This window comes from Oncorhynchus clarkii, chromosome 22 (genome assembly GCF_045791955.1).
Source record: "Oncorhynchus clarkii lewisi isolate Uvic-CL-2024 chromosome 22, UVic_Ocla_1.0, whole genome shotgun sequence".
In the NCBI taxonomy this organism is placed as follows: domain Eukaryota; kingdom Metazoa; phylum Chordata; class Actinopteri; order Salmoniformes; family Salmonidae; genus Oncorhynchus; species Oncorhynchus clarkii.
In genome coordinates, this window is record NC_092168.1 from 10,075,781 (window position 1) to 10,364,138 (window position 288,358).

Sequence of the window (288,358 nt, forward strand, 5' to 3'; positions counted from 1 at the left end):
GACCTATGTCTGGCTCTGCTCAGGGAGACGGTCATCTCGTCGCTATAGGCAACAGGGAAACATCTGACCGGAGCACCTATTACTGCTGTACACTCTCCTGTCAGTGTTACCCTGGTCTTTTACATGATAGCTGACCTGGAGATGCCCATTTGATATGTCAAAATACTGAGACTGAAACAAGTCCTGCTGAGGCTGAGGTTGTCCTAATATGGACACGGTACAAAATATCAAATAAACATACTTTTTCAGATAGAGATAGATAAGAGATGCAACCAATTGTAACATTGTGCAAATGCAATGCCGCATGCATACAGGACACAGTGCTCTGGACACGTGAAAAACCATATGCATCCACCTCAAAGGTTATATATTAGCCAATGTCAGACCCGTTCCTCGAATCAACTGGACCTCACACACTCCAGTGCCATCCCAGCCTTGGTTTGCCTGCTAAACAGCTGATCGCTTTTGACTTCAAATTCCCTAGAAAGTTGTAATCATTTCTATCTATCAAAGTCATAAGTTGGACATGTAATTCACCTTGTTGCGGTCGTTGTGCCACGTCTGTTAAATAGTCAACGTTACATGTATTATCACCATTAGCGTGTCATCGGAGCATCTGCTCAGACCCAGCAATGGCCAACGCATAGTGTCATTAGTGGTCAGTCTGATTGTCTTTTTTGCATAACTTAAATTCACATTGCCAAGTAGAGGGAATAACCAATGCATCCTGCTGCCAATATCAGTCACCAGTATTCATCCCTGTGGGTTTCAATTCCGAAATAATGTGTTTGAGGAACAATTTCTTTCAACTCGGAAGGTAAAATGACAACGTGTACTGATGAAACAGAGGTCTAACTTGTCTTTGAGGGAAACTTTGTGACAGAGAGAGGGGAGAGAGAGAGAGAGGATATGGGGGACATTAGTCACGGGAGGATGTGAGCAGACTGTCATGACCAGTTCGCCATCAACTTTGTCAGCTGACAGCCAATAGGGAGCAGCGTAGCAGCGAGCTGGGCCCTGTGAGAGAGCCCCAAGGGCGGAGGAAAACAGCACCACTCTGTAGCACTCCCTACTTCCTGCCTGCCACCATCGTCACGCAACCCCACAACGAAAATCTGAACAGCCCAATACTGGCAGCCACGGCAGGGGGCTCCTCTCACATGGCAGCCAGGGACATTATGTTGTCTGGGCATTTGAGAGATTATCGGAGAACTAAATTGCTTTCCAAAAGTTTCCCAAAATAGCTCGCTCAATAGTATTCTATCCATGTAGCCTGGGGTTTCGGAGCTTTAATGCGCTTTCAGATTGTCATTAGCCAACCTATTAGATTAGTTGTTATAAAACAGAATAGCAATAACCCTTTACATTGCGCAAGGTAGCTGGTCTTAAAGAACAGAGACGCCACATCAATCAATACAGCTCTCCGAGGGTTTGAGAAACCCTCCCTTGTTCCCAGGCTAGAATCTTACACATTCCTGTAGGACTAATATCCTCTGACAGCTAAGTGACAGCTGTGACTCTTATAGCCCTGAGCATCGTGTGCATTAAGGGTAGTGATGTGGGCGACACTTCTTCCCCACACAATGAAGGTGGTACAGGGATAGGGGAGGCTTTGACAGGACTCCTGGTGGACTGGTACTGTGACAAGCTGTCCCTGTTGCACAATGCCTTCACAGGAGGTTGGTTGCACCTTAATTGGGGAGGACGGGCTCGTGGTAATGGCTGCATCAAATACATCAAACACATGGTTTCCATGGTTTCCAGGTGTTTGATGCCATTCCATTCACTCCATTTCAGCCATTATTATGAGCCATCCTCCCCTCAGCAGCCTTCACTGCCCTCCGTGTACCATAAAATAAGGCACGTTTGCTGGTAGGTTGCTGCTGGCCACTGATTGGACCTCGGCACATGCCGGGTTATGTCAGAGAGCATTTCTCAGGCTTTTAGGAGCAAGAGCGAGCACACAATTACAGGTGACATTTAGAAAATTGCTAGAAGGGGAACATTTAACATGAAATGGCAACAATCTTTTTGTTATTTTTCTAGGTGTGAAAATACCTTACCCACTATCCAAACGCAAGCCTGATTTGTTTTTGTAGCAGTGAGGTTTGAAAAGTTCTCTCCCCTCATCTACAAAAAAAGGCACAGAAAGCAAAAGAACATAAACTCACAAATAATAATGTCACCAAGGCGGCAGTAGCCCCATCTTATTCCGTATTTCAAATTGTGGCGTTAAATCGAAGAGTTGCAGTTCATTTTCCACAGAAAAGTTTGGCAAGTTTTATGATGAATGCTTTGTACTTGTTCCTTTGTTCCTCATGTACATATTAATATTGGTTGGGGAAGATGGAACTCTGAAAACAAGTCTGAAAAGTATGCATCCTCACTGTGACTGGCAGAGGCATAGAGAACCTATAACTCCATAAGCTACAGCTATTACCCCAGCAGATGCATTCACCTCAGTCGATCTAAAAACACGTAACACCTATTAGCTATGCACTTAGCCGCTACACATTAACTCAGCACCGGGATTAAAAACGATACATACAGAGTGTTCTGTTGTGCAGAAAAAGTATTTTATGAACAAAAGGTAAACAAATACGCTTTCTTTCCAGAGTTCTTTTTTGTTGTTGTACAGTTTTACAGCTAATTTCCTTCAATTCTACACATTTTGCCTTGACTTATGCCATGTTAATATGATATCTGAGAGTGACTCACAAAAACCAAATGGGGGCCCCATGGAGGTCAGGGCCCCTGGGCACATGCCGGTCAGTAATTGAGCAATGATTACTACAAGTTTAGATAGCTGGCCAAAAAATTGCAACTGACATGGAACAATAGAGGGACTGTCATTGACTGACATATCAATAGTAAAACAGTTGATGTATAACCAAGTTTTGAAATGGCACCTTACGTATTCTACTATTCTAACTCTCAACAATAAATTGAAACCACGACTAAGTACCCCCCCCCCAATTTTAATTTTGTATTATTGTTAAAAAGTATTGTTGTATTCATACGCAGACCAAAGCAGCTGTGAAACCATAGCATAAAATAAACATTCCCTTCTGTGCCTTTGTGTGATTCCATCTGAAATCCAGCTTCCCTGAAAAGCAGAATCTCTCTCTCTCTCTCTCTGGTCTTCAATGTCCCTCTGCTTGCTTTCAGCCTGCATTTGGTAACAGTTTGCTGTCACAGTGCATCAGCTGCATCTAGACTACAACAGGGTTCCTCTGCCCTCTCTCGGGTCTTTAAATACCAATTTCACACAGACCAGGGCCACAGTCGTCGGGTACGTCCCAAATGGCATCCTAATCCCTACAAAGTACACTACTTTTGAACATAGCCCTAGGGGCTGGGTCAAACGTGGTGCACTAAATAGGGAATAGGGTGCAATTTAGGGCACACTTTTCCTCACCCTTTTACTATATCACAGCAGCCAGATTCAGTTCCACTTACTGTTACCAATGGCCTTATGACTCCCTCCTGATCAGAACATAAATTTAACTCTAATAATACCCATAAATGTGATAATGTATTTACTCAAGAATGATAGTGTACAGTCCTGGCAGAGACAGAGACTGGCCATTCACTTAGCAATGTACAGTACACAGCAACAAACGCAAAATAGAACAAAATTAATGGTGTGTTTTATTCTGATTCTGATTAAAAGTGATCGTTAGCCACTAGTCAGTTTATCCCTATCTATATGTACAAATTACCTTGACTAACCTGTACCTACGCACATTGACCCTACCACCTGTATATAGCCTCGTTATTGTTATTTTATTGTGTTACTTTAGTTTAGTTGATGAATATTTTCTTAACTCTTTATTGAACTGCATTGTTGGTTAAGCGCTTGTAAGTAAGCATTTCACTGTAAGGTTGTATTCAGCACATGTGACAAATAAAGTTTGATTTGATTTAGGAAAAGCTGACTTTTATCAATATATGTGCCTGTATTTACCTCCCAAAAGGAAACACTAATTAGCTGCTAATGTAAAGAACTACAAATGCCATGATGATCTGGACAAGACTGCTGAATCGAGGCAAAGGTAAGAATGTCTGGATGAACTATCGAATGCTAGCTAAATGTAGTAAAGAATAAATTGGCAAAATGTGGTGCACGAGTGGTGCATGACTTCATAGTTCAGCATGAGAGAAATATCAGGGTCCAGAGATCATACCCAAGTTTCCTAGTAGTAATTACGAGTTGGAGGGGCATTTAAGTACCTTTTTCCCCAGTAGGAAGGCCGTATTTACAAGTTCCCGACATGACGTGAACACAGCATTACCCTCGGGGGTAAGCCAGTCCCACCACAGGGCTGTCACAGCTTCAACGTTTCTCACTTGATTTCCAGGTGTCCTCCATGGTCCCCCGAGAAGACCATCCCATAATGAGTCCTTGGTGGGGCCTGGGGTGCTGATAGGGCTAGGGGGGATTTGCAGGAAAAACAGGCGCCTGTCCAAATATAGACACCATACGCATGAGAGAGAAGCAGCTAAGGGACATGTGTCTGTGCAAAATATGTTAATGAGCCCAAATACAGAGAATAACGAATCAGAACTTTTTAAAAAAGCATTGCGGCGGTGACTGTAGGAAAATGACCTACATTAGCCTCCCACTCTGAGCGAAAGAGCAGCTGTGTTGTGGAAGTTGAATCCGATTGAAACTAATGACTAAACCCACAGTAATAGGCAGTCCCCAGATTGTTTTAGCAAGGCGTTAGAGGTGCAGTGGCGAACCGTAATTTAGCTCTTTTGAGCACCACCTGTTTTTGTTGTTGCCTGTTTTGCATGTTATTTTGGAATTAATACGTTTCACATATCAGTTTGCAAACAATGTAAAAACAAAACAAAAAAGTTCTGAAGACGCATGCAAACATCTCTTTTCTGCTTTCTTGAGAAAGGCAGCTCCAAAATGCCGCCTAGTTTAGAGCTTTCTGTGGTGGTGGTGGTGGTGGTGGTGGTGGTGGTGGTGGTGGGGCAGCCAGCGGAAAATAAAGAGTGTAGGGGTTGGTAATCTTCTCTAGCTGTGCCATGATTGGCTCCGTGTTCTGTCACTCATGGGGACACTGCTTCACCGCAAAATCTACAGGGAGAGCTAGAAAGTTCAAGTCCCCTTGGGTGCTGCCATAGATTTACATTAGAAGTGCCTTTCCAAGAAAGCTCAAGGTCATTGGCCACATAAAATGATGTCAAATTAAGTTATCTACCGTAGCTGTGACTGGACTGATCCTGTCAACATCATACTTTCAAAATCTTAGCTAGCAAGCTAGACAAGCAGTCATCGTCCTGAATCAAGCCGACAATCTACTGGCAAATCCTTTTCAATCCTTGTCATATGAAGATACAATTATAGATGAAACTTATAAGGTGCACATCAGCCATTGGACATAAACATTACACAACAAGTTGGAGATTACAAATTCTAAAATTAGTGGTTTGGAAGGAATCCATTGCTAACTGCAAGCATTGCAGAGCAATCCCGATTTTTGCTTCCCCTGCTATTCGGTGGAGAGGGTTTGTGTGGTCCAAGTCCGGGTTTAACCTCTATGGGATCAGTGTTCCTAAACCTGGATGGATGTTGCTCAATATGCAATAATGTGACTACAATGCATTGTATACAACAGCCAACTTTCCGGGTCATAGACATGTCTTATATTGGCAGAAAGCTTAAATTCTTATTAATCTAACTACAGTGTCCAATTTGCAGTAGCTAGTTACAGAAGAAAATTCCATGCAATTGTTTGAGGATAATGCACGACAACAAAACACAACTGGTTCGATACATTCACCTCTGAAGGTAAATAATGTACTTACATTCAGTAATCTTGCTCTGATTTGTCATCCTGAGGGTCCCAGAGATAAAAATGTAGCATAGTTTTGTTTCATAAAATCTATTTTTATATTTAAATGTAGGAACTGGGTTCTACAGTTTGATCCCACTGCTGGCTCCAACACACCCCCCCCGAAGCTAATGATCCATTATGTATGACATTCCTGGGAGCGTGTAAACTTAAATGTTGTATTACCATAGTTGTATGTTCTCTATAGTTATGTACTTGAAAATGTATAAATTGGGGAAAACTCCTGGCAGACTTCAAAATAGGCAAAATATTGTGTAGTGAGGTAATTCTTCACTGGATCAGTCTGAAGCTTTGTACACATGCTGCCATCTTGTGGACAAAATCTAATTTATAACTAGGATCATATCTTGATGTATGGCCTTTCTCTTGCATGTCAAAGAGATGATGGAACAAACAAAAAATATATATGTTTTTTCATTTGTATTATCTTTTACCAGATCTAATGTGTTATATTCTCCTTCATTAATTTCACATTTACACAAACTTTAAAGTGTTTCCTTCAAATGGTAACAAGAATATGCATATCCTTGCTTCAGGTCCTGAACTACAGGCAGTTAGATTAGGGTGTCATTTTAGGCGAAAATTTAAAAAAAAGGGTCTGATCCTTAAGAGGTTTGCAAGTCAGCCATATCAGCTATGTTTTTTTTAATAACGGCAGTAAATGAGGCTGAATGAACTGTTGATAGGCAGGTGTAGCAGTGGTAAGGATTCACTCCATGGTGTTGAAAAGAAAGCTCTGCTGTTGGGACAGCTTTATGTAGGCCCTAACAGTTTGTGGGCACCATTTCTCACCGTTATAGTGCAATTAATGTATTGTTTAGTGTTGTGTTGTGGCTTTGCTGATATACATTAAAAAAATAATAATGTTGAGTTTGCCCCACCAAGATTTCCATGTTAAAATCGCCACTGTATTAGATATAATCAACAAAGTATGCCACCACGTAGTTATTTTTTATTTTTAAAGAATGCTGGAAATAGCTTTGAGTAGGGCTGTATTTGGCTAGATGAATATGGACAGGACGAGCCACAGCATGGGTGAGACGACTGTCACATGACGTTACACTCCAGTAGCTGGTTCGGATTACTGGCAGGTTGGGCAGATTTGACAGAAGGCGACTGACACTAAAATCCCTTTTGGAGTAGGACACCGCAATGGAATCTGAGGGGAATTGATGAAATATTAATTTGCCCTGACTCTCATCTTGTTTGTGATGTGGTTTAACCCACACATGCAGAGACAACATATGTCTTATTCATCTATTGAAATATGAAGGAAAAAAATGGTCTGTTTTCACACAATTACCATTTTTGCATCTAAAATATGAAATGAAGCCGTATCAAATTTGAGGCAAAGTGTCTTGGATATTTAGGCAGCTCTAGCTCCTGTTATCTGTTTAGGTCTAGATGAGATAGACATGCACTTCATATACTGTACAGGATCTAAATAGCAGAGTACGGTATATGTCAGCATATGACTTGAGATGCCAAACAGCGTTATAATGTATATTTATTCAATTATAACATGAAGCAACTATAACTGGAGTCTGACGTGGGTTGTCAGAAGATGTAATAAGACCTTCTAATAAGGAACTGCTGCCACTCATGACTGAAGCAATAAATGAGTGTCACACTGCATGACTGACTGTGTCCCAAATGGCACCATATTCCTTATATATATTTAAAGGTGCCATCTAAAACCTAAAAGGCTTATTCTGCTGTCCCCATAGGAGAACCCTTTGAAGAAGCCTTTTTGGTTCCAGGTAGAATTGTTTTGGGTTCCATGTAGAACCCTTTTCACAGAGAGGTTCCATGTAGAACCCTTTCCACCTGGAACCAAAAAAAAGGGTTCTTCTATGGGGACAGCCAAATAACCCTTTTGGAACCATTTTCCCCCAAGAGTGTAAGTACTGTACACTACTTTTGATCAGAGCCCTAAAGGGTGCCATTTTGGACGTAACCCAGCTCTATCAGATCATATGAAATACACCATGATAAAATATTAAGACTAATAAATGGCAATCAATACACGGTAAAAACAAATAACTACAGTATATCACCAAAACTGGAAATTACTTTATTTGATTAGATTTCAGATTCTCATCCATAATATTTGCCTTCACAACCAGGAAGCAAGCTTAGTGATTCATAACAAAACCAGGTATGTAATCGTGTCATTCACCACAGTGGACTTTATGACATGTATTTCTGACTGTATGTTTGTTTCCTACCTACCACCTGTCTCTGTACTTGTTTGGGCTCTAATGGATTTGAGTCGATGGCATAGCACAGCTAGTATTAAATCATTATGTCTGACAGTCCGAGGAACCACTGCTGTGCTGATGAAGTGCTGAAATAGACCCAGATTTGATATGGAAATGGTTCGAAAAGGGGAACACTGCAGCTGCATCCGAGATATGATGCAGCATAGGGTCAATAGAGAAACTGCTACATCAATCTTTTTACATTAGCCTTTTTTTTGATGGATGTTCATTGGAAATGGTCAATTTAATTTTGAAGGAGGTGAAGTGAAAATTATTTACACAAACTTATTTTATATCCCAAATGGCACCCTATATTCCTTATGGGCTCTGGTCAAACATAGTGCACTATATAGAGATGTGGATGCCATTTGGTACTCAGACTTAGAGCATGCAGTAAGTCGCATTTTGTACAGTGTTTTGTTCTCCACGATCCAGAAGCCAAAGCATTGAAAGGCACATGAATATAAATGGTATTGTCTGTCGGCTGTAAACATGTGCAATTGTGTTTATTTCTTGCTGCTGTTTGAACGCAAATTAATACTGACAGACTGTCATCAGCAATTAAAGTACAGATCTTTGAGAAACTGCAGGAGGACCCTGCACGCCCGGAGAAAAAGAGGGAGATATCAAACCAGTGATGAATCCAAGTTGACAAGAAAAAAATTGTCCCAGTACAAAAATTGATAGGCCTTCAAAAACGTGTTTCTGACATCTGAGACGAGGTTTAGTGTTTTGTTTGTTTGCTCAGTACACACATTTATTCTAGGGGAAGAGAGTACATCACCTGTTGAGTGAGAGTTATTTTGTTTTATCTAAATAGGATTGTACTGAAGCAGAGGCATCACTCCATTCATTGCTAACTTGTCTTTCAAGATAAGACGTACCGATTTTTCTTGTGTTGTTGAAAATAATGCATGTTAGGCTGGTTTGAGGCAGGCTGCAAATAATGAATGTAATCTCCTCCTATTCAATCAGATCACTGTCTGCCTGGCACCCAGCCACCGCAGAACTGCAGAAAAAAAGCTCTAAATCAATCATCCAAATGAGCAAAGTATATGAAATCCATGTGCGGTATGATTACTGTCAACATAGAGGAGTATGGAATATGAATATGTACGAGTCACTGTACTGCATAAAAGGACCACCCTATTTTACCTCCAATTACTTTGTTTATCTGTATTCATGTTCACCTGACATTTATTATTAAACATTTGATTTAAAAAAATATATATGTCGCCTCAAATACCCCTTACCCAATCAAAGGGGTTGTGCCGCAGCTTAAATCTCAAGACAGTGGAAAACAACCCAGCGACAGCCTGCTAATTATAGTCTTATTTCAAGTCTGACTAGGCAGACCTGCAATATTGGAGCCTTCGGAGAAATAGCACAAAAGGATGTCTCCATGTGTGAAGTCAATGGGACTGTTCCAGCCTAAATGAGAGCCGGCGGCGAGCTGGCGTCCGACCAACTGTTTCCTGGAGATAAGAGAGAACGGAGCAGTTGATATGGGACTAATTTAATAAGTCCAGGAGATAGCATGTTAACTGTCACTATCTAATTAACAATCGGGGATCACAAGACTCAGGCATTTTCTAAAGTTTCCGGGTGGATGAGAGAGTGAATTTCGAAATCCCAATGTCAATAGTAATTTTTTTTGCAGGCTGACAAAGATTTCCAATGGCGGTTTGCTCTGCAGCTTTACTGATGAAGCTTGAATTCGTTGTGTAGTCACAGTCGTGCTTTAATCCCTCTACTATTTCTATGAGAGAGAAATTACTGTATAGTTTGCTCTACGCATTAAAGGGGCAATCTGGGATTGCCTGTATATAAATGGCTATATATCATTAATATAAAAGTAGGTACCAATCCCAGGTGGCCCATGTAACCTAGGAGAAAGTAATGGGGGAATAAACAGAAAAACAGTCGACACAGTACTGTAGATATGGTCTTTATAAGAGGCGTCAATCCCTGCTGTCACTCACAGCCAGCCTTTTCAGTATATCTCCAATATAACATAATGCCCTGTGCAATTTATTGTCTGTGGTATTTCATCCAGGTATTGAAGCCTGCATAATCAGATTTCCAACTATGAAAAATGCCTCTTTACTCAAGTTTGTCATCCGGGGATATGGTGTTATCACGAAATAATGACCTTTTTATTCAATCTTGAGGAATTACCTGGCAGGTTAGGAGTACATTCTAAAAAAAGAAGCCTAACAGAGTCTGCAGGCGAGCAACTGAAGCTGGGCTTTAATGAACTTTCAAAGGCGTATGCTTGTTAAAGTGGATGGGGAATTTAAATGGAGGCTCTTCACCTGGTCTTCACCAAGAGGTTATTATTTTTTACTTGTAGAGGAAGCGATCCCATCAGGTTTTCATCCTTTTGGGCCATGAGAGTCAAACTCCCCACACTCATTAAAGTTTGCAAGTGAAGTTATGAGTGAATATCAGAATGCGATATCAGTCAGCAGCTAGGTAGCCTACCCTGAAGCACACCAGGTCTACATTACAGAATGGGTCTCTCATCTCTCATAAGGATATAAATCAGAGCACAGGAGGCTGGTGAGGGGAGGACAGCCCATAATAATGGCTGAAACGGAGCGAATGAAATGTCATCAAACACATCGAAACCATGTGTTTGATGTATTTGACACAATTCCACTCAATCAGCTCCAGCCATTACCACGAGCCCGTCCTCCCCAATTAAGATGCCACCAACTTCCTGTGAATCAGAGGATAAATTCCCCTCAAATAACCTCTAAATTCAAAGTAAAAAATTTAAAGAAAATAAAACACAAGATTAACTTCCTTATCACATTCACAAGTCAACGCTTATCAACCCTGTGCATCTAGCCCCAAATGAACATCCGTACGGTAGTAACAATGAAAATACTTCATAATTGCAATCTCATGGTGCAAATCACTCATGAGCACTTCACTTTCTGAACAGCCAATGAACTAAGAGAATAAATATTGTTTCCTGTTTTGAAACCTGTGGTTATGGCTCCTTGCCTGTGAGCTGGATCATTTCAGATGTTACTATGACAGATTTAGCTAATGGTTTTGCTTGTGTAACAGATGGTCAAAGGCCACGCTCATTGCGCACTGTGGTGAGTGTTCTCTCAGCTGCATTTAGGACCCAGTAATTGGCAATGAACCTGCTGATCCAGCCCCAATTTACAGTGGGTCTGTGTCCAAAATGGCACCCTATTCCCTTTATAGTGCACAACCTTTGACGAGAGCCCTAAAGAGAAAAGGGTGCCATTTGGGATGCATCCTGGGTTCTTCTTCAAGGCACACTCCATCTGGGAGAAGAGTCCCATTCAGCACCTGATCTCAATCTCTCCCAAAATAAGGATATTTGCCAGGAATGGTTTACACATCTAAACGTGCATCTTAGAATCGTTTTTATTCTCATTATTTGAAAAATATTTGTTAACACTTTCTATAAAGCATTATACATAATGTATGTACTTCCTAGAAAGGGATATAAAGGCTTCATTCATGTCAGTGTAGTGGCTGGCAGGGTCCATTTGTCTAAATAACGGTGTTGTTGTGAGCCATCTGCTCCATATACCAGCGTATACAGATTGATATTGTTTGATTGACAATCAAGTCATTGCACAGGAACAAATGGACAATTTGATACTTAATTGACTGTTCATTCATGTGCTGAACACAATGTTCTGGGAGCAGTAGGGACTGCATGGGACACATTTGGCAGGGGAAGTCAATATGGTTATTGATTTAGTCTGGGCTTTCCTATGGATGGAGAAGATTGTCCATATTATAAAGTTATTGCCGACTGTTTCATCAAAGCAGTACATATTTCAAACGGACTTCTAACACTGAATTCAAAACATTGACACTTTTTAATTCAAAACTGATGAGTAGATATCACCACATAATCCATTCCCACAACATTCTGTCAAGATGCACTGATTATACTCACTGTAGAGAAATAACCCACTTGCTGCATATTAATATTGGTAGACAGACTGCACTCTCTCTTGGTAGATCATCATAATGTGCGCTAAGGGGCCGATTCAGACTTAGGACATGTATACCTTTTTTAAGCACTTATCAGTGGTTGGTATTCAGACTTACCTTGTGCTTGTGTGTAACGGGCTTTCAAGGTGTGGCTCTCTTGGCAGTGAATACATTTAATTCAACCGCTGAAACGGTATGACATGTTTTTAATTCTGGTGCCGCTCTGCACACGCAAGCTTGTTAGCTAGCTAGCTAGCTCAAAGGACATTCAAAGTTCCTTCATAGACTCCGACCCTCCTAGGTATAATTCTGTGGGCCTAATTCAGATAGAACATTTCAGTTGCATCTTGAGCCATAGGCTACACTCGTCTGTCTGTCGCGTATGTAAACAACTAGCTTGCCTGCTCTTTAGCACTGATTGAAGTAATTTAATGAGCTAAATGTTTCTTTTTTAAACCTGTTGAATTCACAGGTTAAAAAAGGAACAATATAAACCAGTACTTCTTCTGGGTTTGAACCGGTTCAGAACTTTCTTTTGCTGGTCAGAACAGTGGAATGGGGGAAAAAAAATAGTGGTTCTGTTCAGAACGAAGCGGTTGGAAATCATTTTGGTTACAACACTTGGTTATCAGTACATTTACCTAAAGCCATCCCTTTAAATACAGGGTACATTTCATTTGAAATTTCTCAACAGACTCACTAAAATATAGAGAGAACCTGTTCTGAAAGCCATCTAAATACACACATATTAATTTCCTTCTCTGCGCCAATTGGTCAATTTAAAAATACTCTGATCTTGTAGGTTAGGAAAATATTTATGAATCATGAAAAAACTGGTTCGCAGAGCCATGCACAAAATATATTTGTGAATCAAAAATACAGTGGTTTGATTCATCCTGAAAGTTTATTTACCTTTAATTAATAGCTTGTTTAATTGTCCTACGAATCTACCCTAATACTCACCAATCATGGAAGTGTGATGACAACGTTTTCTTGACTCGTGCGCCAGGCTCCAGGTTTAAATTGCCACGTTTTGTGTGCGTTCCATAACGCTTCCAATAGGCTACATCCCAAATTGTCGTACGACTTGTAATACTTTAGCCTAATATGATCCACTATTGCTAGCGACCGCTAGCGACCACTATAGACGTAACAGAGGAATGAAACTAATGATGTAATGGAATGAAATATAAGCTACAAATGGAAGGAAACTAACACTAAAGTGAAAGTTATAAATGTGTGTGAGTATTACTCAGGGTGGCTACTGATAGTGGCCAATATTAAACATGATACTTTTTTATATATATATTTAAAAAAATAACAGAGAAAACTCGGGGCATAATAAAAACATTCTAGAGCGCACAAGTCAACTGGGTAGGTTCCGCACTACTGTCATTGTTTAAGGCTTTCCATATAGGCTACAGTAGCACATTTAGCTTGTCTCCAAATTCCATCTCTGCAAATTATGAGGCCACACAATTACAATTCTGAATAACCGCACAGCTATTTTAGCCGACTTCACTGTGGAAATGAGGCTGAAATACCTGTCATGTTAATATTATTTTCAGATTGTTTCCATATGACTGGTTTCACATTCATCTCCAGCAAGCATAAGGAAAAATTATCCTAAAGCAATCGCTATGCTTTCTCAGTATTTGTATTTATCATCCACTTCTCCAAAACTGATTAGACCTAATCATTTACCTTTAATAGCTCGTATTAAATTATAAATGAAAGTGCATGGATAATGGCGAAATTTTTAAATGCGAAAAATCACAAGAGGTGTTTTCTACTTGCTACAGACATGCCCAGCGCTTTGTGGTTTCCTCGCGTGTAAAGGTGACGTTATTATTAGGGAATTAAGCCAAGGCCAATACAATTAAGCCAATACACTATCTGTAGACACACCTCTGCCACGCCTCCGTTTCTGAGATCTCCACACAAACGTATAGCTTGGCTGGCCCATGCGTTTCCCCATGCTTACGCTCAAAGTCAGAATATGCATAGAGAGAAAAGTGCAAGGGATACGTTCTCGGGTCTGAATCCCCCCCCCCCCCCCCCATGTATAAAGTTCAAAAGGTCGTAGACTAAAACATGGTTGTGTGTGGACAGAATGAGTAAGAGTAATGCACATGCCTGGTAATCCCCAGAGAACATTATGAGGAGACAGGATACATTTTGAGGTGTGGCATGTGTGAAATTATCTAGGCAAAACATTTTCATGCCATTTGTTTTGCAATACAAGAGAGCTTTACCCCATTATAAGCAATTATGGTGGAATCCATAATGAGCCATTAAATAGCCCGGGTTTGCTAAAGCACAACATTGACATCAGAGTTTGAAATGTTTTGATTGCTCAAAAGCTATTATGATTGTTGATCAAAGCCAAAAACGTGACAATCAATTCTCCAAAGTCGTTTGTCCCACCCATAGGTGAAACATACCAATATTTTTGTTTCGTAAAGCTATTTCAGGTATTAGGACTGTGTTTTGAAATTAAAATAAAAAACGGGGAGGTTCAATGACTCCTCTTATCTGAAACAGCCCAGGCACATGACACGCAAGACTATTTTAGAGCTATAATTGTATTCATACCTTCAGAAACCTCTTCTGAGCAGTCTACAGGTAAACGGTGGTCACAATAGAATGAAAGCATACCTGAACACCTTCAGCCCAGCTTGAACAAACGGGACAGTCAAAAAGACAAGTATAAATCCCTCAGGATCATTTGCAAATACAGTCATTTCCCTGGCTTTCATTCGACGCAAAATCTTACACTTGTGTATATGGCCAAAGAGCTCTATTTTCATGCAGTCTGACCATAGCATAAATTCCAATCCAAGTGCCAATGCCGTTTAACAAACTCCAGGCGTTTACATTTGCTGGATGACATGGAAATAGAGCTCTTTAGCCACTGGTCCTGGGGCCCTTGTTAAGGTCAACGGCATCATGAATTTTACCCCGTACCAGGACATTTTAACCAAAAACCTGGTTGCTGCAACTTGGCCACAAGTGGATCTTCCTGCAAGACACATCAATATCCACAATTAAAGGGTTAATTGACTACAAAATCAACATTTTGCATGGGTCATCTCAGTCTCTGGACTTTAACCCCATTGAAAACCTGTGGTTTTAATTGAAGAGGGCAGTCCATTAGCGCAGACGAAGGATATCCTAGGTTTTTGTTTCTACATCTGCATTGCTGGCTGTTTGGGATTTTAGGCTGGGTTTCTGTATAAGCACTTTGTGACATCGGCTGAAGTCAAAAGGGCTTTATATAAATAAATTGGATTGATTGATCAAGGATCTAGAAAAGATTCTGTAAGGAAGAATGGTCTAAGGTCACTCCCAGTGTGTTCTCCAATCTCAGAAAACATTTATGAAAAAGGCTCAATGCTATTTTCCTTGCAAGGTGTGGCATTATAAAAGGTATTGGAAAAGGGGTCAAAATTATTGCTGTCTAAATAATTTTTAGAAAAAAATATTACTTGTTAAACTAAGTCTCTTTCTCTGAGCAATTGTATTAGTATAAAAAATTATATAATTTCCCAATTTTTGGGAACAGTCTTTTTTTTGTCTCTATATAAAGGTTGGCAATCATTTTGGACCTGATTGTCTCTCTTCACCCCATTGTGTACATTCATCAACAAAGAAATACAATTACTAGAGAATCACAATTCATGTGAGTAATATGATCGCTATGACCATAGTTTAGAAGCAGTGGGTCGTGTTTTCCAGGTTATCCTTTCTTGCTACCCATTCATGGTGCTGTACCCGGGGTTGTGTCGGCATGTCCCTTTGAGCATCCCCATCTAATCTACACCAGTGCCCTCCTGTCCACTGTCTGATCCTAGCCTGTCTCTTTTCCATGTAATCTGCCCTGTACAACAACCACTGCCATGGTCCTTTATTACACACAAGCTGGTGAATCTTGAACAGAATTCACCGGGTGGCCCAAAAACACAACAAAGCCAGCTTGAAATATCAAGATAAATAAAATAGTTCCTTGCGGATGGCATACATGCTTATTTAAATTGCATAATTAAATAAATACATATGACAAGTTCTTCATTGATTGAACGTCTAATCTAGTGGTATTCAAAGTCCCGGGCACGATGGGGGAACTGCAGTGGGGTCGCCAACATAAAATAAAATACATATAAAATAAGTACATATTACTGTATGGGATCAAAAACAATTTTTTGGAGAAAGATAATTTGAAGAAAAAAAAACATTGAGTAAATTGATTTATTGGTTTCTTTTCATTTTGATAAGAAAGGAAAATGTAATGAATTGAAGGTTGTGTCATTAGATTTTGGGTGGGGTGGGGTCGAACGGGGTCCCCAGAAAGTCTGGCGGGAAAAAAAGGGGTCCCCTCTGAAAGACCCCACTGGTCTAAATCAACTTCATCTCTCTCACCATTGAAGAGCACACAACAGCCCTATGGTGTCTGACAGACCTGTAGAAAGCAACCATTTTGTAGTTATCCCTGGAGGCATGAATCTGAGTTGTTGCCCTGGTTTCAGAGAGTCCCTCAGACTTGACAGCATGTGACACATCTCAATTTAATTGACTGATAAACTGCCCAAAGAAGCTGTCAGTCACGTTGACTGTGACAGTGGCTACGACACATCCATTCTCCTCACACGTACTGCTCCTCTTTTGGAAGAGCACAAGGAATATGTACCAACAGGGATAATCCTGTCGGTCACGTACACGAAATGAGATGGCAATCGTGCCCTGATGACAATACTGTACGATAAGGTTTAACTGAATACAGCTGCAGAGGAGGGAGGGGTGTTTACGCTCAAGTGTAAGACATCACTATAATATTCAGATGACATGAACAATGTGACAGTAATTCCTTTTGACAGAGACTGTCAGCAATGTGTACGTATCTGCCAACAGAAGAAAATCCAGTATGGGTCTTATTTCAGAAGCAAAAGAAAGATGTGGTTTGCAACACAGATTTGTTTCGCTTTCGTGATTGATATTCATGAAATCAGCCATACTTTCAGAAGAGACTCAAAAGTGGTGGTTACCCTTCAGTAAATCTGATTCTTTGCGTGAGCTCGGAATTGCAAGCCGTAAAAAAATAATGAAACTAAATAACTTCCCTGGATATGTGTCAAAGGTTTCCCATGCACATACAATGCTCTTTGAAAGACTTAACACCATTGTAGGTAAAAACCCAACATGTCATTTCGCAGAGTAAATCTCAAGTCTTTTCTCTCAGATGAATGGTATAGTGGTTTCTACACTATGTAGAAAATGTATAGCATGCATTCAAGCAAGTAGGCACACGTTCACGTTATCAACATAGAGGCCATGCTTTTGGTGGGTCGATGGAGCCGTATCTTGCACAGGTCAAATACGCTTTTAGACAGACACGGCCATTTTAAAGCAGCATCTCCATGGCAGCAGAGGGACTATTATTAGGTTATTCCTCCCACTGTAGAGTGAACCAGAAATGTATAAGCCCTGCCCTTAAGTAGTACTTTTTCAAACTGGGAGCAAGTGTTGGAATGGTTTAAGGATTTCCCATGTTATGAGGTCCTACTTAGTCCTGTGGGGAGAATCAACAGTAAAAAAAAAGCATTCGGTGTCATTGACAAGACCTATGAACAAAGTCACACCAACTGGGACATCACCATCAAAGATAAACCAGCTTGTATATTAGAATGCTGTGGAAGTTCTTGAATGGCAAATGTGACATTGGAATCCATTAAGTTAAGCTAGTTGTTAGATATATATATATATATATATATATATGAATGAATGAAATAAAGAATATAAATGAATGAAAGAAAGAAAAAGAGAATATTTGAATGAAAAAAAAAGAGAAGAGAGACAGAGAGAGAGAGAGGTGCCTGCGAGGCAGGTCAGAGAGGGCATGGGAAACTCAAAGCTGATTGATTCAAAAAGGCCGAGGGCAGCCATTGACCAGCTGACTGTATTGTGAATCAATCCCATATTCAGCAGTGAGGTGCACATGAACTGTGCTGGAATTCATTCATGAATAAGGGAGTCTTTTATGAATACATTGTGCAAAGCTTTGCACGTGATTGGACATGGCAATGTAGCTTTGTTTCATATAGAAAACAAATCTATTACCAGTTTATTACTGAAGAAGAAATACGTTCCAAAAAGTGATGTTAAACGATGACAAACTGTACCCTGGGTATGACAAGAAATGGAATGAAATACAAAACCACTCCAAAAGCTTGCATCAGATTGATGTGCTCCAATGAGGCTTCCTGTGGCAACAATGCACTCACACTCTAAAAGTCCCTATGGGCTTGTGACAACTAAAGGTAACTGAATGCTGGAAACCAAGCAATGGTACACGGTTTTCTTCCCAAATGTGCCCTTTATTTCAGAATGAATAAGTACAAAGTCTCCCATATCCTGTATACTGTCTACCAGTGTTGTCATGCCTGTTTAATCATTAATTTAAATTCAGAAATATATATATTTTTTAAACTGGACAAATCTGAGGGGGAACGTGCCTTTGTGATGTCACTGCACACAGCGTTTGATTTGATTTTAGCTGCCAGTATGTTTTTCAATTAATTTGATCAGCCTATGTAGCCTATTGATTCCTTCTTGATGAATAAATAAAACATATTTGTGTTGTTTCTCTGTAATACTAGCCCCCTAGTAATTGTATGAAGTTGGCTTTCGCTAGCAAGCCAGATAGGTTCCCAATCTCATAACTAGCTACCAAGCCATTTCAGGCTATCAATCAAGATAGTGTAGCTTGTCTATCTTAGCTGGCATGCCTGCTGGCAAGGTTGCTAGACTTTAGAAAAGCAAGCAATTACTAAATGTACTGAATAAGACTCACATTTCTTTCAATATTTTACCTAGATTTTAGCAGAGATGCAGAGAAGCATATTTACTTTCTTTAAAAACAGAACCACAAGTAAGGAGGATACAGACAGCTCAAGAGGTGTGGTTAGATATTCAGAAAAATACTTACATTCAATCTGGCACCTTATGATAATATCAAGATATTTGTGCTTTAATTATGCATTGATTAGGATGCTCTAGATTGCATTTCAGGTGTTAGAAAAATGCTAAATTCTCCAATCAGCTCCATTATCACATACTTCGTGCCTCCTCTAAAAAAGAATGGTTGCATGGTGACCCTGGACCACTACTCTGCTCTGAGCTTGATAAGCTAATGGATATCAAGTGTTGCAGAGTCACTTGTCATTGAACGGATCAGTCTATTGTCATCTACTTCACTTGTGGGCACACATTGGTTTCAGAACAATCCTGTTGCATGCTTTAGTTACACACCATTAGCATCCAAGAACATAAACACCATTTTCATTAAGTCCTAGTCACAGACATCTGTCACGCACAGCCTTATTATTGACATCCTTTTGGAATGTTTGTGCAGGGTATGTCGGGGATGTTTCTTTACTTGAAAAGCCATGGATTTCCTTTCAAGACACTTGGTACCCACCAAATGAAAATATATTTCTTTGTTCTCAGAAATCCATGCTTTTATCGGGTCATTTAACTAATTTTCTGTCTGAACAACAAATTGCGCATGGGTGAGCTGCTTGACCTTGTTTTGTGTGAAAAACTCTCCCGTGTATTGCCGACATTTCAGGATACAGGATAAACACAGTTGCATCTGAAAAATATGGTCAGTTTGTTATATACATGTACCATATATTGATAAACGTGAGCTGCTAAATGACCATATTATGCTATTTTAAATAGTTAGTGGCGACAATCCATTACAAAGGAGGTTTGATTACGTTAATCTGCATGTGCATAATGCCATTGCTCAAGAGACATTTTATAATGTAATTCCTATGTCAATATGACATAGATGGTTCACTGTGCTTTCCACACTATTCCATACAGAAAAAATGCAAGCGAGTTGGGACCAACAACATATAAAGGGATAGATAGCCTTGTATTAGACAATTTCCCACTCCCTTTGAAACCAACTCTGCCCTGACACTAGGATTATAGGTGTAGGATGGAAGCCAATAATAGGAATATTGCTCCATGTTCTTCAAATCATCACATCTTGCTGCAGGTAATTCTGATGTGTCTGAACCACTGAGGTATATTTGAACTGGAGAAAGCATCCAAGATGGCCGGCCATTGTTTTCAACATAATACACTCACATTCGCATACGCCGCTTCATGGTAGCTGCCATCTGCTTTACAAAGCCGATAACGCCTACGCGCTAGCACTCAGTGCGCACTGGAGCAAGCGCGAGCAGCGACAACGTCATCACGTGATGATTATGTCCTCGCAGAAAGTTTATTTTTTTGCACAAAGGTGATAACTAGGCCTTCCAAGGGGCGCAGCGGTTTACGGCACTGCATCACAGTTCTAGAGGCGTCACTACAGACCTGGGTTTGATCCCGGGCTGTATCACAACCGGCCATGATTGGGAGTCCCATAGGGCGGCGCAAAATTGGCTCAGCGTCGTCCGGGTAAGGGGAGGGTTTGGCCGGGGGGCTTTACTTGGCTCATTGCACTCTAGCGACCCCTTGTGGTGGGCTGGGCACCTGCAGGCTGACCTCGGTCGTCAGGTGAACAGTGTTTCCTCCGACACTTTGGTGCGGCTGGCTTCCGGGTTAAGCGAGGGGGTGTTAAGAAGCGCTGTTTGGCGGGTCATGTTTTGGAGGTCGCATGACTCGACCTTCGCCTCCTGAGCCCGTTGGGGAGTTGTAGCGATGAGACAAGATCGAAATTGGGGAGAAAAATAGGGTAAAATACAAAAAATGTAATGTTTTAAATAAAGTAAAGTTTGTTTAGTAATTTTACAATTTCACTTCTCTATGGTGCCGTCGATGAGAATTGTCCCTTTGGGCTCGACTTCAGCTAAACTGCAGTACCGAAAGTGATCACAGTGGAAAGTGTGCTTCCAGACCGGAACCCTGGCCTGAACGTCAACCACAATGTCATGCTTTATTTCCAGACATGGGTAGCGGTTATGATATCTAAAACATAATTAAAAAAAAACTTTGCTGAATAACTCTCACACTGAAAACATATCGGTGGCTATGTGCCAAATAACATAATGTGGTTGTGTATGTAAGCAGGTTACATTGGGCAGAGTCATTGAAGTCTTAATTGGTGGAAAGCACACATTCATGACACTCACTCACTTTCTGTGCCTGTCCTCGTGTGCACTGTTGTTTTAGTTACTCACAGTGTGTTTTAGTTGTGGGGTTTTCCTATGTTTTCTCTCAGTGTCCGTCTGGGGCCTTGGGGCTTGGGCATCCACCTGCCATCTTCAATTCAAGCAAATAGAAGTATCTCAAATAGTTTCAGAGAGTGTTACATAGGGATTATTGTTAATATTATTATCAAAAGAGTCTGAAAGACTTAAAGTGGCTGGCTGTCAACACAGCTACCAGTCACATGCTATTCAGGACACTTACAATTAACAGACAGGATAGAAGATTAGACAACAGTGAATGTTTCACAGGCTAGGTCTGTTGTAGCTATACATTAAAACGGCGATATGTGAATTCTTACATAGAATCGAGAATGAAGAAAATAGCGTCAAGTGCAGGTTAGTTGAAAAATTGCTTCCGACCCTTTCTAGTAGTGACTGTGGAAGAATTCACGTATTGGCGTTTTATAGCTAGGTCTGATGTGGGACAGTGATAGGAACACTGGCGCTACCTCGCTCTTCAAACAAGGTGCATAAAGTGAGGAACAAACTGAAGTGAAGAAGCAACTCTTGAGGGCAGTGGTAGTTGATAAAACGCTATTTAATTGACAAAACTAATGTGTTTAGTGGGAAAGGAGCCAGAATTTTTAAGGAAACAGTGGTGTATGCATTACGTCTTGCAACGGAAACCGTTTAGCAAACTGAGCAAATGAAAAAAAAACGGGGAAGGACCTAGCAGAGTTTTCATTGCAAAACATTTTCCGTTTGGAGTAAACGATTGTTACAAAACCTGTCGCAACAGAATCGGCGTAATGTACACACCCCAGGTGGAAGTGCATTCGAACCTGCAACCAATCAGAGCAAACAGATGATTAATTAAAACAATCACGGCTACCATAATTCACTGTATAGAGGCACCTCCACTATATGCGCCACGTTGCTTTGCCATTAGCGTCGCGTCAGTGTGACGTTCTACCTGCAACACAGAACTTGTCTGTCTAAACATTGGATGTTATTAAATGATTGCATCGAGAGTGTGTGGTTTTCCTTTATTCTTTAATGTCCCCTATTGTACAGTACCATATTTATCGGTTATGTGTAAGTACAATAGCTGTGGTCCAGTATTTCAGAAGTACTCATTAGTTGCTTGTGAACTAGCTAGCTAAAGTTTCTGCTAGATAGTAGCTTCATTACCATATAACCAGTGGTGTATAGTTGAGGCCATATGCAACCGAAATCAACTTTATTTCTCATTATTTTAATTCACAAGATAGAATGAACGCGTGTGTCAGCCATCGAGCATTGCACCATGGCGTTTCTTGGACATTTCCAATGGACGTGACGCAACACGAGCGCAACATGGGCAGTATAGCAGCTTTCACCACATTTTTGTACCCTACAAAAAGAAATTGAACTGTATTTTAAGACGGTTAAATGCTCTACTAACAAAAAAGCTGTTAGAATTGTAAGTATATGCATGTCCCTTAAGGTCCTTGTGTAATTGTAATGTGATATTGTACCCCCTAGCTCGATTGTCTATTGTTTTGTAATCTATGTATGCTTGTGTTCCCTCATGTGCTTTATGTATTGATATGTTGTTAATAAAAAAATAATTTAAAAAAAGCAGCTTTCATTGATTGCAAAGGAAGCATTTCCTCAATGGCTGTTGGCAACGCCGGATGCCCAATGGCTATAGTGTAGCAGGGCCATCACATGTACAGCAGGGCTCTCCAACCATGTTCCTGGAGAGCTACCCTCCTGTAAGTTTTCAATCCAACCCCAGTTGTAACTAATCTGATTCCGCTAATCAACCAGCTAATTATTAGAAATCAGGTGCGCTCGATTAGGGTTGGAGCGAAAACCTACAGGACCGTAGCTCTCCAGGAACAGTATCACAATGTTGCGTCTCTGGGTTGCGAAACTCTGTGCATATAAAGTATATTGTCTATGGAGAAAATGTAAGTCAAAGGATGTTGAATAACATTGCGCATTGTTTTGGGGAAATGTGTCGTTCAGAACAAACTGTCACGCAATGTAGCAAATGTTGAACAAAGATAGCACCAATGGAGAAGGCCGACATCTTACGATTTCCAACCCAACTTTGCTATTTAGTGACTTTTTTGTGTTTATTTTTTACCTTTGTTGTGCAGAAAGTTTATACTATTATTACATATGACCAACTACTGGACATCAGATCAATAGTTACTAACCTCGATTTCGACTTCAACTCTGACTCAGCTGTTCCCTATTTCACACCGGGCGCTTTAACTTTGTTTCATGGGCTACCAAAACACTGCAGGCGTAGATGCGGTAGACAGGCTGGCATCCTTGTGAGACTCAGACATCGATAAAATTGACCAGTACTCCCCTCCGTTTTATTAGCAAATGTCCAGTCACTTGAGAATAAGATGGATGATCTTCATTCAAGAGTCTCCAATCAGAGAGACTTAAAAAAAACTGCAATATTATATGCCTTGCAGTAACCTGGCTAGCTCAATCTATGAACATAGAAATCAATGGTTTCTCCATGTAGCGGCACAATTGGGCAACGGCAGCCTTGGGCAAGTCCAAAGGGGAGGGGTAAGCATTTTCATAAACAACAACTGGTGTACTGCTTCCAGTGTGAAGGAAATCTTAAAACCGTTCTACCTCACTTCTACCAACACATCTCCTGCACCACTAGGTGTGCTAAAACTCTAGACCACTTTTATTCTATCCACAGAAACTATCCACAGAAACTTTTATTCTATCCACAAGACCCTCCCTCGCGCTCCCTTCGGCAAATCAGACCATGACTCTATCTTCCTGCTTCCTGTTTACAAACAAAATCTCAAACGCTCAATACAGAAGTGTTCGGATGAAGCAGACACGAGGCTACAAGACTGTTTTGCTAGTACAGACTGGGATTCCGATAGCATTGAGGAGTTTACCACATCAGTCACGGGCTTCATCAATAAGTGCATAAACATCATCCCTACAATGACTATAGGAACGTATCCAAACCAAAAACCATGGAATACAGGCAATATCCATGCTGGGCTAAAGGCTAGAGCTACCGCCTACAAAGAAAGGGACACGGACATGGACGCATACAACAAAGCCCGCTATGACCTCCAACGAGACACCAAACATGCAAAAGGACAATATAGGTGGAAGGTGGAATCCTATTACACCGGCTCTGACACTCGCCGTATATGACAGGGTTTGCAGACGATAACGGATTACAAAGGGAAACCCAGCGATGAGACACCCAGTGACGCAGAACTCACAAATGAGCTATATGCCTTTTATGTTCACTTTGAGGAAAACAACCCTGAGTCCTGCATGAAAGCCCATGTTGTTCTGGATGACTGTGCTCTCGCTCTGTGTGGCCGATGTGAGCAAAACTTTTAAACAGTGTAGCAGAGTGGCCTAACCTTATGATAATGTCTAATTCATTGGGTAATTAATTATGTAACATAAAATATGGATGTATCTATATTCTACAGTGGTACCACATATCATTTAAGTTGGTTGGGAACTTTTTTAGCAAGTAAGGATAAACGGTACGTGTCACAATTATAATGTGAAGGTTCTGTAGAGTTCTTTCAATGACAAGTCGGATTCAAAATCTCAGAGACGGTGATATTATTTTAACACAAAGATTTATTATAAAAACAAGTTAATACAACAGTACAGGATAAATGAATCAGTGACAGATTATGGGAAAATTATGAGCAATGATGAAGTATTTAGGAGAGGATGGTTTCTTTTAACTCACAAGAATAGGACAAGCAATTATAGGACAAGCAGCAATGATTTTAACAAGAAAGCGAGGAATTTAAGAGAGAGATAGCCTAAGCAGTATTGAGGTACACACAGTTGTACACAATCACACCAATAGGGATTAAAGGATTGAGAAAAGGCTGCATTGAATGTGTTTACGTGGAATTCCATAGTAGCTCAATCTCTGGTTGGATTCCCAAATGTTCTTTCCAGTGTGAAAAATGGAGAAGGTTCCTGTTCAAACAGTTCCAGGGTGGTGTCTTCGTCCAACTGAGATCAAAGCGAGAAGCAGAAGACAATCGTTCAAAATTCCAATATTGGCGTTTGGCCTCCACTCATTGAGATCGGGGTGGATCAATAAGTAAGGGTGCTTTCCAGTTACCAAGTACGCTGATGTCTGAGCAGCAGAAGGATTTCGGTCAGCCGTGGCTATTATTTTCACGCCACACTTTTATACACTGCATAAAAATATAAACGCAACATGCAACAATTTCAAAGAGTTACAGTTCATATAAGGAAATCTGTCAATTTAAATAAATAAATTTGGCCCTAATCTATGGATTTCACATGACTGGGAATGCAGATATGCATCTATTGGTCACAGATACCTTAAAAAAAAGGTAGGGCCGTCAGTATATGGTGTGACTACTATTTACCTCATGCAGCACGACATCTCCTTTGCATAGAGTTGATCCGGCTGTTAATTGTGGCCTGTGGAATGTTGTCCCACTCCTCTTCAATGGCTTGGCAAAGTTGGTGGATATTGGTGGGAATTGGAACACACTGTCATACACGTCGATCCCGAGCATCCCAAACATGCTCAATGGGTGACATGTTTGGTGAGTATGCAGGCCATGGAAGAACTGGGACATTTTCAGATTCCAGGTATTGTATACAGATCCTTGCGACATAGGGTTGTGCATTATCATGCTGAAACATGAGGTGATGGTGGCGTATGAATGGCATGAGAATGGGCCTCAGGATCTCGTCATGGCATCACTGTGCATTCAAATTGCCATCAATAAAATGCAATTGTGATCGTTGTTCATAGCTTATGGCTGCCCATACCATAACCCCACCACCACCATGGGGCTCTCTGTTCACAACGTTGACATCAGCAAACCTCCCACACGACGACATACACGCTGTCTGCTATCTGCCCGGTTCATTTGAACCTGGGATTCATCCACGAAGCGCACACTTCTCCAGTGTGCCAGTGACAATCAAAGGTGAGCATTTGTCGATTGAAGTCGGTTACGGCACCAAACTACACTCAGGTCAAGACCCTGGTGAGGACGACGAACCCACAGATAAGCTTTCCTGAGACGTTTCTGACAGTTTGTGCAAAAATATCTGGTTGTGGAAACCCACAGTTTCATCAGCTGTCCGTGTGGCTGGTCTCAGCTGATCCCCCAGGTGAAGAAGCCGGATGTGGAGGTCCTGGGATGGCATGGTTACATATGGTCTACGGTTGTGAGGCTGTTGGGACATTCTGCCAAATTCTCTAAAATGACGTTGGAGGAGGCTTATGCGACTATCATTGATTGCCTTGCTCCTCTTGCTGTGCTCCTTCGACTCCGCTATCAGATGTGGGAGCTCCAGGCAACACCAGCCAGTCAGATAACAAAAAACAACAAGGCGGAGATGCATCCAACAAGCGCGAACAGTCCAGCCACTGGCGAAGAAAATGTTAACATTCCACTCTGAGTTTTCCACAGTTTCTTATGTAGGCTGGTGACCTGCATGATCAAGGAAGCAACCTCAAGCCTATAATCCTCGGCAAGCAAACAATTGGTGCATTGGAACTTTGAGTGATCCGGTTTGTCCCAAAAGAAAGCGTAGTTGATACAGCTCCTACAGCGCTGGAACCATTCATTTATTTCTCCAGACAAAGAGGGCTCCATTGCAAAACTCACCTGTTACCAACTTCGTTAGCTTGATGGCTAGCAGCTTTGTGTGAAAGTTCATTACTTTTTTGACTCATTACCTATGCTGCTGCTACTGTTTATTATCTGTCACTTAATTCCTAGTTATATGTACTGTACATGTCTCCCTCAATTACCTCGTACCCCGTGTATATAGTCAAGTTATCGTTACTCATTGTGTCTGTATTATTACGTGTTTTACTTTTTAAATTATTTCTCTATTTTCTTTCTCTCTGCATTGTTGGGAAAGGGCCCATAAGTAAGCATTTCCTTGTTAGTCGAAACCTCTTGTTTACGAAGCATGTGACAAATACATTTTATTTTATTTATAGATTATCATCGAATATTAATTTTTGTTCAAATATGTTCATTTTAATTAGGTTTTAGAGTCATAAAGCAACTGAGGAAAAACACAATTGCTACGTAGTATACCACTTGAATAAATAAGAAAAACGTGTCTAATGTCAACTCCGTGCTGAAAGATCTGATAGACGTTCTATCTTTTTGGGGGTATTGTCAAATTAATAATTTTCCATAGTTTACAAATGTTTGTATTGACTTTTATTTTTTGAGATAAGAATGTCTGTTTTGAGTATTTGCTTGTCAACTCTGTCACTGCTAATTTCGATTAAGACATTAATGAGTGAGCAAGGATGGACTTAGTCAAAATAACTATTTGTTCAGCACTTTAGAAATGTACAGCGACAGAATTCAGAACATGGGCCGTTCTTACAGTATTCTCCCTGTACACCAAGTCAGAACCATAGGATAAAAAAGGGGGATTATAAGCAGTCATTGAAAGCTCTTACAATATTCGATGATGACGTTTCTCTAAAACAGGCTATATGCTACATGTGCACCACCAAGTCTGAACAGTAGGCTAAATTATGAGGGGGAAATTGACCAAATTATTAGGGCGAGGAACATGGGCTACTAACAGCTTTCTACACAACATACACTTAGTATTACTTTCTTAGCTACAACATACGTATCTCCCTGGCATACTCACCTTGTTATGCTGTACTCACTTGAACAGGGAGGTAGCGCGGCGGTCCTTTGTGGGCAAATGTTGCCATCAAAGTCTGGCATTCTCTGGATTCAATGTGCTTTCAAGAAAATTGGGAACTCTGAAATAAACTAGTTTGAATCATGAAGACATCAGTGATCTTCAAGTCGGAGCTCTAGAAAGAGGCCAGAGTTGCCGACTTGAAATTCCGAGTTCAAACCGTATTATCCAAGTCGGTGTTCCCAGTTGTTTTGAACACGACATAAATCATGCTGGATTGACAGCATTGCCAATGTTGAATGTTTATCCTGTTAAGCTTGGAAAAGAGACCATTAAACCCATACTTGGACCACATACCCACTCCACTGAATAGCAGGCTAGTGATTACTTTGCAATGCTTGCAGTTAGCCACTGATTACTTCCAAACCACTCATTGTTGAATTTGCGATTTCCAACTTGTTGTGTAACGTTTATGTCCAATGGCCACTGAGCACCGATACGTTTTATCTTTAATTTCTCTTCATTATTTCTCTTTATATGACCAGGATTGAAAAGGATTTGCCAGTAGATTGTCGACTTGAGTCATGATGACGGCTAGCTAAGATTTTGAAATTATTCCACTTTGTTACATGACAGCCTTATTCTAAAATGGATTAAATAGTTTCCCCCCCTCATCAATCTACACACAATACCCCATAATGACAAAGCAAAAACAGATGTATAAAATGTATACATTTTTCAAAAAACGAAATACCTAAAACCGGTAAAGTCTTGATGCTTACATGATGTGATAGCTGATACTTTAGTTTATAAAAAATATATATTTCAGATGTGATTATTATGAAGAAAACATTCAGTCGAAAAAATATGGGATATTTCAGTCTAAAGAATCCATGAGTTCCCGAAAAATCAGTTGTCTACCCGACAAAATTACAAGTTATAATCTGTGCGTAGATTGTATTGAGAAAATTTGGTTCACCTTTGCCCTTTCATTCAGAGGCAAACTAACCAATCAGATTGCACGTTATTGTGGAGTGGCCAGGTCTGGACGCTCACCGTGAAGTCAACATGGTGAGTACTGTTTATTGATAATATGTCCATATTTTGAATTACTAGCTAATTTAAGTATCATACTGTATGAGGTGTTTGGCATAAACGATCAATATATGAAAGGGGATAACCAACAGCTATATTTAATTTGCTTAGTGTGTGTCGTCAACTGTCGCTAGCTAGTAATTAGCGCGTAGCTAGCTAATTCAACAGTTAACGTTACTCAGCTAGTTTGCAGCTACTTCGCTAACGTTAGCGTACTGCTGTAGGGAATCCTTGTTCAGTACCTAGCAAAAGTTAGACAAGCGTTAAAGGGGTAATGTTATTTGTGGAGGAGTTACGTGTGTGAACACATCACGTTATCCAACTAGCTAGCAATATGTTGGCGTTGACACTCCGCGAGAATAGCAGCTAACGTTAGCTAGTCAATGTATTGAATAGTTCATGCTAGCTAGGTTTGCTAGCATGGCGGTAACTGTATTATCTAGCTAGCCTGCCTGTTATTAGCAAAATTTGGTTGCAAAAAAACTGAACAGCCCACGGGAAGTTAAGCATGTATTCATCAGTCGGATTCCGTTGCAAACCGTTTTGCAACGAAAACCGCCTAACCGTTTACTCTAGGAACCAAACGGAAGCAAGACAGGGAAACGGGGATGGACATACCTGAATGTGTCTAATACAAACTCGTTTAAGTTGCAAAACGTTTTCCGTTTGGACTAGGCCTAGTACAGGACATATGTGAACCATATTAACGTACAAGCTTTAACTGTATAAATGGGGTCTCTTGTTCATTCATGTCCAGTCTTCAGATGGTAATAATGGCCAGAGCCAAGCACCTCCTTTTGCTGGGGTCCCAACCTCAGGCATGCCACCGCCTTTTGTAAGTTGGTGTTGGAAAACACCTGTATCTTCTATGTGTTCCCAATGGCATCTCAAAATGGGGTCTCATTGAGTGTGTTGAATCTCACAGCATGTGTCTCCTATATTTTCACCTGTCTAGATGGGACCACCGGGAATGCCGCCTCATTACCCACCAATGGGAATTCCACCCATGGGACAGAGGCCTCCCAACATGGCTCCCATGCCGCCTGGCATGATGCCACCTGGCATGATGCCACCGATGGGACAGGTGAGCCGACTATCAAGCTTTAAGTTGTCATTATCACTTGTCACAGAATGTGGGCCACACCTTTAAAGATCAATCGTTTGTAATTTGTTGGAATTTTCCAGTTTAGCTCTCAACAACCTAGACCACCAATGCGTAGCCTCGTGTAATGATTCGATTTTAATTGAATATAGGCCTAATGAATTTTGCCGGGGACCCAGGAAGTACAATGTTGGAGTTGGACTAGAAGCTTAGCTTTGGTTGACTCTTTGGAGTGTGTTGCAATGGTTTTTAAGTACCACTACCTTTTCCCAAGAGTTGGCACAAAGATATTCTCATCACTTGGGTTTGTACTATTTGCTGCCAATATAAACTAACACTCCCCTCTTTATGTATCTGGACAGTGATGTAAAATGTGGCTCTATACTCCAGCATTTTGGATTTAAAGGCCCAGTTCAGTAAAAAAAACTGGATTCTTTATACATACTTCCACACTGAGGTTGGAATTATACTGTGAAAAGTATGATAATGGAACAGAGTTTGGGAACTCTCTTATTGGTCTATTAACTAATTTACTGCCTGATGTGGTCACCAGGCAGGTTGAAATTTCAGGCATCCTTTTCAAAAGGCTTTTACACTAAAAGAGCATTATCATAATTTTCACAATTTCACCATATTATTCCTACCTTATTGTGTGTGTGTGTGTGTATGTATGTATGTATGTATGTATGTATACATGCATACATACATACATACATACATACAGTGGGGCAAAAAAGTATTTAGTCAGCCACCAATTGTGCAAGTTCTCCCACTTAAAAATATGAGAGGCCTGTAATTTTCATCATAGGTACACTTAAACTATGACAGACAAAATGAGAAAACAAAATCCAGAAAAATCACATTGTAGGATTTTTAATTAATTTATTTGCAAATTATGGTGGAAAATAAGTATTTGGTCACCTACAAACAAGCAAGATTTCTGGCTCTCACAGACCTGTAACTTCTTTAAGAGGCTCCTCTGTCCTCCACTTGTTACCTGTATTAATGGCACCTGTTTGTACTTGTTATCTGTATAAAAAACACCTGTCCACAACCTCAAACAGTCACACTCCAAACTCCACTATGGCCAAGACCAAAGAGCTGTCAAAGGACACCAGAAACAATATTGTAGACCTGCACCAGGCTGGGAAGACTGAATCTTCAATAAGCAAGCAGCTTGGTTTGAAGAAATCAACTGTGGGAGCAATTATTAGGAAATGGAAGACATACAAGACCACTGATAATCTCCCTTGATCTGGGGCTCTACGCAAGATCTCACCCCGTGGGGTTAAAATGATCACAAGAACGGTGAGCAAAAATCCCAGAACCACATGGGGGGACCTAGTGAATGACCTGCAGAGAGCTGGGACCAAAGTGACAAAGCCTACCATCAGTAACACACTACGCTGCCAGGGACTCAAATCCTGCAGTGCCAGACGTGTCCCCCTGCTTAAGCCAGTACATGTCCAGGCCAGTCTGAAGTTTGCTAGAGAGCATTTGGATGATCCAGAAGAAGATTGGGAGAATGTCATATGGTCAGATGAAACTAAAATATAACTTTTTGGTAAAAACTCAACTCGTCGTGTTTGGAGGACAAAGAATGCTGAGTTGCATCCAAATAACACCATGAAGCATGGGGGTGGAAACATCATGCTTTGGGGCTGTTTTTCTGCAAAGGGACCAGGATGACTGATCCGTGTAAAAGAAAGAATGAATGGGGCCATGTAACGTGAGATTTTGAGTGAAAACCTCCTTCCATCAGCAAGGGCATTGAAGATGAAACGTGGCTGGGTCTTTCAGCATGACAATGATCCCAAACACACCGCCCGGGCAACGAAGGAGTAAGAAACATTTCAAGGTCCTGGAGTGGCTTAGCCAGTCTCCAGATCTCATCCCCATAGAAAATCTTTGGAGGGAGTTGAAAGTCTGTGTTGCCCAGCAACAGCCCCAAAACATCACTGCTCTAGACGAGTTCTGCATGGAGGAATGGGCCAAAATACCAGCAACAGTGTGTGAAAACCTTGTGAAGACTTACAGAAAACGTTTGACCTCTGTCATTGCCAACAAAGGGTATATAACAAAGTATTGAGAAACTTTTGTTATTGACCAAATACTTATTTTCCACCATAATTTGCAAATAAATTAATAAAAAATCCTACAATGTGATTTTCTGGATTTTTTTTCTCTCTCATTTTGTCTGTCATAGTTGAAGTGTACCTATGATGAAAATTACAGGCCTCTCATCTAAGTGGGAGAACTTGCACAATTGGTGGCTGACTAAATAGTTTTTTGCCCCACTGTATATAACACAGGCCAATCACATTTTTGACTGCACTGGGCCTTTAACAGAAATAACAAGTTAAAAATCATAAATAATGATGAGTGAAAAAGTTGGAGGCTACAACAAAACATGCAAACATCTCACCATTACCAATAATGGGGGAGGGAAGCATTTTTTTGGGGGGGGTATGACCTTTGCTTCTTTAACTTTCTCACTCATCATCATTCACGATTCATTCATTATTGTCCATAATCATGGTAGCATCGACATTGATGTAGTAGTGTTCACAAACATTTTATTTTTACTAAAAGTTAATAAAAAATGACTACATTATTCACCATTTCACTTCCTATTAGGCCAAAGTCCGGAGCCCTGGTATGCCTTAAATAAAAGGTGACATTCTGTACTGTTGCCTCATATGAAACATTTGATATCAAATCCAAAATGCTGGAGTATAGAGCCAAATTCCAAATGTTAGCTTCACTGTCCAAATGCATACGGAGGGAGTGTGTGATCTCATTATCCAAATGAAAAAGGTGTGATCCGAGATGTGTATGATCCAGCTGCCTGCCTGAGAAACGGGGCTCAGGTGGCGGAGAGGAACTGAAGATTGGAGCTTCACAGATCACAAGCTGTGGCTCCGTTCGCACTGTATAAGACTCAGTTCGTCGCTCTCACCCTGCCATGTCTGCTCTCACTGTGTATTAATACCCAACGTGCACCCAGTGTGCCAGGCGGGGGGTGAAATTAACGGGTCCAATGAATATTTCATGATGCTCTTTTATTAGATACCAGGCATGATGCCACCTATGATGCCCGGGATGATGATGCCCCCTCACATGTCTGCTGCGGCGATGCAGCCAACAGGACCGGTAAACTCACTCGCCTGCCTCCTCCACTGCCTCACTGTTGTGCTTTGCACTTTTTAAAATAGAGCCCTCAGGTTGTCAGGAGTGACACCATTAGCTAACGTGGCAAAGCATAGGAACACTTACCAAAACAGACACAGGCTACCAATATAGAGGGATTTAAATATTCAACACAACTTGAACATGTACATCCCATCTCCATAATAATTCTACACTTCTAACTTAATTAGGCAACAATGTTTCCCTCAGAACTGTACAGAGATGCAAACTTGCCACTATTCGGCGATATTTATCGTTTTGATCTCAAAATAGGTCATCTATGTGAATCGTGTAGCTCTGTAAAAAAACTTTAAGGTGGAGATCTGTAGATTAGAGCCTATTATATTTATTTCAATTGACTGATTTCCTTATTTGAACTGTAACTCAGTACAGTCTTTGAAATTGTTATGTTGTGTTTATAGTTTTGTTCTGTGTGTATATGTTTTTTTACACCATATACGAACAAGAACTTAGACGCACACAAACGACGACTACATCTTATCTACCCAGACCGGCATGCTCACACCCCCATCCCTACTGCCTGCTATTCTAATAATAAATCATTTGATTTTTTTCATTGTGTTAATGATGGTGAATTGATAATAAGTTCCAACTTTGTAGTATATATTTTATTCAAGATGAGTGACAAGAGACTCGTCCTGCACATTGGGTATCTCACTACACCCTCATATGATATGTCTTGAAATATGCAGACACGCGGATTAAAAGTTTGTTTACATTTTAATACTTCTGACATTGAATTCTACCGTGCTAATATACCGTGCGTTTTATATAGGGAAATAATGCACCCTCTAGAATGCCCTTCAAGCCAATCAAAAACGAGTATTCAACAATGCCAAGGTATTTTTCATAATCAAACGGAAACCAAACAGATCTCAAAAAGCACTAATCGCTCAGCATTAGAAAGTATTCAACCCCCTTGACTTTTTCCACATTTTGTTGTATTACAAAGTGGGATTGAAATGTATTTAAATCTGCACAAAATACTGTCAAAATGGAAGAGAAATTATAATGTGAATATTTTTTATAACGACACTAATGTATCTTGATTAGATAAGTATTCAACCCCCAATTCAATGTTAGAATCACATTTGGAAGCAATTCGAGTCTTCTGGGGTAAGTCTTGAAGCTTTGCACACAATATTTGCCAATTTTTATTTAAAAAACTCTTCAAGCTCTGTCAAGTTTGTTGTTGATCATTGTTAGACAGCCATTTTCAAGTTTTGCCATAGATTTTCAAGCTGATTTTTTTTAAGTCGAACATTCAATGTCGTCTTGGAAAGCAACACCAATCTATATTTGGCCTTTTTAAGTTATAGACAGCTCTGCAAGCGTAATGTCAAAATGCGTTCGTTACTCACCAAATATGGAGTTTCCGTGAGCAACTATCATCATTTACTGACGTCAAACCTGGTATGTACTTCCAAAAAAGGTCAAAATAACATTTTACGAGCAATCGAGAGAGACAATTTGTCTGGAAATAATCTGTATATTGTTTCTGACCAAGTGTGCATGTGCCAAATTCACCTCAACACCTCCAATAAACTGAATTACTGCCACTCGCATCTCGGCTGGTCTAGCAGCAGTACAGAATCCCAAAAAAGCACTAATTTTTATCACCTACAACAGTGTATGAACCTATTTGACATGCGTTACATGGAATGCAATAATATTTAATGTAAGTAAACTTTACTTTTCATCAGCCAACAACATGAGTAGGTAGACCTAACAAACAGCAAGAGCTTCTAGCCTATGTCAATCTACTATCCCCCTTAGTACAGTCAATCTATTCTATTCTGTGTGAGAATTAAATATGCCAAACATAGTTTGGGACAGTTGTCGGATGCGATAGATCCCAAATTAATACAACCACTAGCATCAAACTTGTTTACGCAATGTGGCTGACATAACAGATCAGAACGTTTTTGCTTAAAATGTTGATAAACTATTAGGCTATTTCCTCACATAAGCGCAGCAATGCGCACACTGCAGTAGGCTATAAGCGCAAATGTTCCATTCACGGGGAAACACCATTGTCAAAAGTGACCACGTGATTATGCATGTACTGCTTTTATTATCAAGGTGCACTTTTATGGTAAATTATCTTCTCTAAACTTGATACTCGCGGGCTGCTTATATATGCCAGTTAGGCTCTACACCCCTTAAAGTGTGCTTAATTTTAAGTTATTTGGCCACATTTAGTTGTGATAAAAACATTATCAAAACATATAGGCCTATGGGCTAGGCTACATGAGGTGTGCGACTATGATTCGAAAAAGTTGCAAAAAAGGCATTGTTTCTTGCCTTACGCTGGGCATCATTCACAAGTGATAGTATTGTCACCCATCAGACTTGTTTTGATTTATATTAGACCATTATCATACACTTATCTCGAAACAAAAATACATGTAATCTATGGACTTAAATAGCGAATGGAGGACGCTTTTCCCATGGTTCGTTTTCATTCCAGCCAGGTAGGCTTTACTCCTTTTGTAAAGACAAGCAATGTGCTTAATATTAGGAATATGTAAATATAGTTGGCCTAGCCTATAGAACGCTGATGGAATCCTCTCTATAATAGAGGCCATCACTCTGTTTTCTCGCGCAATTGCATAGCCTATAGAAATATTGCGTAACATGGGCTCTCATGAAGTGTTTGATTCGATTTTTGATTCAATTTACATTGATGTCAGAGTGTGTAGAGGGACAATAGAGTGCTGAGTACCAGGCAGTTGGCAAGTTGTCCGAACCTCTGGCAATCTCTATGGGGGTGCCACAGGGTTCAATTCTTGGACCGACTCTCTTCTCTGTATACATCAACGATGTCGCTCTTGCTGCTGGTGAGTCTCTGATCCACCTCTACGCAGACAACACCATTCTGTATACTTCTGGCCCTTCTTTGGACACTGTGTTAACAACCCTCCAGGCAAGCTTCAATGCCATACAACTCTCCTTCATGGCCTCCAATTGCTCTTAAATACAAGTAAAACTAAATGCATGCTCTTCAGCGATCGGTTGATCGCTGCCTGCACCTGCCCGCCTGTTCAACATCACTACTCTGGATGGCTCTGAATTAGAATACGTGGACAACTACAAATACCTAGGTGTCTGGTTAGACTGTAAACTCTACTTCCAGACCCACATCAAACATCTCCAATCTAAAGTTAAATCTAGAATTGGCTTCCTATTTCGCAACAAAGCATCCTTCACTCATGCTGCCAAACATACCCTTGTAAAACTGACCGTCCTACCAATCGTCGACTTCGGCGATGTCATTTACAAAATAGCCTCCAATACCCTACTCAACAAATTGGATGCAGTCTATCACAGTGCCATCCGTTTTGTCACCAAAGCCCCATATACTACCCACCATTGCGACCTGTACGCTCTCGTTGGCTGGCCCTTGCTTCATACTCGTCGCCAAACCCACTGGCTCCATGTCATCTACAAGACCCTGCTAGGTAAAGTCCCCCCTTATCTCAGCTCGCTGGTCACCATAGCATCACCCACCTGTAGCACGCGCTCCAGCAGGTATATCTCACTGGTCACCCCCAAAACCAATTCTTTCTTTGGCTGCCTCTCCTTCCAGTTCTCTGCTGCCAATGACTGGAACGAACTACAAAAATCTCTGAAACTGGAAACACTTATCTCCCTCACTAGCTTTAAGCACCAGCTGTCAGAGCAGCTCACAGATTACTGCACCTGTACATAGCCCACCTATAATTTAGCTTTCCCTACTGCATTTAATTTATTTTGCTCCTTTGCACCCCATTATTTTTATTTCTACTTTGCACATTTCTTCCACTGCAAATCTACCATTCCAGTGTTTTACTTGCTATATTGTATTTACTTTGCCACCATGGCCTTTTTTTGCCTTTACCTCCCTTATCTCGCCTCATTTGCTCACATCGTATATAGACTTGTTTCTACTGTATTATTGACTGTATGTTTGTTTTACTCCATGTGTGACTCTGTGTCATTGTATGTGTCGAACTGCTTTGCTTTATCTTGGCCAGGTCACAATTGTAAATGAGAACTTGTTCTCAACTTGCCTACCTGGTTAAATAAAGGTGAAATAAAAATTAAAGTTGCTAATGACCATCGGTAGTATCAGCTTGGAGATGTCTAATTACCGTGACTAAACGGTCACATGGAATTTGACTTCCTTCATGACTTGTGACCGCCGGTGTGGCAGTAATAGTCACCGCAACAGCCCTAGGTGACAGCAGTAAATTATAGTAGTTTCTCAGGGAAACTCCATATTTGGTGAGTAAGAATGTATTTTGACAAAACGCTTGAAGAGCTGTCTAATCAAACCAATTATAAAAGTTGACAAGTTAACATACCCATTCACAGGGTTGGTAAACTCTGGAGATCTCTTTGGTGTTTAGAGTTAAGCAAATCAGCCTTTTAATTTCATTGCACCTTTTATGTGTGGAATGATCTACAATACACTTTCAAATTTGAAGAATTGGTGCCTCTAAAGCATTTGATTGTGGTTAGGGGACTGTTACTGAAGAATGTCTGTTTTTTTATGGTTTGGTATGTTTTTCATAATGTTGTGTATAATACCGTGTATATAAATGTGTAGTTTATTGTAAACTCGGCAAAAAAAGAAATGTCCTCACTGTCAACTGCGTGTATTTTCAGCAAACTTAACATGTGTAAATATGTGTATGAACATAAGATTCAAGTTCCACAGACATGTGCCTAACAGAAATGGAATAATGTGTCCCAGAACAAAGACTGGGTCAAAATCAAAAGTAACAGTCAGTAGCTGGTGTGACCACCAGCTGCATTAAGTACTGCAGTGCATCTCCTCATGGACTGCACCAGATTTGCCAGTTCTCACTGTGAGATGTTACCCCACTCTTCCACCAAGGCACCTGCAAGTTCCCGGACATTTCTGTGGAGAATGGCCCAAGCCCTCACCCTCCAATCGAACAGGTCCCAGACATACTCAATGGGATTGAGATCCGGGCTCTTCGCTGGCCATGGCTCTAGAGTACAGGCCTTGGTATAACGCTCATTCCTTCGACGATAAACACGAATCCGACCATCACCCCTGGTGAGACAAAACTGCTACTCGTCAGTGTAGAGCACTTTTTGTCAGTCCTGTCTGGTCCAGCGACGGCGGGTTTGTGCCCATTGTGCCCTTACTGCAGGCCTACAAGCCCTCATTTCATCCTCTCTCAGCTTATTGCGGACAGTCTGAGCACTGATGGAGGGATTGTGCGTAACTCAGGCTGTTGTTGCCATCCTGTACCTGTCCCACAGGTGTGATGTTCGGATGTACCGATCCTGTACAGGTGTTGTTACACGTGGTCTGCCACTGCGAGGACCATCAGCTGTCCGTCCTGTCTCCCTGTAGCGCTGTCTTAGGCGTTTCACAGTACAGACATTGCATTATATTGCCCTGGCCACATCTGCAGTCCCTGTGCCTCCTTGTAGCATGCCTAAGCCACGTTCACGCAGATGAGCAGGGACCCTGGGCATCTTTCTTTTGGTGTTTTTCAGAGTCAGTAGAAAGGCCTCTTTAGTATCCCAAGTTTTCATAACTGTGACCTTAATTGCCTTAATGACCGTTCCACAGGTGCATGTTCATTAATTGTTTATGGTTCAATGAACAAGCATGGGAAACAGTGTTTTAAACCCTTTACAATGATCTGTGAACATATGTGGATTTTTACAAATTATCTGTGAAAGACAGGGTCCTGAAAAAGGGACGTTTCTTTTTTTGCTGAGTTAATTTTGATGTGTATTGTGGTGTTATACAGGGCTTCTCCTGGAAAAGAGACCATGGTCTCAGCATTGACTCCCTGTCAAAATAAAGGTCAAATACAAAAAACATATGGGAAAATGAATGGTTTCTAACTGGGCTAGAGGAGATTTGTCATTCATTTTCTCCTCTTCTGTCCAGTTACTGGTTCAGTTAACCATGCAACTTATTATGTGACTTGTTTAGTACATTTTTACTGCTGAACCTAGACTTTCCATAACAAAGGGGTTGAATACTTAATGGCTCAAGACATTACAGCTTTTCATTTTTTATTAATCTGTAAGAAATTCTCATAACTGAAATCCACTTTGACATTGAGGTAGATCAGTGACACAATCTAATTGAATCCATTTTAAATTCAGTCTAACACAATGTGTGAAAATCAAGGTGGTTGAATACTTTCTGAAGGCACTGTTAGTTTGCTTTGGATGAATGTTATCTGGAGTGGAGTAGCTCAAATGAATACAATTTGTGTCTCAGACATTCAAAGTGCTTCGGGGACAAGATCATTTCAATCTTAAATTGGAGAAAAGTCAAAGAAATACAACTTTCTTTTTTTTACCACTTAAAACATCTTGTTAAATGGAGCATCACATCCTTACACTCCAGGTTTCTCCCTCCAGTAAATGGTTGAGTGATTTATGGAAGCTACATTTCAGTCTGTGTGTTGCTTTCGACAGCAGCCAGCTGTTTAACTATATGCACTAAGAGCTGCAAGCTGTCAAATAAACCTTCCACCTGTCAACTCTGATGTATCAAGACCACAGAGATTTTTGTCTTTGTGTTAGACGCCCAAGGGTACAAGCTTGTGTTGTGTTAATGAAGCACATTCAGGTCATCATTTTTGTTAACTAATAAAATTCTCTTCCGCAGCCTGGAGTGGACACAACTGGTAAGGCTTGAATCGGTCTATGTTTTATTTAAAAAATATATATATTTAGAAAAAGCTTTTATGTTGTCTTAGTGATTTTATGAATTCTAATTATTGCTTTTTTTTCCAGTCACCGCTGCGCCTGGAACAGTTGTAAGTACAGCCTAATTTCTGTGGATAAGTTCATTTCATGTAATGATCTCTAGCAGTATCTAAATGACCGACCCTGCTATGTGTAATGTTCAACAGGGTACCACAAATGGCACGCCACAGGATGACCAACCGAAGAAGGTTAGTGAACATTTTTAAGTGGAAGCCTTTACTAACCACAGATGGCCCATTGTTTTCTGTGCAAAGATGTAGACTTAATTTAATTTTGTTATAGCCTTAAGATGGAAAACATTTCTTGGGGGGGATGAAAAACTGCTTGATTTAATGGTTTGAAATCTAGTACTTTCCATGCAAATGTAGAATTTGTATCACAGAGCCCTTCATTTACCTGTTGCAAGTGTTGTTGCGTGGTGAAGGCAACGTGTGGTTGTCATCCTCAGAAGTCTGTGTGGACAGAACACAAGTCCATGGATGGGAAGACCTACTACTACAACACCGAGACCAAGCAGTCTTCCTGGGAGAAGCCTGATGACTTGAAATCTCCTGCAGAAGTAAGGCCTCACAAACGTACCCATCCCTCCCCGCACACTATGGATGTGTCCTAAATGGCATCCTGTTCCCTTTATAGTTCATTACTTTCCTTCATAGTGCACCCGTAAGGCTTGTAAAAAAAATATTGTGCTACGTAAGGAATAGGGTACGATTTTGAACGCAAATACTATTCCTCCCCAACTATCTTCATCGTCTACAATTTGTGGAGCGTGTCTAGACCATACCTGGGTTCAAATACGTGTATTTGTTATTTAAATACTTTTTGCCTGTGTATTTTAGTATTTTCAAATACACAACCCAATTCAAGTATTTCAATGGTTATTTGTAAAAAAAAATAATAATAATACAAAATAATAATAATAATAAAAAAATAAAAAAATATATATAAAAAATTGAAAGTATTTTCAAATGCTATTTTCAAATATCTGAATACTTGTTTTGAAAAGTAATTGAAATACCTGATAGTAATTGAACCCAGGTCTGGTAGAGACGCCATATTTTTGCTTTGTGCTTTGCAGCAAATGCTGTCAAAATGCCCATGGAAGGAGTATAAATCAGACAATGGCAAGGCGTACTACTACAACTCCCAGACTAAGGAGTCCCGGTGGACCAAACCCAAAGAGCTTGAAGATCTGGAAGGTGAGCCTGTGCATTAATGATTCTTTTATAATCTACTGTGAAGGACCAGGGATCGCATTTACTCATCCTTTAGACCAGTGTAAATAGCAGGGGGTCAGACAAAAACAACTACTAGTAATCATGGGATCAGTCTCATCCCTTTGCATGAATTAATCTTTGCACTATTTATTCTTAGACATGAAATGTGTTCCTCAAAGTTTCCTGCGAGACATTGTTAACAGGTGTATATCCTTTCTTTTAGCCATGATAAAAGCCGAGGAGAATGGGTAAGAGCTGCTTATTGTTACAACTACTCTACAGTAGGGTTGGGCGATATTATGATGGCATCATATACCAATGATGATTGACAGCCATCGTCGATGGTGACAACATTCGGGCAGCGCCCGACATGCAAAATTCCCTTTTTTGCCTTAGCCTACATTTTCAATAAATATGTGGTAGGTAGACTATTAACCTCTTAACACCTACGCAAGAATCATGTGAAACAGTATGGAGAGTGTCTACGAATGAGACCCCAAAAAGTAGTCGAGTGCTCAAAACAAACCCCCGACTCAGACGTTGCAAGAGGCTTTTGCCCGCGGCACACCACATGGCAAAGAATCGTGAAGCTGGAAGGAGATAACAGCTGTGGTTAAAACTTAGCAGAGACATGGGGGTTTCGTGAGTTGGTGCTAACACTCGACCCAAGGTACCAAATGCAAAATACCTTTTTAATTGTTGAGTATAATTCAAAATGTAATAAGAAATAGGCCTTTACGTGTGGTCATTTTATATAAACAATTTATTGATTGAATTTACAGAATTTGTATATCGTGATATGTATCGTTATCGGGGTATGAAATGACCTATACCGGGATATGAGATTTTGGCCAGCCCTAATCCCCATTAGCTGTTGCGATAGCAGCAGCAACTCTTCCTGGTGTCCACATACAACCTAAAACATGAAATAATACAGAACATTAATAGACGGGAATAGCTCAAGGTTGGAACTTTATAGATGTCAAACGTCACACACAGCCTACAAATCAATAGATATACACACACACACACAATATCTAGGTCAAATAGGGGAGTTGTGAGGTGTTGCTTTATCTGTTTTTTGAAACCAGGTTTGCTGTTCGCTTGAGCAATCTGAGATGGGAGTTCCATGCAATCATGGGTTTATATAATACTGTATGTTTTTTTTTTATTGAATTTGTCCTGTATTCGGGGACTGTGAAAAGACCCCTGGTGGGGTAAGTGGGTGTCAATGCTGTGTGTAAGTTCATTATCCAAACAGTTTGGAATTTTCTACACATTGATATTTATTTATAAAAAGAAGTGATGCGACCAGTCTCTCCTCTACTTTTAGCCAAGAGAGACTGGCATGCGTAGTATTGATATTAACCCTCAGATAACATTGAAGAGCAAGACATGCCGCTTTGTTCTGGGCCAACTGCAGTTTTACTAGGTCCTCCTTTGCAGCACCTGACTTCAACAAGTTATACTTAGACAATATTATAAATATTTATTCATAAGTGTTTGTTAATGTCCTTGAATTGCGCAACAGGCATTACATAAGCTCCTGCAGCAGAGCTTTCAATAAGCGGGAATACAAAATAAATGAATCGTGAGTCTGTGTTAGTTGTCTTACAAGCAATAGCGTACTTAACAAATTGTGCAGTAATATCAAAGCCAACATCAATCAGATACAAAAATGACTTTATAAAACTTCAAAAGGGAATTAACTTGGCTTAGGCTAAAAACAAATAAGCCCATTATCCTTATGCCTTTTTATATCAAATTGTAAAAATCCTAAAGTAATGTATGTATGAAAATAACCTAACAGTGCAAATAAGTCTGGATTTAAACCTCTTAATCATCTGACCCTCAATTTTCCCCTAAAATGACATATCCAAATCTAACTGCCTGTAGCTCAGGATCTGAAGCAAATATTCTTGATACCATTTGAAAGGAAACACTTTGAAGTTTGTGGAAATGTGAACAATATAACACAATAGATCTGGTAAAAGATAATATATTTATTACATGTTTTATTTGTATCTTTGAAATGCAAGAGAAAGGCCATAATATGATATTGCAGTTTAGGTCGCAATTTAGATTTTTGCTGCTAGATGGAGGCAGTTTGCAAAGTTTAACATTAAACCAGTGAAGCATTGTAATACTGGACAATATTTTGTATCAAGTCTGCCCAAATATGCCGAATTGATACACTTTCAAGTACATAACTATAGAGAACATAAGAAATGATATGGTAATACAAAAAATTAAGTTTACACACTCCCAGGAATGTCATACATGATGGATCATTAGCATATACACTAACTTTCACACATCTAGATGGCTGGGCTGGGTTGGTGTGGAGCCAGAGACAGCAGGGGTTCAAACTGTAGAACCCAGTTCCCTACATTTGAATTTAAAAGTGGATTTTATGAAAAACAACTATGCTACATTTTTATCTCTGGGACCCTCAGGATGACAAATCAGAGCAAGATTGCTGAATGTAAGTACATTATTTACCTAATGAGGTGAATGTATCAAACCAGTTGCCGTGATAAGTGTCTTGTTATTGTGCACTCTCCTCTAACATTAGCAATTTTTTACTGTAAATTGGGCAGCACAGTTAGATTAACAAGAATTTAAGCTTTTTGCCCACATGAGACATGTCTATGACCTGGAAAGTTTCCTGTTACTTACAACTATCATGCTAATCACATCAGCACACTTTAGCTCAACCATCCCGGTATAAGAACACCGATCCCGTAGAGGTTAAAAATAGGCTATAATTAAAACTAAATTAAAAGTACAATGAGTAACCATTTATACCACCGTTCAAAAATGTGAGGTCACTTAGAAATGTTGTTGTTTTTGAAAGAAAAGCCTTTTTTTGTCTATAAATTAAAAAAAACATCAAATTGATCAGAAATACAGTGTGGACATTGTTAATGTTGTAAATGACTATAGAATATCGAAGGACAGCATCCCGGAGTCACCTCTTCACTGTTGACATTGAGACTGGTGTTTTGCAGGTACTATTTAATGAAGCTGCCAGTTGAGGACTTGTCCTCTTGCTCAGTTGTGCACCGGGGCCTCCCACTCCTCTTTCTATTCTGGTAGAGCCAGTTTGTGCTGTTCTGTGAAGGGAGTAGTACACAGCGTTGTACGAGATCTTCAGTTTCTTGGCAATTTCTCGCATGGAAAAGCCTTAATTTCTCAGAACAAGAATAGACTGACGAGTTTCAGAAGAAAGTTCTTTGTTTCTTGCCATTTTGAGCCTGTTATCGAACCCACAAATGCTGATGCTCCAGATACTCATCTAGTCTAAAGAAGGCCAGTTTTATTGCTTCTTTAACCAGGACAACAGTTTCAGCTGTGCTAACATAATTGCAAAACGTTTTTCTAATGATCAATTAGCCTTTTAAAATGATCAACTTGGATTAGCTAACACAACGTGCTGTTGGAACACAGGAGTGATGGTTGCTGATAATGGACCTCTGTATGCCTATGTAAATATTCCATAAAAAATCTGCCATTTCCCACTAGAATAGTCATTTACAACATTAACAATGTCTACACTGTATTTCTGATCAATGTTATGTTATTTTAATTTATAACAAAATGTGCTTTTCTTTCAAAAACAAGGAAATTTCTAAGTGACAAAAAAAAAAAATTATATATATTTTTTTTACACCCTGTCTTGGGAGTAGAGTGACAATATTTCCTGCTGTACTGAAAACGCGTTCAGACGGAGTGCTTGTTGCACAGCTGCATATGTATTATGGGCGACGTTGGCCATGACTGGAAAGCGATCCTCATTTCCTCTCCACCATTCTAGGTGGGTCATCGTTTCCTCCGATGGCATCTTCAGTGAGTTAGGCTGGGAGCTCTGCTCTGGACCGCTGTTGTGTACTCTGTGTGACTGAGCGAAACTTTCTTTTACCAAGGAAAACAACATAACTAGTGTTTATTCTTAACAGGGATTTAATAATGTTGTTTATTGCTTTTCTAACTATGTAAATTCGAATAATTACATACAGCTTAGACTAAGCACTAAATCATAACCAATGTGTGTCACTACAGTCCTAATATTGCGTCCTTCCCGCGACTTGACCCCTCCGTCCTCCCGCCCGCCCCAGAGCTTGTAACTAACTATAAGCTATGTGCCAAATAAATGATCTCCAACTCTGGGCTTGCTAGTTAAGTGGTTAACTTGCAAGATCAAACTTCTTGGTTACAGCAGAGACGGTCAATCCCCCTCTGGATCAAGATCCCTGCTTCCTTCATAGTTTTTTGGGGGAGGGATGGAAATAGCGCCCCTTGTGTGCACTGCCTGTAATACCGTCTACCCGGTGTGGTACAGGAACGGTATGAACATCTGGATACCGCCCAACCCTACTCTAAAGACTTTATTGCCAAAGCCATTTTACCTTTATATTACCTCAAATAAAAAATGTCTTTGTAGATGACGGAACACATTAACTTAATCAAATGATCAAAAACATTTCCTTTTGATCTGTTATTTATAGTTCTATTAGAATGGAATGGCCTAATTATTGTGACATTTGAAAAGGCACTCCTGTTATAATTAAAAGCATCATGGGGAATGCACTATCAAGGTCCTCCATCACTAACGTAACTGATTGCAGGACATCGGAGGTAGGCGCTCCTTGCGCTGTAATCGCCCCCACCCTTCAGCCTGACAGTGCTGCTGTCATGGCAACCATGATGATGGAAATGCCGGTCATGATGCCGATTACAACAGTTTTGGAGGAACAGATGTCCCAGGTGCCCATGCATGTAGCGGAGGTCAGCGCTGAGGCGCCTGTGAACTCCACAGAAGAAGCGGTCAGCATGGAGGCCCCAGCCAGGTACTACAGACAGCCCATTTTCCCCCCAGATAGAATAGAGAAGCCCGCAACATGGGCTTTACAATGAACTCACCAGGAATCTCACTCGAATGTAGTAAAGGCACCGACCCTAATGTACAAACCTATGGTAAACATCAGTTTCTCCTGTCAGTGGGGCGACCTATATTATCAGAACACATGCCGTCAGTGCCAGGGGCTGGTCTAGTGGTAAGGGGAAATATGTGGTCAATGGGTGGCACACTACCACTTGACCAGCCCCTGGCACTGACGGTATGTGCTCAACCATTCACTTTCTGTACATTTTCCCTATCTCCCAATCTCATATTTTAATCTATATCTGCCAATAAAACTTCAAAATACCCAGAAAAATGTCCATCGGACTACCAAAAACCTTGGTGCCGTTTTTATCTGAGGACAGTATTCATATTTTTCTTCCTTTCTCTCTCCTTTTAGTAATGACGCTTCAAAGGATGAGAGGCCAGAGCTGGTGAAGAAAACGTACAAGTGGAACACGAAAGAAGAGGCCAAGCAGGCCTTTAAAGAGCTCCTGAAGGAGAAGGTGAGGATTCCATAACTCTCCTGCTGCTCAGTTGGGACTCCTGCATGTGTCATCCCAATGATTATTGGAATTTATAATCTGAACATTACATCTCGCTCATAAAGGCAAAGTGTGTCAATGAAGCTTGTGCGAGCTGGAACGCCTCATAGGGCAGGAGCCTAGCTCCTGTTTCTGTAGCGTGAGGCAGCTTGATGTCCAGGGGTTGTACTTGTACAGGACACTAGTCGATCTCCTTAATGCTGAGTGCTTAATGAGTCTTTTGGTTTGACTTGACCAGGGATTGAATTTACAACCTTCCAATCTCAGGGCAGACACTAACCACACGGCCACTGAGTCGGTTGCAGCTCTCCTAGCTAGCCAACAAAATGAACCTCAACCACACACTTTTGTCTGAGAACCACATTCATCCGGTTTGATAATAAGGTGCTCGTAGTGCTGTAAGGACTCCACCTAAAGATTGTTTACCAATATGGCCCTCCTGGACTGAATCCGTCTCGCCTCATCGTGAGCACTCTCAGGTTTTAGCATGATTGCTAATCCTCACCGCGCCTCCTGTTGCTGTGGCAGTGGATGTGTTGTTTTTGACCGAGGAGGTGGCTCAGCACAGCTATATTTAGGTCTTTTTAATTTGGCGCACAAAGCTCTCCTCTGAGATTGCTTTCACCGTTTCCCTGCGAGATCTTAATGACTCCGTCTTTATGATTAGCGTTATTGGATGAAGGCACAGGCCTGGATTAAGACAGCGGAGAGTGGCATGCTCCACTGGGTTAGAATAACTCTGGTTGTGTCTCAAATAGCAGCCTGTTCCCTGTAGAGTGCGCTACTTTTGACAAGTGCACTTTGTAGGGAACAGGGTGCCATTTGGGACATGGACTGTGACAAGGCAAATGCATGCCCAGAAATCATCTGTTCATAATGGATGAATGAGTCGCTCTACTGGAGAAAGGCAGGCAAAAAGGCCACTTACGTAAGCTATCTCTCTCTGGCATTTCTTTAAATTATTGGTACTCAACCCCTCTTAACCCTGCATCCATTAGTAATTAAAGATGGACTATGCAGAAATCGCTCTGCCATTTCCTGGTTACTAAAATTGTAATTTCAGTTTATATGACAAAACAAGCAAGTATAGTATAGAAAATCATTGTACCATCTAAACCACCGAAATATATTCCATAACAGAAATATTGTATCTTTAGATGTTTGAAGCTGGTGTATAAAAGTGAAAGACTATAAAAAAAACAACTTAAGAACTGGAATCATAGATATATCACACAGAACAGACCTATCGCTTCTTAGACTTGGTTTCAATGAGAGTTACAGATCTGACTCAGATTTATATGTGAATTTGGCCCAAAAGTTCCATATTGCAGCTTGAAGAAAATGTATGGCCTTGGCTGGAACAAGCCAGAGAATCTCAGCACCAAGTTACATCTTTTAAATAGGCTACACATGCATACATGTTCCCATAAATGGCAGAACTGGGTTCAAATACATATACACTGCTCAAAAAAATAAAGGGAACACTAAAATAACACATCCTAGATCTGAATGAATGAAATATTCTTATTAAATACTTTTTTATTTACATAGTTGAATGACAACAAAATCACACTTATCAATGGAAATCAAATTTATCAACCCATGGAGGTCTGGATTTGGAGTCGCACTCAAAATTAAAGTGGAAAACCACGCTACAGACTGATCCAACTTTGATGTAATGTCCTTAAAACAAGTCAAAATGAGGCTCAGTAGTGTGTGTGGCCTCCACGTGCCTGTATGACCTCCCTACAACGCCTGGGCATTCTCCTGATTACCTGGACTAAAGCATCCGCCAACTCCTGGACAGTCTGTGGTGCAATGTGGCGTTGGTGGATGGAGCGAGACATGATGTCCCAGATGTGCTCAATTGGATTCAGGTCTGGGGAACAAGCGGGCCAGTCCATAGCATCAATGCCTTCCTCTTGCAGGAACTGCTGACACACTCCAGCCACATGAGGTCTAGCATTGTCTTGCATTAGGAGGAACCCAGGGCCAACCGCACCAGCATATGGTCTCACAAGGGGTCTGAGGATCTCATCTCGGTACCTAATGGCAGTCAGGCTACCTCTGGCGAGCACATGGAGGGCTGTGCGGCCCCCCAAAGAAATGCCACCCCACACCATGACTGACCCACCACCAAACCGGTCATGCTGGAGGATGTTTCAGGCAGCAGAACGTTCTCCATGGCGTCTCCAGACTGTCACATGTGCTCAGTGTGAACCTGCTTTCATCTGTGAAGAGCACAGGGGCGCCAGTGGCGAATTTTCCAATCTTGGTGTTCTCTGGCAAATGCCAAACGTCCTGCACGGTGTTGGGCTGTAAGCACAACCCCCACCTGTGGACGTCGGGCCCTCATACCACCCTCATGGAGTCTGTTTCTGACGTTTGAGCAGACACATGCACATTTGTTGCCTGCTGGAGGTCATTTTGCAGGGCGCTGGCAGTGCTCCTCCTGCTCCTCCTTGCACAAAGGCGGAGGTAGCGGTCCTGCTGCTGGGTTGTTGCCCTCCTACGGCCTCCTCCACGTCTCCTGATGTACTGGCCTGTCTCCTGGTAGCGCCTCCATGCTCTGGACACTACGCTGACAGACACAGCAAACCTTCTTGCCACAGCTCGTATTGATGTGCCATCCTGGATGAGCTGCACTACCTGAGCCACATGTGTGGGTTTTAGACTCCGTCTCATGCTACCACTAGAGTGAAAGCACCGGCAGCATTCAAAAGTGACCAAAACATCAGCCAGGAAGCATAGGAACTGAGAAGTGGTCTGTGGTTATCACCTGCAGAGAACCACTCCTTTATTGGGGGTGTCTTGCTAATTGCCTATAATTTCCACCTGTTGGACAGTGGACAGTTTGATTTCACAGAAGTGTGATTGACGTGGAGTTGCATTGTGTTGTTTAAGTGTTCCCTTTATATTTTTGAGCAGTGTATATTTGAGTATCTGGTTTTTAAAACACAGCCCAAAACAAGTACTTTTTATTTGAATGTTTATTTGTAAAAACCAAATACACTGACTCAAGTACAAATACATACATTTAACCCAGGTATTTGAAAATACTGTCATACTTACAAGTATATTTCCAGATATATTTAACTAGTTGTAATGTCACAAGTACAATGATGAAATGCCTACATTGAAAGACTACCTGTCTTTTTAAATAAAATATATTTGAATACTTCCTTTGAATATATTTTAAAGTAATTGAGATATTTGAAACAGTATTTGAACCCAGGTCTGGTACATGAGTGCATAAATTTAATACATAGGCTACTCCCAGCACAATGTATTGTTTGCTGTTGATGGTGACATAAGCTGCCGTCATACACAGCTTTGCTACATATGAGCTGTAATGCAGATTGTACAGCTGAGGTGATTTGAGTGTCAACTCTTAACGCTCAATATCCTCTTTTTAAAATTTCAGGGCGTTTCATCCAATGCGTCTTGGGAACAAGCCATGAAAATGATAATCAATGACCCACGCTACAGGTACCCACCCACCTTTGCATTTCTGATTTATGTTTATGTCGTACATTAATATTCAATTGCTTTTCTAACCAACTGTTTGACATTTATTTTTTTCTTCCCTCCACAATGAAGTGCCCTGCCCAAATTAAGTGAGAAAAAGCAGGCCTTCAATGCTTACAAGGTGCAGACAGAGAAAGAGGAGAAGGAGGAGGCCAGACTCAAATACAAGGAGTCCAAGGAAACGTATCAGAGATTTTTGGAGAATCACGAGAAAATGACATCTACCACCAGATACAAGTAAGTGCCTTTCTTGGCGTAGTCAAGGTGTGTCCCAAATGCCACCCTATTCCTTAATAATATAGTGCACTAGGGCCAGTAAGAATAGGCTGCTGTTTAAGCCTCAGTCTTTATATGTCTTCGTTTCTGTCACTGATATGTGGTTCCTGGAGTTGCCAATATGTGGCACTATTGAGATAATCAATGACACCACGCAGACATGATCCAAGTGAGTTACTGGCTCATGTGTGACCGGAGCACCGACAATATGCCCCCACTTAATCATCGACCTCTCTATGGTCTAGTGTTTGTGGTCAGTCCATATTCCATATCTAGCCATACCAGATGTATTGTTTGCGGATGAGTATACACTAATAGTACACATCCTGAATAAATCACAGTCAGATTGGTTTATGAACTTACCCCAACCCTAAAATGAAACGTTGCTTTATCAGATAGATTTTAGGATTTTGACTTCCCCAGCATTTGAATCCACCACATTCATTACCATGCAGTCTCCCTGTCTCTGTGTGTGTGTGTGTCCCTCTTTGTCTGGGTGTGAACTGTAAAAGTCACTGACATGGCTCAAGGGAAAGTGATCGACTGGTGACCTTGACAACCAGACAGTTTGGAGGCCACTGTTGTCGTGGCGACTCCATGTTGTTTGTGTGCTGGGCTGGCCTAGAATGAACAGCTGTGAGGGGGGGGGGGGGGAGTGTGACATCAAGGTTGCCTGTTGATTTTTATTGTTTTAGAACGCACTCATTCTAGAAATACTACTTCTCCGCTGGCCTCGCTGCTAGAATGGAGATCATGTACTTGATTTGGTTTACTTACGTCATGAGGTATTTTAAACACGTTTCTTCTCATGTTAAAGTTGAAAGTGAACTAGTCTTTCTTGGACCATGTGCAATCGCAGCAGTGCTTTGAGCTGGGCAAGATCAGAAGTGATGATTATAGCTTGTGTAATGCTGCCCCCTTGTGGAATGGTCATTTGAATTCCCGATTATAAAAAAGTGTTTTTCAAATTTTTTCCCCAACCTATTCCCTCCTGATTCTGGGAATTTGGGGATTTTCACAACCATGTTTGTCATGCATGTCATCTTTGTTCATGACCGTGATTGTGTGTGTGTGTGTGTGTGTGTTAACCAGGAAAGCAGAACAGATGTTTGCAGAGCTGGACGTGTGGAGCACCGTCCCAGAGAGAGACCGACTGGAGATCTATGAAGATGTCCTATTCTACCTGGCCAAGAAGGAGAAGGTCCGTGTTACTGGCTGCCTCTCAAACGGCATCCTATTCCCTATATAGTCCACTACAGGACCTTTGCTGTCTGAAGAACATAGTAATACTATAAGGATATTATGTAGCGTTGCAAAATTGCAGTAACTGAAATTTGACAACCCTACCATTCTGTCAGTGTGTGGACCTCCGCCTAACTAACATCTGTTCCATCCTTGTCCTGTGTGTGTGTGTGGTACAGGAGCAAGCCAAGCAGCTGAGGAAGAGGAACTGGGAGGCGCTGAAGAACATCCTGGACAACATGGCCAACGTGACCTACCGCACCACCTGGTCCGAGGCCCAGCAGTACCTGCTGGACAACCCCACCTTCGCAGAGGACGAGGAGCTCCAGAGTACGCAGCACGCTGTCATTCATACTGGGTTGCGTCCCAAATGGCACCCTATTCCCTACATAGGGCACTACTTCTGAGCTGCCCTCTATAGGGCTCTGGTCAAAAGTAGTGCTTTGTGTGGGGAATAGGGTGCGATTTGGGATACATCCTTACTCCGAGCTCTGCGTTCATATAACTAGAGCAGCACCGTTACATCTCCGTCATTAAGCTTGAATGTGTGAACGACTGAACAGGCTGAGTAGCTGCAGTCGCTGGCTGACTGCCCTGTCCAGTCAGGTGATGTGGTTTGCACCGGTGTAGCTGTGTGGGTAAAAGAGTGAGTCCGTTTGACGTGAGTGCTCTGTTGACGCTCTTCTGGCTGTCTTCTCTTCTCTCTCTGTGTCTTATCTCTTCTCTCTCTCCTCTATCTCCATGTTTGGCTCAGACATGGACAAGGAGGATGCTCTGATTTGTTTCGAGGAGCACATCCGTGCGCTGGAGAAGGAGGAGGAGGACGAGAAGCAGAAGACTTTGCTGAGGGAGAGGAGGAGACAGCGCAAGAACAGAGAGTCCTTCCAGGTGAGAAAGATGGGTGTCCTACCCCACCGTCTAGCATTTTGGAAACATTGTGTAGACCGTAGACAATCCTGATACAAAATGGCAAGTGCAAACCGAGCCCTTTGGTGTCACCGAGAGTCACACTCTCTGAGTTGGAGATATATATATATACAAAAAAACATAAGGTGTAGGGGCTTGGTTGTGCCATTACATCATGCCAATTGCACGCTCCCTCAACATGAGACATCTGGCATTGTGTTGTGACAATTGCACCTTTAACCCTCGTGCCCTCCCTCAACACTATATATATATATATATATAAAAATCCACATTTCCAGGTCACACGTGTGTAATATGACAAATTACTCCCACCCCCAAAAAATGTAACGCATAATAATACTAACCCAGACTGGACAGTCAGGGGTTTGACTGTAACAATGTACTGGAAAAGTACAGGAATATAGGAGAGAATGTTTTGTGTGTAAATCCCTCTTGGGGACAAGTGACATTGGTCATTTCAGTTGATTTGCTGAGCTCAGCTGTGTTGTTTCCCCCCCAGAAATTCCTGGACGAGCTCCATGACCACGGTCAACTCCACTCCATGTCTGCCTGGATGGAGATGTACCCCACCGTCAGCTCAGACATCCGCTTCGCCAACATGCTGGGCCAGCCAGGTAACGGCCTCGCTCTCTGCATGCGCACAGACGCACTCCGTCATGCACTCGCACCCACAGACTGACGACACTCACTCACACGTTTTAAGCCACTGTGTTAATAATGTATTATCGTCCTTCTGCTGCTCTGGTTCTTTTAACTCTCTGGTGTTGTCATAACCATGTGTTGTCGGAGCTTGTCTTGAATAACATGTGCATGTTAGTTTATGGTGTCTATTCTGCAGGCTCCACTCCCCTCGATCTGTTCAAGTTCTATGTGGAAGACTTGAAGGCTCGCTACCACGACGAGAAGAGGATCATAAAGGATATCCTGAAGGTGGGAGATGTTATTTACTGCCACCTAGGGGTCGAGACTCAAATGGCACCCTATTCCCTGCCCTACGTTTGAACTATATTTTTCGTTTTTCCCTGTTTAGTGTACTACTTTTGAGTACCTAGAGTAGGGTGCCATTTTGGGATGCATTTAAATCTACTTTACAGTGTGTCTTGTCTGGTAACCACTTTTGATTCATGTGCATTTCATGAACTTACTTTCTTGTCACTTTGTTTCCTCCCGTAGGACAAAAACTTCCTGGTGGAGGTCAACACTAGCTTTGAAGACTTTGGCTCTGTGATCAGCTCAGACAAGAGAGCCATGACGCTGGACGCAGGCAACATCAAGCTGGCCTTCAACAGTGTAAGAGTGCTGCAATTTATACCCGGCTTGTGTCCCAAATAACACCCTAGATAGTGCAATACTTTGTACCAGACCCATATGAGCCCTGGTCAAAAAGTAATTCGCCATTTGGGATGCTGATCATTTCACTGACCCCGCTGTGCCTCCTAATAACCCTCGTGCCCTCCCTCTCGCCTCTGTAGTTGCTGGAGAAGGCAGAGGCTCGGGAGAGGGAGCGGGAGAAGGAGGAGGCCAGGAAGATGAAGAGGAAAGAGGCAACCTTTAAGAGCATGTTGAAGCAGGCCACCCCAGCCCTGGAACCAGAGGCCACCTGGGAGGGGGTATGAAATTATATTACCCTTAAACCACAGGGGTCAAACTCATTCCATGGAGGGCCGAGTGGCCGCGGGTTTTTGCTCCTCCCTTGCACTTGATTGATTGAATTAAGGTCACTAGTTAGTATAGAACTCCTCTCGCCTGGTTGTCTAGGTCTTAATTGAAAGGAAAAACCAAAAACCTGCAGACACTAGGCCCTCCATGGAATGAGTTTGACACCGCTGCCTTAAACACACACACACACACACACACACACACACACACACACACACACACACACGTATTGGTGTTAGGGGCTACTGTCTGGCACCTGATTTGACAATCATGCAACTTGTCGAAAGCGAACCATTTTATTTTCTGACTTCCTATGGTCTCTTTGGATGTCGTAGGTCCGAGAAAGGTTCCTCAAAGAATCTGCGTTCGAAGACGTGACTCTGGAGTCTGAGAGGAAAAGGATATTCAAAGACTTCATGCATGTCTTGGAGGTAAGATTCATTTAACTGTTATTAACAAGTCCAATACAGCAAATGAAAGATAAATAAAAAGAAACAATTGTTATTCACAGAATTAAAGATGGACTTCTCCTTAATGCAACCGCTGTGTCAGATTTTTTTTTTTTTACTTTACGGAAAAAGCATAATCTGAGAACGGCGCTCAGAGCCCAATCCAGCCAGAGAGATCTCTGCCATTTTGGAGTCAACAGAAGTTAGAAATAACACAAATATTCACTTACCTTTGATGATCTTCATCAGAAGGCACTCCCAGGAATCCCAGTTCGATAATAAATGACTGATTTGTTCCATAAAGTCCATCATTTATGTCCAAATACCCACTTGTTGTTAGCGTGTTCAGCCCAGTAATCCATCTTCATGAGGCGTGAGCACTTCGTCTAGACAAAAACTTGAAAAGTTCCGTTACAGGTCGTAGAAACAAGTCAAACGATGTATTGAATCAATCTTTAGGATGATTTTAACATAAAACATCAATGTTCCAACTGGAGAATTCCTATGTCTGAAGAAAAGCACTGGAATGAGAGCCAACTCTCTCGTGACCGCGTGTCATGAGACCAAGGCTCTCTGCCAGACCACTGATTCAGAGGTCTCATGAGCCCCTCCTTTATAGTAGAATCCTCATTCAAGTTTCTAAAGACGGTTGACATCTAGTGGAAGCCGTAGGAAGTGCAACTTGACTCCATTGACACTGTATACGGTAGGTCAAGCTTTGAAAAACTACAAACCTCAGATTTCCCACTTCCTGGTTAGATTTTTCTCAGGTTTTCGCCTGCCATATGAGTTCTGTTATACTCACAGACATCTTTCAAACCGTTTTAGAAACTTCAGTGTTTTCTATGCATTTATTAGCATCTGGGACTGAGTAGGAGGCAGTTTACTCTGGGCACGCTATTCATCCAAAAGTGAAAATGCAGCCCCCTATCCCAAAAAGTGTTTTAACCTCTGTGGGGAGAAAAGTATCCAAGAATGTGTGTGTGATCATCAGGACATACTAAACACCAACCTGACTGCTGTTTCTTCTCCTCACAGCACGAGTGCCAGCATCATCACTCCAAGACCAAGAAACATTCCAAGAAGTCCAAGAAGCACCACAGGAAGCGCTCCCGTTCCCGGTCTCGATCGCGATCGGTCAGTATGCCCCGTCACCGCACAGGCCAAGCCCCCTCTATGGCCCAATTCCAAATCAACACATAGACCCACCCTATACACTTGCGGAGATGTTTTGTGACCAAATGTTTGTTTATTTAGTCATTTCTTGAGGGGGGGGGGATACAGGTACAATATACAAATTCATATAATTACATATTCAGTTTCCGAGGCCAGTATCTGTATCAGCATGGCACCTGACCAGACAAACCTCCCTCCTACTCACACCCTTCTTTCTGCAGGGCTCGGAGTCTGATGGTGAAGACGATTATCACAACAAGAAGAAGAAGCGCTCACAGTCCAAGTCCCCGTCCGAGCGCTCCTCCAGCGGTGAATCTGGTCAGTGGTTTTCACGTTGACAATACTTTTACGTTTAGGCATTTTCTCATCACATTTACATGGAAAAAATGTGTGGCGGCCATTTTCTGACATCCCTGTCCGTTTGGTCAACAGAGAGAAGTTATAAGAAGTCCAAGAAGCACAAGAAGAAGGGAAAGAAGAGGCGTCACAAGTCGGTAGGTTCTCAGGACTGGACTGTATTTTTGGAGGACTGGGCCACTTGGGGAAAGAATGCGGAGCGCAATGGCTGACCATGTGCTGGTTATTGTGACCTTTCAGCAGTCTCCTGAATCTGAAGGCGAACGAAAAGATAAAGGAAGAGAGAGGGACAGCAAGCGTGAGAAGGACCAGGAGAAGGAGAGCGACAAGTCCCGGGGGAAGAGTCGCTCTGACTCCAAGCAGAAGTCTCCTAAAAGGAAATCTACCAAGGAGGAGGTGAGTCGTCCCATTCCGGTCACTGAACCCAGCCTGGGCTTTTAAAGCTTAAAAAAAAAACATACACCATTCCAGTAAACACCACTTGTACTGCTATTGAAGCGTTTTGGCTCATCCTGGGTGCAGAGGTCATATTTTGTACTATCCTCCTAGTGCATCCCAAATGTCACACGAGTCACTATGTAGACTCCCCTACATATGTATTTGGACAGTGAAGCTAAAACTTTTAATTTTGGATTTAAGATGCAATGTTTTATGAGGCGATAGTACAGAATGTCACTTTTTATTTGAGGGTATTTTCCATTTAGAAATGTAAAGCACTTTATGTATCTAGTCACCCCCACCACCATTTGAAGGTGTCAACTATATTTACTATTGTCTTAACCCTTGGCGTACAATGGTCACGCCCCTCCGGAAATCAAATTAACATAATACAAAAATCTGTGTTTTAAGCTAGAGGCTTTTTTTTTGTCTCAATCATCACAATTGCCGATATCGCCCTTCCACATCAGTGGTGAAAGGTAGCAGAGCTAGAACGGTGTTTGTCAGACCAAGAGACATCCCCAAAATCTATTGTCTCACGAAAACATCTGTGTGGTGTCCAAATGGTTTACACACTGGCATTGGCATTTACCCTTACCCTTTACCCCTAGGACGCCAACAAGACTCGTCTGAAGGTACCGGTTTTTTTAAAAATGATGGAAGTATATAATAGCTAAATGATCCTTTGTATGACCATCTTAAAACAATTCCATGTTAGTTTAGAACCGCCTACCTCTCCCATGGGTTATACTGGGCTCAGACTATAGAGGGTTAAAGTAGTCAAAAATGTTATTATTTGGTCCCATATTCCTAGCACCCAATGACTACATCAAGCTTGTGACTACGAACTAATTTGCAGTTTGTTTTGGATTATGTTGTGCCCAATAGAAATGAATGGTAAATGTGGTGGTCACTTTTATTGTAAATAAATGTTTCTGAACACTTCTACATGATTATGGATAGTCGTGAATAATGAGTGAGACAGGTGGAGGCATGTATATGTCATATTAAACAGGAGATAAAAACTCTAAATAGGTCAGGAGCCAGACAGGGAGCCTTAGAAGGAACGATAATTAATCATTTAGGCTATATTATTTTAAGGTTATAGCCTACAAAGAAATCCATTGAAGCATTTTCAAGTGCGACACAATAGGCTGGTAAGAACCTAACAGCGCACAGCATTTAAACAACATTTTTGTTGTATTAAATCATTAGTGTATAAATTGTGCATATAGGCTGTGACTTAGAATACTTTTAATTCATTTTTCGAAAACAAGTTTGGCCTGTCGAAATTGGAGCAGGCGAAGGCCGACGCTCCTGCCTTTTGGGAATCCCGCTCGGTGTTCCATTCAAATTGGGCACGCTCTGCTCCTCGCTTCGCTCCACTCACATACGCTTTTGTGCCACGGTACATTTTCTTAACAATAAACAGGCTCATTGTATTCAGAACCAAGGGTATGACACCATGTCATCATGTAGCTCTACATCAAACATAGTGATCATAAACTGTATATGACATGATTTTTATGATGTGGAAATGCGAAGTGCAGATTTGGACTCACGGGTGTTCCGCTTTCTTGTCTGACATCAAAGCGGTATTTATTATAATCCTCAACTGTCAAAATACATAGTCCTCGTAATTTACAGCATTTCTCTCACTCAGACATAAAAACATTTGCTGAAGTTAGCCAATTGCTGGGAGGGACGGAGGCCACTTTCTGTCGCGCGTGGTGCTGAAGTTCAGAACGGCTGTCAGTGAAAACCCATACAGAGCTGTGAAGCACAGAGCCAGAGCTCTGACATTTTATTTTTTATGTAAGCAGGTAGGCCAGTTGAGAGCAAGTTCTCATTTACAACTGCGTCCTGGCCAAGATAAAGCAAAGCAGTGCGACAAAAACAACAAAGAGTTACAAACAAACGTACAGTCAATAACACAATATAAAAATCTATGTACAGGAGTAGGGAGGTAAGGCAATAAATAGGCCATAGAGGTGAAATAATTACAATTTAGCATTAACACCGGAGTGATAGATGTGCAAAAGGATAAATAACAATATGGGGATGAGGTAGTTGGGTGTGCTATTTACAGATTGCTATACCTGTACACAGCCACTATGTTCCAATTAGTGCCCATATCTGGTATTTTCAACCCGTATACGGGTGTGAAGGTCTACTACACTTCAAGTGAATTTCTCCAAATACTTATGACACCTTAAGGGGGACTAGATGCTTAGTGCTTTAATTTCTAAACAGATAAATGTGACATTCCATCGCCTCATAAGTATTGTTGGAAAATGTGGGTTTTGATGTCTTTCTGTAGGGTGGCTGGGACACATCAGGCAGCGAGCTGAGTGAAGGAGAGCTGGAGAAGAGGAGGAGGACTCTATTAGAACAGCTGGATGCTCCTTAATGCTCTCTTTCTTCACTTCATCCAACATGCATTCCCCCTAGTGCTTCTTTTTCAGCGTAAGGCCACACATGCTTGGACAGGTGCTGCAAAATTCTGGTAAATTTCCCCAAAATCCCAGGTTTTCAGGAGATTCTCCTAATTCCTGGGTAGTTTACCAGAATTTCGCAACCCTACTTTGACTGTATGTAAACTATAATGGGAATGAATCCGCCGCACAAGAATGCTGGGTACATATTTTCTTTGTTTCCTTACATAATGGGAAGTGGTCACAGGCAGTTGACTACTTTATCAGAGTAAGGTCTACTGTGTTGAAATGTTGCCTTTGATAATATCCTTTCTTTGTAATTTGTAGTCATTGGTAGAAGTTTTTCTTTGCTACTAGTTTGACATCTAAATGGATTAAAAGCACATCTTAACATTGCTCTTCACGGTGACTTTGCCCTGCAGCTCGCAGTACATTTTCTTAGTTTGAGTCCCAAATGCCACCCTATTCCCATTATAATGCACTACTTTTGACCAGGGACCATGGTCAAAAGTAGTGCACTATATAGAGAAGTAGTTATTCACCGTTTGTCCCAAAGTCTGTTTGAAGAATCCATGTTCTGTACAGGTGAAACGAGACATTTTAAAATTAATCTTGGTTGGAGGAATTGAAAGTCCTCGTGACCTGATCTATAAATGTAATAAAATAGTTGACATGGATTCGCCTTCATGTACGATTACTGAGTCACAAGTCCCCCCCCCCCCCCCCCCACAAATAGCGTTAGTTATTTCCTTAGATCATCCTGTTATGAGGACCTCTTCTCAGAACTCATTCAATAGGCTTATTAGTATCCGTGACATGCTAGGCGGGCTGTAAGTAATGAGTGCTATTGTAGGAGGGAGGCCCAAGAACATGGTGCAGAAGAAATCAAGACAGTTCCAACAACTTAAGCAGAACTGGCCAGAGACTGACAAATGGAGAGCCTTGGTTGCTGCCCTGTGTGCCAGTCGGCACAACAGGGATGAGTGGGTTACGATTGCTACTGTATTTACATAGGACAAGACGGACTTCTCCATCAGTAGACAAGCTGTCTGCTTAAACGAATGAGGAAGATTAACGTTGAAATAAAGATGCACACAGTGTAGACAGTTTATTTGATCATATCCATTGAGAACTCAATCTAACAAGTATTTTGTAATAAGCACATATTGCCTAAAAAAACATGACGTTAATAACATGCCAATATTATCCAGTCTTATGAAGCTGATGAGTGGTTAAGTTCACAGGAAATCTAGAGATGAGTGGTGGTTTGTTGCGCATGCTATAATGTGGACATTTACAGTCCCAAGACCACAGGAAGCTTCTCTGAATGTCAATGGGTTACCTATAGAGTGCTACTTTTGTCCAGTTCCTATTGTGCTCTGGCCAAAAGGGTGCCATTAGCGACACATACACTGATCTAATAACTCTACTGTCGGGCAAGTGTGACACCAGGGAATCCTGTTTCACACACTAGATTATTTTATGTTCAAGAGAAGCCAGATCTGTTTGTCTTAAATTAAAAATACGATAAAATAAGAAATTGTATATGACATGGTGTTTTAAACAATATGTACAATATTAACCTTATATGGTAATGAGTAGATTAAGAAGTATAAAACAATGCATAAATTTATCAAAATATCTGTACATTTCAAAAGCGTTTTGTCTGTTCTGACATGTTTTTAACATACTTAAACACTATCAAAAACAACTGCCGCTCATTGTCCAAGTGGGTCACATGAGCGATACTGAATGGAAACAGTTTTCAGTGGTTAAATACTATACATTAAAGTTATAGTGAGAAGACAGTTTCCTAGAGATTCATTAGCCGATAGCAGTTTTCAGAGTAAAACAATCTTGGAATCCAGTTTTCATGACAAGCTCCTCAAGTAGCCTAAAGTGCCTTACTTGCAGCCACTACACTTCACTGGAAGTATATCTGCTGAGAAGTGTTTGTTTCAGCACCTTTCCTAATTGCTCTGAGTCAATTGTCTCTCGCTCTGGTCTAGTTTGGCTGTGATCGCACAATCGTACGACCAAACAACGACCTGGACCAGAGCTATTGTGGCTCCAGGGCCCCCACCAACAGCATTGCATGGCACTTGAGGTCTACATGAGGAGAATATATAGTTCTATCTATTCACGGCTTGGTCCACTAACCATGTTAACACTGATAAATGAGATGTTAATACCGTCATAACCATAATATGGAGGCCTAGCTATATACAATTCACATTAGCCTGGTCTCATCTTGAGAAGCCACACCTCTGAGCTATATTGTCTTTGATATGATTTCTCTGGTCATACATTGGTGTACATATGTCTACCTCATCCTCAAGTACTTTCTTTGAACATATTTGTTTTGGATCACTGCTTTATAATATACTAAAGTAAGACATGTACACTACACAACCAAAAGTATGTGGACACCTGCTCGTCAAACATCTCATTCCAAAGTCATGTGCATTAATATGGAGTTAGTCCCCCTTTTGCTGCTAAAACAGCCTCCACTCTTCTGGGAAGGCTTTCCACGAGATGTTGGAACATTGCTGGGGGGACTTGCTTCCATTCAGCCACAAGAGTATTAGTGAGGTCATGGAGTCATCACTCCAGAGAACGCGTTTCAACTGCTCCAGAGTCCAATGACGGCAAGCTTTATACCAGTCCAGCCGACACTTGGCATTGCGCATGGTGATCTTAGGGTTGTGTGCAGCTGCTCGGCCATGGAAACCCATTTCATGAAGCTCCCGACAAACAGTTATTGTGCTGACGTTGCTTCCAGAGGCAGTTTGGAACTCTGTAGTGAGTGTTGCAACCGAGGACAGACAATTTTCATTTAACCAGGCAAGTCGGTTAAGAACAAATTCTTATTTACATTGACTTGCCTTCAGGACTCGGCAGTTCCGTTCTTCGAGCTTGCGTAGTCTACCACGGCTAAGCTGTTGTTGCTCCTAGACGTTTCCAATTCACAGTAACAGCACCTATAGTCGACCAGGGCATACATTTGACGAACTGACTCGATGGAAAGGGGGCATCCTATGACGGTGCCACGTTAAGTCACTGAGCTCTACAGTAAGGCCATTCCACTGTCAATGTTTGTCTATGGAGATTGCATGGCGGTGTGCTTGATTTTTATATACCTGTCAGTAACGGGTGTGGCTGAAACAGACAAATCCACATACTTTTGTATATATAGTGTATGTCCCCTTTAAAAAGTACATTAGCCCTTTAGTAACAATGGAAAAGCTAATGCGTTCTTTAAAGTGCCACTCGAGCACATTGTGTAATTTCTAAGAGTGATGGCAGTAGCACCAGGAATGTAGTAAGATACTAGCTATGAAATACCATATTCATCCCCTGTGGCGGAATACCTTTCGACAGTTAAGGGAACCCGTGACCCGTTACATTCTACACTTCTTTCAGGAATCCCTGCTACAGACGTCTGTGTCCAGTTTTACATATCAAAGGAAAACACAATTAAAGCCAGATCAAGTTGTATTGCTTGAAGTAATAAAAAATAAAAATCACAAGACAGACAAACAGGAGGCAAAACAACAACTGAACACAAGTAAGTTTTAGGCACTTGGCTTGTCTAAGGTTCCCTATTACTGACCTGTCAGACCCATCATCTCTCCTTCAGTCCTTAAGAGTGAAAGACTGCTACACTTTCCACATCACTCCCCCTCCGCCCCTAACACATGCACTTCTCCCTCGTCAAATGACGACTTCAGAGTTGTTGACCGGCCGCAAGTTCTGGTCGTCAAAGCGTCTCCTGACGCTCCTCCTCACCGCGTCGGCTCGCCTGTAAGGCTGATTGCGAAGATCTGGAATGGAGGGAGGAAGATGTGTCAGTCATCTAGCCAGGGCCTTCAGATGTGCCCAGAGGCTGGTTGCGTTGGCAGCCAGTCAGGCAAAGCAGCTTGAGTTCTACAGAAACATTCACCCCTCCGTTCACTTCTCTGGACGTAAAACAAAAACAGGCCTAGAGAAAAGACCTGATTAATTTACAATCTACTATTCCTTCTGTCACAATCAATAAAAAAAACAAGCTATGGATGGCTCTTTATACAAGCCTTGTCAATGGAGAAGTAACATGTTTTACAAATTTCAAAAAGGCTGGAAATGTCTTCCCATGAAGGGCATTTTAAATAGAATTTTGCATTCTTTGATTTCAGACATACCTACCGCTGAGGGAAAGCCCTCAGCGGTAGGTAACTTAAAGGGAATGGAGGTTCAAAAAAAAGAGATGCTTGCCAGGTCTGGGACACATCGACCACCACAGGGGTGCTATTGGAGGAATTCCTTACCCTTGAGTGGACATTGGGAAATTTAGTAATATTATTCTTCTTTAGGGCTGGATGGATGAAGAGAAGACAAAATGGAGGTTAAAGAAGCAGGGTGACCAGAGGAGTCACTCCAGTGTTTTCACAGTGTCCTTGCAGCGGTGGGAGCGCGGAGCGAGCAAAGCAGCCAATAGGGAGGCAGGGGACAGAATAAGACATGACTAGAGGTGTTAAGGAGGGCCAAAGCTAAGACAAAGGGAGAACAAACCAAAGCATTTGTTTTTCTGTGTCTCAAAACTCAGGCTGCTTTGCAGAATGACTACCAGCATGACAAAAATAGAGCTAAGCATCGAACTTTGCACTAAAACTTTGGAATAGTTATCATGAACCAACATTTTTTTTTCTCCAACAAAAAAGTTAATATTGAATAGAACACGGACCAAAGAACAGCATGCATTCAGCCAGGTACATGGGGATAGGATGCAAATTAAACTGTTCGGAAATGTTTAGAAATACTGAGGCGTTTCCCTTCAAATCGCTAATTCATGTATCTGGCTGTAGGTTAGTGGCACACAAAGCACACATGACATCCAAGACCGAGAACACGTGTCAGAAGATAAAACTTCATGCAATATGTTAGAAAGGTGCCCTGGCAGACCACAGAAAGTCATGTGATGAGATTGTGCTCCATCACCAGGCATTTGAGCCAAGCACAAGGTAAGGTGGGGAACTGTAGCTCTGGTCCAGAGCGCTACGTATAGCTTCAAGGCTCAGCATCAGAAAGACAGATGTAACACCCTGGATCAGAGATAGGGGATCTGGGAACAGGGGACATTTTAGGTATGAAGCAGGAGAAAGCCAGTGGCATGCAGAGACCCGAACAGCAGCAGTAATACATGATGAACACGACACTCAGTTTTCATGATAAGGCAGACGGACACACAAGCAAGGTATAATGCCACAGCCATTTTAAAATGAGTCAAGATCAACACATCCTAACTTACAATATATTATAGAATTATAGGGTAAACTACTGTGCTATGTTGACAATACTAACTATACTAACTTCATCTACTGAAGCAGAACTACAATACACTATACCACATAACTACTGGCATTAATACTAGTCAACATAACATATGTCATGCAATATAAACGTCTTGGATGGTAGTCTGTGACAATCCGTTGGGCTACGGCCTAGGAAGCACTTCAGCTATTTTAACAGCAGAGGGCACTTACCATGCTGTCTGATTGATATACACTGAGTGTACAAAACATGAACACCTTCTTACTATTGAGATGCACCTCCCAGTCCTGTCGGGGCATGGACTCTACAAGGTGTCAAAAGCGTTCCACGGGCATGCTGGCCCCATGTTGACTCCAATGCTTCCCAAAGTTGCGTCAAGTTAGCTGGGCGTCTTTTGGGCGGTGAACCATTCTTGACACACAGGAAACTGTTCAGCGTGAAAAACTCAGCAGCGTTGCAGTTCTTGACACAAACCAGTGCTCCTGGCACCTACTACCATACCCAGTTCAAAGTCACTTAAATCTTTTGTCTGGCCCATTCACCCTCTGAATGGCACACATACACAATTCATGTCTCAAGGCTGAAAAATCCATCTTTAACCTGTCTCCTCCCCTTCCTCTACACTGATTTGAAGTGGATTTAACATCACTAAGGGATCATAGCTTCCACCTGGATTCATCTGATCAGTCTATGTTATGGAAAGAACAGGTGTTCATCATTATTGTACATTCAGTGGATGTATTACCAATACACATAGAGCGAGATGGTTTCTTACCCATCTCACTCTTCTCAAATATCAACTGACCGACAGGAAAATGTCTGTGACATTATGGTCTGCTATGGGTGATGATACAAACGGATAAGAAAGTATACAACAGGGATGACACACTTCATGCAGGGAAACGGAGTTGACGTCAGCAACCCCTCCCTCCTCATGACAGACACCACCCCCCCCCCACACACACACACACAAGCACATACAAACACACACGTAAGTGACACCCACAGAGTGAGCGAGTGAAGAGGGAACACACAACACACAGTGAGAGTACGGCGAAAGAGAGAGATGGGAAAGGAAGAAGAGAAACTGTATTTACAGCAACCTTTCAGAGAGAGAGAGTTCTAAGCTTTAGTAATGGCTCTCCTCATTGTGAACCGGCTCGCAGAAGAACCGAGAGCCCCGTTTGGCTGTGCGGGCGGTAAAGGGCACTGTCTTCAGCACTGCATTGAAACAACGACAACAGCCAAGACAAGACAGTAAGGAGAAGCACACATCTACAGGGTTTTATAACAAGTTAACACCCTACAGCGTACAGCATTAGAAGACTGAAGCACAGAAACATTAACACATTCTATAGACGGTTACAGTCTACTACAGGCCTACAAGGGCTGCAAAATTCCGTGAACTTTCACAAAACTCCCAGGTCTTCCAGAAATCCCCGGTTGGAGGACAGAATAAGTAGGACATTCGGGAATCTTCCAACCGGGGATTTCTGAAAAAGCAGAGAGCAGGTAATGATCGTATACACATTTGAGCCGGCTCCAAGTGTCTAGGTTAGATTAGCTGGACTGTCAATGCATGTTTTTAACATATGATTAAGGTTAAATAAAGCCTTAGGATCAAATCTTTGACAGTTCAAACATTTCAATAGTTCAGAGGCAACGTACTTGTTAGGGGTTTAGAAACCCATGTTAATGATTGAATGAGACTAGATTAGAGCACAGGAGAGGACTTGCATGCAGAACACCCAGTGTGTGTGTGTGTGTGTGTGTGTGTGTGTGTGTGTGTGTGTGTGTGTGTGTGTACGCGTATACAGTATGTGTACACGCATGTGTGTGTATAAGTAATGTTGGGTGATTGTAGAACTGATGGTGATTGGCCCCCGGTCTTGTTTACCGGTGATGATGTCCTCGATGGCTCCGTCCTTTCCCTCGTAGACGTGGCGGCTGCCCGTATCCTTCACCTGCTTCTTCCTCAGCTCAGCTATCACCTCCTGCTGCTGACTCCTGCCCCTGGTGTTCTTATGGGACGGAGACTGGTGGGGAGACCACACACACACACACACACACACGGACGCACAGTCAAATCACAGGCGCCTTTTTCGACTATTCAAAGAGCATTAGGGTGTCCCCGTGTGACTCTTTATAGCTCTATAAAACCTAGAGCCGTAGCTGTCACTCTAATGTGTCCATTGGAAAGGTTCTACATATATTATATATACCGTCTATATTTCCTGGTTGGTTTACTAACACTTTATGTTTACTGGTTATATATAGGGGCTTATCTGGACTTGATGTGATACACTAGGTGTCTGCAGTACTTAATATAGCTGCCCCACCAGCAGGTGGGGGAGGAGGGAGAGCGGGAGGGGGCAGAGTTAGGGGAAGGAGAGAGAGGTAGAGCTTTGGGAGAAAGATAAGCTTAAATTATAGAAAGAGGATGAGGAAGGAGAGGGAAAGAGAGGGAGAAAGGGTGAGAGGGGGAAAGGGGTAGTTTATCTTATAGGAAGTGGGTGAGGAGGGAGGGAGAGATATAGATGAGGGAGGAGAGGTTACCTTCTTGTCCTCCTGGTCCATCATGGCCTCCTGCTCCAGACGTTTCTCCATCATCATCTGCTCCGCTCTCTTCTTCTGCTCGTTGTCCTCCTCCGCTTGCTATAAGAACACACACAGACACACTTAGACTGAGCCTTAGACTGAGGCGTTTCCACAGCTGGGGGAACAGGGATGAGGGTTGGTCAGGAGCAGGTGGGGGGGGGGGGGGTTGGGACATTAGTCTCACCCTGTAGGCCTTGACGAAGCGCACAAACACCGGGAAGAACACAGACGGGGGCGTCGTTTTGGAATTCTCGCCGAAGAATTTGACCGCCTCGTCGAAGGCGTCCTGTGAGCGAGAAAAAATTGCACATTTTGCATTCGTGATTTCCCTTCGACGTTCTTTAGCATCGAAACATCTGTTACATATGAAACATATGCCAATCGTAACTTCGTCCTGCCAAACATATAAGGCCAGTTTCTCAGACCCAGATTAAACTTAGTCCTGAACTAAAACCTTTAATAATGTCGCTGTATAAGTTTGGCACAAAATCAAGTCGGTGAGATGAGATTTACCTGTGCGATCTTGGCGTCGTCCTGCAGCTTTTTCAGCTTGCCCTCGTTGTGTGTGATGAAGTCTTTGAGCATGGTGTTGTGACCGTGCATGCTGTACTCTCTCTTGGTCAGGTCCATTCCCCGCTGGAGCTCCTTCACATCCAGCAGAACGTTCTCTAACGACACTGAGATAGCACGCAGACACACACACACACACACATACAATTGGATACTGTTCAAATCAGGGAGGGCCGTACCTCAGTGAGTTTACAGCACAGCTCTTCAGAGTAACACCCAGCTTGGAGGTGTCAATTCCTCAGCAAGAGAACGACATCACAGTCCGTTGTAGCACAAAACGGCAGATGACTGAAGGCGCAGTGCAACAGAATTGCCTGCGGACCAAAGATCGGCTACAATCCAATGACTTAGGTATGCGTCCCAAATGGCACCCCTATTCCACATATAGTGCACTATTTTAGAGCAGGGCCCATAGGGCTCTGGTCAAAAGTAGCGCACTATGTAGGAAATAGGGCACAGCCTAGGATCTGTTTAGCATCAGCCCTTTTACTGTAATATCACGAGGCCATATTGTGAATCGTACCTGCTGCGGCCTTCTCCACGTAATGCAGTTCGTTGTAGAACAGATTGACCTGCTGGTATTTCTCCTTCACCACGTTGGCTATGTAGTGCAGCAGTGTCATTTTCCGGTCTGTCGACTTGGTGTCTAGTAGCTGGGGGAATTAGAGGATTTAAAAAGGCGTGCGAAGATAATTACGTCCCAAAAATGGAACCCTATTCCCTTTGTAATGCACTACTTTGGACGTGGGCCCATTAGGGCTGTGGTTCAAAGTAGTGCACTAAATAGGGAAGTGTGCGCAATTTGGGATGCGGCCAATGACATTCCTGAAGCACGTTATGCACTAGCAATACATTTAGGATGGGAGAGAGAATCTCTTACCAAATCTAAACTTTGTAGTTTAAAACCGTATACCGCTCCCCTTTTACTGCTGTTCATGTAGTTTCCGAGAGCCAAGATAATCTGTGGGGGAAACAACAGCACTAGAACATCAACACAGAAGGCAGCCAGGAACAGTATTTCAAACAACAAAAAATCACCACGGAATATTTTCAATGCAAAGAAATCTGTTATTGGTCGCTTACCTCTAGAATTTTCTTCAGTTTCTGTGAGGATTTTATTGACACAGATGCTGCGATGATTGCATGAAGTTGCTGTAAAAAAAAATAAGAAAGAAGGAAGTAGAACAAAAGTCAGACAAGAGGAGAATAAGTCAAACTAAAGAAGGCCCTGTACACACTCAGGTTGTACAACTGATCTACAACACATTTGACAATGGTTGTGATATGACTGATATATTTATGATACAATGGAGAGTTGGTCCTAGGGCCGGGCGGTATACTGTATTTTACTATATACCGGTATTAATGCACAGACCGGTTTGGGTTTTTACTTTACCTTCTATAACGTTATTTGAATTTTTGGTTTGTTAAATGTGATATGCCGTGTGCAACGTACATTTTTTAAGTTTACACTGCTACTTGGGCCAGCATCATACCACCCTGCATCCCACTGTTGGCTTGCTTCTGAAACTAAGCAGGGTTGGTCCCTGGATGGGAGACCAGATGCTGCTGGAAGTGGTTGGTGGGCCAGTAGGAGGCACTCTTTCCTCTGGTCTAAAATATATCTCCAATGCCCCAGGACAGTTATTGGGGACGTTGCCCTTTGTAGGGTGCTGTCTTTTGGATGGGACATTAAATGGGTGACCTGACTTTCTGTGGTCACTAAATATCCCATGCCACTTATTTAAAGAGCAGGGGTGTTAACCCTGTGTCCTGGCTAAATCCCCAATCTGGCCTTCATACCATGATGGACACCTAATCATCCCCAACTTTCCAATGGGCTCATTCATCCACCTTCCTCTCCCCTGTAACTGTCCCCCAGGTCGTTGCTTTAAACGAGAATGTGTTCTCAGTTAACTTACCTGGTTAAATAAATACAAGTGAATCTCTCTCCATACCGCTTTCCACACAGACCTAGCCCCGCCCCTTATCACTCAAGGAGAGTGTTTGTTGTTGCTTGACCACGAGACGCTTGCGTTCAGTTTGCATGGTCAATGCAATAATGCTGATGACAATGTTGTTTCCACTTTGCTTCTTAATGTAAATCCACAAGGGTTCTATAATTACACTATTATTTTGTGTTTCTTATATCTGCAAACAGCTGGTTTGTCTTTTTTTTAGCAAGGTTTAAGTAAATTGCTAATGTTAATCGCTAGTTAGCGGTCTAATACATGTACTGAGCTAGCTAACTATACAGACTGATACCAGTGATGGTATAGGCCTAAATCAGCATATTGTTTGTGCAACATTATCTTCTAAATCAAAGAGGAATAGGCGAAGGAAGCATGAATATGTTGGCTACATGAAGAAACATTTAATGTAGCTAAACATTATAGGGTCCCCTAAGAAACACTGACCAACACTTTGGTTCCTATCCAGTCACAATAACTCCTCCCTGGCATATTATTCTAAAACATCAAATACTGTCAAAAATTTGATATGATATTTTGGACATATCGCCCAGCCCTAGTTGGTTTGCACAAAAATGTTCACACGATGCTTGTGTAATTTTTTTGTGTGCAGAAACACTCTGTTGTATCACAAAACCCAAAAGTGTTGTACATCAGTTGCACAACTTGAGTGTATATAGGGCCGAAGACCGAATCCTCCTCTCCCGTCACATATAACCTCAATCATATCAGGTAAGCCCTAAGACAGCCTCACCGGTGTCAGCATCTGAACGCTCTCGCAGAAGTTGCCTATGAAGGCCATGATGGTCATCTTCTGCATGAGCCGCTCGATCTTGCTGAAGTGCATCATGAAGCGGTCCTCGTCCGTCAGAGCCTCCACGGGCTTCCGCTCCTTCTCGTACTGACGCATGATCTTCACCTCGTTCTCCGTGGGCAGGAAGCGCATCAGACACTCCACGTAGTCCACCGACAGGGTGCGCAGGTCAAACCTGACGGGAGGGGGGTGGGGGGGACACGCAGGTGATGTTGGTTATTAGACACAGAAATGCGCGCTATGTGGAGGCACAGGCAAACACGGACTGGAGACACAGACATGCACACAGACGCTATTGCTATACAGACACACACACACAAACAAAGCCCTCATTCGCAGTGATACATAGAATAAGAAGACCACTAGGTCGTGTTGCGGAGTCCATGACGTCTTACAGCTGAATGGCCTTGCAGATCTCCTCGGGGGCCTTTCCCACTTTCCTCAGGGTGATGGCCATGTTCTTGGCCCGGTTGGCGTCCAGCAGCGCCACCTTGTTGGGACCCTTCTGGATGATCTTGGTCTTGCTCACGGCCAAGTCGATGGCCGGGCCCTGGGCTTTCGTCTTGAACATCTCCTCAAACTCATCCACGTTCAGGTCCTGAGGTTTAAAACACACTTCAAGTGAGAAGGTTTGAATCCTAAGCAACCCTGTGGTGAGTAGCCTACATGTTGTTTTGAAGTACAGAAGACCAACATAGCGTTTAGAGAAGGTCAAAGTGTGAAGTGCATATACGTGGGGGTGAGTGGACGGTTCCCTACCTCCAGTATCCTCTCGTCGTCGATCTCGTTGAACACGGTGCCGTTGATTTGGTTGGGCTTCAGTGCCACCCAGTTGAACACCGGCAAACGGAACTTGGTCTTGATGGGCTTCTTAATCTTCACGGCTGCACCGGGACACAGAGGAATAAGTCAGCAAACACACCATCTACCTCTCTCTGTCATCGCTCTCACAAACACACATTACACACGTCATGTGATGGAGGATAGACATAGGCTGCATGGATCCCAAATGGTGCCCTATTCACTATGTAGTTTACTACTTTTAGTACTACAAAAGAAGTGCACAAGATCAGTGGAGGCTGGTGAGGGGAGGACGGCTCATAATAATGGCTGGAATGGAGTCAATGGAGTGGTAACAAACACGTGGTTGATACCATTCCATTGACTCCATTCCAGCCATTACTATGAGTCGTTCTCCCCTCAGCAGCCTCCACTGCACTATATAGGAAATAGGGTGCACTATATAGGGAATACGGGTGGCATTTTGGACACAAACAGTCCTATCAGTGACTGGTGGTGGTGACACACATGGATATGCCTTCCTCCGTAGATAGATAAATAGGCTGAGACTGGCCGTCGGTCTCATCTTAAGAGTCCATTTAATGAAATCCCGCCTGAGAGAGATGGAGATGTCCTCTACAGCCACTTCTACAGCAGGGCATGATGGGCTCTTGCTAGCTCTTTACTGCTAGCCATAGCCACTAGTTTATTGATTTAACCAAGACATACTGGTCAGTAGCGGGCCCAGAATAGTGCCTTGGGGGACACCAAATTGAGTTAGCTATGATATTGAATGTGCATATGGCTAGGGTTGTCATCCCTGGCACAGTGGCATATTGTGTTTATATAGACAAAGATTATGGCCATACGGAGTATATAAACCCAGATTGACTGCCTCTCCCCGGGTAACCTCTCTAGCACACAGACAGACAGAGGTACCGTGGAGCCTAGCGATAAGGATCAGGATTGGAGAGTGTGACAACCAGGGCATTCCAGGCTTGCGCAACACTCTCCTATCTTGTTATCAATACCAGCCTACCTGCAGTGGCACGTCAATGTGTTTGAGCATGCAACAACAGACACTTCCTGACATTACAATAAATCACACACGCACATGGTAGAGTACAAGTATGGAGACCGTGCAGGAGTTGGAAATGTGGCATTTTCAGTGATCCCATCAGTCAAGACTAAGTAAGACAGATTGTACTGTATTTTGTCTCGTCCCATTATGTGTAACAGGCTAAAGACCCCAGCAGTTCAGGATCCCAGAATGATGACAAATGATCCCAACTAGGACTCCATGTCTTGTTTTGTGGATAGACTGTTGTTTCATATTTTGGTGGGCTCAAGCCTTCTACAGTACAGCTGTGAAGAATGAAGAATATTTTGGGGGAGTCTGCAAACAGTCGCAAGAGAATTTAAAGAGAATGCATGAAACAAAAGAGTCCAATTTCATGCTTGGCTAGACTAAAGAAATCATAGGGCATAAATGGCCATCTCTATGCAGACATTCCTCCTGTGTGTGTGTGTGTGTGTGTGTGTCTTGTCTTCACGTTTGGTGTTACGACTAAAAATACAATTTCCAAATACTCAGGAGAGGAGGAACAGTGAAAACACAACCACATGACAGAAAAAAACCTACAGAACAGTTTGATGGGTCCCTCTGGTTGGCAGAAAACAAGATAGAGAGAAAAACAACCAGAGAAATCATTATTAAGGAGAGAGAGATTAGTAAGATAATAAATCATAATAGACAATAATAGATCATACAAAACAAGCTTCACAGCTGAAAGTGTACTAATGCTAGTGCTGTCATATACTGAATTAAGGCTTCAGATCAAGAGTCATATTCAAGGTGAAAGGTCAAATTCTGGAATGATCTTGTGTCACATTGTATCTTTGTCTCAACTGGTCAAAGTCTGCAGTGAGTACAGACCCAGTGACACACAATGAATGATAGGTTAAGGGGGAGGCCAAGTCAGTGAGTCAGAAGACGCCTGACTAGCCGTCACATCCGCTCTGAGTCACCCATGATATGCACACCCTGATATCCAGGAAGTCAAGCAGCTTGAAATTGCGGTGAGTAAACAGCATCAGACACAGTGATACTGTAAATATCGGCAGGGTTCAAAAGGCCTAAAGGATATCAGGAGGCTTGGCTCAAGTTGATAAGGCAACATAGTGACTAAAATTGTGAATTTTTGAAGCATTGGAAAGCACATGGTGTGCTTTCAGTGACATACAGTGCATTCAGAGAGTACTCAGACCCCTTGACTTTTTTCATATTTTGTTATGTTACAGCCTTATTCTAAATGGATTAAATCGTTTTTTCCCCCTCATCAATTTACACACAACACCCCATAATGACAAAGCAAAAACAGGTTTTTAGAAATGTTTGCACATTTTCAAAAAACGGAAATATCACATTTACGTAAGTACTCAGACCCTTTACTCAGTACTTTGTTGAAGCACCTTTGGCAGCGATTACAGCCTCGAGTCTTCTTGGGTATGACGCTACAAGCTTGGCACACCTGTATTTGGGGAGTTTCTTCCATTATTCTCTGCAGATCCTCTCAAGCTCTGTCAGGTTGGATGGGGAGCGTCGCTGCACAGCTATTTTCAGGTCTCTTCAGAGATGTTTGATCAGGTTCAAGTCCGGGCTCTGGTTGGGCCACTCATAGACATTCAGAGACTTGTCCCGAAGCCACTCCTGCATTGACTTGGCTGTTGCTCAGGGTCGTTGCCCTGTTGGAAGGTGAACCTTCACCCCAGTCTGAGGTCCTGAGCAGGTTTTCATCAAGGATCTCTCTGTACTGTGCTCTGTTCATCTTTCCCTTGATCTTGACTAGTCTCCCACATCCCCACAGCATGATGCTGCCACCACCATGCTTCACCGTAGGGATGGTGCCAGGTTTCCTCCAGACGTTACACTTGACATTCAGGCCAAAGAGTTCAATCTTGGTTTCATTAAACCAGAGAATGTTGTTTCTCGTGATCTGAGTCCTTTAGATGCCTTTTGGCAAACTCCAAACGGGCTGTTATGTGCATTTTACTTAAATGCTGCTGACATTTTTTGGTACCCTTCCCCAGATCTTTGCCTCGACACAATCCTGTCTCGGAGCTCTACAGACAATTCCTTTGACCTCATGGATTGTTTTTTTGCTCTGACATGCACTGTCAGCTGGTGGACCTTACAAAGACAGGTGTGTGGCTTTCCAAATCATGTCATATCAATTGAATTTACCACAGGTGGACTCCAATCACATTGTAGAAACATCTCAAGGATGATCAATGGAAACAGGATGCACCTGAGCTTATTTCGAGTCTCATAGCAAAGGATCTGAACACTTCTGTAAATAAATACTTTGGCAAACATTTCTATAAGCCTGTTTTTGCTTTTTCATTATGGGTATTGTGTGTAGATTGATGAGGGAAAAATGATTTAATCAAATTTAGAGTAAGGCTGTAACGTAACAAAAAGTGGAAAAGGTCCAGGGGTCGGAATACTTTCTGAATGCACCGTATTATGATAAGGTCTGATAAAATACTGCAAATGATTAACACTTGATAATGACGGTTCACAAACATACCAAAAAAGATTACAATCGTGATGATCACTGATAGCCGATTCCCTTAACATACATTACAGTTTTCTTCAAGTGCGTTGGTGCGATTTTCACAAGTGGGAAAGTTCAAAACATTTAGTACAAAACTCAAACCAGATAATCGAAAAGGCCGTTTTAAAACTCTAAGCACATTTTAAATTGACTAAGTACAACACACAAAAACATAGGTCATTTTTTCACCAAACTTAAATCAGTGTTTCATCTAAAAATACGTTTCACATTGCACATGATCCCCTCCAGGCCATGGATGAGGCATGCAATGATTTGCCATGCCAAAAGGTTTTTCTCCACAGGTGCATGAACAATGAGGACATTTATTGCAATGTTGATGAGAACCTATGGCCAAATTCTCAAGACAGGCTTTGATGCAAACTAGTGGCTGCAAAACTTTGTTTCTTTCTTTCATTCATTTCATTTGTTTCATTTTAATACAGGACACCTATGTTGTAATTACATCTGAAGAATATATTTTCGCATCAATGAAAATTTGTAATAATCTCACCTTTGACCACACATGGGATAGAAATTATATAAACATATTTTTGGGATCAATGGTTGTTTGGTGAAAGATGTCACCAAACAAAATGAATGCAAAATAAAAAAGTTTTGAATAAGTGTTAGCAGTTTGGAGTATTGTATTAACAGTTTTGAAGATGCACCACATACTTGTGAAAATAGCACCAAAGCGATAACAAAAAAACTGTAACAGAACAAAAGCGTATCTTGAAAACCCATCTTTCATTGTCTGGTCCAGCGTGATTCCTCCACATCCACGACAAAGGGAATAGGGTGCCATTGGAGACGCATTCAGTCTCACACGCAGGCGGCGTCTGGGTGGGATGACCTTACCTGCTAACCCTGAGTTGAAGATGACAGTGGGGGATCCACAGCCGGGCAGCGGTGGGGCCATGGGGGGTGGAGGAGGGGGCGGGGGGGCAGACACCGCCATAGGGCCAGGGGGAGGCGGGGGTGGTGGGGGAGGGGGAGGAGCGGCGAGGCCAGCCAATGGCCCATTTGGCACTGGAATAGAGGGAGCGAAATAGAGGAGAAGATGAACAAACAGGAGCAGAGGGAACAAGAGAGAGAAAGTAAGCGTGGAATTGAGATGACAGCATGCCAAGTGCTGTCTTCCATTGAGACTCAATCAGCAGAGTACAAACTCCTCTCGTGTGACTGCTCTGCTCTCTCTTTCTCTCTCTGCTGGCTTCCCCAGCTCTGCCTCTGTGTCTGTTTATGTTACAATTCAAATGCCAGAGCTGGAACAGCTTGGGCTAAAGGCATACTGTTACATTAAATTCCACTCAAGAAAATAGGACAGTAAAAATGAAAGGGCATGTTGTGAAACTAGCAACTAGCAGTCCAGACTGCTTCGCTACCATCTGTGACTAAACAATAGGCTAAGCCGGAACTGGTCTGGACTCGGAATTCCACCTACCAGGCACAGGTGGTGGGGGAGGAGGAGGGGGCGGCGCGGGCATCCCCGGGATCCCATTCGACCCCATCGGGCTGACCGCACCCCCGTTATAGCCCCCTGGTACACCCTCAAATCCGGCCACCAGCGGGCCCCCGGGGGCGGGCGGCGAGGTCAGGATGGAGATGTCCCCGTCGCCCTTCTTCTGGACAGTCATAGTGCCCTGCTTCTCCAGCTCGTGGATCTTCTTCTCCAGGTTGCACTGCCTCTGGATGGCCTCGTCCTTCTCCTTCACCATCCGCCGCAGCGTGTGCACCTGCGAGTTGGCGTCCTTGTACACCTCCTGGGTGGGGGGAGGGCAGGAAACAGACAGAGGTGTTACTGCATTGCACGCAGATCAGAGGATTATTAACCTGTGTCCGTCAGCCATAGAATTACATAAAGAAAAAGTAGAATGGACACTGGCATCCTAGCAACATGACTAAAGAACCGTCCGTCTTGGTCGGGGGGGGGGACTTCTAGGATCTCTATGCCGTCAACGTCACTAACTCCTCTCCCCTACCGATTGAGGGAGTAGAGCGAGTAAAGTCTCAAGTCTCACCCGGACGGCGTCAAGCTCCTTGTTGCGCGTCATCAGCTGTTTCTCCAGCTCCACGATCTTGGACATGGCCTCGTTCTCCGTGTCCTGCAGCTTCTCCGTCATCTGAGGGAGCAAAGGTCGACAAGGGGGGGAGGGGTTTCGTCAGATCACATGACACGTATAACGCAGAGTGAGTGTTTGTAGTGAACGTGTCAGCGAATAAATGCATGGAGAGAAATGGATGGATGCCAAGTCACTGAACGAGTGACTGAGGATTCAGATAGAAGGGACGGCGGAGTGAGTTATCAAAAAGGTAGGGTGGCAAGGAGTCTTCTGTAGGGAGTCAGAGTGTTATTGGATAGAGACGTCTGTGCGTGGTTGTCGTTTCTTCTCACATGTGACATGTTCTCCTCCAGCTCCTCCACCCGCTCCAGTGCGGCGTTCTTGGTCTCGGCGTCCTCCAGCAGGGCGCCCACGTCAAACACGTTGTCCAGGTAGGCTTGGATCTGCACCTGCAGCTTGTCACTCTCCGTGTGCTTCAGCTTCTACACACAGACACTTACATTAGATTTTACATTTAGGAGACACTTTGATCCAGAACGAGAGATAGACAGACATGCAGGCAGGACCGATGGATATACAGACAAACAAACAGACAGACAGGTCTGAGGATGGACTGATTGGGCCAGTTTACTGAACTCAGGGTCGGATCTCAAAGACGAGGATTGATTTCAGCTTCTTCTTCAAGGCGAGAGTTTATATAATTAATTAATTTTCCAAACAGAGTATTGACCTTGTTTCAGAGTCTTGAGCTGAATAACTAAGTGCATTTTTTACTAGCATCTCAACATATTTCCTGTGATATATATAGCAGGTTTGAGGCCAATTGCTTTTCAATTCAGTAAGTAAAAATAAATCCCAATTCCAATTCTCCTCGAGGCCTACCTAGACAGAAAAATGTAAATGCTTTTCCGTGAGAAAAAAACATTGCAATTCTGTTTACTTCCTGAATTGACTGACTTGAAATGGAATTGACTCTAGGGCCTTTGCTGGGACCATATTACCACCACACTGGCAGCCATGAGTCATGACCACAGTAAAATTGCATGTGACTGTTATCTCCTTTATGCCCTCTGGACATGTGTATGCTATGGTCCTAATGGCCTGGTACTCAGGGCTCTATTGTCCCTCTGACATCAAATGCAATCACAATTCACATCAAACACTTCATCAAAACAGTATTGTGGTGATCAATTTGAAGAAAGAAGTTCAACAGCAGGTTGAAACTGAGTTTAAAACATGGTCGTTGTGGATGTTGTTTCAAAGCCTAACTCAACGAAATGGACAGCTGCTTTCTAAGGTGATGATTAATTCAAAACAACCATACGCATATATTAGAGCTTATGCATATGAAGGTTTATGAGCCCAAGCCCCCCCCCCCAAAAATAACTGAATTCAAATGAGGATTGTTCCGTTATACAATACATAGCCTACCCATATTACACATGGCAGAAAAACATCAAACAAAACTGATTTAAGATGTCTTTGGTACATACTTGGTCCAGCCTATGCTCCAAAATTAAAGTAATCACCTTTGAGTGTGGACCGTATTATTATGCATACTGGATAGACTGGCCACATTCCAAAATGTCTGCCCATGAGTCTGGGAGAGAACGTACAGCCCTAGACGATGCTATTGGCTCATTGATTGTGCAGGGCGACTTACACTTGACCTACAATGAGTGAATTTGTATTAGACTTTGAATAGCTTAGTAATAGTGATTTCTTGATATATTTTCATAATTAATTGGGTGGCACATTACCTTTAACTATACAGAATATCTCACCGCCACGCGTTTCCATCTCCTCCTCGCTCTCCTTTATTCCTGTCGCGGGCGGGAAGCGGGGCTGTCAACAGTTTAGTGAAATACGTTTTGTGGCGAGAATGTCCCTAAATTAAGCACTGGGTAGCTGCAAGGAGGAGGTTGGAGAGCCCATGGCATACAGAGTTTGGGAGGAATATCCACCTGTTGGGCAGCGAGAGCGTTCTCCTCAAACAGTGGTTGACGCGAGTGGAGCGAAATAAGTGTTTGTATATTTATTTCTCAGCTGCTCATATTAACCACATACTCCGCTATAAAGCCACAGTAGCCTACAAAACAGACTGGCGGGAAAGTGCGTACCCTCTTCCCTTTTCGCTATTCGAGTGCGGACAAATGACATGTGTTTTTCCCCTGCCCCTGTTCCTGCCCATTCGATAATGGACCATTCTAAATCCAAAACTCATTTGACATATTACTAAAGACAAGATTTCATTTAGAATTGTCTGACGGGCGAAAATATGATCACTTGATGAGAGAACAGCTGTGCAGCCTGAGGCGAGGGCCCGAGTGCAAGCTATACATTTTGATTTCTAAGACAGTATAACTAAAGTTGCCAAATAACTCTAAATCTAGCATATAGGACCTGTTTCAAATGATCACTTTTATGCTCAACATAGCCACTTCATATGCACACTCTTGCCATAATTGGAAAAAATATCCTTTCTATTTTATTTAGCTAAGTTCTTACTATAAAATCATATAATCTAAAATAATGGCACAGGACTTATCAGCATATCTTGTCTGCTAAATGAACAAGCCTACAGCCTATGGCATGGAGCATAGCCAGGTAACATACAGTCGGACTCTTCGGAAATACATTTCCTTCATTTCGTATTGTAGATGTTCCAAAGGTGCCCATCAGCAGGCTTGTATGTGTGGAGGCCTGGAGATGCTAAATGTTCAATGTTCATGTTAATTAACGGTCAATTACCGTGAGACCGGTAAGCTTTAGCATGACAATAACCGGCTGAGAAAATGTCATGAGCGTCACAGCCTTATGTGACCCCAACTCAGGCTGGTATCCAGCTACTTACGTCCAGGTAGTCGTCCAGACAGAGCTTGGTGAAGTTGTACTGCAGGTGAACCCTGAAGTTCATGTCCTCTACTGAGTGGACCACAATGTTGATGAACTGCATACACGCCACCTATAAGGGACCAACAAGCACAACCATCAAGGGATAATCTCACTGTACTGATACTGAAACATCCATGGGATATAGGGTGCATCCCAAATCACACTCTATTCCATGTACTATTCAGGGAGGAGGGTGCCATTTGGGGGGAAAAGTCTTAAATGTGTAAATGAGCATGGAAATGATATGGGTTCATTCGTCATGCTAAATGGGCAGATAAAGGGAGTCACTTCAGTCCACATCCCAAATGGCACCCTAATCCCTATGTAGTGCACTACTTTTGACCAGGGCCCATTTGGGCTCTGGTCAAAAGTAGCGCACTACATAGGGAATAGGGTGCCATTTGGGACACTTCCTCCGTGTTGAACGTACACAGTGGAGCGCCACAGAATCAGTGCATTCTTGTCACCCTGCTAATACTGTCTTAATGGACTTCCTTGTTAAGAAGCTTGGAGTCAACTGGGTGAGAGATGCCCTGTCTGACAAATCTGTTTGCTTTTGCGCTCGTGTCAAATGACTGGCCCTCTACCAAATGGCTCAGAACGGACTTGTGACACACGCGGCCTATTCAAACACACAGGGCATCTGGTTGGCCTCTCATGCACACACGGCAGGCACGGCCAATGGGGAGCCTCAAAGTGGAGGCCGTGTGGCACATTTAGGAAAACAGATATTTCGCTGGCACACACACCATGCCGCCTCATCTAGTTCGATTAACACGTATTAGTAGGAATAGTGCGACAAAACAAACTGAGTTGCCGAGGATTCCTTACGTGTGGTTGGCTAGATATAGAAATAAACAGAAGTCAAGCAACAGGGTCTGGTTATAAAATGTGATTTCAGGATATGATGTAACCGAACAACTCATGGCTCGTCCAGTGGAAACGCTGTGTACCATAAAGTCAATGTTGTTGTCCATGTCCTTGAAGTGTTCCATTAGCTTCTCGAACCTCTGTGTCTCAGCACACACCTGCAAGAGAAATCAGCAATCATTTACTTTTAGCAGTGGACTCAAAAGGCGATGAAAGGAATCTTTAAGCACCACTGTACTTCGAGCATCCAGATATAACGCTTTATGACTTGTTATAAATATGTATGAGTCTTAATAATCTGTTATAGCAAGGCTGTTATGTTTCTCTATGAATAACATTTTTCAGTTGTCTCAAACTGGCTGCCATTTCTTTTATTTAACTTTTATTTAACCTGGCAAGTCGGTTATGAACAAATTCTTATTTACAATGACGGCCTTCCGGGAAACAGTGGGTTAACTGCCTTGTTCAGGGGCAAAACAACAGATTTTTACCTTGTCGGCTCGGGGATTTGGGGCGGCAGAGCGTTGGACTAGTAACCGGAAGGTTGCAAGTTCAAACCCCCGAGCTGACAAGGTACAAATCTGTCGTTCTGCCCTTGAACAGGCAGTTAACCCACTGTTCCGAGGCCGTCATTGAAAATAAGAATTTGTTCTTAACTGACTTGAATAGTTAAATAAAGGTAAAATAAATAAAAATTGATCTAGCAACCTTTCGGTTACTGGCCCAACGCTCTAACCACTAGGCTACTTACCTGAAAGACATTATAAACGGGTCCAAGCCTCATAACTGCATTATACATGGAATCGTTAAGTCTTACTTTGCAATGCAGAATACTGTATTACCTTAGCGAGAGAAATAAAATGTTTCCGTCATAATCTCTGCCTTATATAAAAACCCTGTACTGTCTCCTCACTCCCTCCCATCACACTGAATCCTTCCCTGATCAAATATCAAGAAGAGCGCCAGCATGGTGAAACCTCCCCTGCCATAGGGCTTTGTAACACTCATGACCTATTTTCCCCCTCTGTGATTACCATATATACAGCACTGAAAGAGAGAGAGAGAGAAAGAAAGGAGAAAGGGAGAAAGAGAGAGAAAGGAGGAAGGGAGAGAGAGAGAGCAGGAGAGGGAGAAAGAGAGAAAGAAGGGAGGAAGGGAGAGAAAGAAAGGAGGAAGGGAGAGAAAGAAAGGAGGAAGGGAGAGAGAGAGGGAGAGAAAAAAAGAAAGGAGGAAGGGAGAGAAAGAAAGGAGGAAGGGAGAGAGAGGGAGACAAAGAAAGAAAGGAGAAAGGGAGAGAGAGATGGAGAGAAAGAAAGGAGGGAGAGAGAGAGGGAGAGAGAGCGAGAGAGAGGGAGAAAGGGGAGAAAATAGGGAGGGAGAGAGTGGAGAAAGGAGGACAAGAGAGAGGGGAGAGAGAGAGGAGAAAGTGAGGTTGGTAGGGGGAAGAGAGAGAGAGAGACACCTCTGCAGTTCAGACATCGCTTAAAGGCAGGGAAGGGGAGACAGACAGACAGGAAAGATAAAGAGCCAAGGAGAGGAGGAGGAGAGGAAAGAGAGGAGAAGAGTGCATAAGCACTCCACACAATGCTCTGTGCCCCAGCCTGCACCCTGCCCCCCACTCCAAACACACTCCAAACAACCCCCTCTAACCCACAGGGCGGGGAGTCAAGAGCCCCCTAACAACAAGCTTCCCCATAGAGGGAAAGCAATGAGCACCATCTCAACTCAAGCAAGCCAAAATAACACTTGTTGTATATCTGTTGTATAATAGCATAAAACACGAAAGAAAAGCGGCAAAAGAAAGCGCTGTCTTTATATTACAGTTTATATGGAACATACTGCCAGACAATAACGATTGTACAATGTGACCAATAAGATAATCTAATAGTTATTTTTGGAACATTGCCGTTTCCACCACATATATTGTGAAGGGCCAATCGCAATCCATTGATTTTAATAGTCACATATGGCTATGTCTCTACCTTCTGTTTAAGGGGGAGCGACTCTGAGCTTTAGAGTTGGCTAGTCCACCTCTAACAACAGTGAAATACAATAGAGAGTAATGCTCAATATTTTATTCTGGGTCTAAATATGGCATTAACTTCAGTCAGCCCAATTTTTCCAGAGCCCGCCTGCGAATTGGACTGTTGTACAGAGGGCCCCTCCAGAAGCCCAACAACTTTACACATACAAATGCAGACACACAGGGTCAGGGGTCGTATATATGTATCAAGCGTCTCAGAGTAGTGCTGATCTAGGATCAGTTTTCCCATACTGAATTGAAGATTAAACATGACAGGGGGACCTGATCCTGGACCAGCACTCCTACTCTGCTAAACTTGGAACATGCGACCCCTGATCCTGTTGAGAGCATTCCATCACTACACGACTCAATGCGTGAACTACATGGAATGACACTGTTTAGGTATAATAGCATAGCGCCGCCTTCTTGCTCCGCGCATCCGCCGCACCGTACCTCCTTGAAGTTGTCAAACGCAGAGAGGATGATTTCGTGTCCTCCCCTGACGAGACACACGGCGGCCAGTAACTCCAACACGAGAGCTTTGGTTCTGGGAAAGCAGGAGAAGAAAACAATGATGGGTTAACCTAGTGTGATGCCACTTCCAAAGCCAACCCCCAGTGATGCCTAAGAAAGAGAGGTCGCATCCTTTCCCCACTAGGGCTGTTTCCCAAATGGCGCCCTATTCCCTTCCTAGTGCACTACTTTCAACCCGAGGTCCATGGACCCGGGCCCAAAGTAGTTCCCTATGAAGGGAATAGGGTGCCATCCGAGGTTACATAACGTGTCTTACCAGATGATGTTGCTGGATCAAACATGTCAATTCAATAGTACTATATGATAAACAGGGCAGTGGGTCTAATCCTGGGGATTAAACGAAAGGTATACAGAGCAGAGTGAATCCCTCAGCCATAATCCCTATGAGTGATGAGGTGGTGACGTGGTACCTTGTACCGTTCGCTCATTCATTCAAAGGAAGGTATTCTGTTATTTTTATTATTCCACACACACACACACACACACACACACACACACACACACACACACACACACACACACACACACACACACACACACACACACACACACACACACACACACACACACACAGACACACAGAGTGTGCCAGTGGTGCCCTGATCTGCAAGCCGGGCTGTCTAGATGGCTGGCTGAATGAGTTTGCACTGGATGCTGGCTTTACACACACTTTGGGCGGGGTGTTGAACGAGCATGTGCACTGGCTCTATCAGCAGTTGACAGAGCTGGTGCAGTCTTAAGGGAAGGTAGGCCTGTAGTGCTGATCTACGATCAGTTAATCCTTTTAGATCATAATGAAATACGATAATATATATGGACCCTGGAGAGCTGATCCTAGATCAGCACTACTCCTTGGAGACGCTTGAAAAATAAGCACCCAGAGGAGTTGTTTAGCACCAGGCCACCCAACGAGTCCATTTTACCTGGGATTCTTATTGTTGAGACTTAGTGCAATTTCATTCACAGCATGCGGGTGGGACATCACCATGTTGAAGCCGTACTGGGCCATCAGAAATAGATAGAGAGAGAGAGAGAGAGAGAGAGAGAGGGGGGGGGAGAGAAAAAGAAAGACAGCTCGTTAATAAACAGGGAGGGAACCGTTTACATAATAAAAGGGAAACTTGAGAAATTATCTGTCACGGAAAACATGGCAGACGACAAATACAATTTGTCTGAGGATAGATGAGGGTGTATACCTCAACCCTCCATCTACGGCGGTTTCCCAAATGGCACCCTATTTCGAAAGTATTCAGACCCCTTGACTTTTTCCGCATTGTCTTATGTTACAGCCTTATTCTAAAATGTATTAAATTGTTTCATCAGACCAGAAAATCTTGTATCTCACAGTCAGAGTCCTTTTAGGTGCCTTTTGGCAAAATCCAAGTAGACTGTCATGTGCCTTTTACTGAGGAGTGGCTTCTGCCTGGCCACTCTACCATAAAGGCCTGATTTGTGCTGCAGAGATGCTTGTCCCTCTGGAAGGTTATCCCATCTCCATAGAGAAGGTGGGAGCTCTGTCAGAGTGACCATTGGGTTCTTGGTCACCTGATCAAGGCCCTTTTCCCCCAATTGATCAGTTTGTCCGCTCAGCCAGCTCTAGGAAAAGTCTTAGTGGTTCCAAACTTCTTCCATTTAAGAATGATGGAGGCCACTGTCTTCTTGGGGACCTTGAATGCTCCAGAAATGTTTGGTATAGACAGGTGTGTGCCTTTCTAAATCATGTCCAATCAATTGAATTTACCACAGGTGGACTCCAATCAAGTTGTAGAAACATCTCAAGGATGATCAATGGAAACAGGATGCACCTGAGCTCAATTTCGAGTCTCATAGCAAAGGGTCTGAATGCTTATGTAACTACGTACATTTAAATAAAACATTTTTTGCAAATATCCCCCCAAAAATATATGTTTTCGCTTTATCATTGTGGGGCATTGTGTGTAGATTGATGAGGAAAAACAATTATTTAATACATTTTAAAATAAGGCTGTGACGTTAACAAAATGTGGAAAAAGTCAAGGGGTCTGAATACTTTCCGAGATGCACTACATTTGATGAGAGCCCTATGGGCCCCGGTCAAAAGTAGTGCACCAAATAGGGAATAGGGTGCCATTTAGGAGGCAGACTATGTATTGGGTGAGCATGGGGGCTGGAGAGAGAGAGAGAGACTCTCACCTGGTAGTTCATGATGGCTCGCAGGCACATGATGCAGACGTGAACGTCGTCCTTCTTACAGACCAGCCGGGAGTTCTTCAGAGTTCTCCGGCTCGGCAACGTGTTGCAACTGAAACGTACGGACACAGGAGAGTTTTCACAGTATGCACCATTAGTCTGAATTGATACAAACAAAGAAGCAGCGCTTGGTGAACAGGAAAACATGTCATCTGTGAACTGTAGAAATTAAACTCGTTAGAAGGACACAAAGAGTTGTGTAATCTACTGCCTTACTCAAGAGGCCAAAGTGGAATTGAACTGTCTCCGCACAAAGATATCACTTGCAGCTAGTACAACGGCAGCAAGTCATTTGCATGCATGGCGGCGAACAGGACGGCTTTGTGGAGATAAAACAGCAAAGAGGGGAGCCTTTCCCGCTGACGCCTTTCTCACAATGAAAGGAGAGTGGGTGTGTTTGTTCAAGTGTGTGTGCGTGTGCTACTGAACACGGCCCAGTACAGCCCAGATCAGCTATGTCCAGCCAGGGACATAAAGACGTGATATTTTCAGCGCTGTCACAAGGCTCTAACTACTAGCAATGGTTCTGGGAAAAGGTTCCTTGAGGCTACCGATGCACACAAACACTGACTCATGTTTGCACCGATGCCTTAGGGCCAAGTCGTCAGTCACGGTATTGGCAGAGTGTGTTGTCTAAACAATCTAGCAAACCACAGTAGATGATAGGTCTTCATGGTCAGGCACGTCTCACTGGTTACATCAATGTGAGCTATTCAGCAAGCAGTTATGACGTCAGCGTGTAGTAAATGTAAAATAGCTATAACAGTAAGTGTGTGTATGCGTGACTTTGTCTGTGTGTGTGTGTTTATTTGTGCTCTTTGTTCTATTTAGTTGCATGTGACAGAACAAAAAACAAGTGTCCTCGCGTAAATGAGCTCGCTTCGCGAGACAGAATTGGACCGCTGCCTCACCCAGCAGGCGACGGCGGTGTTCTTCAAGAACTAACCTCTTGTATTCTTTCCCCTCATTACACAAAACTATCTCCAGCCCTCAGCCTGCGACCAGGCAGCGGGGACAATAGGTAGAGTAACACATCTGAGGGGGAAAAGGATCTATATCCTGAATGGCACCCTACTCCCTACATAGTGCACTACTTTCTTCTTCTTCTTTTTACCAGGGCTCTGGTCAAACGTAGTGCACCACATTGGGAATAGGGTGCCATTCGGGATGCCACCAGTGACTTGGAGAGCACATTGTTTCTTAATCATACAGATGGAATGATGTGTGATGACTTGACTATGAGCAAAAGGAGACAGTCATTCACCCCGCTGCAATGTCGGCCCGGTAGGCTTGCGTTGACAGGCCTGGTGGTGGCGTACCAACTTCCACCCAATGAAAGTTCGCCAAAAGGCTTCCAGCTATGCTTTCGTGGACGTTATTTCAACACTACAGCTACCTAGTCTAAGGCCGAGTCCCGAACGGCTGCCTACTCCTTGTACAGTGTACTCCTTTTGACCGGGGCCAAATAGTACACTACACAGGGAACAGGGTTCCATTTGGGATTTACGCTAAGTCACATCTCACTACAGTACAACACCACGTTGACAGACACAACTATAGACTACAGTAGGCTAGCCTGAATAAGGAGCTCTGGAAAAAAAAAAAAACAGAAGACATACCATCGTCCTTGAGAACACTTTGGGCATTTTAAAGAGCTTGGCGTCCTTCCAAGTGTGCAGTGAGGTTTTCAGAGGAATACATAGAATTCTTAATATGACATCAGAAAAGTGACAACAATGATTGACTTGGAGGGGGTGAAACTGTTACAACAAGGCTAAGTTTCTGTATGTGGGAAAAATGAATAAATACTAACATTGCTAATGTTAATTAACCTTGACTTGTCAGTCTGTGTAAGGAGGAAACTAAAGAATGTACAGAAGGGTTTGGTTTACAGCCAGTTACTAATTGAACAACTAGCAATATACAGAAGGGGCCAGAAACAATGCCAGTACAAACAGCCATTTGCTCTAAATGGGAACAGAAATCTAATTTCTACAGTAAGCACAATAGAGTGAGTAGCAGCAGAACAAATAGGCCTAACTTCCCCTCGCTCCCCTTCACACACTGGGACACAGCTTGGTAATGGAAGCAGGTAGTGTGTGTGTGTGTGTGTGTGTGTGTGTGTGTGTGTGTGTGTGTGTGTGTGTGTGTGTGTGTGTGTGTGTGTGTGTGAGAGAGAGTGTGTGTGTGTGTCAGGGTTTCTGTTAGCTGGTAAATACCGGCTTTTGGCCAATATTATTTTTAACAAGGCCGATAAAATAAACTACATTTGCTGTCCAAATTGTTGTGAGAAAAAAATAATTCCATTGTAAAATAGTGTTTTTTATTCATTGATGGAAATACCAGTGGATGTGCTCCAACGTCAAAGGCAAATATACTTCATAGGCTAATAAATCCTCAAGCAGCTGGGACATTAGAGTTGGATGTGTTTCTAGTCTTACTCACGCAAAAGACTGGAGGTCCCTCACAAGGAACTTCAGCTCAGTGAACCCTGCCTGACTGGGCAACATTGGTGAAGATTGTGTTGATTATCTCTGTCTCCAGTGCGCCCGCCCGAGAGGTGTCTCTTTCACCAAAACAGAACGAAGACAGCCCCATGATCTCGCCTTCTTAAGGACAAAGTAATGAGGCTGATGTGAGTCAAGCTGCTCCAAGGTGTTGACTTCCCAACAAGCAGTGGCTGTCTTTGAGCAGGCCAAGGTCCACCGCAAACGCAAGTGAATTAGAGGCAAATTATTGTGTTCGTCAGGCCCAGTCCTAGCAGTTCTGCTGCCGCACTAGGCCAGATCAACATATGCCGCCCGTGTCATGTATAGTATAAAGATTTGGAATGGATTGATAGACTAGAGTAGAGTAATCATGCGCAATTGGTGCATTTCAGTTGAACTTATTCAGTTGCGCTTGGAAACGGACAAATCGTCAGCGACTTTTCACATTACAATGTTGCAATCACTAGTAGGAAACAGAGTTGTCAATAGGCCCCGTATATCACCCGACACGAGTCTCGACACCACGACAGTTCAAAGTACAATAAACATAACATTTATTAACATCATCCAGTAGAACTGTAAAAAGAGTGAGGTATAATTTGAGCTTTGGAAACAAGTGCTTTTGTAAATGTATGGCGCGGGCCCTTGTTTCACAGGAGCATTGTAAACTAAGCTCTCTCAATGAACCAGCCTGAACTCATTTGGTTTATTAATATCACATTTGATTGTCCAACATGATCATTTCTTAATTTTGTGCCTGCCTAGAGTGTACGCTTTCCACTTCTGTGTTGCTGAATCGCGGTGGGAATGGGGAGTGGGCCGGGCCGGTCATGGCTAGAAGGGATCCAGCTTGGTCAAAAGTACACGGAACAAAAATATAAACATAACATGTTGGTTGCATTTTTTATGAGTTGAAATAAAATACCTCCGAAATTGTCGATACACACAAAAAGTGTATTTCTCTCAAATGTTTTGCACAAATTTGTTTACATCCTTATTAGTGAGCATTTCTCCTTTGCCAAGATAATCCATCCACCTAACAGGTGTGGCATATCAAGAAGCTGATTAAACAGCATGACCATTCCACAGGTGCACCTTGTGCTGGGGGAAAACAAAAGGCCACTTTAAAATGTGCAGTTTGTCACACAACACAATGCCACAGATGTCTCAAGTTTTGAGGGAGCATGCAATTGGCATGCTGACAGCACGAATGTCCACCAGAGCTGTTGCGTAGAACATAATGTCCCAGTTCTTCCATGCCCTGCATACTCAACAGACATGTCACCCATTGAGCTTATTTGGGATGCTCAGGATTGACATGTACGACAGCGTGTTCCATTTCCCGCCAATATCCGGCAATGTTGCACAGCCATTGAAGAGGAGTGAAACAACATCCCACAGGCCACAATAAACAGCCTGATCAACTCTATCTGAAGGAGATGTGTCATGCTGCATGAGGCAAAATTGTGCTCACACCAGATACTGACTTGTTTCTGATCCACGCCATACATTAGGGCCTAATGAATATATTTCAATAAATCTGAGGAAAATCTTTGAAATTGTTGCATGTTGCGTTTATAATTTTGTTCAGTATCGATTTTTCTTTTTGCTAACCCTAACCCTTTTCCTAACCTACTTTTCCTAACCTGCTATGCTAATTCTCCTAACCTGCTGCTAAATTAAATCAGAGAGGCCTTGATTGTATTTGAAAACAGCTGTGTTCTGTTATTCATTAATTACACATTTTATACAAATAGCCTATAGGACAGGTCATTGGCAAATTACATTATACAAATATTATATTTTGAAGTCGTGTTCGGAGACTAGTTCTTCTCGGCTCATGTTGGTATTTATTTTTATTATGATATTCATTCATGATTTATAGAAGGGATGAAGACGCAACGTCGCAATGCTATGCTTTTCAATAAAACCGGTAATTTTGGTTTAAGAGCGTCATTCTATTTTATTACAACTTTACAGGCTAATTCCTATTCCGTTAAGATGAATGACAATCTAAAGGTGATGAATGACAATCTAAAGGTGATTATGAGCACCGTGGGTGGACGCCATAATGCGTTACGACGCCCGGTACATTTCTCAAATATTCGGTAAATTCAAATCTTGCCAGTCACGGTTGTCCGGTGCCAAATTTTCCTCACGGAAACCCCGGGGTGTGTGTGTGTGTGTGTGAGAGTGGCAGGTAGGTCGGTAGGTAGGGGAGCCAGGGGGGGTTGAGGTGGGGGGGGGGGGGTGCTGCGGGCATCTACATCTATCAGACAGCACCATGAGCGACTCCTCAAGTAGACCTGCCTGCTGCTGCTGAAGAGTGGAGCACAGAGCAGGAGACTAGAGGACGAAGGCCAGGACAGAACACCAGTCAACATCACAGCTGTCACCTTCATACAGCTCACATTCACATACAGCACATTGTTTTTTCCCCCTCACATCAATCTACACACAATACACCATAATGACAAAGCCAAAACAGGTTTTTTGATTTTTTTTTTTTTTTCTTGCAAATTAATCAAATAAAATGAACAGAAATATGACATTTACATAAGTATTCAGACCATTTAATCAGTACTTTGGCAGCGATTACAGCCTAGAGTCTTCTTGGGTATGACGCTACAAGCTTGACACACCTGTATTTGGGGAGTTTCTCCCGTTCTTCAATGCAAATTCTCTCAAACTCTGTCAGGTTGGATGGGAAGCATCGATGCACAGCAATTTTCAGGTCTCTCCAGAGATGTTTCATCAGGTTCAAGTCCGGGCTCTGGCTGGTTCACTCAAGGATATTCAGAGACTTGTCACGAAGCCACTCCTGCGTTGTCTTAGCTGTGTTTAAGGTTGTTGTCCTGTTGGAAGGTGAACCTTCACCCCAGTCTGAGGTCCTGAGAGCTCTGGAGCAGGTTTTAATCAAGGATCTCTCTGTACTTTGCTCCATTCATCTTTCCCTGGATCCTGACTAGTCTCCCAGTCCCTGCTGCTAAAAAACATCCCCTACAGCATGATGCTGCCACCACCATGCTTCACCGTAGGGATGGTGCCTGGTTTCCTCCGGATGTGACGCTTGGCATTCAGGCCAAAGAGTTCAATCTTGGTGTCATCAGACGAGATAAACTTGTTTATCATGTTCTCAGTCCTTTAGGTACCTCTTGGGAAACTCCAAGCAGGCTGTCGTGTGCCTTTTACTGAGGAGTGGTTTCCGTCTGGCCACTCTACCGTAAAGGCCTGATTGGTGGAGTGCTGCAGAGATGGTTGTCCTTCTGGAAGGTTCTCCCATCTCCACAGAGGAACTCTGGAGCTCTGTCAGAGTGACCATTGGGTCCTTGGTCACCTCTCTGACCAAGGCCTTTGCTCATTTTGGCCGGGCGGCCAGCTCTAGGAAGAGTCTTTGTGGTTCCAAACTTCTTCCATTTAAGAATGATGGAGGCCACTGTGTTCTTGGGGACCTTCAATGCTGCAGAAATGTGTTGGTACCCTTCCCCAGATTTGTGCCTTGACACAACCTTGTCTCTGAGCTCTATGGATAATTCCTTCGACCTCATGTTTTTTTTTATTTTCTGACACGCACTGTCAACAGTGGGACCTTATATAGACAGGTGTGTGCCTTTCCAAATCATGTCCAATCAATTGACTTTATTGCAGGTGGACTCCAATCAAGTTGTAGAAACATCTCAAGGATGATCAATGGAAACAGGATGCACCTGAGCTCAATTTCAAGTCTCATAGCAAAGGGTCTGAATTCTTATGTAAATAAGGTATCTGCTAAAATGTCTAGAAACACGTTTTCACTGTCATTATGGGATATTGTGTTTAGATTGACGAGGAAAAAACATTATTTAATACATTTTAGTATGAGGCTGTAACGTAACAAAATGTGGAAAAAGTGGAAGGGGTCTGAATACTTTCTGAATGCACTGTATGGTGCCACTTAAATGGCACCCTAGTGCACTACTACAGAAGTAGTGCACTATATAGGTAATAGGGTGCCATTTGGGACGCAGCTATAGCCTCAGTCTCCTATAGGATCTTCCATTTGATCTAAACTCGGACAGACAGGAGTATTAACACTGTAGCCCCACAGCCCCTTGTACATACGTGCCAGCACACTGGATGCATCCCAAATGGCACCATATTACCTATCAAAGTTTTGCACCATACAGGGAACAGGGTGTCATTTGGGACACACCCACTAGCCTACCAGAAGAAGCTCATGAGTTGTGAGTTGAGATTCATTGAAAATTAATGTAGCTTAATCCACCATATGTGAATTAGAATAGTGTTGGGATCAGCGGAGGCTGGTGGGGGGAACTACATGGGCTCATTGTAACGACTGGAATGGAATAAATAGAATGAATGTTTGATACCGTTCCATCGACTCCATTCCAGCCATTACAATGAGCCCGTCCTCCTATAGCTCCTCCCACCAGCCGCCTCTGGTTGGGATTGAGAAGACATGTGCAACATGGTGCGAATGGTTTCCTTTGTGCAACGTTACCACAGTCAGACAGAAGGATTAGCCGTCTATGTGAGAAGTCAATGGGAATAACACCCTGGCACATCATTGAAACAACAGCAGGGATTAACACGCACAGTCAGAAATAGGCAGAATTGGATGAACCTGGTTTAATAACATAAGCAGGGGGACAATTTCAACGTTGGCCAAATTATAAAAAAATGTGTATCATTCATATCATATTCATCACAGAACATATCATATTTTTAAAATCCCTGTGGAAAAGATATTGTTAGAAAATGGGGATTTCCGGCTTGTTCAGTAGCTATGAAAACCCCAGTGTCAGCAATGTGCGGTAGAGATATCATAATCCATAACATTTCATGTGATGTCTGAAAAGGTCGTTTGTTGTGGTCATGAGGCCCGGAAGGCTTTAAATGGCTTAAGACACGTTTCAGTCTGGCACGGATTTGCAGGATAGAGGACGGGGTGGGGTTGTTTTCCATGGATACGTTCCAAATGGCACCCTATTCCCTATGTAGTGAACCTTTTTTTGACCAAGGCCCATAGGGAATCCCATATTGCTCTGGGCAAAAGCACTATCTAAGGAATAGGGTGCCATTTGGAACGTATCCATGGAAAACAAACCCACCCCGTCCTCTATCCTGCCAATCCGTGCCAGACTGAAAGGTGGTTTAAGCCTTTCAAAGCCTTCAGGGCCTCATGACCACAACAAACGACCTTTTCAGACATCACATGAAATGTGCGCGCCTTCAGAAACGTCAAATACAACCATGTGACGGCCCTCCCACTCCGTCTGCCTGAATTCTCTCTCTTTGCTCTTGTTTTCCTTAATAGGATGTCGGTGGGCGGAGGCGGGAGGGTCGTCAGCGAAATGGGACACACCTGGGCTCGGGTGTGTCCCGGGATAAATACACCTCTTCCCCATTCATTGAGGAGACTCTCTCCATGCAGACACACTGATAGCTTTTTGGTTGTGGCATTTTTTGTGGTTGTTTTGTTTGTTTGCTTTGGCACCTTTCAACACCCCTCATGATCACATTTATGCACGCAACCACTCACTTACACTACTGATTACCGACAACACACACCATTGTTAATTGTATTTATGTTACTTCAGTTAATAAATATATTTCTGTTATTCCTTATCTCCACATTGTCTCCCTTTTTGTTACGGACTTCGCGCCGGTTCGTGACAACCACGTGAACGAACCCAGAGCATCAAATTAGGGAACTATAACAATCCAGACTAAGTGAACCCCATTCTGGACTTCTCAAACCATTCCTTGTAGATACCACACACATATCCAGTTTTAAATACAGAACTCTGACTACGTTATCATTGTGGCGTAGCCTTATAGTAGCTTCTAGCCTGTAATGTATGGTTAGAGTCCGGCAACTTTCCCAAAACCCCCAGCTTTTGCCAGAAATCAAGGTTGGAGGACTCCGAATGTCATGCTTATTCCCTCTTGATTCTAGGAAACGTCAAACTGGGATACCTGGAAAATCTGGGGGTTCTTTTTTTTATTTTTATGTTATCCACATTTTTTTCAAGCCTAGGTACAGTATTGAGGCGTGTGGTTTACCGTAGCGTGGAGTGTCGCCCGGCGCGGGAGATGCTGTTCCCGCTGACGGGGGACGGGAAGTTACTCCCCCCGTGCAGGTCCTCTATGGATCTGCTCCAGGGCTTGTCCACCGACTTCTCCAGGTTGTTCTCTGCGCTGTCGCCATCAAACCTGGAGAGGAGGAACACGCAGGATAGGAGACTTAAGAGATCGTAATACATCACTGTACTCTCTGATCACAGTCCGACGAAGCCCGTGTCCCAAATGCCAACTTATTCACGTTTAAGTGTACTAGTCTTGACCAGGGCCCATACGTAGTAAAAGTAGTGCACTACATAGGGTATCGAGTGCCATTTGGGACACAAGCCTAGTCTGTTTAGCGCACTATCAGTAGGTAGAAGGGTATACAAATTCTGCGTAAGTGCAACATTATGGAGATGCTCTTATTTCAGATTTCAGCAGGGCAATAATTCCCAAATAGACTATTTTCTAATGGTAAGGCAGGGGGCTAACTTGTACCAAGCGAATCAAGGTCAACACTCATTGATGGGGTAACCATTTGATACTCGTTGGACAGACTAGTAACATAGGGTCCGAACGTACATTTCAAATGTAACTGAATCTACAAGCCAAACAGAGCAAAATCGCTGCGTCCCAAATGTCACCACTATTCCCCTACGTAGTGCACTACTTTTTGACCGGGGCCCATAGGGTGTCCCATAGGGCTCTGGTCAAAAGAGGTGCGCTATGTAGTGAATGGGATGCAGCCAGTGGTCCCGGGAGCCGTTCGGTCACCACATTCGACCAGTGACTCGGGTGTTTCTGAGAACGAGGCAGCAGTAGCAGCATTGGTCGAGGAAATGCATCACTGATTAGGCAGAAAAGGGCCATTGTGCTCATTGTCTGGGCCTGCGCGAGACGAGGTCCATCTATAGGGTGAACAGAGCGAAGGGGGACTTACGTGACAGCGTACTGCGCAAAAGAAAGATACTCCACCAACACATCCAGGCCTTTGTTTTCGTCGTTGAGGAATTCTCTCACCCACCTAGAAGGAGAAATAACAGCCGGTGTTAGTCCAAGAACAACACTCGGCTCACACAAACAGTACGTGGGCCCACAGTGTGAGACACACGACAAACATCACACACGCAGAACTGTCTGGGATTCAGCCATATTATCGTTGAGATACACGTCAAGTGCTAAGGGTCTGACACGTGATCTAGCTAGAATAAAAAGCTTGAAATAAGTCCTGGGAGGAGGAGGGGGGGGAGAAAGAGAGAGATTTTAGATTTCCCCCACATTTCTCTCACTCTCTTCCCATCAGTCACTGGGAGGAATAGCGATGAGCCGGTTGGGGGACTTCAAAGCCTTGGTGGTACCGTGGAATACGGCAACACGCACACATATATAAAGACACATAGGCAGCTCCCCTCTCTTCTCCTCTCTGCCAGGGAAGGCCTTGACAATGATCAAAAGACCATTTCTACCTTTCTAACCGCCACCAGTGTAAAAGTGGGCCACCTATTCAGCATGCTGTGGAGCTTTCATCTGCACTCGACAGCGACGGAAAACAGAGCCGTCTTTTTGAGAGACAATACAGCATGTTTGACTAAAGACAGTCTCTCTCTCTCTCTCTCTCTCTCTCTCTCTCTCTCTCTCTCTCTCTCTCTCTCTCTCTCTCTCTCTCTCTCTCTCTCTCTCTCTCTCTCTCTCTCTCTCTCTCATTTATGAGCAAAGGACTCACTCACTCACACTCTTTCTAACACTCTTTCTTTATTAGCGACTCCACCAGCATCGTGTCTATTTACGGGGCCAATTACTTTAACGGGCTGTGATTGCGCGGTGATTGCACCGAGCGTGACACACAGCCAGGCCTTTAGAAGTACTGTGACGATCACTAACAAGGGACGTGCTCGTCTGAGAGCAGGGTCCCATTCATTAGGCACTGAAGGGACGAAAAACGGATTGAAACACGGAGGGCTTTAAGCGGAACTGCGCCCTAATGAACTGGGCCCCTCAGTCTGACTATGGCGTGGCTGCATTCTGACTTGTGTTGCTAATAAAAAAGGGATCCTTTAAAGGGCATGGGGCCCCCATTAATAGTAATGTACTGTAAAGGGAATAGGGTGCCATTTGGGATGCGTCGAAGGTGTGGAGGGGTGTGACCTGACTTTAAACAGGCACGCACGGTAGTCACGAGTCGTGACCACAACAGCAACAGTTTGATTCAGAATATGACAATGTAACTTGTCAACAATTGAACGAGGTGAAAACAATTGAAAGGCTGTGTTGTACTCAGTGCTTACTGAGAAAAACTCTATCTCCACTATCAGTAGACGCAAGACGTGTCTTCTCTGAAAAGGACTGATTGTTATGTAGCCTACTGGTCATCACACTGATTTCTTCTGGTTTCTGCCCCCCCCTTCTTTATAACCGCCGCCCTCCCTCCCACTCCCTCAGTCTCTCTCTGGGAAAAGATAATGCTTCATTATCTCATCTAGATTAGGTCGATTATTAATGTAATCTAGCTTAGCGACATAAGGTCACTAAAACAAGGCACGAGATAATCCACGTAAACAATGCCCCCCCTCCTGGCTTTGTTTTGGGAGACAGACTTCCTCCAACGTGACTCGGCTTTGTGGTTCAGTGTGTATGTGAGTGAGTGAGTGAGTGAGTGAGTGAGTGAGTGAGTGAGTGAGTTGGTGTTGTTGGGACCCTGAGATCCTGTAACCGTTGTTGTGTTATAGTGCCTGACTAGCTGGAGTCTGTGTGTTGATGGTACAGAACTGTGGCTGTCTGGTCCCCTTTCTGCAACAGAGTCCCAAATGTCACCCTTTTCTCTATGTAGTGCCCTACTTTTGACCAGGACCCAGGTATGGAATAGGGTGCCCTTTGGGACACAGGCCCGTGTCTTCCTGTCCCTCACAACTGTCTGCCAGTGTTGCCTACCGTGTCACCGGTGACCTTGCCCCGTCCCATCAGCCCCGCTGCATCCTGCTGTCCCTTATCTTGCCTCATCCTGACTATAGCTCCCAGCATGCACCCCGGCTTCATTACTCCCTGGGACCACAGCTGACCTGGCATGCTTCCCAAATGGCATTCCCTTTATAGCGCACACCATTTCAACAGGCCCTCAGGGAATAGAGTGCCATTTGGGACGCAGACAACACTTTCACATCCACACACACATATCAATTGCCACCCACCCTATGTGATTTGTCCTTAACGAAATTTCCAGTTCTCTCAGGACTTGGGTGGACTCCTGCACTCTCCGTCGGAATTTCTGGGGGCAAAGAAAGGGAATTATTATTAACGTTTCATCCCTCTGGTCGGGCGGGTTATAAATCCTAAATCAGACAACAGACACCACCGCTGCCATTCCCGAAAGGGAAATGTCCTGAAGAGAATGTGTGTGTTTCCTTGTCTTGAATAGGGCTGCACAAATCTGGGAACTTCCAATACATTCCCTGGTTCTCCAGAAAAGAGTTCCTCTTTATGGGACAATAGAATCTTCTGCGCATTCCAAATGGCACTCTATTCCCTATGTAGTACACTTGTTTTTTTTAATGGGCCCTGGTCAAAAGTAGGCACTATATAGGCAATAAGGTGCCATTTGGGACGCGGATATATTCAACTCATTAAATTGGTCCTGGCTTGTATTTGAGCTGCCGTGCCCTTTGCACACACCGACCGTAGATCCATTCTTGTCCTGTGTGCTGTTACCGTGGTTTTACCGCCGGGAGAAAACGCTCAGGGGACTGAAGTGTATGACCTGACCTGCATGTGAATATACTCTCTCCCTCTCTCTCGCTCTCTCTCCCCCTCTCTCTCCCTCTCTCTCTCTCCAAACAAAAGCCCTGCGGCCTGTTGCGCCACAACTGTGAGGAGGAGGAGGAATAGAAAAGGCACAAGCGTGAGCGACGGGGCTCGCTAGCAGGCATTCATAATCAACGGCCAGAAGAACCAATGTTGCTCACTACTAGTTCAGAGGAAGCAATCTCAATGATGACAGAGAGTGAAATCATTGCATCACCAATGACATAGACCGAGGAGGAGGCTCCCAGTATCCATATCCACCCAGTTTGGCTGTGGCCTTGCCTTCCCATTCCATGCTGTGCCCATAGTGCATAGTGTAGGGAATAGAGCGCCGTTTGGGATGCACCCTGTGTCTATCAGGGAGGAAACAAACAGAGCTAGACTCAAGTGATAAACACAGAGAGCGAGAGAGAGCAGTACAGGGACGTTCCCATTGCCAGGGCTTCTCTGGGCTCGTAGTACTGGGCTGGGTGGAGGTGGTGTGTGTGTTTGGCCCATGTGGAGATGAGAAACAGAGTGTAATTGTATTAGGGAGGAGACCCATTGTGTGGAAATCAGAGCAAGTGCTAAGGCTACTGCGCAGACTCCTTGACACCCCCCGCCCACACACATACACAGTCACGTACACACATACACACCCCACTCTTCACTAAGTACTACCAGCTGTTCTACCAGCGCAGATCCAGAGAGAGCAGAGGAAAGAGGATAGAGAGGACAGAGAGTATGGGGATATAGAGGAGAGAGGAGAGCGAGGACAGAGAGTAGGGGGATATAGAGGAGAGAGAGAGAGGACAGAGAGTAGGGGGGTATAGAGGAGAAAGGAGAGAGAGGACAGAGAGTAGGGGATATAGAGGAGAGAGAGAGAGGACAGAGAGTATGGGAATATAGAGGAGAGAGGAGAGAGAGGACAGAGAGTAGGGGGATATAGAGGAGAGAGAGAAAGGGGATATAGAGGACAGAGAGAGAGGACAGAGAGTAGGAGGATATAGAGGAGAGAGAGAGAGACAGAGATTACAAGAGTAGGGGGATATAGAGGAGAGAGAGAGAGGACAGAGAGTAGGGAGATAAAGAGGAGAGAGAGAGAGGACAGAGACTAGGGGGATATAGAGGAGAGAGGACAGAGAGGACAGAGAGTAGGGGGATATAGAGGAGAGAGGACAGAGAGTAGGGGGATATAGAGGAGAGAGGACAGAGAGTAGGGGGATATAGAGGAGAGAGGACAGAGAGTAGGGGGGTATAGAGAAGAGAGGACAGAGAGTAGGGGGGTATAGAGGAGAGACAGAGGACAGAGACTATGGGATATAGAGGAGAGAGAGACGTCAGAGAGTAGGGGGATATAGAGGAGAGAGGAGAGAGAGGACAGAGTAGGGGGATATAGAAGAGAGAGGAGAGAGAGGACAGAGAGTAGGGGGATATAGAGGACAGAGAGAGAGGACATAGAGTAGGGGGATATAGAGGAGAGAGAGAGAGGACAGCGAGTAGGGGGATATAGAGGAGGAGAGAGAGAGGACAGAGAGTAGGGGGATTTTGAGGAGATAGAGAGAGAGGACAGAGAGTAGGGGGATATAGAGGAGAGAGAGAGGACAGAGAGTAGGAGGATATAGAGGAGAGAGAGAGAGACAGAGATGACAGAGTAGGGGGATATAGAGGAGAGAGAGAGAGGACAGAGAGTAGGGGGATGTAGAGGAGAGAGAGAGGACAGAGAGTAGGGGGATATAGAGGAGAGAGAGAGAGGACAGAGACTAGGGGGATATAGAGGAGAGAGGACAGAGAGTAGGGGGATATAGAGGAGAGAGGGCAGAGGGCAGAGAGTAGGGGGATATAGAGGAGAGAGGACAGAGAGGACAGAGAGTAGGGGGATATAGAGGAGAGAGGATAGAGAGGACAGAGAGTAGGGGGATATAGAGGAGAGAGGACAGAGAGTAGGGGGGTATAGAGGAGGAGAGAGAGAGGACAGAGAGTAGGGGGATTTTGAGGAGAGAGAGAGGACAGAGACTAGGGGGATATAGAGGAGAGAGGACAAATAGTAGGGGGATATAGAGGAGAGAGGGCAGAGAGTAGGGGGATATAGAGGAGAGAGGGCAGAGAGTAGGGGGATATAGAGGAGAGAGGGCAGAGAGTAGGGGGGTATAGAGGAGGAGAGAGAGAGGACAGAGAGTAGGGGGATTTTGAGGAGAGAGAGAGAGGACAGAGACTAGGGGGATATAGAGGAGAGAGGACAGAGAGTAGGGGGATATAGAGGAGAGAGAGAGAGAGGACAGAGACTAGGGGGATATAGAGGAGAGAGGACAGAGAGGACAGAGAGTAGGGGGATATAGAGGAGAGAGGACAGAGAGTAGGGGGATGTAGAGGAGAGAGGGCAGAGAGTAGGTGGATATAGAGTAGAGAGGACGGAGAGGACAGAAAGTATAGGGGTATAGAGGAGGAGAGAGAGAGGACAGAGAGTAGGGGGATTTTGAGGAGAGAGAGAGAGAGAGGACAGAGAGTAGGGGGATATAGATGACAGAGAGTAGGAGGATATAGAGGAGAGAGAGAGAGACAGAGAGGACAGAGTAGGGGGATATAGAGGAGAGAGAGAGAGAGGACAGAGAGTAGGGGGATATAGACGAGAGAGAGAGAAGACAGAGACTAGGGGGATATAAAGGAGAGAGAGAGGACAGAGAGTAGGAGGATATAGAGGAGAGAGAGAAAGAGGACAGAGTAGAAGGATATAGAGGAGAGAGAGAGAGGACAGAGAATAGGAGGATATAGAGGAGAGAGAGAGAGAGACAGAGTAGGGGGATATAGAGGAGAGAGAGAGAGGACAGAGAGTAGGGGGATGTAGAGGAGAGAGAGAGGACAGAGAGTAGGGGGATATAGAGGAGAGAGAGAGAGGACAGAGACTAGGGGGATATAGAGGAGAGAGGACAGAGAGTAGGGGGATATAGAGGAGAGAGGGCAGAGGGCAGAGAGTAGGGGGATATAGAGGAGAGAGGACAGAGAGGACAGAGAGTAGGGGGATATAGAGGAGAGAGGATAGAGAGGACAGAGAGTAGGGGGATATAGAGGAGAGAGGACAGAGAGTAGGGGGGTATAGAGGAGGAGAGAGAGAGGACAGAGAGTAGGGGGATTTTGAGGAGAGAGAGAGGACAGAGACTAGGGGGATATAGAGGAGAGAGGACAAATAGTAGGGGGATATAGAGGAGAGAGGGCAGAGAGTAGGGGGATATAGAGGAGAGAGGGCAGAGAGTAGGGGGATATAGAGGAGAGAGGGCAGAGAGTAGGGGGGTATAGAGGAGGAGAGAGAGAGGACAGAGAGTAGGGGGATTTTGAGGAGAGAGAGAGAGGACAGAGACTAGGGGGATATAGAGGAGAGAGGACAGAGAGTAGGGGGATATAGAGGAGAGAGAGAGAGAGGACAGAGACTAGGGGGATATAGAGGAGAGAGGACAGAGAGGACAGAGAGTAGGGGGATATAGAGGAGAGAGGACAGAGAGTAGGGGGATGTAGAGGAGAGAGGGCAGAGAGTAGGTGGATATAGAGTAGAGAGGACGGAGAGGACAGAAAGTATAGGGGTATAGAGGAGGAGAGAGAGAGGACAGAGAGTAGGGGGATTTTGAGGAGAGAGAGAGAGAGAGGACAGAGAGTAGGGGGATATAGATGACAGAGAGTAGGAGGATATAGAGGAGAGAGAGAGAGACAGAGAGGACAGAGTAGGGGGATATAGAGGAGAGAGAGAGAGAGGACAGAGAGTAGGGGGATATAGACGAGAGAGAGAGAAGACAGAGACTAGGGGGATATAAAGGAGAGAGAGAGGACAGAGAGTAGGAGGATATAGAGGAGAGAGAGAAAGAGGACAGAGTAGAAGGATATAGAGGAGAGAGAGAGAGGACAGAGAATAGGAGGATATAGAGGAGAGAGAGAGAGAGACAGAGTAGGGGGATATAGAGGAGAGAGAGAGAGGACAGAGAGTAGGGGGATGTAGAGGAGAGAGAGAGGACAGAGAGTAGGGGGATATAGAGGAGAGAGAGAGAGGACAGAGACTAGGGGGATATAGAGGAGAGAGGACAGAGAGTAGGGGGATATAGAGGAGAGAGGGCAGAGGGCAGAGAGTAGGGGGATATAGAGGAGAGAGGACAGAGAGGACAGAGAGTAGGGGGATATAGAGGAGAGAGGATAGAGAGGACAGAGAGTAGGGGGATATAGAGGAGAGAGGACAGAGAGTAGGGGGGTATAGAGGAGGAGAGAGAGAGGACAGAGAGTAGGGGGATTTTGAGGAGAGAGAGAGGACAGAGACTAGGGGGATATAGAGGAGAGAGGACAAATAGTAGGGGGATATAGAGGAGAGAGGGCAGAGAGTAGGGGGATATAGAGGAGAGAGGGCAGAGAGTAGGGGGATATAGAGGAGAGAGGGCAGAGAGTAGGGGGGTATAGAGGAGGAGAGAGAGAGGACAGAGAGTAGGGGGATATTGAGGAGAGAGAGAGACGACAGAGACTAGGGGGATATAGAGGAGAGAGGACAGAGAGTAGGGGGATATAGAGGAGAGAGAGAGAGAGGACAGAGACTAGGGGGATATAGAGGAGAGAGGACAGAGAGGACAGAGAGTAGGGGGATATAGAGGAGAGAGGACAGAGAGTAGGGGGATGTAGAGGAGAGAGGGCAGAGAGTAGGTGGATATAGAGTAGAGAGGACGGAGAGGACAGAAAGTATAGGGGTATAGAGGAGGAGAGAGAGAGGACAGAGAGTAGGGGGATTTTGAGGAGAGAGAGAGAGAGAGGACAGAGAGTAGGGGGATATAGATGACAGAGAGTAGGAGGATATAGAGGAGAGAGAGAGAGACAGAGAGGACAGAGTAGGGGGATATAGAGGAGAGAGAGAGAGAGGACAGAGAGTAGGGGGATATAGACGAGAGAGAGAGAAGACAGAGACTAGGGGGATATAAAGGAGAGAGAGAGGACAGAGAGTAGGAGGATATAGAGGAGAGAGAGAAAGAGGACAGAGTAGAAGGATATAGAGGAGAGAGAGAGAGGACAGAGAATAGGAGGATATAGAGGAGAGAGAGAGAGAGACAGATGACAGAGTAGGGGGATATAGAGGAGAGAGAGAGAGGACAGAGAGTAGGGGATATAGAGGAGAGAGAGAGAGGACAGAGAGTAGGGGGATATAGAGGAGAGAGAGAGAGACAGAGATGACAAGAGTAGGGGATATAGAGGAGAGAGAGAGAGAGGACAGAGAGTAGGGGGGTATACAGGAGAGAGAGGACAGAAAGTAGGGGGATATAGAGGAGAGAGAGGACAGAGAGAAGGGGGGTATAGATGAGAGAAAGATAGAACAGAGAGTAGGGGGATATAGAGGAGAGAGAGAGAGACAGAGATGACAAGAGTAGGGGGATATAGAGGAGAGAGAGAGAGAGGACAGAGAGTAGGGGGGTATACAGGAGAGAGAGGACAGAGAGTAGGGGGATATAGAGGAGAGAGAGGACAGAGAGAAGGGGGGTATAGATGAGAGAAAGATAGAACAGAGAGTAGGGGGATATAGAGGAGAGAGAGAGAGGACAGAGAGTAGGGGGATTTTGAGGAGAGAGAGAGAGGGGACAGAGAGTAGGGGGATATAGAGGAGAGAGAGCGAGACAGAGACTACGGGGATATAGAGGAGAGAGAGAGGACAGAGAGTAGGGGATATAGAGGAGAGAGAGAGAGGACAGAGAGTAGGGGGATAAAGTGGACAGAGAGAGAGGACATAAAGTATGAGGATATAGAGGAGAGAGAGTGAGACAGATGACAAAGAGTAGGGTGATATAGAGGAGAGACAATAGAGAGGACAGAGAGTAGGGGATATAGTGGAGAGAGAAAGGACAGAGAGTATGGGGATATAGAGGAGAAAGAGAGGGCAGAGAGTAGGAGGATATAGAGGAGAGAGAGAGAGAGGACAGAGAGTAGGGGGATATAGAGGACAGAGAGAGAGGACAGAGACTAGGGGGATATAGAGGAGAGAGAGAGAGAGGACAGAGTGTCTGGGGATATAGAGGAGAGAGGACAGAGAGTAGGGGGAGAAAGAGAGAGAGAGTAGGGGGATATAGAGGAGAGAGAGAGGACAGAGAGTAGGGGGATATAGAGGAGAGAGAGAGTAGGGGGATATAGAGGAGAGGACAGAGAGTAGGGGGATATAGAGGACAGAGATAGGACAGAGAGTAGGGGGATATAGAGGAGAGAGAGAGGACCGAGAGTCTGGGGATATAGAGGACAGAGAGAGAGGACAGAGAGTAGGAGGATATAGAGGAGCGAGAGAGGACACATAGTAGGGGGATATAGAGGAGAGAGAGAGAGAGGACAGAGAGTAGGGGGATATAGAGGACAGAGAGTAGGAGGATATAGAGGAGAGAGAGAGGACAGAGAGTAGGGGGATATAGAGGAGAGAGAGAGAGGACAGAGAGTAGGAGGATATAGAGGAGAGAGAGAGGACAGAGTAGGAGGATATAGAGGAGAGGGAGAGGACAGAGAGTAGGAGGATATAGAGGAGAGAGAGAGGACAGAGAGCAGGGTGAAACAGAGGAGAGAAAGCGGGGAGAGAGAAATAAAGCAGGGAAAGGGAGCAGGGGTAAAAAGAGAGAGCGGGGAGAGAGCAGAGGGAAAGAGAAGAGAGCGATAGAGCAGGGAAAGAGAAAGTAGAGAGCAGAGAAAACAGGGGGAAAGCAAGAGAAATAGGTAGAGAGTGTGGAGCTGTGCCCGCTCCAGAGGGGTCATTCTGGAAACAAATCAAAGGCTGATACATTCTTGTAAACTTTTTGGAATGGAAATCTTCCTCCTTGGCTGTCTATTGGCTGAGCGGAATGCACTGGGCCTGCATATGTAAAGCGGAGGCAATGACCTCCAGCTCCAGCTCTCCACAGAGGCACAAAGTGGCAATTGTTTGAGTCTGAAGAAAAGGGGGCTGAGCAGGAATGTAAAAACCATAACTCTCTCTCTTTCCCCGTCTCTCCCTCTTTCCCCATCTCTCTCTCTCTCTTTCCCCGTCTCTCTCTCTTTCCCTATCTCTCTCTTTCCCCGTCTCTCTCTCTCTTTCCCCATCTCTCTCTCTCTTTCCCCATCTCTCTCTCTCTTTCCCCGTCTCTCTCTCTCTTTCCCTGTCTCTCTCTCTCTTTCTTTCTCTCTCTCTCTCTCTTTCTTTCTCTGTCTCTCTCTTTCTCTGTCTCTCTCTCTCTTTCTCTGTCTCTCTTTCTTTCTCTGTCTCTCTCTCTCTTTCTTTCTCTGTCTCTCTCTCTCTCTTTCTCTGTCTCTCTCTTTCTCTCTTTCCCCGCCTCTCTCTCTCTTTCCCCGTCTCTCTCTCTCTTTCCCCGTCTCTCTCTCTCTTTCCCCATCTCTCTCTCTTTCCCCGTCTCTCTCTCTTTCCCCGTCTCTCTCTCTCTTTCTCTGTCTCTCTCTCTCTTTCCCCGTCTCTCTTTCCCCGTCTCTCTTTCTCCGTCTCTCTCTCTCTTTCCCCGTCTCTCTCTCTCTCTTTCCCCGTCTCTCTCTCTCTCTTTCCCCGTCTCTCTCTCTCTTTCCCCGTCTCTCTCTCTCTCTTTCCCCGTCTCTCTCTCTCTCTTTCCCCGTCTCTCTCTCTCTCTTTCCCCGTATCTCTCTCTCTCTTTCCCCGTCTCTCTCTCTCTTTCCCCGTCTCTCTCTCTCTTTCCCCGTCTCTCTCTCTCTCTTTCCCCGTCTCTCTCTCTCTCTTTCCCCGTCTCTCTCTCTCTCTTTCCCCGTCTCTCTCTTTTTCCCCGTATCTCTCTCTCTCTTTCCCCGTATCTCTCTCTCTCTGTCTCTCTCTTTCCCCGTCTCTCTCTCTCTCTTTCCCCGTATCTCTCTCTCTCTGTCTCTCTCTTTCCCCGTCTCTCTCTCTCTCTTTCCCCGTCTCTCTCTCTCTCTTTCCCCGTCTCTCTCTCTCTCTCTCTTTCCCCGTCTCTCTCTCTCTCTTTCCCCGTCTCTCTCTCTCTCTCTCTTTCCGTCTCTCTCTCTCTCTCTCTTTCCCCGTCTCTCTCTCTCTCTCTCTTTCCCCGTCTCTCTCTCTCTCTTTCCCCGTCTCTCTCTCTCTTTCCCCGTCTCTCTCTCTCTTTCCCCGTCTCTCTCTCTTTCCCCATCTCTCTCTCTTTCCCCGTCTCGCTCTCTCTCTTTCCCTGTCTCTCTCTCTCTCTCTTTCCCCGTCTCGCTCTCTCTTTCCCCGTCTCTCTCTCTCTCTTTCCCCGTCTCTCTCTCTCTCTTTCCCCGTCTCTCTCTCTCTCTTTCCCCGTCTCTCTCTCTCTCTCTCTTTCCCCGTCTCTCTCTCTCTCTTTCTCCGTCTCTCTCTCTCTCTCTCTTTCCCCGTCTCTCTCTCTCTCTCTCGTTCCCCGTCTCTCTCTCTCTCTCTCTTTCCCCGTCTCTCTCTCTCTCTTTCCCCGTCTCTCTCTCTCTTTCCCCGTCTCTCTCTCTCTTTCCCCGTCTCTCTCTCTTTCCCCATCTCTCTCTCTTTCCCCGTCTCGCTCTCTCTCTTTCCCTGTCTCTCTCTCTCTCTCTTTCCCCGTCTCGCTCTCTCTCTTTCCCCTTCTCTCTCTCTCTCTCTTTCCCCATCTCTTTCCCCGTCTCTCGCTTCATTTCCCCTGACTCTCTCTCTCTCTCTCTATTTCCCCCTCTCTCTCAATTTCCCCCCTCTCTCTCGCCCCCTTACCACTCTCTCTCTCACTTCCCCCCTCTCCCCTGGTGCAGGCTGCTGACCTCGGCGAGGGACACGATAACCCCCGTAGGAACAGGGTATAAAGCCGAGTATCTCACAGTTCTTCTCTACCAGGGCAGGGGCTAAACGGCCCATACAGGCCGACGCTTCGATGTGAAAATAAACACGGGGGGGTCAGGGGAGGGGCCAGGGATGTCTTTCCTCCTCCGAGAGCAGACCTGTTTAAATAAAGAGCTGGTGCCTCTCGGTCCGATTGTGACAGACGTTTTCAATAAAGGTAGAGGACGACCATACTATGGTCAGCGCTGCTAGACAAACAAAGGGAGCGAGGGCTAACCTACTGTATGCAGGCCCTGGAGTCAGTGGCCACATCCCAAATGGCAACCTAACCTCTATATAGTGCACTACTTTTGACCAGAGCCCTATGGGTCTCCCCATGGACCCATAAGTAAGGCACTATAGGGAATAGGGTGCCATTTGGGATGCACACAGTGTGTAATAAATCCTTCCTTCAGCCATCGCAGTGCTACGTGTTTATACCCTGACAGAGAGAGAGAGAGACACAGACAGACAGAGTAAACCTGGACCAGTCACTTCCGTCATCTGGGAGCCCTCCTCCCACACACTACGGCTGTGTTTCAAATGGCACCCTAATCCCTATATGGTGCACTACTTGTGACTAGGCCCTGGTCAACAGTATAGGAAATAAGGGTGTCATTTGGGATGCAGAGGAAACATGCCCCATCCCACAGTACACTCGTCCTCATAGTCTTACGTCTGCCTACAATACGAGCACTTCTCATCCACCATCCACTGTTCCCTCTTTCTATTCCTCTATTCTATTCCTCTCTTCTCCTCGCCTATTTTGTTCCTCAACCTTCTTCCTCCCATTCTCCTTCATCTCCGTCTCCAGAGAGAAACGCTGATCTTTCAACCCTGTTCGGGTATCATTAAAAACAGTGTACCAAGGATGCGTCCTAAACGGCACCCCCATAGGGATCTGGTTCAAAGCAGTGCACCAGAAAGGGAATAGGGTGCCATTTTGGATAGACGTTAAGACTACATGGATAATGCAGCTATGGGGTGCAGGAGTGCCAAAATACACACTGCATAACACATTCCCTTTGCTCTTTCTATCGCGGAAGGGGACGAGGGACAAACGTTCAACACTATGAAAAAAAAAAAACCCGAACAACGCTGTAAATAATTCAACATTAGCCTAGGATAGCAGAGACAGACATCCCATTTGTGTCGCTGTCGTCACATCCATCGCCAGATCTGAACTCTCGCTCTCGTCGTGCTGCCGCGAGCGTACAATGTGGCTCTTGAAATGTTCACTCCAGTCAGTTCGGCGTAATGAAATGATCCGAAACAGTTTGCTGTTATTCTGGCAGAGTCATTCAGTTCATTTGTTTTTAATCACAGAGAGAGACGACGCCGCCGACCCAAATAGCACCCTGTTCCCTAGATACTTTCCGATATACCCTCCCGGCCCTGGCCAAAAGTAGTGCACTATAAAGGGAATAGGGTGTGATTGCGGACGCAGGCCCTTCTCACAGCGGCACTATCGCTCTCCGCGAGCCAAAACTCTGCCTTATTGGCAAGGCCTGAAGGTTGGCTGACACTGTACTTTAGAAGGAAAAAAACCACACCCCAAACTCCCCTTCTGTGGCCAGAGAGTCATCCTCAGCCAGTACAGGCTGCTTCACTCCCCTGCTGCTGCCACCAGCAAGTTGTGGGGATGATATCATAACACTCCTTTAAACTATGGTGAGGCTCTGTAAGGCCATGTTTAAAGGGACATTTCACTCACAAATGACATTGTGTCAGATGTTTTCAGACCTCAAAAGTAGTCAGAAGGACACCTATATGCCTATTTCCCATGATGACGGTGCACTCATTTGGGGTGGAGACATACAGTAGCTGGATCTACGCAACCGATTGCCGTGGGTCGTGGTTTCCTCTTGACATTAGAGGTCTGAAAACATCTGACACATTTTTTGATTTTAACGTGCAATGTCACTTTAACGCCAAGGGGTCCACTACTTCTCGGGGCCACTGGGCCTTCTTTCCACAGCCATAGGGACGCTGGGATATCCTGGTGGTGTGGAGCTGGTTGAAAGGGGAAAGAAGAGGCTGAGGCAGTGGAACAGTTGGTTGGGAACAATCAACACTCACTCACCTTCCTGGTGACCGCTGGGTCCAGATAACCCCTCAGCTTCTGGATGTATGTGTGAGGTGGGTTCTTCACTTGGAATCGTTCCTGGGAGAGAGAAAGAGGAGAGCGAGAGGAGAGAGAGCGAGAGAGAGCGAGAGAGAGGAGAGAGAGCGAGAGCGAGAGAGAGGAGGGAGAGCGAGAGCGAGAGAGAGCGAGAGAAGAGAGCGAGAGAGGAGAGAGAGCGAGAGAGAAGAGAGCGAGAGAGGAGAGAGAGAAGAGAGCGAGAGAGATGAGAGAGGAGAGAGAGCGAGAGAGCGAGAGAGTGAGAAGAGAGCGAGAGAGAGAGAGAAAGAAAGAGGAGAGCGAGAGAGTGAGAGAGGAGAGAGAGAGGAGAGCGAGAGGAGAGAGAGAGCGAGAGCAAGAGAAAGAGAGCGGAGTAGAAAGAGAGGAGGAGAAAGAGAACACACAAGACGCATTCGAATACTTTACTTTTTGTTCAGCAGCGGTTACGAGCCTAGCTACTTTGCTCAAACCTGCGGACTCAGAAACATTGCGGTTGTTTTGTAACGGCACTAGCATCAAAGGCCATCAGATCATCACTCACAGGGACCCCAAAATCAGACTCCTTTTTGATTCCCTCGTCTTAATGTGAAACCAGCTGGTGGTGGATACAATAACAGCTGATCTTGAGACGGACACCCTTCTTTATATTATCGAATCACGCAAAAGCCCCATCATGAATCACCATCATCCATCCAGTCAATGTAAATCATAGGGCTTTGTTGTGTTGTGAGAGGCTGGAGAGCTGGGAAGCAGTCTGTTTGAATGAGTCTGAGTCCCAGACGGCACCCTATTCCCTATATGGTGTACTACAATCCCCAGAAAGTGCACTATATAGGGAATAGGGTGTCATTTCGGACAGGCCCTATGTCTGATTGACTCTCCACTCGCACTGGAGTGGACGTGACCAATATGCCTCAGCGTGCTGTTAGCTACCACCCTGGCAGAGGTAGTCTGATGGACTCTGGTCAAAAGTAGTGCACCATATATGGAATAGGGTGCCATTCGGGACAAAAAAAGTGGCCAGTCCAGAAGGGTGATTAACTAATCCACACAGCTCCTGTTCCCACACAATAGCTTTGTGTCTATGCTGTATTTATGCACTGTGGTGGTTCATCTGTGCCTACTAAGAGCTCAGGAGGCAGGCTGGCTACCCCCGGCTGCACTGACCGACTGGCAGTAGGCAGGTCCCCCCCCCCCCCTTCCCCCACGGTGCTCCAGAGCTCACTACATGTCGCTAGGCAACCCAGGTCAGACATGCAGAGACGCAGACAGAGTGTTTTTTATGTTTCGGGGGCGAGCGGTTTGATCATCCCATTGCTGGCTGTGTGATGATGGCGATGGCCTCGGCCGTCACATCAATGCGTGACAGAGTGCCTTTCAGTCCAAACTGGCACCCTATTCCCTTTATACTGCACTACTTTTGACCCGGGCCCATAGGGTCACCCACAGGGCTCTGGTCAAAAGTAGTGCAAGATATGGGGTGTTATTTAGGCCTCAAACATGGAAACCATTGTTGGTGACAGACAGGCTGCATATGTTGCTGATAGAAAAAGACAGGGAAATGAATATATGTGGCGGGCCTATAGAGTAGAGAAAGTATATGAGATTCATAGGGGCACATATAAAAGAGAATTCCTACATGGTCTAGGACAGCTATACAAGTGGTCTGAGAGAGGATATAGGAAGGGTAGTGGTCTGGATTCGATCTAGACTGCAGTAGAATCCCTCCTCCTCTCCTCTGCACCTGCAGCATGGGGGCTGAGTAAGACAGGGGAGGGGGAGACTGGGAAGGTGGGGGTAAAGGGAGCTGGGAGAGTAGGAAGTGGGAGACTGGGAAGGTGGGGGTTAAAGGAGCTGGGAGAGTAGGAAGTGGGAGACTGAGAAGGTGGGGGTTAAGGGAGCTGGGAGAGTAGGAAGTGGGAGACTGGGAAGGTGGGGGTTAAAGGAGCTGGGAGAGTAGGAAGTGGGAGACTGGGAGGGTAGGGGTTAAAGGAGCTGGGAGAGTAGGAAGTGGGAGACTGGGAGGGTAGGGGTTAAAGGGCACCGTGCCAGGAGCTTATGTAATATCCTGTGTGTGGAGGGAAAGAGGAGCTTGGTATAGCCGCCAGATAAAGAGGAGTGAATTCCTGGTAATTACAACCGAGCCGCCGTTGTAAAGCCCTGAGTTAAAGACATGCTCCGGTACTTTGGCGACTAAGAAACCTTCCGCTTTAGGCTGGATGTGTCAATGTGTAGTTCATTCATGCATAATCTTTGAGCAGAATTACTGTCATACCTCAATTAGCCACGAAATCCCAAGTGCGAAAGCGACTGAGTTCGTGAAGCTGTGCCGTGTAAATTTCCCTACATTTCCCCCCACGTGGGCCAGCCCGCTAGCATTTAGATTTCTTGCCTCAGTCTCTTGCATTTGAGTGACAGCTAGAAAGAGGCCTGCTCAGCACTATCCAATGAGGTTGCAGGGCGGGCCCAACGGCTCACTGGACGCAGCAGAGAGCGAGAGCAATGACGTGGTGCACATATCTGCACATACGTGACTTACTACAACATATTTGGGGACCATTTTTGGATTGTGAGGGCTACTTCCAGACGTACTGGCTAAAAAGTATACAAAATTACCGGAGAATCTCTTTAAAATCCCAGGCAGCGCGCTTCTCCCCCATTCTCAGAAACAGCACTGCAGTGTGGATGAGAGGGACAGGAAAAGGAAGAGGAGAGGAGATGAGAGAAACTTCTCCCATTTCAAAGGGACAGAGAGGAATCACTGAACATGCACCATACTGGGCCGTCAGGCAGCTGATCGAGCAAATCGTTACAACTCCTCTATGAATGGGGAAAGCAGATGTCTCTCTCCTGTGTTGTAGGAGGAACAAGTCGAGAGACACTTTGCTTCAAGGGCTTTCCCAATCTATAGGCTGAGGATGAAGCACCGTGAATAACTGGGTCATTCCACGAAATGAGTCCCACCCGTTATATAAAATACGCAACGGTTCCGTATTTCACTGAAAGAATAAAAGTTTTGTGTTTGAAATGATAGGTCATTAATATGGTCAAATACGGAAACTGAGGCTCGTATTTCTGTGTGTTTATTATATTATAATTAAGTCTATGATTTGATAGAGCAGTCTGACTGAGCGGTGGTAGGCAGCAGCAGGCTCGTAAACATTAATTCAAACAGCACTTTCCTGCGTTTGCCAGCAGCTCTTCATAATGCTTCAAGCATTGCGCTGTTTATGACTTCAAGCCTATCAACTCCCGAGATTAGGCTGGCAATACTATAGTGCCATATAAGAACATAGAATAGTCAAAGGTATATTAAATACAAATGGTATAGAGAGAAATATTCCTATAATTCCTAAAATAACTCATCCTAAAAATTCTTAACTGGGATTATTGAAGACTCATATTAAAAGTAACCACCAGCTTTCATATGTTCTCATGTTCTGAGCAAGGAACTGAAACGTTAGCTTTCTTACATGGCACATATTGCACTTTTACTTTCTTCTCCAACACGTTGTTTTTGTATTATTTAAACCAAATTTTACTTGTTTCACTATTTGTTTGAGACTAAATTGATTTTATTTATGTATTATATTAAGTTAAAATAAAAGTTCAGTATTGTTGCAATTGTCATTATTACAAATATATATATATAGAAATTGTCAGATTAATCGGTATCGGCTTTTTTTGGTCCTCCAATAATCGGTATCGGTATCCGCGTTGAAAAATCATAATCGGTCAACCTCTAATACAAAGCTCATGTTCAACTTAATGAAAAACAAATTTTCCTATGAAAAAGTTAAATAAGGGCCTCCCGAGTGGCACAGTGGTCTAAGGCACTGCATCACACACTAGCGAGTCCTGTGATGGGCCGGGCGCAGTGCACGCTGACACGATGTCCAGGTGCATGGTGCTTCCTCCGACACAATGGTGCGGCTGGCTTCCGGGTTAAGTGGGCATTGTGTCAAAAAGCAGTGCGGCTTGGTTGGGTTGTGTTTCGGAGGACGCACGGCTCTCGACCTTCGCCTCTCCCGAGTCCGTACGGGAGTTGCAGCGATGAGACAAGACCGTAACTACCAATAGGATACCACGAAATTGGGGAGAAAACAGGGTAAAAAAAAAAAATGTACAAATATCAAAAGGTACTCTTTTTGTGAAACGACCCATCTCTCAAAAACATTGCTGTACCAACATTCCATCCACATGGCATTGACAAACAGAAAAGCCATGCTCTATGTCCCAAATGGCACTCTATTGTTTATTTAGTTTGTTACTTAAGACCAAGGCCCACAGGTCTCTGGTCAAAAGCAGTCCCTATGCCATTTGGGACGAACCCATGATGTAGATGAGAGAGGTCTACTGAGGGTCAGAGTAAGGCTCGTTAGGTGATTACAGTCTCTGATGAGGATAATTGGACATTGATGAATTCAGCATGTTCTTCATGCAGGCCTCCTTCGAATCATCTCCTCACATTGTTTTTGTTGTGAGAGCATCTTTAATATTTGATCGATCTCCTTAATTTCCCCCCAAGAATTGAATAATTCAACCCCTCTGAATATTTTTTCAGGATAAATATTGTTAAAAGCTAATGTACTTATCAGCCTTGTTTCTCTGGTTACCCCTACGAACATCGCAGTTGCCATGATTATACATTGAGAAACTCGGTGTAGCTATATCGTGACATGGAAAAGCATATTATTCAAGGCTTTAACATGGGTTCGTTATTTTGACGGCAAACATGAAAACCCAGGAGTCAATTTTTTTAGAAAACACGATCCAACTTTGTTTGCACAAACAGTGAAGAAAATATTGGATCCCGGCGTATCACATCTCACGCCCAAAAAAATCCAGGACAGATTTACACCAGTCGATCCCTACACCACTACTTGATCAATCTTTGTTTAGAAGGAGAAGTGTCATTCTGACGCTGTGTCCCAAAAAGCACCCAATAGTATTCCCTATATAGATGCAAAAATAAACGTTTGACCAGAACCCTATGGTCCCGTGGTCAAAAGTAGTGCACTAAATTGGGAATAGGGTTGCATTGAGAAATGCCAGACCACCTCACACATCACTTGGTGTACGACAGCTTCATTGTGTTCAGGGTGGCTTCGTATCAATGGTATCCTCAGCCTGAGCGGGTGCTTGGTGGTCCCTCTCTCACTCTCCTCTTTTCCACACTGGCAGAAGGGCCGAGCACTCAGTCTGCTGAACACAACACCTACGTCGCAAATGGCACCCTATACCGTTTAGAGTGCACTACTTTTGACCCGGTTCCAAATGGGCTCTGGTCTAAAGTAGTGCACTATATAGGAAACATGGTGATACATGGGATGCAGCCACAGAGTGTCCTCGCGATTGGTTAGACTTGTGAGTCACTGACACACCGGACATGAGATCCCAAACTAGGAGTTTGTGAACAGCTTATTGATAGAGCAACATCCCACCTGATCACAGATGAGCTCCCACTTCTTCTCGTTGTCGTACTGCCGCAGTAGTCGTGCTTTGTCTGGAGGAAGGTTCATCGAATTCTGAAAGAGAATCAGGGAAAACATCACCACAAGACACTCACACAGGTGCCAATAATAACATGTAAAACAATGACGAAACGTCGACCCGAACTGTCAGAAGACAACACAGACAAAGCGGGAGGGAAATGTAAACTGGTGGTTCCCAAATGGCACCCTATTCCCTGTATAGTGCACTACTTTTCACCAGAGCCCAATGGTTAAAAGTAGGGCACTATTTGGAGAATAGGTTGCCATTTGCGACGCAGCCTTAATAACTGTTCTGTCATCGAGAGGGAGACTGTGATGGCTTGTGACATATAGAGGTTAAGGAGTAGCAGGGTGAGGAGAGAACTATCTCCTAATGAGTCTGACTCTGTGGGCTGTGTCTAGGGGGGATGAACTAACCCCTTTCTGTAGTCTGTATACAGGGTGTGTGTGTGTGTGTGTGTGTGTGTGTGTGTGTGTGTGTGTGTGTGTGTGTGTGAGATCCATGGGATTGCACTACTGTATAATATAACCCGTCTGTAGCGCTAGGAGCCGTGTCTCTCTCTCTCTCTCTCTGAGACGAACGTCCCTTCATCATAATAAGCACCATCAAGTACAATCACTCAGCGCCATTTAATCCCTCAGGGATCCCCAGGCACAGCACCATGCGTGTGTGGGTTTTGTGTGTGTGTGTGCAAGCGTGTCATCATTCTATGCGATTGCACTTCTGGATCCACACAAGTACACAACACTGACAGAGTAAGATAGGGGAGGAAGGCTGTGAGGGAGTGCATAGATTACAAGGCCTAGTCTTCCCGGTGCTACGTATCCTCACTAAGGAAATCCAAACTTCTTTCTGCCTTGAAATAGGTCCTCTGCAATGAGATATGATTGTCTCACATATACCGTATACAATCTTAAGAGTTATTGTAGCGAAACCACTCCGTAAAACAAACTGTAAACATCCAACCAAACGGTTTAGCCAGAAAATACAACTTTCGATTCCATTTTCTTTGGTAAATGGGAACTGGAAACAAAAAGCTGCTTTGTTATGGAGAGGATTTGAAAGTGACATGCAGCAGGAAGTGATGTGCTGTATTAGCGGCCTGCTATCCAACGGCCATGCATTGGTTCAATTCATGACACTCTATGCTTTGTTACTGCTTGAATTGCAGATTGTCCCTGCTACATGTAGCCCATTGTCCCTCTTCCCAAGAAGAGGTAACCCGTCTAAATGACTATCGCCCCATAGCACTCACATCTGTTGCCATGAAATGCGTTGAAAAGGCTAGTCATGGATCACCTTGGACCCACTCCAATTCGCATACCGCCTCAAAACTCCACTCCGCACTGCTCTTTCACCACTGCGACAAAAGGAACACCTACGCGAGAAGGCTGTTCATTGACTACAGCGCAACGTTCAACACCATAGTGCCCTCCAAGCTCATCACTAAGCTAAGGACCCTGGGACTGAACACCTCCCTCTGCAACTGGATCCTGGACTTCCTGAAGGGACACCCCCAAGGGGTTGAGGGGAGGTAACACATCTGCCACGCTGATCCTCAGGGGTGCGTGCTTAGTCCCCTCCTGTACTCCCTGTTCACCCACAACTGCGTAGCCGCTCACGATTTCAACACCATCAATAAGTTTGCAGATGACACGACTGTGGTAGGCCTGATCACCGACGACGATGAGCCGGCCTAATGGGAGGTGTGGTGTGGTGCCAGGAAAACAACCTCTCGATCAACGTCAGCAAGACAAAGGAGCTGATCGTGGACTACAGAAAACGGAAGGCCGAGCACGCCCCCATTCACATGACCAAGGCTGTAGTGGAGAGAGTCGAGAACTTCAAGTTCCTCGGTGTCCACATTACTAAGGATCTATCATGGTCCAAACACACAAACACAGTCGTGGAGAGGGCACAAAAACGCCTCTTCCCCATCAGGAGGGGATTTGGCATCCTCAAAAAGTGCTACAACCGCTTGGTATAGCAACTGCTCAGCATTCGACGCAAGCCGCTACAGTGGGTAGTGTGTACGGCCCAGTACATCACTGGGTCCGAGCTCCATGCCATCCAGGACCTCGCTACCAGCCGGTGTCAGAGGAAGGCCCTACAAATTGTCAAAGACTCCAGCCACCCAAGCCATAGACTGTTCTCTCTGCTACCACACAGCAAGCAGTACCGATGCACCAAGTCTGCAACCAACAGGTTATACCCCCAAGCCATTAGACTGCTAAATAGTTTGTTAATTAGCTAACCAAATAGCTACCCAAACTATCTGCCTTGACTAGAGCTGTAACAGTACACATATTCGTACCGAAGTGTTTGGTACAGGAAACTATGTTCGGTTTGCACTGTGAAAATATCTTTAAATAAAAACACCAGGCCTTTAGGCTATGCTGCGTTGTATTATTTTTATTTTACCCTTATTTTACCAGGTAAGTTGACTGAGAACGCGAGTGGTGGGCTCGATAAAACCAGAATTGTGGGATCCTCAATCATTGTTTAAAACTCCAGCTTGGGTACATTTTGGCTTCACAGTCGTTTACAACGGTGAGGGACAGAGAGTTGTGGATAAAACATTAATCATATGTTCTCCACTGCCCAACCAGAATAGCCCAGAGTGGAGCACGTAGCTCGTTGTTGTTGTCGGCCAGTCACAAGTCATCAAAGCGCCACTACAGTCATAAAGCCTTCAATGGAAAAATGGAATTGAAATGCTGGAATTAAAAGTTAAATGAGAAGTATACTGTACAACGACCAAGAGCCTGTTATTTGTAACTGTAGAACAGGAAGAAAGTGCATGCAGACTCAATTAGCCTGAATAGCTAGCTAATTTAGCTAGCTGGCTATCTAAGCCAATGCTTCTCTCAGGTTTGAAGCAGTGAATACAGCTACTAAATAATCTTATTGGATAATAAATAACCTAGCTATGACAAGCTCGAAGTTCTAGCGTGAGTTGGCTTGTTATGGTTGGCTGCTGTCTCTCTGTCGCTCCCTACCTCCTCCTTGCTCCTGTTTGTCTCGCTCACAGTAACACAACGCAAGGAACCTCCCGCGCCTGCTCTCCCTCACGCCGTGTCATCTCCGGTTAATAAAGTAGCTAACAAACGGACTCTTCTACTGCTTCCCTCACTCGGATCCGACCATGTCGATACGGACCTGGTCGTCTTCGGGTCTCTATATTGATTTTTTTTTATTTATGCATATTTGTCCAGGTGGGAAAGCTCCAGGTCCATTTCGGGAACAACTTCTTGAGAGGCCCGGTATAATAATCCCTTTCACAACAGACAAATCCAGAAACCTTGTGAATGACGTCACAGAAACTGGACTTGGGTCACAAATAGGGTGCCTTTTTAATTTTGGCGTATTTAGCCAAATAAACAAAAATGAACAAGAGTAACTGTTGGCATTTCATTTTTGTCCGCTGTACCGTAACCGAACCCCTGCATATCGACTCGATACCGCTACCCCTTGTATGTAGCCAAATGATCAGTACTCATTGTTTATCAATTCTTACGTGTTTCGCTTTTCTATAAGTTTCTCTCTGCATTGTTGGGAAGGGCCCAACAATTGACTGTTAGTCCACACCTGTTGTTTACGAAGCCCTTTCTTTTTTGGGTTCGCTTACCCTACTTAATCAACATCTGCTTTATGTAATGTCCCCCTGAAGACTGTGGTTGTCTCGTTTTGGCCCCAACCCTCACTGTACCCCACCCATAAGTGCATTAGGAAATTTTGAAACAATTAGCTGGTGCTTAATCGCCACCACACATCCAAATTCATTGCCTATCCTAGCGCACACTCACTGACAGAAAACACACCATATTGAACCATAACCTTCGTTATTACTCAGAAAACAACTAAAGGTGTTAGGCTATAACATGAAGCAATTCTTCAGATGAGAAACGCAGATTATAAACAAGAACCTAGATATTCCGCATTTGTGTGATTGTCATTGTGCGAAGGTATGTCATGAAATACAACCCAGGGCTGTGGTCCATTCTGTTACTATGACCGTTGAATACCATGTCTCTGTTATAAACACAGACTACTAGTGGTGCAGGGAGAATGTTTTCCACTGCTTAAGGAAGGAAAAAATGTGGCCACTTTACAGTCTAGTGCAGATTTGGGTTGTTTTTTTTTACTCTGATTCAATCGTCAGTATCATCTGTCCCAGTGTTCAGCACTGGGACTAGCTAGTCTATGGTTTTCTGCCACTGAATTTTCCAGAGCCACACGGTGAGGACAGCTAATGGAAGTCAGATGGGGGGATATCCTGCAACTCAAATCAAATCCAATCTTATCTGTCATATGTGCCGAATGCAACAGAATGCAACTTCACAGTGAAATGCTTACTTATGAGCCCATTCCCAATAATGCATTAAAAAAATAAGACACATCATTTGCTAAATTAAAAGGAAATAGTAACACAATAAAAACAATAACGAGGCTGTTCTAATGTCCAGAAGCTCTTTTCAGTTATAGGAAACGATGGCAAAAACATGTAAAAAATAAATAATAATAATAATTACGGTCAGCACCAAAAAAATACACAAAATAGCACGTAAAACGGCCGCCATTCCCTCCGGCGCCATGTGTCGTTATCCGTGACCGAGTGATAGCAGGAAACAGCCGGAGATGACCCCATGTCTCACATCTGTGTCTATGCAATGTGTGTTGGAAGGGCCTGACCTAGACAGAGCTGGCATCAGGGTTAGGAAGGAAAGGAATAACATGCCAAGTGTTGCCTGGTAAAAAAAAAAGCCAAATCTGATTCTCTCATTCAAAAGCGATAAAAAGGATATCGACCAGTGTTTCTCACAATTCCCAAAATGCATAAAACCTGATCAAAATGCATACTCCGAGATCAATCCGCCACACGGCCTCAACTTTACTTTAGGGAACAAGGAACAGTACTTGTTGCATTTAGGGAACAATAGCAGTACTTGTTGCATTTAGGGAACAATAGCAGTACTTGTTGCATTTAGGGAACAATAGCAGTACTTGTTGCATTTAGGGAACAATAGCAGTACTTGTTGCATTTAGGGAACAATAGCAGTACTTGTTGCATTTATGGAACAATAGCAGTACTTGTTGCATTTAGGGAACAATAGCAGTACTTGTTGCATTTAGGGAACAATAGCAGTACTTGTTGCATTTATGGAACAATAGCAGTACTTGTTGCATTTACAACTTGTCTATCATCAACTGATTTCAGCCATTGTATGGCTTTAGATTGACTGCATTGTTTGAATTGCATATTGGCATTTAATTTGAAAAATGTATGTTACCATTCTTCTGAAACTGCCTAGCTAGCTAACAAACATACAGTGCAGATCAATTATTCAAATTCATTGTTTTACACAATATCTTGTCACAGCACTGGCAAACCATGGTTGACCAACTCCCTGACCAAAATGGCTGACCTTGATCCCGTCATAAGAAGATCCACGTACATTCTAGTATTCTAAATCACTAATTCTATGGGTCAGCCTTTTCGGTCAGGGAGTTGGTCATGGTTGGTCATGGTTTGCCATGACTGTGGTTTGCCAGTGCTGTGATAAGATATTGTGTTAAATAATGCCTTTCGGGAATGTATCTGCATTGAATGTTAGCTAGCTGAGAAGAAACTCAAGCCCGTGGGTGGATCTCTACGACATTGTCTCATGGTGACGGATGCTGTTGGGGGAAAAGGCCATGTGAGGATCCATGTCTGATTCTGCACACAGAGCCTACACAACACAAGAAGCACTCATGCTCGTAATAGCACTGAACTGCCATGCACTCTCTCCCACCACCATAGGAAACAGAAAATGACATTCGTATTCTGGAGCGGCTCGGAAACAAGCAGCCTGCTGACTGGAGGGAATTGGAGTTTCCCCGAGTTCCATCAACTGGTCTGGCTAGGAACCAGACACCTAACATCGCTTGCTTGTAGCTACCCCCTTCCGGTCCCTAAAAGAGAACACTACATCTGAGCAGCCAGTCACAAGAGTGTGACATAAAACCACAAGCCGTGGGCAGTGTATTATACCCGCCACTGAAACACAACCCATATTAATCAATTGGATGACGTGCTCAAAATAAGGGAGGCGAAACCATTAATGAAAGTTAATTCCTCCTGGCTGCTGCCCTGTTATACTTGGAGCCCAGCAGTAGCCCTTGGCCCCGAGACATATGGGTCTGTGGCAGTGTCACTGACGTAGGTGCTGTTAAATGTGCAGTCCTGAGCGCAGCCTGCTGGCTGCTCCCTCGGCCCCTGTGGGCTAGCTTTCCTGTGTTCCAACTCAAGCAGAGGCCACTTCTAGCACGTTTAATGTTCCCGCCTCTGAAATGAGCTCTTAGAGCGCCCGGTTCGGGTTTCCCTCGCCGGAGGCTATGGAAGTGTGTGTGTGTGTGTGTGTATGAATGGGGCGGTGTCGTTGACTGACGTGTAGGTGTATGGCAACTCCTCTCCTGACCATCCTGCCGCCTACAGGAAGGACATCCCCCCCAGAGTTCAGAAAATTTGATTTGGTCAAACCAAATCAAGAATCCAAGAAATCAGGCATGAGCTGACTTGTGGAGATCAGCCTGTAATAGCCCTGCTACAGTATGTTATGTAAGGTTTAAAGGCCTAGCTGTCGAGATGGCAACAACACCAATGGTTGTTTTGTGAACTGTGGGCTATGCCTATGTACTAGTTTGATGTAGGCCTAGACATCTACTGATGAAGCATAGAATAAACTTTTATGTGAACTTTACAGTCAAAATTAAATATGCCCAACAGGGATGTCACTGCATTGCCATATTTAATTGGCTCCCAGTGGTCTTGAAATAGCCCATCACTGTGTACACAATCCCTGTGTACAAAAGGCTGCATTAAACAAATGAAAAATAGTCTTGAACAAACTTGTTTTAAATAAAACAGAGAGATGGCTAAATCAATCAATTCGGCAGAATGAAAAATGCGTGTCATCTCTTGGCCTGCACGCCGTAAACAATGCTGGTCTTCCTCTTCAGTTTCTGGAAAGGTCTAACATTTTCACTAATCCTTATACAGTGCCCTCAGGAAGTATTCAGACCCCTTGACTTTTTGCACATTTCGTTACGGCCTTATTCTAAAACGGATTACACACAACACCCCCTAACGACAAAGTGAAAACAGGTTTTTCGAAGACTTATTATTTTTAATACATTTGCAAAAAAATTCTAAAAACCCGTTTTCTCTGTCATCATTTGTGTGTAGATTGAAGATTTTTATTTTAATCAATTTTAGAATATGGCTGAATATTTTCCGAATACACTGGAGTTGCTTACCAAGACGACACTGACTGTTCCTGAGTGGCCTAGTTACAGTTTTGACTTAAATCGGATTGAAAATCTATGGCAAGACTTGAAAATGTCTGTCAAGCAATGATCAACTACCAACTTGACAGAGCTTGAATGTTTTATATTAAATATTGTACAATCCAGGTGTGCAAAGCTCTTAGAGACTTACCCAGAAAGCATTGCAGTTGTAATCACTGCCAAAGGTGATTCTAACATGTATTGACTCAGTGGGTTGAATACTTATCTAATCAAGACACAATATATTAGTGTTTTATTTTTCATATATATATATTTTTTACACGTTAAGACTTTTTCTTCCACTTTGAAATTACAGTATTTTGTATAGATAGTTGACAAGAAATTACAATTAAATCCATTTTAAATCCCACTTTGTAACACAACAAAATGTGGAAAAAGTACATTCCTGAACGTGGCACATAAAACACACTACGTGGACAACCTTTGTGAAATATTCATCCTCGTGTATTGCGGAGACGAGAATTCAGTCCGCTCCGACCGCCGTGAACGAGGACCTCCATTGACTAACAACAACATTACCTTTAAATAAACTCCAGCCTCCCATTACGTGAGTCATACTGGCCAGGCAGACAGACGGACAGCACTTAACTCAACCCCTCCACCTCTACCCACCATCTCCCTGGGAGATCCAAAGAAAAATGGCTTCACATAGCTAGTCAAAAAACACTTATTTTTTGCTTAATTTGCCCCTCCCCAAACATGGGCTACCCTTGAACCTTGAGATAGGATACATCAATTAGCCTAGGCCTAATTTCTCTGCTTGGTAGAGGAAGTCAATAGCCTAAAACCTCAAGCTTGTATACGGTGAAAAATTATTCAATGGGGCTTTGGACAAAAGCACTACGGCCTATGCCACCGCAAACACATTTTTGCCAACTTCTGACATACAATAGGCCATGTGATTAGGCTATTAAAATAACCAACTTGGGAACTCTGATCACCACCGTTCTGAGCACACTGGTGAATCATAGGAAAATGGCTGAGGCCAATAATAATCTTGACAGTGTCTGTTTATTTCTGACGGCATTCATCCTTCATGCAGACAGTGACCCATGATCTATCACCATCTGCCCACCAGCTTAAGAGTTCTGCAAACCAGAACATGTCCTACAGTAGCATATTTAGCCTAGTTTACTTCACTTTTGCAGGATTCGGAAAATACAAAATAGTGTCTGCAATGCAGCATCTCTCCCCCGCCCACATCCTCTCAGATCTTTTAGGAGCCTTTGATTGATACGACCCAGGGGACTGTCTAGCTACAATGAGGGAGTAGAGCATGCCCCTCCCTTCCTGCCCCCGCAACCTGTCACTGATCCAGCCAGGACCTGTCAGATGAGCGTGTGGGCCCCCCTACCCCTCTATCCACTGCAAGCAACAGTGTCAGGAGGATCCAGGGAGGCTGTAGTATAGCTGCTGTACAGAACAGAATGGGAGAGTGTACTGGAGGCTTTGCTGATCTGCATGGTCTGGTGAGATGGCTGGGCTCTTTGCTCGGCTGTTGCACATACACACACAGGACTGAATCTGTGACTGGATGAGTGGGCTCCTCTTCAGCCAGCCAGCCAGCCAGGCCTCTCCGCTTGGCTTTTTCACATTACTGTATTTCCTCAGCGTTTCCTGAGCTGCGTATCCAGTCTGTCTTTCTCCAAGCCAGGACCAACATTAGATGGCTTTCCCAGGAGAAGCTAAGGCAAAGTGGGTTGGATCAGACCAGACAGCGAGGGGGAATAAAACCACAAGAGAGGAGAATGATAATGACACGAGGACAGCAAATCAAATTGCCTACTGTGGCATAAATATTACTATTCAAAGCAACTTTTATTCCCCCCACGCTCCTCTATCTGTTGTATTTTTGACTTTGCAGTCTGCAGGCCACAACATGCACTTTGACGTTGTAAAAAAAGATATCTGGTAATAACAAGTCATTGTATAACACTAATCTAAGAGTTGCTCAACGTTCAGGAAATGACTGTGTGCGCCATGTTTGTCAGCAGCATACCACCCTGCATACCACTGCTGGCTTGCTTCTGAAGCTAAGCAGGGTTGGTCCTGGTCAGTTCCTGGATGGGAGACCAAATGCTGCTGGAAGTGGTGTTGGAGGGCCAGTAGGAGGCACTCTTTCCTCTGGTCTAAAAAAAATATTGATTGGGGACACTGCCCTGTGTAGGGTGCCGTCTTTCGGATGGGACGTTAAACGGGTGTCCTGACTCTCTGAGGTCATAAAAGATCCCATGGCACTTATCGTAAGAGTAGGGGAGTTAACCCTGGTGTCCTGGCTAAATTCCCAATCTGGCCCTCAAACCATCACGGTCACCTAATAATCCCCAGTTTACAAATTGGCTCATTCATCCCCCTCCTCTCCCCTGTAACTATTCCCCAGGTCGTTGCTGAAAATGAGAATGTGTTCTCAGTCAACTTACCTGGTAAAATAACGGATAAATAAAACATAAAATGTTCTCTCACAGTCAGACCCACTTGGTTGCAGCAGCCGGGCTATAAATGTGCATGACAGCCAGAGCCAGCCATCAGGCAGCACTTCGCTGTCCCTCCACATGGGCCCTCCCTCCACTAACCCAGACTGTGTGTGTCCTGGCCAAGCACAGCCAAGCATCCTCCCCTCATTAGCACAGTGTGGATCCATAATCCTCCAGTCGGAATTATGTGGTGGCACAGGTGTCCCTCGTCTGTCCTCAGATTAGCCGTGTAATCCTGGGGACCCCCCTGCCCGGCCCCTGGCTTAACCCACCATCATGACAGGCTATTGTTTTTGTTTGGAGAGCTGTTCCCAGGAATGTATCCTATGCCAAACAAACGTAGAGACATTTGCTGCAAGTCTCCCTTATCATAACACTGTAATGTTTAATATGATACTTGGTTGCTTAATGTTTTTCCACAGACTTAAAAAAAAAATGTAACTCATAATTATTCGTATTACTTTTTATTTTATTTAACTAGGCAAGTCAGTTAAGAACAAATTCTTACTTACAATGACGGCCTACCCTGGCCTAACCCAGGCGATGCTGGGCCAATTGTGCACCGCAGTATGGGACTCCCAATCAAGGCCGGTTGTGATACAGCCTGGAATCGAACCAGGGTCGGTAGTGACGCCTATAGCACTAAGATGCAGTGCCTTAGACTGCCGTGCCACTCGGGAGTTCCTAAAGGCCAATAGTCTCCTTTGTTTTAGTAATTGAATCCCCGTCTAGTATAGAAGTGTAAAACATCTCTTTCTACTTCCCAATATGGTTGCCCAGTCCATGCTCCCAGGTGAATAGGTGTCTGCCAGGGTGCAAATACCATTGCCAATGAGCCTTGCACAATTCTAATACATTACATAAACTGCTTCAATCATGGATAGAGTGACTGAGTGTCCTTGCTTGAAAAAGGAATTACATGTTGAACATTCTGGAATACCAGACACTAGGGATGTGTAAATGGAAAAATGTTATTAACGTTTACACTTCCATTATTTTTTAGGGGGGGGGTTCCATTAAAACAGTCAGCCACCAGGCAGACAGTCAGAACCGTGCACTAGGCCTATCTAAAGCTGTATCTCACAAAGGAATAGTGTATCTTGCGATTTCTTTTGCTTGCAATGTCTCGCAACTTCAGTCAAGCAGGGCCTATCATCAACGAATAGGCTAGGATATTCTACATGCAATAGGCCCGGAGACTGAACACACACTTGCATCATTAGCAAAGAGCAAGTGCAGGCGAGCCCAGCGCGAGGGAGAGAGAGGAGGGGTAGGCAGAAAGAATGTCTTGGTAATCTGTATCTCGTAACGTCTTGTCTTGCATGCCTCGCAAATTCAACCAAGTAGCCTCTTCCTCTCTGATTTTATTTAAATTACACAACTTTCCACAGGCATTTACAGCCATATAGTCTGGTTAGACTACAAGGAAAAGTCAATTTTTTTGTGATAACTGCACTGTGATTTTAATGTTGTTGGTTTTTTTTTTTGGGGGGGGGGGGTTGTGTTGCAAATGTGGGTAAATGTCAACTCAAATGAATAGGCTAGAAGACACAATTTTTACTACAAAAGGTTATACTCGCACACTTACGGTATTGTACAATTTTAAATCTACAACCTAGATTCCTGTTTGCTTAAAATCGGGGAATGCACCTTGATGAAATCAGGATTTGTAATGCCAACCCATAATCCTTAACTTGATTTGTTCTATTTTCTACGTCACCCCAAAGATGCGGCACCACACAGCACCGCAGAGCATACACTCTGATCTAATGCGGCTCCCACGTCACAAGCATTAGGCTGATTGTTTGACACTTCATGGCTATTCCTCCATGTGCTTCTGCTGTGTAGCGATTACATCAGCCACCTCGGACATAAAGTCTGGATGGGCAAGCAGCGCGGTTACAAAGTTACTTTCATGTCAGAAGATAAAAAAGTGTTCCAATTAGCCTTCCCCTGTTGGCTCATTGATTTCTGTGCAATGGTCTTCTGCAAAGCAGTCATTTTAAAGCCTGGTAATTAACTTTAATGGCCCCACTACCTCATTGGCTTTACAGGGCCTTCAAAGCCTCCTGCCCTCTCTGGTAGGAGTCATGTGAGCAGAGTAGATGTAGATGCATCTCTCTGAACTCTTGACAAAGACACACACTCATGAAACCTCCAGGAATCACAATGAAAATTGCCTCGGCACTTCATTTGCCCTCTGATTAAATGCTAGGCTAGCAATTTACTTATTTAATGACTTACAATCATAATAGATGTATTTTGTATAGCGCTTTTCATACAGAATCTCAAAGTCGCTTTAATTATACATTTTAAATCAAAAATACAAATAATTCACGGAGCTGGCAGTTCAAGGGAGATGCTCTTCCACAGCTAGATGAGGCAGTTCAGTAAAGAATTAGCTTGAAATAGCTTGAGGTGCAGCCAGGGAGGGAGAACCATCAGTCAGACAGGCAGACCCTAGCTTTTCATCAGGCACCTGTCTGAAGTTCACAGCTACTCCTCCTCTGTACTGCAGGTAGGCTGGTAGGCTGGAACATCCTCCACCGAATGTGTAGCATCTCCTTGGGTGACGCCTCGGCAGCTATAAGCGCCTGAGAAACCACCACACCTCTGCAGTTCTGCCCCTGAACAGGCAGTTAACCCACTGTTCCTTGGCCGTCATTGAAAATAAGAATTTGTTCTTAACTGACTTGCCTAGTTAAATAAAGGTTAAAAAAAATACAATAAAAAATCAGTAACAGTGTCCTTACAAGGCGAACCTCTGTTATCCCCTCAAACCGTAGTCCACATCTTTCCAGAAACAGGAGCAGGTAGAATAAAAATCTGATGCTGTGTTGATTGGGTGTTGATGCATCATTCAAACTAGCTTTAGCCAGCTAGCTAGCTATAGCTAGCCAAGCCAATTAAACAGACTTGCCATCACCAGTCCTGTATTGTTCTAAAGTACTAAACTGATATGAATTTCAGACAATTAGTTTAGTCTAATAAACTCAATAAGATGTTGGCACATTCAATGTAAGGCTGACCAAGCAGTGATGCCTGATCTTTACCAAGGAGATTTCTGAAAAAGCTTTTGTCTCATGCAGTCAGCATGAACCTGAGAGGCATCCACCTCAGGCCCTGACCGCAGTGACATGATCGCCACACTGGAACATCGAGGCAGTCTGCTCAGGCCTAAGTGGTAGTACCCAGGGGTCTGCCTCTACTTTACCACATCAGATGGGCCAGACACAGAAGTTTACTGCTGGGTAAACAGGTCCATGCTCCACAGAGCCTTGGGCTCTAAGACAGGGCCAGTCTCTACCTTCAAGGCTGCAAAAGGCACATCCCAGGGAGGGGGCATTCCTGACATGGTTCAAACTGTGGGTGGCTTCTCAAAGAGACATTGCTCACTCGTGGCCACAACCATTTGGGTTTCATTGGGAGAAAGTGAAGAGACCTTGTGATTGTAGCAGGCTTGTTAACCCTTTGACACATACGAATGTGTCAAAGTGGGCCCTGCAGCGTAGCCTCAAATCGGTGTGATTAGAAAACTTGTTTAGAACGTCCAGTTACGATTGACGCAACAGTCACCGTTTGAGCAATCCACACTGTTTTTCCACAAACACGGTCTTTACAATGTTATGTCCTTAATGTGAACAGTTTATTTTTTGGGATGCAATGTTCAGACATTCACAGAAGTAATGACAGCATAACAAAATTATCATCCAAACTGGAAAATGTAAACTACATTAGTTGTAGCGTTAACTGAGGAAAGAGTGACCTAACTAGGGCTGTCCTTGGACCTCCCAAGTGGAGCAGTGGTCTAAGGCACTGTATCGCAGTGCTAGCTGTGCCACTACAGATTCTGAGTCCGAGATTAGGCTCTGTCGCAGCCAGCCGCGACTGGGAGACCATGGGGCGGCGCACAATTGGCCCAGCGTTGACCGGGTTAGGGGAGGGTTTGGCCGGCAGGGATGTCCTTGTCCCATCACACACTAGCGACTCCTGTGGCAGGCCGGGCACAGTGCATGCTGACACGGTCACCAGGTGTACGGTGTTTCCACATTGGTGCAGCTGGCTTCGGGTTAAGTGCTTATTGTGTCAAGAAGCAGTGCGGCTTGGTTGAGTTGTGTTTCGGAGGACGCATGGCTCTCGACCTTCGCCTCTCCCGAGTCTGTACAGGAGTTGCAGGGATGAAACAAGACTGTAACTACCAATTGGATACCATGAAATTGGGGAGAAAAAGGGGTAAAATTAAATTAAATAAATAAAAAACTAGGGCTGTCCCTTAAAAAAAAATCTTGGTCGACCAAAAGTGTTCTGTTCTTTTGACCAATCGTTTGATAGACATGTTTTATTGTGTATTCTTCCATATATAGACACACCCTATGTGTTTAAATAAAATAAACAATATGCATTGAAATTGTCTGATGCTTTAAGCTTACGGTTTGATGAAATAAGACAAATGCCTCGAGAGCGCCAGCTATTCTCCTGGCCCAACTTAACCTGGCCCAACTATTCTCCTCCCACTCCTGCTGGCTTCCTCAGATTCTGGAATTACTCTCCTGAAGTTGCCGGTAATAGGCTACATGAGGAGTCGGCAACCTTTCTAACGTGGAATGCCAATTTATCTTACCGTTTCTATCGATCTACGTGCCAGTTATGGTTTTCATATGCACATTTTCGTGAAACAGTTTCATTTCATTTATAATATCGTCTTCATATCTCAAAACTTCTATTGCGATTGCCAACTATGTAAAAATAGCCTACATAAAGCCAACAAAAAAACATTGCAGCCTGCAGTTAGAAAATATCCTGATAAAAATATCCTATAAATCACATGGCTACACATGGCCTGTCTGCAATGGAATTTAAACATTGTATCAACTATTAACTTGGGAAGCATGCACTAGCGAACTTGCAGCATTGTATAAAATAATCTGGGCTCTCAGAGATTCCCTGTGTAATTTTCAATGGCTGTAGATACAGACTGGTTTGCTTGCTGTTCGAGGTGAAGAAAACATTACTTTGAGAAACTCTACAGGTCATTAGTGGTGGTGCGTTAAGCCAATCAGAAATACTATCAGATCCCCAAATGGGCACATTTATATGCCTACATTTGCACGCAGGCCAGGTAGCCTACTCATTACTCAACATTGACAGGTGCGCTCCAAACAAAAGACAACGACTAAATTGACAAATCTCGTAAATAGAATGAAATAAAAACGTGTTTCTCACAAGTGTAGCATAGGTTGTGCACTCCGCAAACAATGTAAGACAGGAATTATAATATTGAATGAATTAACAAACTACTGTAACCAAAGTAACTAACATTGTAGATTAGAAATTATAGGAATTAACGGTAAATGTCTACTGGTGATATATGTAAAGGGAGAATTGATATAAACCAACAATCAAAGGCAAACAATTCACACAATAAAGTTATGAAACAATGAATGTGCACAAATTGGATGGAGAAAGCACATTCTGGAGAGAGAAGTGCATTATGCATCTGGGTGCGTGGTCAATCCGACATCTGCATTGGACACGCCACATTCACGATGATGCGGCCTCAGCAGAAGTCAGGGCATTCATTCTTCATGCGCTTCGTGGAGCAGTGCAGAGCTATTGTCAAGGACGTGAGTTAGTGTTTTCTACAGGATGTACCGCCCCCACCTGCCGTCAATGCGGAGCTGTACAGAGCCCTCTGCATTGTCACAACATTTGGGAGGCGCATGGCAATGCATGTATGGAGCTTGATTTGGCCTCTGGAGGCTTCGCAATGGCTTCACACAGTCCACATGGCACCTCCGACCACATTTTCAGATCAAGCATATATTGGCTTTAAGTCTAGGCCTCCGCAATGGATTAGTTCACTGAGATGGGCGCAAACATATATTTCTTACTTCTCGACTAAAACTATCTCGGTCGACAAACAATCTAACTCATTTGGGTAGGCCCTAGACCTAACACAAACAATAATATTTAGCTAACTCTAGGCTGACAGAAACCATAATAGGAATTAGCTAATAGCAATTACTATTCACAATTCATCAGATCACAGGTGACCTCACCATTCACTTCCATCATTCACTTCCGAAAATGTACTCGAAAGACAAGTGAACCATCTCTTCACCTCGTTTTGTTATAACATCTTTGGTCTGACAGACATTTACGTGACAAGCAGAATGCATTGTATGATGTCAACAAACATGGCGCCACACATAGCTGGCAATTAGCTTAGCATTAGCTCAGCATAATCAGTCCAACCTTCCCAAAAGTATTTTACACAGATCAAATCTGTCCATTTCAATCTATGCAAGATTTGTCACCAGTACTTTAAAACATGAATAAAACAGTAAATACATTATGCTCCATACATACGGTGTGCTTAGTAGAACGACAACACGATATACAGAAACTATAATGATAACGTAATAAGGCACTTACTTCGAGATGAACGCACGCATGTACAAAGTTATTATTATTAGTGAAAGCAATGCATACGCCAGCAAGAAAATGTGCCAGGGAGGAAAATGTTTGTGCTTGGGTTCTCGTCAAAGAGAGAAGTTTTATCTGGCTCATTACTGCCTCAAACGTAAATTTCCTGCAACAGTGAAATGGGCTACTTCTATATGAATGAATGAGGAGGCGGAACACAGCTCAATTGTGTTGAAACATAGCCTAATTGAAACATAGCCTATAGATAATTAGCAGGAAGCGTGCCTTGGTTTGAGGGCAGCATGGGTTAACTGTCCTGTTGCCTAACAATCACATTTTGGAACAGTGAGTACATTCTGACATCAAGCGCATAAAAACCAAAGATGCTGGGGCGACAGAGATATTTGCAACTAGTACGGGAAAAGGTTGAAAGTACAATATAGCCATTTCTATTGTTTGTACAGATGAACGTGGTACCTTCAGACGTTTGGAAATTGCTCCCAAGGATGAACCAGACTTGTCTACAATTTTTTTTCTGCGGCCTTGGCTGATTTCTTTTGATTTTTCCATGATGTCAAGCAAAAAAAGGCACTGAGCTTGAAGGTAGGCCTTAAAATACATCCACAGGTACACCTCCAATTGACTCAAATTATGTCAATTAGCCTATCAGAAGCTTCTAAAGCCATGACATCATTTTCTGGAATTTTCCAAGCTGTTTGAAGGCACAGTCAACTTAGTGTATGTAAACTTCTGACCCACTGGAATTGTGATACAGTGAATTACAAGTGAAATAATCTGTCTGTAAACAATTGTTGGAAAAATTACTTGGCTGGCATTTTAGGTGGTCTTTTCAAACAGCTCTTACACTAAAAAGGGCATTATCTTAATTTTCACAGTATTACTTCAACCTCATGGTGTGGAAATATATATAAATCACATTAAAGTCTAGTTTTTGACTGCACTGTGGCTTTAAGAGTGTAATTTACAGGGGAAATTGGTCATTTCATTACATCAGTCACCTGGACACAATTTTAGCCTGAAACTTTGTCCTAAACTTAAAATAATGAGATGGGTAAAGAACAAGCCTTTACTCAGCACGTTTAGTCTGTAATCTCGTAAAAAAAGATATCACTTCAGATTTAGACAAAAATCAGTTTCTTATTTAATAATCTGTGAAGGTGGCAAGTCTACATTATTTAGCCTAGTTTCGTCAGACCAGTTGTGACACCCCTCTAAGAGGGTCTGGTTCTACTGTAGCCTTATGTTCTGACATGAAAACTGCTAAATTAGTTCCCTTTTTGGGCATAAACCTAAAACATGCTGCCGACTTTCTTTTTTGTTCGCTGATGTTTAAAACACTTAAGTCAGCGTAGTCAGTTTTTTTGTGGAGTTCAGATGAATACCCCCCCCAGCACATACAGTACAGTAGCAGACGGTAGCCTCGCCACCTTATTGGCCCACTTGTTTTCAAAGCTGGTTAGGCTCTTGGCAGCACTGCTAACATTTCTGACAGTGCCAGGGCACCCAGTTCAGACAAAGGGAAATGGATTACAGATAAAAGACCCAGGACCCATTAACCCTGCAATACTGCCACAGTGATCAGGCCAACATCTGAGACATGAATCTCTTCTACAGAGAACTCTGAGGAATTCTCTGAACAGAGAGCAGTAAGAAACTCAGACCCACCTCTCTCCGTAGGGAGATCATTGACGCTCTCTGAACTACAGGTGCCCACTGGAAAAATACGCGCCTGTATCATACATTATCTATAGGTGTTGGTGTGATCGACTTCAAATCACACGACAACTTGGGACTTTGAAAACAGAATTTCAAAGCATAGTTATCTGAGAACTTCAGTATGATACAAAAAAAACGGATTGGAGAAGGCTTAGGTTTACAGGACACGCATTTTTTTTTACGTACACTGTGTGTACAAAACATTAAGAACACCTTCCTAATATTTGCCCTCAGCATGGACTCTACAGGGTGTCGAAAGCGTTCCACAGGGATGCTGGCCCATGTTGACCCCAATGCTTCCCAACGTTGTGTCAAATTAGCTGGATGTCCTTTGGGCGGTGAACCATTCTTGATACACAGAGGAAATTGTTTAGCGTGAAAAACCCAGCAGCGTTGCAGTTCTTGACACAAACCGGTGCACCAGGCACCTACTACCAAACCTCATTCACAGGCACTTAAATAATTTGTCTTGCCCATTCACTCTCTGAATGGCACACATACAGTGCCTTGCAAAAGTATTCATCCCCCTTGCCGTTTTTTCCTATTTTGTTGCATTTTTATTTGGATGTCATGTAATAGACATACACAATAGTCCAAATTGGTGAAGTGAAATTCAAAAAATAACTTGTTTCAAAAAATGCAAATGGAAAAGTGGTGCTTGCATATGTATTCACCCCCTTTGCTATGAAGCCCCTAAATAAGATCTGGTGCAACCAATTACCTTCAGAAGTCACATAATTAGTTAAATATAGTCCACCTGTGTGCAATCTAAGTGTATATGCAATCTCAGTATATATACACCTGTTCTGAAAGGCCCCAGAGTCTGCAACACCATTAACCTGTCTGGGAACGGGGTTCCGTTCCGCTAGCGGAACCCCTTGTTCTTATAGGCACTTTAGTATTGATAGTGTAACAGTATAGCTTCCGTCCCTCTCCTCGCTCCTCCCTGGGCTCGAACCAGAATCACAACGACAACAGCCACCCTCGAAGCAGCGTTACCCATGCAGAGCAAGGGGAACAACCACTCCAAGTCTCAGAGCGAATGACGTTTGAAACGCTATTAGCGCGCACCCCGCTAACTAGCTAGCCATTTCACTTCGGTTACACCAGCCTCATCTCGGGAGTTGATAGTCTTGAAGTCATAAACAGCGCAATGCTTGATGCACAACGAAGAGCTGCTGTTATAAAAAACAATCAATCATAATCACTAGTAATATCATCAACCATGTGTAGTTATCTAGTGTGTAATCTGACTTGAGTATATAATCTGACTGAGCGGTGGTAGGCAGCAGCAGGCTCGTAAGCATTCATTCAAACATTCATTCAAGCAATGAATGTTTGAATGAATGCTTACGAGCCTGCTGCTGCCTACCACCGCTCAGTCAGATGCTTGTATGCTCAGTCATATTATATGCAACGCAGGACACGCTAGATAAACTAGTAATATCATCAACCATGTGTAGTTAGTTACCTAGTGATTATGATTGATTGTTTTTTATAAGATAAGTTTAATGCTAGCTAGCAACTTACCTTGGTTTACTGCATTCGCGTAACAGGCAGTCTCCTCGCGGAGTGCAACGAGGTGGTTATAGCGTTGGACTAGTTAACTGTAGGTTGCAAGATTGGATCCCCGGAGCTGACAAGGTGAAAATCTGTCTTTCTACCCCTGAACGAGGCAGTTAACCCACCATTCATAGGCCGTCATTGAAAATAAGAATGTGTTCTTAACTGACTTGCCTAGTTAAATAAAGATTAAATAAAGGTGTAAAAAAAAAAATACTAATAAAATCAGCCAAATCGGTGTCCAAAAATACCGATTTCCGATTGTTATGAAAACTTGAAATCGGCCCTAATTAAATCGGCCATTCCGATTAATCGGTCGACCTCTAAAACAAATCCAAACGCGCGTGCAAGTCCAGGCGAAAGGTCGGACGAGAAGTCCAAAAAGTTATATTACAGGTCGTATAAACATGTCAAACGAAGTATAGAATCAATCTTTAGGATGTTTTTATCATAAATCTTCAATAATGTTCCAACCGGAGAATTCCTTTTGTCTGTAGAAAAGCAATGAAAAGCGAAAAACTTTCACATGAACGCGCGTCACGAGCTCATGGCACTCTGACAGACCCCTGGCTCAAACAGCCCTTATGAGCCCCCACTTCACAGTAGAAGCATCAAACAAGGTTCTAAGGACTGTTGACATCTAGTGGAAGCCTAAAGGAAGTTCAATATGACCCCACAGACACTGTATATTGGAATGGCAATGAGTTGAAAAACTACAAACCTCAAATTTCCCACTTCCTGGTTGGATTTTTCTTAGGTTTTCGCCTGCCATATGAGTTCTGTTATACTCACAGACATCATTCAAACAGTTTTCTATCCAATACTAATAATATGAATATATTAGCATCTGGGACTGAGTAGCAGGCTGTTTACTCTGGGCACGCTTTTCATCCAAAAGTGAAAAGGCTGCCCCCTAGCCCAAACAAGTTAAGCAAAGGGGCACCGCCAAACAAGTGGCACCATGAAAACCAAGGAGCTCTCCAAACAGGTCAGGGACAAAGTTGTGGAGAAGTACTGATCAGGGTTGGGTTCTAAAAAAAATATCAGAAACTTTGAACATCCCACAGAGCACCATTAAACCCATTTTTTAAAAAATGGAAAAAATATGGCAACACAACAAACCTGCCAAGAAAGGGACCAAAACTCACGGACCAGGCAAGGAGGGCATTAATCAGAGAGGCAACAAAGAGACAAAAGATAACCTTGAAGGAGCTACAAAGCTCCACAGCGAAGATTGGAGTATCTGTCCATAAGACCCCTTTAAGCTGTACACTCCACAGAGCTGAGCTTTACGGAAGAGTGGACAGAAAAACGTTATTGCTTGAAAAAAAAAAAAGCTAACACATTTGGTGTTTGCCAAAAGGCAAGTGGGAGACTCGCCAAACATATGGAAGAAGGTACTCTGGTCAGATTAGACTAAAATTGAGCTTTTTGGACATCGAGGAAAACGCTATGTCTGACGCAAACCCAACACCTCTCATCACCCTGAGAACACCATCCCCATAATGAAGCATGGTAGTGGCAGCCTCATGCTGTGGGGATGATTTTCATCAGCGATTGGGAAACTGAAATTGAAATTGAAGGAATGATGGATGGCGCTAAATACAGGTAGATTCTGTTTTCCAAAGATTTGAGACTGGGATGGAGGTTCACCTTCCAGCAGGACAATGACCCTAAGCATACTGCTAAAGCAACACTTGAGTGGTTTAAGGGGAAACATTTACATGTCTTGGAATGGCCTAGTCAAAGTCAATCCAATTGAGAATCTGTGGTATGACTTAAAGACTGCTGTACACCAGGAAACCCATCCAACTTGAAGGAGCTGGAGCAGTTTTGCCTTGAAGAATGGGCAAAAATCCCAGTGGCTAGATGTGCCAAGCTTATAGAGACACCCCAAGAGACTTGCAGCTGTAATTGCAATTGGGGGGGGGGGGGGGATAGTTATGCAAGTCTTCTGTTTTTTTGTCTTATTTCTTGTTTGTGTCACAATAAAAAATATTTCACATCTTCAAATTATACAACCCCCCCCAAAATCCATTTGAATTCCAGGTTGTAATGCAACAAAATAAGAAAAAGGCCAAGGGGGGTGAATACTTTTCGCAAGCCACTGTACACAATCCATGTCTCAATTTTCTCAAGGCTTGAAAATCCTTCTTTAACCTGCCCCCCCCCCTCTCATCTACACTGATTGAAGGGGATTTAACAAGTGATATCAATAAGGGATCATAGCTTTCACCTGGTCAGTCTTTGTCATGGAAAGAGCAATAAAGAGTTTATGTTTTGTACACTCAGCCAACTAAAATGTGATGTTGACAGGATGTTGACGTCAGGTCTTTGCCCAATGCGTGTGTATGATGTGCGAGGCCCAGGGGGAGAGGCTGGTTTTCAGCCCAAAAAACCTGTAACAGCAGATTGCTGTATTGTTTTGAGCCTAAGGAGCTGTCTCTGAGGCCTATATCAAACCATGACATGAGAGTACATTCAAATGCACAAGGCAGGACCTCACATTTTCACTGCAGATGTTGCTTCTGGCAAGAGCTTACCCTACAAAACCCTCCTTTTACTCAGACATCTTCAAAAGGCAACAAATGTCTCGAGAGAACTCCAGCTGATTGTTGCGCATCAGTCAGTACTGGTGGGGGGGGGGGGGGGGGGGGGGGGGATTCCTTCTGCAGAGCTTTCTGCAAAAGCCTTAATATTTCAGCTTCAGTAGATCCGAGATCTAATAACTATGATAGACACAATGGCCTTGCACTCACAATGGAGTAGGCTTGCATTAGGAAAGGAGTAGGCTAGATACAGACTGGCTGTAGGGTAAAAAGCCCATGGACTTTATTTACTGTAACCTGATTTTTTTTAATTTTTTAACTCTAACCGACTTTCACTCAAAGCAGCGGAAAATAGAATATAGAAAATGAAGGAAATATTTGTTTAAATGGTCTGAGACTATTTGAAGGAGCCAGTCACAGTTCTTTGTGCTGTCAGACGTAAACACCTTTGATAGCGCATAAATCCTTGAAATCAAAAGGGGCAACACAAGATAACAATGCCTCTGGTGCCCGGGACACAGATTCTAATTAATGACTGACCTCAGTGTAAAACATTCTCTCCTGTTTTGTAGGAACATGAAGCATGGTTTGCTTTAATCATAAAGTTGAACTTCAAATAAAACAGCTCGAACATAAAACAATTCAAAATGACAAAAACAGAAAAACACCCAGACTTAAGATAGTCTAAACAGTGTCTAATTTTGTGCTGTTTCAAACAGCTGTCACCTTGGGCTGTTCAAAGAACCACTCCGTAAGGCAGTTCACTCCAGAGGCTGAGTGCCAACAGTGACTCTTCTCTCCTATTGTTGTGGAACTGTTGTAGGGCTGCTGCGTTGGGCCATACTAAGGACTGGCTGTAACTGGCTGTGCTCAACATAAAGGAGCCAAGCTGGACCATGTCTAACTTGCCTCAACCTACACCTGCTCATTACGGTAGGGTAGAACAACAGCTAAGAAATGACCAATACAAAAAAACTGCATGGATGGTAGTGAAGCAACATACAGCGCATTCGGAAAGTATTCAAACCACTATCGGTTTCCACATTTTGTTACCTTACAGCCTTATTCTAAATTGTTTATTTTCCTTAACAATCTACACACAATACCCCATAATGACAAAGCAAAAACAGTTGTTTAAAAATTAAACTGAAATGTCACATTTACATAAGTATTCAGACCCTTTGCACAGTACTTTGCTGAAGCACCTTTGGTAGCAATTACAGCCTCGAGTCTTCTTGGGTATGACACTACAAGCTTGGCACACCTGTATTTGGGGAGTTTCTCCCATTTTTCTCTGCAGATCCTCTCAAGTTCTGTCAGGTTGGATGGAGAGCGTCGCTTCACAGCTATTTCAGGTCTCTCCAGAGATGTTTGATCGAGTTCAAGTCCGGGCTCTGGCTGGGCCACTCAAGGACATTCATAGACTTGTGCCAAAGCCACTCCTGCGTTGTTTTGGCTGTGTGCTTAGGATCGTTGTTGTTAGGAGCTGTGTTTAAGGTTGTTGTCCTGTTGGAAGGTGAACCTTTGCCCCAGTCTGAGGTCCTGAGTGCTCTGGAGCAGGTTTTCATCAAGGATCTCTCTGTACTTTGCGCCATTCATCTATCCCTCGATACTGACTAGTCTCCCAGTCCATGAAAAACATCCCTACAGCTAGATGCTACCACCACCATACTTCACCGTAGGGATGGTGCCAGGTTTCCTCCAGACGTGACGCTTAACATTCAGGCCAAAGAGTTCAATCTTGGTTTCATCAGACTAAATAATCGTATTTCTCATCGTCAGAGTCCTTTACACGGAACCCAAACCGGCTGTGCGTGTGCTCTATCGTGCATACATTTATTTTGTCCCCCTACACCAAACGCGATCACGACACACAGGTTAAAATATCAAAACAAACTCTGAACCAATTACATTAATTTGGGGACAGGTCAAAAAGCATTAAACATTTATGGCAATTTAGCTAGTTAGCTTGCACTTGCTAGCTAATTTGTCCTATTTAGCTAGCTTGCACTTGCTAGTTAATTTGTCCTGGGATATAAACATTGAGTTGTTATTTTACCTGAACTGCACAAGGTCCTCTACTCTGACAATTAATCCACACATAAAACGGTCAACCGAATCCTTTCTAGTCATCTCTCCTCCTTCCAGGCTTTTTCATCTTTAAACTTATATGGTGATTGGCATCTAAACTTTCATAGTATTACCATGACAACCGGAAACACAGTTCGTCTTTCCATCACCCACGTGGGTATAACCAATGAGGAAGTGGCATGTGAGTACCTGCTTCTATAAACCAATGAGGAGATGAGAGAGGCAGGACTTGCAGCGCGATCTGCGTCAGAAATAGAAAGGAGTTCTATTTTAGCCCTTGGCAACGCAGACACTCGTTGAAGCGCGCGAGCAGTGTGGGTGCACTAATTGAATAACAGATTTCTACATTTATTTTTCAACGGGAGCAATGTAGTCAGGGTATTAGGTGCCTTTTGGCAAACTCCAAGCAGGCTGTGCCTTTTACTGAGGAGTGGCTTCTGTCTGGCCACTCTACCATAAAGGCCTAAATGGTGGAGTGCTGCAGAGGTTCTCCCATATCCACACAGGAACTCTGGAGATTTTTGCAAACATTTCTAAAAAACCTGTTTCTCTTCGTCATGATGGGGTATTGTCTGTAGATTGATGAGGAAAAACATTAATCAATTTCAGAATAAGGCTGTAACATAAAATGTGGAAAAAATGAATGTGTAGTGAAAGTTGTAAGCTATGTTTGTGTCATGATGAATGCTCAATGACATCCTGGCATTGTGCAGATCTGTTCCATTTTTAACAGGGTTAGATGAGGCTATATATATGCACTTAAACTTGTGTACTACCGACTGAAGGATGCCAAGCCGGAATCCTGTTAAAATAGCTCTGTAATCATACTAGCGCATAGCCTAGCCTTCTGTTCAGTACAGACCTCATGTCAAAAAACAACTTGGCAGTACTGGTTAGGCCTAGAAGTTGTATGAGTGATTAGAAGAAGGTATAACTGATTGAATTGACATCCATTTCAACTCCTTTCAATAGGCCTAGGCTACATGTTTTCTAACTTGGCCCATGTCACTCATGCCTAGCTACACAGTAACCCTCTGACATCCCTATCAACCCACACGACTGCTTTGTGGAAAATTTGCTCTCGCGAGCACGACTGAAGAACTTACAATCATGCCTGACAAGGCCATTGAAAACAGTGTCTCGCTGGAAGACCTGCTTTTTACAGGTGATAACACTGAGGGTCGGATTCATTCCTTCAATTCGGTACTGCACTTCACCGAGCCCAGAACCGGGCAGAGCTAGGCCAAGCAGGTGTTGTACCGCGATTCCTTCCTCCAGGGAACAGTAGTTATAGTCATAATGTTACGTTCCCTTTCAGCAGGTACTCTCAGTACAACACTCCATTAAGGGGAACTACAATCCAGCCCAAAGCCGACACCAACGGATACCAAATTAAACGGCCCATGGCAGACCACCAACCCGCAAGATGCGGAAGTCTTGGTTTTGCGCAAACTGCCCACTGCCTAATGACCCTCTCCTGTCCCAACTGTAAGCACACTGTGGGCCACACCGAGAGCAGTGACATCAAGTGATAAAACCTCACAAAAGTGTATGGCGATGCCCAACTCGCCTTCGCACAAATATCCCCTACAGTCAACCCTTTAAACCAGAGGTGTCAAACATAAGGTATAAATATATTCATTTTTGTTTCGATTTTCCTCAGGGGAAAAAATATCTTAATCGACATTGAAATGACAAACTAAATCAAAACTGTGTAGAAATGATAACGAGCCTATATTTATAGTCTCTTCACTCTGTCCAGCTTGCTAGCAGTCATCGAAATGAAAGCTAGACAGTCAGAGGGCATTTAAAATTCTAAAAGCAATGGATAGAGGACTATTTTAACCCAATGGCGAGCGAAAATAATACATTTTAAGTGCAGCCCTCCGGACCTCGGTGAAAACAAAAGGTGTCCGTCCGGTGGTGCAAAATGAGTTTGACACCCCTTAGTTTGACACCCCTGAGTTTGACACCCCAATGTCCAAGACGCCGCCAGACCTCTGGTGGAATGGGCGAGTACAACGTTAGGTAACCTCTGCCCCTTGCGGTCATATTCCAGGGAGATAGCCTTCACAATCCAGTGGCAGAGGCGCTGCTTAGAGAGCACTCTACCAGGAGCCAGAATAGCAAAATAGACAAAATGCTGGTAGCCCAACCGGAAATCCTGGGCCTGCTCACTGTACGTGCGTAAAGCTCGTACTAGACACAAGGCATGCGACCTCTGTTGATCCTCAGATGCAAACTGAGGCGGTGAAAAGGGGAATAGCTCAAATGCTAATGACCTGTATGATATAGCCAGACTTTCGGGGCGAAGGACGCATTAAGGATGCAACGTCACCTGAGTACAGGAAGGGTGTATGGATAATGCGTGGAGATCACCCACACAGTTAGCCGAAGCAGGAAGTTTATTAGGATAGGATTTACAAATCCACCAACTCCAAGGGCTCAAACGGGGCCTCACATGGATCCTCCAAAACCCAAGTGGGCGCAACTGGTTTGGAAACCGGTCTAGACTAGAGGGCGAGTCCCCCCTCGTGACTCCTTCAACACCCCCATGACATGCTGATAGAGCAGCCATTGCCACCTTTAAAGTGGAGAATGAACGACCCTGCTCTAAAAGCTCCTGTAGAAACTAAAAATGTCTACCATTTGAACTTTAAAAAGGAATAAGTCATTTGCCACCCAGTGTGCCTGAGACAGTAAAGCCCTGCGCAACCGGTGTGGCGAACCATGGTTTACTGGACCATCAGGGAGTCACAAGACAAGCCCTCCAGACGCACACCCTCCAGAGTGGACTGTACCAGTCCCCGCAGGAGGAAATTAGTACATTAGTTTTTGTGGCCACTGGTGTGCGCCAGCGCCTCCGTTCCCAACAGAGTGCTCGAGTCCCCATCGCGAAGAACCGACAACAATGTTTGTTTTCTCGCGATGCAATAAGGTAAACCGTTGGTCTTGCCGAACACATCCCATGCCTGGGAGCCCAGGGATGTAAGCCACCCCTCCCAAAGGAGAGGGCCTCCCTAGATATGGAGCGTGCTCTGCGCAACTGTCACTCCCCCATATGACCCATCCCGCAGGATGAAACTCTGCACCCTGGAAGCAAAAGGTCTCACCACAGAGCCAGTTGACATGAAGGGGATACCTGAAGCACTTGGTTAAGTAATAAGCTGCCTCCAGGTCACTGACTATCTGCCAGTGCGGGAACGCACACATTTTAGAAAAAGACCCAGGGGGAAAAAAACGCTACAATGGAGATTATTATACCCAACAGATCAGGTACAGGCGACAACACACTTTCTAACCTAGCTTGAAAAGGGACAGACAGTAAAAGCTGTAAAATCACATAAAAAACTGATTAAACAACATCTCACAGCACAACGCGGACTGTCAAGAGCCACACCCACACACACGCACTCTACACACACATTGTAATGTTGTGGTATTGAGGATTTTATATTGTACATTTGTAAGTTACACTGAGTGTACAAAACATTAGGAATGCCTTCCTAATATGGAGTTGCACCCCCTTTTGCCCTAAGAACAGCCTCAAATGGTTGTGCATGGACTATAATGTGTCAAAAGCATTCCACAGGGATGCTGGCCCATGTTGACTCCAATGCTTCCCACAGTTGTGTCAAGTTGCCTGTATGTCCTTTGGGTGGTGGGCCATTCTTGATACACACAGGAAACTGTGAAAAAGCGTGAAAAAAAAAGTGTGTCAAAAACCCAGCAGCGTTGCAGTTCTTGACTCAAACCGGTGCACCTGGCACCTACTTACATACCCCGTTCAAAGGCACTTAAATGTTTACCTGTCCCATTCCCCCTCTGAATGGCACACATACACAATCCATGTCTCAATTGTCTCAAGGCTTAATAACCCTTCTTAAACCTGTCTCCTCCCCTTCAACTACACTGATTTAACAGGTGACATCAATAAGGGATCATAGTTTTCACCTGGATTCACCTGGTCAGTCTTTGTCATGGGAAAGAGCAGGTAGTCCTAATGTTTGTACACCAACTGTATAATGTAATAATGTCTTATATATTGTTTATTTATGATGTAGTATGTTGTTGTGATGTCATTGTTTTAATCCTGTTTGGACCCCAGGAAGAGTAGCTGCTGCCTTGGTAGCAGCTAACGGGGATCCTAATCAATACTAAGGTGCGATACATCATCAAATCTAATTCCAACCCAGAAATGAAATGTGCTGAGACAAAAGACCAACAGCTCTTTTTGGGGTCTACTATGAACCTCGGAGACTGTGTGGGACACCAGCATGTGTTCAGCACTGCTTGCTCCCTCGACTCGCTGCCACCGTTACCACACTCCCTGCGCGCCCGAGGCAACAAGTTCCTGCCCCTGTGGAGCGAGCCAACGCCAGGAGAGAGACCCTCCTTGTCGTCGGAGCCTGGGTCCGTAGGCATAAAGGGAATACCTGAAGCACTCGATTTAGGTGGTGAGATGCGTCCTGGCGACTGGCTAACACCCAGCGCTGGAACGCATGTACTAGAAATAGACCCCGGGGAAAACTAGAACTAAATGTGGTGAGACGGAGGAAGACCGAGCATCGTGAGGTCATACCTCAAAGACTATGTGTGGGAAACAGCAAGGTTAAACTCAGCATTCCTTGTTCCGTCCACAACTCTGCAATCGCCATTAGATCGCCTATGAAGTCCATAACCTGCATCACCAGACCCCATAGGGACATGCCTGGCTTGACGATGAAATCCCAGACGAAAACCCAGTAAAAAATATATATATTTGGGAACGATGACACCTTATGGGCAGAAAGCGAGTTATCCCTTCTACATATCCAAGGTGACAAAATGTCTGGATATAGAGGGTAGAAATCCCAGAGAGGAGGAGGAGGAGCTAAGATGGAGTGTCGCCTTGTTAAGACAGAGAGGAAAAGGCAAAGCGAGAGGTTTCACTCCATGGGCTTATTTCCCGCCTTTGGGACAACAACTCCCATTGTTAGGGCAGAGACATGAGCATCTCGTCATTATATAGAGATCTCTGTTCAACATCCAAAATCGGAAGGCTCTTTCCATTTCCCCTGAAAACCGGAACATCCGTTTTTGGGGACCTGGCAGAGGCTAGCTTCCAGCATACATTGTGCTCACGTGAGATTGTATAGCCTGCATAGAACCTGGGCACCTTTCTGGGTACCTGGGGCTCCTGCAACGGCTGTATCTAGTTTAGCCATAACCAAATGGGGCCGCTGTTGTTTTAAATGGTGGGGAACAATAGTGACTCAGACCTGTGCCACAAGCCCCTCGCTCCGGGGGTTACCCAAGATAGAGTAGATTTCCGGGGGCTGCATCCTCACAAGAGGTGCGCACACATGCCCCGCTTCCTCCACTCCCTACAACTCCAAAAATTGGATATAGGGGTGGGGTTGCCATAACACTGGGAGAAAGCTAGTAGTTTCATTTTCTGGTAGTTATGTATACTAGCCGACATTAGCCATGAGGATTTCGTCTAAGCTAAGCTAGTAGCCAACTAGCTGCCGTTCGCCCAGTGGATTAGTAGCCAAGCCTGAGCTTGTGGAGCCTTCCTACGATATTGAAAATCTCTGACCGTAGCACTGTGAGGTGGGACCTGTCAGTTTAGAATAACCAAGCAACTGAACGCTGCGCACACTAAAGAAGAGAACTACACCAGCATTTCCACCGTTGGGAAGGCAGGAATAGCTAGTAGCACGTTTTGCAGCATTTCGCTATAGCCTAGTCTAAAAAATCTCGTAAGACTGAACCCTTAGTCAACCAATACTGAAAAGGGATGCAAGCGGTGAGAGTAGTCTCCTGCAACCGGTGACAATACACACAAGACCAGGTTGAGCAAGGGCAGCATCCGCATGCATCAAGCTGAGGCAAAAACAAGACATCTGATTTGACCAAAGCCCCAGCTCCCATCCCCGCCTCCCGCAACTCAGCATCAGCCGAGGTATAGGCATCCGGGAGAGGAAAGTCACTACCAGAAACTCAAAGCTTCCTCAAGAAGGCTACACATTTATAGCTGCATGACTGGGGGCATGGTCACAAACCCATGCCTGGAAGTCAGTCTTCGTCGTGTCAGTCACATTTTTTGCCATCTAACTCATTTCTATAGCCAGGCTAAGCAACTCGAAGAATACTATACTGAACAAAAATATACACGCAATATGCAACAATTTCAATGATTTTACTGAGTTACAGGTCATATAAGGAAATCAGTCAATGGAAATAAATTCATTAGGCCCTAATCTAAGGATGTCACATGACTGGGCAGGGGCGCACTGGGGAGCCAGGCCCAGCCAATCAAAATGAGTTTTTCCCCACAAAAGGGCTTTATTACAGACAGAAATCCTCAGATCCATCAGCTGTCCAGGTGGCTGGTCTCAGACGATCCCGCAGGTGAAGAAGCCAGATGTGGAGGTCCTGGGCTGGCGTGGTTACACGTGGTTAACCGTTGTGAGGCCAGTTGGATGTACTACCAAATTCTCTAAAACGACGTTGAAGGTGGTTTAAAGTAGAGAAATTAACATTCAGTTCCCTGGCAACAGCTCTGGTGAACATTCCAAGTCAGCATGTCAATTGCACGTTCCCTCAAAGCATCTGTGGCATTGTGTTGTGTGACAAAACTGCACATTTTAGAGTGGCCTTTTATTGCCCCTAGCACAAGGTTCACCTGTACAATCATGCTGTTTAATCAGCTTCTTGATATGCCACACCTGTCAGGAAAGGAGAAATACTCACTAACAGTTGCGTTTATATTTTTGTTCAGTATAATTGGTTTGTAGGAGGGAAAAAACAAAAACAAAATACAAACTCTAGCACACAAGTTTGACAGTCTCGATTTCCAATGTTTGTTTCAAGATAGCAGCGTGAATCGTTCTATTCAGCTCGATGTGAAGACCTGAAGAATAAGAAATTAATCCGAGCCTCAGTGTTATCACCTGTGGAAGGCAGGGCTTCCAGCGAGGCTTGAGTTTCATTGGCCTTGTCAGGCGTGATCGTACGTTCTTCAGTCGAGCTTGCGAGAGTGCGACTCCCTATTGTGAGGTGTTGTACCGAAAGTGCAGACTGAAAGAGAACCCAAACGTTTTCGACCTGACACTCCTTGCACACAGCCAAAGGCTGGTTCCCACACAACCAGCCGATTCTATGCCAGCAGAGGGAGCGAGGCCGAAGCCTTCAAGCTCTGCTGCCTGCCTGCAGTGTATGCTTTAAAAAGCCCATCGCACACCACAGCAGCCTAAGACTTGTGATGGGTTGGACTGGCCAATGTGGTGCTAGCTGGATCACTAAGCCTACTACTTCTCTCCATTAACAGTTTTGTGTTCCTCTGCGCGACGGCTAATTAGTCCGGGAGCATCCTGGAGTTCTGACACGTCGACTGTTTGCCTCTCAATGAATCCCCTGAACGACCCAGCAGAAGCAGCCCAGGTCAGAAGCATCCCCAGACTAAGCGCTATGGGACGGAGCTGGCCTCTGGACCTGAGGAAGGGACGGCCACTAGCCTAGCTGCCTGCCATTCTAGCGTTAGTGCCAGGCTCTGCGGCACAGAGAATAGCCATTTATTTGACTCTTTTAATGAAGAGTCAGCATGAAAAATGCAAAGAATGCTGGCTATTAATGTATTTATTCTTTACCACTGTTTGCATTTCTTTTCTCAAAAGATATAGGCCTACTGAGTGGGCAAGGAGAAAGGTACGTTAAAATGGCAAATATACTCTAACCAGAGCGAGCTGACAATTTTTCAAACTGTGGCCCGTTTACCAAAACGTTAAAAAAAAATGTACAGTATCTCAGGGTAAAATAACAAGAAAAGTTCATGGTCATTTGGCTTTCTTTAAACAAAGCAGTTTATATACACAATAATCTTCGCTATTGAGAAGTCCAGCTACGACAAAAGCTAAACCCTCAGCCCCCATATGGTATTCAAGCAAGTCCCAATAACTGCCTCAAACTTCTCTGCCTCCCTCACAAGCCTGTGTATACAGCAAAGCCTAAATTAAGATCCATCACTGTTTTAACATGGTGAACAGCGAGATTAACAAAATGATGTTACCAAACTTTGCATCTGCACAGTTCTTCTTCCAGTAAATGTGTTTTTGTAAAATGTTCCGTGTAAATTGTTAAAAGTAGTGAATAGAATTTTAAGTGAAAAATGGGGTCCTTTACTGTGGAATTGCCCTTTCGAAAAACAGGAAAACACCTCTAGTCTAGTGCAACCCATCTCTTTGATTATTTCCCATGTTGAAACAGCCAACGCTAATGTCATGGGTGCTATGGAAACCACACGAGAGCTAACAGACATGCTCCTGAGCGAAAGAGACGACTAGCCTAAATGCCAAACTCACTTAGACCGACTGTTTTCCACCTCTGTGTTCGATGAAAAATGGAAACGTCCACATTTCTGATAAAAACAGAGCCTTAGTGTGTAATGAGCTGTCTTCATCATGCTTACCAAAAACAGAGGGGCTTAGACAGTGATCAATGGAGGGACGTTCAGTATGACAGTTTACTACACAACGCAATAAACTACAGAAATGTAAGCAACTACAGCAAGGGGACATTGCAGAGTGTTGAGGCCTACAGTTAAGAACAAATGAAAGCAGCGCAATTGAAGTTGAAGTCACCCATGCAAGAACATCGGGCTGTAATTTTATGAAGTAGTTAACGCAACTGTTGACTCATTTTCATATTCGCTTGGTTTGTCCTATTGGGTTCAAAGGCCTTGTGTTTGACACCTGCACTAGCCTATTATCTACATCATGACTGACTTGTGATCTTTGCCCATGCTAGTTTGATTGTATTGACATTTATTTTTGTATTTATTTAACTAGGCAAGTCAGTTTAAGAACAAATTCTTATTTACAATGACGGCCTACCCTTCATTGTAAAATAAGCATGACAGCTAGAATACATTGAGTATGATTAAAACTGAGCGTTTGTAAAAAATTATTGTCATAGGCCTTATGCACACGAAAATAAATATTTTTTTACTGCGACAAAGTATTACCTACAAAGAACGAGTTAGGCTCCCTGGTAAAAACAGCCCTTCGAGCAAAAAAGTGTTAATGGAAATGAAATTACAGTCCTGCTACTTAATCAAATCTACATAGAAGATAATGGAAGTAGGGCTGGCACAATTATTGTATAATTAACCATTAATTATGGACAATAACCGTGAAAACGTTATTTTGCTTCATAATCGTCTTAATACATTCCTTTAAGAAGAAGGGAATTTCAACTTTATATTCAATTACATATACACTACATTACCAAAGGTATGTGGACACCTGCTTGTCGAACATCTCATTCCATAATCTTGGGCATTAATATGGAGTTGGTCCCCTCTTTGCTGCAATAACAGCCTCAGCTTTTCTGGGAAGGCTTTCCACTATATGTTGGAACATTGCTGCAGGGACGTGCTTCCATTCAGCCACAAGAGCATTGGTGAGGTTGGGCACTGATGTTGAGCGATTAGGCCTGGCTCACAGCCGGTGTTCCAATTCTTCCCAAATGTGTTCAATGGGGTTGAGTTTAGGGCTCTGTGCAGGCCAGTCAAGTTCTTCCACACTGATCTCGAAAAACCATTTCTGTATTAACCTCGCTTTGTGCACGGGGGACATTGTCATGTAGAAACAGGAAAGGGCCTTCCCCAAACTGTTGCCACAAAGTTGGAAGCACAGAATGGTCTATAAAGTCACTGTATGCTGTACCGTTAAGATTTCCCTTCACTGGAACTAAGGGGCCTTGCCCAAACCATGAAAAACAGCCCCAGATCATTATTCCTCCTCCACCAAACTTTACAGTTGGCATTATGCATTCGGGGAGGTAGCGTTCTCCTGGCATCCGCCAAACCCAGATTAATCCGTTGGACTGCCAGATGATGGCGCGTGGTTCATCACTCCAGTGAAAGCGTTTCCACTGCTACAGAGTCTAATTACGGCAAGTTTTACACCACTCCAGCCGACACTTGGCATTGTGCATGGTGATCTTAGGCTTGTGTACGGCAGCTCAGCCATGGAAACCCATTTCATGAAGCTCCCGCGAACAATTATTGTGCTATCTTTTGCTTCTAGAGGCAGTTTGGAACTTGGTAGTGAGTGTTGCAACCGATGACAGACTATTCAGCACTTGGTGGTCACATTCTATGAACTTGTGTGGCCTACCACTTCGCGGCTGAGCCATTGTTGCTCCTAGGTGTTTCCACTTCATAATAACAGCACTTACAGTTGACCGGGGCAGCTCTAGTAGAGCAGAAATTTGAAGAACTGACTTGTTGGAAAGGTGGCATCCTATGACGGTGCCACGTTGAAAGTCACTGTGCGCTTCAGTAAGGCCATTCTACAGACAATGTTTGTCTACGGAGATCGCATGGCTGTGTGCTCGATTTTATACACCTGTCAGCAAAGGGTGTGGCTGAAATAGCTGAATCCACTAATTTGAAGGTGTCCACATACTTTGTATATATAGCGTAGTTTACACAAAAGAAGTTGTCATTTCTTCTCTTTTTCTTTTTTACATGAAGTGGGAAATGTTAGTAGTCATTTTAAGAGGAGAACGGCACAGTAAAGAGAAGCTTCATTTCCAAAAGTTAGAAACGGTTAAAACCATACTTGTTTTAGACAGGGGTATCACCAAAGCTGTGTTGTATTCATTTGGTATGTTGCAGCTAATATTGAAAGATGCATTATGATGCACTACAATTTTTTTTAAATAATGACAAAAAAAAGAAACAATTATGACAAAAACGAACAAATGACAATGACAATTCATCGTTACCAAAAATGGCATAATCGTAACAGCCCTAAAAGGAAGTTCACATTATACTATCTGGTCAAGGTCGCATTTGAAAAACGTTGCCTTATCTTGGCAGAGGCCTTACATTCAAATGATGTCTAGTTTAAATATCAGCCATAGCTCTAGGGATTATTTGAGTCCCCTACAGCAGCTGTATCAATGGAAGACAATTTGCTTTGTAAGGGGAAACGGATAGGCTTAGTAGAATCAGCCTGGAGCAAACGTAGACTTCTCCAGGCAAAGGCTACCTGAAGCGCACTAACTCTGTTCTCAATGTCTATTCTTATGATTACAGTACAAGTGCATATAAAGTCCACTATTCCACCTGCGTAATAACAACCAAATTCCCCTACTATGTAATTACAAAGCAATTAGTCTATTTATAAGCCTACGTAACAACATGTTACAATGTTGTTACTATGGTAATTACTACAGTCAATTGTGACCTCAAACAGAATAAACCTGTAATGAGGTGCATCACATAGCCTTAAAAAAAGCACAGCTGTCTGCTGATCATGGACATGTTGTTTTGGGTTGAACATTACAGGGTCTGTGGAGAAGTCAATGCTTTCATTTAGTCAAATCCCTCCCAACCTTGTTAAATCCACCTGGTTTCTTAATGTAGGAGCTGGCGGGGCCTTCGCAGCAGTGGTCACCTTTTGCAGTCAAAAAGCAACATGACCTAGAAAATGTAACATTAACCTATTCAAAACAGTTCTGTAGGAATGAGGTTTGGGCACTAGGCCTAATACATAATCACAGCATATTGGCTTTATGCGTGGCTTGCCAATATTGTTCTTCTCATATTTCAAAACTCAAGCTTTGATGACAAAATAGATCAGTTCGTGTAGCACTTGCGAGGCACAGCTGAGCATAAATTGAAATTATTTGCTTTTTTGTTTTACTGAACTGATCTTACCTTCATCTGATGGTGATGGTAATTTCAAGACAACTAGGAACTCAGAAAATTAATCAATTCCGAGTTGGATGACCGTTTCTTTCCAAGTTCCCAGTAGTCTTGAACGCACTGAAGTCGGAAGTCAGAGATTTCCGAGTTCCCAGTTGTTTTGAACAGAAAATTAGTCTGAGTGGAGGGAGGAAGCAGCAGAGGGTCCACCTCTCACGGTCCCTGCCCTCTCCTTTTCTACGGTGAGACTTTCCAGAGAAGGGACACAGTCTTTCACCTGATGGCGAAACTCAAGTCGTGCTGCATATGCCTCATGCACAAATTCATGTTGTTCCTATGACACCAACGTGAGAATGCTATTCATTTACTACAGCTCAGCGTTCAACACCATAGTTGCCCACAAAGCTCATCACTAAGCTAAGGATCCTGGGACTAAACACCTCCCTCTGCAACTGGATCCTGGACTTCCTGATGGCCCGCCCCAAGGTGGTGAGGGTAGGTAGCAACACATCTGCCACGCTGATCCTCAACACTGGAGCCACTCAGGGGTGCGTGCTCAGTCCCCTCCTGTACTCCCTGTTCACCCACGACTGCATGGCCAGGCACGACTCCCAACACCATCATTAAGTTTGCAGACGACACAACAGTGGTAGGCCTGATCATCCGACAACGCCTATAGGGAGGTCAGAGACCTGGCCGGGTGGTGCCAGAATAACAACCTATGCCTCAACGTAACCAAGACTAAGAGATCATTGTGGACTACAGAAAAGGAGGACCGAGCTTGAGAGCTTCAAGTTCCTTGGTGTCCACATCACCAACAAACTAGAATGGTCCAAACACACCAAGACAGTCGTGAAGAGGGCACGACAAAGCCTATTCCCCTCAGGAAACTGAAAAGATTTGGCATGTGTCCTCAGATCTTCAAAAGGTTCTACAGCTGCAACATCGAGAGCTGGTTGACAGTGCTGAATAAAAACTTCAACATGAACTCACTCATAAAACCAGAATATCTTTGCTGTATTCTTTGACAGTCTCTCTCTGGTCATGGTTTTAAAAGTTATGAAATGTCAAGTAGGCTAGTATAAAAATGTTGCTGTGGCCAGGGTCGTGGAAGCTGTAGGCGCGGTGATTTGAGCTATCCGATAGGACAGCGCAGTAGGCACACTTCATTTGGCCACAGCTCTCCCAGTTCGCCAGGTAGGCAGAGTTTTTCTCTGAATCAAGTGCACCTACCGCCAACAGTGCAAAAAAGAAAGAAAAAGAGAGCACTAACCAGTAGCATTGGTTTTTCTACAGAAATGTTTGGTGATCGACTAGGAATGCCCTGAAGATCCACTGACCACTGCTCTAGATCCCTAAGGATCAGACTAAGAGGGAGCTCTTATGTAAACATGTTGTAATTAAAATCACCTCTACGGCTAAAAATAACCATTTGGACAAGGAACTTTTAAGGCAAAGGCTATTTAAAATTCTCTAAATATAGGACTAATATACCCGGACAATATAGCATCGCAGTTTGAAAGGGATATTTCCTCAAATAATTTAATTACATACAGGCCATCCTGTTTATTATAGAAATAGACTGTTTTACATAGGCCCAATCTATGGAGATTGGAATGATTTTTTGAGTTGGCAAAGAAAGAAATGAGCAGCCATATCATCCAACCCGTGATACCATCAGCCTGCTGCACATACTTATCAACCAGTGAGTGTATGTATGGTGGTATTGATCAATGATAGAGGGGCCCAATACATCTTTGCAATCACTAGCCTTACAGGTTAAAGTGACACACCAGGTTACCAGATTCACACGCTCACCGAGGCATAGGGGGAGCCACCAGCCAACGGGCATGGCTGACATGCAACAGGGTTTAAATCGCATTAAATATAGCTACGTGCTGTGATTAAGACGCTAAACTCGCCTAATGTCGCACGGTTCGCTTCCTGCCAAGAGTAAAGACATCCTACTGGCAGAGGGAGGGAGTTTTGCTGACATGCCAACCATGCTGAAGAACATTCTAGCTGGAACTCCCTCAATGTCACATCCATCCCTCTTCAGTGAGCGTCAGTCCCAGCACTGATTACTCCTGGTGCCACCAGACCCACTCTGTTGTTTAAGCCAGTGCTTATGGATTCAGCTAGTAGCATTTACTAATGCATTTTCCAATGTGACTCATTAGGCCATCAATGACCTACACCTTTACGGAGGGAAAATAAATATGGGTAATGAGCATGCTGGGAAAAGCTAACAGACCATTAACTGTTACTATGAACTTAATGATGCGGCATCCTCAGAGTAGCGCCTTAAGGCAGTTCAATTCCGTTCCTCTGTCCTACTTTGTTCGGCCTGTTAAGTTTGAAAAGTAGGTATTCGAGCCAGGCAGATCATGAGAAGCAGCCAGGTGATCCTAAAAGCAGACGGGATTAGGCAGTGTGCGTCAACCCTGTCTCTGTCCCAAATGACACCCTTTTCCATATAAAGTCCACTACCTATGGGCTCTGGTCAAGCAAATACTGTGCCATTTGGGATGCGACTGATCTCTAGACAGAAGTCTGCTCCCTGCCTCCCTCTCCTCCAACACAGAATGGGATTCATCTGGCCAGGACACGCAGCAATTACGCCCCAACTAGAACACTGTGACACGCATTAGTTACTCCCACGGGAAAAAAAAAACTTGCTCCATTAGGTAATAACAGGCAAAATGGATTGGGCCAGCACAGTCAGCAAACAGAGTAACAGACTACACCCCAAGGCAGAGAAAAGGGGGAAACACAGAATGAAACAGGTAACAGTTATTTCCTCTTTTAACGGTTCCTTCTGACAAGTACAGTTGCAGGATCGCTTTAGTCACATGGCACTGCATGACCTTCTTAGTAGGTCTGTGTTAGACTAAGTGTGTTGCAGGCGCCCAGGTCCCACAACAGAGCCGCCTACCCTCAATTGAGTGGAGTATTAGGTCTGACTACAATAACGTCTGACCCACATTTACACAACCTCACAAAACCGGGCCTTACAGTCATGAGCCCCCCCCCCCCCCCCATGTGCCTTGACTGGAGGGCTGTACTGTAAAGTGCCCCTGAAGCAGCAACACATAGCACAGAAATGCACAATTGTCATCGCATTTGAACACAGAATAGTTGAACAGGTTGTCGTGCATGCTATGTAATGCAAAACATAGGATGATGATTTAAGGCCATGATTTAGGATACTGAAACATTGAGAAGGTGTATTAGTCATGTAGGCTGTATCTTATCTTTAAAAAAAAACAGAACATGGGGATGATTTCAATAAAGTAGCTAACTTGCTCATTTTGTCTTGACAGCTGTGCAGGTTGTTCTTTGAGTAAACACAGGTTGGCCACACATCACATTTACAGAAGCATGCTGTGTAGGTAAATAGCCTAGGTGTATACAGGCTGAACAAACATTCTCTGACTAAACAACGAATGTCACACACAGAAAGGCATTTTCGAATTTGCCAGACTACCGTTTGGTCCATGTATGGAGGAAACAGCTAACTACTCAAATGTCTGAGGTTATATTGACATGCTGATCGTATAAGGGAGCAAACTTGCCGAGGTCAGTTGCCTTCACTTCACTGTATAACTTCACCCGTTAAAATAAAGGAAATGTCTAAACTGTTAAGACTCTTTGAATGTTGTCCATGTAGTTCTCTACATAACAACTACATGTGATTGTCTGTTGCAGTCGGATCCATGTAAAAACATGTCAAGAAAGAAAAACAAAACAATGACTGCCATACTTATCAGCTAGCGTTAACACTAACCTAACATGGCATGCGTAAAAAGACTAAACAAAAAAACACAAACTTGTATGTTTGTGAAATGTCCCCTCGAAGTCGAACTCAAATCAACACAAAAGATGAACGAGCTCGAGTTGGGAGAATGCTGCGCTAGTTACTGTTAGCGGTTGTGCGGTGCCAAGCGCAAATGAGGCATGGCGCAAGACAAAGAATGGGAAACTCAGTGTTCGATAAGAAAGTACAGTGAACATACCAAAACGATTGCGAATCTCTCCTCCAATTCACCTGGCTCCGGCATGGGCAGTTTCAAAGGCATGTTGTGTCCCCTGAAATCAGTTTGTTGGTCCATACTCCCTGCGTTCCCCATGTTTCTGATTTATTTGAGCTGGATCACAACTACCGTCCACACCTTCCTCCTCGACTTCAGAAATCACAGAAAGTCTACGAACCCCCCCCCCCCACCAAAAAAATATATATCTGCACGGATGCTTGTTGTTTGCTAATTTTCCCGTTTTATCCCAGCCTCACCGCTTCAACATGAAACACACGTGAGGAAATGTGCACATGGTTCCAATGAGTCGAGTCCTCGTGAAGCATTATGGAATATGGGACTTGCTGGAAACTTGACTCGGAGCAACAACCGCGCAATCTCTAGAACCAAAGATAACTCCTATCCATATCTTGCACAATTTCTGCTCCACTCCCAGTTAGATGTAATGACGATGTGCATGATTCAGGTTTAGCAATCCCCGTATGTGTAGCTAGCTAAATCTCCCCAGTGATGACTAACTAATACAGTAGAGTCCTGTCGACTCTACACGCCGCATTCACAATCACATCTCTCTCTCTACACGTTGGAGTAACGAGCTCTTTCAGACAAGCCTACTACTTGGGCGTGCCATAAGCCGCACAATGTTTTGTATGATTGCATGCTGGTATATGCAGTCTACTCATGGTGTATAACACGTGTATAACAACCTTATTTACTTAGTCCACAACCTTTATTACAATCGTAGTCCAGTATTTAAATCCCATATGCCCAAGAATTAGGAAAGGCCTAATTAGAAGTCCTCCTTTAGAACCATTATACAGTGCACTCAGAAAGTATTCAGACCCCTTGACTTTTTCCACATTTTGTTAAGTTACAGCCTTATTCTAAAATGGATAAAAATTTAAATCCTCAGCAGTCTACACACAATACCCCATAATTACAAGGCAAAAACATGTTTTTAGACTTTTTTGCAAAAAAAATACCTTATTTACATAAATACGCAGACCCTTTGCTTTGAGACTCGAAATTGAGCTCAGGTGCATCCTGTTTCCAATGATCATCCTTTAGATGTTTCTACAACTTGATTGGAGTCCACCTATGGTAAATTCAATTGATTGGACATGATTTGGAAAGGCACACACCTGTCTATATAAGGTACCACAGTTGACAGTGCATGTCAGGGCAAAAACCAAGCCATGAGGTCGAAGGAATAGTCCGTAGAGTTCCGAGGCAGGATTGTGTCGAGGCACAGACCAGGGGAAGGGACCCAAAACATTTCTGCAGCATTGAAGGTCATCAAGAACACAGTGGCCTCCATCATTCTTAAATGGAAGAAGTTTGGAACCACAAAGACTCTTCCTAGAGCTGGCCGCCCGGCTAAACTGAGCAATTGGGGGAGAATGGCCTTGGTCAGGAAGATGACCAAGAACCCGATGGTCACTGACAGAGCTCTAGAGTTCCTCTGTGGAGATAGGAGAACCTTCCAGAAGGACAACCATCTCTGCAGCACTCCACCAATCAAGTCTTTATGGTAGAGTGGCCAGATGGAAGCCACTCCTCAGTAAAAGGCACATGACAGCCCGCTTGGAGTTAGCCAAAAGGCACCTAAAGACTCTCAGACCAGGAGAAACAAGATTCTCTGGTATGATGAAACCAAAATTTTTCAGTGGCAGGGACTGGGAGTCTAGTCAGGATCGAGGCAAAAATGAACAGAGCAAAGTACAGAGAGATCCTTGATGAAAACCTGCTCCAGAGCTCTCAGGACCTCAGACTGGGGTGACAGTTCACCTTAACAGGACAACAACCTTAAGCACACAGCCAAGACAACGCAGGAGCGGCTTCAGAACAAGTCTCTGTGAATGTCCTTGAGTGGCCCAGTCAGAGCCCGGACTTAAACCTGATCGAACATCGCTGGAGACCTGAAAATATCTGAGCAGCGACGATCCTCATCCAACCTGACAGAACTTGAGGGGATCTGCAGAGAAGAATGGGAGAAACTCCCCAAATACAGGTGTGCCAAGCTTGTAGTGCCATACCCTAAAAGACTCGAGGTTGTAATCGCTGCCAAAGATTCTTCAACAAAGATTCTTCAACTTTACTGAGTAAAGTCTGAATACTTGTGATGTTTAGAGATTTTTTGTTGCAAAAAACCATGAAAATCTGTTTTTGATTTGTCATTATGGGGTGCTGTGTGTAGATTGTTTCCGAAGGCACCGTAGATAGAATAACCCAGCTATTCACTAGGCTTGAAAGAGAAAAAAGAGCAAAGAATCTATTAAGCTTTTAGTTTGCAGAAGATATGAGATAATGTATAGCCAAACAGGGTGGAGTCCCATTGCTTGTGAGAGAGGATGACATCAGCTTGGGGAGAGGTTCCATGAAAATGAGAGGTTCTCCAGATGCACAGTGGTTTTAGTGAACAACACAGACTGTGTGTCAACAGGGCGTTATCAGGGGGTCAGCTGTGTTAGCTGGCTACACAAATTGCATCAGGGACATAATGAAGAGTGAGGCACACCAAAATGCTCCAAATTGTTTTTGTTGGCGATGTACATGTTCTGACATTCTCCTCCTCCGTCTCGTTTCTCGTAATTCAATTATCGAGCATCGTGATTAAGCAGGATTTTGACTGGCTTGATTCACAGTCACTGAGTCAGTTGACAAAAGTGATATTTGGGGACATAGGCAAAGCATAAAAATATGCTGGATAGATCACGGTCATTCCACTCATTTTAGTCAGTTGATGTGAAATGAGCAAGTTCGTGAGGAACAAAAGTAGGCCTACATAAATGTTTAGCACAAATAGAGTTCTATTTTAAATTCCAATATCATTTCTTAGAATTCCACATGGAAATGTAAAATACTCAAAGTTAAGATATTATATTCTTCCCCTTTGCAGACACACAACAAAACATCAAATACCATCTAATACCGGTGGGTATATCTTCATAACATTGTAATTACAATCAAATGTCCTTGTCAGTGGAATCTCCATAGATATATATTTTCAACATAATATTACAACCTGAATCACATACAGTAGCTATAATAATTGGCCTTTCTTTTTCCCCTCGAAGTCGTAATCCCATTGGTTTAGGAGCTCAACAACTGACCTATTATTCACCACAAATGAAGTAATGAACATACAGAACAGTAGTGCTCAGCAGAGCTATGCCTGTAAAATACACACACAAAACAATTAACAGTCCAACAACAGTAGGGTCTCTCCCAGACGTCTGCAGTGGACAGTAGCCAAGGCTGTGGAGTGAGTGGGATAGACCTGATGCAGCTGATGAGCTAGACACAGGAGATGGTGTGTTTGTGTGTAGATGGAAATGAGAGACATTGATTGCCTGGTGTAGGGTGGTGGTGGTAGCTGCAAACAGGCCAGGTCCTCAGCTGGCTGAGAAAGGCAGGGAGATTGTGTCAGTCCACTGGAACACAGAGAGAGAGAGAGAGAGAAGAGAGAAGAGAGAAAGAGAACGAGAAAGAGAGAGACAAAAAAGGGAGAGAGAGACGCCCGTGTGCCCCCCACAAACAATGATGGAATGAAGGGGGCCTCTGACACCAGGTATTTGATAGAAAGACTGTGAAAGGGCAAGTTACCCCGTTGATATAACCCAGTGCACGTGACTAGATACGATGCCGTCATCAGTGTCTGAGCACGAAGGTGGAATACATTCCCCAAACTTTCACATGTAAACAACACATTGTGTTGCACCAGCATTATCTTGTGACAAATAGGCTAAAATGTTTTACTATGACAACCGCTAGGCCAAATACTATAGTAAATGCCTTCGTTTTTTTGGTCTATGTTTTGTATCACAACAAACAATGACATAATACACTCCTCCAGGGCAGACTTTTTTGGCCTACTCCACATAGAGAATGGGGGAATATGGTGGTTCAGGGGGAGACACCGCACAGCTGCAGTGCTGAGAGGCCCACAGAAATCCCCCCTAAAGGCACTCCTAAGAGAGCCCAAAGCGCACCACACGGAAATGTAAAATGCCAAACAGATGCCAAAAATAAAGAGAGCACAATCAAATCTCTGTGTCAGGAATCTCCCAGGGACACCAATTCACAGCTGTTGCTATATTTCTCTACAACGCAGCCAAAGGACGTTGTGTTCTCAAACACGAGAGCAGGGTTTCCCAAACTCAGTCCCGGGCCCCCTCCTGGGTGCACATTTTGTTTTTTGCCCTAGCACTACACAGCTGACACGAACAACCAACTCATCATCAAGCTTTGATTATTTGATACAGCCGAGTTTGGGAAACACTGCTCTAGAGTGCACGCTCATGAGAGGGAGGAGATGTGACACCAAGAGAACATTGTGGTGGAGCCACAACAGAGCCAGAGTTTTACAACCCTCCTTAACTCCCAACGATGTCTGTTAATCAGTGAGCAAGAGTCTACACATCACCCACACAGGGAGTTTGTTCAGGTCATTCTATAAACGTGAATAAAATGTCACGTCAAAGCATCCATTTCGGTTCAGAGTAGACAGCAGGAGACAGGAAGTTATAAGATTCAGGTCATCTTAGCATTGTGAATGTGGACAGAATATTGGGCTCGTTAAAGATTCAAGCTGCGTGAAGGCTTTACTCAGACATTTTCTGAGTGATGTCCAAAGCTGAGAAAGTAATGTCCCATAGAACGAAGACGCCCTCTAGTGTAGATTACGTGTATTTCAAGAAGAATAAAAATGTGATACAATTCCTTTCTTGCTATGTGAATCAGACATTAGAAACACACAAGTAAATGAAAAAAAATAATGGAGACACCTGAGTAAATGAGGGTTCTGGTGAGTCTTATGGTGTGGGGTGCCTTTTCCTGGCACTTCGAGGGCAAGGTAAAACGGCAACAAATACACAGTCATTCTGAGTGATCACCTTCAACCTACGGTGAAGCATTTCTATCCTGATGGGCGTGGTCTCTTCCAGGATGACAATGCCCCCATCCAAAATTCCAAAGTGCTCGAGTGGTCACTGAATGTTTTGATGACCATGACAATTATGTAAACCATATTCCCCTTCCCTCCACCAAACCCACCACTGGCGTGCATGGCCAAAAAGTACATCAGTGGTGGGTTTGGCATTGCAAAACCGAAGCGTGTGCAGAAAAGTGCCTCATGCCTACAGTAAAATATGGTAGTGGATCGTTGTTAAGGTCAGTGACATCCTGAACTTTACCAGGTACCATTTTAGACAAAAACGTGTATGGATCTGACAGGAGGCTGACACAAGTGAATCTTCCAGCAAGACAATAACGCCTAACACTAACGGAAAATTTGAATAACCTCTAACACTAGTTAAAAATGTAATCTGTAAAAATGTAATTACTAACAACAACAAAAATCACGAGTCAGACGTCGGTTTCGGGAAATGTGTTTAGTTTCACATGTAAATCCCTCGTTAAAAAAAAAAATCCCCACGTGACTTTTTTTTCACACCTTTATTTTTCACATGATTATTTTTACCACTTTACACGGTCTCCCGTCCAGGGACTGACCGGAACCCACCCTGCTGAGCTTCAGAGGCAAACCAGCAGTGGGATGCAAGGGTGCTATCTTGCTGGAATTAATGTGCCAACATTTGCAAATGGAGAAAAGGCAGCGAAGCAAAGGCCAAGGTAGCATAACCAAAGATAGGGAAAATTGCAAAGAGGGAGGCGTTTTATTTTAATCGCTTTATCATAAAACATTATTTTTTTTGCGTCCATTTACAATTTATTTGCTCTCGCATTTAACATGATATCATTTCAATGTTTAGTTTGGCTAGTAATATCATTATTTTTGCTTGCAATACTAGTAATTTTGTTCTCGACTTCATAAGTTTAGCTTCATATTAAATAGCACAAAGGTAACTCACTATAGGATTGGGTTGCACCATATAACAACAGTATTACTCAATAAGAAATGTCCAATGCAGCTGTTTTTATCTCAATATCAAATCATTTCTAGGTAACAATGAAATACCTTAAATACTGTGATTGTTTTTGATTAAATGGTCAAGCTAGAAAAACAGCTTCTTAGAAAAGAGCAAATGTATGTAAATGCTTAGCGCCACAGTTTTGCTAAAAAGCTGAAGGATGGAGGGCTGGAGAAATAGAACCAGTCAAATCCATAGACTATGCTATGGATGCCAAGGACTGACCATCCATGATATCAAAAATATAGTTCTAACCATGTCTTTAAGCTATACAGTGTTTGTTTTCATTTACTTGGTTTACAAACAAATGTGGAGTTTAGGTGTGAAACTGCTCATTTGATTTTCACTTTCAGATGTGAGGCTCAAAATGTACAGAAATAAAGACCTTTCTTCTGAAACGTGTCAGTCTATTCTTGTTCTGAGAAATTAAGGCTATTCCATGCAAGAAATTGCCAAGTAACTGAAGATCTGGTACAACGCTGTGTACTAGTTTGACGCTGTTTCTAGTTTGAGAAACAGACGCCTCACAAGTCCTCAACTGGCAGCTTCATTAAATAGTACCCCCAAAACACCAGTCTCAACGTCAACAGTGAAGAGGCGACTCCGGGATGCTGGCCTTCTAGGCAGAGTTGCAAAGAAAAAGCCATATCTCAGACTGGCCAATAAAAATAAATGATTAAGATGCGCAAAAGAACACAGGCACTGAACAGAGGAACTCTGCCTAGAAGGTCAGCATCCCAGAGTCACAATATTTGGCATCAAGTCTGCCGGGAGTTGGCCCAAATGTGCTGAATTGGCCAATTTATACATTTTCAAGGACATAACTAGAGAACATACAAAAATTCTATGGCAATAAAACATTTGAGTTTACACACTCCCAGGAATGTCATACATGGTGGTTCGTTAGCTTCCCACATAAAATACATCTAGATGGCCGGGCGGGGTGGTTGTGGAGCCAGAGATTTTTTCAAACACAACTACACTACAATACATTACATTACATTGTATCTCTGGGACCCTCAGGATGACACATCAGAGCACGATTACTGAATGTAAGTACATTATTTACCTTCAGAGGTGAATGTATCAAATCAGTTGCCGTGATAAGTGTTGTGCACTATCCTCAAACAATGTCTTGGTATTTTTGCTACTGTAAATTGGACAATGCAGTTAGATTAACAAGAATTTAAGTTTTCTGCCCATATAAGACATGTCTATGTCCCGGAAAGTTGACTGTTGTATACAACATTTTCTAGTCACATTATCGCATACTGAGCAACAACCGTCCCGGTTCAGGGACACCGATCCCATAGAGGTTAAATAGTTCTCCCCCCCACACACACATTCAATCTACACACAATACCTCCTAATCACATATCAATTTTTGTATTTTTTTTATTACAAATGTATACAAAAATTATTAAATATCACATTTACATAAGTATTCAGACCCTTTACTCAGTACTTTGTTGAAGCACCTTTGATAACAAATTACAGCCTCAAGTCTTCTTGGGTATGCTTGGTAAGCTTGGCACACCGGTATTTGGGGAGTTTCTCCCATTCTTCTCTACAGATCCTCTGAAGCTCTGTCAGGTTGGATGGGGATCGTCGATTCACAGCTATTTCCAGGTCTCTCCAGAGATGTTCGATCAGGTTCAAGTCCGGGCTTTGGCTGAGCCACTCAAGGACATTCTGAGACTTGTCTTGGCTGTGTGCTTAGGGTTGTTGTCCTGTTGGAAGGTAAACCTTCATCCCAGACTGAGGTCCTGAGCACACTGGAGCAGATTTTCATCAAGGATCTCTGTACTTTGTTCTGACTAGTCTCCCAGTCCCTGCCACCTAAAAACATCCCCACGGCATGATTTTGACACCATTTTGCTTCATTGTAGCGATGGTGCAGGTTTCCTCAGACGTGATCCTCAGGCCAAAGAACATTGGGTCCTTGGTCCTCTCCCTGACCAAGGCCTTTCTCCGCCGATTGCTCAGTTTGGCTGGGCGGCCAGCTCTAGGAAGAGTCTTTGTGGTTCCAAACTTCATTAATTTAAGAATGATGGAAGCCAGTATTCTTGGGGACCTTCAGTGCTGCAGAAATGTTTTGGTACCCTTCCCCAGATCTGTGCCTCAACACAATCCTGTCTCGGAGCTCTTCAGACAATTCCTTCGACCTCATGGCTTGGTTTTTGCTCTGACATGCACTCCCAACTGTGGGACCTTATATAAACAGGTGTATGCCTTTCCAAATCATGTCCAATAAATTGAATTTACCACAGATGAACTCCAATCAAGTTACATAAACATCGCAAGGATGATCAATGGAAACAAGATGCACCGGAGCTCATTTTCGAGTCTCATAGCAAAGGGTCTGAATAGTGATGGAGTATTCGACATTATGGGGTAGTGTGTGTAGATTGATGAGGATTTTTTAAAATGTAATCCTATTTAGAATAAGGCTGTAAAGCAACAAAATGTGGAAAAAGTCTGGGGGTCTGAATACTTTCCGAGTGCACTGTATATGGTAGGAAAAATAAATAAATGTCACTCCAGAAATGTATGGGCTTCAACATTGATCAAATTGACTTGTTGCTGTGTGATGGCGCAGTGCACATAAAACAATGCTTTGTGGTTATATTCCCAAAATTTGCACATTCAAAACTGTAATGTTTGCATGAATTCTGATTTCCAGGGATACTCAACATCTTGAAATATATGTAGATATATTTGTTAGAAAGAATACTACATTTCCCTTGACTGATTGATGCTGAATGTAAAAAAATGGCTCAACTTACCCCACTCCCCCCATGCGACAACGGGCCTTACGAGATGCAAACCACTCATTTAATAATGCATAGAAATGTGTTATTTGAGGTCTCCTGAAGCCATCCTAATCCCTGCTTAACTAGTCCCGGCTATCTAAGGGTTAAACCAGAAATCCTCTCTCTTTCTGAACAGATGAGTTTAAACTCATGAGTTTAAATCACTACTGAAGACTATGTGAATGCTTATGTTGTTGAAGTTGCCACCCTGTCCTGTCATATCTTCCGTTGAAACCAGCGCTATTGCAAAGATGATAAGGCGGTTTAAGATGGCAGAGTTTTTACCTGTATAAGAATGGCCAGGTGACAGGGGGAGTGGTTATGAGGGCAGCGTGAGTCTGATCACCCAGGACCTGGAGACTCAAAACGTCTCTGAGGCTGAGAGACATCAAGGAGTTAGATCGTGGATTCTACATGGAACAAAAATATAAAACGCAACATGTGAAGTCTTTGTCCCATGTTTCATAAGCTAAAATAAAAGATCCCAGAAATGTTCCATAAGCACAAAAAGCTTATTTCTCTGAAATGTTCCCCGTTACTGAGTATTTCTCCTTTGTGAAGATCATCCACCTTTCTCCTTTGTGAAGACCATCCACCTGACCGGTGTGGCATATCAAGAAGCTGATTCAACAGCATGATCATTGAAAGGTCACTCTAAAATGTGCTGCGTTGCCACACAACACAATGCCACAGATGTCTCAAGTTGAGGGAGCATGCAATAGGCATGCTGACTGCAGGAATGTCCACCAGAGCTGTCAAATAATTTAATGTTAATTTCTCTACCATAAGCCACGTCCAACGTTGTTTTAGAGAATTTGGCAGTACCGTCCACCGCAGACCACGTGTAACCACGCCAACCCAGGACCTCCACACCCGACTTCTTCACCCAAGGGATCATCTGAGACCAGCCACTCAGACAGCTGATGAAACTATGCATTTGCACAACCGATTCGCACCAACTGTCAGAAACAGTCTCAGGGAAGCTCATCTGCGTGGTCGTCTTCCTCACCAGGGCCTTGACCTGACTGCAGTTCGGCGTCGTAACCAACTTCAGTGGGCAAATTCTCACCTTTGATGGCCAGTCTGAGTAGCCATTTGATTAGATGTTCAGGAGTCTTATGGCTTGGGAGTCGAAGCTGTTTAGAAGCCTCTTGGACCTAGACTTGGCGCTCCGGTACCGATTGCCGTGCGGTAGCAGAGAGAACAGTCTATGTCTGGAGTCTTTACAACCATCATATCAATGTAAAATTGTAGTCATGCAATGATATGTTGTGTAGTTCTCCCACTGTGTCTCAGGAAAGCATGCAGTTTATTAGGCTACAGATGAATTGAGCCATGAACTGCCAGTGTTGTAAAGTCCTTAAGTAAAAATACTTAAATACTACTTAAGTAGTTTTTTTTGGAGTGTCTACTTTACTATTTATATTATTGGCAACTTTTACTCCACTACATTCCTAAGGAAAATAATGTATTTTTTTACCCCTTACATTTTCCCTGACACCTAAAAGTACTCATTACGTTTAGAATGCTAAAGCAGGACAGAATTATGGCACCTGTCAATATAACACTTTGTCATCCCTACTGCCTCTGATCTTGCAGACTCACGAAAACTGTGTTTGCAAATTATGTCTGAGTGTTCGAGTGTGCCCGTCTGTCCGTAATAAAAAAATGATATGAAAATCGTGCCATCTGGTTTACTTAATAAGGAATTCGATGTACAGCATTTACTTTTACTCAAGTATGACGTTTGAGTACTTTTTCTACCACTTTATTTAAGTACATTTAAAACCAGATACTTTTAGACTTTTAAAGGAGCAGTATTTTAGTGGGTAACTTTCACTTTTCATTTTCTGTTTTACTCAAGTATGATAATTGAGTACTTTTTCCAAAACTATGAACTGCACAGGGTGGTGAAAGTACACATTATGAGGTTGATGCTGCTTTCCAATAAATATTGAGGATCTTATTCTGGTGACACGATCAATGCTCGGTTGCCATTTCACAAATAAAATAATCTCACTCTTTTATACATAATAGGAATCTCATGTAGGTAGCCGAAAATGATCTATATTTTTTGTACATGTAAAATCAATTGTTCCGCCGTCCCTGGGCATATAAAGAATATTCTGTATATTCATGGTCACTCGTGAGCGGGATATCAAAGATGCATGTTAACAGCTTGTCCTGAATAAGACCTTAACCGAGATATTATGCAGAATACTGTGCGCATGTAGATGTGGTCAGTGTTATGTTAATTAACCTCTTTAGTTTGGTATTCCTTATCAACAACTAATACTCAGCTTGGGTTGGCCGACCAATGATGGAGGTCACGACGGAGCTGGACCCAGATAAGGTTCCTGTCTCCTGGGGGCACATGCACGCAACACAGTCCGCATACTCATACTTCCACGCATTAGCTCAGGTTACAGAACCATTAGGCAAACCTAGGACCCCTATTGACTTAAAACAAACAGCGTGCCGGTAAGTTGTCTTAATCAGTTTCGTAACAAATGGGAGTTTCGTAACAAATGGGCCGGGATAAATGTGGTTGTAAACCGGTGTGGTTCGGTAACTTAATGTGATTGTTTTAAATGAAAATGGTCAAAAAGAAACAAAAACAGCTTCTTAGCAAAAGGCAATTTCTCAAGCAAGAATTTGGTTTGGAACTCCTTCTTATGGATCTTTTAACTAATTTACTGCCTGGTCATCAGGCAGGCCAAAATTCCATCCCACTAAAAAAGGGCTGAAATTTCATGCAGCTTTTTCAAACAGCTCTTACACTAAAAAGGGCAATATACTTTTCAGAATTTCACAATATTATTCCAAACGCATAGTGTGGAATATATATATATATATATAAAAATCACAGGAAAAACATGTTTGACTGCACTGGGCCTTTAATATATATATTTTTTGCTGCCATGTAGCAGTGTAGCTAACTAATATAACTACACATAGGTTGTGAAGTAACTCATGTTCAGAAGAATGCTGATGGAAAACCAGATAGGGAGGAGGATGTTGTGTGTGGGGACTTGGAGGAAATGGTTCTCCCGAATGAGGAAGAGCAGAGACGACCTGGGCAGAGATATATGATATAGTGTACCCTCTGCAGGCTGAGGTTGATTCCTGTGTCTATTTAGGGGAGACGTTCTTTGTTGGGTTGAGTGACACTGAGGAACTAGGTTATCTTGGTGGTTTGAGAAAGAATTTGGTTCCCCCAAGTGATCTACTGTATTCAGAAGTTGTCAGTGATTATTTTGGTCCTTTAGCTGACATGTTCTTTACCAGAGTAGTGGAGGTTGTGGTTCTGCCACAGCCTGACAACGAGGTTGTTTGGTTGTCTGTTGCTGATTTAGCTGACATTTCTCACTGAGCTGTGAGAGGGAGGAGACTCTTCCCAGTCATGTTGTGAGATTAGTGAGGTTCCGCTGGAAGACTTTTTCTTTAGGTTGTATCTTGTGATGAGAATCAGGAGCTTGAAGAAGAGAGGTTGCGGGGAAAGCCAGATCCACCGGAGTTGTCGCTTCCTGTTGTTGAGGAGCTGTCGACAGCTCATGCAGCATGTAGTGTTTTCTTCTGTTAAAGTGGAACCGACAGTGTTGGAACTACTTTGCAGATATGAAACAGACAATCATAACAGCAGTAAAAAAATATAAAATTCCTAGTTTATGCTGCAAAACTGACTTTTAAAAGAGGTTTTAAAAATAGAACCTATTTGACTCAAAATTCCATGACGTAGAGTAAGGCATTGTTAATAAATAAATAAATAATTGTTGGCAGAATGGATGGATGTAGTTCAATGCATGATTAATATAGTTCACCAATTTCTTGGTAGTCCAACAAAAATATTGCTATGAAGTTGTAAATCCCTGCTGGCCTGGTACATTGTTTGCTGCCTCCACCCATTTGGGATGCACTGTTCCAGTTTCAATGACTCAATATTTTGAACTAAAATGGACTACTGTAACTAAAGCTGTATCACAACCGGCCGTGATTGGGAGTCTCAGTGCAGGCACAATTGGACCAGCGTCGTCCGGGTTTGGCCGGTGTAGGCCGTCATTGTAAATAAGAATTTGTTCTTAAACTGACTTGCCTAGTTAAATAAATACAAAAATATATGTCAATACAATCAAACTAGCATGGGCAAAGATCACAAGTCAGTCATAATGTAGATAATAGGCTAGTACAGGTATCAAACAAGGCCCTTGAACCAAATTGGACAAACAAGCAAATATAAAATGAGTCAACAGTCTACTTTATAAAATTACAGCTCAATGTTCTTGCAATGGTGAATTCAACTTCAATGGGTCTTGCTTTCAGTGGCTTCGATTTCTAAAGCTTGACAATGAATAACCTAAAAACTAAACCTGCAACAAAAAACCATACAAAGGAGAAACATGTAGGCCTATTACAGCAACATTTGAGCAGTAGCATTTTGAGTGCACCACATTTTCAATACGGCCCATGTGCTGATTGAGGTTGACACCCCTGGGCTAGCTTGTCTATTTCTGGCACTACCTATTTATTTAGCAAGTTAAAAACAGTAGTCTAACGTTAGCTGCTGGGAGGATGTCATGTCATTGGAGGAGTGGGTGACTTTTTCCCCTCATTGTTTTTCAGTGGCTACAGCTGGAGATGCAGGTGTCACTTGGTTGACTAGCAAGACATGTGAATTGCTTTGCTAGCTAGCTATGCTGAAATCTTGAATGACTTATCCACAGTTAGCATCTCTTAATAGCTAAAATTTTGACAGTCAACTAGCTGAAAAAGTGTGAGAGGGTTTATCTTAGTATTCCTTCTTTAGATTTTAGCACATCTCACTCTGGCTAGCATTATTTGTTGATGTGCATAGGCAACTGAGGGAGCGATAGCCTGCCTTTTCAGGGTTGTTTGATCAATCGAACTGCGACGACCGCAAATGTAAAAGAGGACTCACGTGGTATTTTACATATTTGCAGAAATCCGTTCAGGGAGGGGTATTTTGTGGCTTTTGGGGAATGCGTTCTAATGATCTAAAGTTGCATTCTATTAATTCATGAAATCGTGAAAATGACCATACGGAGGTGAGGAGAATACAGTTAGTGTTTCCCCATTGATAATACTCGAGGAACACTAATGCTCTGGAGAAGGTAGAGATTGTTCTCAAAGTCAGAGTGAGGCGGCAATGGCTAACAGTTCCCCTCCAGCGAGTGCTCAGGGCTGGAGGAAGAGGGCGTTAGGGGACGTGTTCCTGGTGAGGTTTTTTTGGAAGTCGTTGCTGATGTTCACTTGTCCCTGGTGGTGGTTGCGCCAAGTCTCACAATTGCCAACATAATGGAGCTTGTTCCTTGTGACCCTGGGCCCTGTGAAGGAAGTTGGTCTCAGTCTAGAACCAGAAGGGGTCACAGGTTGTCCTTTGGCAGGAGCACCTGAGTGTAGAGCCGTCAATTATGGTTTTGGATGACTGGCTTATCGTTTTGAGGATAGCTTTATCCCAGAGGTGAGGGTATCTGAAGCCAAGTTTCATAGTTGTGCAGTTCTAGTATTTATGGTGTACATATTAGCCTCTTCAGTTAAGGAAGTTATAGAAAAAAGTCAATTAATTGAGCAATGCCGGTCATGGTATTTTTTTTTACTGTTTGTTTTTCTTTTTTAACTGACAAAAACAATCGTTATTCCCCCATGCTTCCAACACTATAGGAAACTCATCCCAATCACGAAATACAACCAGCTTGATTTTGTGATAATTTATTTTGTAACCGTGAGCAACTACACTTGTAGTGTTCTCATGACATGTAATCTCTCATACTGATACATTTATAAAAATTGAAGAAATATAATCTACACACAATCAAATACAAAATAAAAAAATCTGTGTGTGATAATTCACTGGTCTGTTTAGTATTGCAAATGTGTAATAATGGTGGACACGTGCTTGCAGGAAAGATCACAAAACTGATGCTCAAATATGATAACAAGACTGTGCTTAAATAATTTAAAAAACATTCTAAAAGCCCAAGTAATTGCAAATACCATAATGCTGATAAAACAAGGGTCATTCCACAAAATTGCCTTTTTATATAAGTAGAAATTGGTCAACAATATTGAATTGACCCTTGTTATATTAAATTAAGTGCCCTTTAACAGAACACATGGACAATTCAAATCACTGATTTTTAATATAAATAATAACTTGCTAAAGTGGCTAAATTCTGCATTTTGACATGTACCATGATGTGCACCCTCTGACTTCTAGGAACATTTGAACCCACTTAACCCCAACATTTCACCATCATTGTAAAGCCTTAGTTATTTTGCCGCTTTGACAAAGCCATTTGTGAAGATGATCCTTTATGTCTGTCCCTCATTTTAAGGTCAACCTTGTTACGTGAACTGAACTCGTTCAAATAATGGTGAAACTATAAATGTTTAAAATATTATTTTCAAAAATAAACATTCAACATCTAACAATCAAATCATAGTGTAAAAGCAGGGGAGCTGGTTTCTACTCCTGTGGTGGAAAACTGAGCGGGTCAGCCATAACACATCAACTCTCTTACGCATAGATAGACAGGCTAGAAATGGTTTAACAATTAAACATGTTTTTGTGAAGCTTGCACACAAACTTCCATTCCCCCCGTCACTAGGGGATTCATGGCCGATATAAGATGAAATTGTCAACCGTGTTACATTACTTGGCACTTACACACTTAGGAAAATGTGTTTGTTATTAAGTTGAACATGTGCACTCTATGACAAAGTTAACATTGGGTGAAAAAAACAAACAAAAAAAATGTTGACCAAGTTACACTTCTCAAAAGGCACCGAATTGGTGGAACAACCCACAAACACGCCACTGACTTCGGGTTTGTTTGGTTGAGGGGAGAAAACCGTAGATAACCGTAGATACTGTAAATTTAGCAAATCAAATAAATGGATCACTCACAAACAGCTGGAATGCGGTTAATGTTAGAAATATCAACATCTGATATCTACTATAACTGATAAGTAGGAAAGTGCATAATCATAGCAAAAGGTAATGAAGCCCATTCCCTCTCCCCCCCATTTCAGAGTGTGTCAGAGAAGGGGAGTGTATTACCAACACAGCTATTAAAAAAGATAGTAAAAGCTAAAAACAGGGGATATGGGTTTGTTTTGTACTGGTTGTACCACTCATTCCTCTTCTTCCTCCTCCTCCTCCGCCATCACCTCCACCAGGAGTTCGGCTGTGCACGTGGCCTCGCCCAGACTGTTGACAGCCTTGACGGCGTATTTGGCATCGTCGTCGCCGTTCACCTCAGAGATCACCAGGCTGCAGTTGCCCTCCTCGTCGTAATCAATCTGGTAGTGGCGCGTCTCCTTGATGGGCTGTTCGTCTTTGTACCACACCACCTCTGGATCAGGGTAGCCTGGGAACCACAAAATACAGACCAACTTTATTACTTTGGTTCGTGTACAGTTTAGCGGATGGTAGCCGGCTAGTGACCGTGTCTAAGGTTCAGGACAGGGTACTGGGTGGAAGCCGGCTAGTGGTTACTGTTTAACTGTCTGATGGCCCGGAGATTGATCAACAGCTTCGGTCTACCGGTCCCCAGCTTCGATGCACTTGTACGGCTTCCAACTTCTAGATGGTAGCAGGGTGAACAGGCCATGGCTCGGGCTCACCTCAGAGATCACCAGGCTGCAGTTGCCCAAGGTTCTTGATGATCTTCTTGGCCTACCGTGACGGGTGCTGTAGATGTCCTGTAGGGCAGGTAGTGTGCCCCCAATGATGCGTTGGGCTGACTGCACTGCCCTCTGCAAAGCCCTGCGGTTGCGGGTGGTGCATTTGCCATTTCAGAATTATTGTTAAAGTTCGTTGACCTGATATTATGCATTTTACCACAATTTCCACAACTGTTTTCCAAGTCGAAAAACGTAAACAAATCAATTTAAAATGTTTTTTTTTTACATTGATCACCTTATGAAAAGGCCCGAGTTAAACATAACATTGAATTTTTTTTAAGTAAATACATTTTGTAATTTCTCATTGCCGCAATACGTAACCTTCCGAATCTTGTTTGTCATAATTACTTGTGTAGACATGTTATTTTTATGTACATATTTGGATAAAGGCATACTATTAGATTTATACTTCAGTAATTGTCTTAGTTATTTTTCTTACCATTTACAAAATATTGGTGCATTACGGTAATGATAAGCAGGTTTCTGAGATGAGAATGTATGTTTTGGTAATGAGTGTGCATAGTTTGCCATAACATTTTAAAAAAAAACTGTACTGAGCTCCGTTAGAGATTCAGTAACTAATTTGTTGATCCAAATAACTTGAATACTAAAATCACACACACGTCAAGATGGGGGATATTCTCCTTTAAGTGGTGGGGTTGTTCTTTGCTGAAAGACAAACTCCAGATTGTGGCTGTAAGTGAAACAAAATTGGGTTTATACAACGATATTTCTTGACAACCTCTACTTAATCAAATAATTGATGTTTGACAACAATAAAACATCTATACTATATGTAAGCAGTGGTCCTAGTAAATGAAAGTTACAGCCCAGCGCACCCTATTGACTATACATTAGAATTAGCTTATCATTGCCGAAATATGCCTTCAGAATAAGATCCTCATTCTGAAGGCATATAAGTGAAGATATTAACTTGTGCTCATCTAAGGACTACTTCAATAGATGATACATCATACGTGAATAAAACTATTAAACTATAAAATATATATATAGAAACTTGAAAGTGTAATGGTAATGAGAAACATATCCACAGACACTTTTTATGTACTAATATTATAGTTTAACTTCAACTAGTATACAATTATTATAATTTATGGACATACTACAGCAACATAATGTGTTTTATTCAAATAAGTTAGAACAAAAATTATATAAAATGAACCGATAATTTAATCATGACACTTTTCATTAATGAGAATTTGGGGTGAAATGTTATTTTACATTTTTGCTGGAATTTATTTAAAATACGATACTGTGCCATAAACTAGGCATCTTCGTCTTCAACATGATAGTTGATTGTTGCAGATTTATCATGGTTTTCTAACTCAATTTGCTACTGCCATGGTTAAAACTGGTTTCATGAACTTTAAGCTTTTGACCCTCTCCACTGCAGTCTGTTGACGTGTTTGGGGATGTGCTCTCTGGTGTCTCCTGTAGTCCGTGATCAGCTCGTTTTGTTGACATTGAGGGAAAGGTTATTTTCCTGCCACCACTCACCTCCTCACTACCACTGTTGTGTCGTCAGCAATCTTGATGATTGCGTTGGAGAACAGGGAGTAACACAGGAGGGGGGCAGAGCATGCACCCTTGTGGGTCCCCTGTGTTGAGGATCAGCCTGGCGGAGGTGTTGTTGCCTACCTTCACCACCTGGGGTTGGCCCGTCAGGATGTCTCGGATCCTGTTGCACAGGGAGGGGTTCAGACCCAGGGCCCTGAGCTTAGTGAGGAGATTGGAGGACACTATGGTGTTGAAGGTTGAGCTGTAGTCAATGAGCAGCATTCTTATAGGATGAACAGCATATTGTAGCATGTGCCACTTCGGGATGCAGGCTGTGTTTCTCAATGGGTATTCATAGGATGCAGGTAGTATTAGAAATATGAATGGGATCGAACAGATTACAATTATGGACAACCATCGAGAGAAAAGTTTACACTATTTGTGCTGCCTCATAAAACCATATTTGCTTTCCTTCTGTTTGGTTTATGTACTTCATGGCAGATGAATGGATACAGCACTTGTGATGCATGTATATGTAAATTAGGAGGCCATGTTGCATGTATATGTAAACGAGGAGTTTGTGAGACATTACCCTCAATCTTGCAGTCAAATCTGGCTGCGCTCCCCTCTACCACTTCAACATCCTTTATCATGGAGCTGAAGGTGGGCTTGACCTGGGTTCTCTCCTCAGACTCCAGGAACTCAAGGAACTGGTTGTCTTCTGCAAAATATGAGACAAAACAAAATGACATTAACTTGAGGCTAAAACAAACTGGTGCAGAGAGTGCTGCTTTGACTTCGAATAGGAGCAGCAGCTCCCTTGGTAGCACCACCTACTGTACCAACCAAAGTGCTCCAAAAAATGAGGGCAAATATTTTCAGTGGCATTAATAAAACAAACACCCCTAGCTGAGTGCCATCCCTTGCTCAGGCGTACAACAGAAAGGTTTAGAACATTCATGAGTAAAAAATAAATAAATAAATGTTTTGTTGCCATGCCACCTTCGGTAGGGGAGCCCTTCTTGGCACTGACGCCCGCCAACATCGCCATGGACGACAGTCTTCCTATGGCCCGCACTGCATGTCCCGTTTTCTGCCATGAAATCAATGATGCAATCGTTACATGTCTGAGCAGTACAAACAGTCCTTGGGCTAGAAGATAATTACATCCTCCAGAAATGTTAGAACCACAATCTTATAAGTAAATGGGCTCGTTTGTATCAATTTGAAATGTCCTGTTTGTTGGCCAGTTTTTATAGACTAGGTGTGAGTCCCAAATGGCACCCTATTCCCTTTATAGTGCACTGAGCTGGTCTATAGTAGCGCCCTATATATGGCGAAGGATGCCATTTGGGACACACCCAGCCTGTGATCCTAAAAGTATGCTTGCTACTACAACCAAAGCTTGATAACTTGATCCCTGAGAATGCTGCCTTCAGGATTTATAAAGGACAAAAAAAAAGACATCGCTCCACTTTCACCGTCTACTGTTTTGTGCTCTAGTTTTCCAACATGATGCTTGCAGTTTGTCCTTTTCAACCTCATGAAATACTAATGGACCTCCATGTTGACTTTGTTGTAAAATGAGCGGTCTACTCATGTGTGAGCACTCAGAGAATGAGTTGAACTGCAGGGACTTAGTGAGATTCACTTGTCTTAACCAACTTGGAAGCTCATCGAGACGGCCTGATGAGGCAAGTCAACAATTTCTGTAGCCTCTCCTATAGCAGAATGACACCCTATTCCCTATATACTGCAGTCGACTACTTTTGACCAGAGCCCTATGGGACAAAGCCCACGATCTGTTCTGCTTGCACCTACCTGCCATTTCCTTCTCAGGATGTATTTCTTCATCCTTTCCTTGGACAGCTTCTTGGCCTCCATTTTGCCAGTGTCTTGTTTTAGCCATGGGTGTTCATAGCAGCGATCACATGTTAGTCTGGCCCTACGATCAGAGAACCACATGAGCACTGAGCGAGAGGCGTAAAGACCTCATTCTCACTGTATTCCAACACATCAGATAGTGATTTGGGTCGAGTCTCAAATGGCACCCTATATAGTGCACTACGTTTGACCAGAGCCCTGGTCAAAAGTAGTCTACAACCCAGGGAATAGGGTGCCATTTGGGAAAGAAGAATTACGTACATCTTACACCTCAAAAAATGAAAACAGACATCTGGCAGGCTGATCAAAGCCATTCTACAACATTTACACTCAAATCATGTCAAGACTGGGACTTCATCCCAAATGGCACCCTAAAATATGGTAAAGTAGTGCACTATGTAGGGAATAGGGTGCCATTTGGAATGCCTCCGGTCTTTCATCATGTTGTGTTTCAGAGAGCAGCACCATCGTGCTTACTTCATATCTTTCTTCAGCAGCATGGTGATGAAGTCTTTGGCGTGGTCTGAGATCTCATCGAAGGCGTCGTCTTCAAAGTCCCAGGTGGCCGAGGTCACGTTGGACAGGGTCTCGTTGTCGTTGTCCCCCATGAATGGGGACAGGCCACTCACGCTGGGGAGAGAGAAAGAGGCAAAGCGATAGAGGATCGTGATGGTTGACCAACAAAAATTGCACAACAATATCTACCAAAAAACACTTCTGCTTTGCATGGAAAGTACACCACACCCTGGCAGCACCCTAAAACCTGCTTACTTTTAAATGAAGAAAGGCCAAATTGTAGTATAAATTATTACTATTGGTGGTCTTGGTAAATTTCAACAAAGTTGCTTGTTTCATTGGGCACACCCAGGTGTTTTCCATACTGTAGGTGTATAACATTACATCAGTAAAGCTTTTTTATTCTCCAAATGGCACCCTATTCCCATAGGGCCTTGGCCAAAAGTAGTGCACTACATAGGGTGCCATTTGGGACGCACACTGGAATCTGAAGCAACAGAGGAGATACGGGGAGAGCCTCATTTGTAACACTTATGTAAGCAGTGTGTAATAAATCTTTGTGGACCAAGGAGACCTCAGAGGTTTGGGGGCACTGGAGAGTATCGCTGTGCTCTTCCTCTATATCCATTTACAGGCATAGAGGACGGAAAGGCCCATACACTGCCTGCTGGTGGAAAGTATCTGTTGCAGAGAGCATGAAAGCCCAGAAAAACCTGATTAGGCTGGTTTGAGATTAGGGACACATTGTAGCACATAGACAGCCATACTTTATTTGCATAGTCCCCTATAGATGATATACAGATGCTCAAACTATCAACTATTAGTGGAACAGCTTGCTGGTTAGGGTTATAGCAAGGTTTAAAAGACAATTCTGCCACTTTATAACCAGTTACGCTGTTTGTATACACCCATGGGCCAGTTTATTAAGTACACAAAAATGGATCACTCCTACAGACAATAAGTCTGTCCGTGGCTTGCTACATAAAGCAGGCAAACAGGCATCCAGTTACTGTTTGACTGAACGTTAAAATGGGCAAAACTATGTTGGTGCAGGGCACGCCGAATCCAGTATCTCAGAAACAGCCGCCCTCTTGGGCTTTTCACGCACAAGTGTCTAGGGCTTACCGAGAATGACTATCTCCCCGTGGCACTGACTTCTGTCATCATGAAGCGCTTTGAGAGACTAGTCAAGGATCATATCACCTCCACCTTTCCGGTCACCCTAGACCCACATCAATTTGCATACCACCCCAATAGGTCCATAGACGATGCATTCGCCACCACACTGCCCTATCCCATCTGGACAAGAGGAATGCCTACATCAGAATGCTGTTCATTGATTATAGCTCAGCCTTCAACACCATAGTATCCTCCAAGCTCAGAATTAAGCTGGAGGCCCTGGGTCTCAACCCTGCCCTCTGCAATTGGGTCCTGGACTTTGACGGGCCGCCCCCAGGTGGTGAAGGTAGGAAACAACATCTCCACTTCGCTGATCCTCAATACTGAGGCCCCACAAGGGTGTGTGCTCAGCCCCCTCCTGTACTCCCTTGTTCACCCATGACTGCCTGGCCATGCACGCCGCCAACTCAAATCATCTAATTTGCAGATGACACAACAGTAGTGGGCTTGATTACCAACAACGATGAGACAGCCTACAGGGAGGAGGTGGGGGAACTTGGAGTGTGGTGTCAGGAAAACAACTTCTCACTCAATGTCAACAAAAGGAGATGATTGTGGACTTCAGGAAACAGCAGAGGGCGCACCACCCTATCCACATCGAAGGGACAGCAGTGGAGAAGGTGGAAAGCTAAGTTCCTCGGAGTACACATCACATACAAACTGAAATGGTCAACCCACACAGACAGTGTGGTGAAGGAGGCGTAACTGCGCCTCTTCAACCTCAGGAGGCTAAAGAAATTTGTAGTCACCTAAAACCCTCAAATTTCTACAGATGCACAACTGAGAGCATCCTGTTGGGCTGTATCACCGCCTGGTACGGCAACTGCACCGCCCACAACCGCAAGGCTCTCCAGAGGGTGGTGAGGTCTGCACAACAGCCCTCCAGGATTAGCTACAGCACCCAATGTCACAGGAAGGCCAAAAAGATCAAGGACAACAACCACCTGAGCCATGGACTGTTCACCCCGCTACCATCCAGAAGGCGAGGTCAGTACAGGTGCATCAAAGCTGGGACCAGGAGACTGAAAAACAGCTTCTATCTCAAGGCCATCAGGCTGTTAAACAGCCATCACTGACACAGGGGCTGCTGCCTACATACAGGCTCGAAATCATTGGCCACTTTAATAAATGGATCACAAGTCACTTTAATAATGTTTACATATCTTGCACTACTCATCTCATATACTGTATTCTATACCATCTATTGCATCTTGCATCTTATGTTTCTTACTCCATTCCTTCACTTAGATTTGTGTGCATTAGGTAGTTGTGGAATTGTTAGATTACTTGTTAGATATTGCTGCACTGTCAGAACTAGAAGCACTAGCATTTCGCTACACTAGCATTAACATCTGCTAACCATGGTGTCTGTGACCAATATAATTTGATTTGAATGGTGTGACAAACAAAAAAACATAGTCAACGGTAGTCCTGTGGGCGACAACAGCTTGTTGATGAGAGATGTCGAAGGAGAATGGCAAGAATTGTGTAAGCTAACAGGCGGGCCACAAACAGACAAATAATGTATAATGTATAACAATGGTGTGCAGAACGGCATCTAGGAATGCACAACTCGCTGATCCGTGTCACGGATGGGCTATTGCATCAGACGACCACACCAGGTTCCACTCCTATCAACTAAAAACTAAGTGGTTCCAGTGGGCACACAATCACCAACACTGGACAATTGAGGAGTGAAAAAACATCACCTGGAATATGACAGAGTTCAGTTTACGTGTGGCCTGCGCAGTCCCCAGACCTCAACCGAATAGAGCATCTTTGGGATGAGATGGAACAGGCTGTTCGCATCATGAATGAACCGCCGTCCAATCTGCAGCAACTGCGTGATGCCATCGCGTCAGCATGGACCAACATCACTGTGGAATGTTACCGACACCTTGTAGAATACCCCAAATAATTCAGGATGTTCTGGAGGCAAAGGGGGGTCCGACCCGGTACTAGACAGGTGTACCTAATAAACTGGCCAGTGAATATACACTACTGTTAGATCATTTTTGTTAGTCATACTGCACGATTCCTCATTTGTCATTTTTAAGCTTCTGTATTGCACTCCCCTACAGCATACTATGATTCTCAGGGTACATTTCGCCTCCCAATGCTCCGCCTGCTTTTAGCTTAGCTGGCTGGCTATCAAGCACAGACAAGGCATAGTCTAAATATTTTGCTCACGCCATAGGTTCTGAGTGTATTTCACATTACTTTTGGGTTGTAAATTATAGTGCTTGGATGAATGTCATGCTGAATATCTGTTCATGTTATTGTCACCAATCAACTGCAACCCACAAAAAAAGTATAATTAGATGCTAACTAGCTACGCTAACCATAAGAGTTACTGCATCTAGATGGCATGCTAGCTAGCCCGACTGCTACATCCAAAATAATAGAGTTTGCAACAATAACAACAGAGTTTGATCTTAGCAACTGTCTTAACATGTAGGCCTGTCAGAAGAACACAACGTTTACTCTGAAATTTATAGGCAAATCATTAAGGAGTCCTAGTCTCAGCCTGTGTCTTTGGTGCCAACATTACCAATGCTAGCTAGCTAACGCACTAAACCTGCTGCACCTGAAATAGTGTTTTCAACAATAAGACAAAGCCTCAGCGACTGTCCAAGCAACCTTCCAACAACACTGGAGGCCTATTGGAATGAATAAAAAGGGCAAAATTGCGGCAGGAGCTGCAACTTCGTTTGGTGATGGTGGGAGTGGTTTTGCCAAATGGAATCATTAAAGTTCAACAGAACAGAAAAATATTGGAGTAAGCCGACTATAAATATATTTCTAAGGGTTTCTGAGCCTCTATTTAAAATACTTACAAATGTTAGACAACCAGAGCAACATAAAGATCACTAATAATTGACTGTCCAAAAGGTATTGTATTAGTCATCTCAGGGATCCTACTGGAAAACGTCAGAGAAGCAATTTCTGGATTTGCTCATCACTAAACAGTCAGACATGAAATCATAAAACTCCAAACTGTGTAGGACATCAGTAAATACTTCATAATAACAACCCAAATGTTGCCTTTTAAGGCTAGGGCAAGTAGATATTTAGTTGAAATGTTGCTGACAATTAGTTGAACAATCTACAAACCATCTATTTGGGACTATCCAAATAAAGTGTTACCATAGAAGCTTACCACAAACATTACAAATAAGACTAGTTATAAGGGTACTTCTAGTGGTTACAAGGGTACTTCTAGTGGTTACAAGGGTACTTCTAGTGGTTACAAGGGTACTTCTAGTGGTTACAAGGGTACTTCTAGTGGTTACAAGGGTACTTCTAGTGGTTACAAGGGTACTTCTAGTGGTTACAAGGGTACTTCTAGTGGTTACAAGGGTACTTCTAGTGGTTACAAGGGTACTTCTAGTGGTTACAAGGGTACTTCTAGTGGTTACAAGGGTACTTCTAGTGGTTACAAGGATACTTCTAGTGGTTACAAGGGTACTTCTAGTGGTTATAAGGGTACTTATAGTGGTTATAAAGGGTACTTATAACTTGCTTGACACTCACAGAATGTAGCAGATGACTCCTATACTCCACATGTCTGTTGGGTAACTGATTGCTTCATAGTTGATCACTTCTGGGGCCACAAACTCAGGGGTTCCAAAAAGAACTTTCAATGTTCCAGAGTTTTCTAGGAGCACACAAGGGAAGAGGGTTTCAAGAATGAAATGTTGAAGTTTAGCATAGAAAGTTATTGAAAAGAAACGTCATGATTCTGAATTCCTGTAACTTGATCAAAATTCCCAAGTTTTCAAATCACAGTTGGAATATTTCTGGAATCAGGAGGGAATAAGCAGGATATCTGGGAATCCTCTAACCAGGATTTCTGGGAAAGTTACCAGAATTTTGCAACCTGGTTACCTAGTCTGCGTGCGAGGCCAAAGTCGATGAGTTTGATGGTGCTCCCAGTCTTGTTGACACACATGATATTCTCAGGCTTCAGGTCCAGATGGACTATGCCCTGCTTGTGGATGTAATGGACCCCATCCACGATTTGCAGCATGTACCTGATGACCTCTCTCTCCGTCAGCTCAAAGTCTTCATCGATGATACGCTCAAACAGTTCCCCACCAGAGATCCTGCAGAGGGAGAGAGAGAGAAAGATGGTTGAGATCCTGCAATATAGATAATCACAGCCAAATATGAAAATCATTCACTGGATACCACATCCTTGTCAAATCTAGAGTATCTCGAATATCATTTTTCAGCTTACAAGGCATGTCTAAAATTGGTACTAAGGACAATTGCTGTTTTTAATGCGAGTCAAGTGTTCTTGTGTCAGTCAACTGTTTGACAATGCTATAAAAAGAAAAGGGGAAGTGTTTCAGTCTAATGTGTTTAAATGTCTAAAATATTTGGCAAGTGAACTTTTTCAAAGCATAACCATATAAAAAAAGCCGATGGTTCTGTCTGAAGTGTCTGTCTGGTAAAAAAATACATCAGACGGAAATGTTGGAAATGGAAAACAAATTCCTTCCCCAAAATAAAGATGATATCACTTTCATATTCAGGTTTTTATTTTTAAAAAACTATTTTTTTTTTAAAACATGAGTGTCATCATCTACTAAATAACATTTCTAGCCAAACTACTGTAAATAGGCCTGTGTCCCCCAAAGGGCACCTATTCTTTATATAGTGCACTACTTTTGACCAGGCCCCACAGGGTAACTGAAATGAATATTATTTGTAAGGTATAAAAGTGAAATGAAATATACTCACATTTCCAAAACCATGACGATGTCCGACTTGCCCTCGAAGGCATCAATGCACTGGACAAGTTTGGGGTGATGGAGGGAGTTCATTATAGCAATCTCTTGTCTCACATTATCTTTCTCTTTGGCAGAGTAGGCTTTGATAAACTTTCCAGCCCAATGCTTCTTTGTTGCCTTCTCCAAAAGTTTAAATACTTGTCCGAATTTCCCCCTACAACATAGAAGACAAAAATGTTTTGGGGGAATCTGATAGAGGAGATCATGGATGAGAGGCATGTACAATAGGCCTATTGCGGACAAGTGTCAATGTAGATCAATGCTTCGCTTGAACTATATGCCATTTAGCAGAAGCTTTTATCCAAGGCGACGTACAGTAGTAGGGCATACTCTGTCATATGGGGACCCGGAGCGGAAATCGAACCCACGACTCAAGTGTTTACAAGTGAAATGCTCTACTGACTGAGCCTGAGGAGCACAATTAAATAAATGCTTTGCTGACCAACGTTTTGTAGGTGGGTACTCACGTTCCGAGGCGCTCTTCCACATCGTACAGATCCTTGACTTTAACGTCTGTTCTCACGGTCACGTCTCTGTAGTCTGGCTCCTTGTCTGAAAATAGGAACATGACACTTTGGAGTTATGACAGTATAAATGCCGAGTCAGTCATAACACATAAGCACGTTGCAAAACAAAGGACGTAATAAAGCATTTTACATGTGTGCTTCATAGGTGTTACCCATTTTTATTTTTGGGAAGGAAGCAATTATGTCGAAACATGGATTGGATTAGACATACCTTCATCATCCTCAACCTCCTCCTTTTCTGTTCGATAAAATTATAAAAGAATGCCATTAGTCATTGGTATGAATCAATAATCATTAGTATGAATCACTGCCCGACAATGTCAAGGAAAATAGCTTGTTAACAACGAGTGACAAGTGTAACCAATGAGTGGCAGTACACCAAAAGACCCCCACTTACCCTCTACATCCTCCTCTAGCATTGTGACAGGCTCAGACTCTGCACTGGGCTCGCCGATACCGTAGATATTGACAGCCCGCACCCTGAACTTGTACTGGCGTTGACCCAGCAGATTGTGAACATTATAGAAGGTGCTGTTGCAGGAGACCAGATCCTTCCACTCGTTGTCCACAGAATTCCATATCTCTAGGTTGTAAGACTGGACCGCGCTGCCCCCGTCGTAGGTGGGGCCGTACCATGACAGCGTGAGGGTGGAGCGGCGGATGTCTGAGGCAGCTGGAACACGGGCAGGGGGATCAGGTTTGTCTGGAACACAGAGGTCACACAGAGCCACTCAAGAGGTCAACGCTGAGTTCTGAACACTGGTCCGGGTTACATTGATGTGAAACATACTCCAGGCTTTGTCCCAAATGTAACCCAGTCCCTATACAGTACACTACTTTTGACCAGATACCTATGGGCCCTGGTCAAAAGTAGTGCACTACTTAGAGAATAGGGTTCAATTTGGGACAAAGCCTAGACCCCCACTTCTCGCCGCTGCACAGGCGCGAGTTGAGTTAGTCGACTCGTGAAGATTTGGACAGATTAGACTCCCAGTCCCAGGATCTGATAAATGTGTAGTGCAAGATGAACCACCCGAGGGGGAGATCGAATGATAACAGTTCCAGGAAGGACAAACAAACCTTCCATTCACAAATGTCAGTACTCAGTAGTCACCATACACAAAAGCACAGCCGTGTTGGTAATGAAAAAAGGTTTGTCTGGCTATAGAGGCTACCTTCTGAACAGCCAACAACCATTCGTCAACAACAGTCTCACCATATCCAGCCAGGGCAGGGTGTCCATTAAAGGGCACAATACAGGAGACTATACGTGAGAGCAGATGATCAGTGAGGCAGGGAGGATCCACACAAGAAGTCTGGATCAGTTTTATGTACAGCCAGCTACAGTGCACTTTATTCTCCCTGCTTTGTTGAAGGGGTGGGAGCCATGTTACACAAGCTGTTACCAGCATAACCCCACTTAATCCACAGGGTTCCATTGTAAAACACCAAATGAATCCGCCTCAAAGAGCACAGCTTGACACCAACAGGCTTGCAATAATGGAGTCAATGAAACAAATTATATGAAACAATTCAATACTAAAACCTCTATACGCCATACATGCAGTCGAAGGTTGTAATAGTAACGTGATGATCATATACATTAACAAGCATCTAAGTAGGGGGCTGCTTATACCAGTGTGTAACAAGTGCTGTGTCTCTGTACGCTATTAACAGTTCTCTGGGCACATAAACGGTTGCGTTTATGTGGAGCAGCTCAATAACTCGTCTCCCAGGCTGCTGCGTATTTTCCCTGAGTCAGGCTGGATACACTCCACTCTGACAGAAGTGGCAAAGGGCCTCATTAAAGCAACAGCTGAAGAGAAAGCACAAGCCTTAAAAGGCCATTGGAGATCCCTGCAGTGGCTTGTTAGTGTTAGGACCTAGAGAGCTCCAGCTTTCCCGGCCTGCGTACCTTCCCTTCCCCAACCACATTCCCCAAAGCTACAGGACTGCCATTTTTACGAGAGACGAACATGATAGGTAGTGGGGCGAGTTAAATCATGCGTTATAGCAAAAAATAATTTCACAAGGAAAGATGTCTCAAGAGTCTTAATTGTCTTGTGAATCTCAATGATGGAGCTAAAAATGGCGTCACTGCCTAGCGCCTAGAGGCCAAACTCAATACGGCCCGATTTGGATAAATGGAACATACCAACAACGGTGAGGTTGAGAGCAGCCTGTCTCACACCGTAGTTGTTTCGCAACTCTACGGTGTAGCAGCCACAGTGCTCCTGCTGGCTGTCAGCGATGGTCAGTTTACTGTTGGACTCAGTGGTTTCAATGGTTAAATCACCTTTGACCTCTTGGATCTGCAGACAAAACCACCATAAAAAAGGTCAGTCATATCACAGAGAAGGAAACTTTCGCTAAAACAGTTACATAGAGTTACTACAGTGTTATTAAATATATATACATAAATAATTAGAAATTGGACATGGTGGTTCATTTCAGGTGATGGTTGGAGTTGATCATAGACAGGGCAGAGCAATAGAGTCAATACATAATCAATACATAAAGGGGCGGACTGGTACAGACTTGTCCTTACTGGTTTGCGGAACTTGAGCCAGGTGCATTTGATTGGAGGAGCTCCTCCAAACTTACAGAGAATTTCCACCTTCTCTCCTGCCAGGATCTTCATGTCGTCTGGGAACTGAACAATCTGAGGTGGTATAGCTGGATGACACACACACACACACACACACACTTCAGCAAGAAACATCTGTATCCATCATCAGAACAAACCTCCATGTAAAGCGTTCAGTACTCATCTGGCTCCCCCCCGTCCACTGTTTGTCCAATAATCTGGGGGCTGAGATGGGTTGGCAGGGGGAATCTCCCATTGCTATTACAGGCACCCTCAGGCACAGCAGCTGAGTCCAGCCAGTGTTTGGCACATGAGCTAGGCCCTCTAGCCTGAATGAGAGCTGGGCTGGAGCACAGACTAGGGGGATCATCTATCCTGCTTGTTGACATTTGGGTCGTTCTCTATTAGGCCAGAGAGTTTTAGTACAGGGGCTCTATGTATCAAGTGCTCCAGAGTAGAAGAGCCGATTTAGGATCCATTTTGTCTTTTTGGACAGGGCGAGCTGATCCTACTTCAGCACTCCTACTCTGAGAAGCTTGGTACATAGAGATACCTTTTGCATGTATGAGGAAGTCTTTCTTACCCTGTTTGGGAGGAGTCTTTGTATTCGGTTTCTTTATCCTTGCCTCACCTGGAAAAAATAAATTATTACAAATTGGGAAGGCCGCAGTTATGTCAATGCAGTTGATAATGGATCCAATGAGATTTGATACAAATGATTCCCATTTGTGAATCTTCAACGCAATTATTCAAGTAAAATTAATATATTGATCAGAACCCAGACTGATTCTCAAAATGGTGTGTAGAATTCGTATAAATTAATGTCATTGCAATTGATTACATTGTGAGCAACAGCAGCAGCAAGCATCAGTAAATCAAAGTTTAAGTTCCTGTTCTTTTCCCAACATAATCACTCAGTGTTCCTGCACCAATATAGCTGGAATCCAGTTGTTACTATTGACAAGACTTATTGATCAAAGCATAGATGAAGATTGAATTTGTACAGCTCATTTACCACAAGTTTGAAACACCAGTCCAGTTTGTAGGCTAGCCTCTGACGGAGCACATACTGTGGGAAATAACACATTCGTAAATTCAGAATCCTTGTTTAAAGCATTTGCCTTTATAGTACATCTATAAAATCATTTTGGTTTTATAACCACTTATGAGTTCTGAAGACTTTACTAGTGTATTATAAGGCATTATGAACTTCATAGAAAATGTTAGTTCTTCCCAGGACAGTATATGGGAACCGAGAACAAACTGTCTGATAAGTGAACTTGGGGGAGGGAGCTATTCTTTTGTAGATGTCCTGGAAGAAAGTGCTGCCTTGTCCTTTGGTATTTGCCTTTTTTGGTCATAAAAAAAAAAAATTGTACCAAAGTCTTCAGGGAATAGCTCTTGGCACAATATACATTACATTTGATTGCCGTCAAGAATGAATGTGACAGTAAAAACAAACTAATGGAGCTAGTGAGGAGCAACACGGAATATTAACCTTGATGAATTACAGCTTAGGCTCGCAATGTCTTTACTTCCCTCTTTTCTGCATGAGATCCTCCTCTCTGGAAAGAACATCCTTTTTACAACAACTATTTTTGCCCAGTGTACTGAAACAAAACATGAAGCTGATAAAAAGTTTAATTGCAAAAATAACATCTACCATTGCTGTTTACATTTGCAGCGTCAAATACAGAAAATGACAGCCAAACAAAGAACAGGCTTTTAAACACACTAAAATTGTTATGAGCACACAGAATGGCTGTGAAAGGGTTTAATGTGGGAAATAGCGTACTCTTTAAAAGCTTGTGTTCATGAAGTTTCCAAAACAAGTAGAGAACTTAAAAAGGGGAAATCCACTCTTTCGGTATTTTTTTTCTAAATGTTTTGCATGCTAGCAGTCAAATCTTCAAGATATTGGACTTTCAAGAAGCAATGTGTCACCGGCCACATCATGATGCAAATACATTTTGCATCATGACAACGTGATGGGGCCGGTGACACTTTGCATCTTGAAAGTCCAAAGTCTTGAAGATTTGACTGCTAGCATGCAAAACATGTCGGGACTGTATCAACAGCAGACTAATGAAAAAGAAAAAAAAACACCAAAATATAGATTTTCCCTTTAAAGAACAACGAATGCTTAATTAGTCCAGTTGTAAAGTTTTCACATACATCAGTTCAGTTCTGAATTCTAAATAAACTACTGCACCCAGCCTTTGAGCTGCAGTTAAAATGTAGTGTGTGTATTCATGGGTACCAAGGGAAGCCAGGCTTCCCCCAGAAATTGTCTGTTTCATAATTTTCCTTCATTTCGCAAGAGGCTGTATCTCACTAGAGAAAGCATCAAAGTGAGCGAAACAGTACCCGTCTGACTTTGTCTGGTCAAAAAGAGTATGACGTTGTTGCCATCCATAGTACTGAATTCAAGAGAAGCCAGTGAGCATTTGACCTCCCTTGATTGAAAAAATATAACATAGCAAATCAGCATTGAGCCGTACACAACCCAACCAAGCCGCACTGCTTCTTAACACAGCGTGCATCCAACCCGGAAGCCAGCCGCACCAATGCGCCGGAGGAAACACCGTGCACCTGGCCACAAGGTTAGCGCACACTGCGCCCAGCCCGCCACAGGAGTCGCTGGTGCGCGATGAGACAAGGACACCCCTACCGACCAAGCCCTCCCTAACCCGGGCGACGCTAGGCCAATTGTGCGTCGCCCCACGGACCTCCCGGTCGCGGCCGGTTACGACAGAGCCTGGGCGCGAACCCAGGGACTCTGATGGCACAGAGTCCCTGGGCTGCTGTACTGCAGGGCTGCAGTACAGCGCCCTTAACCACTGCGCCACCCGGGAGGCCGGACCTTGTGCATTTCAGGTAAATTAACAACTCAATGTTTATATCCCCCCCAAGACAAATTAGCTAGCAAGTGCAAGCTAACTAGCTAAATTGCCATAAATGTTTAATGCTTTTTGACCTGTCCAAATTAATATAATTGGTCCAGAGTTTGTTTTGATATTTTAACCTGTGTGTCGTGATCGCGTTTGGTGTGGGGGGACAAAATAAATGTATGCACGATGGCGCACATGTGCTGCCAGTTTGGGTTCCGTGTAAGGCACTGCATCACACTGCTAGAGGCGTCACTATAGATCTCGGTTCGATCACAGGCTGTGTCGCATCCAGCCGTGACCGGGAGATGCATACGGCGGTGCACAATTGGCCCAGTGTCGTCCAGCTTAGGGTAGGGTTTGGCCGGCATGTCCTTGTCCCATGGCTCGCGACCTCGCCTCTCCCGAGTCCGTACGGGAGTTGCAGCGATGAGACAAGACTAACTACTACCAATTGGATACCATGAAATTGGGGAGAAAATGGGGTAAAAAAATAAATAAATCAAGTAACATGCATACAAGGTGGGATCTGTCTTTTTTTTACCCCTTTTTTCTCCCCAATTTCATGGTATCCAATTGGTAGTAGTTAGTCTTGTCTCATCGCTGCAACTCCCGTACGGACTCGGGAGAGGCGAAGGTTGAGAGCCATGCGTCCTCCAAAACACAACCCAACCTAGCCGCACTGCTTCTTGACACAACGCACATCCAACCCAGAAGCCAGCCGCACCAATGTGTCGGAGGAAACACCTGGCGACCTGGTCAGCGTGCACTGCGCCCGGCCCGCCACAGGAGCCGCTAGTGCGCGATGACCAAGGATATCCCTGCCGGCCAAACCCTCCCTAACCCGGACGACGCTAGGCCAACCTCCCTAACCCGGATGATTTGTGTCGCCCCATGGACCTCCCGGTCGCGGCAGGCTGCGACAGAGCCTGGGCTCGAACCCAGAATCTCTGGTGGCCAGCCTTAGACCACTGCGCCACCCGGGAGGCCCGGATCTTAATGTGTCTTTAAAATAAATGTGAGAAATATCGGTGAAAACACTGATGCTCAAATATTGATATAATAACCATATTGAAGTAAACTTGGTCCTCCCACTATGACTCTTCGGGAATGTATGCAATTTATTAGGGTTGGGGCTACAGATTAAATAAATTGCAGCCCCAACAGGGTTGTGAAAGTGCAAGGTGATGAGCTTGATGCGCCAATAAATATTAAGGGTCTTATTCTGGTGACAGTCGATGCATGGCTGCCGTTTGACAATTAAAAATAATCTTGCTTTGGTCCAAAATAAACTAATCATGCATTGAAGTCAACCGGTGTAAGTGAAAGTCAAAAGAGCTAGCTTTCTATCTCTATGCAAACGTTAGCTAGCATTTAGCACACGTTTTCAAACTAAGCAAATGTAAATATGTCTGCCAGCTGTTGGTAGCCAAATGCTGATGCTGTCATACTATAGATCAGGGGTATTGAACTCTTACCCTATGAGGTCCGGAGCATTCTGGTTCTCTGTTCTACCTGAATCAATTGCAGCCACCTGGTGTCCTAGGTCTAAAATCATCACTGATTAGAAGTAAGTAAACCATGAGGTCAAAGGAATTGTCCACAGAGCTCTGAGACAGGATTGGAAGAAGTTCGGAATTACCAAGACTCTTCCTAGAGCTGGCCGCCTGGCCAAACTGAGAAATCGGGGAGAAGGGGCTTGGTCAGGGAGGTGACAAAGAACCAGATGGTCACTGACAGAGCTCCAGTTCCTCTGTGGAGATGGGACAACTATCTCTGCAGCACTCCACTAAAATCAGGCCTTTATGGTAGAGTGGCCAGATGGAAGCGACTCCCCAGTAAAAGGCACATGACAGCCTGCTTGGTGTATGCCAAAAGGAACCTATAGGACTCTGACCATGAGAAACAAGATTCTCTGGTTTGATGAAATCAAGTATGAACTCTTTGGCCTGAATGCAAAGTGTCACATCTGGAGGAAACCTGGCACCATCTCTACAGTGAAGCATGGTGGTAGCAGTATCATTCTGTGGGGATGTTTTTTGTGGCAGGGACTGGGAGACTAGTCAGGATCGAGGGAAAGATGCACGGAGCAAATTACAGAGAGATCCTTTATGAAAACCTGCTCCAGAGCGCTCAGGACCTCAGACTAGGGCAAAGGTTCACCTTCCCATCTACAGTTCAACCAAACCGCTTTGTGTATCCTTGAAAAACAGCCAGCCAGCCCAGACATAGTGGACATTCACACATAACAAATCAAAGCGCTAGATAAATGGAACAGCTGTTTCAGGAAATAATCGACTTTGGTAGCAAAAGGATCAGACCAGCGCCATAAAAATGATACACTGCTCAATGTACACATCACAGACAAACTGAAAATGGTCCACCCACACAGACAGTGTGGAATTGTTAGATATTACCTGTTAGATACTGCTGCACTGTCGGATCTAGAAGCATAAGCATTTCGCGAACATGCCACAATACATAGTGTCAACTGTAAAGTTTGGTGGAGGAGGAATAATGGTCTGGGGTTGTTTTTCATGGTTTGGGCTAGGCCCCTTAGTTCCAGTAAAGGGACATCTTAATGCTACAGTATGCATTGACATTCTAGACGATTCTGTGCTTCCAACTTTGTGGCACCAGTTTGGGGAAGGCCCTTTCCTATTTCAGCATGACAATGCCCCCGTGCACAAAGTGCGGTCCATGGTTTGTCAAGATTGGTTTGGAAGAACTTGACTGGCCTGCAGAGCCCTGAACCCCATCAAACACCTTTGGGATGAATTGGAATGCCGACTGTGAGTCAGGCCTAATCGCCCAACATCAGTGTCCTACCTCACAAATGCTGTGTGATTGAATGGAAGCAAGTCCCCGAAGCAATGTTCAAACATCTAGTGCAGGTGTGCGCAACCCCAGTCCTCTGGGGCCTGATTTGTCAACATTTTCTCCATCCCTTGCAAACACAAATAATTAATCAAATTGCATTCTAAACTGAAGATCATGATTAGGTGATTATTGGAGCCAGGTGTGTTAGCTGGGGCTGATGCAAAACTGTGACACCAATCAGGCCCTCGAGGACTGAAATTGCCAACCCCTCACTAGTGAAAAGACGTCCCAGAAGAGTGGAGGCTACCCCATATTAATGCCAATGATTTTGGAATGAGATGTTCGACAAGCAGGTGTCCACATACTTTAGGTCATGTAGTGTAACTCAAGAAATCACATCATTTTTTTTGTCAAGTTGGTCTTAAGTCTCAAAAATGTACATCCAACTAAGACGTTTGCAGTTTTGATCAAGTGAAAAAATGTACATGAAAACAATTAGTCTCTCGTTGAATGACCCCTACTGTTGACCAATCACCGAAGGGGCATAGACTTTGGCTTGCCACGTTATATTTGTGCACGAACAGCCCAAAAAAAACACACAAAAAAAGCTGTTCCCAACTGTTTCGGATGGAAAGCATGTGGACGCCTTCAGCTGAGAACTCCACAATTACAATCCATTGAGATGTGATGTACATATTGTGAAGTGGAAAATTCTCAGCTACTTGCTACTAAACTGTTCTTATGCCAGCACCCAGGATATCAAGCCTTGAAGGCTCACGGTCCATATGTGAGCTTCAGAGCAGTTGCACCATGTTACCCAGCCGGAGACGTGTTGAAGCTGTCCAAACAAGTCCGGCCTTAACCCTGATCTGGTTCCTTCTCACAGGCTTGGAGTCAGTTCTCTCTACTTTCATTGTGTTTAGACAATCTGGAGACATTGCATTGCACAGGCCTGTATCACAATCAGTTTTTTTTTTAGTTTTTTTATCGCCCCACCCCCCCAACATGGAATCTAGAGAAACCATTGAATTACCTGATGAGCACACACTCCATCATAACAGAGAGAGAACATTACATCTCACTTGTCCAGCATTGTTACGGGCTGTCAAAAGGAGTAGAGGGCATAGATGAAAGAAGTTTGATATGAGGTAAAGGAGCGGTTGAGTGTCCCGACGGGACAGTGCATTCTGAGCTCTCCAGGACCCTGCAGTGCTGGACTGTGCCCCCGAGCGCAAGTTAAATAAATGTGCAGGGGTTAGAGTTTTCCAGCGGGGATGAAAAAGCTGCTTGTTTTCATAGCACTACACCACTGACGCATTTCCCATGGCTCACCACACTCTGCGGCTGTAATTAGATAACACACAAGCACGAGCAACAGGGACTGCTTTAGAAAAACCATAACATGGCGAATAACATCGATAGCCCACTCGATAAAGCACTTGGACGTAATACGACCATGCATCTGGATGAGAATCTGAATCAAAACATTTACATTTTTGTCATGTAGCAGACACTCTTATCCAGAGCGACTTACAGTTAGTGCATTCATCTTAAGATCGCTAGGTAGGACAACCACATATCACAGGCATAGACAGTACATTGTTCCTCAACGTAGCTATCAGTAGAGTTGGAGCTAGAAGGGGGGGGGGGGGGGTCAAGTGCAAGTGCTAGTTGAGTGTTGAGAATGATTTAAGATACTGTTTGGGTTTCAGACGTTTTCGGAAGATGGGCAGGGACTCTGCTGTCCTAGCTTCAGGGGAAAGCTGGTTCCACCATTGGGGTGCCAGGACACAGAAGAGCTTGGACTGGGCTCCCATAGGGGGGAGGGCCATGAGACCTGAGGTGGTCGGGTTGGGGTGTAGGGTTTGAGCATAGCCTGAAGGGAAGGAGGGGGCAGTTCCTCTTGCCATTCCGTAGGTAAGCACCATGGTCTTGTAGTGGATGCGAGATTTGACTGGAAGCCAGTGGAGGGTGCGGAGGAGCAGGGTGACCTGAGAGAACTTCGGAAGGTTGAAAACTGGACGGGCTGCTGCATTCTGGATAAGTTGCAGGGGTTTAATGGCACAAGTGGGGAACCCAGCCAACAGCCAGTTGCAATAGTCCAGACAGGAAAGGACAAGTGCCTGGATTAGGACATGTGCCGCTTCCTGTGTGAAATAGGGTCGTACCTTACAGATGCTGTAGAGCATGAACCTGCAAGAGCGGGTCACTGCTTTGATGTTTGCAGAGAATGACAGGGTGTTGTCCGGGGTCACTCTGGGAAGGCGACTGTTGAGTTGTCAACCGTGATGGATAGGTCTTTGAGCAGGCAGGCCTTCCTCAGGAGGAATAGCAGTTCCGTCGAGGTTGAGCGTGAGGTGGTGGGCCGACATCCAAGTTGAGATATCTGCCAGGCACGCAGAGATGCGTGTTGCCACCTGGGTGTCAGAAGGGGTGAAAGAAAAGTAGTTGACCGTCATCCGCAGGTAGCCTAGTGGTTAGAGCGTTGGACTAGTATCCGAAAGGTTGCAAGATTGAATCCCCGAGGTGACAAGGTAAAAATCTGTGGTTCTGCCCCTGAACAAGGCAGTTAACTCACTATTCCTAGACCGTCAATGAAAATAAGAATTTGTTCTTAACTGACTTGCCTAGTTAAATATAGGTAATAATAGCAATGATAGGAGAGACAATGTGAGGATATGGTGGAGCCGAGTGACATGGTGTATAGGGAGAAGAGGAGAGGGCCTAGAACCGAGCCCTGGGGGACACCAGTAGTGAGAGTACGTGGTGCAGACACTGATCAACTCCACGTCACCTGGTAGGAGCGGCCTGCCAGGTAGGATGCAATCCAAGAGTGTGCAGAGCCTGAGGCATCCAGCCCTGAGAGGGTGGAGAGGAGGCTCTGATGGTTCATTGTGTCGAAGGTAGTGGATAGATCTAGGAGGATGAGAACAAAGGAGAGAGAGTAAGCTTTGGCAGTGTGGAAAACCTCTGACACAGAGAGGAGCAGTCTCGGTTGGATGACCAGTCTTCAAGCCTGACTAGTTAGGGCCAAGAAGATCATTCTGAGAGAGATGAGAAAGTTGATCAGAGACAGCACGCTCAAGTGTTTTGGAAAGAAAAGAGAGAAGGGATACAGGTCTATAGTTTTTGACGATGAGTCAAGTGATGGTTTCTCGAGGAGGGGCGCAACTCGAGCCATTTTGAAGTCAGAGGGGATGCAGCCAGTGGTCAGGGATGAGTTGATGAGGGAAATGAGGTCTCCAGAAGGGAGGAGATGGGGTCGGGCAGGCAGGTTTGTCAGGCAATTTCTTTAGGAGGGGAGCAAAACAAGCCCCTTGATCCTGGTTGATGTGTCAACAACTACCTGCAAATTATGAGCAGTCAGCAGTTCACACACCAAGTCAGCCACTGGGAAAACAGGCGGCACTTAAAGTAGATGGCCCTAGCTAGCAAAAAGACAGTAAACAACAACAGATAAAGACCAAAAAGTTAAACACTCCTGCAGATATCAGGAGTCCTCCAGCTATAGAATGAAGCTATAAAACTAACGTTACATTTGGCAACAATAAGCTTTCTAGTACCATGTAAAATAACAAAATATGTAAGAACTACAGTATAAGCACTGACACCAACTATCACAAATCGGGGTTATAGCTTCACATGACATCCAATACCCCATTGGAACATTGTAGTGAATGAATCATTCTAAAAACAGAATTATACCCGACGCCGGACTTGAAAACATTTTCCTTGTTTCAAATCTACCCTACTTGGGAATCCAACATCAAAAGAGATTAGCCTTAATAAATCTGGGGCTCTTGTGTCAGGTCTCAGCCTCCTGCTTTTACTTAACTGCTCCAAACTATCCTACAGCTCTGAGTTTTGTGGCTTGTTGGGGTCAGGCCACATTCCAGCAGGACAAAAGCGTATCCCAAAACTGGCAGATTTTCTGCAGAACCTGCAAGTATTGGAAAAAGAGGCCGGAGCATGTGCTTCTGGCTGAATCAAGAGATGGCTGAGGAACAGGGAGACGCGAGCCTTACATGGAAGTTCGGGAGAGGAGGTTGAGTAAGCGGGGCAGCCATGCAAAGGGTCTCTCGCTCTCACTTCCTCCCTCTCCTCTCTTTCCCCCTTGCCTTTTCCTCTCCCTCCCTCCCTCCTTGGGCTTGTTTTAAGTGCCAGCGAGTGACCCGGGCTTAAAGACAAACAGCAGTCAATTAGCTCTGTCAAACATCATAGAGGAGAGGGGTGTCGTAGTGGCCTCTGACCCCTGGAAGGAACCATCCAGGCTGAAGGGCTAAACGGACATGCTTCATGCTCAGCCCTAAGCGTGGCCGATCCAAAGCCTTTTATGTAAAAGAAGATTTATGTGCTTGATTCAGAAGGAGGATTCGGCTGGGTTCTTTACAGGCTTACATCATATGGAAAATAATGTGGAGGGGTATAGCACATAACTCTGTCAAACTACCTATGCATTCCTCAAGCTTGGAAAGATTAAGAGGACTATTAAGATAAGCACATCTTCTTAGTAATCTTTTCTAGTAGTGTAAATCGAACCTACTTCGGATAAAACATTTACTGATCGCTATTTACACCTTATATCTGTCCTTTGTTCTCTACATACTGCAAGCCGATTACAGGGTAAGAACAATATATATATATTTTTTTTGTTCACATGCTATAAAAGTGGCCGAGCTCGAGGAGGCAGACAGGCTGCAGCAGTGGGAAAGGCAGATCCCATGCCGCTCCTTCTTTGGGGAATAAGCATATTTTGGAAACTCACTCTCGGAGGTAGGGATGGATGGCTTCTTGCTCTTCTTGTCAGCTGCTGTCGAGTTTGTGTCTGTAGGATCTATGGGAGAGGAAAACGAAAACATGTTTCAGGTCACGGATTTCCACGCATTACTATTGCCATTTCTTTCATGCTAAAAATAATCCCTACGAATTGTATCAGTAACAAAAAAAAAAAAACTAACCAGTCTCATACAGTACTTTATAGAAATCAAATCAAAGTTTATTGGTCGCTTGTTTTCCTAACACCAACAGTGCAGTAATTCAAAATAATACACATAATCCAAAAAGAAATGTAGAAATATCATAACGAGCAATGTCAGCGTCCGGAATATAATGGTGTGTATAGACCGTGTGGACAGTGAACCATACATGAAATTAACCAGTCAATGTTAAAAATGTAATGATTCCCAATGGACCATTTAAAGTGAACTGAATCATTAAGATTCAGATTATTAATAATAAGATTATGCCCCTGTATCCATCTTTGTCTCTCCTGCTAAACATATTTTATCTCGACTCACTTTACTAAATGGCAGCCGCCCCCCCACCTCTCTGATTCAGTTGGGTTGAATGCGGAAGACACATTTCAGTTGAAGGCATTCAGTTGTCCAACTGACTAGGTATCCCTCTTTCCCTAAATTATGTTTCATAATCTCTTATTTTTGTATTGATGGCAACAGTAGTAGAAGTATGCGACAGTTCAATCAATGTGTATTGCGAATTAATCTAAAACTAGGATTGAACCGTGCGTGTCTGCCTAATGTTTTGATGCAGGCCTGTTAGTGAGTGCTGGGGGGCTGGGTAAGGCGGACGTGCAGTGGGAGCCTGGAACAGGGACTCCAGCTCGGCTAATCTGGCCGCTGTAATTGCAGGAAGTGCCTAGGGTTATGCTGGGGCAGCCGGGAGTCCAAGGGGGACTCATGGGAGTGGGACACGGCAGCCAGGAACAACTCACCATCCACCAGCACCATGCAGGAACACTCTGCTTTACCGGCCGAGTTCTCCACCCGGCACTTGTACTGGCCCTCGTCCTCGGGCAGGGCCTTGTCGATGGTCAGGGAGCACTGGCCTCCTGCAGGAAAAACACACACACAGAGGACCTAAGCTAGAGTAGCCCCAGTACACACAGAGAAACTTTGTCACTGCGGCCCCCAGTACACACACACACAGCGGCCCCCAGTACACACACACAGCGGCCCCCAGTACACACACACACAGCAGCCCCCAGTACACAATCACATCCACAGTGGCCCCGAGAACACACACACAACCGTAGCCAGAGTAGCCTCCATTACTACCCTACGGCTCCATGAGGACATAACTCACATACTACTTTTGTTATGGTGGCACGTAAATTTAAAAAAAATTGCATTCTTCAACATGACCCACAGTGACACTAAAAGGAGAATAAAAATGACCTGCGGGGGGGGGGGGTCACCTATACATGATTCCATTATTTCATTAGACGAGGCCCTGACTTGGCTGTGTGACGGTTGAGATCTGGGGCTGTGTCACAGGACATAACAGCTGGTGGTTGAGCAGTGTGCCTAGTTATGTTACTGTGCTGCTGCCCGTTGATTGTCTTGTTAAATTAGCCCTTACCCATAGAGCTGGTCAAGGGGCGTCATTCGGTTGCACTCAATAAGGAATACCTGACATGATGACTCCTTGCTGTCCCCAGTCCACCTGACTGTGCTGCTGCTCCAGTTTCAACTGTTCTGCCTTATTATTATTCGACCATGCTGGTCATTTATGAACATTTGAACATCTTGGCCATGTTCTGTTATAATCTCCACCCGGCACAGCCAGAAGAGTACTGGCCACCCCACATAGCCTGGTTCCTCTCTAGGTTTCTTCCTAGGTTTTGGCCTTTCTATGGAGTTTTTCCTAGCCACCGTGCTTCTACACCTGCATTGCTTGCTGTTTGGGGTTTTAGGCTGGGTTTCTGTACAGCACTTTGAGATATCAGCTGATGTACGAAGGGCTATATAAATACATTTGATTTGAATAACAGACAGGCCGTTGTCATCGTCAAGCTATGGGACCAGAGCAACGCTTAACCCCTGCCTCAACTCTGGACTGAACTGTTATCCCGACAAAACTGCACTCTAACTGGTCTGACAAATACTGCTTCAAGATAGCCAGAGTTTCAGGTATCTGCATCAACACAAACTGCCTGAAATAACAGAGCAGTGATTATGGACGAACGCGTCCCAAATTACACCTCGTTCCCTATGCGGTGCACTATTTCAGGAAAAGGGTGCCATTTGGGACGAACACGACGTCTGTGTTGGCGGTGTGTCAGGGGACCCCCAGGAGCCCAGAAACAGGGAATCCTTTGGCCATTCTTACTCTACATTCGATTCATACCACCTTGTAAATATGTGGGGCTTTCTACAAGGAGACAATTACAAGCACCCAGAACAAAACAATTCAGCACTATGATAACATCGACTCCCTCTATGTACAGGGATATGTTTTCATCATATCCCATATCGAATGCAGCGGTGCAAGAGGGGAAACTCAGTCACATCACTGTCTGTCACACTACTTCATAATATTAGAAGCCAAGCCTCCACAAACACATGGGATGCGAATTACCTACGTAGTGCACTAAAAAAACATAATAGGGTGCAATTTGGGACGCAGACATGGTCGGCCTAGTAGTGGTCCACATACTTACCTTCGTTGGACAGCTTGATGAACTTGGAGGACTTTATGACCTTCCCGTCTAGAGTCCAGGTAATAGTAGCTGGGGGGTCACAGGTCACTTGGCAATGTAGCCTCAGGCAAGCCCCGTCCACCACGCTCAGATCACTCAGCTTCTGACTGAACAAAGGCTCCTTTCCAATGTTGTTACTCTCATCAATAATCCCACCTGCCACGCAGTTGATAGCGTTCTTCTCCTTCTCAGTGGCAGCAGGGGCTTTCGGTGTTGCTGCTTCTGGAGCAGGGCTCTCCCCATTCTTCTCCAAGCTCGTCTGATTCTTCTTGTTGGCCAGAACCGATCTGAAATCTGTAGGCTCTCCTTTCTCAGTAGGAGCGGTACCTGGTTTCGGGGAGGTGGCGGTGGTGCCCCCTTTTTTCCCCAGCACATCTCTAAAGTCCACCTGCGTGGGAGCGTTGACCTTCCTCTCATCTTCAGACAGTGTCTTGGGCTTGCCCCCTCTGGGCTGGAGCTGGCCCCTGAAGTCCATCTGTTCCGCCGTGATCTCCTTCAGGTCCTCCTCGGAGACGCTCTTGGTGGTGACTTTCCTGCCCAGCACCGTGCGGAAGTCGCGCTGCTCAGCCTCCTGCAGGCGGATCTGGTCCTCGCGGTGCTCCTTGGTCTCCACGCGCCTCTTCAAGAGTCCCCGGGCTGTGCTTGGCTCTTCTGACCCCTGCTGCGGAATGGAACTGCTGCTTGGTGGTGCTCTGCCTCGCACTGTCCCGTCCACTCCTCCCACACGCTGACAAGGCTCAGGGCTGCAGCAGCACAGAGAGAGCGAGGTGTGGAAGAGGAAAAAAAAAACAGGGGTTGTTTAAAAGCCCCGGCTGGCTCAGCCTCCACTAGTTAATTGGGGGAGATACACAACTCAACATGTTACATCAGAGATTACTTCAGTAGCCTTATAAGGGCATGCACCCTGAACAGGGCCCCAGCCCCCAGGCTTTGAACAATGGCACAGCTGGAGGAGGTACTGTAAACTATTTATTTGGTTATATTCAGGGATTAAGCGGATTTGAAACTGGGGTCTGGGGAGGGGCAAGGGAAGGCAAAAATAGCCCAGGTTGAGGGACCTTGACAATGAAGCAGTAGGCTAGTTAGTTACATACGTTTGGTGCTCTCCACTGGACATCACTGCAGCCTCACTGACCACCAGAGTGGCAACACAACTGCAGTCACCCACTTTGTTCCTAGAAGAGAGGATGAGAAAAGGAATGGAAAACTGTGGAGGAGGGAGTGTTTTAATTGACCGTAACTGGTCCTTTCAGACCAAATCCCTCTAAAAAAGGGACAGCATCAAGAAGAGGGCTTGTGTCTCAGTGATGGCAGTTTTAGATGACCTTAACATGACTTTTCAATATGTAACCCTAACCCATGTACTATAATAACCAATCAAAGCATAACAAAAGAGTGAAACAAAAGTGAAACATTCAAGTCATCTAATGTATAAGGAGTCCTCCCACTATGTCCCAAACGGCACCCTATTCCCTATGAAGTGCATCCCCTGGTCATCTAGTCAAAAGTAGTGCACTTCATAGGGAATAGGGTGCCACTTGGGATGTAGAAGCCTACCTCAGGCTGATCTCGTAGTCCCCGGCGTGGTGGGACCGGACTCGTCTAATGAGCAGGGACACCACATCCTCCTTCTGCAGTATCTCATAGTCCAGGTCAGTGGTCACCACCTGGCCCTGCTTCATCCAGCTCCACTGAGGGAAGGGGTCCCCAGCGATGGCACAGGACAGCAGGACATTCTGGCCCAGGTAGGCAGTGGTGGGCTTGAGCTTTGTGATGAACCAGGGCTGGACCCCGTCCTGGGGCTCTGGAAGACAGACATGGATAACCAACAGGTCATTATGGCATGAACAGGGTTGCAAAATGCTGGTAAAGTTACCCACATTTTTGTAACCCGAGGCATAAACTACATCTGCTACAGTTTAATACATACAATTTCACCTGACACACCGAGCTCTCTCAAGTGGAGTTAGCTAGGCTGCTAGCCTACCTTGTACAGTGAGTGAGACCTCTGTGCGAACCTCCCCTACTTTGTTCCACGCCTCACAGGTGTATTTCCCAGTGTCCTCAGGGAAGACTTCCTGGATGAACAGACTGCATTGGTTCCCCTTCCGCTCAAAGTGGAAGTCCTCAGACTCCTGGATCTCCTTCCCATTGTGGAGCCACACAATCTCTGGATGAGGATTCCCTACGACCATAAAAAGGTCACATTAAACCTCGTGTTTCATGTCCACATCATTTCAAAGTGTCTAAAATGGGATTGTGTAGATCAATAGTGACTTTAAGATGATTTGGACCGGGGTTAAGGTAAGGAAACTAAAATCATATTCTAACTTTGGGTGAACTACCCCTTTACATTGTGCCCTATAGTAGCAGGCCGTTATGACAGGTTGTATTACATAACACACTCAATGATATACAGTTGTCTTGCATAATTGTATGCATTTTTCACATAGGCATGATCAAAATAAAATACATGTGCTTTAATGCTATTCGAAATCTTTTATAAGAAAATAAAGCAAGAGACCCTCCTGCTCCATCACTATTCACATTAAAAAGACTAGGTCTAGAATAATGTAAATCATACGACGGATTACTAGTGACTCCTCCCCCATGCGAACAACCTCAGTGGGATAATGAAGATTACGTAATAATAATAATAAGTGATAATACTCCGAGTCAATCCATCCCCTCAGGTCACACATTGGAAGGAAATGGAAATGCAGAAAACACCCGAAAACCAAACAAATATCTCTGGGGGGCCAAGCAGGAAATACCAGCTTCTAAAGCAAACAGTCGCTGAAAACACACACGATGAGTTTTCCATTCTGATTAATGGGAATCAGGGCTAAAACGAGACACCCACCAGGGTTGTATTCATTGGGGCGCACCACAGCAAAATGTTTTTCAAAGTGAAGGTTATTTTTTAATAGAGGGGGTGGGGGGTGGGGGGAAGCACTTCTTGGACTTGTCAAGGTAGTCCCTCTCCTGTTTGTCTGTTTTCTTCCGTTTGGTGCCTAATGAATACGACCCTACGAGGCCTTCTCTTACCTGTCACCTCCACAGTCATGATGACTTGGCTACCGTCCATGACTTTTAGATCCTTCAGACCTCTGAGAAATACAGGGGCCGATGGCTTCTTGGTGTCGACTGCATTTGGAGGGTCCGTCCTCTTGGCACTTTTCTTAGCTGAAATGTAACATTTGCAGGGTTACTTTTTACAGAACAGGAACATGAGTAATTCACTGAACAGCACACTAAGCCTAGAGAACCAACGACAGTGAACTTTCCCCCAGTTGACGGTCATCGTGAGGGAGCTGGCCTACTCTAACAGTCAAAAGGCTTAAAACAACAGATAAAAATGGAGGTAAAAAATGACTTCATTTATTTTAAAACTGCAGAGCAAGTAAAAACCATTGGCAGAAAAAAAAACATAGCCTTGCTTGGAGGACTCTCCAAACACTTCTGACACAGGTTAAAAATACATTCATTCATTAAGCTAATATCATCTGCAACTGTGTCAGTCCTCCAGTATGAAATTAAACAGCCAACAACCTATTAACAAGACAATTAGCAGTTGGGTGTGTGCAAATGTCAATCAGTGCAGGCTATTGGGAGTTTGTCTTTCTGTTCATTTTCCATTCCAGTCAAAGACATAACATTACTTGCTTCACAGTTAAATATGCTATATTAAGAGAGTCTTCTCCAAGTGAAGGTCTTTCCTTCACAGTCATGTAAATAAATATTACCTCAACATGGATTCCTGGAGTACTATATATAGAGGCTGGAGTAGATCTCTTAAAATACATCCCAAATAGCACCCCATATAATGGACTACTTATGACCATAGCCCATGGTCAAAAGTAGTAGACTATATAGGGAGCCATTTGGGACACAGCCATGATGATTTAGAAAAACAAAGAGGAACATGCTGATGTTAACAAACTCCCTGTACGTCTCTTGGGAGTCTCTGCTCGTTCAGAAAAAGATAACCTTCTGGGAGAGAGCAACAGCTCTCCTACATCAGGAAATGAGCTGTCTGGCAGTCTACTGCAGGATATCCGAAACCTAAAATACTGAAGAACCCATACCAAAGAATCTGTGGAAAACTGTTTATGTTCTTAATGACATTGGCAGCCAAGCATATATAGGTGCTGCAGCAGCAGCCACTGTCTGCACACTTCCAGAAGCTATGGAGCAGAACGTCACGAGTACACCTGATCCTCATATGGAATTGCCATCTGGAACACAACGCTATAAAATATGGTGGTTAAATTAACTCCGGCAGTTTACCATTGGAAAAAAATGGTCAAGGTTCCGGTCTGTGTAATAAATAAAAAAAATAAGGGAGTGGGGTGTCTTGGTTTCTCTACCATCTCTGATGGGGTCTGAATCCCAAATGGCACCGTTTTTCCTATTTAGTGCTGTATTACATAGGGAATAGGGTGCCATTTGGAATGCAGATCATGAATACTAGACACATCCTGAACATTACCAGCATGTATTGTGTTTGGTTCTACGTAGTCAGCTCCCCATATTGTGATGTTCTTGGCAAACATGCAAGGAACATTTTCCTGAATATGCAAACACTGGAATAATCTAATTAAAAGACGACCATAGGGACGATGTTCCTGCCAAGGTCTTTGAGAGTCCAAAATCAAATTACTTGACTCATCATTACGCTTCAGTCCATTAAAAGGTAGACTCAGATGAATTACATTGCAACGAACAACACCGCAGATATTAAGATGAGCGAGACTCAAGACTTCGCTCTCACACAGTCATACACAGTATCTGCGCATTGGTTCGGCTTCATGCTGTTACAGAGTGGTAGTCTGGGCACCAAAACAGGCCAGCCTCGCTGTGAGAGAGAACGAGAGAGAGAGGAAGAGAGAGAACGAGAGACCAACGGGAACTTTTTGGCCCTCGCTCCTTGATTCATGCACACCATGTATGGTGTTTGGTTTTACGTAGTCAACCCGCCTCCCTTCCCCCAAGTTTATAAATTGAAAAGGTTCTAACCCTGTGGATGTCAGGACCCAACAGACAGGGAGGCAGGCTTGTCATAAACACAGCCCACCGTCTGTATGCATATCCAGCATGCCAGAGGGAGATCCAAGGCATCTCCAGCATGTTTCCATCAGCACTGTTGCTTAAACAGCCCTGCTTCACTGCTGCCTCAGCCAGCATTCCAAATGGCACAATATTCTCTTTATTAGTGCACCACCTTTGACCAGTGGTGTAAAGTACTTAAGTAGTACTTTAAAGTATTTTTTACTTAAGTTGTTTTTTGGGGGTATCTGTACTTTATCATTTACATTTTTGACAACTTTTACATCACTACATTCCTTAAGAAAATATTGTACTTTTTACATCCATACATTTTCCTTGACACCCAAAACTACTCGTTACATTTTGAATGCTTAGCAGGACAGGAAAATAGTCAATTTCACGCACTTATCAACCAAACATCCCTGGTCATTCCTACTGCCTCTGGATCTGGCGGACTCACTAAACACACTTGCTTTGTTTGGAAATGATGTTAGAGTGTGCCCCTGGGAAAATGGTGGTATTTCAAATGTTTACCCCAGCGAAACAAATAGCTGAACCTCCACCTTGAAGCCTGGCGTGTGCTGATAGACAAGGATTTCATCCCAAATGGTAACCATTTTTTTTTTTTTTGTGCTGCTTTTGATCAGGGCCATGGTCAAAAGTAGTGCACTACTTAAGGAAATAGGGTGCCATTTGGGACAAAAACAAACTGCATGCTGGAACAGAGAGAGCAGATGTTTCCTTACATGCTACATCGGATCCCTAAATAGCTATTATCTTAGAGTAGCACTTCTTCAAAGAGGCTCAAAGTACTCACAAGAGACATTTCAGGGCTTTAGCAAACCATCAAATACTCATTATTCTAAAAAAAAATAGAAGCATTTTCCTATCTCATGAATTGAGCGCAGTCTCAATTCATGAGCGCAGTCTCCGCGTGTTTAGATGTTCAAAAACGTAAAATCTAAACCCAGTTATCAAAATAACATTCATTGGTCATTCCCATAATTTTAGCACTGCAGACTTTTGGAAGCCAAAGTCATAAAATTTGAATATATTACAAACTATAGGGCTTCGGGGACTAATAGCGGAACTGCAAAAGTACAAGTAATCAGCATAATTTTGAGAAATAATTACATGCTCTATTGGGGTAGTCCTTTGGGAAATATCTGATACATCAATCACATATTAAATGTGTCTTCTCAAAGATGCAAAGGATAAAAGAAACACTTCTGAGGCTGGATGTATCAAGCGTCTCAGAGAGGGGAGTGCTGATCTAGATCAGTTTCGCCTTTTAGATGACAATGAATAAGATTACATGGACAGAGGGGAGCTGATCCTATTACTCCTACTCTGAGGTAGTGTTTACACAGGAAGTCCAATTCTGATCTTTTGCCCAATTATTGGCAAAAGATCTGATTGGTTAAAAGACCAATTAGTGAAAAGAACATCAGAATTTGGCGGCCTGTGTAAACGCAGCCTGAGAAACTCGATACATATGGCCTCTGTAGAGGCTCCTAGGCCCACCTTTGATGATGACTTTGGCAGTGCACACGGCTCTCCCATGGATGTTCTCAGCAACACAAGTATACTGGCCCTCGTCCTCTGGCAGGGCGCCCTGGACTGTGAGTTGGGCCAGGCCATTCTCAAAGGAAGAGCGGGCGTACGGCATGGGCTTGTCTGATGGTGGAAGAGAGAGGAACATGTGTCACACTTGAGGAACACCTAAACACAATCCACTCCCAGCAAAAATAGTTTCTCTTACACAGAGCAGGGTACACTTTTGCTGTCGCGGTAAAGCAGGGCCGTATTGGGGAGAGATAATGAATGGGAATTACAAATGAAGACGTTTACCATGCAGGACATGTTGTGTAAATCAATGTTCATATCAAATCAAGGGACTAAGAGAGTGTATTCCTTCAAATCAATTCTGAATGGTCACGTTTTGTAAACAGGTATAGCATAACAGTGAAACGCTTACTTCCCAACAATGCAAAAATTACACAATCATTCAAAAGTTGGGGGTCACTTAGAAAAGTCCTTGTTTTTGAAAGAAAAGCACATTTTCTGTTCAATAAAATAACATCAAATTGATCAGAAACACAGTGTAGACATTGTTAATGTTGTAAATGACTACAAAAACTACATAGGCGTACAGAGGCCCATTATCAGCAACCATCACTCCTGTGTTCCAATGGTTAGCTAACATATCAAGTATATCATTTTAAAAGGCTAATTGATCATTAGAATACCCTTTTGCAATTATGTTAGCACAGCTGAAACGGTTGTGCTGATTAAATAAGCAATACAACTGGCCTTCTTTAGAATAGTTGAGTATCTGGAGCATCAGCATTTGTGGGTTCGATAACAGGCTCAAAATGGCCAGAAACAAAGACCTTTCTTCTGAATCTCGTCAGTCTATTCTTGTTCTGAGAAATGAAGGCTATTTCATGCGAGAAAAATTCCAGGAAACTGCAGATCTCGTACAACGCTGTGTACTACTACATTACAGCAATTCGACCATGAAGGCCTGATTCACTCAGTCCCATCTGAACAGTTGATGTTGAGATTTGTCTTACCTGAACGATCTGAGGCTGGTAACTCTCCTTTCCTGTGGCGGTCCTCATGAGTGCCAGTTTTATGATATTGCTTGATGGTTTATGCGACTGCACTTGAAACGCTAAAAGTTCTTGAAATTTTCCGGATTGACTGACCTTCATGTCTTAAAGTAATGGACTGTCATTTCTCTTCGATTATTTGAGCTGTTCTTGCCATAATATGGGCGTGGTCTTGTACCAAATAGGGCCATCTTCTGTATACCACCCCTACCTTGTCACAACACAACTGATTGGCTCAAACACATTAAGGAAAGCAATTCCACAAATTAACAAGGAACACCTGTTAATTGAAATGCATTCCAGTTGACTACCTCATGACGCTGGTTGAGAGAATGCCAAGAGTGTGCAAAGCTGTCATCAAGGCAAAGGGTGGCTACTTTGAAAAATCTCAAAACCTATTTTGATTTGTTTAACACTTTTTTGGTTACTACATGATTTGATGTGTTATTTCAAAGTTTTGATGTCTTCACTATTATTCTACAATGTAGAAAATAGTACAAATAAAGAAAAACCCTGAAATAAGTAGGTGTCTAAACTTTTGACCTGTACTGTAAATATAGAAAAACATTTTAACAAGGGATAAGACAATGAGCAATGACAACTTGGCGTATGTGATGTGTGGGGCAAATATTTTTGCCACACACTTACGCTGCTGCTGCTACTGTCTTATGTATCCTGTCACTTTACCCCTACATATCTACCTCAATTTCAAGATGCTCTCAATGGTGCAGCTGTAGAATTGAGGCTCTGAGGGACAAGCCAAATCTTTTCAGCCTCCTGAGGGGGAAGAGTTGTTGTTGTGCCCTCTTCACTACTGTGTTGGTGTGTTTGGACCATGATAGGTCCTTAGCGATGTGAACACAGAGGAACTTGAAGCTCTCAACCCACTCTTCTACAGCTGCTCAGCGCATGCTCTGAGTATGTGTCTTGGTAATCTGTCTGGCCCGGTGACCTTGTTAATGTTAAACCTGTGAAAAGGTCTTACATCAGCTACGGAGAGCGTGATCACAGTCATACGGAACAGCTGGTGCTCTCACGCAAGTGTTGCTTGCCTTGAAGCAAGCATAGAAGGCATTTAGCTCATCTGGTAGGCTCACGTCACTGAGCAGCTCTGGACTGGGATTCCCTTTGTAATCTGTGATAGTTTGCCAGCCCTGCCACATCCGATGAGCGTCAGAGCCAGTTGTAGGACTTGATCTTAGTCCTGTATTGACACTGCCGGTTTGATGATTCGTCGGAGGTTGTAGCGGGATTTCTTATAAGCGTCCGGTTGAGAGTCCTGCTTATGAAAGCAGCAACACCTAGCCTTTACCTCAGTGCGGATGTGACCTGTAATCCATGGCTTCAGGTTGGGATATGTACGTACTGTCACTGTGGGGACGACATCGTCAATGCACCTTTTAATTAAGCCGGTGACTCATGTGGTAAACTCCTCAATGCCATCGGATGAATCCCGTAACATATTCCAATCTGTGCCAGCAAAAAGTTCTATAGCTTAGCATCTGCTTCATCTGACCACTTCCGTATTGAGCACAGCACTGGTACTTCCTGTTTGAGTTTTTGCTTATAAGCAGGAATCAGGAAGATGGCGTTATGGTCAGATTTGACAAATGTAGGGCGAGGGAAAGCTGTGTTTGTGTGTGGAGTAAAGACGATCTAGTGTGTTTTTTCCCCCCTCTAGTTGCACAGGTTACATGCTGGTAGAAATGAGGTAAAACGGATTTCAGTTTTCCTGCATTACATTCAGCAGCCACTAGGCGCACCGCATCTGGATGAGCATTTTCTTGTTTGCTTATGGCCCTACACAGCTCGCTGAGTGCGGTCTTAGTGCCAGCATCGGTTTGTGGTGGTAATTAAGCAGCTACAAAAAATATAGATGAACTCTTGGTAAATAGTATGGTCTACAGCTCATCATGAGGTTTAACTCCGGCGAGCAGAACCTTGAGACTTGCTTAATATTAGAGATTGTGCACAAGTCTTTGTTCACAAACAGACAAACCCCACCCCTACGGATCTTACCAGATGCTGCTGTTCTGTCCTGCCAATGCATGTCTTTGTTCAGCCATTACTTCGATAAATCATAGTATTTTACAGTTCTTAATGTCCCGTTGATGTTCATTCATGTTAAGCAAACGTATGCTTGCTGTAAAATCGCTCATAAAAACAAATAAATATGCAGAGGCATAAAAAGACAACACCTCACGGAGGTGAAATAGATTAAATTGAGATTGTGTCACTGGCCTACACACACACACACACACACACACACAATACCCCATAATGTCAAAGTAGAATTATGTTTTTAGAATTTCTTTACAAATAAACTTACAAAATGAAAATCTGAAATGCCTAGAGTCCATAAGAATTCAACCCCTTTGTAATGGTAAGCCTAAATAAGGGCAAAAATGTGTTTGACAAGTCACAAAACATAATAATCAATACCAATGTGTTTAATGTGATTTTTTAATGAGTGCCTCCTCTCTGTACCCCACACATACAATTATCTGTAAGGTCCCTCAGTCAAGCAGTGAATTTCAAATACAGATTCAACCACTAAGACCAAGGAGGTTTTCCAATGCCTCACAAAGAAGGGCACATATTGGTAGATGGGTAAAAATACAGAAAGCAGACAGTGATGTTCAAAAAGTTACTAATTACACTTTGGGGTATCAATACATCCAGTCAATACAAAGATCCGATTTCCTTCCTCTCTGGCAACGGTCTTATGGATTTCACCATGAGGCCAATGATGACTTTAAAACAGAGTAATGGCTGTGATAGGAGATACATTGTAGTTACTCCACAATACTAACGTAAATGACAGAGTGAAAATAATCCTGTTTTCAACAAGGCACTAAAGTAATACTGCAAAACATTTGGAAAAGCAATTAACTTTTTGTCCTGAATACAAATTGGGGAAAATCATATCAAAAACTTTGAGTAGCACTCTCCATATTTTCAAGCATAGTGGTGGCTACACCATGTTATGGGTATGCATGTAATCCTTAAGGACAGGGGAGTTTTTCCAGGATAAAAAAATTAATGGAATGGAGCTAAGCACTGGCAAAATCCTAGAGGAAAACCTGGTCAGTCTGCTTTTCACCAGACACTGGGAGACAAATTCACCTTTCAGCTAGACAAACTAAAACAAGTCCAAATATACACTGGAGTTGTTTACCAAGACGACATTGAGTGTTCCTGAGTGGCCTAGTTAAAGTGGACTTAAAATCAGCTTGAAAATCTATGGCAAGACTTGAAAATGGCTGTCTTGACCGAGCTTGAAGAATTTAAAGAACAATGAACAAATATTTTACAATACAGGTGGGCAAAGCTCGTAGAGACATCCAAAGGTGATTCTAACATGTATTGACTCAGGGGTGTGAATACTTATGTAAATTAGATATGTTAGTATTTCACTTTTAATCCATTTGAATACATTTCTAAAAAATATGTTTTCACTTTGTCATTATGGGGTACTGTGTGTAGATGGGTGAGAAAAATATTTAGTCATTTTTTTATTTAGGCTTTAACAACAAAATGTGGGATAAGTCAAGGGGTATGAATACTTTCTGAAGGCACTATGCATTAATCTTTCCTCGCAGGCCTACATTTCACAGTCGGGCAGCTAGCTAGCTCGGTGTTGAATTTAACCTGGATGAGTTGTGATGCTCTGCCACCAACAATTATAAATGGCTCCCGCGCCCAGTGCTGGACAACCCGATCCCAAGAAAGGCATTCACTTTGAAATCCAGGGGAGCCTGTTGGCAGGTATTTCAGAATCGGCCTGCGCAAGTCCGAGTCTCGGAAAGAGAGAATCTCAGATGTCTGCTTAGGGAGCACAAACACTTGCCAAGTCTGTCTGGGTGTAATACTTCAGCAGGGTTTCAGGAAGGAGGGATGCATGTTTTTCCTTTATATGGTTCCTCGGCTTCATATTTGTTTAATGGCTGTGGGTGTATTTTCCAGCGGTAGGAACAGAAGAGAACAGAGGGGCTGTGAATGGATTGGTACTGGGATCCCTACACAGTTGCTGGGAACAGGTCTATTTCTCTTCCCTGAGTTGACTATGATGCCATTAATTGTCTGTCTGTCTTTAAGAGGCTAACATCAACAGCTCCTGCACATACAGCTCAAACCTGGAGCACTAAGAGAAGCGGACCTTTGGAAACTATGAGTACTTCCCTAATGAAACCCTATATACTGCAATACTTCTGGCCAGGGTATATAGGGGTCTGGTCAAAAGTACTATACTATGAAGGGATTAGGGTGCCATTTGGGACTGAGACAATGATACTTCTCTATTACAAGTCAATTCAATTAGTGCTTAAAGAAGATGTTTTCTGAAGAGGATAATTCAACACATTTGGCCCCCGAAGCACAACAAAACATAAACAATTACACTGGCCTAGACTCACCCCTATCAGTTTACAAACAAGTTCAGTGGCCAAACTTTTGACTGGTAATGAAAGTTAGAGTTGAGAACTGAATCCTTATGTTGAGAGTCAAGTTAGGCTGGGGTGATGGATACAGATCAAACCAAACTTCAACAGAATATGATGCATTATAATTAATGCATCATTGGGGCGGCAGGGTAGCCTAGTGGTTAGAGCGTTGGACAAGTTCAAATCCCTGAGCTGACAAGGTACAAATCTGTCGTTCTGCCCCTGAACAGGCAGTTAACCTACTGTTCCTAGGCCGTCATTGAAAATAAGAATTTGTTCTTAACTGACTTGCCTAGTTAAATATAAGGTAAAATAAAAATAAATACAGAATAATAAAAATAACCCAGCTACAATAATACAGAAAATAGGGTTATAATGGCAAGGTTATAAAAGTAAACAAAAACAAAAAACATAATTGGAAAAACAATTTCTGAAACTGAAATAAAATTAAGAAAAACAAACTCTACTGAACAAAAATGTAAACATGGATTTTTTTTTTTTACTGAGTTATAAGGAAATCAATAAATTAAAATCAATTCATTAGGCCCTAATCTATGGATTTCACATGACTGGGAATACAGATGTGGCGCGATGACTGGTACGGAAAGGGTTACGAAATTCCCTCAACTTTCCCAGATCTCCTGGGGTTTCCAGCAATCCTGGTTGGAAGATTCCCCAGAATCAGGAAGTATTCCAGAATCCTTCAACCATGATTTTTGGAAAACTTTTGCAACCCTTCTTACTGCAGGGGGAGATAAGCTCTCTGGTCACATATACCTTAAAAAAAATATATTAAAAAAAAAGTATGAGCGTGGATCACACAACCAGTCAGTTATGGTATGACCATCATTTGCCTCATGCAGAGTGACACATTTCCTTTGCATAGAGTTGATCAGGCTGTTGATTGTGGCCAGTGGAATGCTGTCCCACTCTTCAATGGCTGTGCGAAGTTTCTGGATATTGCGGAAATGGAACGCACTCTCGTACACGTCAATCCAGAGCATCACAAACATGCTCAATGGGTGACATGTCTGGTGAGTATTAAAGCCATGGAAGAACTGGGACATTTTCAGCTTCCAGGAATTGTGTACAGATCCTTGCAACATGGGGCCATTCATTATCAAGTTGAATCATGAGGTGATGGTGGCAGATGAATGGCACAACAATGGGCCTGAAGATCTCATCTCTGTGCATTCAAATTGTCATCGATAAAATTCCATTGTGTTCGTTGTCCGTAGCTTATGCCTGCCCACATCCCCACTGCCACCATGGGGCACTCATCACAACATGGACATCAGCAAACGCTCGCCCCGTCACAAAGCAATACACATGGTCTATGGTTATGAGGCTGATTGGACACTGCCAAATTCTCTAAAATGAAATTGAGCACAGCTAATGTTAGAGACATGGACATCACATTCTCTGGAAACAGCTCTAGAGGACACTCTTGCAGTCAGCATGCCAATTGCATATTCCCTCAGAACTTGAGACATGTGGCATTGTGTTGTGACAAAACTGCACATTTTAGAGTAGCCTTTTATTGTCCCCAGCACAAGGTGCACCTGTGTAATGATCATGCTGTTTAATTAGTTTCTTGATATGCTATACCTGTCAGGTGGATGGATTATCTTGGCAAAGGAGAAGTGCTCCCTAACACCAATAATGCTAGAGAAATAAGCTTTTTGTACATACGGAAAATGTCTGGGATCTTTTATTTCAGCTCATGAAACATGAGACCAACACTTTACATGTGTTAATATTTATGTTCAGTGTATATTATCCTGATTCCAAACAGGAAGTACCAGTGACACGCTCAATTACGGAAGTGTCTGATGAAGCGGAAGCTAAGCTGTTTCGCTAGCACAGATGGGCATATGTTCTGGGATTCATCCGATGTGGTGAACACCTCAATGCCATCAGTCACCGGCTTGGTGATATTGATTACAGGAAACACCAGCACTGAGCTAAAGGTTAGAACTGCCACTTTCAAGGAGCGGGACACTAATCCGGACGCTTATATGAAATCCCACCATGACCTCCGACAAGCCATCAAACAGGCAAAGAGTAATAACAGGACTAAGATCGAATCCCACTATGCTGGCTCAGACGCTTGTCGGATCTGGCAGGGCCTGGAAACTATCACAAATTACTAAGGGAAACCCAGGTACGAGCTGACCAGTGATGCAAACTTACAGTACCAGACAAGCTAAATGCATTCTATGCACGCTTCCGAGGTAAGCAACACTGAACCATGCATGAGATCACCAGCTGTTCCGGACAACTGTGTGATCATGCTCTCCATAGCCAATGTGAGTAAGACCTTAAAAACAGGTTAACATTCACAAGGCCGCAGGGCCAGACGGATTACCAGGACACGTACTCAGATCATGCGCTGACCAGCTGGCAAGTGTCTTCACTGACATTTTCAACCTCTACCTGACCCAGTCTGTAATACCTACATGTTTCAAGCAAACCCCCATATCCCCTGTTCCCAAGAACACCAAGGTAACTTGTCTAAAAGACTATCGCCCTGTAGCACTCACATCTGTAGCCATAACATGTTTTGAAAGGCTGGTCATGGCTCACATCAACACCATCATCCCAGACACCCTGGACCCACTCCAATTCGTATAGTGCCCAAGCAGATCCACAGATTAGAGGTCTTCAAGGATCCACCTGTACCCGAATACCCAAGACCTGGTCTGGGACCCGAGCGGGTCCAGATCCAGAATTCTAAAATGTCGCAGGTCTTGGTATAGCAACTGCTTGGCATCTGACCGAAGGCTTGAACCCCTTCGGTACTGGTATCCTGTAGTTACTCATTGCAAATTTAAAAATGACATGTTACTTTTCTATACTTTTTCTATTTTCTTTCTCTCTGCAATGTTGGGAAGGGCCCTTAAGTAAGCATTTCCCTGTTAGTCTACAGCAGTGTTTATGAAGCATGTGACAAATAGAATTGTATTTTATTCAAAACTCCTGCCGGTGCTAGAGTAAATGGGTTGATTGCTTTGCAAATTGATACAGCAACCCAGAAAGTTATGACATTCTGAATGAGGCATGAAAAATAACCCTGGGCGTAGACGAACGGAGCATGAAAGGACTGATTGCTTAATTTATGAGCATTTCAGACAGCTTCTGTCACCCGTCCTTCAACAAGGCACAGCATGCATTGCTCAACCTCCATCGGATTTAGCATCGGCACACCGGAGAGGTAATTGACTGCGCATTGGACATACCAGAGGAGAAGATCCTTCTCGTCCTAACTGACAACAGGGCGAACATAGTCAAGGCTATCAAGCTGTTACACAACAGGCAAAAGAAGACCCATGACCAGAGCTGGCCATAGCTTTGAATTGCGCGGCAGACAATTCTCATTTTAAATCTAAGTTACATTTAAATTATAATTCATAAATCAATCTGAATGTATTACTCCCCCCCCCCCAGTGACAAGAAGTGACATCCCCAAAAACACTATGGATCCTAGCCTCCCACACGTGCTTCTTTCTGTCCCTAACATTAAAATTGAAACTCAATATAAAAAAATAGACATTTTAGAATACTCAAACGAAATAAAAAAATAGTAGATGAAGTCTGAAAACAGAAACAGAAATGAAAACAAATAGAAAAATCACAAAACTATAATAACCTGGTTTCACTGTGTTGAGTTGAAATTCTACTAGATCAATTGTCAACGCCAATGCTTACATTTTTTTTTATTGTAACCTTATAAAACACAACATTCAAGGGGGTTTCCCCTGACGTTCAATATGTGGAGCAGTTAAAGATGAAAAATAAACACTCTGTGTGTGATCTGGACGTGGTACAGAGACACATGAGCCTTCAGCAGCAGAGCAGCCAGACTTGTGAAATGGTGGTCCTCTGATCGGCCGCCCTCAGGCTGAGAGGGAAAGCAGTAGCAGAACTCCTATAATGCCTCCCAAATGGCATCCCATAGGGCTCTGGTCAAAAGTAGCGCACTATATAGGAAATAGAGCGCCATTTGGGACACACACACAATAACTCACACCCCCTGTCTAGCTGATCTGTTCAAGAGGGTTCTGAGTACAGAGAAATTTGTATTCCTCCCCCTTCTCATATCATCCTTCACTTTTCATAGAAATGGACCTGATTTTAGTTGGTCAGTCCTGTGGGTGCAAAGCCTTGAAAACAGGAAGTCACCCCCCTCTAGTGGGTAAAGCGGCATAACGGGACGTGATGACTGGTACGGAAAGGGTTACAAAATTCCCTCAACTTTCCCAGATTTCTGGGGTTTCCAGAAATCCTGGTTGGAAGATTCCCCAGAATCAGGAAGTATTCCAGAATCCTTCAAACATGATTTTTGGAAAACTTTTGCAACCCTTCTTACTGCAGGGGGAGATGATAGGCTCTCTCACCGTTTAGGAGCCAGGAGAGGTCAGGTCGAGGCTTTCCATCCACTGAGCACTGCAGAAGGAAGTCCTGGCCCTCACTCACTGAACATCCCTTCAGGACTGTGCTGAATGCCGGGGGCTTGCCCTCCTGCCGTGGGTCTGCAGGGGAGGGAGTACACAGATGGTGTATTAACATTTACAGTATGCTGTATTGGAGCCTTGCAGTACATTTCAAATGGAATGTGTGGTAATGGTCAGTCTAAGAGTGACAAATGTGGTATAAGCAAAGTGGGGGGGAGGTCCATCGTGATTCTGCACCCTTTGCCCAAAGTGTGCACTTGCACACTCCCATCTCAGATTTAACAAAGCTGGAAATGCCCTTCAACCAAAGCTGACACCAAACCAAAGCTTTTATATCGATGACGGGGAGTGTGCCAGTGTGCCATACTTTGGGGAAATCGGGATGCATACTGGGTATCTGACAAGATGCAATTTTCCTTCTTTCCAATAGATGGCATAGGTAGACAAGAACTGTTACAGTCATTCCTAAAAGGATGCTCACTCCCAACAAATATATACTGCTCGTCTCAAGCAAACTGAATCTGCATAGTGTTTGGCACTGTTCTGAATTAGAGAAAATAAACACAATATAAAATGCCAGACGCTCCCCTTTTGCTGCAAATTGAATCACTGGTCGACTGGTGCCAGTCTGTCAAGTCCAAACAAAAACAACTAGACAAGATATCAAAACCTCTCCAAATCCTCCACTAAAATAGTTTCACTTTGATTATCATTAAATAAACAAGCAACTTTTTTTTTGGGGGGGGGGGGTATAAGGACATGCAACAGTCTCGTTTCCAAACGCAACAGTCTCGTTTTAGATCTACTCAGCATTGTAGCTGAGGAATGGACTTAACCTCAATGTGCTCACTTATCCTGACTTCATCATTACCATGTTTTGATTGAGACAGCCAGGGGAAAGGAATTAGATGGGTTTTTTTTACCCAAAGGCAGAGCTGGAGACCAGAAACTGCTCAAAACTATTACACTTTCACAAACATAGAACTGTTCACTGAAAAGGAGTAATGTAATGAGCTTACACAACACGGGCCTTAGTTCACCCTATTAAAGCTAAATGTACTTATTTACAGTAAAACTGCATCCCAAGCGGCAACCTATTCCCTATATGGTGCCCAGGGAATAGGGTGCAATTTGGGATGCACCTAAGTACTTACTCTTGACACCGAGGATCCAAGTAGAAGAAACCTTCCCAGTGCTGGTGGTCATGGTGCATCCATAAGTTCCACTGTCCCTCTTCTGGACGTTGGTCACAGTGACGATGTGTGTGTTGCCGTCCTGCTGGAAGGTCAGCCCTGCTCTGGGTCTCAAAGGGAGGCCATCTTTAACCCAGCTCAGGCCAGGCACAGGAGAACCTGAGACTGGAAGAGCACATCAACAGTCAATCTAATGGGATAAACATGCAACAATGAAGTAGCTATTAGTGAACATTGTCCAAACGGCCTATTCAAATGTCAAAAACATCTAAAAGTTGGGAATGGGTTGGGAAGGTCATGTACTATTTTCTCAGATTAAATATAGATTTATTTATTTTTTAACATCTGAAAACATGGAATCGCAAAATGTTTTGAATCACCTTGGCATTTGAATGTGACTGGGGTCCCCTCCATAGCATCCTGGCTCTGAGGTACATAGTCAAATTTGGGTTGAGCTCCTGCAGTCACTGCTGCCCTCTCTGACCGGCTCTCTCTGGTCTGCCTTCTGGTCTCTCTGGTGGGCTCTGGAGAAGGCTCTGGGACTCCCTTTGGGGGGGGTTTCAACGGATCTCTTGTATCCCTCTCAGGGGCTCTGCTTTGGGGGTGAGGACTGGTCCTTACAGCACCCTGGCCTCCCAGGTGGTGCTGCAGGGTTGTGGAGCTGGCAGTCTTGGGGGGAGAGACACCAGGCTTTCTAGGGGCTTTGTCTGGCAGGTCCGCAGGAGGCTTGGGAGAAGTCACGACGGTGGTCTTGGGAGATGCTGCGCTGGTCTTCCATGCTGGAGTTTTGATCTCTGTGCTGTCTTTGGTCTCCATGGTGAGAGTGGTGAGCCTGGTCTCAGTCCCGTCTCCTGTTTTGGCAGGGGATCGTTGGTCTGCGAGCAGGCCATTACTTGTGCGCTTGACTTCAGGTGAGTCAGTTGTCTTTGGGACAGGTGCTACCAGAGCCGAGGGACTCAGGCTGTAGAAGTAGTAACATATGACATTGTCAAAAGATTGAACACCTCACTGTGAAGAAATTGTGGAAATATTTTCTAGAAATTCAGCCAACTCACAAAAATGCTTACTCATGTAGTCACACAGTAATATCACTATGCAGGGAATTTTATGAGATACATACTCACATGCCCGAGTCACAGCCTGAACCTAAAAAGGAATGGATACACACTGAATTTCCCCTCTCAAATACGAGTCAACATTTCCGAAATATAACTCGGTATTCAGAACTGGCGCTGCTGATGATTTACTGTGACGTTAAACGGTACCCTATTCCCTATTTAGTGGGCCCAAGTCAAAATAAGTGCACTGCAAAGGGAATAGGGTGCCATTCGGGACACTGCCTGTGTGTTTTGACGGCTGATGGCTGAATAACAGGCTGTGTGATTGGCTGCAGTGTCCTACCCTGAACGATCAACTCCGCTGTAGCCGTGGCCTTCCCAGCACTGTTGGCTACAGAGCAGGTGTACATTCCTGCATCGTCTACACACACATCTCGGATCTCCAGGAAGTGGATTCCGGACTTCTCAAACATGTTGAAGTGGGGAGAAGCATGGAGCTCCTCATCTCCCTGCGACAGCCATCCATCACAGAGAAAGTGGAAGAAAGAAAGGGGGAGAGAGGAAGAGAGTGAAGTCAGAAATTCAGAGATGAAGACTCACCATCCTCCATCTTTGAAAGACAGAATGTCTTCTCTATACCATCTAGAGTTGCAAAATTCCAGTAACTTTCCCCAAATTCTCAGGTTTCTAGAAATCTTGGTCATTGGTTCATACTTATTCCCTCCTAATTCCAAGAACCTTACAACTGAGATTTCTGGAAAACTTGGGGAAAGTTACAGAAGTTGCCAAACTCTCTCTGTTCCATCTCACTTTGAGCCAGGTAACCAGGGGCTGTGGACGTCCTGTGATTTTGGCCGAGAATTTGCCAGTCTGTCCCATTCTGACAAAAATGCGTGAGGGTTTTGTCACAAACTTGGGGGGGCTCTCCCCCCAAATACTGGGCCTGCTCTCCACCGCTGGAACTCCAAACCGCCCGCTGGAGTCAGAGAAAACACAATGACTCACTCACTACCTTATCGTCCAAAGATGTGTCTGCTCAATAACATCACTTGAACAAACAAATTACATTTTAATAATGACTTAATATAGCAATATGACTAACTGGCTATATTTTTAACATCAACATAAAACATCTGCATTATTCTAAATATAAAAAAAATACAAGATTAAACATCTCATGCAACAAATATTCTGGTTTTACAGATGGAACAGGATAGGAAGGTTGATTTAAAAAAAGAGAAATCATACCACCATGTGCAAAGAAAAATGTGTCCCAAATGGCACCGTATTCCCTATATAGTGCCCTACTATTGACCAGGGCCCATAAGGCTTTGGTCAAAAGTACTGCACTTTGTAGGGAATAGTGTGCCATTTGGGACACAAGCAAAGACATCTTACCCTGTTCTACTGGAGGAGGGGAGGCTGTATTTCTTCCCCGTGTTCCCTGAGAGAAAACATGCCTCAGATAATGAATAAAAAAACTAAAAGTATGCGTCTCAAATGGCCCCCTATTCCCTATGTAGTGCCCAGAGCCCTGGTCCAAAGTAGTGAACTATATAGGGAATAGGGTGCCATTGGAGAGACAGCCATAGAATATATCGCTGGTGCAATTCCAGCAGCACGTAAATGAATGGGCAGTGTTGCAGAATGCTTCATATCTCAGTCCAATGCTTTGTAAGATGTGTTTGTTCTGCTACTTGTTAGAAAGGGCGTGCTCCATATGTTAATATTTAGTGAGCCTGAGGTGCCTAAATAGCTGTTTATGATCTTGGAAAGCTTTACAAAATGTGGAGGATGTCCGAGTGTTTCCATACTTCTCCCCGGAAAGCAGTAGGTGCATAATGCATAATGTACCTAAGTATCCACAGTGTAACTATCGGAAATGGAAAGGCACAGCTGGCATGTCTACACCAAGGAATAGTAAAAAACTAAGTGTGCTAACACCGTTTATGCTAACAGGACAGTATAAATCCAAAATGGCCCCCTATTCCCCATTTACTCTGGTCAAAAGTAGTGAACTATATAGGGAATAGGGGGCCATTTGGGACGAAAACCTCTGTTGGCTTTGGATGGGTTGCTCTAATGAGTTCCTTCTGAACGGGGAATTAGAAAAGGACATTATCTGCAATAAATCAAAAACAAAGTGGTCCTTTTGAAGATGATCCATATTCAACCTTATCCCTATCATTACATTGAGTTAAAACATCACTTGGGCAAAGTATAAAAGCAGTATAAAAGCCCGTATTACAGGACGTCTTATATTTTATGGAGTTGAATAAATGTGCTGGTGTTTAAAATACTTGACACAGTCTTGGTTTTAATTTCACATGAGCTTTTGAGGCCGTGCATTTCTCAGGGTTCCTTAGAAGTCTGCTTTCCATGCTACATTTGAAAAGGAGCTACAAAGCAAAGCCAGTGGACCCTGCCAAAACATTTGTTGACAGACCATTCAATTATCTATCTGGTTGGCTGACGGAGAGGGTCAAGCTGTGTTCCAAATGGAAGCCTAGACTGCCATTTGGGAAACAAATTGAAGGCGCTTCTGTACCTTCTACAGTGATCTCCACTGTGACCTGGCGACTTCCGGCATCGTTGACTGCCTCACACGTGTAACGTCCCGCATCCTCCTCCTGGATACCGTGGACCACCAGGCTGAAGGTTCCACGGCTACTTTGTTCCATGGCGAAGCGCTCTCCAGCTATCACCGCTTTCCCATTCCTGGACCACATGACCTGGGGCTCAGGGTGTCCTCTCACCTGGGAATAGATGGATGTGTTTCAGTGGATTTTAACTATACAAAAACAGAAGAAAAATGGGGCATCAGGGGTTAATGGTCATGGTTGAAACACAGCCCAACGGTGTGCTACTCCCAATCATAAACGATATCCGTAAGAAATGACTTTTTTTTAACTAGCAGATGAATTTTTTTTAGGCCACTGACTGACACCAGCTCCGTGACAATCCCAATGCCTAGTATGTGTTCACATCCATCCATTTATCTTCTCAATACAATTGGAGTGGGAGCACAGGAACTCCCTGGGTGTGTGAAACTGACTGAATCTGTGGCCCATAGCCTAATTAAAACTTAATTACACGTAAAAACAAAATGGACACAGCAAACAATAGGATATTTACAAAAACAAATGATAAGCATTGATATCAACAATCAGCAAGCGAACTGGGAAGCTACTGATTACTCTCAGCGTTTGACTTCCCAGAATACAACAAATGCTACTTGTGGCAGTAATTAATGTCTGTTTAATTATCTCGGTCTTCTGTTTTCTAACAAAACCTACATTTCCACAACTTCCTATCCCCAGTGCATATTGTATTTCTCAAGTTCTTAGTCCTCTCTGACGTTTCCATTCTCTCGATGCTTTTTGTCCCAGGTCAGTAGCCATCGCTAATAACACCACGTGAAGAGTGGAGTACAGGTGCTGAAAGGGCACACGATATGGCAGGGTTGAACAGGTACAGAAGCTCTGTGAAACACTGCTCACATCCCCCGTCTATCTGGAGGAGCTTCCCACCTTTCTCCGATTCATTTCACTTCTTGTCGACTTCCATTAAAAAAAAAAAATTGCACTACAGCTTATTTTCTCTGAAGTCTTTGAAGCATCACAAATCTACAGGCAGAGACCACAGCTAATAAAATGAAAAGTGGATGGGCAATCTATTTCTCTCCAACTCTGTTTCCACTGGTGGCATTGCCAACCAATCCTCTCCCCTTGAACCCCTGGGACTTTGTAAAATACAATTTCGGAGGAGAACCATGGTAAACCCAAACATGAACATTACATGGGTCTCACTCTGCAAAGCAATACAAGCCCTTGCACATACTGGCTTTAAATTAACAGCAACAAATATTAAATTGTTAACCACTGCAGCTGGTACGCATTTCAGATTGAACATACAAATGAATATGGCTCGACAGCTCGTAGACAATAGATTGATTCCATATGGAACTCAAGTCTTAGGGGAGGTAAAAAAATTTAAAAAAAAAGCTGCTGCGAAAGTCCAGCTTCTCTCTGTAATCGACCACTCTCATTCCAGTCTGTCAAACTAGCCTCTCAGTTTCAATAAAATATTACCTCTGCTGTACCCAGTCCTCCTCAGGCTTGCCCAAAAATAGCAGTACTAGGTTTAAAGTCGTTATTAAATCAAACAGACACTGGCATTTCCTCTTAAAACTCAGCTGCTTGACGTTCAGTGCCGCAGAAATCTTGAAGCAGAGTCGAGACTTCTCGTTCATAAAACTTATTGTGGTCAACCTCTCGACCTCAAACATCCCAAATGACCACGTTCACATGTCGAGTATAGGAGAAACAACGGGTTGTTTACACACCGAGTCAAGTTTATACCAAACCCGGACAAAAGTACCATATTGGTTTGTCAAGGGAAAAATGGCATGAAAACAAAGGTTGCGACAGGACTATGGATCAATGCACTGGCAGCTGAGGAGAGCCTCGACTGCTGATCCATCCCGGACATACAGCCTAGCTCCCGAAGAGCATCGAAATACCCAAGAATGCAAGAAGACAAGTAAACAGGGAGAGAGACATATGAGGAACAAAGCGAGGAATATTGTCTCTAGTGCTTTTTGAGTCACGCTACTGGCACCCAATGTATCACCACATCAAGCGTTACTACTTGCCATAACAAGGCTAATACTTCTGGGATAAAAGCAGACTTTACAACGAAATCCCCTCATAATGAAGAGAGGAAAATGATCAAAGGGAAGCTGAAGTTTGTTATTTTAATCATGTAAGCAGAGCGATTCATACTGCCACTGTTTCCATGTGAAGCAACTATTTTGATCCCTCGCGTCTTTAGACAAGACGCTGCTCCAAATCAATAAATGCATCGGACGTTTTCTTGTCTGCTTCTCAAATGACACCTTATGTCCTATTTAATGCTTTACCTTTGACCAAAGTCCTAGTGAAAAGTAGAGCACTATATAGGAAATAGGGTTCCATTTGGAACTAAAGCCTTGTCCTTTCCATTTCCCAAGAAATAGGCCTATGGTTTATTTGGCCCGGTAATTCTCAAAAGGTCTTGTACAGAGAATTACTTTTCAACTTTGCATTCTGGAAGACACCTGTACTGGATTACAGCTGGAGCTGGCCTCTCAGAGAGAATAATTGTCTGGCTAATTCTCATTGGACGTATAGTTCAGCAGAACCTATTCATGTATTCCCACCAAGTTGTGATCGCTACCGCCCGGATGGTGTCAGAACCGGTTAACGTCCCAAATGGCACCCTATTCCCTTCATAGTGCACTACTTTTGACCAGGACCCATAGGGGCTCTGTTCTAAAGAAACACACTTAGGGAATAGGGCGCCATTTGAGACACATCCCTGTTCTGTCAGGTTGAGTGATCCATAAGTTGATTCTCACAGTGCTGTGAATAGCCACTATCCACATTGTGAGAATCCAACATCATTTAGGGACATGTTCATGTTTAATCCTGAGCTAACATCCCATTGGAGGGGGGAAAATTAAGAATTTGACTGCTGTTTTCACCATTCAAAAACAACCTGATGTCTTCATCTCATCAACATTGCATTTTTCCTGGCTTCGCAGCCACTTTCAAGCCAGACTGCCAAAAGGCTGCCATGAATTACACACGCAAAAGACAATAATTACCCGTGTTCAACTACCGTTCCAAACAGTCAGTGGACGGATGAGACCGCTCTCTGCGGGGAAAAAAGGCCTTCATTGAAGTAGCCTATGTGAACAGCGTACGCCATTAAAACCAAAATGTAACATTTGAATGTAACCAGCAGCAGAAGAAAGATGGCCGCTTCTCTAACACTGGTCAGAGGAGTCAGCGGAGCGGTGAGTCAGGGTGGAGCCGTGTAGGAGTAGCCTAGAAGTGGTCCACATCTGCTTTCAATAGGCAAGCAGTTTCAACCACCATCAGGTTTCTGGCAGCATACCTTTCACAGCGTTCACATGGAGCCTCCCTCGCATGCTGCTCCCCCTATATTTTCCTACTGGCTCGTAATTATGTAATAATAGAATTCTTTAGGAGGATGAGTTCTACCCTTGGCAGGCCATTAAAATGACTGGGAGGCTGGGGAGAGAGGCGCTACATTGACCCGTGGCATGTCAGATGGCTGCCTCCATGTTGGTGGACATTCCTCGTCTTCAGAGGAGCATCCCCTCACATTAAGAACATGCCCCTTGAGCATGACAACAACAATGCCTGTCGGGAAGGGGAAAAAAACACGTACGGTCACTGTCATGCAGCACGACCAGTTGACCTCAAATGGGGACACAGACCTGGTTTGCGATGGACAACTGCACTGTCTACTGTAGAATATAGACAAGCACGACTACAGTACTTTTTCACTGCCAATGAACACATTACTTTTTATTTATATATTCTTTCAGGAGAGTCTGTAATTATGCCATATTAATAGTCCTGCAGCACCGCCCAATTACTTATTGTCCATGTCCCAAATGGCACCATACACACACACACACACACACACACACACCACACACAGAACAAAGTATATATTTTACTGAGTTACTGCTCATACAATATAAGGAAATCAGTCAATTTAAATAAATTCATCAGCCCCTTACCTATGGATTTCACATGACCGGGAATACAGATATGCATCTGTTGGTCACGGTAAGGGCGTGGATCACAAAACCGGTCAGTATCTGGTGTGACCACCAATTTGCCGCATGCAGAGCAACATCTCCTTCGCATGGAGTTGATCAGGCTGTTGATTGTGGCCAGTGGAATGTTGTCCCACTCTTTAAATGGCTGTGCGGAGTTGCTGGATGTAGGCAGAAACTGGAAGACGCTGTCGTACATGTCGATCCAGAGCATCACAAACATGCTCAATGGATGACATGTTTGGTAAGTATGCAGGCCATGGAAGAACTGGGATATTTTCAGCTTCCAGGAATTGTGTACAGAACCTTGCGACATGGGACAGTGCATGATCATGCTGAAACATGAGGTGAGGGTGGCAGATGAACAGCATGACAACAGGCCTCAGAATCTGGTCAGGGTATCACTGTGCATTCAAATTGCCATTGATAAAGTTAAACTGTGTTCGTTGTCCATAGCTTATGCATGCCCATAACATAATTCCACCATGGGGCACTCTGTTCACAACGTTGACATAGGCAAAGCGCTCGCACACACGTCTGCCCGGTTCAGTTGAAACCGGGATTCATCCATGAAGTGCACACTTCTCCATCGAAGGTGAGCATTTGCCCACTGAAGTTGATTACGACGCCGAACTGCAGTCAGGTCAAGACCCTGTTGAGGACGACGAGCCCACAGAGGAGCTTCCTGTGATGGTTTCTCACTGTTTGTGCAGAAATTCTTTGGTTGCGCAAACCCAGTTTCATCAGCTGTCCGGGTGGCTGGTCTCAGACAATCCCGCAGGTGAAGAAGCCGTTCAGCTTTCCTTTGACCCCGACTAGTCTCAGTCCCTGCCCCTGAAAACCATCCCCACAGCATGCTGTTGCCACCACCATGCTTCACCGTAGGGATGGTGCCTGGTTTTCTCCAGATGTGATGCTTGGCATTCAGGCCAAAGAGATCAATCTTGGTTCCATCAGACCAGAGAATATTGTTTCTCATGGTCTGAGTCCCCAAGCGGGCTGTCATGTGCCTTTTATTGAGGAGTGGCTTCCGTCTGGCCAGAGATGCAGAGACGGGAGAACCTTCCAGAAGGACAACCGTCTCCACAGAGGAACTCAGGAGCTCTGTCAGAGTGACCATCTGGTTCTTGGTCACCTCCCTGACCAAGGCCCTTCTCCCCCAATTGCTCAGTTTGGCCAGCTCGAGGAAGTCTTCTTGGTTCCAAACTTCTTCCATTTAAGAACGATGGAGGCCACTGTGTTCTTGGGGACCTTCAATGCTGCAGACAGGTTTTGGTACCCTGCCCCAGGTCTGTGCCTCGACACAATCCTGTCTCAGAGCTCTACTTCGAACATAGTGTAATTTGCATGGTTTAAGGCTTATATCAATAAAGACAGCCTCTTCCAGGGTAATATATTACACGATCTCTATTCAGCAAGGGGGCAGAATAAATCATGTCTAAACCAATTTGACGGGGCGAAATGCTAGAGCCTGGAAATAGAATTTAAAGTTCGGTACGGATAGTCCTCCTACGTATTTCTCTCTTTGTACATGTATAAATGTTATCCAGGATGGCTCATCTTGACAGTTTTAAACTGCACTATGCATTGTATCCCGTTAGCCAGAAGTGGGAACCATGGGAAGCATTTACCTACAGAAATGCAGCTGTGGCAATATATTTATTTTGATAATGGTTATTCTGCCGGTTAAAGCAACCGTTAGTCCATCTACCGAGGTCGGATTGAATTGAGTGTTCTGTTAAAGTTTCTGCAAATGGTTTTATCTAAGGAAAGAAATGTATCTACTCTCAAATGTCTAAAATTGGAAACAATTGGGAATCTATAAGAAGAGACGGAGTCCTCCATCAGAGTCTTAAGAGGCAGTAGGGCTGATTAATTTGATAAAACTTGATGGCGCTGAATTTATCTATGACCTTTTTAATGCGTTTGGGAGCGATTGGGATACATTGTCTAGATATAGTAAAACATTGACTGCGTATAATGACATGAAGTGGTCAGTATATTTTAGAGATATTGGTGTCATTTCCTTAAATGTATGAATTGCCTGGGGCACGGGTTCCATGGATAATAAAAATAGCAAAGTAAAAATTGGATCGCCTTGTATGCTGCTTCTAGTGATTCTGTTATAATGATAACAGAGGGATTTGCATAAACAGGAACATCTGCATCGAGATCAGTATCTGACCCCACAAATATCTTTACTTAGTGCCAGAGGAGCTACAACTTGCACCGTTCTGATAAAAGAGAAGTCAAGTTTCCCCTACATAACACAGAGCCATTGAAAAAGCTTCAATCTAGACGGTCAAAAGAAGAGGGACAGTGGTATTTATGGACGCACCATGACCTACAGCACTGGGAAGGTTTCTTCTTCTTGGATCCTCAATGTCAAGAGTAAGTACTTAGTATGCATCCCAAATGGCACCCTATTCCATATATAGTGCACTCCATTTGACCAGAGCCCTACGGGTCAGGGTCAAAAGCAGTGGACTATATATGGAATAGGGTGCCATTTGGGACACAGACGTAAGGAGAGGTGATGGATCTTTTCTTCAGTAGTGATGAATGCTGCCTGGGAGAACAACAGAACAAAGTAACAAACTCCCTGACACATGACCTCCTCCTGGAAGCAGATAACCATATGTGCACACGATACCCTTGTTTGAAGGTCGTCTGTAAATCATAGATGGTGGGAGCCCGCTTTAATCTAACAGTGTGTGTGTGTGGGGCATTTGGCTGGCAGATGTCCAAAGTGTTCCATTCCATCGATACCAAAGAACCTAAAGTCTTAAGGTTGGTGCTGAACATATCTACATCCCACACAATATTTTTAAAGTCATTTCAAAATTCCTTCACCAAGGTGCTCTCACTGCACACAAACATGCTTTAGCTCCATCACAGTTTGAGGTACTACTGTACACCTCCACAAAAAGTAACAGTTGGAGAAATTCTGTGTTGTTGCAGAGCATCCAAGCAGAAGAGGAGCTGACTGGGTTCTGCTCCAGCGGCTCTGAAAAAAACAATACCTCAGGAAGCTGAAAGTCACAAGACTAAGATCTTTTAATCCCTATCAAGACGCATTCCATATATCTACTCTGTCTCAGCACCTGCCCTGGGTTCAAATACTATTTCAATTCTTTCAATAACTTGAGCGTTTGGACTAGCCTGCTTGGAGTGACAGTTTTGGGAGCATTTTATTGGCCCATTAAGCCAGGCAAACTCAATCAAGCACAAATAAAGAATTTGAGATAATTTGAATAGTATTTAAACCCAGGTATCCTTACCGCTGGACAGTCAGGCTGTACTGAATCAGACACCGCAATGCTGGCTCCCTCTTCCTCTGCTATAACAAGCATCTCACCCTCATCACAAACGTCCAATCCCAAAGGATAAGGAAGTGATGCATAAGGCGGGACTAGACTATCCTCATAGCAAAAATACACATCCATTTATTTCGATGTTGGATTTAGCATTGGTTTAGTATCAACAGTAATGGAAATACAATGTGTTAGAATTTAAAAAAAAAAAATATTGTCCAAAATCTTGTTTACATAATCACTGTATGAAGGTTAAAATGCCAAGACTGTTACACATTATAGAAAGAGCTAGAGAATTAGAACTGAAGGTATTGTTATTGTTGGTCCAACGTGCAGCACAGGAATGCAAAAGGTCTGTGTTTAGGAACTATAAATAATACAGATGTATCCATACTGTCAATGTGCCAGAACAGAAGTGGCCCAGGCGAGTAGTCAGTCTGCAGAAACAGTTTTATTTTTTAAATTAAAGATATTCAAGTTAGCTGTACTTAAATTTAAAGTACTATCAATATCAGTGGGTTATTATGCCCAAATAAACCAATTTGAACCATATGAACCCATAGAATTACATATTAGGGTCGCTGTATATGAACCTATATGATCGGTAGTGTATCTAAAACCAGAGTGCTAAAATGGGTGTCTAACAGAACAGTTCCCCCAAACTGGACCTCTCAACTCCAACAGTTAGCTCCATTCTCTCAGGAAACAGCTCTAGACTTGGTTGCCAAAGGCTTTGCTATCAATGACCAGAATTGTTTGAGGCTGCCATTATCATGCCATCTCAATATTTTCGGGGGGGGGGATTCAATACTGTGCTTCCTTACATTATGTCAGGGGTGTGGTCATGACAACAGTCAGAAGTGTGTATCCTTTAACATGGGAATTACAGTAGGCGGGTGAGACATACTTGAATCTATGGTAACTTTCCCAAAATTCCCAGGTTTTCCAGAAATCCCAGCAACCCAACTTGGATCCTTATGAATTTTTCCCTATTCACATTTCATCCAACACAACTTGACTTGATCTTAAATACATTTCCAGACAAATTCAAATAAACCCATAGATTAGGATGACACAGGGTGGAGGGATGAGCTTCCTTTGTGAGTGAGCTATACACGTGGAGCACAACAGGGTGCTCTGTGGACCTGTGGTGCTCTGTGGTGTTAAACATCTGTGGCCACAGCTCAATGGATTCTGACCGAGCGTCTGAGCTGCAGTCACTGTCAGACACAAAGTCAGTCCAGTTCTCCTCTAACTCCCTCAGCAGGCCCAGACTTCTAGCTCCATGCTCCTGCAGCTTCCCTGGCTCCGGCTCCAGCGGCATTTATCATTTCAATTCCCTTTGCCTTACCCACTGTGTTTTAGGAGCACACCACAAGGGTTTGCGGGCGGCGAGAGTATTTAGAGTACCAAGAGCCATTTGAGAAGGGGGGAAAAAAAAATCAACTAAAATGCGGAAGCTCATTGACGGCAACACAGGCAAAGATGGTATGTTAGAGAAGCCAGAGGAAGTTGAAGATAGGGGAGGTTTTTACATTCATACTGGATCTTGATCATGAGCACTGGTTAAAGTCCAGCCCGGTTTAGTTGAATCAACTTAGGAAACGGGTAGTTCAGATCCTGGATGCCGATTGGTTGATAGGCACTATTTATTGACTTTAAATTGTAGGCAAATGCCTGTTAACAGTTCCTTCCGAATTCTCTCTCCTTCTTGAAGACTTTACTGCAGGGATCATTAACTAGATTCAGCCGCGGGGCAAATGTTTATTGAGCGGATGGTGGGGCTGCAAATTGACTGACTATAAACAGATAGAATATTTGACTAAAACAATCGTTTCACACCTGGATTACATTTAAGGACATTGCCCTGCGTAGGGTGCCGTCTTTCGGATAGGACATTAAAGCGGGTGCCATTCAAAATCCCATGGCACTTATTGTAAGAGTAGGGGAGTTCACGGCGGTATCAAGGCTAAATTCCCAACCTGGCCACATTCCATCATGCCCACCTAAATCGGCATATATCACTCCTCACCGGATGTGTGGTGAGCATTCTGGCATGAAAATGGTCACCGTGCATCCCTGAGGTGGGTGCTACACATTGATGGTGGATGAGGTAAGTTTCCCCCTACGATGTAAAAAGTGCTTAGGAGTTCCTCAGTTTGAAGAAAAGCGCCATATAAATCCAATCAATTATTATTTGTATACGATCACATACAGAATGTCTCTGATATGCGTGGGAATACTTGAACAGATTTGAAAATCACTTGGAGCTGATTTCCTGATGTTTTTTCTATCTTATGTCCACAAAACATGGGGTTCCACCATACACATGGTGTTGGCCCGCGGGCCGCCAGTTGGGGAACCCTGCTTTACTTTATCGTTTCATAAAGAGGATGCAATTTGGATTTTTACCATGAGCCCCAGAAATGACTCCATTACTTCACATCAGACTCAAAGCAGAGACAGGGAAGCCGAATGAAAACCATGTGTACGGTGGAGGTGAACTCAAAGCGACAGGAGCCTGCTTTCTGTAACACCACAGTCTCATTAGTCACACATCCTTTCCAATCGAAGAGCGATCCCACACACAGCAGGGCCATAACGCTGCCTTCATGTCGTTAAAACCGAACCATGGATTACAGTTTCTCCTGGCCCGTAGACTACTTTCAGGGTGAGGAACCATCGAACATCAAGTTGTAAAATTCTGAACTTCCCCTTTAAAGAGGACTCATTCAAAGCATTAGCATTTGAAGAGAGCAGTAAGGTAAACATAACCAAAGTATTGATTGCTGCCATACTTTATCAATTGCCTGCTTACAATGTAAGTAAACCAATGTCATTTATTTTGTGTGTGAACTATCCCTTTTACATGGAAAGCAGTGGGGAGACTTGACAGGAACTAAGACCGGGACATCTGTTTAGCAGAACCGACCCTTAGGGGAGTGTCAAACATGACACGGGTACATGATGAAAGGGTTCCAAACACAGAGCAAAGCCACTGTAGAGAGTTTGTCTAGCTTAACTGACTGGCCATGCTGATGACATGTGCAGTGGACAGAGTTACATTTCAATCGTGCATTTTGGGGGATAAAATCAAGATCACAAAACCAATGAGCTACACTCTGGAGATATAGTTAGGAAATAAAATGTATTGGAGAAATGCATTGTGGTCCTGTGTAGAGTTCGGCACTAGCACATCCAGGATAGTGGGTTTGAGTCGCACTGTGGCCACCAATATGAACATTTATGCCCACATGACTAAATTGCTTGGATAAAAGTGTTGGCTAAATGGCATAAATTATATTATTCTTCCTGACTAGCATTTCACCCATGATTAACCTCAAACTTAATCCCGATCAACATGGATCTCTTTTTTCCTCATTTTTAAGTGTATTTAAAAAAAAACATAACCTACGCATCAATGATTTAAATGTTTGGTTAACTTCAAAACATATTGGGCAAACATTTATTTTTAAGGATAACAAGTCACCATCCATTAATCATTTTGGAAAATGGAAATTCAAGCAATCTTTGCCAAAAGGACCTTTGCGATAAATCAAGACCTGACAGTACCGTCTGCCAGCCTCAACTACATGTTGGGAAAAGCATTCTGAGACGGTCATTTTTTTTGTAAAAAGCCTGGTTGCTCACCCATGACCACACTGGGTGAGCTGATAAATTTGACACGGATGCCCAATTCCAAATCAATCCCTACGCACGTGGAGATACGAAAATATATTATAGGTGTTAGTGATATGGCAATATCTCCACCTTGCCCTTTGGATAGGCTAGGTGGAGTTCACCATATTGTTCATCTCCACAAGTGCATAGGGGTCGATTTGGGATTGGGCCAAGTCCAAACAGACAGTGATACTCGGAGAGGGATGCCAAGGAGAGCTCAGCACAGTAGGAGCCTTGGGCCTGCTAACAGGAGGTGGGCGGGGGGTCAACACAAGACCTTAACCCAAGGCAACAAAGTACAATTCAGCACCTCTACTCCAAACACAATGAAGGTTATACAACATGTTCAGCTCGCGCACACTCGGGTGGGTTGAAAATAAACATAACCGGTACAAAGTCGGGAGGGAGGAAAAAAAATTACATTTTTGGGTCCATTCACAAATTGGATCCCTCTCCTCCTTATGGGCCTAATCTTTCAATGTTTGCAGATATGGTGGAAGCCTTACCACTACACTGGTTATACCTATTCAGAAATGCTAACATCAAAGAAGATAGGACCAAGGGGAAGGGATACAGGGTTGCGAATTGGGACAGGCTTTGAGAGAGCGATTCCTACCTTCCCATCAAGGCGTGCGGTCTCTCCTGGGCTGACCCGGGCATTGCGGGGTGGGAGAGTGAAGGTTGGAGACTCCGGACTTGGAGAACCTCGGCCTAATGTCAAGCTGGTCTTGGAGATCCGCATTGTAGTCACAAGCTGCACATCCCCCATATTTCTGTAAAGGATATAATTACTTTTTTGTAAATTGTTTTGATAATGCAATTCACTTTTATAGGCCACATCCCCAATGGCATTCTATTCCATACGTAGTGAAGTACTTTTGACCAGGGTCCATAGGGGACTATAAAGGGAATAGGGACACAGCTAAAGGCTGTTTGGCTTCACATATTACAGATAAAATAGAAATATGTGATTCCTGTCTTTATATACCTTTCTCTTTAATCTAATACACCATTTGGGGTGTATTTAATACATCTCGCAACGTAAACCGTTAAAAGAACCAAACAGAGCAAACGGAATGAAAATGGGAAGGGACCTACCGGAATCTGTCCAATAGAAATGCTTGTTTGTTGCAAAATGTTCTCAGTTTGGAGTAAACATTTCCTGTTGCAAGCGTACAAACCTCTTTGCAACAGAATCGGTATAATGAATACACCCTGGTGTCGAGCCAAATCAGTAGACCTTATCAACCATAAAAACAATTGTGAATCAATGGATGATTTTTAACAATCATTACTTTTGCAAGTTTTGAGCTTGTTATTCTTATACACCTAGCTTAGCTTTGGAAGGCCAAGCTGTAGAGGTAGTTAAGGAAATATTAGAAAATAACTGCAACTTCCTTTTCCTGATGATTTAGGGGAAATACCTCCCATGTTTATTTTCCAGCACAGGCTTGAGGCTCGAACAGAAATGGCATTCTCAGACACCTTTTCAGCCCCCCGACCACATTTCTGTGACAGAGTCAAAGGTCAAATTAAGAGCAAATAAGCAACCCCGAAAAAAATATTCAACAAAAAAATGAATCGCCATATTTGACTACTCAAAGTTTCCTGGATCACAGTACGTGCTCAATCTAGCTCTAGCTGGCCAACATTTGCATCCCTGCGTATCTAATCTAAGTCATTAGAATAGCTAAATAAGGACAACACCCACATACTGTACTCAGTAGGTCCGACAGATGCCTTGGTCATTGTATATCCCATGTGTGGAATGTGTTAATCACCACCATGGTCACAATAGAGGAGTTGGGACAAGTACACGTGTTTTTATCCTGCCTGTTTTGAGACGCTAGATGCCTAACGCTGGTATAAAAACTGGACCTTCAGTCTGCAGCCATATGGAGCTGCAGCCGGTGCCCCCTGAGGATGAACGTGAGAGTGGCACAGGGTAGAAAACCATGAATGTTACCTCCACGAGATGCCAGAAGGGCCTGTTGGACTACTCTCCAGCTTAACAACAAGTACTGGTGGTATTAAGCAAAAGGATTTGATAATTCACAACCACCAGTTCCACTGGGAAACAGGAAAGGCAGTCACACCTTTGAGCAGAGGATGAAAGCTCATGCCGCATTTAGTTTCATTAATCTGCTTCAAAAAAAACGTTGCAAAAAAACACTTATTGTACTCTACGGTTCAATGGCAGTGGCTTTCAAGCATCAAACAAAGAACTTGAGCATAGCCTTTATTAGAATTTAATACAATTCATATCCCAAATCCACACAATGCCACGTAACATCACATGGGATTAATAATGATGTCAATACAGCTGTGTATTTGATGTGGCGTGTTGTAAAGCCCTCTTGCTCTTTTAGTGTTGTGAGAGCGGTGTCAGTTCAGGGTAACTGAGGGGCTTTGAAATGTGTTTTTGGTTGAGGCCCTGGTCAAAAGTAGTGAACTGTATAGGGAATAGGGTGCCATTTGGGACACAGGCTTTGCCATTGGGTTATTACCTCACAGACGTGGCATGACACAGTCAAAACATGACATTGACATGCCCTGTCAGCAAACAAAAGCATCACAAGAAGGGGAAGGATTTAGCTTGAGCTCTGGGCAAACATGAATCTAACAAATGAAGCTTGATTGGCCCCAACGTCAATGCAGTCTATCTACAAAAGGTTCTAATGTATTATTACTCTGTAAGTATACTAACAAAAATATTTTAAAAAGCAACATGTAAAATTTCAGTTCCATGTTTCATGAGCTGAAATAAAATATCCCCAAAATTTTCCAGACGCACAAAAAGTGTATTCCTCTCAAATTTTGTGCACAAGTTTGTTAACATCCCTGTTAGTGAGCATTTCTCCTTTGCCAAGATAATACTTCCACCTGACAGGTGTGGCATATCAAACTGATTAAACAGCACGATCCTTACACAGGTGCACCTTGTGCTGGGGATAATAAAAGACCATTCTAAAATATGCCGTCTTCTTTATCCCTAACAGAAACTCATTCTTCAATCCCAGGAGCCTCTTCAACATTATGTATTCTCAGAGGTTACCCAAAGTGGACCTTGTCGTTATATCTTTGGATGCCGAAAAGGACTTTGACCAAGTTGAGTGGTCCTATCTATTCAAGGTTCGACAGAAATGTAATATTGGAGATGAGTTCACAAAATGGATCCAGCTTTTATATAGGAACCCCTGTGCGAGAATATCCACGTACCAAACTTTGTCACCACAATTTAACCTTTATATAGGGACAAAGCAAGGTTGTGCGCTGTTGCCTCTGCTTTTTGCTCTAATCATTGAACCTCTCGCTCAGGCGATATACGGCTATAGTACTAAAGATAAATCTAAATAGGATTTCACTATACACAGATGACATTCTCCTATACAGTGGCTTGCGAAAGTATTCACCCCCTTGACATTTTTCCTATTTTGTTGTCTTACAACCTGGAATTAAAATATATATATATATATATAGATATATTTTTTTTTGGGGGGGGGGGGGGGGGGGGTTGTATCATTTGATCAAAATATTTTTTATTGTGACAAGAAAAAAAACTTGACCGTGCATAACTATTCACCCCCCCCCCCCCCCCCCCAAAGTCAATACTTTGTAGAGCCACCCTTTGGAGCAATTACAACAGCAAGTCTCTTGGGGTATGTCTCTATAAGCTTGGCACATCTAGCTGCTGGGATTTTTGCCCCTTCTTCAAGGCAAAACTGCTCCAGCTCCTTCAAGTTGGATGGGTTCCGCTGGTGTACAACAGTCTAAGTCATACCACAGATTCTCAATTGGATTGAGGTCTGGGCTTTGACTAGACATTTAAATGTATCCCCTTAAACCACTCGAGTGTTGCTTTAGCAGTATGCTTAGGGTCATTGTCCTGCTGGAAGGTGAACCTCGGTCCCAGTCTCAAATCTCTGGAAGACAAACAGGTTTCCCGTCAAATGTCCCTGTATTTAGCACTATCCATCATTCCTTCAACTCTGACAAGTTTACCAGTCCCTGACGATGGAAAAACATCCCCACAGCATGATGCTGCACCACCATGCTTCACTGTGGGAGTGGTGTTTTCGGGGTGATGAGGTGTTGGGTTTGCACCAGACATAGTATTTTCCTTGATGGCCAAAAACCTCAATTGTACCCTCATCTGACCAGAGTACCTTCTTCCATATGTTTGGGGTGTGTCCCACATGCATTTAGGCGAACACCAAACGTGTTTGCTTATTTTTTTCTTTAAGCAATGGCTTTTTTCTGGCCACTCTTCCATAAAGCCCAGCTCTGTGGCGTGTACGGTTTAAAGTGGTCCTATGGACAGATACTCCAATATCCGCTGTGGAGCTTTGCAGGTCCTTCAGGGTTATCTTTTATCTCTTTGTTGCCTCTGATTAATGCCCTCCTTGCCTGGTCCATGAGTTTTGGTGGGCGGCCCTCTTGGCAGGTTTGTTGTGGTTCCATATTCTTCCCATTTTTTTATAATGGATTTAAATTGTGCTCCGTGGGATGTTCAAAGTTTCTGATATTATTTTCTAGCACAACACTGATCTGTACTTCTCCACAACTTTGTCCCTGACCTGTTTGGAGAGCTCCTTGGTCTTCATGGTGCCCCTTGCTTAGTGGTGTTGCAGACTCTGGGGATTTTCAGAACAAGTGTATATATACACACACACTGAGATCATGTAACAAATAAAGTCCACCTGTGTGCAAACTAACTAATTATGTGACTTCTAAAGGTAATTGGTTGCACCAGATCTTATTTAGGGGCTTCATAGCAAAGGGGATAATACATATGAATGCACCACTTTTCATTTTTATTTATAAAAAGACAAAAAAACAATTTCATTTCACCAATTTGGACTATTTTGTATATGTCCATTACATGACATAATAATCTATTTAAATTACAGGTTGTAATGCAACAAAATAGGAAAAACTCAATGGGGGATGAATACTTTTGCAAGGCACTGCATGTAGTTACCAAACAATACCCCTCACTATTTAAAGAGAATTTCCCCCCTCTGATGCAAAAACTCAAGACAAACATACAATTTAAGAACTCTCCCGATTTCATTGCTCGGGAAGAATTAATGCCATTAAAATATAGTCTTCCTCCCACAACTGCTTTACCTATTCCAGAACATCCCAGTATTCATACCTAAGTCCTTTCATTAAACTGGACTCAATTATCAATCCATTCATCTGGGATTATAAAACACACAGGATAGGTAAAAACACCTCTGTAATTCCAAGATGGAAGTAGGATTGTCTCTCCCAAATGTTCTATTTTCATATTGGGCTGCTAACCTCTGCTGTTAAGTTTTTGCTGGATGATGCATTTCCGTCATCCAGTTGGCTTAGTATGGAGCGTGAGGATTGCCCCCAATTCTCTATTGGCACTGTGATTTTGTCACCTGTCAAGTTGATGTCACTTTACAGTGACAATGCTATTACATACAGCACGGTCCGAATCTGGAAGCAAATTAAAGTCTATTTTGACCTTACACCAATATCATTCCTGCTTCCTGTTGCCAGAAATCCCTCCTTTGCCCCCTATAACACCTTATAGCAATGGGGAGAACTAGGGATCAATACCATAGGGGATCTATATATAAACTCAGCAAAAACGTTTGTCCCTTTTTCTTCAGGACCCTGTCAGATCTTGATTGTAAAGGGTTTAAACACTGTTTCCCATGCTTGTTCAATTAACCATAAACAATTAATGAACATGCACCTGTGGAACGGTCGTTAAGACACTAACAGCTTACAGACGGTAGGCAATTACAGTCACAGTTATGAACATTTAGGACACTAAAGAGGCCTTTCTACTGACTCTGAAAAACACCAAAAGAAAGATGCCCAGGGTCCCTGCTCATCTGCGTGAATGTGCCTTAGGCATGATGCAAGGAAGCATGAGGACTGCAGATGTGGCCAGGGCAATAAATTACAATGTCCGTAATGTGAGACGCCTAAGACAGCCCTACAAGGAGACAGGACGGACAGCTGATCGTCCTCACAGTGGCAGACCACATGTAACAACACCTGCACAGGATCGGTACATCTGAACATCACACCTGCAGGACAGGTACAGGATGGCAACAACAACTGCCCGAGTTACACCAGGAACACACAATCCCTCCATCAGTGCTCAGACTGTCCGCAATAGGCTGAGAGAGGCTGGACTGAGGACTTGTAGGCCTGTTGTAAGGCAGGTCCTCACCAGACATCACCGGCAACAACGTTGCCTATGGGCACAAACCCACCGTTGCTGGACCAGACAGGACTGGCAAAAAGTGTTCTTCACTGACGAGTCGCGGTTTTGTCTCACCAGGGGTGATGGTCAGATTCACGTTTATCATTGAAGGAATGAACATTACACCGAGGCCTGTACTCTGGAGCGGGATCTATTTGGAGGTGGAGGGTGCGTCATGGTCTGGGGCGGTGTGTCACAGCATCATCGGACTGAGATTGTTGTTATTGCAGCCAATCTCAACGCTGTGAATTACAGGGAAGACATCCTCCTCCCTCATGTGGTACCCTTCCTGCAGGTTCATCCTGACATGACCCTCCAGCATGACAATGCCACCAGCCATACTGCTCGTTCTGTGCATGATTTCCTGCAAGACAGGAATGTCAGAGTTCTGCCATGGCCAGCGAAGAGCCCAGATCTCAATCCCATTAAGCATGTCTGGGAACTGTTGGATTGGAGGGCGAAAGCTAGGGCCATTCCCCCTAGAAATGTCTTGGAACTTGCAGGTGCCTTGGCGGAAGAGTGGGGTAACATCTCACACCAAGAACTGTCAAATCTGGTGCAGTCCATGAGGAGGAGATGCACTGCAGTACTTAATGACTTATGATTTTGACCCCCCCCCCTTTGTTCAGGGACACATTCCATTTCTGTTAGTCACATGTCTGTGGAACTTGTTCAGTTTATGTCTCAGTTGTTGAATCTTATGTTCAGAAAAATATTTACACGTTAAGTTTGCTGAAAGTAAATGCAGTTGACAGTGGGAGGACGTTTCTTTTTTGCCGAGTTTATAAAGATGCCATTTCTGCCCTGCAGTGAACAGACAATGACAGACTTCAATGATGACATCACCATGCGACGTGTTGCATTACAACATTCATGTCAACACAAAAAAAATATGTTTTAAAAAGGTACATACTTTCTTAATGACTTAATGTTTATTGTATGTGCAACAGAAAGAGGGAGGGTAAACATAAAATCAGAGAGAAGCCAACTCACTGTACTCTGTGTTGGGCTGCCTTTGCCGTAGGAGGGGCAGTGGAGGACCAAGGCCTGCCTCTGTTTAGGAAGCCTGATGCTTGCTCGTCGGAGGAATCACCACTGGCTACCCCTGGGGCTGGGTTTGTGAGCGTCCCTCCTTTTTCCTCCTGTTTGCATGGATAAAATGAGTTAAGGTAGCAACACATTATTTGTCTAAGGACAAACAGAGCTGCACATCTTCACATGGATTGAGAGTGATTGGTTCATTTGTTTATTGATTGAATTGATAAGTATAAAGTTGCTCCAGCCTGATTTTTTTTTAAATGGCCGATGATAAAACACAATAAATGCCCAAAGGTGTCCGATTTCCAATTTTGTTCTCTTTTTCCATTTGATTCTCAAAAGTCCATATTATGTTACTCTATTTAGCCTGTCAAATGATGGCTTACTTCCAAAAGAAGTCAGAGTCTTTGTTCAACTAACACAACATCGTGTTAAACACATCAAGGAAGAACACATGGTCTCGATTAAAAGTTAAATACTTTGTTTTATTCATTAGATTCTCTTCAGTTGGAAATCAAAATGAAAACGAGGAGAAACTGATGCAAACAAAATTGGAGTATAACCTCAGGTGGAATCTAAACATGTGCTTGGTGAGGACTAGAGAATGAAAACAGTTGTGTTGCTTGTATTGACTTTCCATCAGCCACAGGAATTAACATAAATGGTTCCTGTCTGAGAAAACATTTAATTGACAGGATGTGCAAGGCCTATAATAACCAACAAAGTCCCTTTTTGCTGTATAAACCATCAAGACAGGGAAAAAAACAACTGTTAGTTGTTATTCTGTACACAAATTTGACAAACAGTTCCCTCTAAGCATAGCACGAACATCAAAAGGCTGCCCTTAACTACAGAACTGTTGTTTTTCTGAATGCATTCTTCTATCCGTGTCCCAAATGATCCATGGGCTCTGGTCAAAAGTAGTGTACTATATAGGGAATAGGGTGCAATTTGGGATGCATGTTCTGTAATCCATCATCAGGATGCCATGTTGCTTGCCATCTATGAAATAATAACAGTGGGCCACTATCAGCAAAAACACAGCCAGACCTGTGTTTCATTAATTATTTATTGGAACACCAAGATAGGCACATTGGTGCTTTATCAGCGGACACATTGCAGAATGTATATTCAGTTTATTTGAGCTATGATGTTTTGCATGGCCCCGAGTCAGTCATGCTTCATACCTCACATTCGACATGGTCAAAGTAAGGTTCATACCCTTTAAAAACCAATATCAATAAAAAGAACCACGGCATAATAGTTCAGCAAGGCAAATAAAAATGCTTGCAATAGCTGATAGAAGACAAACCACTAAAAACGTATCAGTGTTATTGCAAACCCACATAACCGTGGCTATTTCCATACATAAGACTATTTAACTGTGTTAACCCTTAGATGTACAACATGGGCCCAGGAGGCCCACAGGAATATTGGTTCCATCCAAAGTACTCCAATACCAATGCTCCTTTCATCTAAGGGTTAAGTCACATATGCATACCTGGAATACCTGGCTGGGAGAGATGTACTCTCTCTCTGACAGTTTGGGGGACCGTTGCTAGCAATAAGCAAACACTTTTACATGGCCATGGGGTCATTCACCTTCACTCGAGGCCATTAGGGTGAGAACCCACAGCACATAAGGTATACACATTCCAAATTATACCCTATGTAGTGCACTACTTTTGACCAGGCCCTGGCCAAAAGTAGAGCACTATATAGGGAATAGGGTGCCATTTGGGACGCACAATGAATCACCAGGATGACAAACAGGTGTACAACACGGAGGGGACTGCAGTTAAATACAAAAGGACATAATGAAAGGAGAATGATGGGGACAAACTGGATAATCTTACTCAGAGTAGAGTCACACTTGTTGGAGCTTTTGGTAAACGTGACACTGTTGACTGACAGCTGGGGGAAACATGAGTTAGGAGAATTCTTAAAAAAAAAAAAAAAAACTAATAAAAAAATGATTAACAAATAAATAAAAACTAAGTCCATGATGTACATGGACAATACTACTGCTCGTCAATAGCATCAGGAAGCTCATAGGACAGGACTGTGATAAGGCTAGTAACAACCCGGTAACCCACGCCTCTCAACAAAGTACATCCCAAATGGCACCCTATTCCCAATGTAGTGCACTACCTTTGACCAGGGCCCATGCCTCATAACAGTTTCATTTGCCAACTGTGACTGTAGCCGAGTCATGTCATATCAAACCGTAATAATTAAGTTAGTTTTCCATAAATCTGTACTGTACTTTTGTTTATCCCGCACTGCTTTGCTTTATCTTGGCAAGGTCGCAGTTGTAAATGAGAACTTGTTTTCAACTGGCCTACCTGGTTAAATAAAATGTGAAAAATATATTAATATATATATATATATATTTTTTATCCACATGGGAAGATACCAGATTTCCTGCTTATTCCCTCCTGATTTCAGGATTCTTACAAATGGGATTTCTGGAAAACCTGGGAATTTTACATAACCTACTGTAACACCAACCAGCTCCATTGTCTGCCTGTAGTCAGTGTCTGGACAGGGAAAAGTGCTGAGCTAAGACTTCTGCTCCTACTCAAGACCGTCCTTAGGTTCTGGATGCCCAATAAAATAGCTGACTGCCAGAGCACAGCTGGCGAGTGAAGATAACTATTAGTGTTACAGTATTAACTGGACTTCTTGTTCAATCACCTGTGTTTCATTACTTATGGCACTACTCACGTCCAACTGATTATGGATCAAGCTCATTAAGAAGAAATTCAACAGGGGCCTCCTGAGTGGCGCAGCGGTCTAACATGCTGAACAGACTGGACACGTCGCGTGCGTCGCAAAATAAATGTAGAAATTCATGTTATTCAATTATTGCGCATGCCCCAACGAGCACTAGTATCTGGAGCATCAGCATTTGTGGGTTCAATTACAGGCTCAAAATGGACAGAAACAAAGACCTTTCTTCTGAAACGCGTCAGTCTATTCTTGTTTTGAGAAAGGGTATTCCATTCGAGAAAAGTTCAGTGTAGAATGTGATTAAGATTGCATCATCTGTGGATCTGTTGGGGTGGTATGCGAATTGGAGTGGGTCTAGGGTATCCGGGAGGATGCTGTTGATGTGAGCCATGACCAGCCTTTCAAGCACTTAATGGCTACCGACGTGAGTGCTACGGGGCGGTTATCATTTAGGCAGGTTACCTTCGCTTCCTTGGGCACAGGGACTGTGGTGGTCTGCTTGAAATATGTAGGTATTACAGACTCATTACTTGCCAGTTGGTCCGCGCATGCTTTGAGTACAAGTCCTGGTAATCCATCTGGCTTTGTGAATGTTGACCTGTTTAAAGGTCTTGCTCACATCGGCTATGGAGAGCGTTATCACACAGTCATCCAGAACAGCTGGTTCTCTCGTGCACGCTTCAGTGTTGCATGCCTCGAAGCGAGCATAAAAAGGCATTTAGCTCTTCTGGTAGGCTCGCGACACTGGGCAGCTCACATCTGAGTTTCCCTTTGTAGTCCGTAATAGTTTTCAAGCCCTGCCACATCCGATGAGCGTCAGAGCCGGTGAAGTAGGATTCAATCGTAATCCTGTATTGACGTTTTTGCCTGTTTGATGGTTCATCGGAGGGCATAGCGGGATTTCTAATAAGTGCCCGGATTAGTGTCCCACTCCTTGAAAGTGGCAGCTCGAGCCTTTAGCTTAATGTGGATGTTGCCATGGATTACAGGCTTCTGGTTGGGATATGTACGTACGGTCTCTGTGGGGACAACGTCATCGATTCACTTATGGATGAAGCCGATGACCGAGGTGGTATACTCCTCAATGCCATTGGATAAATCCTGATTTATTTGGCGTAAACTATGGCCAAACAGTAGCCTGTGAGTTCTGGTTAATAAACCATTCAATCGAGAACTCAATCCGGTTGTGGACAATTTTATTTATTATTTTATCAAGATCATTACTGTACTCTGCTAAGGTGGTTTGGGAAGTATCATGCCCAGTTAGAACTGCTCATTTAGGCGGGTGGTCAGATGAAGATGGAGGACTTCAACTAGCTTTGTGCCTCACGGACGATGCTTTGTCCTGTTTGTTGTTGCTTAGCCCGGAGGACAGACATGATTATGGGGTGTTAGTTGGAACAATGAGGCACTTTGGACACTGCTTACAACCCAAGCTGCTGGGCTAGATGCAGGCAGCCAGGGGAGCCGCTACGGGTGCTCGCTAATGACATTGAACGCATCACTCGGCAGGCATGCGCTCACATGCCCCCTCCGTGCAGAGCGAGCTGGCACGTGACCAGTTCACGCTCTACTACGGAGCTGCACACACAGACCCAGCTAACTCATCTCAAGTCATTACAGAAGCAAACAGTGGGGGCGTTTGGAGATACACCCACTGTGCGGGCTGTGGTGCAGAGCCTGGAAAGCCTGTATGGGTGACAAATGACTAAACTCATTTGTGCGATATCGCCACAGACCGCATGCAACACACACCCCGGCCCCATGGTCTGCTGGGGGTGTGGTCAGCCAGGAATTGCCCTATGTCCTCCAGAGCCCAGGGAAAGGGCTTGGGGTCCACAAAGACAGGGCAGGGAGGACCCCTGGCTCTCTTTACCAACCCCCATTATCATCAGGAAGGGGGAGAAAGGCTCCACTTCCCCCAAAAGCAGACAACTGCAAGCAGACGTAGCCTGCATTGTCAGTGGGCAGGAACTGTGTTGGGGACTTTTGTTACATCCCTGTCAAGGGGGTGCCCTGCACTGAGTCCACAGTAACTCCGGTGAAGTCAGACGTCGAACCAGGTTGAACTCAGTTTCAGCCCGCACGGTCACAGGTGAGCTGGTACCCATGAAAGGGTAGGGGGCAGGACAGTGCATCATCCTGTGTGGGTAGCAGCTGTACAGTACCCCATGTACCCTGGGGTTGGACTTTCTTAGGAGCACAGGCTTCCAGCTAGGCCTAGACAGGGGCACACTAGCTTCCAGGGAGGGCCTGCAGTCACCAATTACTCATGGCTGCCCTGCCCCTCCCCCACATCTGTGTGAGACCTTCCCCCAGCTGCACACTATAGCTAAGCCCCCACAGCTTAGTGTGACATTCCCCCAGCTACCTCAATGACACCTCCCCCCCAGCCCAGCTACTCCAGATAGGAGAGGACACTGTTGGCAGTGAAGGAGATATGGGAAAAGAACTGTGACTGTCTTGACCCACAGCAGCAGGAACATCTGTGGCAGTCATTGTTCAAGTTCTGAACAATGCTCTGAGGATAAGGTGGGTCAGACCCACATGAGATAGACACCGGCAACGCTCTGCCCATCAAGGGCAGAGCAGGTACAGCATGACCTGCTGTACCTGCATGGCATGAGAGGACTTCAGGAGAGGACTTCATCGAGCCCTCAGACTGCCCCAGGGCTGGTTCCTTAGGGGGGCAAGCTGAGGTTCTGTGCAGACTACAGGCGGCTGAATGAGGTAACCGGGAAGCATTCATACCCCCCTACCATGCGTCAATGAGTCGCTTGATCTGGACCTCTGCAGCAGCTACTGGCAGGTGCCCTTATCCCCAGAGGCCAGAGCTAAGAGAGCTTTTTCCACCAGCAGAGGTCACTGGCAGTTCAAGGGCCTTTGCAACGCACCAGCTACTTTTGAGAGGTTAATGGACAGGATGCTGGACGGCATCTCCCCGAAAGGAGTGTGTGGTCTACCTCAATGACATCCTTGCCCACGGCAGCTCCTTCCAGTCTGCCCTGGGAGTGCTACGGCATGTGGTGGAGTGCCACTTCATGAGGAGAGAGGTTCTCTTTCTTGGAGCACAAAGTGGGGATGGGTGGGGGTAATCAGCACCATGGAGAACAAAGTGGGGGCTGTCCGAGACTGGCCTACCCCCACTGACCAGCAGCACTACAGGAGGTTTGTACAGGGCTGCTCCAGTTGCGCCGGTCCCCTAAACCGCCTGCTGCCGACAAGGCCTTGACATGGACAAAGGGGGACTTCAACACCCTTCAGCGTGATCTGATCGAGGCCTCCATGCTCGCCCCCCACAAGCAATGTGGGAATGGGTGGGGTGCTGGCCTAGGTGGGGCCAGAGGGGGGAGAAAGTGGTGACTGACTTTCAGCAAGACATTCAACAAACATGAGTGCCGCTAGTGTCACTTCCAAGTATTACCTGGGTGGCCTGCCCTTCATGGTAAGGACTGACCACTCTGCCCTCCAGTGCCTCAAGTCTTTCAAAGTGCCAGAGAGGAAGGTCGCATGCTGGTTGAAGGAGCTTCAGTCGTAAGCCACTCCAATGCCATGTCCTGCAGACGGGTTCCACCACTGAGCAGAGAGAGGCCCGTGAGAGAGCTGTGTACGGAGGAGGGGGCCTGTGCCATATGTCACGTGCCTGTCTGCTGTGAGCAGCAAGTGGTCAACATGGCTGAATGGCAACGCTCTCACCAAAGGGCTGTGGTAAAAGTTCGGGGCTCTGCGGCTGGCTACGGGTGTGCTACAGCAAGCATGGAAAGGGCCAGCTACAGGAGAAGAGAGTTGGCAGGTGGTGGTCCCCAAAGCACGGCAAGAGGCTGTGCTCCAGGGCATACATGGATGAGTAGGGACTGGACACTTTGGGGTCACAAAAACCCTCTGCCGCCTCCGTCAAGGCTTTTACTGGGGGCAGCACAAGAGGGATGTGAAGGACTTTTGCCGCCGCTGTGACAGCTGCACAGCGAGAAAGAGCCCTTTAGGCCGCTCTCACACACAGCTCCAACAATGTCCAGTCAGGGCCCCCATGGAGACAGTAGGAGTGGATGTAATTGGTCCATTCCCCACCAGACAGTGGAAACCACTGGGTGCTCACAGCCATGGACTATTTCACAAAATGGCCTACGCTCTGCCTGACCAAGAGGAAGAAACCATCGTGGACGCCCTCACAGCAGTTACGTTCAGCAAGTTTGGCGCTGCGGAGTCCATTCACAATCAGAAACTTTGAGTGCTGCGTGTTAGCCACCATGTGTGAGCAGCTGGATATTCTCAAGATCCTCACTACTCCACTCACAGGGCAATGGCTTCATGGAGTTCTTCAACAAAACGCTTGCACAGCAGCTGAACATCTCTGCCAAACACCAGCATGATTGGGACACGCCCGTGCAGACAAAGGAGACCTCCGGTTTGCTTCCGAAGACTTTCTGTGTTCCCTCGGAGACGAGGGACTTTGAGGTGGGTGGGTGTAGCGACCCACATAAACAACTGTGTGTCCCTAAGTTTTGTTGTTCCTTTATTGTGGTGCACTTTACCAGTATCCGGTCAACCTGTTGTCTGCCAACCAAAGGAATGTCTGGAATGTTCTGGTGCCAGGTGTCCTTGTGGTTGGTGGAGGGAGGCAGGAGGTCAGGCACTGCAGGTTGAAAGACCATGCTTGCTATTGTTTGCTCTTTTTTTGCATCCTGACAGAGAGTTGGAAGCCTGTTGTTGTTTACTGATTTATTTGGAGTAGACTATGGCCAAAACAGCAGCCTGTGAGTTCTGGTTAATAAACCGTTCAATTCGATTACTCGATCCTCTGTTGTGGACACGTATTTAATTATACATGTCCTCCAAGACGCATGATAAGTTACGTCATCCAATTCGTATTCTATTGCATGACCGGGGAATATGTATGATATTGTACGACTGCTATTCCATTCATAATGTAACCTAACGTAACGTAATATATCATACTAAATGGAGTGACACAGATTTAAGTACAGAATATAAAAAATTGCCCTGAGAACATCTTGAAATAAAACACACATGATTTTCGAATCATCTACTGCAAGGTTTATGTAGAATTTGAAACTAAAAAGCAAAAAATTAAAAGCTCAACAACAAGAACTATAGATTGAAAATATTGTGGTAAAGTATTAGGCTATTTTAAATAATTCAGTAGAATAATATCACTAGTAATTTCACAGATTAATTTAAAGTAATAAATAAATGAAAAAGTCGATGTATTTGAAAATGGAAATTCATACAAACAATTGTAAAGTCACATCAATAATATAGTAAGCTAAATCAATAACCTAAGGAGGCAATAATAAAAGTTATCTACTGTCATGATCAGAGTTCCTTCATTTGAAACATTTATGCAATAGCCTACCATGATCAGAGCAACCTTTTGTAGGTGCAGTGATATCCCAGAGTTACAGGTAGGCTGAGACAAACATTTTCAATATTTCAGTTGGACTTACCAAAACAGCACGTTGCCAAAATAGCGTCTCGCCAATATGAAGCGCTGCTCCTCTGCTCTAACTTTTCACTCTGATGAGATAAACTTCTCCTAGAACAATTCAGCAGAGAAAATGTATTGCGCTTTCAAAGACAGATGGGTCACTCATCCGTCGGATGTATCGCCGTCTACTTTAGTAAAATCTTGCGGGATTCGTTGCCAGTATCAAACTTTTTGGCGTCAATCCTAACATACGTTGTGAGACCTTTCATTGGTCGTGCGAGATGGGAAAGGGGGAGGTCTGAAAATCTGCAGATCTATCCCCAAATGTACTGCCTGGTCTGGGTCACACAGCATTTGTAAATTGTTGTATGAAATGATGTAACTACATGATGTATTTTGCTCTCAGCTTCTTCCACTATTTATTTGAGGATTAGTTCACAAATTTCAACTGGTAAATTCAAATAGATAACTTACATAGGCTATTCAGTGCTTATTCCACATAGCCTACAAACAGAAAGCCATATTCTGAAATGTAACCAACTTTCAGTCCTTAACACATATACTACATGAGTAGTATGTGGACACCTGCTCATCGAACATCTCATTCCAAAATCATGGTCATTAATATGGATTTGGTGCCCTCTTTGCTACTATAACAGCCTCCATTGTTCTGAGAACACTTTCCAATAGATGTTGGAACATTGCTGTGGGGTCTTGCCTCCATTCAGCCACGAGAGCATTACTGAGGTCGGGCACTGATGTTGGGTGATTAGGCTTGGCTCGCAGTTCGCATTCCAATTCATCCCAAAGGTGTTTGATGGGGTTGAGGTCAGGGCTCTGTGCAGGCCAGTCAAGTTCTTCTGCACCAATCTCGACAAACTATTTCTGCATTTTGTCATGCTGAAACAGGAAAGTGCCTTTCCCAAACTGTTGCCACCAAGTTGGAAGCACAGAATCGTCTAGAACGTCATTGTATGTTGTAGCATTAACATTTCCCTTCACTAGAACCAAGGGGCCTAGCTCGAACCATGATAAACGGCCGCAGACCATTCTTCCTCCTTCACCAAACTTTACAGTTGGCACTATGTATTCAGACAGGTAGAGTTCTCCTGGCATCCGCCAAACACAGATTAGTCTGTCGGACTGCCAGATGGTGACGCATAATTCATCACACCAGAGAACACGTTTCCACTGCTCCAGAGTCCAAAGGTGTCAAGCTTTACATCACTCCAGCCGACGCTTGGCATTGCACGTGGTGATCTTAGGCTTGTGTGCGGCTGCTCGGCCATGGAAACCCATTTCATAAAACTCCCGACTAACAGTTATTGTGCTGATGTTGCTCCCAAAGGCAGTTTGGAACTGGGTAGTGAGTGTTGCAACCAGGACAGACGCTTTTTACACGCTACTCGCTTCAGCACTCGGTGGTCCCATTCTGTGAGCTTGTGTGGCCTACTTCTTCGTGGCTGAGCAGTTGTTGCTCCAGCAGGGCAGAAATTTGATGACCTGACTTGTTGAAAGTTGAAAGTTACTGAGCTCTTCAGTAAGGCCATTTTACTGCCAATGTTTGTCTATGGAGATTGCATGGCGGTGTGCCCGATTTTATACGCCGGTCAACAACGGGTGTGGTTGTAATGGCCAAATCTTTTGTATATATAGTTTTGTATATATAGTGATGTATATATAGTGATGTATATATACTTTTGTATATATAGTGATGTATTGATTACCTTGAATACCCAGTTGCGAAACTGAAATAGCCTCTCAGGCTTACTTTCATCATTACCTGGACAGGTTGTGATTACTCAAAACAAAAAGGACAGTCTAGGGCTGTTTCTCCTCTGCATTTGTCACTGTATTCACTCCACAATCAGTTCAAACACCATAGTTCACAACTATCACCAAGAGCCACTAGGGTTGTCAATAGTTACCACAGCCACAAAGTCTAATTATGGCTAATCCCCACCTATTTCTGCAATTTATTTTCTTAAAATCAGATTTTAAACCCAACCCTAACCTTAACCACACTGCTAACCTTATGCCTAGCCTCATTTTGACTTTGTGGCTGTGGTAACTAGGGACAAACAGCCACTGGCTTGAACACCATTTTTGAAAGCCCCATTTAAAGTGTAGTTATTTCTGTGCCGATTAAATATTACTGTGAAAAATACATCTTCTTGGAGCTGAGCTGTCGCAAGAGTTGAGGCAGACAGTTGTAACATGTGGAATGGTCATTTAGTCCGTGTGGGATTCAAGTAAGAGGCTGAATAGTGAAAACACCTGCCACGTCTTCTGGCTGTTACAGAACCCAGTGAAATGCATTTCTTGACTTGCAGCTGATTTCACAGCCTGTCAACACTCAGTGATGGCAGTGCTATGTAGGAAACACAGGAAGCAAAAAGATGTCAGTGGGCTGGATGCAAGAAACAGCCCATATGCAAGAAACAAAAGAGCTTGAGAGAAAGTGTCAATATAACTTGTGATTTGATGATAATGTGATGGGGTTTCTTAGGTTTATGCAAAGGAAGCATGGCGTTCATTTAGTATGGTCACTGATCAAATAACACACATTGGAAGCTCTATAAGTCAAACTGCAAACTGCAAACTCACCATAACCTCATCTAACTTTTTTTAAACAGTTAACTCATTTTCCAATTGTGCATTGAGAGGTCAGCATCAGCGTTACATCGGTGCTCTCTAGTGGATATTGTACTATATTGTACTATTACACTTCAGTTTATCAGTACATCAGCATATCAGTGTATTTATTATCTGTAACTGTGTCTTTTCCTACCTTCTAATGAACTGTGTTGGTCAAGCAAAGGAGCAATAGTATTTATACCTCTGGATGGTTAGCTACAACAAACGTCATAAAACAACGAGATACACTGTTATGTGTTCAGCTTCTATAAAGTAATGTCATATTACATGTAAATATGTTGACTCCCCCCTACCCATTCCAGAAAGAGGCAGGCCTTGCAGTAGGCTACTTCAGCATGGGAATCAGATCAAGAGTAGCTAGCCCACCGGAAAGGTAAAAGTAAACATTCTCTGGGAGTGCTGCCTCAAACGAAAACTCCAGACAAAACAATCCTAAACTGTCTGAAACACAGATGTATAGGAAACCCCCCTCTGTGATTTCCTCCACATGCAGTGTTAACCCTGCTCAAGGGAAGGCAGTTTGACATTTACGTTTCAATATGGAGAGTTGGCAAAATCATCTCCTCCTACACGTTAGTTGTGTATCTTAAATCATGCAGTGAAAAACATTTGGTGTGCTTTATTGGAGTGTTCTAGTGTTTCTCACACTCCACACTTTTATTAATTCACCAATTTCCAAATATATTCCACTGGCCTATTAAAAACGACCATAACATTTGAACCAGTATGGAACATTTTATTATGATAATATAACATAAATGCTAATTTTCAAAATGGTCCTGACCTTACCATAACATGTAGGCTACTGTATTGCTCTGGTCCAGGGCGTTAGTATGGCTGCTAACGCTGTTATTAAGGGGCTCCGTGTTAAAAGCTGCGCTAACACCCTGGACCAGAGCTAGCTATTGTATAACCTTGTTGACCTTGACCTTTAGAGGAGTCTGTTTGAAAGGGTGGTGATCTCAGGCGCCACTGATCTGCTTATCTCATTTAGTTGATGGTGTAATTATTTTCTTCCTGTCAGTTTGTGGCTGTATCTCTGTAATTGGCCAACACACTCCACTGATTAAAGCATTCAACCCACTGTGTGGTTTTTAGGAATGTTTTATGGCCTGGTTTTGGCCACAAAATTTTCCAATTGGAGAATGATATTGGCTATGCTGGCAAAACATCAGCTTGTCCTTTGAGGCAAGGTTTTTGGTTCGTAAACTGAAATGTGTAAGGTACTGAGACTTAATTGTGTTAGGACTTTTGGTGGGAATATTGCAGTTGCCCAATTTGTGTCATTTTTGTGGACAGTGATTATGTTGCAAATATGTTGCAAAATCCATAACAATTGTTTATCCATACAGCATTACAATGTAACGCAAGCCTTCTGGTGCCTATAGCGCCATCTCCTGACGGAAGTTAGAAAGTGTCCTACTAAATGATGTTTTCCCAGCTGTCCCGTGAGTAGTTCTCTGCTCAATACATGCAACAGCTCTCCCACTCTCCCATAAGACCCTGTGGTCATCTGGCCAATCTTTTTCGAAATATAATTTTTTCCTACATACTATTTTACCTGTGATTTGCAGATACGCTAAATCTACTCTATAAAGAATGATACCTTTTAGGGTGCATGCAGTACGTGCCTTGGCTTCGTTTCCCATAACCAGGGTTCAGTAATATACTCTATAGAGCTTGTAATGAAGAGGATCGGAGCATATTAAGCACTCAAAGGAGGTATTTCACTGTCTCTAGATTTTCATGGCTCTGTGATGTATTTTATGAACAGTACAGCTGCTTTCTTCACTTGGTAAAATCTGGCCAAACAATTGAAATCCTAAGGGAAATGTCCACATAGTCATGATCATTCTTCCAAGACAAGGTATAGGCTCCCCCCCATAATACACTCAACTTAAACCTGACTTAGGTTTGCAGTGTCCATATTAGGACTTCCTGGATGTTGGATGCTAATCATTTGCTGTGCATTTGTCTCATCCTGTGGGCCTGTGTCTGTGGGTAAAGCATGAGGATCCTGGCAGAACCAGTGCTCAATGCCCTGTTAACATGCCATAGTCTGATGGCTCCAGGCTGCCTGGCCCACAGCTCACTTAGACTGCAGAACATTCCATGCTCAGGTGACCATGGAAACGGTAGGAGCTGGAACACACCGAGAAATCAGAGGACCATTTACAATATTATCTAATCTACCCGCATGTATAGCCTAGGCCTAGTAGACAACATATTCCAATCACGAACACAACACACAAAGGAATCTATCTCTGAAATTACAATTTAGCGAATAAAATTCAACTTAGCATTTGTTGATGACACAAAGGAGATACACAAAGGAGAGTTTCAATTATCACAAGTTAATTGGAGATATAGCTATGGGGCAAAGAAAATACCAAACCAAATCCAACATGGTTTGCCAGAAATCAGATAATCATAAAAATTATATGTAGCTTAGGCTGCATTTACACAGACAGCCCGATTCTGATCTTTATTTTTCATGAATGAAAAAGAGCTGATGTGAAAAGATCTCATGTGATTGGTTAAAAGACCAATTAGTGAGAAAAAAATATCTTAATTGGACTGCCCTAGTGAAATGAAAACTTTGCAGCCTTACACAGCACACACACACACACACACACACACACACACACACACACACACACACACACACACACACACACACACACACACACACACACACACACACACACACACACACACACACACACATTCAGAGTTGAGCAAGCTTAATAGCCCGAGAAAACTTTGTGTATTGGTGGCCGTAGCGGGGATGACCTAGTTGGTTGAGGAAGGCTGTCACTTCCTGGCATCTGGTAGAAACAGAACACACACAGAAATATGCATGCGTACTGTACACACACAGGCAGGCGCACAGAAACACGCAAGCGTGTACACACACGCGCGCGCACACACTGGCTGTACTACAGAACTCTGCACCATGTGAAAACATTGCTGCTATCATATGAAGGTTACTTAGGAAAATAAGCCACTTTTGTAGTACTATTGGTATTATGTGGTAAAATGTCACAACTCAACTCAACCTTAAACACATTTTCAACACGCAATCACACAGTAACTTTTTCACCAAACCTAATCAGTGTTTCATCTAGAAATACCTTTCATTGAAAGTGAAATGCAATGCTCACGATACTTTTTATATGATTCTCTTCTCATTTGTTTAAATACATTTGGCCATCACTTAATCCAACTGTGCTTAATGGTTAATCACCGTTTGGTAAACCTATAGATTTTAAACGGGGTTGTCTACTAAATATGGATTTTGAGTAAAAAAATGTGTGCTTGTAAAAGTATAAACATCTAAAAGACATGTATGATACATGGTAACCATACATAATGACTACTCGTTATTGTTAATTGATTTCACATTGTGGAAACCACATTTGGTCACCATATACTGCAAAAGGGGATGTGTGAAGAATTGCAATTTTTGTTCAACATGGAGCAGTATAGACAGCAAAGGAGAGAGAGAAATCAAACGGCTCAGAGAGGAGGGCATGGGCTCCATCAAAGAGGTCAAAGAGATGGGCATTGGCCCTGTCAAAGAGGTCAAAGAGGTGGGAAGGGGCCCTGTCAAAGAGGTGGGCATGGGCCCTGTCAAAGAGGTGGGAAGGGGCCCTGTCAAAGAGGTGGGCATGGGCCCTGTCAAAGAGGTGGGCATGGGCCCTGTCAAAGAGATGGGCATGGGCCCTGTCAAAGAGATGGGCATGGGCCCTGTCAAAGAGATGGGCATGGGCCCTGTCAAAGAGGTGGGCATGGGCCCTGTCAAAGAGATGGGCATGGGCCCTGTCAAAGAGGTGGGAATGGGCCCTGTCAAAGAGGTGTACATCAGAGAGAGGGAGGCAAACGGCAGGGAACTGTTATGTCTAATGAAGTCTGGGCCATCGTCGTTGACCATGTGGTAAACAAAAGCCTTACCATGACAGAGGCAGACAGATTAGTTCAACTCTCAATTTGATCATGAGAACATTTCCCCAAGAAAAGCGGTAAGTCTGCAGGATATGCACTATGCTTTACCATTACATTTAGAGTAAATGACATATTGTAATGTATGTACATTCACAAAACATGTTACAGTATTCTTGCAGTATGATCTATTGACAGTAGACTCTGTTCTAACCTCAGAATTGACAGAAGACCCCATGGTGGTGGTCGTGTGCTGATCGACCAGCAGGAGGGGGCAGTGGGGGAAATGGGGAGGGCCAGGAATTACATTCGGTTGCCATTGAGGTGAACGATGACACCTTGCCAATGTGGCATCCATTTACCTTTTTGTTTTATTTATTTGCACCAAAGAAAACAAGTGATAGACAACACAGATAAAAACACATTTAAAAAATGGTGTGCAGGTGTGCTTGGAAGCCCAAGGGTTTATACAAAAAGTAAAACCACACCACAAAAAAAATAGAAAAATCTAAACGGTTTGATAAAACAGATAACGAAACCTGCTTATTATAAACGAATTGATCAGTAATCACGTAAAAACTAAAAAAGAATATACACTGCTCAAAAAAATTAAGGGAACACTAAAATAACACATCCTAGATCTGAATGAATGAAATATTCTTATTAAATACTTTTTTCTTTACATAGTTGAATGTGCTGACAACAAAATAACACAATATCAAATGTATCAACCCATGGAGGTCTGGATTTGGAGTCACACTCAAAATTAAAGTGGAAAACCACACTACAGGCTGATCCAACTTTGATGTAATGTCCTTAAAACAAGTCAAAATGAGGCTCAGTAGTGTGTGTGGCCTCCACGTGCCTGTATGACCTCCCTACAATGCCTGGGCATGCTCCTGATGAGGTGGCGGATGGTCTCCTGAGGGATCTCCTCCCAGACCTGGACTAAAGCATCCGCCAACTCCTGGACAGTCTGTGGTGCAACGTGGCGTTGGTGGATGGAGCGAGACATGATGTCCCAGATGTGCTCAATTGGATTCAGGTCTGGGGAACGGGCGGGCAAGTCCATCGCATCAATGCCTTCCTCTTGCAGGAACTGCTGACACACTCCAGCCACATGAGGTCTAGCATTGTCTTGCATTAGTAGGAACCCAGGGCCAACCGCACCAGCATATGGTCTTACAAGGGGTCTGAGGATCTCATCTCGGTACCTAATGGCTGTCAGGCTACCTCTGACGAGCACATGGAGGGCTGTGCGGCCCCCCAAAGAAATGCCACCCCACACCATGACTGACCCACCGCCAAACCGGTCATGCTGGAGGATGCTGCAGGCAGCAGAACGTTCTCCACGGCATCTCCAGACTCTGTCACGTCTGTCACGTGCTCAGTGTAAACCTGCTTTCATCTGTGAAGAGCACAGTGCGCCAGTGGCGAATTTGCCAATCTTGGTGGTCTCTGGCAAATGAAAAACGTCTGCACGGTGTTGGGCTGTAAGCACAACCCCCACCTGTGGACGTCGGGCCCTCATACCACCCTCATTGAGTCTGTTTCTGACCGTTTGAGCAGACACATGCACATTTGTGGCCTGCTGGAGGTCATTTTGCAGGGCTCTGGCAGTGCTCCTCCTGCTCCTCCTTGCACAAAGGCGGAGGTAGCGGATCCTGCTGCTGGATTGTTGCCCTCCTACGGCCTCCTCCACGTCTCCTGATGTACTGGCCTGTCTCCTAGTAGCACCTCCATGCTCTGGACACTACGCTGACAGACACAGCAAACCTTGTTGCCACATCTCGCATTGATGTGCCATCCTGGATGAGCTGCACTACCCGAGCCACTTGTGTGGGTTGTAGACTCCGTCTCATGCTACTACTAGAGTGAAAGCACCGCCAGCATTCAAAAGTGACCAAAACATCAGACAGGAAGCATAGGAACTGAGAAGTGGTCTGTGGTCACCACTTGCAGAACCACTCCTTTATTGGGGGTGTCTTGCTAATTGCCTATAATTTCCACCTGTTGTCTATTCCATTTGCACAACAGCATATAACATTTATTGTCAATCAGTGTTGCTTCCTAAGTGGACAGTTTGATTTCACAGAAGTGTGATTGACTTGGAGTTACATTGTGTTGTTTAAGTGTTCTCTTTATTTTTTTGAGCAGTATATATATATATATATATATATATATATATATATATATATATATACAGTGCCTTGCGAAAGTATTCGGCCCCCTTGAACTTTGCGACCTTTTGCCACATTTCAGGCTTCAAACAAAGATATAAAACAGTATTTTTTTGTGAAGAATCAACAACAAGTGGGACACAATCATGAACTGGAACGACATTTATTGGATATTTCAAACTTTTTTAACAAATCAAAAACTGAAAAATTGGGCGTGCAAAATTATTCAGCCCCTTTAAGTTAATACTTTGTAGCGCCACCTTTTGTTGCGATTACAGCTGTAAGTTGCTTGGGGTATGTCTCTATCAGTTTTGCACATCGAGAGACTGAAATTTTTTCCCATTCCTACTTGCAAAACAGCTCGAGCTCAGTGAGGTTGGATGGAGAGCATTTGTGAACAGCAGTTTTCAGTTCTTTCCACAGATTCTCGATTGGATTCAGGTCTGGACTTTGACTTGGCCATTCTAACACCTGGATATGTTTATTTTTGAACCATTCCATTGTAGATTTTGCTTTATGTTTTGGATCATTGTCTTGTTGGAAGACAAATCTCCGTCCCAGTCTCAGGTCTTTTGCAGACTCCATCAGGTTTTCTTCCAGAATGGTCCTGTATTTGGCTCCATCCATCTTCCCATCAATTTTAACCATCTTCCCTGTCCCTGCTGAAGAAAAGCAGGCCCAAACCATGATGCTGCCACCACCATGTTTGACAGTGGGGATGGTGTGTTCAGCTGTGTTGCTTTTACGCCAAACATAGTGTTTTGCATTGTTGCCAAAAAGTTCAATTTTGGTTTCATCTGACCAGAGCACCTTCTTCCACATGTTTGGTGTGTCTCCCAGGTGGCTTGTGGCAAACTTTAAACAACACTTTTTATGGATATCTTTAAGAAATGGCTTTCTTCTTGCCACTCTTCCATAAAAGCCAGATTTGTGCAATATACGACTGATTGTTGTCCTATGGACAGAGTCTCCCACCTCAGCTGTAGATCTCTGCAGTTCATCCAGAGTGATCATGGGCCTCTTGGCTGCATCTCTGATCAGTCTTCTCCTTGTATGAGCTGAAAGTTTAGAGGGACGGCCAGGTCTTGGTAGATTTGCAGTGGTCTGATACTCCTTCCATTTCAATATTATCGCTTGCACAGTGCTCCTTGGGATGTTTAAAGCTTGGGAAATCTTTTTGTATCCAAATCCGGCTTTAAACTTCTTCACAACAGTATCTCGGACCTGCCTGGTGTGTTCCTTGTTCTTCATGATGCTCTCTGCGCTTTTAACGGACCTCTGAGACTATCACAGTGCAGGTGCATTTATACGGAGACTTGATTACACACAGGTGGATTGTATTTATCATCATTAGTCATTTAGGTCAACATTGGATCATTCAGAGATCCTCACTGAACTTCTGGAGAGAGTTTGCTGCACTGAAAGTAAAGGGACTGAATAATTTTGCACGCCCAATTTTTCAGTTTTTGATTTGTTAAAAAAGTTTGAAATATCCAATAAATGTCGTTCCACTTCATGATTGTGTCCCACTTGTTGTTGATTCTTCACAAAAAAATACAGTTTTATATCTTTATGTTTGAAGCCTGAAATGTGGCAAAAGGTCGCAAAGTTCAAGGGGGCCGAATACTTTCGCAAGGCACTGTATATATATATATACACATATTTGTTTAAATGTGTGTGTGCATGTGAGAGTTAGGCTATAGGCTATATGGAGGAGATTACTGAGTAGTTTGGTTCATCCAGCTGACCCCAAGTCTTCGCTTGAAGTTATTGAGGGATGATGATATTTTTGCAATGTGAAGATAAGAATTCCTGAGTATGGCACCTCTGTATCTGATAGAGAATTGACTATGTGAGGTGCGGCAGTGGGGAGGGGGAAGGTTATCACAGTGTCTTATGGTACATTGATGGATGTCAGACTGAACCTGGAAGAATCCATTGAAGGGTTTAGGTAACTGTCTGGGGGGTGTGAGTATTTGTAGATGAAAGTGCAGAATTGGAGTACATTAATGTCATACATAAACAAGATATTGAGCCTCTTAAACAAAGCTGAGGTTATTTTGTATGATGATTAATAAGTGTAGGTAGGAAGCATATGTACTGGCCCAGACAATATTACATTAAATGAGATATGGGTAAATAAAGCTATGGTCTAAAGTTAGGAAGCAAGCCTGATGAACCAAAGCACTAATCTTTGAGAGTACCAACAGATTTCATCACTTTGCTTCAGACCAAGTGACCTTGACAGATCTGCTCAATCGCCCGCCTTTTGAAGAGGCACCAGGTATCTATGAAACACATATTTACCTGGTGCCTTTTGAGAGAAACAACAATCAGGTGAAACAACAGCGGGCAGAGTATGTGTCACGGTTGTTGAATGGAGGAGACCAAGGCGCAGCGTGATATGAATACATGTTACTTTAATGACGACGAAGAAACACATAAACAAACGTGAAGCTAAATAAATAAATATATATATATATATATATATATATATATATATATATATATATATATATATATATATATATATATATAGTGCAGACACAGGAATCTAACATAGACAATAACCCACAAAATACCCAAAGAAGATGGCTGCCTAAATATGGTTCCCAATCAGAGACAACGATAAACAGCTGCCTCTAATTGAGAACCAATCTAGGCAACCATAGACATACATAAACACCTAGATGGTAAACAACCCCATAAACCTACAAAACCCCTAGACAGTACAAAAACACATACATCACCCATGTCACACCCTGACCTAACCAAAACAATAAAGAAAACAAAGAATACTAAGGTCAGGCGTGACAGTATGTTCAGGTACAACACTATATACTGTATTACTTTTATTATTAGATGCACATACTACTTCACAATATCATATTGGAACTATACTGTAAAAATAACTAACCAAAATATATTTTTAGAAGGAGATGATGCTTGATGCTGCTGTGAACCATCACAAGTATATCTTTGTTGATGAAGCGTGCTTTAACCTGGCCAAAACTCATCGGTCAACGGGCGACCGTCCAAGTGCCTGGACAAAGTGGGGGAAACATCTCCATGTGCGCAGCTATCTCTGAAGTTGGGGTGGTAGGACCTGGGCCATTGTGTTTCTAAATGAAATTGAGCAGGCCTGTCAAGGTCAAGGGGTCACCTATGTCATTGTCAATGTCAGGATCCACCATAAAGGCATGGTTTCGGGTCCATCCCCGATTTGTGGCCCTATACCTGCCCCATACTTTCCTTTTCTCAACCCTTTTGAGGATTTTTTTTCCCAGCATGAAGGTGGAACGTGTACGATCACCATCCCATGAGCATGCCACCCTCTTTATGGCCATGGATGAGGCCAATGTCAAGTTTGGATTCGCTATGCCAAAAGGTTTTTCCTGCGGTGCATGAACAATGAGGGCATTCACTGTGATATGGATGAGAATTTATGGCCAAATGCTCAAGACAGGCTTGATGCAAATGAGTGCGTGCAAAACATTGTGTTATTTTCATTAATTCGATTTTTTGTTACATTTGATTACACACAGTGCACCTATGTTGCAGTTATATGAGAAACATTTTTGTTTGCATGAATTATTTTAGAGGATGTCTTCATTGATCACACCTTTGATTACACATTGGATAGATATTATGTAGAATATTCCTTTCAGCATGTCTAAGTGTTCTGAAACGCGTATCTTGCATTATTTACTATTGGATTAACTGACAGTTAAACTGACTAAATTGACAATATATCATTATATTGTGGATTGATCATTAAACCAATGTTATCATTAGATTTCAAAATCAATGGTTGTGTGGTGAGAGATGTTTACAATCTAAGTGAATGCACAATGACAGGTTTTGACTGAAAGACTGGCTGCGTTACAAGTGAGAGCAGTTTGGAGTTTTGTACTAAGAGTTGTGAAAATTTACCACATACTTGTGAAAATAGTACCAAAGCGATATAAAATAAAACTTGTAAGATCAAATGTTTTAGCAGTCAATGTAAAGCAGAAAAAAATACTACTTCGAGTCTAAGTTAAATATAATCATATTTATTTCCACTACAATGGGACCTGATTGACAGCCTGTAAAGATGAATCAGTTAGTTGGATCCAGACGCAATTTGCGATTGTTGATGAAGTCTGATACTTTTACCACACCGTTGTTCGAGATCCTGTGAGAAACAAAACAGGATACAGAGAAAATAAAAGAATAATTTATCATCTTCAAACCCTATCTATCGAGGTGTCATAAATGCTTTGTACTCACGCTCTCTTTTGTAGATAGCTGAGAACTCTGTCAATCTGCGACTGTGAGATGTTCTCATTCCCAACTGCCAGGTAGGTGTAGAGAAACCGGAAGGTTTCAAAGGACACACATGCATCTGGAGGCTTACAGTTGGAATCGCAGTTCATTATGTAGCAGGCCTGAGTCAAGGCATCTTTGACATTCTGTCAAGAGATGGACTTAGAGGTTGACTTTCTTTTTAATATTGTGTACTTTTTTTAATTGAACCTTTATTTAACTAGGAAGTCCCATTGAGCTCAGTAGTTCACTTTTTCAAGGGAGACACCTCATTGGTAATGTGAGAGATGCACATTCTACAATGAAATGACATAAAAACAATTACATGTTCAATGCATTTATATTTAGTAAATATGATTTACCTTTCCAAGATAACTGCAGCATGAAGCAAGGAATTTGTTCCATTCAATTTCTTCACCAAACTTTCCCATTGAAAGGATGTGGTTCAAGGTATTCTCTGGCATATTCAAACTTTTCCATATGAGCCCAATCTCCAACTTTCTAACGGTCTCCCTTTCAGATAACTGGGAGATGGATTTTAAAAGGACTCCAGGTTAGTTGGCCTAACCTGTGTTGCTTGATTCGGCATCATGACAATTTGTTAACTGCAAGTGTACTCAAATCATACATCAAGAAAAGACCTGAGATATTATACCTGGGAATGTAGAATTCCCAATATCTCATTTGTCAGTTCCAGTTTGGTTTCAGGATTTGGCTTCACTGAAAAAGGCTGTCCTTTCACCATAGCTGTGAAGTACCTACACAAACAAAATAGTATGGGCTTTGAAACCTCCTCACTGTGTGTTTACAATAAAATATGGTGCATACAGTGAAATGCTGGAATGCAAAGAAGCATCTGCTCCTTCAAGTGTTTTTTGAACTCACGCAGTGGAATACTCAATAATATCCTCTGGCTGAGCTCTGATGGCATCTTTGGTGAACTGCAGCAAAAAGTCTGGCAACTCTTGTGGAATATGAACACTCATTCCAGTGTGACTGCATCCACTTCCACTTGAATTAGGCCTAGACATGTCTGGGAACACAAAGGGTCCTAAAGGTGTTCTGAGAGAGAGAGAGAGAGAGAGAGAGAGAGAGAGCGAGAGAGAGAGAGAGAGGCATTTTATCAATGTTTTTTCATCTACTAGCTATATAGCAAACTTTTTCCGTTTTTCTTTTCATTATTCTTATAATTTATGTTCACACCCCTATATCATTTCTTTAGGCTGTTATTTAATTTAAACATGTTACATGTTTTTGATTGTTATTTGTTGCACCCTAATAGTGATTTTCGAGCCCCCATGTCACCATTCAAATCCTGATGCCTGGATGAATTGGTTTGTCATGCTGTTTTTACATATTTCTATCGAAATGCCAAGTAAATCAAGTGGTTATTTTTTTAAATCAAGAAGTTCATCCCACTGTTTTTCAAGTTTGCCTTGATAGAAAATGTAACATTAAGCCCCTTTTTAATTTTAATTTTTTTATGTTTTGTTCAGGACTAACCATTAGCTTTAGTGGTAACAATCCAACGTGTTTTTCTGCCAGTGAGCACAGGCATGTTTTTTTTAACATAGGTATGAATTCCAACATAAATAATAAATAAGATAAAATAAAAAAAACTTACTTAAACTCTTTTAGCTCTATCCCAAGAAAGAAAACACATCTAGTATAGCCTACTCCTCTCCGTTTCTGTTTAATATGTTTATTTTTAAACGAATACCTGCCAGGTAGGTAGCCAAGTAACGCCGCTAGCGTGACGTTCTTGTGACGTTTAGGTTTAATTGCGCTGTCTCACGTTGTTGGTGGTCAACAGAAAAAAACAGGCTACCACTAGAGGGTAATGTTTAGCTTTCTATCGAGCAGACAGACAACAGCGTGATAACAGTGCCACATTGAATGCGATCCATTTATGATTTTAATAAGCCTAATGAAATATCAACAGCGATCCTTAACTTTAATCTTCTTTCATGTTTGGGGAAAGCTACACAAATACTTAATTCAAATCCACCGGAAACTGCTGACAAGAATCAGGCTATTAAATGTCATAGAATTACTTTTGGGATTGTTCCCATGGCCTCCCATATCGAATTTCCTCCTAATTAGGCCTTTTATGACATATCTCTCGATAGAGGGCATCAGCGGGACCAACAATGGTGCATTTGAATAGCAGGACGTTGTCTTGTTAACTCATGGGATGAAGGGAGCGAGAGGGGTTGGCCAATCGATTAACAAATCGTTTTTTTCTAGTCATGATCCTTAGCAGGGTGATTTTTAATTTTGTGATTTGCCCCCCCCCCCCCCCCCGCTAAAAAAACATAGGTTTGTAGAAAGTAGTTATATTTAATTACATGGCTTCTTGTGTAAACTTTTTCTACAGCGAGCACTTTACTCACCAGCAATTACCTGTTTAGGGAAAGGGGTTTGTTTAGGGGGCGTGTGTTTAGGGGCGGAGGAGGGTGCGAAGGGGTCCGATTCTGAGCTATTGTTAGGAATACACCCCTGATGATACTGCTTGTATCTGCGCGATTAGTGGATTTTACAATCAATAAGAATACAACTAATTTGTTGGAATATACGGATATTAGCCTGCTTATTATGCGTTTTTTTTTCCTGAAAACGTACAGATGTAAAATCATGTTGATGCTTTTTTTTTATATAGCCAGACCAGTACAATTATGCAGATTTCATGACATCACTAGAATTAACTGCCAAGAAACCGTTCTAATGCAACCACATGCTGATGCCTTTTCTTTGTAGGCTACATCTGCTCCGGCTGTATTATACTCAAGACGTGTGTCGTTTATAATACATCCGTTGTTTTGCCAGTAGAACAACCCATTTGCAATCTTACGGTATCTTCAATTGTGTCACACGCGCATTGGCTTCCTTTTGTGGCGCCGGGGCTGCGAGAGGAGGAGGTAGAGTTTTAAACAATAGAGCGCAAAATACAGCCCTGCTCCTTGGAGCTTGTAACAAGGACGGGAACCTACGACTGGAAAGCGAACAGCTGTGACAAAGAACTCAAGAACATGAAGAAGCTCGTGCACTGATTTGGTTATAGTAATCACTGGATATATTTTGCGCTACATTGTCTCTGACATCCTCAAGGAGAAAACATGAATTCAGCTGAAGGAGCCGAGGAGGGTCCAAATGATTCCGATACGGATGCGTTTTTCAAAACCGGTAGGATGAAAGTACAGTATTTGAAACCATTTCCCTCTGTGAAGTGAAACGTTTTGAGACATCCAGTGTTGTTTGGGGTAGGCTATTGTGTTGAACCTATGGCAAATCCATCTCATTCATAGCCACACTTGGTTTCTGTGAGTTCCTCGGCTTAGTTACCAGTCCAAAGAGTGTGGTTTTCACAGTCATTGGTATTCATTTACACTCTGTAAGCATTGAATTGAGGAAATCTGTAAAATTATGTCATACTTTGTATATGAATGTTCAATTAGGCTGTATTGGGGAAGGAAAGTGTATAAAGGACACTTGCTTTTGTTGGATATTTACCCTCATAGACACACACACACACACACACACACACACACACACACACACACACACACACACACACACACACACACACACACACACACAGAGATACAGTATGTGTTAGTAAACACTTGGCATCAGGGGAAGTGAAGATGATATTATGCCATTCATAAAGTAGAGTATACACACCCTGAACTGCTTAATGGGTGCCTGTATCCGTCAGTGGGGGACTCCCATCACAGTGGAAAGGCAGTTTCTCAGGGACAACCCTAGCCGTCTGACACTGCTCATGTTTAGTGCCTCTACACAATGTGTATCCCTGAGAAGTCTGCCGTGTGTGTGTGTCGCACACATTCTGCCTGCTCTACTGGAGAAGGGGGGACACACCCTGCCTCTTCATCTCACTCTAGTCTAGTGCATGGGAATCACACCCAGCTCTGCCGCCACGCACCCACTACGAAGTAGATATGTATCTCCATTTACAGCTTAATTAGTGGGATAAGCGGTTATTAGGGCCGGGCAAAAGAGTAGGTCTACATCCCAAATGGTACCCTATTCCCTAAATAATGCACAAAGTTTTTTCAGGGCCTTGGCTTTGGTCAAATGTAGTGCACTATAGGGAATACACTGGTCAAAGGTAGTGGAATAGGGTGAAGTAGTGCACTATAAAGGGAATAGGGTGCCATATTCTTTTAGTTGTGGCTGTCTGACTGTGTTCCCTCCTTTTTTGTAAGTCAGTTAGAATGAGAGTAGGAGCTCCCTTCCTCTTTCCTCAGAGGGAGGTCGTACTGGAAAGGCTCTTACTGTTTTTATGCAAAGCATCCTCATTGTAACTGGAGCATAATCTATCAGGCATCCTCCACTGTAGGTGGAGAGCAGATAAGAACCAGGAAGTGGGACAAAACACAAGCTGGGGGAAAAGTGGCGCCCCGGGCCCAGATACATTCTGCCTTTGGTGTCAAGGTCTGCAGAACCACACTACAGCAGCGCTGGCTTTTTCTTCTTCTACACCAAGATGGAATTGAAATGACTCCCAGATGGTGAGATCTGTAAAAGCCACTGGCGAGGAATATGACTTTGCTGTGGTGGTACAGTGAAGACCAAAAGAGGACATCTGCTCCTGTTTCTCCATCTACGATCTATCATTGATAGTTGTATTGATACAACATGGCAGGCCCTACCCTGGGGGCCAGGCAGGCAGGGGGAGAGACCATAAACCATGAAAGGCCCCTTGCCCATTCCCACTCAACCACAGCACCAACCAGGAGTGGGTGTTTACCGTGCGAGAGAAAGACATTATGTGGCTGAATGAGTAGTAATCCATTCACAACGGCCGGCTGAAAGAGCACTTGAAGTGGGTTTATGTCCCGGGCCTCACAGGAGACTCCAGGCCTGCTTATTCGGAGCTTAGAGGTAGATTAACCTCGAATGCAAACTTTAATTCGCCCCTCTTTGTAAAGTGGATTCCGAGTCGAAGCGGATTCTTGTGTACATGACATAGGTGTTTTCCTCTTCAGGCTCACAAAGTAATCAGAGGGCTGTGTAGAACTGTATTTCTCCCTCCGTCTGCCTTTTTGATTATATGTCATTGGTAGCCATGGCAATCACTTTGCTTGGTAATTTTGGCTGTTGCTCTTGGCTTTTAAGTAGTTCCCTAGCAGAGCGAGGGCCATCATCAGTCCGGGTAATAATTTCCGAAGATTGACAGAGGCAAACTCGTGGATTAGTATTTGATTTGCTTTAGCATTTCAGTCTGCCAGAAATAAGTCAAGCTGAGGAAACCCCCCCCCCCCCAGAGCAGCTGGGTTGAAAGGGGCTACTTTAGCTGATTGGACCTTCCCGACATTGTGAATATGAAGTAGGCTTATTAACCAAATGAATTGATAACACAACTAGACCTACATTTTGTATTTGTGTTATAAAACCCAAATTATATTTAGACAGTTCCTTAGTGGCTATTGGGCGTTGTAGAGGGTTAGCTCTATTCATTATTAAAAGCCCTAGCCAGTGTGTTGGTGCTAAATATGAGAGTGGGGTGTAGTGTGTGTGTGTGTGTTGTCACACAGCTTGCTCAAATCTGCTAGGGCAGCTGGTTGACCCTGGTGCCCCCAGGACCTTTTTCATTTTCCACTTCACCGTGTGATATAGGACCTGCTCCCTCAGGGAGCCAGTGCTTGCGTCCCAAATGGCACCCGATTCCCTATATAGTGCACTACCTATGTAGGGAATATGCTGCCATTTGGGATGCTCTCAATGACACAAAGGCTGCCTGGACTGGACGGTTAGGCTTAGGTTCTGATGCTTATTATCTGAGCTGAGTTTGGTGAGGGGCGATGCTTTTTCACTTAATTTAAAAGCTAAGGTTGACCGTTATGCCGCCCTGCACCTTAGAGGCTGCTGTCCTGTATACATAGACTTGGAATCACTGGCCACCTTAATAATGGAACACTAGTCACTTTAATAATGTTTACATACTGCTTTACTCATCTCATATGTATATACTGTATTCTATTCTACTGTATTTTAGTCAATGCCACTCCGACATTGCTCAATCTAATACTTATACATTTCTTAATTCCATTATTTTACTTTTAGATTTGTGTGTATTGTTGTGAATTGTTAGATACTACTGCACTGTTGGAGCTAGGAACACAAGCATTTCTCTACACCTGCAATAACATCTGCTAAATATGTGTATGTGACCAATAACATTTGATTTGATTTGGATAGCTCCACTTTGTTGGGTAATGTCATGGCACTGCAGATGAGGAACTCCATGCATTCAGTCACCTGATTCATGCGTGGCGCATCACATGCACGTAAAACATCACATAAAAACACCTCGGTGTAGTTGGCTCCTCAGTGTCAGGGCAAATATTTACGTTAATTCACACGGCTCGCTTTGCTTTGTTATGTTTTCACTTCATTTCCCCCTTGGTAATAGGCCCATACAATTAAAAGTAACAGATCATTATTACATGATTGTTACAATGGTAATTTAATGTGTAGTCTACCTCAGTGCAGTGCCTATTTTGCCAAGTCATGCATTGACAATTGAGACAGTATAGACCTACTTACAAAACGGCACATCTGCTCTGACCAAACATAAACAATGCAGGCCAGGGTGTTGTGATCTTGGCACATGAAAGAGAATCTGTGAAAGGGAATGAAACACCGCTAACTGAATGGAGTCATGGTGTCCCTGCAGTCTGAGAGGCAGACCGACAGACAGGCAGGTTCCACCCCACCGTGACTAGCCCTGGCCTGGGTACTTCATCGCCGGGCAACCCCCTCCCTCCTCCTGGTAGTGGTACCACACTGACTGACTGACTGGCCTGGCCCCAGTAGTTAATGGTGGCTGTGCTTCATGGGTAGACTAGCGGGGTGGGGGGGGGGGGGGGTGGTCTCCGATGCCCCCACTGTCAGCCGGAACAATGGGTGTATACTGAACCCTCTCTCCCCGTCCCCTCTCCCCTCGGGCGGCCAGCCAGAAGCACCAGGCTCAGTCTATACTGCACCGCGCCACCAGGGTGGCAGATGGCTAATTGGCCGACGTAAACCACTAGGATAATAGAGAGAGTGAGAGAAGATTTGTGAGGATTATTGAGTCATGATCTGACGTGGAGGAGGGATAGGCAGAAAGAGGGATGTCCCCCACTCATAAAAGCAGCAGGCTCGTCACTGCTCATGTCGAACCATATGCTGCATGTGTGTTGTTGAGGGCGGTCTGGTTGGTTAGCCTGAGAGGGTAACAGATCGCTGCTGCTGGAATATAAAGGCTTTTAGAGAAATTGACAAAGTAGTCGAAGCAGTTCCCTAAGGACAGCATCTGTGTTTATTCTGTCTGATAAAGAGTCTAAAGACATAACAGTAGTTGATGTTTTCTTCTGCCTGATTGTTTATCAGGAGTGGCTGGTTTTAGAGGTTTTCATTTTTGTTTTCCTGCATAATATTTCCTTGTCATATTTAATACATGTGCTGCTGCACAATTATAACCAGTCATTGCAGCAGTCATTTGAGTCTTGTCGTTTCAGTATGTCTAATAAAACCTGTGATGACGACAGTAAAGTGTTACATCTCACGGTCACAGAGACTATTATCTATTTCTGCTGGGAATTTACATGACTGACTAATCCTTAACAAATCTCAACATAATTGGTGCTGTAATATCGCTACATTTGTGTTGAATGAATTAATCTACAGGCTAATCTAGATATGTATGGTTATGGGATTTTATAAAAGGTTTATTACACTTTTAGAGTACACAAACAAGTAAACAAATACCTAATGCAATAATGCTGTAACTTTGTAGGAGATATGCGTCTTTCAAATTATTTGCCACAGATAGGGTTGCAACATTTTCAATTATATTCCCTTGTTTTCCAGAAATCCTGGTTGGCGGATTCTGGATTCTCTGCTTATTCTCTCCTGATTCTAGAAATCGTCAACTGGGATTTCGGGCAAACCAGGGAAAGTTCCCCAAATTTTGCAACCCTAGCCACAGATATAAAGTGCTCCGCATTAACAGTTGTAACAATGGCAAAGACTGAGGCAGGGAGGCGACAGCAGCGAAGTCCTGTAAGGCAATACTTTGAGAAGTTTAAATGAAAAGGTGCAACCTTTGTGAGCTGGAATTGAGCTACAGTGGCAGTACAAGTGTAATGCTTCACCATTTGAAAGGGAGAAATGCTGAGATCCAAATCATTGCTGGCAGCAGCTCTTCACAAGAAAGAAGGGGCGGAGTTTCAAAAATCACAGTGTTGATGTCAATGGTTTTTAATTTTTTTAAATTGAACAAATTATTATTTACAATGACAGCCTACCGGGGAACAACTGCCTTGGGGCAGAACAACAGATTTGTCAGCTCGGGGATTCGATCCAGCAACCTTTTGGTTAATGGCCCAACGCTCTAACCACTAGGCTACCGGCCGCCCCAATGTCTGGGGTTGGGGGACAGCAGTAAGGTGAGCTCTGTCTGATAGCCATGACTTCGGTAGATGGAACTGCATTGCTCCCTAGCTGTCATATGCAGAACCATATCTGCATTGTGAATTCGTGTATCATTTAAATAAACAATGAAAAAAATTGCTGTTGTTAAACGCTAATATATATATTTTGCATTTGTCACATCCCTAATCAGGAATAGGGTTCTACTTACGATGTAGCCACGGCAACCAGCTTAGACCACCTGCTCACCCCATCTTTGCCGCCTAGTTTAATATATTTTATATCCACTCAAGTGGATAGGCCTATTCCTTTATTTCCCCCCTCCTGTCCATGAACTCTCAAGCATTTTGTAAACTCTAGATGGGAAATATAGCGAGGCCTCTGAGATTGAAGATGGAAAGCATACCTGATAGGGTAAGCTTGAAAAAAGCTTAGGGGTTACAACCAAATAGTTGCCAGCTGTAGCCATCAGATTTTAGCATGATGTGATAGGCCTAAATAGTGCTGTTTTTAAGAGGGGTAGGTAAGGGGACTGGTCATTTTCTAATCATATACTGACAATTATGGAAAACCAATGTGTTGCGGTGATCTTTGTACGAACTTGAACCAAGTCACAGTGAAACACAGCAAGCAGAGGTAAAGGTAAATTCACCTCTTTACTTAAAGTCTTGACAAAAACAAGGCAAGAGTCAACTAAACATAAGACCTAAGCACAGATACAAGCAACAGAGGAACCTAATTAGCAAGGCAACCAGGTGAACTAAGAAAGTAATCAAAACCAGGTGAAACCAATAAGTAATAATTAGGGTAACCTGGAAACTGGAACACAAGGCAAGGGTGCCCTCCAGAGGTAACCCAAGGGAACAACAATCACATAAACGGAACCTGTGACAGAATGGCCGTGAATTCTTTTTTAAATCGACCACCAATCGTTTAATACATCAATTTGAGAAATGTGTCTGTCTGGCTTGAGCTTGCGCTCTTCCTAGCGAATTTGCAACATCGTTCCAGTCTGCAGTTTGCTGTGCAAGTGAGTGTGACAGACACTGCTGTATTTGTGCAAGGTAGAGATGCTATGTTCAGGTATTTTATAAACGTTTTCTAGATTCAGGGATGCAAACTAGTCACCTTTTGCCGAAATTCTGCATTTTGAATCCAAAATAGGTGACCTACATGATTCGTGTAGATCCGATGAGAAAAGTTTGGGAGAGGGGACATACTACTGGCTGTAAGCAAACGAGGGATGCGCGTTTGGAGCAATCCTGGCTGTATCCAAGGCTCAGCCAATTGTTCACATAACAGCAGAATGCAGCATGCGACTGAAGAGAGAAGAGACAACCAATTTGCTAGTTACAGCATCAGCGTGCGCTCTGGAAAGACAGAGGAGAGTGGAAAGGCAGTTTTCCAGTTTAAGCAGCACATCCCCTGAACGATAACGAAGAGGTAGGTGAGAAACCTGACCCCCCCCCCCCCCCCCCCCGTCTCAGAGGTCAGCCTAAGTGTTAAGTGTCTTGCTAGCTGGATCAAATTCTCTGTTAGCTAGCCAGAGAAATGTTGGGCAACATTATTTATTTTTATTTTATTTTACCTTTATTTAACTAGGCAAGTCAGTTAAGAACAAATTCTTATTTTCAATGATGGCCTAGGAACAGTGGGTTAACTGCCTGTTCAGGGGCAGAACGACAGATTTGTACCTTGTCAGCTCGGGGGTTTGAACTTGCAACCTTCCGGTTACTAGTCCAACACCAAGTTGGCGGCTACGCTGCCGCCAACTTAACTGATCAAATAATTGAGTTTATGGTGTGAAAATTAGCTGGCTAATAAAGTCAGACCACTAACGATGGCTAGCTAATGCTACAACATCAGATGAGCTAACATTAGCAATCCTAACCAATTCACTATAGTATTAACTGGTAGCGTATAGGACTCCTTGCCTTTCCTCAAGTTATAAAGCGTTAGTTGCTTACTGGACCCCGGCAATCTGTGAGAAACTAGCTAACAAACTAACTACTATCTGTGAACTAATGTTTTCCTTCTACAGTCTGTGGTTCATTTTCAGAATGAGAGAATTAGGTGAAAATGAGGCATTGCTTGTGGATTCAGGGATCAATTGTAGCTGGAGCTGGGCCTGGCTTATGCTGGATGCCACTATAGAGTTGAAAGGAACACCACACACGTTCCCTCTCTCAGTACAGTGGATAAAAAGGGGTATGCCAGATATACTCTCTGCCTGAAAGAGATCAATTATGCGTACAAAGGCAGAAAGTGTACAAGGTAATAATGTGCTGTGTAGCCCAAAGATATTGCTTTTGTTCTGTTGAACTTGACAGTGACACTTGTGTGTGAGTGAGCGGGTGTTATTACATGTTTTACTCATGTAACGTTATTTTTGCACACATGTAGCCTTGTGCACTTGATTGAAGTCTACTATAGTGGCCTCTATAATAGAGCAAAAATAGAATTGCTGTTTGTTTCATTCTATTTGTACTTTAAGATGTTTTTTTCCCAAGAGCAATATTTAGATGTGTGTGGTCACAAGCATTCTGTTATAAAGGGGGTTATGGCTAACTGCAATATTAGTGTATTGTTTTTTTCTCAAGACTAGAGTGTCGTTTGCAGTAAAGTCTAGGCAACAAATAACATTGATTTTATTTATTTACATTTTTTAGCTGTAAGTTAAGTTCACATTAACCACTTTTTATTTTACACACAGAGACTGATCATGTAGATCAGTGGTTTCCCAAACTTTTTATAGTCCCGTACCCCGTCAAACATTCAACCTCCAGCTGTGTACCCAGATGTTGTTTTTCAAATGTAGTTTTTGGCCATCATTGTAAGCCTGCACTATACAATACATTTATTAAACGTAAGAATGAGTGTGAGTTTGTCACAACCCGGCTCGTGGGAAGTGACAAAGAGCTCTTATAGGACCAGGGCACAGATAACCTATCATTTTGCTATGTATTTAGCCATCATAAAACCTTATTTGTTCATCGACAATTGTGAATAACTCACCACAGGTTAATGATAAGGGTGTGCTTGAAAGGATGCACATTGGAGAGAGTCTCAGTCTTTTTTTTCTAAATTTTACCCCTTTTTTCTCCCCAATTTTGTGGTATCCAATTGTTTAGTAGCTACTATCTTGTCTCATCGCTACAACTCCCGTACGGGCTCGGGAGAGACGAAGGTTGAAAGTCATACACAACCCAACCAAGCCGCACTGCTTCTTAACACAGCGCCATCCAACCCGGAAACCAGCCGCACCAATGTGTCGGAGGAAACACCGTGCACCTGGCAACCTTGGTTAGCGCGCACTGAGACAAAGATTTTCCTACATGCCAAACCCTCCCTAACCCGGACGACGCTAGGCCAATTGTGCGTCGCCTCATGGACCTCCTGGTCGCGGGCGGTTACGACAGAGCCTGGGCGCGAACCCAGAGTCTCTGGTGGTGCAGCTGGCGCTGCAGTACAGCGCCCTTAGCCGCTGCGCCACCCGGGAGGCCCAGAGTCTCAGTCTTAAATCATTTCCCACTCACAGTCTGTGCCTGTATTTAGTGTTCATGCTAGTGAGGGCCGAGAATCCACTCTCACATAGGTACGTGGTTGCAAAGGGTGTCTTAACAGTGCGATTTGCCAAGGCAGGATACTCTGAGCGCAGCCTAATCCAGAAATCTGTCAGTGGCTTCTGATTAAATTCAATTTTCACAGAACCGCTTGTTGCAATTTTGATGAGGCTCTCTTGTTTAGATATCGGTAAGTGGACTGGAGGCAGGGCATGAAAGGGATAACGAATCCAGTTGTTTGTCATCCGTTTAGGGGAAGTACCTGCGTGATTGCGCACCCAACTCACTCAGGTGCTTCGCTATATCACATTTGACATTGTCTGTAAGCTTGAGTTCATTTGCACACAAAAAATCATACAATGATGGAAATACCTGTGTGTTGTCCTTGTTAATGCAGACAGAGAAGAGCTCAAACTTCTTAATCATAGCCTCAGTTTTGTCCCGCACATTGAATATAGTTGCTGAGAGTCCCTATAATCCTAGATTCACATCATTCAGGCGAGAAAAAACATCACCCAGATAGGCCGGTCGTGTGAGAAACTCGTCATCATGCAAGCGGTCAGACAAGTGAAAAAAACGTGTCAATACTTTGCCCCTTGATAACCAGCGCACTTCTGTATGTTGTAAAAGCATTACATGGTCGCTGCCCATAACATTGCAAAGTACATAAAATCCACAAAGTTAATCCACAAAGTTAACCATTTTCACTGTAGTGTCCAAAATGTCTTTCAAGCTGGCAGCCATTCATTTGGCAGCAAGAGACTCTCAGTGGATGCAGCAGTGTACCCAAGTGGCATTGGGAGCAACAGCTTGCTCATGCGTTACCACTCCACTATGTCTCCCTGTCATGGCTTTTGCGCCATCAGTGGAGATACCAACACATCTTGACCACCAAAGGCCATTTGATGTCACAAATCTGCCCTGTACTTTAAACATATATTCTCCTGTTCCAGTGGAGAATATATGGTTTGCAGTGGTTTGCAGTGGTTTGCAGAAGAGGATGTCTTCCTTACTTGACCCCCCCCATAAATATAACGGACATATACCAGGAGCTGTGCCAGGCCCGCCACCTCTGTTGACTCATCCAGCTGTAACGCATAGAGCTCCCTGGCTTGTATGCAAAGTAGTAATTGTTTCAAAACATCTACTGCCATGTCACTGATACGTCGTTGAAACAAGTGGTGTTTAATGGAGACATTGTCTGTATAGTTTTTTTGGCCTTTCCCCCCAGCATTGTACCAGCCATTTCCACAGCAGGAGGAAGAATTAAGTCCTCCATAATAGTATGGGGCTTGCCTGTCCTAGCCGCTCTGTAGCTCACCATATAAGATGCTTCTAGCCCCTTCTTATTAATGGTATCTGTTGCTTTTATACATGTCTTACTACTTACTATTTGGCGCACCCCCAACGGCATTGTGTGTACCCCTTTGGGAATGCCAGTTTGGGAATACCTGTGTAGATCATATTCTTTGTTGTTTAATTAGTTATAACCTGCATTTCCCACTAGCAGGAATGTTTTTGCATGTTTCAGTGCAACAACAAAAAAGTGGCGCCTTTTTGGGCCCTCACTAGTTTGCATCCCTGTAGACATATCTCCCTAAAAGACAACTGACATAAATAGCATACAAAGGACGAATCAGACACTTTATCAATAGCAACAGCTCATGGTGCTCCTGGAATCAGAAGCTTTTTTGACTCAATGGAGGAACGTAGTCAGAGAAATGCTGATGAATGTCTTGCTCAAGCTGTATATGCAACTGTCTCACCTCTGATGCTCACCGGCAATGTGTATTGGAAGAGATTTCTGAATGTTCTTCGCCCAGCATACACCCCTCCAACCAGACATGCTTTATCTACTCATTTGCTAGACACAGAGTTCAACAGAGTTCAAGTTAAGGTCAAGCAAATCATAGAGAAAGCAGACTGTATTGCAATCATCTCTGATGGGTGTTCGAAAGTTTGTGGGCAAGGAATAATGAACTACATCATCTCCACCCCTCAACCAGTATTCTACAAGAGCACAGACACAAGGGACAACAGACACGCCGGTCTCTACAATGCAGATGAGGTGAAGGCAGTCATCAATGACCTTAGACCACAGAAGGTATTTGCACTGGTAACAGACAATGCTGTGAACATGAAGGCTGCTTGGTCTAAAGTGGAGGAGTCCTACGCTCACATCACACCCATTGGATGTGCTGCTCATGCATTGACTCTGCTCCTCAAGGACACCATGGCACTGAAAACAATGGAGAGAGCCAAACAATGGAGAGAGCCAAGCAAATGGTTAGGTATGTGAAGGGTCATCAAGTTATAGCAGCAATCTACCTCACCAAGCAAAGTGAGAAGAATAAGAGCACCACATTGAAGCTGCCCAGCAACACCTGTTGGGGTGGTGTTGTCATCATGTTTGATATGGCAGTCGTGCCAACATCTCATCAGCCACCTGGTGGAAGGGACTTTGTGGATCTGAGCCTCGTTCCCCTTTAGTTTCTAGACTATCATTTTACAGATGTACTTTTAAAACGTTTTTGGGAGATGTGATGGATCATTGAGGACCGTTCAATATTCACTTTCTTTGGTTGTTCAGCGAAGTCATCCCATGTGAAGAGTCAACTCGTTTGATTAAAGTTAAATTCGTAACTAAATCGTTTTTAAAATTTCTTTTGGAAGGATTTAATAATTTGCAATTATGTCTAGGTAAAAAGTAACATGTTTATGTTTCTGTCTCCATATGATATGGTAAAGATATGCAATGCAAAAAACATCTACCTTTAAACGGTGTTAATATTAATTTGCATAGATTTCCGTTAATTCCCAAATATTCCCGTTAATTCCCACAGAACGTTTCGAAAATGTGCAACCCTAAATGGCAGTGGTTAATTGGTGGGCTCAGGGAGTCGGTGGTAACTAATTACATGGGGGTCAAGTACGGCGCTGCCACCTGAAAAAGTCAAATTAGCTACTCATAGCAGTAATGTGAGGATGATAGTTGGATGGCTGGGTCCCAAGTGGCTGCCTGCGTGATAAGGGCCTACAATGGCAGAGTTAAGCAGGGAGAGGAGCCGGCTAGTGTGTGTGTGTGTGTGTGTGTGTGTGTGTGTGTGTGTGTGGTGCTGCACGTGTGTGCGTATGTGTGTCAGAGAGAGAGATTACACTCTCAAACACCACTCCACATCAGGAGTCCACAGGGAAGGAAAGCATGTAAACCAGAGCATTACTATTGGAGGATTTTCTATTGACTTTCTCTGTTCGGACTGGCGCTTACACATGCCCATAGGGAAACCACTCCTTCAAGCCTCCGTCCTTCTATCCACCTCTCTCTCTGCCAAGAACAAGGGATTGAAAGGAGTGGTGAGGAGACTCAGCAGAGTCTCAATGTTCTTTTGCCTTGTGATGAAGACATTGCTTTTGAGACCCCCTCTGACGCCAGTGTCTATATCTGTCTGCAGGAGTCTCCGGGGGTAATAGCCATGATATAGCGAGAAAATGAAAATGGATATGAGAGAGTTAGTCATTTCAAGGAAAAGCTCAAACAGTCTCCTGTTTTATTGTTCTCCTCCTTCAGACCCCCCCCCCCCCATCCTCAATCCCTGTCCTGTCCACAGATGCGGTGTGGGTGTGTGTGTGTGTGCGTTCATGTGCAATTTGTGTGTGCGTGAGTGTGTCTGTGTGCCTTAGCCCCTGACCTCCCTCCTCTCTGAGCACTCAGCCCTGACTCACTGTCAGCCACAAGGTCGCATGGGATGGAACTGGAGAGCACTCATGAATTTTTCATCATCTCTTGCTCTGCTCTCCTCCAGTCAACTTACTGTATTCCTCCTCTGCTTTATGCCGGGTCTGTGTCCCAAATGGCACCCTATTTCCTGATATTGTGCACTACTTCTGACCGGAGCCTTATGGGCCCTGGTTAAAAGTGGTGCACTACTTAGGGAATAGGGTGCCATTTGGGGCAAAACACGAGGCTGGCTGGGCTGGACGACTACAAGGCACCACTGTCTGTCTGCCTCTTATTAAGCCTCTGTATTAAAGATGCCCCTGCAGCATCAGCTCTGTCACCTTGTTCCTCTCTGATTAATCTCCGTAACAAAAATGGCACTGAGGACTGTTGCACATAAAAGTTGTCCTAATGTGTACTCCTACGTCTTAAAGACTCTGTGTCGAGATGGGCTAACTAAAAGGCCTTATGATGCCAGCAGTTAAGACCTGTTCATAAATAGCCTGTTAAAAAATGGTGTTCAGCAAGATTGGTCTGGTGTCAACATGCACCCAAAAAGCCCTAGTTATGTCAAATAAGGGGAAGAGAGAGCCAGAGAGACAGAATCACACTGTCAATGGAAAGATGGTTCGCTTAACACTTTTCCAACACAATATTTCACGGTATCTGGAGCAGGGACGATTGAGGAGAAAAAGGATGTGAACAGGGTGTAAGAGGCGCCCAATAGAGATACTACAGGAAGTGATGCCAGTAAAATGCCTTTTTGAGCAACCGCCTCTCCCTCTTACATCTTTGTAAGCTCTCTGATAGCTGTAACAGGCGACACACCAATAGTATACACATCAAGTAGTACACCCAACAGCTGTAGCAGCATAGTAACAGCATAGTACTTTAGTATCCATGCTGAAGTGCTATGCTGTTACTGTCGTACATACAGCATTACTACACAGGTAGACGGGCGAATGTAAAGTGTTCCCTACAGTGCAGTTCTTTTCACCTACAGAGTTACCCTGAATGTGTCTCTAACACGTGGGAACCCAGGAGAGTATGGCAGAGTATAGTTTAGGCCTAAAATGAGTAACCATGCTTGGGTTGTTCCACCTCAAAAAACACAAGAAAGAGGATTGTGACACCCACCATGTCAGATTGTTCTGAAATCCTCTCTGTAGTTAGAAACAGATCAGATTAGCATTCCTGAAACATTTTGTTGAAATATAATTTGATATCTGAGAAAATAAGCTAATTGGTAGCACCCAAATTAGCCATTTCCATTCATAGGATTAATATAATATTCCAAAAATATACTACCTGACATCCGATTTGGACCAAACTTTTTTCTAACAATGAGTTAGAATCCAAAGAAATGGTCAAAAGACACCTATTGACCCCCCCCCCCCCCCCCCCCCCCCCACACACACACACATCCCACGCCAATCCCACTGTATTTCACAAACTTTAAAGTACTTGTTAAGGAGAGAGTGGTCTGTGCACAGGCAGAAGGCAGGCAGGCTGGGCACTGAAGCTTAAGATGATTTGATTGACAGTTCTGCTTGCCTAGTGATGGACGTTAGCCCCGCTTCGGAAGCGGGCATTCCTTTACAGACAAGTGAAATGCCTGTTCATATGTCCAGAGAAGGTTTTGTGTTGGCATTTAAAAAGCCGTTGTGTAGCCTACCGTAACAGACAAACAAACATACCACAGCCGAGGTGCTAGAAAGGGTCACATTCCATTATGTCTCAAAAGGTCATCGATACGGATACGGTAGCCTACTGTAATTTCATATTATGAGACAAAAACACTCCCTCCCACTCAGCAACATAAAGTACCCCATGCTCACAAGACTGGCCCGGAGATGCCTCTGTATCCCAGTGACATCGGTGCCATGAATAGCCTAGGATATTCTACACCCAACAGACCGAAGACTGAACACACACTGGCATCATTAGCAAAGAGGAAGTGCAGACAGGTCAGCGAAATGGAGAGAGAGGGGCAGGCAGAACCATATGTCTTGGTAATCTGCATCTTGCTATGTCCTGTCTTGCATGACTTGCAAATTCACCGAAGTAGCCTAACGTTTCCCTCTCGCTCTCTGGTTTTATTTAAATGACACAACTTTCCCCAGCCATTGCAGCCTATCGTCTATTTAGGTTATAACATGTAAAAATGTGTTTTGCGATTAACTGCACTATGATTTTAATTATGTGTGGAGAAGAAATAACGGAAGAAATTGAAGGATCCCAACTTCGTTTCAACTTTTAGCGTTTAAATGTTCACACCCATAGCCGAAGTAACATGGAAAGACTCGCTTGTGATGAAGTGTGACTGGCAGTGGAAGCCTACTAATGAAACAAATACAACATCTTTCTCAAAACGTAACAAACCAGCGAGGCTAAAGCAAACAAAATACTTTATTCTTTCCCCACCTCAGACTGACAAATTCCCTCAACACATTGGTTTTCTTATGCAGAACTACTTTTAACTGGTTTCCCTCTACAGATTAGGACTTTTTCAAATATCAATGTCCATTAGTTTCTTCGCAAGGCAAACTACATTTGTTCTGCGTACCGTTTCCATCGTTTCTTGGTTGTGCGTCCCAAAAGGCACCCTATTTAGGGAGTGCACTATGTAGGAAATAGGGTGCCATTGTGGACACACACTCAGTTCTTACCGGGCTCCTGTCTGTTTAGTGTATACGGCCCCGGTCCAGGCCCAGGCCCAGACCGACCCAGGCTTATTCAGCCCCTCAGCTCAGCTGATCCGCTGCTGTGTATCTTGGCCTGAGCAGGGTCATGTTGATGACTCCCCAGGGCTAGCTGGCCCAGCCTGGCCCGAAACTTGATTACAACGAAAGCCCAACTGACTGCAGTCATTGTTAATGGGCTGACCCTTTCACAGCGACCTTCGCTGTGTGTTTAATGTTAAATAAGCCCTTAGTAGATGTGCTGTTTGCGACATGCTGCGGTGGGCTACGCCAGTGTGTGTGTGTGTGTGTGTGTGTGTGTGTGTGTGTCTGTGTGCAGACCACGCTTCTACTTCTGCTCCTCATCTGCGTGGGGGAGTAATGAAAACGGCATCATGTGGATGACCTCATTGATATGCGTGTTCCTCCGAGGTTCTGGCTTATGTTTTATTAACGTGTAGTGTGGACTGAATTCTCCTGGTTTTGCTCAACACCACCCTAACACATAAACAGCCTGCCATTGAGTGGACAGGGAGAAAGACTCAGCAATAATATGTCTGCTGTCGTTGTTTTCTTTGTGGTTGTATGGTGGGAAAAAAAACCTCCTGGTTTTGTTCTGGTTCAGTGTTGATTCAGTCTGCGATTGTCGATGATAGGATCTCTGTAAGTAACAGGCATGTATTTAAAAAGGCACACACAGACCATATATGGACTGGCTTGCAGGAGATACCAGCTGTAAGTAAGACTTCCAAGTTCTATTAGCAGTTAGAGGTATGTGCTTAGCATGCTGTAAATGACATGCCTCTCACAGGGCAGAGTAAAAACCCAGGGTTGTATTGGGGGTTAGTTTTAGCAATATCACAGGGTTTAGATCTGCAGGAAGGTAGGGTTACACACACGCAGGGATTACAATGGGTCCCCCACACTGACAAGTTCACTGTACTGGACCCATAATACCCATATATTAGAGCTTACTAGAAACATCTGGAAAAGCCATTCGCCCAGGGAGAGACCAGCTCATCGCATTTAATAAAAAATAAAAAAAGCCTTTAGACTTTGCCCGAGTAGGAAAAAAATGTCTTTCAATGGTACAGAGCTGTTGCTCGCACAATCATGGCTGCCTGCTCTTAGACTGTTTAAGCGTCCCAAATGACACCCTATTCCCCATTTTAGTGCACTATAGGGACCTGGTCAAAAGTAGCGCACTATGAAGGGAATTAGGGTGCCATTTGGGTCGCTGTCTGTGAGACGAACAGTGAGGCCACCGATTGGTCCCTCATTCCACTCCAGCGCATTCCACCTATCTCCCTTTGCGAGAGGGAATTGGAAAATAACTCCGTCAGCCGAGTCAGATGTGTGAATGGTGTGTCATGCAGGATCTGTAAAGCAGTTGAAAGGTGGCGAGCGCACGCTGCCGAGCGGCTCGGGCCTGATTGCTGTGTGTCATACCGTGCTGTAATGGTCAAGTTCGCCCAGCGTATATAACACAGCTGCTGGATTAATGAACGCACTGGGAGCATTGGCACCAGCGTTGTGCAGCTGCAGTGCCAGGATACACTAACCGTGTGTTAAAAGTCTCAGTGAGGGAGAGAGAGCGGAATATGACCCTTTCTCACTCCACTCCAAGCCTGATCGTTGGGCCACTTCAAAGGATCAAAGTGAAGAAGCCCCATTTACTAATTTCAGTCTGGATCATGGTTTGGATGCACACACAGGACTCACATCTGGTGTGACTCAAACTCGGTTGTTTGTGAAAGTGTTTTGCACTTGAACGATGGATACAATATGACTAATTCAAAATACAGACGGAATGGAGCGTCTGAAGGACACGTTTGGCTGCAAAGCTATTGAACCGAATGTAATCAATGGCGTGCCACGGTCTCATTCGCATTCTGTCCTCAGTTTGTTTGAGTTACACGCTACACTTGCATGTCTGTTAGTCATTGTCATGGGCACTTGTCAGCGCTGTTTCATGCCACCTGGGTTGATGGTGTGCCAATGTACAGCTCACAGCCTGAAGACGATCCATTAGCTTGATTGAAAAATAAATGGATGTTTAACAAGGGTTTGCTAACAAAAAATTTAAATGAAAAAATTAAAACATTTCTAAGATTTTACTGTGTTAAGGTTCATGTATAAGGAAATCAGTCAATTGAAATCAATTCATTAGGCCCTAAACTATGGATTTCACATGACTGGGAATACAGATATGCATCTGGCGGTCGCAGATACCTTCATCAGAAAACCAGTCAGTATATGTTGTGACCACCATTTGCCTCATGCACCGCGACATATCTCCTTCGAGTAGAGTTGATCAGGCTATTGATTGTGGCCTGTGGAATGTTGTCCCTCTCCTCTTCAATGTCTGTGAAAAGTTGCTGGATATTGGCAGGAACTGGAACATGCTGTCATACACGTCGATCCAGAGCATCTTAAACATGCTCAATGGGTGATATGTCTGGTAAGTATGCAGTCCATGGAAGATTTGGGACATTTTTAGCTTCCGGGAATTGTGTACAGGTCCTTGCGACATTGAGCCGTGCATTATCATGCTGAAACATGAGGTGATGGCTGCGGATGAAGGGCACGACAATAGGCCTCAGGATCTCGGTATCTCTGTGCATTCAAATTGCTATCGATAAAATGCAATCGTTTTCGATGTCCGTAGCATACGCCTGCCCATACCATAACCCCACCGCCACCACTCTGTTCACAACGTTGACATCAGCAAATCGCTTGACCACATGATGCCATACATGTGGTCTGCAGTTGCGAGGCGTACTGCTAAATTCTCAAAAAGCGAAGTTGGAGGTGGCTTTTGGTAGAGAAATGAAAATTAAATTATCTGGCAACAGCTCTGGTGGACATTATTGCAGTCAACATGCCAATTGCACGCTCCCTCAAAACTTGAAACATCTGTGGCATTGTGCTGTGTGACAAAACTGCACATTTTAGAGTGGCCTTTTATTGTCCCCAGCACAAGGTACACTTGTGTAAGGATCATGCTGTTGAATCAGCTTCTTGATATGCCACACCTGTCAGGCGGATGGATTATCTTGACAAAGGAGAAATGCTCACTAACATGGATGTAAACAAATGTGTGCACAACATTTGAGAAACGTAAGCTTTTTGTGTGTATGGAACATTTCTGGGATCTTTTATTTCAGCTCATGAAACATGGTACCAACACTTCACATGTTGCATTTATATTTTTGTTCAGTGCACTTATCTCACTTGGAAGCCTCATTCACCTTTATTGTTCTGCAGATAAAGTGTCCTGCCACCTTGCTAAACACGGACTCTAAGTCCAACGGAATATGCCTGCAATCCAATCAGAACTAAAACACAACTGATTACAATATGATTCCTTCTATTTCATAGGCCAATGCAAGAAAATAACTTGTAGTTATATATTTTATGGCATTTGGTCAGGAAACACACAGGATTCTGCTGTTTGTGAAAGTGTGATGATGGTGCTCGGAAAGGCAGCTTTCAAAATATGGCAAGGAGTTAAACTCCACATGTAGGGTTTTTGTGAGGGAAAGATCATGAGCCAAAGTGTCAGAAATGTGAAATGTGTTCATTTGACTTGGATTTTCTCTGTCTGGCTGCTGTTATTCAAAGAAGACATAGTCAGCTTTAGAGTCCGGGGGGCATTGCATGCAGCGGTTTAGACGGCTGGATAGGCTTGGCGTGTGTATATCCTAGACCTAGACACTTGGAAAAGGCTGCGTTGCCTCTTGACATAAGACATTTTCCTCTCCTTTTACCCCAATCCCTCCTTATGGAGATGATTATGGAGATCAATCCTATTTGCTTCACCACAAATGCATTTATGCCAGCTATGTCATCTGGCAGGGGATCAGCCTATTTCTCACCATGCTGCCAACTATGTGTGGTCAATTTAGATTTTCCTATTCTTTTGGAGAGGGGGGGGGGAATAACACATTTCTCAACTGGTGTTGTTTTATAAGCTCTGAAGTGCCCTTGCTTTCAAATAAATCTGTCAATGTGTAGTCTACTTCCTTCCGGAATCGTATTTAAAAACAGAGAACAATTAAAGCAAATTTACTTCAGGGTTCTTATTTCGTCATTGCACTAGATTTTATTAACTGAGCAAAGAGGGAAAACTTGACCAATGGCTTTTCAGTTGGGTGCAGAGTAGAGGTTGACTGATTATGATTTTTCGACGCCGATACCGATTATTGGAGGACCAAAAAAGCAGAAACCGATTAATCGGTCAATTTAAAAAATTTTTTTATTTGTAATAATGACAATTACAACAATACTGAATGAACACTTATTTTAACTTAATATAATACATCAATAAAATTGATTTAGCCTCAAGTAAATAATGAAACATGTTCAATTTGGTTTAAATAATGCAAAAACAAAGTGTTGGAGAAGAAAGTAAAAGTGCAATATGTGCTATGTAAGAAAGCGAACGTTTCAGTTCCTTGCTCAGAACATGAGAACATATGAAAGCTGGTGGTTCCTTTTAACATGAGTCTTTAATATTCCCAGGTAAGAAGTTTTAGGTTGTAGTTATTATAGGAATTATAAGACTATTTCCCTTTTATACCATTTGTATTTCATAAACCTCTGACTATTGGGTGTTCTTATAGGCATTGCCAGTATTGCCAGTGTAACAGTATAGCTTCCGTCCCTCTCCTCGCTCCTCCCTGGGCTCGAACCAGCAACACAACGACAACAGCCACCATTGAAGCAGCGTTACCCATGCAGAGCAAGGGGAACAACTACTAGAAGGCTCAGAGCGAGTGATGTTTGAAACGCTATTAGCGCGCGCTAACTAGCTAGCCATTTCACTTCGGTTACACCAGCCTCATCTCGGGAGTTGATAGGCTTGAAGTCGTAAACAGCACAATGCTTGATGCACAACGAAGAGCTGCTGGCAAAATGCACAAAAGTGCTGTTTGAATGAATGTTTACGCAACTGCTCCTGCCTACCACCGCTCAGTCAGATACTTAGATACTTGTATGCTCAGTCAGATTATATGCAACACAGGACACGCTAGATAATATCTAGTAATATCATCAACCATGTGTAGTTAACAAGTGATTATGATTGATTGTTTTTTATAAGATAAGTTTAATGCTAGCTAGCAACTTACCTTGGCTTACTGCATTCGCGTAACAGGCAGTCTCCTTGTGGAGTTCAACGAGAGAGAGGCAGGTCTCTTATTGCGTTGGACTGGTTAACTGTAAGGTTGCAAGATTGGATCCCCCGAGCTGACAAGGTGAAAATCTGTCGTTCTGTCCCTGAACGAGGCAGTTAACCCACCGTTCCTAGGCCGTCATTGAAAATAAGAATGTGTTCTTAACTGACTTGCCTAGTTAAATAAAGGTATAAAAAAGTACAAAAAAAGTATTATTATTATTAATAATAATAATAATAATAATAATAAAATAATAAATCGGCAAATCGGCGCCCAAAAATACAGATTTCCGATTGTTATGAAAATCGGCCCTAATTAATCGAACATTCTGATTAATCGGTCGACCTCTAGTGCAGAGTACGTGGGAAATCAACATAATTAACTCTGCTTCTGAACAGTCATAGCAGGACTAACAGCCTTGGTTTGAAATATTGATAGCAATAGCAGCACATGTGAATCTAATCATGCTATGCTACAATGCTATTAAAACAGATGGACAAACAGTGTTATGATGAAAGCTAGATTCATTATTAACAGGACTTGAATGTATTTATTTCAATCATAAAGCAGACAGAAAACTTAGTGTATCAGAAGCAGTCATCCTGTGAGCTGTTTATATGACAAACTGTTGGCAGTTGGTAGACCATTTGGCACCAGTGAGTACCTGTTTGTCATGTCTCTGTTAAGGGTCCAGCAGCAGCTGATGTCTAGTTCATGTATGCACTTGTCCTCTCTAGTCATCTGGTCTGGAGGCCCACTCCCTTCCTCCGCATCCACTTCAGCCCTGCACATGCAAGGACAACCCCAGCTGCTCCGTCTGAGAAAACTGATACAATTGACTGGAATTCAAATAAACCCAAGAAAATATTGGTTATGGCATTACCTATGGGAAACATGTGCCGATCGTCTAGCTAACTTGTCTAGCAAGTGCTTTTACTCCCCTTGGTAGGAAAACAGCAATTCGTTGTCTTAGTGGCTGACCCGCTGGCTTTTGATGGTTCTTTTGCCCTCTTACATTTCTACAGTGGTTGTTGTGCCTATTGTCTTCTGGAGGTGTAGTATGTTTTTTTCCCTCGTATTCAATTACTTGGATCCGAGCTGAACACATTAGAATCAAATGCCATTTAATTCCCGGCTCATGTGTGGGATTAGCTAGCTAATGTGGGGAATTACTGCTGGCAACACAGCTGAGCCTCACTGAGCACACGTTGAGACCCAGGAAGGTATTAGCAGCTCCAATCAGGTCAGATTGAGTTTAATATCCCCATTCCCCAGGTCTCTGTTTTAGTATACCAGGCAGGGATATCTTCACACCCTCTACGTTCCAGGTACCCAGTGATCTGAAATATGAAATAATAGAAGAAAGATAAATGTTTTCTTTCTCTGCGCACACCGACCAACGTCTTCACTGTGAGGAAGGCAGCCACGAGGGGTTAGCATTTGAAAGGCAAAGAAAAACAGGAACACCCCTGTTTTCTCAAACGGAGAAACATGGTCGCCCTCTCCTCAAGGTAAAAACGACAGACTCTGCTTGGTCTGTGTGTGTGTGAAAAGCACACTCACGTGTTCTTCTGTCATTACAAGTGTTGGGTTCAGCACAAGGGGAGGGAAGACTATTTCACTCTCTACTATTTCAGTCTCTACCTTCTTGTACCTTCTAGATCCATTTCCCCTTCATCCGCGGTGGATGTCGGCTCAGTGCTCAGTGGATCACTACTCTGTCTGGCCCACAATATCACGGAGGTTATAAATATGAAGGTTGATTGCCAAGGTGTGAAAGTAGCAAACGCAAGCAGTACACTACACTACACTCTAGATGTTAAGACAACAGAAACACGACCCCGGGCAAAGTGTTTGTGGCTGCTCTATGGAAGTTCCCCTCAGGCCGCAAGTCCATTGTCCCGTGTGGTGTTTCTCAGCTCCGGCCAGGGACCTAGCTGGTGCTGTCAAGTCATTGCTCTTTACTGCTGCTGACTCAGCCTTCAGAAGGCACTTTCTCTCTCATGCCACTGAAGCCATGCAGGAGGACAGCGGCACAGGGAACGGAACAGGGCTGGGGCTAATGGAATTGGTTCCCTCTGTTGGTGAAATGAGTCATGTATTGATGTTTTTTTAATGCGACGGCATTTGATGTGAGAGCCACTGAGTCCGAGAGAGGTGTTGTCACAGTTACTGAAAGGCTGGTGTTTATTTGAGGAATATTATCATACAATTGGTATGAAAAGAGGACACGAGGAAAATGTCAGATTTTTCAGATTCTCCTCAGAATCGACACATTTTAGTCTAGTTTTCATTCCAACCCTGCTCTATTTTGCACTCTGCAGTTCAATCGAGTACAAAAAAGACTGAGTGTCAGCGTATGCGCTACTGGTGTTTGAAGTCAGGTGCAGGAGAGCTGAGAGTTGTGAGCAGGCGCACTCTTTATTGGGCAGGAGCACAACGAACTGACGCAACTACGTCAAACCTCCAGCCAAAATGCAAAAGAGAACTGCGCAAAATACAGTCACAAAAAACAAACGTAATAATCCAACCTCCGATGGGTTACACAAGAATACCCAGGGGGGAAATAACCAGCCTGGCGCAACACACTGAACATGTAACAAAACAAACAATTCCACACAAAGACATGGGGGGAACAGAGGGAATATATATGTAGTGTGATTAGAGAATGTAAACCAGGTCTGCGGGGAAACAAGACAAAACAAATGGAACAATGAACAGTGGAACGGCGATGGCTAGAAGACCGGTGATGTCGACCACAGAACACTGCCCGAACAAGGAGAGGAGCCGATTTCGGCGGAGGTTGTGACACTGAGTGCAATATGACATTTTATTAAATATACTGAACAACAATTTCAAAGATTTTACAGAGTTACAGTTCATATAAGGAAATCAGTTCATTTAAATAAATGAATGTATATATGGATTTCACATGACTGGGCAGGGGTGCAGCCATGTGTGGGCCTGGGAGGGCATAGGCCGACCCACTTGGGAGCCAGGCCAAGCCAATCAAATTGAGTTTTTCCCCACAAAGGGGCTTTATTACAGACAGAAATGCTCCCCAGTACCACCCTCTCCCCTCTCAGACGATCCCGCAGGTGAAGAAGCTGGAATTGGAGGTCCTGGGATGGCGGGGTTACATGTGGTCAGCATTTGTGAGGCCGGTTGGACGTACTTCCAAATTCTCTAAAACAATGTTGGAGCCTGGCTTATGGTAGAGCAATTAACATGAAATTATCTGGCAACAGCTCTGGTGGACATTCCTGCAGTCAGCATGCCAATTGCACGCTCCCTTAAAACTTGAGACATCTGTGGCGTTGTGTTGTGTGACAAAACTGCACCTTTTAGAGTGGCCTTTTATTGTCCTCTGCACAAGGTGCACCTATGTAATGATTGTGCTGTTTAATCAGCTTCTTGATATGCCACACCTGTTAGGTAGATGTATTATCTTGGCAAAGGAGAAATGATCACCAACAGGGATGTAAACAAAGTTGTGCACAGAATTTGAGGCGTATGGAACATTTCTAGCATCTTTTATTTCAGCTCATGAAACATGGGACCAACACTTTACATGTTGCGTTTATAAATGTATTCGGTTTAGTTTGAGGAATGGCCTGAGCCAGATGATGTGATGGCAGGTAGCCCTATGCACATCAAACCCCCCGATTTACGCCCATTGGTTGAGAGAGAGGAAGGTGATAATTGCAAGAGTGAGCCCATAGGTTAAACAGCAAGCGTGTGAAATGCACATAATTGTGCTTATAGACTATAAGGTAAGAAGGTGAATGACATTCCGCGTAAGGCTAATAGGAAAGAGGAGAAGAAACAATGTTGACGATGTTACGTTTTGTATTAATTTCCACTACGTCCGTAGAAAAGGAAACGAAGTGAATGATGTTATACTTACTGGATTAAGTTAAATGAACATTCAGACCAGTCTTCCTGATTGAATGTTCGTAAACTACATTTGAGAAAAACTCAGCCTAATCAGGCACCCTGACAGACAAGACGTTTCTTTGTTAATAATCGCTGTGTGTTGATTTGATTCATGGACTTCAGCTGCATGTTGTTTTTGTTTAATAGAAGGAAAAGCTCATTGTTATTGCGGTGGAAACGATGGATGACGTTTCTCATTTTAAGTTGATTATCCAGAAATATAGGCCATGTGAACTCTGAGAGAATGCACCCGAAGATTAGATTTTTTTTTTTTTTACAACTCTTAACTGCAGCACCAGAGAGAGAGTTTAATCACTACCCCATACACAATACCTCGCCTTCTCCTGCTCTAATGGTTTGTGTTGCATTTTGATTACGTATCTAGATATACCCGTAATTGTGAAATTGAATTGTTTTTCCTTCCATCATCCTCTCTGTGAAATGTTGGGTTTTGGAGGTGTGAAATGCAGGGGGAGGATATGCCCATGGCTTCCTCCCAACTGTCCTGTGTTATTACCTCTAAACGCCAGAGCTGTTAAGGAGAGGGACTGTGGCGTGAAGTAGAAACAACATACAAAACGCTCGCCTTCGCCTTTGAATGGCAAAGTGTTTGGAAACGAAGGAGAATGACTGGTGAAAGACAGATGATTGATGCTTGGGCATCATGGCGGCTACTTAGAAACTCCTCTCAAATGTATAATGCATACGCTGCCTAGCATAAACTCTGTGGATATAATGACGCGTGTGTGGAGATTGTGTGTGACCTACGTCTTTCTCTAAAAGCATGGGCTCCTTGTGTGCTCATTTATGGCAAGCCTAATGACTGGAAATGTCATTCACTGTCATTCCTTGAAAATGGCTCCGGTGATGAATTTCGCCCTGAGGCTGCAGGAGAAACCCAAGACAGTTTAGCATTAGCCTCTGCAGCATGATGCCTGGCAGGAACGACCTCGGGCAGACAATGAGAGATTGAGAAAAGATGATGTGAAATGGCAGGATCCTCCCTGTTACTGTACAGGCTGCTGATTAAAATGGAGCAATGTTCCATTTTCTGCCTACAGAGGCGGAGATGAGCCTAAGGCTGTTTTACACAAGCCGCAGGGTTTATAGTGCTCTCTTTGGCACCAACCTGCCTGTAACTGCAATACAGATCCACTTTGGAGAGGAACTGCAATAAGAGCCTTTCTGTGCTGCTGGTATGGGCTAACCATCCATACTGACCATTCAGATCGACAGCGGTGTAGCGGAGCGAGTCGAGAGCTTCAAGTTCCTCTGTGTCCACATCACTAAGGAATTAACATGGTCTACATTAGAGGTCGACCGATTAATCGAAATGGCCGATTAATTAGGGCTGATTTCAAGTTTTCATAACAATCGGTAATCTGCATTTTTGGACACCGATCATGGCCAATTACATTGCACTCCACGAGGAGACTGTGTGGCAGGCTGACTACCTGTTATGCGAGTGTAGCAAGTAGCCATGGTAAAGTGCTAGCTAGCATTAAATGTATCTTATAAAAAACATTCAGTCTTCACATAATCACTAGTTAACTACACATGGTTGATGATATTACTAGTTTATCTAGCTGGTCCTGCATTGCATATAATCGATGCAGTGCCTGTTAATTTATCATTGAGTCATAGCCTACTTCACCAAACGGGTGATTTAACAAGCGCATTCGTGAAAAATCACTGTCGTTGCACCAATTAGTACCTAACCAAAAACATCAACACGTTTCTTAAAATCAATACACAAGTATATATTTTTAAATCTGCATATTTAGTTAATATTGCCTGCTAACACAAATGTATTTTAACTAGGGAAATTGTGTCACTTCTCTTGCGTTCTTTGCACGCAGAGTCAGAGTATGTGCAACAGTTTGGGCCGCCTGGCTCGTTGCGAACTAATTTGTCCGAATTTTACATAATTATGACATAACATTGAAGGTTGTGCAATGTAACAGGAATATTTAGACATATGGATGCCACCCGTTAGATAAAATACAGAACGGTTCTGTATTTCACTGAAAGAATAAACGTTTTATTTTCGAAATGATAGTTTTCGGGATTTGACCATATTAATGACCTAAGGCTCATATTTCTGTGTGTTATTATGTTATAATTAAGTCTATGATTTGATATTTGATAGAGCAGTCTGACTGAGCGGTGGTAGGCATTTATTCAAACAGCACTTTTGTGCGTTTGCCAGCAGCTCTTCGCAATGCTTTAAGCATAATAACTACAACCTAAAACTTCTTACCTGGGAATATTAAAGACTCATGTTAAAAGGAACCACCAGCTTTCATATGTTCTCATGTTCTGAGCAAGAAACTTAAACGTTAGCTTTTTTACATGGCACATATTGCACTTTTACTTTCTTCTCAAACACTTTGTTTTTGCATTATTTAAACCCAATTGAACATGTTTCATTAATTATTTGAGGCTAAATAGATTTTATTGATATAATATAATTGTCATTATTACAAATACATTTTAAAAATCTGCCCATTAATCGGCATCAGCTTTTTTGGTCCTCCAATAATCGGTATTGGTATCGGCGTTGAAAAATCATAATCGGTCGACCTCTAGTCTACACACACCAACACAGTCTCGAAGAAGGCACGACAACGCCTCTTCCCCCTCACGAGGCTGAAAAGATTTGGCATGGGCCCTCAAAAAGTTATACAGTTGCACCATTGAGAGCACCTTTACGTGGCTGCATCACCGCTTGGTATGGCAAATGCTTGGCATCCGACCGCAAGGCGCAACAGAGGGCCAAGCTCCCTGACATAGAAGACCTCTATACCAGGCGGTGTCAGAGTGGCACCAATGCATCAAGTCTAGAACCAACAGGACACTTGAACAGCTTTTACCGCCAAGCCATAAGACTACTAAATAGTTAACCAAATAGCTACCTGGACTATCTGCAGTGACCCTCTTTGCACTAACTCTGGACTCATCACATACGC

The 288,358-nt window shown here is 43.5% G+C and overlaps 5 protein-coding genes across 16 annotated transcripts in view; 2 read left to right on the top strand and 3 right to left on the bottom strand.

Annotated features, from left to right (window-relative positions):
* The first annotated feature begins 28,966 nt into the window (after positions 1-28,966).
* On the top strand, positions 28,967-59,964 carry LOC139380329 (pre-mRNA-processing factor 40 homolog A-like). Of its 4 annotated transcripts, none has more exons than XM_071122941.1 (25): positions 28,967-29,046; positions 29,828-29,905; positions 30,026-30,154; positions 33,242-33,364; positions 40,282-40,323; positions 40,584-40,694; positions 41,214-41,334; positions 41,576-41,600; positions 45,981-46,202; positions 46,656-46,761; positions 50,225-50,289; positions 50,401-50,565; positions 51,697-51,805; positions 52,026-52,176; positions 52,601-52,734; positions 53,273-53,387; positions 53,591-53,703; positions 53,947-54,063; positions 54,246-54,383; positions 54,768-54,863; positions 55,920-56,018; positions 56,279-56,375; positions 56,490-56,551; positions 56,655-56,810; positions 59,173-59,964. In XM_071122941.1, exons 1-25 carry the CDS (start codon positions 29,044-29,046, stop codon positions 59,260-59,262), a joined length of 2,667 nt encoding a protein of 888 aa, XP_070979042.1. In that variant the 5' UTR covers positions 28,967-29,043; the 3' UTR covers positions 59,263-59,964. The 4 variants fall into 4 exon arrangements, with proteins under 4 accessions (XP_070979042.1, XP_070979043.1, XP_070979044.1 ...); XM_071122942.1 differs by having other exon boundaries at positions 28,988-29,046; positions 53,612-53,703; XM_071122943.1 differs by lacking the exon at positions 29,828-29,905 and having other exon boundaries at positions 28,998-29,046.
* Positions 59,965-60,382: 418 nt separating this feature from the next.
* On the bottom strand, positions 60,383-154,786 carry LOC139380328 (formin-like protein 2). Of its 8 annotated transcripts, none has more exons than XM_071122939.1 (28): positions 154,197-154,779; positions 114,238-114,321; positions 108,755-108,835; positions 97,301-97,377; positions 95,056-95,139; positions 94,116-94,265; positions 85,504-85,612; positions 84,255-84,331; positions 83,251-83,344; positions 80,858-80,932; positions 79,864-79,974; positions 77,342-77,491; positions 76,968-77,069; positions 76,391-76,709; positions 75,805-75,975; positions 72,972-72,992; positions 71,309-71,433; positions 70,945-71,147; positions 70,490-70,724; positions 68,849-68,917; positions 68,646-68,726; positions 68,289-68,418; positions 67,709-67,872; positions 67,380-67,481; positions 67,154-67,252; positions 66,495-66,633; positions 63,595-63,641; positions 62,931-63,111 (listed from the first exon to the last, which is right to left on the bottom strand). In XM_071122939.1, the coding sequence occupies exons 1-28, from the start codon at positions 154,308-154,310 to the stop codon at positions 63,073-63,075; spliced, it is 3,252 nt and encodes a 1,083-aa protein (XP_070979040.1). In that variant the 5' UTR covers positions 154,311-154,779; the 3' UTR covers positions 62,931-63,072. The 8 variants fall into 8 exon arrangements, with proteins under 8 accessions (XP_070979035.1, XP_070979039.1, XP_070979040.1 ...); XM_071122937.1 differs by lacking the exon at positions 63,595-63,641 and adding an exon at positions 65,701-65,818 and having other exon boundaries at positions 62,985-63,111; XM_071122934.1 differs by lacking the exon at positions 63,595-63,641 and having other exon boundaries at positions 60,383-63,111.
* A 13,885-nt stretch (positions 154,787-168,671) lies between these two features.
* Positions 168,672-245,026, bottom strand: LOC139380335 (myosin light chain kinase, smooth muscle-like). 2 transcript variants are annotated; one of them, XM_071122950.1, is made up of 34 exons: positions 244,807-244,982; positions 236,564-236,712; positions 229,934-230,090; positions 218,237-218,444; positions 217,087-217,132; positions 216,499-216,664; positions 216,032-216,197; positions 215,755-215,776; positions 215,011-215,591; positions 214,592-214,795; positions 213,381-213,515; positions 203,451-203,603; positions 199,926-200,063; positions 198,865-199,062; positions 198,435-198,681; positions 197,972-198,052; positions 196,839-197,620; positions 195,111-195,227; positions 194,145-194,213; positions 184,687-184,740; positions 184,255-184,302; positions 183,633-183,760; positions 183,240-183,396; positions 181,482-181,787; positions 181,296-181,322; positions 181,025-181,109; positions 180,508-180,711; positions 179,650-179,867; positions 179,296-179,419; positions 174,544-174,696; positions 174,004-174,127; positions 173,185-173,275; positions 172,775-172,903; positions 168,672-170,348 (listed from the first exon to the last, which is right to left on the bottom strand). In XM_071122950.1, exons 3-34 carry the CDS (start codon positions 230,084-230,086, stop codon positions 170,113-170,115), a joined length of 5,550 nt encoding a protein of 1,849 aa, XP_070979051.1. In that variant the 5' UTR covers positions 230,087-230,090; positions 236,564-236,712; positions 244,807-244,982; the 3' UTR covers positions 168,672-170,112. The 2 variants fall into 2 exon arrangements, with proteins under 2 accessions (XP_070979051.1, XP_070979052.1); XM_071122951.1 differs by lacking the exon at positions 184,687-184,740 and having other exon boundaries at positions 244,807-245,026.
* Positions 245,027-257,668: 12,642 nt separating this feature from the next.
* Positions 257,669-258,906, bottom strand: LOC139380050 (ropporin-1-like). Its single transcript, XM_071122518.1, has 5 exons — positions 258,761-258,906; positions 258,531-258,633; positions 258,238-258,399; positions 257,840-258,021; positions 257,669-257,744 (listed from the first exon to the last, which is right to left on the bottom strand). The coding sequence occupies exons 1-5, from the start codon at positions 258,904-258,906 to the stop codon at positions 257,669-257,671; spliced, it is 669 nt and encodes a 222-aa protein (XP_070978619.1).
* Positions 258,907-260,990: 2,084 nt separating this feature from the next.
* Positions 260,991-288,358, top strand: part of LOC139380339 (kalirin-like) — a 281,823-nt gene continuing 254,455 nt past the window's right edge. The window contains exon 1 of the mRNA XM_071122954.1: positions 260,991-261,058. Coding sequence (XP_070979055.1) covers positions 260,992-261,058 — 67 coding nt within the window. The 5' untranslated portion in view covers position 260,991. The remainder of the gene's footprint in view (positions 261,059-288,358) is intronic.

Coding starts and splice junctions, on each gene's coding strand:
- LOC139380050 (XM_071122518.1), bottom strand. CDS start 258,906: ATGTCTAGGCCTAATTCAAGTGGAAGTGGATGCAGTCACACTGGAATG. Junction 258,634..258,760: donor ATTATTGAGTATTCCACTGC/GTGAGTTCAAAA, acceptor TTGTTTGTGTAG/GTACTTCACAGCTATGGTGA. Junction 258,400..258,530: donor TGGGAATTCTACATTCCCAG/GTATAATATCTC, acceptor TCCATCTCCCAG/TTATCTGAAAGGGAGACCGT.
- LOC139380329 (XM_071122941.1), top strand. Junction 41,601..45,980: donor ATAAAAGCCGAGGAGAATGG/GTAAGAGCTGCT, acceptor AACTGATTGCAG/GACATCGGAGGTAGGCGCTC. Junction 46,203..46,655: donor AGCATGGAGGCCCCAGCCAG/GTACTACAGACA, acceptor CTCTCCTTTTAG/TAATGACGCTTCAAAGGATG.
- LOC139380335 (XM_071122950.1), bottom strand. CDS start 230,086: ATGGGGGATGTGCAGCTTGTGACTACAATGCGGATCTCCAAGACCAGC. Junction 184,741..194,144: donor ATCCATCCCTACCTCCGAGA/GTGAGTTTCCAA, acceptor TATTTCCCACAG/TATGTGCTCCGTCAGAGGCT. Junction 173,276..174,003: donor TCCTGAGAAGGAAATGGCAG/GTAGGTGCAAGC, acceptor ATTTCATGGCAG/AAAACGGGACATGCAGTGCG.
- LOC139380328 (XM_071122932.1), bottom strand. CDS start 154,310: ATGGGGAACGCAGGGAGTATGGACCAACAAACTGATTTCAGGGGACAC. Junction 79,975..80,857: donor ACAACAACATTGACTTTATG/GTACACAGCGTT, acceptor GGTCCCTTATAG/GTGGCGTGTATGCAGTTCAT. Junction 70,725..70,944: donor ATCTGCAAGGCCATTCAGCT/GTAAGACGTCAT, acceptor CCCTCCCGTCAG/GTTTGACCTGCGCACCCTGT.